A 288,358-nucleotide genomic window follows, 5' to 3' on the forward strand; every position below is an offset into this window, starting at 1 on the left:
CTGGGAAGAGAAGAGGGAAGGGAAACTGGGTTTAAGATGTAATATAAGAGAGAAGAATAAAAAAAAAGCTGCTTTGGAAAAAACTGAAGAAATATAAATTAAAGAAGTGCTGATTGAGTACTGTCAAAGGAATTATAGAAAACTTTAATATGAATATAATAAATATTACAATATAAAAATAACCATTTTAATTATTTCATTCTTAAATATTAGTTTATGATACTTTTATCTTGAACTAATTATATTACAGATAATAACTGACATTTTAAATTATTAAAGTAATTACAAGTGGACAATCCCCTATAGGAAAACTGGACTAAAATGAAGCTGGCATGCTATAACTGAGAGGAACGTTACTTTAAGCACTCTGCGCACGCCTGTGAGCACTGAAGGACGGGGACCACAACACATAGCTGCAGAAGACTATTTTTGAAGAGAATTAAAAGATTTTAAGAAAGATTTGGGAAAATAGCATGAGGATCAGAGTTTTAATGCCCAGCATCCATGTGAAAAGCCAGTAGTGGCAGACACACAAATAATCCTAACACTAGGGAAATGGATACAGAAGATTCCTGAAGAGACTTGCCCAGCTCCAGGTGCAGTGAAAGACCATGTCTTCAGTGGCACAGCCACTAGCTAAGGTGCCCATGGCCCTGCAAACACATGCTCCTTACGTTTCTGTAAACAATCCTAGTCAATCTCACTGGGGGGTCTCTCTCTCTCTCTCTCTCTTCTCTCTCTCTCTCTCTCTCTCCCTCTCTCTCTCTCTCTCTCTCTCTCTCACACACACACACACACACACACACACACACACACACACACACACATATACACACGATGTGTAGACATGAAAAGTAAAAAGGGGCTAATTGAGGCTAGGAGGGTATTAGCAGGAATTGGACGGGGACAAGAGAGGTTAACAGGGGTATGTGTGTGAATATGGTCAAACAAATTATATACATGTATGTAGATGTTATAATGAAACCTATTATTATCCACAATTAACAATTAATTAACAATTGCTATGCTAATTTAAAACGAACAGGAGTTGCTCATGAGGCCTATGTTAATAGCTGAAATGCTATTGTCAGCTGATGACACTGGGGGAGGTGCAATTTTTTTTCTTGGGCGTTTGGCTGCTGGTAAGTTGCCCATGCACTGTGGATGGGTTCCCACACACACACATGTGCAAAGCACTAACTGGACTTGGTGGATCATAAAAAAATAAGAAGACATGAGGGCAGGAAGGGAACACGCTGAAGGAGACAGTATGTTTCCATAAGAAAACAGATAGCTGGAAAGTTTTAGCTTTATGGGAACCAAATTTCCTTGCAGCATAATATTTAAACTTTAGAACAAAGAGACATTTTAAAGGGTTGTTTTTAAATTTTCCTTTAGCTAAAAATAATAGACTATAGGAATTTAGATGCAAGGAAAGACCAGCTGCTCTCCTGGGTCCCACTTGGCGTACAAAGGTTGGGCAGAGTCCTGGCAGATAAGAGAGCTTCCCCTGAAGGTACTGAGGTGCAGGTGGCCCCTTAGAACTGCATTTCCTCGGCCAGCTAAAGGTGCCAAGAGCCGCCCTGTTAAGGGAGCTCACTGGACATGTGGGCTGTCTAGGAGGTAATCTGGTGTTTGCAAGGTCTTATACCATGATGTACCCTCAAACTTCTTCCAGCCTCTGACATGCTGTCAGGAGCCATTGATTTGGGAAAGTCCAGGAGGCATGAGAGGTCTCTGGAGGTGATCCGGTATTTGCAAGGTCTGTATTGTGATGTACCCCAGAACTGCCTCCAACCTCTGACTACCCTGTCAATTGTGCTTTGCTGCATCTCTCTAAAACTTGGCATTAGAGCCGGGCATGGTGGTGCATGCTTTTAATCCCAGCACCCAGGGAAGCAGAGGCAGGTGAATCACTGTGAGTCTAAAGCCAGCTTGGTCTACAAAGTGAGTCCAGGATAGCCAGGACTACATTCATGGCCAGCCCGGTCTACAAAGCAAGTCCAGGACAGCCAAGATTACACAGAGAAACCCTGTCTCATATAACCAAAAGTAAATACCTCTGGCATTGCTGTGAATTGTTATTTTCTGATTACTGACCAGCTCTGATTGAGCAAACTTCCTAGAGGATCTTATTGAAGATGTACTTTTTATTATCCAGATGAATTAATCCCTGATTATGGAATTCCTGATTTGGCTCAAATAGTTTTAAAAGTTAAAGTTAGTTTATGGCTGCAATAAATACCTTTGTGGACCTCCAGATGCCTCACTAGGATAGCCTACCAGCAGATTTGTGGCTTCAGATAAGCTTCCACTGCAGATGGCACCACAAATCCTGGTATTCAGCATAAATATAGGCAAATTTGTTTAAACTCCATGTGAACCTATGTGGAATGAAGTTACCTAGAGATGTCTGAATTTACTCTGTTTCTTAGAATGAAAGACAGACAAAATTATTGTCCTGAGCATATAATGAACTAAGAGAAAGCTGGACAATGTATAGTCAGGTCCATCCTAATTGATAAGTTGTGTACTCATGTAACTTTCAGACCCTATTAACCTTAGACCCTGCCAACCTTCATCATTCTGAACTCACCATGAACTTATGTAATGGATACATAGATAAGAAATGTTTAAGCTTTAAAACATGTAACCTGTTGTATTTTAGAATACATCTGTTTTGTGATTAATTGGACTCTTTTGACTGTGAGGTAATTCCCTTTTCTCAGAAGTATAAGTATGGTCTACAATAAATGAGGTGAGGAGAAAATTGAGCAACTTAACTTCAGTTGAAGATGCCTGGCTTCATCCACCTTTTCTCCTGATCCTCTTCTTTTGAATGCATGTGTGTGAGTGGTTTATTTTCTATCTCTCTCTTACTTATTATTTCTCTGCAGATCCACAAATAAGTTAGCAGACTCAGGGCCATCATCCGTCTACGGCTAATAAGCCTAAGTTTACACCAACTTATTGGAGATCTCCGCAAAGAGGCCTGTCTATCTACAGATGAAAGAGCCCCCTTTTATGAACCCCCCCCTACAGTTTCTAGCCAGAAGCCGCTTTTACAGCCTCAGCCATAGGAAAGTTGTGGTCAGTTGAAGTTCTCCTCAGCCGCAGTACAGCCAGTCCCTAGAGAAGCAACTTTAGGCTCTTTTTCCCCTTCCTTTTTCTTCTTTCAATCCTGACTGGTTGCCTGAGCCATCAGCTCTGGCCACCCAAGAGATAAAGTGAACTGGAAGGGCATCCACATCCAACATCAGAGAAACTACCCTGGACCCTCTGCAGACCACTAGCCGGGCATTAACATAAAGGAAAAGAAGATACGCCACACAGCAAATACCACCCCACACTGCTGACTTTTAGTTCCACTACCTGAAAAGGAGAGCTACCAATTGCATGATGCACTTTTCACTCTCCCTACACAGGTCACTGACCACCCTCTCCACTCCTCCACCACAGTAGAACACCATATTTGTTCCTCTGAGTTGCTTTCTCAGAACACTAAAAAGGATCTGCTGTGAGGTAAAGCAACAGGGAGACTCTAACTGCAGCCATGGCTGTAGGGTGGCTACTAGCTTCTTCTTGTTTTAAGCTGGTCTTCATTGGGTAGTATCAGTTAATACATGCCTCAAACAAAGTAGGAGTCAAAGACAGACACAACACTCAAGGTTGTCTCTGATCTCCACACATGTGCCATAACATATGCACACTCACACCTACATGCATGAGCATGCACACACAGAGAGGGGGATCGAGAGGGAGACGGAGAGGGAAGGGGAGAAGGAGGAAAGAGAGGAAGAAGGAGAGACTGAAAAAAAAAGTCAGGACCTATGGGATGGCCTAACAGGTAAAAAAGCTTGCTTGCCCTGAAAGCCTGATGGCCTGCCTTTGATCCCTAATAACCATAGTAGAAGGAGAAACCACCTTCTGAAAGTTTCCGACCTCGTCACATGAACTATGGCACACGCATGCCTCTGCCCCACACACATACAGAAAAATTAATAACGTAAAAAAGTGTAAGGCTCGGCTGAATGACACATGCTTGCCGCAGCACCCAGAGGGCTGAGCAGGAGCACAGCGGCCATCCTGAGCTGCACACATGGTGAGACGCTGCTTCAAAGCAAAGAGCGGGCGGCTCAACTTACCCAGTAGTGTGTCTGCATTTCCCGTGCCAGCGAACACCAAGTTACTCCTGCAAACTGCCTCTTGTCCTAGTTGACTGAAAGAATCCTGCATCTTTTTAGAAGCTAGATCTTTGTTTCCTAAAAATTGTTACGACTTGGCTTGCTTGAAGCCCCAGCGTTCTTTAAAGCTGGCACACACTGTAGGCTACTATAGCGCTCCCTGTTGGAGTCTTGACGTTACGTGTCAGTATGCATGCTGAGATCTTACCTTTTCAAGTGCTAACATATTAAATACAACAAGTAACAGCTTTACTTAGCACCAGCTTCTAACTAATCATTGCAAATAGTGATTCCAGCACACTGGAATCCTGTATTCCACTCTGATGCAACGTGGTCCCCCAGGCTAATGATGACACGCGAGTTAATACTACGTACCAAAAGTAGACTTTCTGTCTGCTATCCAGCGCAGAGCCCAGTCTGCTTTTTTCTTTACATATGGCATTGTTTCAATTGCATTAAATAAAAATTCCCTATAAAAACAAAAAATCGTGGAAAATTATCCGTTTGTTTTTATTAATTGACTGAATAATCAGAAACAATAACTTCTACTCTTATAGTACACTACTAAATAAAGATTTTCTATATTTTTGTATGTTCATAATCATGAATATAGAAATAAAAGTAAAACTCAGGTTAGTGACTTTGATATAAGCTGATACAAAAATCAATGAAATACAAGCACTCAATTTATTAAAGCAATGTACTAGTAAGGCTTTACGTAAAGATGCTATGAATTATCTGAAGACTAACTGGCTCAATGCTAGTCTATTATTCTAACACATTATTGAGCAATAGAAAAATACACTCATGAACTTCCATATGCAAATAATCTCTAACATTGTAGTTTTGGAATAAATTTTGCTCTTAGTGTGAGCAAAAGGCTAAACCTTCCTAAGTAAGAACCCCCGCAGTAATACCTTTGCTTTGGATCTCTGATGTAAGTGTCTATTAGTAAACTGTACATCTCTGAGTGAACGTTCTCGATGAGAATTTGAAAGCCATAAAAGCAGCGAGCCTCTGGAACCTGCACCTCCTGGCTAAACCGCTCCACCTAAGATAAGAAAGCAAGGGAACCGGAAAGGGCAGGTGAGCGGGCTCTCACAGGACACCAGTCATACCCACAGCTACAGCATGGACCTCAGAGTCCTCACTCAACAACCGTCTGTCTTTCCAGCACCCAGGAAGCTGCTCAGGAGGATACTGACTTCAAGACCAACCTGGGAAACACAACAAGACCCTGCCTCAGAACGTAAAAAGTCCTGAGTGAGAAGGCCACACAGGGAGGTGCTTGCTGCGAGTTCTAACCGAGGGAGATCAGCACAGACCCCAGCTGGCCACTGAGAGCACACTCTCTAGTAAGTTTGTTAGCTGAGGGAAAAAGTGGGGTTTATGAATTCTGTGCAGTTTTTGGATTTTGTTGTCACATCGCTGAGGAAAGGCAGGCCCTCTGTAGAGTCACACTGGAGCGTCTCAGTCCCACAATGTAGCTTTAACTGGGATAATTTATGCATGGCTTCACAATATATTGGTAGTCACTTGACAGTTAACTATCTTTTCCTCCAAAACTTCATGAGAAAAATATGCTCAAAAGATAAATTTTGGTGTCCGGGGAGAAGGCTTTGTTGGTAAGAATGCTGCGTTAGTGCGAGGACCGACATTTGGATTTCCTAGTATTTATATTAAAATCTGGGCATGTTAGCTGGGCACTGTGGCACAGGCCTGTAATCCCAACACTCCAGGAGGCAGAGGCAGGTGAATCTGTGCATTTGAGGCCAGCCTGGTGTGCAAAGTGAGTCCAGGACAGCCAGGGCTACACAGGGAAACCCTGTCTTGAAAAACTAAAAACAAAAACAAAAACAAAAAAAAAAACTGGGCATGTGTCTGTGAGCCTGTAACCTCATGCTGGGGTACCAGAGGCAGGAGGTGATGAGCTCCAAATCCAACAAAGAGACTTTCTCTCAAGAGACTAGGTAGAGAGCGACAAAGAAGACAGCCGATGACGTCCTCTGGCCCACCTGCACACATACCTCGGATACTTTTAAGCAGAAGTTAAGCTTCATCTAGTACATTACTGAGGCGTCTTTCCTCCCACAGACAGGATCTATGGTGATCTTACTGACATTGTCATTCAAGCACAAAACAGGAACAGCAGGAGAATAAAGCTCTTACCAAGTTTTCATTCACAATTCCATCACTGGCTGCAAAAAACGCTAAGATGTGGGAGATGAAATACTTCTCCTCTGCTTTAAGCTTGCTCCAGTGAGGGAGGTCCTTCGATAAATCAACCTAGAATAAAGACACTCCAGTTGGTTTTCACTTAAGAGTTTAGAAAGCTTTCACTCTAAAGGCAAGAGCTATGACACTGCCAGTAATATGTTAGAATGAAAAAAAAAAAAATTACAAACCACAGTCTCCAGGTGATGGCGGCGGCGGCAGTGGTGACAGCCGAGCATGGCTTTTAAGCCAGCACTTGGGAGGCAGAGGCAGGTGGATCTCTGAATTTGAGGCCAGCCTGGTCTATAGAAGGAGTTCCAGGACAGCCAGGGCTACACAGAGAAGCCTTGTCTTAAAAACAAAAACAAATCACAGTAGTTAAGGTAAACATTATGTTTATAATGATGTATTGTATTATCCTCAGAACATTTGCCTAATTAGTAGATTACAATTGTTCTTGCCACAGGGAAGGAAACGGATAAGTATGTGAGACAGTATATATATATATATTTTTTTTTAAATAAGAGACAATTTATACACACATGCATGTGTGTGTTTCTGTATGTGTGTGTGCATACTTTACAACACCATGATTTATACTTTAAACATATCTAGTAAAATTTATTTAAAAGAAAACAAAACAGCCGAGTGGTGGTGGTGCACGCCTTTAATCCCAGTTACCAGGAGGCAGAGGCAGGCGGATCTCTGTGAGTTTGAGGCCAGCCTGGTCTACAAAGTGAGTCCAAGACAGCCAGGGCTGTTACACAGAAAAACCTTGTCTCAAAAAACCCAAAAACAAACAAACAGAAAACTAAATAATCCTAGCATGTTCAAGGAAGTGGGAAGAGGGAGGGAAGGAGGGAGGGAGGGAAGAAGGGAAGGGTGTTTGTGAAGGAACCTGCTTTTTTGGCTAATTTAGTTGGCTGGGGTACACTTTTAAAATATTAAAATTAATAAAGCCAGTGGCAGAGCACCGAGTGAAGGAATGAACAAAAAGAAAAGAGAAAGTAAGTCCTGGTCAAACAGATAAAGGAGATGAGCCAGACTCAGCAGCCACTTGGTTTATGCAGCAGTTGCTGTGGTGCTGACATGTGACCCAGCACCTGCTGACTAATCACAGCTTCTCCACTGCTGTCAGCTACTCAGTTACTGCGAAGTCATCACGCCAGCAAGAAAGATAGCAGCCTGGCTTTAAAGCAGTTTATAGATATGGCTTCCTCTAGAATAGAAATTCTTTGAAATGTTCGCTAGGATTACTCGTTGGCACTCAGAGAGCGACGCACCTTAAGAAGTGGCAAATGCGAACTTCTCAAGGGGTCCTTAACTGCACCTTGCTGCACCTCACCCGGCTCTTGCTGCTGTAAGAGGTCACCACTGACCAGGCCTAAAACCAAACATTTACATCTCAAAGTTCTGGAAGCTGTAAGTCCAGCATCAGGGCATGTGCTGGGTAACTTTAGGTCCACTTGACACAAGACAGTCATTTGAAAGACGGAACCTTAGCTGGAGTGACACAGACCACAGGGGCCTGTCTTTGTGAAGCTTTGGAGGGAAGTTTGAGAGCCCCTTGACAGACTGCTGGGCTGTTCAATATTTTGAATTAAGAGTCTGTGTTTCCCCATCAGCTGGAGTTAAGAGTCAGCTGTGGTTAACAAGAGACCAGCATCACTGAGGGAAAACCTTTGTGTTACTGGCACAAGTCATACTGGTTAGCTGAAGCTATGAAATCAACAGCGACTAAGAAGAGACTAGCATCAGAGGGTCCCAAGTCTAGAAATGCTTCCTCAGCATCAACACCCAGAGCTTGTGGCCTTGCTGGGACCAAAGCTGCATCTCATGCTGGCTGCCAAACTTGGGCAGCATGAAAGTCACCCAGGTGGCCCTGGCTTTGAGGCATGAAGGTGTCCTGAAGCTGAACCTTGGCACTGTGTGGCGGGGCTAGAGTCCCTCCAAAGGCCGGGCAGTGCCAACTAAGGTGCAGCCCCAGGCTGGATGGGTCTGGAAAGGAAAATGAGCCTGACACTACGTGGCAGGGTTGGAGTCTCTGAAGACAGCCCAGAAAAGGCACAGCCCAGGCACAGCAGCAAGTCCAGTGTTTTGGAGACACCAGTCCATGGGAAGGCTACCAAGGACGGCAGAAGCTGAGGAGCAGAGCTAGCCTGAGGCTAGGAGACGTGTGTGTGTGTGTGTGTGTGTGTGTGTGTGTGTGTGTGTGTGTGTGTGTGTGTGTGTGTGTGTGTGTGTGTGTGTGTGTGTCAGTCAGCGGGTAGAACACACGTGTAGCCTGATCCAGCATTTGCACTGCTGGACTTGGGTTTTCCTGAGACTTGGCAGTGACTGTGGCCTTGGTCTCCTTGGTCTTCCCTTGTGCGGTGAGCAAGTTTTACCGTCTCACCTCTCCCCCTTTTTTTAACAAGAGGCCCTTAATTGTAAAAAAAAAAAAAAAGATCTCAAAGTTTTAGAGAAACTTTGGACTTTCAGAGAAATTTGAATACTTTAGAGAAGCTATCTATGGGTATTTTATAGACTTTGGATATTTTAAAGAGGTTTGAACTTTTAGAGATTCGATATTTCAAGTGGCTGAACTTTTAAAGGGTTTGAATTATAAAGATATGGGATTTTTAAAAAAGATTTATTTATTATTATTTATACAGTGTTCTGCCTGCATATACACCTGAAGGCCAGAAGAGGGCATCAGATCACATTATAGATGGTTTTGAGCCACCATGTGGTTGCTGGGAATTGAACTCAGGACCTCTGGAAGAGCAGTCAGTGCCTTTAAACTCTGAGCCATCTCTCCAGCCCGACTATGGGACTTTTAAAAGTCGTTATGTTTTATATTGTAATATTGTTATTAATGTGAAATCTTGAGGAAGAACAACAACAACAACAAAAACAAACCAATGGTTTAATGGTGCTGAGTTTGTGTGTTAAGTTAACAAAGGGTCAACTGTACTGGTTAGTTTAATGTCAACTTAATGTATGTCTCTCACTCTCACCCCCATACACCCAGACTGGCCTGTGGGCAAGCCTGTGAAGTGTTTTCTCAACAGGGCACTGATGTTGGAGGATCAGCTCACTAGGGATGGTGTTACCAGCAGGCTAGTGGTCATAGGTGTATAAGAAAGCAGACTGAGAAAGCATACAGAGCAAGCCAGTTCCTGCCTCCAGGTTCCTGCTTGCAGTGCCTACCCTGGCTTTGCTGGACGATGAGCTACAAGCTGACATAAGCCCTTTCGTCCCTAAGTTGCTTTTGGTCATGGTGTTTTATCACAGCAATAGAAACCTTATCTAAGACAGAATAAGGAAAGCAGCATATTTGAATTTCTTTTTAATTTGCATGGATATTTTGTGTGCATGTGTGTTTGTGTACTGTGTGCATGCTGGGTACCCACAGAGACCATAAGAGAATGCTTGCTAGATTCCATCAAACTGGATTTACAGATAATTTTGAACGACCATGTGTGTCCTGGGAATCAAAGTTAAGTCCTCTGGCAGTGTAAGTAGCCAGTGCTCTTAACTCCTAAGCCATCTCTCCAGCCCCCACGGTGGAGTTTTGGAAAAGGGTATCTTTCCTGGTTTATAGATGGGCACCTCCTTCCCATACGCTCAGAGAGAATGCTCTCTTCTCAGAGGCTTTTGTTGTTGTTTTTTGTTTTGTTTGGTTATTGGGTATTTTGAGACCAGGTGTAGCTCTAGCTGTCCTAGTACTAACTTTGTAGACAAGGCTGGCTTTGAACTCACAGAGATCTGCCTGGCTCTGCCTCCTGAGTGCTGGGATTATAGGCGTGTGCCACTACAGCTGGCTCATATTTCTTTTTATAAAGGCATTGATCCCATTCATAAGATCTCTCCCCTCATTACCGAACACCTCCATTGCCCCACCTCCACACACCATCACCTTGGTGATCAATGACTCAACTTAAACATTTGCGGAAGACAAAGCAGTGCATCGCTCTTAGCGCTATTTTGTCTTATAAAAATCTCTAGGTATGTTTAATAACAATGTGACAAATATTCAAAAGATATAACTGTCCTTTGCAAATTCTGATGGTTTGCTCTTCTCTTTATTATTCTAACAAAATCTCCATCTCCTTGACCTTTCTGAAAGAAAAACACTAATATTCTAACCTTTAAATTATTATGTCCTTTCCTAAAACTCTTTTCCTGCTACGCTTTGTTTGCGGAGCACTCAGTACATGCCAGCCATGAGGCTAAGCTCTAGAGATGCCACAGGATGAGGAGAGATTCCTGATATTAAGTTTAACACTGTCATATGTCTAGACTTAGATATTAAACTTGCCTCTTTAAGCCCTGAGCTTTAAGACGCTCTGTAACGTTCATGCACACCGTTATATAATAATGTTATATTCCCTTCTAGAATCTTAAGATTTCCTGCCTCGTTTCATCTCATACGAGCTCATCCTCAATTTCATCATCTAAATATTGATTCCAGACTTGCTTTTTAGATCCCCACTGTTCCCCAGAGGCCCATGTGTTAATGTAAAGGCCTGGTTGCTACTCTGTGGTACTGTTACTATAGAACTTGATTTTCTTAGGTTTTTTTGGTCATAGAAACAGAAAATTGACTATCAGAATTGCCTGACTGACTTCTAAAAAAAAATCTCAAGCCTATAGTTTTTCTTCTGAGTCAGGGCCTAATATTTGGAAATTAAATTCATCCATTCATTTAAAAACTAGAATATGAAGTTAATTAAATTGTTTTTTACATAATTTGTTTAATATGTGAGACTAAAAATATCTCTGACTTCCTTTCAAAACATGTATCTGAATCTTCCTACAAAACCCATATCAACTTGTACGTTTTATCTTTTTAATTAGTATTTCTTGGTCATAAGATATTTACTACAGTTTCAAAAAGAAGTAATTAATTTCCAATGAAGTTTTCAGAAATATCCAAATATCACAGGTACCTTTTTAAAACATGACAAACAAAAAGACTAGCTGTGTGTGCGCCTTGTTCTCTGAACCATATCGAACAAAGGCTTTCTAAAAACCACAGACGACACGGAAAGCCAGGTGTGCAGCCACCTCGACCTATTATAAAAACAGAGTAGTGGTTTCAGTTGGGTGTTTGCTCTATATGTCAACTACAATATATAAGAATGTTGACAATATACAAAGGTAGGTAAACATCTGAAAATAGTGTAAAAGAAATGTAAGAGATTAGTATCTTCTTAAGTTCTAGATTATAATTTCCCCCTCTCTGTATGAAGCCAGAGGTACAGTTCTTTAGTGTTTATCAAGTGTCAGAAACAGTTGTAACTATTTCCTTGGTCCTCATATGGGTTACACATTATTAGCCAGATTTAGTGGTGAGGATGTGGGCAGAGATCAGAGCTAATTCCACAGACAGCAAGTGGCAGAGCAGGGTTTGCACTGAGGTGGCCTGGCCTCAGACCCTGCACTCTTCACAGGGTGTTTTTCCATAGATACATTTGGTCTCTTTCCAAAACCATTTATTTTTTACTTATTTATTAATTGTGTGTGTGTGTGTGTGTGTGTGTGTGTGTGTGTGTGTGTGTGAGAGAGAGAGAGAGAGAGAGGTGTGAGGTGAGAGAAAGATCGTGTGTGCCACAACACATGAGTAGAGATCAGAGTTAGTCCACTTCTTCCACTCCAGGAATCAAACTCAGGCCCTCAGGCTTGTTCAAAAATGCCTTGGTCCAATGAGTCATCTTGCTTGCTGAGATTTGGTTTCCTGGCCGACAGGCATATAGACCCAACGATATTTATTCATGTAGATACATCACCCAGAGACAGAGATGATCATGGGTACATATACGGAGCAGGAGTGTTATGTGGCTATCCTAAACAACATGAAACAGCTGAATAAAGACAATATTTGTGTGCTTAAACTACATAGCAACCATCTGCATGACTAATTTGCTCTTATCAAACCAGCAAGTATTATCCAACTTGTGTGCTCAACTCCTTTGATGGTGGGAAAAGTTGCGTTTCCAGTAAGTAATCAATGGCTGCCCGGCTGGGGCAGGTGTGCTGCAGCTGAAGGCAGAACCAAACTGTGAATTCAGCTGCAGGGCTCAAAGTTGAGTGCCCTGCAGAGACCTGTAAACTGTTCACATGACTGCACCTTTGTCCAATCAACCCACCTCTCAAACTAGTGCAGGTCCTTAAGGATTTTACCCTTTTGTAGGTTTTTGTTGTTGCTGTTTTCTTTTGTTGTTCTGAAGTCAGTGCTTCCCTCTGTAGCCCTGGCTGTCCTGGACCTCACTAATGTAGACCAGGCTGGCCTCAGCCTCAGGGATTTGCCTGCCTCTGCCTCCCGAGTGCGGGGATCAAAGGTGTGCGCCACCACGCCCGGCTCTCACCCTTCATTTTTTTTAAACTATAGCTGCAATTTTGATTATTCTACTGGCCAGACGTATGAACTGGTGTGTTAGGACTGGCAAGACGGTTCAGCAGGTAAAGGTGTTTGCTGCCAAAGGCTCAGCCTGGTGACGTCAGCTCAATTACACGCACGCACGCACGCACGCACGCACGCACGCACGCACGCACGCCTAAGTAAACAAACAAACAAACAAAAATCCAAAACTGGTCTTATTTAGTCAGAGCAAACTAACAATCAATTTAGAAATAAAAAATGTGGGCTGGCTGTAGAGAGAGCTCATTGATTAAGAGCATTCACTGCTGTTACACAGGAGCCCAGTCCAGTTCCCAACACACACACACACAGCTCACATCCACCTGTAAGTCCAGTTTCCAACACACACACACAGCTCACATCCACCTGTAAGTCCAGTAGTTCCCTGGGATCCAACAATCTCTGCTGGCCTCTAAGGGCACCAGGCACACACGTGGTACACACACATACATGCAGGCAAACAGTCATACACAGAATAAAAATAAATAACACTTAAACAGAAAAAGGTCCACAATATATTAGAAGTAAAAGCAAGAGGATGGTGACTGTTGATTTATAGAAAGACCTTGTGTCAGAAACAAAAACAGAAATCTATCAAAATGAGATGTCATCTCCTTGTACCAAGAAACTCATTTACAGGTCTTAATCTAATTACATTCAATCTGAGTTGACTGGTAATTAGTTATAGTTATCATTAATGAGAACTAATAGTCTATGTTAATTCTGAAATATCTATTAAATGTTTCTCGTAAGTAAAACTATTTCAATATTCTGTAAGGCAGGACATGACTGCTGGAGCAGGCGACGGAAGTGACCACCCCAGGACATGACTGCTGGAGCAGGCAACAGAAGTGACCACCCCAGGACATGGCTGCTGGAGCAGGCGACAGAAGTGACCACCCCAGGACATGGCTGCTGGAGCAGGCGACAGAAGTGACCACCCCAGGACATGGCTGCTGGAGCAGGCGACAGAAGTGACCACCCCAGGACATGACTGCTGGAGCAGGCGACGGAAGTGACCACCCCAGGACATGGCTGCTGGAGCAGGCGGCGCCACATACCTCTTCAGCTGTCCAGAAAGACGCCTGCGCTTGTTTATACATTCTCCAGATGTCAGGGTACTGGATGGGAAAGATGACGAACCGGCGGGGGCTCTTCCTTAGGAGCGGCTCTTCCTCTGACCGCACCGCAGTTTCGCTTGGATCTGAAGACTCCTGCTTTAAAAACAAGGTACAAGCATTTTTTTTTAAACATGGAAATTTCTGACTCTCATCTGGAGAAAGCTGGGAAGGTAGCACACGCTGGGAAAGCAGCATGATGTGCAATCCTTTCAGTCCCTGGCTGCTGAGGAACTGCATGGCGAGTTCCCTGATTATAAAGTTGCTTCGTCTCTCTAAGCCTCACTTCCTGCAGCTTCAAAATAATACTCATCTAATAAGATTGTCGTGATTATCAAAAATCTATAAGCGGCGCCAGGTGCACAATAGGCTCTAAAATTATTGTGGTCATTACTATTCTAAGTATAAGGTACAAAGTTAAAGCAGTAAGTTTTAACAGTGGGAACATTTCCAAGTTTGTGAGCAAAATGTCCCTTCAGTGCCACTCTGGCTATGAGCCACTCTTACAGGCTACATTTTTAGTGTTATTTTCTAATCTTGGCTGAAATACTGTAACCCTTACCTGAGAACTCCTCACCAACACTGTAGCTCTTTATCCATAGCAACACTCCCATATACGGCTGTTATTTACATTTCAGATTATTTTTTGTAGTACAAAACTGTCTTCACTTGTATGGACACACTAGCATCCTTGCTCTCAGGTTAGCAGCTGTGACACTCCTATCAAAGGACTGCTGCAAAAAGCTACCAATGTATTTTTCATGCTTTCAAGTGCTGTGTTCTTTTAAAATTATTTCGTTATTATTGATTATTAGATTGCTTCTGATTAGCATTTTGAAAATTGTTCCTACATTTGTGGAATGATTATAGTGGAGTTTTGGTCAGTCCTGATCACTCCTGGAAATGCACTTGAACTCATTATTAGAGATTAGCTACAGACGACGTCTCAGTTAGCCATACTGGCACATGCCTGTGATCTCAACACTCAGGAGTTGGTAGAGGCAGGAAGATTGCTAGTTCAAGGCCAGCCTGGTCTACAGCAAGACTCTGAGGAGAGAGGGAGAGACATTATAAATATATTAGCTAGAACTGAGGCCAAACAGAAAGGGCAGAGGCTGGAGCAAACATGTACGCGCATGTGTATGTATGTGTGTGTGTGTGTGTGTGTGTGTGTGTGTGTATGTATGTATGTGTCTGTGTGTGTGCGCGCGCGCGCGCGCGCTTGTGCGTGTGTATTAGGAGACCAGATGTCACTATCAGGCGTCTTCCCCTAGTGCTCTCACGAACCCTGACTCCCTGACTGGCTGGCTGGCCAGCCTAATGACCTCCCAGTGCTGGGGCTGTAGACACAGATCACTGCCAGGCTTTTAGATGGTGCTGGGAATCTGAACTCCGGTCCTCATATGTACCCAGCAGCACCTCACCAATGTGTAGCCTGGATAGCTCTTTTAATTTTTCTAGGAATAAAGTTATTGCATTTTAGCACTACTCTGCATTTTTCCTATGCAATATATTATATTACCAAGGTGCCGTACCCATTCAGGACTAGGCATCTCTACTATTACTCCATTTGTTAGACAGGGCATTCTGAACACTGGGAACGAAAACACACATAGTAACCCTTTGGCACCGAGCTAAAAACAACTGTCCAGAACTTGTGAGCCCTTTGAAGACCAGTACCTTTAAACAGGACGCAAGTTACACCTGTAGACGTTTTCTCCTGCTCTACCCTGATAAAAATGTAACATAACAATACCGGCACAGTAGTACTCATGAATGTCGATAACATTAACTCTTGAAGGATTAAAAGAAGCTACATTAACAAGTATTACTAAATATTTTGTCATGTGAAGAGGGTTAACTAACATAAACCTTTGAACTGGGCCAGAGTCGACATATTTCATAATGCATAATTTAATGCAATGTGAGGAGGTTCAGGTCAGGCTCTCCAGGGCACACTCAGGAGACGTGTGGTAAGAATCCATGCTTTAGAACTACAGTCCTCAACCTTCCCCGTGCCTTTAATATACTTCCTCATGTCATGGTAGTTCCCCATAAAACTATTTTCACTGTTTCTTCATAAGTTTAACTTTGCTACTGTTAAAAACTGCAATGTAAACATCTGTGTATTGCGATCATCTTGGGCAACCCTGTCGAGGCGTTGCTCAACCCACATGCATTTCACACGGTGGATGAAACAACAGCACTGATTAGCAGCAAGTTGATTAGAGAATTTCTAATGCCAGGTTATTAAGCCAGCGTTTGGGAGGCCGTGGCTGGTGGCTCTGGGTTCCAGGCCAGCCAAGGACACACAGAGAAACTGTCTTGAAAAAGGAAAGGAAGAAGGGGGGTGGGGAGGGAGAGCTAATCACAAAGAAAATGTTGGCTAAGCCAGACATAAGTCTTCACTTTCCATTTAATTTGAATTCAAAACAAGTCTGCAAAGTCTCATCATTTGTTTGAATGACTCTATAAATAATTTTATAAATAGAAACAAAATTAGTCTACTAGACAAGAATGGATTTATCAATTGGTATTACACTTATGATTTTATCTGAACAATTGGCTCAGGTACTAAGGGCCTTGAATATAAATATAAATTTTGCCATAGACATTTTCCTAACTTCTCTTAAACAATGATTGGCTACTTGAAAAAAATGAGTCATCATTTTATGGAAAAGAGACAAACTAACTTTTGGATTCTAAAATATTACTCCTTAGCTAAATTTTATCTGATGTTAGGTTGGGTAGGTCTTTTGGAATACTAAGTGGAAATTAAGAAATTGATTTTTAAAAACTTTGGAACGGGGTGGGGGTGGGGGGCTGGAGAGATGGCTCAGAGACTAAGAGCACTGTCTGCTCTTCCAAAGGGCCTGAGTTCAATTCCCAGCAACCACGTGGTGGCTCACAACTATACAAAATGAAATCTGGTGCCCGCTTCTGGAGTGCAGGTGTATACTGTATACATAATAAATAAATAAATAAATAAATCTTTTAAAACAAAAAATTTTGGAGTGGACCATGTAGTTTCTGAATGGAAATTTTGGAAGCTATTGAAGCTTTTTAATCACACAAGAAACATTATCGGATCTGTGTTTTATGAGAACTTGTCACAATGAGGAAGGATTTGAAAATAGGAAGAAAAAAATTTAAATTAGTGCATTCCCCATTTCTTGTCTTTATTGTCTTCTGACTTCTATATATGCACAGTGAGATATATGTACCCACTCAAACGCACACATATTTCCTCCTCCCCATACATACATATACACACACACAAATAATAAGTTTAAAAAATAAAACAAATAGTTCTTGATAAAAAATTTTTTACAAGAAATAACAGCACATAGGAAGTGCTCAATATGTGGAGAACAGCTGATAATCAGACCAAAACCCGCCCATTTCCAAACTAGTTTAACAAAGCCTGAATCAACTGGTCCTACCAGTCCAAGCACCACTAACAAATAGCTGTTTATACAATGTATCTACTGTTGAGAGAAAGCTACCTAGTCTAAGTTACTCCATAATGTAGTTTTTTTAAAAGTAGCATTTAAGGATGTGCCCAAAGAGATTCCATTTTACAGGCAGCTTTTGACTCTGCTTTAAGGAGAGAGGACAGAGGATGACTGTGCTCCTCAGTGGACAAGTAAACATCACCGGCTGTCCTGCACCACCCATGCGGTACAGACTGACAAATGACTTATTCCTGGTAGTAGAGAGTTCCTCCCTATACATTTGTCAGGTGACTTGAAGCTGTAGGGGCACACGAGAGTACTAAGATCTTACTAGGAAACCCCGGTGCAAGAATTATCACACAGAACAGACTGAAGGAGTGTAAATCTCTCATGTGAACTTCATAAACTGTCATGGTAATGGCCCTGAAAACTCTTGACTGTGTCTGGAGCTTCCCATCAGCTTGGTCCCCTTCTACTGACATGGCCTACTTGGCTGCCCTCCACCCATCCATCCATCACCCATCTGGACCAGAAGCTGCTAATTCGTGTTCTAACCCTTTCTGTCCTCCTTGCCTCTGTAGCCATCTACGTCTTCACTTGCAGCCGTGACTCTCCTGCAGCCAGATCTCTACACCGGTTCCTTTAATATGGTTGATTCTGAGTTCACTATTTTACCAATGCACACTCTCTCAGGCCACCTCTGAAACCTCTGGAGCTCTGCCATAGTTGCTTTCACTTCTATTCATCTGGAAGCTGCACATACAGCGAAATATTTGCTGTGCAACATGTAACTATGATCAAAACAAAAAAACCGACTTTTTACCTCCGCTAGATTACAATTTGTCTGGCAAATTGCTGCCACTGGAACTGCGGTACCTTGTGAATGTATTATGACTCAGTCAAGTCTGACACTGTGAAAAGACATGAACATGTTCATCTGTGTTCCTGGCATAGCTCACCCACAACAATCTACAAAGTCCAAATTGTCCTTAAAAATGATAACGAATTCAGGGTCAAGATTTCTATTAGGTAGTTGAAAATAATAGCACCACGGCACAGGAATGACTACTAACTGCCAAGGGGACGGACTGCCTAGAGAGAGCCGGACGATAACTGAGGACACAGCCTTGGTGGATGTTAAAGAGCGCCAGCGGTTAGAGCTTCCGCTTGGGAAGAGTGCTTGCCCACCATGTGCCAAGTCCAGTGTGAGGTCAGGTCATCTTCAGCTACCTAGTAAGTCTGAAAAGCAGCCTGGAATATGTGAGGTCCAGACAAAAAAAAAAAAAAAAAAGAAAAGAAAGAAAAAGAAAAAGAAAGAAAGAAAAAAGAAAGATAAGACAAATGGGCGAGGAAGAGAATGCTAACGTGTGCAGAGCAGACTGAAGGGAAGCCAAGGAGAGACAGACTGAAATGACGCAGACAAACAACAAAGAAAAGCAGAAGTGATCTGATTGGGCAAAAGCCTCAATGGGGGGGATCCAGACTCAGCACGCCCATCAGTCTAAGAGGGGAGGAAATTAATTTTGTGGCCAAAAACATTTCAGAAACGTGGTAGCATACAGGAGCTTCTATCCTAGGCCTCCTTGCTCGTTTCCCTCCACTGGCATTCGTGGTGGGACACACTGTAAAATGATGCCCACGACCACCATGACGCATTTTTGAAGGGGAAGGACATGGAGAAAGGTGGCAGCTGGAAGACAGGTATCCCATACATAGGAAGGATTAGAAAAGAAACAAGATTTTGCTAGCATACACTGTATGGACTTCCGAACTGGGAATGAGAACGCGAGAGCGTTAAATTAAGATGCGGAAACTGGAATAAAAACCTTGCCTTTGCTACACCTTTGCTCCTGGGTCTTAATCATATTTTTGTGGGGATGGGGTAGGGGATTGAGAGCTTTGGGAGGCTTTTTGTTGAGTGAGTATTGGGAAGTAACAACAAATCACTAGGTGAATGAAAGACAGACTTAGCAATGGTAAGACTGAGAGCAGAGAGACAACGAAGCTGTCAAAGGTCAAGTTGACAAAGGTCAAGTGATGAGAACATGAAATAATGCTGGGCAGAAGAGAGTCCTTTGCGGGACTCCATCATCTTTTCCCACTGTGCTTCTGGTTTCTTCTTAGTTTCTGGTCATCTGTTATGAGGTGTTGCCAAGACAAAAGGCTCGCTCATGATTCCCCAGTTAGCACCTGTAGTGGTGTAACATGGCCCGGCATCCTGCGTGCCTCCACCTCTTGCCCCGCCCACCTCTGCCACCCGGTGTGGTTGCGTATTGTGTCTCTTCCACGTCTTTGCATGCGGTGGCAGTCATATACTTTTTTAAAGGATAATTTCGTTCTTGTACCAACCAACAAATGCGGGAAAGCTGATGGGACACTGGGCAAGGAGCAATGACTTGAACCTAGTTCCAGTAATGACTCTTAGGGATGCCACTTAGCGTCTTCTGGCCTAAGCCTTCTAATCTTGGGAATTTTGAGGAATTGGTGAGTGCTATGGATCCCTTTCTCTGTAGACTCACATACACCATCCACATGTAACTTAAAGAAACTCACACACCTAATCGACTGACTCTACCATGACCCTTGCATCAAATGTTTGACAATCACCTGGAATGCTTGTTACAAATGCAGGTTGTGGGTTTAGTAATTGAGTTTTTAATTGCTCCGGATGATTCTGGTACATACTGCTGCCCTATCATATCCAGAGAAACAAAGTGCTTAAGATATCCCTGCATCTCAAAAACTCCTGGATTCAAAGCAAAACAAAACAAAACCCAAAAAACTCCTAGATTAAAAACAAAACAAAAAAACAAAAAAACTCCTGGATTCACTAAAAGTCATCACTGAAAGACATTCTAGCTCTAACACTCGGCTCTGTCTTTATGAACCAAGAGGAATAAAAATGTTAACTTCCAGGTGTTAAGTCAGATTGACTCCTGATGTCACTGGCAAGCCAGAGAAGTCTGAATTTTCACCGGATTGGAGAAACTGGTACAACGTACCTTTGCTTCAAGGGTGTGTGGTTAAATTAATGGATAGTAACAATTTGTTATTAAATGCTTACAAAATAAAAATTGGAGCGAGGTGCTATATGCCTGTAATCCTAACATCCAGGAAGCAGAGGCAGGTGGATCTCGGTGAGTTCGGGGCCAACCTGGTCTACAAAGCAAGTACAGGACTGCCAAGGCCACACAGAGAAACCCTGTCTTGAAAAAAAGAAAACAAAAAACAAAAAACAAAAACAAAAACAAAAAACCCACAAAGACAAAAGAATCAACTAGAAACTAGAATCTATCTTTGTCTAGAGATGCCAGTTTAAGCATGAATGTCTGTGGGCTGAAACTCCAAATTGCCACAGTATTAACTTTAAGATACCACACAAACAGGTTCACACACAAAAAAGTATTACTTATATTCAAGATGGTTTAGAATATTTGTCCCCAAAAACGGGGTATTGGAAATTACACAGTAACAACTTAAAGTACTATATAGCTCCATAATCTAATGTTTATTTGCTGTTATTACATAGTTCTTTTTGCTAGCACAGAAGCAAAGAGGATGAGTAAGTTAATTTTAGATTTACTAAGCACCCTGGCACTTTGCATAAAGCACTTTGTGAAGGAAGCCACACATCCACTGTTGAAATGAAGAAACAGACGCCCCTAAGAGTCAGTTAGTAGTTCGGCCTGAGAAAATCGGCTTCCGAATATAAATCTTTCGTTGTAAGGCTTTCTTGTCCTCCCTCCACCTGTCCCGTCCACCTGTGTCAGTTTCCACACACGTTCCTCAACTCTTTAACTGCATACAGATGGTACGCATCTCCTGGGCAGATCCACCACAGCCCTCTTTCACCAGCCAGGACAGGGAAAGACTGGAGAGCAGGGGTTGGAAAACAGGGGGCGCGGAGCGTTCCTGGGTCGGGAGCACACAGCGTCGTCCTTGGCCAGCCCTGAGCAGAGCCGCACAGCGTCCCTCCTACCCTTCCCGACTCCCCCAACACTAGCCTAGGCTGAGGGCGCTTCCTTCCGGCCTGCACTGGGTTTCTGATGGCGACGAATGAAATACTACCCTACAACGGTCCTGCGACTGACAGGCAGGTTCCCGCAGCAACTTGCAACCTGAAGTCCGGGCGTGAGCCTGGGGTGGAGGATGAAGCGACTGCCGCATTTATTTACCTCATCCTCCTCCGGCCTGGCCGCTTCCGGCCTTTCCGGGTCGCCCATCGCGCAGACTCGGCCAGAGCTACCGGAGCTGAGGAACTGAGCGCGGCAGGCCAATTCCGAGCAGGACTAGATCACGTAACCAACTCGTCTGCACAGTGCGAACCTCCTCCTGCTCCGGGCCCGCCCAGCGCCGCCGGTCCTGGGTTCTAGCCAGTCCATTGAGGGGCCCTCCCTGCGGTGACTCCGCCCAGGCACGCAGTTCCCGGCGCCTCGGGGATCCGCCCACTGCCGCCGGCCCCGCCCCCGGGGATCCGCACACTGCCGCCGGCTCCGCCACTCGGGGCCCCGCCCCGCCCCCAGGGATCCGCCCGCCACTGCCTGCCCCGCCCCGCCCCCAGGGATCCGCCCGCCGCCGGCGGCCCCGCCCACCCCCAGGGATCCGCCCACTGCGGCCGGTTCCAACCCTCGCCTGGGAGATCGGCCTTTCCTGCCGGCCCCGCCCAGCGTCTCAGACATCAGGCTACCTTGCTGGCTCGGCTCCACTCAAGGCCTGCAGTCTGAAGGCGTGCGCGCTGTAACAGAGCACTTTAAGCCTGGTTCCCCGCCGTCGTATGATCGCGCCCACTCCTGTCGCCACAACCCCTCCACTCTCCCTCAGCCTGTCCTCTGCTCTTTGAATTTTGGAGCGTCGACTGGCACCAGCTCCAGACTACCCAGACTAGATGGTGGCGGCGGGCACGCTGGGAAACTGCCTAGTTAGCTCTCGTGGTTGCACTCAGTCTCGAGGCCACTGTGTGTAAACAGAACTTGAGAATGAGGAAAAAAAACTATATTCGGGGAAATATCTTGAAACTTTTGTGAAATTAAGTAATATTTGTTGAATTGTCAACAACCCTTTTGTGAATTAGATTATTTAATCTTTGAGACATCTCTGTGCAGTCGATACTGCAATTTTTTTCCTGTTAAGGATTAAGAAACTGAACCTGAGGATAGATAGCCGAGGTTATGCAGCCAAAATACAGTAGACTCCAGTATCCTTGCTACATTTCAAGGCAAAGGCTAAAGTGGCTGTAAGGACGGAGGACAGTGAACAGTAGAGGTGGCAATAATTTTGGTTGAATTACTAGTATGATATTTTCAAGATATGGTAACTACGACAGATACGTTTCTCAAATATAAGCGAGATGGAATCGTAGTTCAGTGATGGAGCACTTACCCGGCCCTGGGTTCAATCCCTAGCACTCTTGCCACTGTACCCAGACTCAAATAAGATAAACAAATTAAATATGTTAAGATCCCATCTCAAAAAACAAAAAGGTATTTTCAGTATTCTGGAAAGCGACTTGATACATCTACAAAAGCTAGCGCCTATTTTGTGGTTAGCCTGTAAAATATGAAGTAGGATAGAAATTTTGATTTAAGCTCTAAAACCTACCCGGAGTGAGGAGCTATCCTTACCCTTTCTTAAAGTAACGTGATCAAATACTGAGTGAAAACTTTTTACACATTAAATTCTCACGAAAGATAAACTTACCAAAGGTTGCATGGCAAACAAATTACAAGCAAGGGTTCATCATCCATTTAGAGTCACCAAACAATGTCTCAAAGCATTTTTTTCATGAAGACATAGAAGCAGACTGTTTACTAGTCTCTAAAATGTATCTTGGAATGAAATGAGTGCTTAGCAGAATTTCAGTCTGCTTCCTCAGAGCACAGGCACAGAAACTCATAATGCAGTGCTTCCTAATGCTTTGTGGTGACTTCTCACAACTTTACAGCTCTGTTCAGTCGAAGTTGCTTCAATTTGGAGAGTCACACACGGCCTCCTCCCAGGCCAGACAACATCCCCCAACCCTCCTCTCAGCTGCGTGTGGACATGGACCTGTTTGGACCTACAATAGAGCAAGGAGAATATTTTAAAAATATTTTTTATTATATGAATATATGTCCCCGAGTTGCCTGTGGAGTCCAGGAAAGGGCACTAGATGCCCTGGGGCTGGAGGTACAATCACCCTAAAGGGATCTCTGCCCTTAGTGCTGACGTGTCACAACTCACTGTAGTCCAAGTGACAAACCATCATCACTACTCAGCCCCTGAAGATACTGAAGACCAAACCATAAGAGGTGGTCAGAAACAAATACCATTCTGACTTCAGAAACAGACACAGCAGGAAGCAAGAAGCACTCCCCTTGCTGGCTTCTCTTCCACCTTGATCTTGAGTTTTCAGCCCATATAAATAACTAAGGTACAACGTGACTTTCTTAGAGCGGTAAATACAGATGATCTTTGCTGTAAGAATAGTCAGTGAGAAAGGAAAATGCTCCAAGGGAGAAAGCTCATTTTTAATGTCAGGAAACACCAGTCAGGCACAATGTTAGGTATTGAGCATACAAAAAAAAGAGGGGGGGGGGGGTACACTTAGCCTTGCGACCCTCATCTGCCACCACTGAGATAGTCAGGTTGAAACTTCCTATTTCCTTATAAGGGCATGTCCAGCTAATACCTAGAGTTCCTGTTCATGCAGACTAAGTGTTCCCAGCACCTCAGCCCCAGCCGATGATGTGCACTCACCCTGAACACCCCTACCCACCTCCCCAAGATTAATATAGCCCTTATTCCCCCCCCCCCCCCAATAAGGAGAGCTGTTTCAGTGAAAATCGTCCTGGAAAAGGCTGTTTCTCCCACACTCAGCACTGACCAAAGTCCTGCATAACCCACCCACCTGACTAAGCGTCATTCCGTCCAGTCCAGCCCAGTGCACAACGGTATCTGGACACCCTAGGGGCAAAGTGGAACCTGGCCAGCAAGGAAACAGAAAAGGCACATAGAGCCTGAAACGATCCATGGCAAATTCTGGTTTCCTCTCTTAATGGCTGTGTAAGGCATGTATCCTGTGCACACGCTTATGAATGTATACTTTATGTACAATAAAGACGGTTCACTTAGGAGGCTGAGACAGGAAGATCAGAAGTTCAAGGCCAGTCTGAGACACATAATGAGAACCTGTCTCTGAAAACTCTATTTGGGAAAGGAGAAAATGAAAAGAATAGATTCACAGTGACACCAAATTGTAGTTTCTAAATTGAAAAATGAATTCTTGGTCTGCAGAAACACAGTTTTGGACAAGTCCAGATTCTCTTTTTACTAAATACTTCCTATCTGCTTTGGAACCCATCAGTTTCATCTTCAGTGGGCATTTCCAGTGCTGGGGTTTTTGGTTTTTATTTTTTTTGGTTGTATTAATCCAGTCAGCCTCTCTGGCAAACCATAGAATTTATAATACTTTCATTCCTTAACTTCAGGACAAGCTATTAAGTAAAAATTTGTCATGATCATAAAAGAAATTGGATAGATTCATTTCCACCTTGGACAAGGAAGAAGATAATGGCAAATGATAATTATTTCTGCTTAAAGAGAACGTTTGCAATAGAGTAGGACCATACTGTATAATTACATAAAATTGGCTTATTAACTTAGTATGTATTATGAATATATTGATTCAGATTACAATAAAATATATGTTATTTTTACTGTTAGAGGCTTATTCTTAGATTTTAATTGTTTTTACTTTGAAACTGCCTGTTCGCTTCCAGCCTACGCACAAACCAAACTGGCTGTGCCTGGCTAGATATAATCATTTGGCTTGCAATATTTAGGTGTATTTAGTTATGACACAATCATTTAGATTGTAATACTATACTGCTTAGACATGGACAAAGGTCAATCCCTAATTAGGAGGGAACAAGAGAAACTTAATACTGAGATTTTTTTGGATAATAATTAAATCTAATATTGAATATGTGTAATGCTTCAAAATTCTGTATAAATAAAGATGGCTTGAGCTGTCTGGAGCCGCTTGCTCAAACTGCAACAAGTGATCAGAGTTTTCCTTTCTGCGACTTCCACATCTGCCCTGGGTCACTGAACTCGGTGGATACAGACTTCGGCACTTGGTTTCCTCAGTTCTTTCTAGTTGTGTTCCACTTAATCACTAAACACCATGAAAAAAGAACCTTATTTCATATGACTTTATTTTACATCTAGAACCATTTTATGCTATAAATGTAGCATAGTTTTAAAAAGTTTTACTAAAACAAACTACACACACACACACACACACAAAACCAAACCAAAACACTTCCCCACCCTGACACACACACACACACACACACACACACATACACACACACACAACCTCCCTCTGCTTTTAATATTACTAAAAGAATTTTAACCAAAATCTTGACTTAGAAAGACTTCAGACATCTTTCATTTTAAATATTGCAATTATTTTAAATATTTTCATTCTTTCAATAACTATTAAAAATAAATTTACAATTAGGGTTTCAAGTGTCCTAGCCAAATCTAATTTGTTCTCATTTGTTTTATCAAGCCTATTATGTATACCCAAGGGTTATGTTTATGTTTTATACCTTTTAAACACGATGCATGCTAGCTCTTAATTCAGTATAATAATTAGGCATAAAACCAACGCCTCACTTTGGCTAATTTACACACATCTAATACAGCATGGTGTTGTATACGTTTTATATTTAGAGTGCCAACAGGGGGAGAATACCATGTGATTCAGTCTTTTAAAGGAAGTTACATAATAAAAGTACAGTCCCTTTAAACATGAAAACTATCAAGGCTAGACAGAAGTCCTAAACAGGAATTGAAAAGACAGGTGAAGTCATTAGTTTAAGTCCTAGTAAAGACTTTTTGTTCTTTGTTATCCCACTGAATAAAAATGCCAAGTCCACAAAATGTAAGGGCATTGTGGTCCTAGACCACACAGTCATATTTTTTAAAAAAAGAAAAAGAGCCTGTCACTTAGTTTTCAGTTCACACTTTCTGTGCCAATTGATGGCCACACTTCACTTCTACTTGTAAAAAGAAAAAGGCCTGGCTGGGTGCCACTCAGGAGTCTCTGCTAACTGTAAAATGTGGACTAGTTTTCTTAACTTCCTTATAGTTCACATGTATATAAACTTCAAAAAAAAAAATGTATGAATATAACCATGTTAGTGCATTGCCCCTAGCTTAAAAAATGTACACTATATAAATAAAAACTGTTTCTTCAATGTTACTTGACATTTCTTCTGTAATTTATTTAAAAAATTAAATTGTAACAAGATACTTAAAAAAAGGCTAGATACAAAAGTAGTTACGCTGCTCACGAACATTTAAAATTTTCCAAAATGTATTTTCAGTAATTATGATCTTATAAAACATTTTACAGTTATCAGAAAGTGCCCAGGCTGAGTACACATAACTGAATCACCTTAGTACAAATGTCTATTTAGAACTCAAGTGCAGTGGCCTGTCCGTCCACGCTGACACAGGGGTACAAACAAAAAAGGTGACTGTGATAAGGTTTTGTGCATTGGCCCCATCGTATGTACAGAAAAGTGCCTCTCTCAGATGAACAAATTACATGCAAAATATTAGTGGTATTTAATATCCTAGAGCTCAATGCAGCTGAAATAACCCCCAATAAGGTCATTTAAATAGGTAAAAGTGATTTCATCTCTAAAATCTGAATGTCAAGAACTTTTTACAAGTTCCATATACATGATACACAACTGCAGCCAACCACAAATAACACCGTAAAAAAAGCTAAAATGAAAACACAGAACATACTTAATTTTTTATTTTGAAATTCCCTATTCCCTCTATACAAGGACCTTTGCTGAAACACTTTCCACAAAGGCAGCAGTGAATTTTCAGAACATTTTACATTTTCCCCCTCAGCAAAAAAGATAAATCACAGTGTAAATTATGTTGTTCTGCTGTCATCTTTGGCTGGGGTTAGACCTAGAAGTTGTTGACTAGCAAACCATCGTAGACAAAAGCTGCCAGTGCTTCTCAGGCCTTTAAGCTACAAACTCAGCAAGGAATGTCTGCATTTAATCTCTTTAAGGTACCACCAGGGGGGTATGACAGCATTAACTTCCATAAACTTTTATAGACAAATGGGAAAAAAAAATCTACAAAATTAGCTAGTAATATTACACAGCAATACACATTTTTATACTCTACACAAAACCAAAATTCTTGGTCTTAATGGCGAGTAGTAATTTCTGTTTAAGAATCTGTTTAGAGGAATAGAGTGGGACATAGAGTCGAGAGATGCAAGTGTTGGCCGTGGGAAGGTGCTGGTCATCTGGCGGTCTTATTGTGATTGAGGGCATAGGCTGAAAACCTTCTTCACTGGCTGGCAAGGATGGGCTTGATGTCCAAAAGTAAACCTAAACAAGAATATAGAATTACAATTTCTGCTTTAACAGGTTAGTAGTCAACCTTAATTCTGGCAACATAAACAACCCCACTGTCGTGCTTAAAAATGAAGTCTCACTAACGTAAGTGCCTGGGTACGACCTGACTGAGGACAACAGACTCGCTAATACGGACGGGGGAAGCCCGGAGGCCTCAACCATCAACAAATGGCTACGGGACGCTGAGAACAGGAGAAATAGTCTTTCCCAGGGAAGGCACACTGTTAGTTACCCACTATCAAGTGGCCAGCCCTGAAAACACGCATCCCAATAACAAACACACCGAGCAGGTTATAGTTATGCGTTTAGGAACATGAACAAACACACACATACACAGACAAAACAAAAAGCAATGAAAAGAATTGGAAAATACAATGAATTTGAAAAAGAGCAAGGAGGATATGGCAAGGTTTGGAGGGAGGAACTTATGTAATGACAATCTCAAAAAAAAAAAAATCCCTTAGTTTTAAAATTATTTTCTTGCACTTAAAACAGTCAATTATACACCAATAAACTACATTTAAAAAATAAGTTCAAGATTAAAGTAGAAAAAAGGATCACATTATGAGGGGTTTTTTGTTTATTTTAAAGTAACTGTTCTAGGTTTGAATTTTCTCATCTGAGACATGAAGCTACTGTGTCAAATGGGCTGGTCTCTAAGGGCTTTACTATAGCTCACTTCATTGAGGTATCTCAAACACTCCCACAGGCTATCTAAAAGTCATTGTGTATTTTATCTGATAGCAAAATAATACAGTATTATTGATGCTAGTTATGTTACAGAATAATTTTATAACAATAACAATGTTGGAAAATACATCAAGATTCATACAATAAGTCATAGAGTTCTAGTACAAATTTATTTTGTACAACACTATAAACAAATATGCCCAGTAAGTGTTACTATTACTCTCATTATTATTAAATATACCAAAGAAATGCTTCTTTACAGAAATACTTGTATTTATGAATATAAAATACTCTGCAATGATCTATCCTTCTATACATCCATGTCCCAATCTTCTGTGACAGAACTGAATCTATGGCATTAGCTCTGCACAACTAAGCACTGAAGTAAATCTAACTTTCCAGAGTAATTGTAGCTATTTTCTAAAACGTAACTGTGTAAGAAACATCTTAGAATGCTACAAAGGGAAGAAAACAAACAAAAACAAAAACAAATCGTTCTCCTGAGCACCACAGCACAAGTGTCAAAGCACTAAAGCTGGTCCAATCCTCTCATTTAACAGAAGAGAAAAAGCTGAATGTATAGAGTTTCCAGAATGAATGTGGTGGGGCTGGAGAGGCGCCTGCAGGTAAGAGCACAGGACACTATCTGGGTTTGATTCCCAGCACCCAACTAGTGAGTCAAAACTATGTGTAGACCCAGGAAATGTGCTGTCCTCTTCTGGCTCCTGGAGGCACTAGACGCACATGTGCACAGACAGGCATGCAGGTAAAAACACCCATATAGCCATAATGGAGAAATGGACGGGTGGTGGGGAGGAGGAGGAGTGACCCACCACACTGTCAGAAGGCACACAACTTTTACCAGTAAACTCCATTCTCCAAGAGGAAAGCCCACTGCCCCACCCTGACACAGGAGCACCCCCTGCCTTTTACCCCACACACTCTGTGCCCCGTCGGCTCACCAGGTCCTGTCGCTCTGCCATGCTCATCTTCTCCACGATTGACCAGAACCAGCGCTTGAACTGCAGGAGCTTCTCAGCATTTTCTCCTAAGAATATTAAACGAATCCGTTACATTAGATGTTTTGTCTTTTGAATACCAGTAAAGTGTGTGTATAAAGCCACGTGAGGTCATTCATTCACTGAAGGCGGAAGCAAAGGGCCAGAGACTCTACAGTCTAAAGAGCTTTCAAATGGCGCATGTGTGGCTCCTCTACCATCTTTACGTATGCTGTGTTTTCCCTTCCGTAGTTTCGGTTTTAAAATGGAACAAGTTCTTCTAAGCATTGATTATTAAAATGTAGCACAAAGCTCATTACATAACAACCTAGAACTCACCAAACACAAGGGGGAAAAAAGTATAAATTTGTTATGGTGGCACACTGTCATCCCAGCACTCGGAGGCAGAGCCAGATAGGATCTCTGTGAGTTCAAGACAAGCCTAATTTACTACACAGGGAGTTCCAATCCGACATAGACTGTTTCAAAAAACCAAAAAATAAAAGCTCTGTAATTTGATGGAGGCCACGAAACAAAATAGAAAACACACAAAAGGGGAAAATTCATACTTATGTATGTAGCAAGCTTGGCATAGCTATCATCTTTTCATAAACAACTTCTTACAGCTTACAACTACGCTTATTTTGAATATCTAAAAAGTAAAACAATAACAACTTCAGGGCAAATCACACACTGAGATAAAATAAAGCTCATTGCCAAGACATTATCACCACTTCCCCCCCTTCTAGATTCATCACGTGACTTTGTGTCTTTACAATACCGTGGCCCAGTTACAACTCTACAGAGCAAACAGTATGTCTGAGGCACACGAAACATTTACTATTTTTATGACTTTAGTATATAAACATCATTTTCTCACCACACGTTTCTTTTAGATTGGTTCTCACTACGTGTCTGCAGCTGGCCTTAAACTTCACATCCTCCTGCTTGGCGCCCCATAAGGAACAAGAGAATAACCTAACTCTAAGCTTCCAAGACACTGACTTTCACTCACTCATCCTTGAGAAGCACTACAAGTAAGAAAGCAAGCCTGAGCGTGCACACGCTTGGGAGACAGACTGGGATCCAGACCTCGGAGGGCACTGAGCGCCCTCTCAGGAAGACTTGCAGCTCTCCTACCTGACTCATCATTGAAAGACGTGAAACTGATGAGCATCTGCACGTTGACTTCCCCACAGCCGTTCACCAGGAGCCGGAAGTCCTCCGCTGTTAGGTCTTCTAAGGAGTTTTTTGGAAGCACATCCAGTAGACCCTTCCTCATAGCCTAGAGAATTTGAATTTTTTTTCTTTTATTGTAATCAGTACTTTATTCCTGTGGCATCTGTTTATACTATTAAAACTCAACATCTACTTTTAGCAGATTCTCTAAAACTGTTAGTTCCCTAAGACAAAGAGGAAAATGGCAGGGCTGTAGTCTGACTTTCTGCTTACAGAGTCAAGACAGAAAGGGGGTGAGAGAGCCGAGCACACTGAACAAGCTGTAGTTCAGAAATTACTTAGTGTTTTTATATCCCGGTAGAAAACTGAAATTGCTTTTAAAAGTATATAAATAACACACAGGCAGCACATTAGATAAACATTGCTTTAATCTGGCAAAAGTGCATCTTAGAAAAAGTACAGTAACAACAAACCCCCCAGACTCAACACAAAATCTAGACGTATATTGAGAAATGTACCCTGAGCTGTGCCAAGTACCTCAGGTGCATTCATTGTTCAGCTGTATCCTCATTTTGCAGGAGGAAACTAGTGCCCAAAGTATTAAGTAACGTGCACATGTGTAGCTACAAGGTAATGAGTGGAGTAATAATTTGAACTCAGTATAGTTCCCAGCAAAAGAATCACCACCATTCTTGAATTTACACAGGGAAACTTACAAAGGGAAAACATTAACACTGCAGGACTGATGTGATGCTTTTCTGAAAGGCCCTGAATGCAGAGCAGTCGCTGTCTTGAGAACAGTGTTCGGAATGCCCCTCCATGGCTGTGCTTAGGGCAACGAACCTTCATTAAGCTAAAGGCTAAACTAGCCTAAATATTTGTATTAACAATGTGACAGAAACATGCTTGCCTCTAAAATCTCGGGAATTGCGAGTGGCTGGGTACACAGGCAGGAAGCACTTGCTGAACGTGTGCTGAGGCGCTGTATAGGCAGAGGAAGAAGCGCGTTGCCTGTGACAGACCATGCATGCCCTGCCCTGCCCTGCAGAGAACATGGCGAAACTTCAACTAGGAACCCTTCCCGTTCTGCCTCCTCCTCTGCCTGTGTGCCTTTGGCATTTACTAAGGATAACTGACTGGCCCCAGAGAACCCGTCTGTCTTAAGTTAGTAAGCACAGGCGGTGACATTTCAGCCCCACAAGCCCTCTTTCAGCTTTTGTTCACCAGAGCTACTTTTTGAGGATTGCATAGCTTTTCCTATAGTTATAACCAGAAGAAAATGAGTTCCTAATCTGAACTCTCAAATTTACTTGCAATTTCATTTTAAATTTGAAAACTTGGTCCTTTTGTAAGCAAACAGATTACTGAGCTAGTTTACCACAACGTAAAAACAAAACCAGATTCATCACACGGCACAGTGCTTTCTAGAAAATACTTACGTGCAATGGCTGTTCTGCAACTACCAACATTCTGTGCTCTGCATACTTCCTCACGTACTCATATACATTCTGCGGAGTGACGGGTATATTTACACCATTTTGAATGAGTTCAACCTACAAGAAATTCAGCAGTGACATTTAAAAGCAATTTTGACAATAACAGCTTAAAAGAACTTCATTTCCTAAAATTTTAGAATTTAAAGATGTGTTTTTGTATGACAAATATCTGAGAGGTGCAAGCGTTGTGGGACTAAATAAGTACAAAAGTCTCTATGTCTCAGCCCACCTCACTACTTCTTGGTGCATCTCTCTGTGCAACTCCCACAATGCTCATTCCTGGCACCTGTGCATGCACCGTGCCTTAGTCTCTCTGAGTTCCTAGCCAAACTGTTCCTATAAAACAAGCCCAACAAAAACCCCAATTCTCTTGCAAAAATCAGAAAACTGTGGATTTGTTTTACCTGTCCTCCACCCTCTTCTTTACACAGGTCAATTGCAAATGCCAAATCCATTGCTGAGAAAACAGCATCAGCATCTGAACTCTGAGATGCGAGGATCAGCTGTCGTAAACTCTCATACATTACAGGGTCAAAAAAAGCAAAGTCATGCCAGTTGACCTGAGAAAATAAGCACACAAGACTCAAAAGAAGCACCCTTTATTGACACAACAGTAAATTAAAATCTGTGATAACTTTACCTTTTGGGGGAGGAGAAGAAGGGATGAGGATTGAACCCAGGAATCTGTGCATGCTAAATAAGTGCTCTACCACTGAGCTATATCTCAGCCCTAATTTTATTTGACTGCTTTAAAAAGAGAACAATAAATAAATTGCTGGCTTTGACAATTCATTTAATTTTTCTTCTTTTTTTTAAAGATTTATTTATTATGTATACAGTGCACATTAGATCACATTATAATAGATGGTTGTGAGCCACCATGTGGTTGCTGGGAATTGAACTCAGGACCTCTGGAAGAGCAGTCAGTGCTCTTAACCTCTGAGCCATCTCTCCCGCCCCCAATTCATTTAATTTTTCAAAACAGGAATAAAATTTAATTGCTATGAGGTAGAACCAACACCATGCTTTTAAAATAATAGTAAGTTTCAAAAATAATTTGGAAAGCCAGCACAATTTATTGAGCATTGATTATATGAACAAGCTGGCTCTTGACTAACTATTCCCTATGCTCTTGATGGTCACCATCCGACACCGCCTACTAAATCCAGTGCTCTAAAAAAACTTGGTAACTTACAAAGGTCACATCACTGAGTTAAACTGAAGTCTAGCAGATCTCATGAGCTAAAGGGTCAACATACTAGTATTTTGTTTGTTTATTTGTAAGCTTTGGTTTTCTCTCAAGTTCTATGCACAAGAGCATTTTAGCTGGAACATGTCAGAAATTAAAATGTGGTTCCAGCTGAAAAAAAGATATGCCTCTCACTATAATAGGCTCGTTTTTAACAGAAAACAATATTCAGTGGTTTGGCTAAAGGAAATTAATTTGGTACTATAAATGTGATCAAATACCATGAGATGAGGTCATTGGCCATAGTGAAAGGATTCTGTAGTTGTTTTGTTGAATGAATAAACATGATATACTCATCAAAATTTCTTCTCAAAAATTGTTTATACCATATATTTAGAGCTGCTGTTGACTTCTGTCAGATTTTTGCAATGGTCAGTGTAATGGTAGACTCAACTGGTCAAAGTACCAAGAATGAGTGTGAGTGTCTGTGTGTGTGTGTGTGTGTGTTAGAGCCAGAAGGCAGCACTGTATAAATGGAGTGTACGAGTGTGAGTGTGTATGTCCGTGTATGAGCCACAGAGGGCAGCACTGTAGAAACTACGGAACACAGCAAGGCTCTTGGATTATCAAACTCTAAACAGCTGTGATTACCTGCTCAAGACTGGGCCATCAACACGCAGGCACAGACTCGAGGGGCTCACAGTGCCCACATGTTCCTATCAATTAATACAATTAATGGCAGATGAGGGAGGACAGACCATGTTCTCCTGTGATTTAACCACTGGCCAGGTGCCCATGCTCTTAATGACACTCACTAGGTCACAAACAAAAATGAGACATGAAAACAGAAGAAAGTGATTGAAGGAAGCAGAAAGGGGACAACATGGAGTTGGAGAATGGAGACATAACCAAAATAAGTTATTTACGAAGAAGAAAATGTAGCTGGGTGTGGTGTGTCTGCAGGTAGTTACAGCACTCGGGAGGCAGAGGCAGGTGTATCTCTGTGAGTTCAAGACCAGCCTGGTCTACAAAGTAAGTTCAGGGCAGCCAAGGCTACACAGAGAAACACTGTCTCGAAAAACCGACACACACACACATACACAAGAAAAAAGTAAAACAAACTCATTATTGTGTATAATTAATATATGCTAATAAAATCATCAAATGGAAAATTAGTAGAGTACAGCTTAAACAATGCAATCTAAGTAGATGTATGGAATAGCCATCTCTGAAAAAGACTGATATTCAGTAGTTTCTTTATAATAGCTTTAGGAATTGTTCTGATACAGCTGAATAATTGACAGTACACATTAATCTTGCCAGGCAATCAGACTATCAGGGGAAGCATGGTAACTCCATAAGCCCAAGGAGAACCCGGCATGTGTGCTGTGCTTTCTTCCTCCTGCCCCTCTGTGGCACTGACATGAATTTTTTAGGTTGGACTGTTGTTCAAGACTATCCCTATGCTCCACTGCCACCCACCTGCAACCAAGTGGCTTAGGCTTCCCGAGCACTGGGTGCCAAGCATAGTGCTTGAACCTTCATAAAGTTGTCAAGAAGATTTCTCTTCAGTAGGACACAGGTCGGTCAGGAACCGACCTTAACTGTTAGGCACTCTACTGTGCCATATCCTCATATACAAAGACTTTATCTATGTCACTAAATACAGCTATTTATGATTATAATGCTTTACTACAAAGTAAATGCTATACAGTGTGCCATCATTTATTTTGAAAAAAAAATTAAAAAGCTTATAATTATAAAAGCAGTTATATGCATCAAACTTACTTTTCTACCAAGCAACACTTTAATTACATGCCTATTCAATGTGATAGGACATAGTTCATTTTGCAACAGACATAGTCCAAGAATCCTAAAAATAAGAACAGAAATATAATTTAAATTAAAAAATAATTGTATTAATTAACCCCACATACATAAACATATATAAATAAATAATATTTTGAGCTATTTTCTAAGCCTCACTTTTACCTAGTATAAAGTACATATCCCATCTTAAAGCTAGTATTTTTTAGCAGGTGTGGCAGCACACCTCTTAACGCCACAGCCCTGGGAGGCTAGCAAGAAGAGCAGGATCTGAGCCCAGCCTGGACTACACAGGATTTGGGCTAGAGGAGTAGCTCAGTGGTAGAGAGCATGTTTAGCACTGACAAAGCCCTGGGTCCAGTCCCCAGAACCCCATGTCCAGATTCAAACAGTAAAAATATTTATTTACCTGCCAATATTTCTGAAACAATTCAACCTTGCTTCTGTGTTTTTGCCAGGTCTTGGAGTATAAAATCCTCTCTTTCCAGGTTGGTAAAACAAAGGAGCATTGTCATCACCATCATCTGTGTCATCTAAATCCATATCTACTACACTTCGACTAGAGCCATGACGCTTTCGGTTTTCCTAATAACAAAGTAATGAGAAATGAAGCTCCTGAGCTCATTTTAAAAAATGAAATGGGTCTTTTCCTTTTATTTACTTACTTGCTTAGCTACTTATTCATTTGTTTATCTATTATTGTGTTATGTGTGTGGGTGTTTTGCCTGCATGTAAGTCTTGTGCATGTGTATTCAATGCACAGCAAAGGTCAGAAGAGGGCATCAGATTCCCCTGGGACTGGAGATGCAAAAAGCTATGAGCTGCCATGTGGGTAGTGGGAATTCTCAGCCAGGTGATCTTAACTGCTGAGCCATCTATCCAGCCCCTGTACGTTAAATCTTAATGTCTATGACTGAATTGGCAGAATGTTTGCCTGGCAAACACAAAGGCCTGTATTGATCTTCTACTGCATAATCCAGGCGTGATAGGACATGCCTGAAATCCCAGCACTGGGAGGTGCGGGGTAGGAGAGTCACCTGGCTAAGTTCCAGGTCAGTCTGGGCTAGAGTTATGACCCTGCCTTAAAAACAAAACAAACAAAAAGCCTCTCTTTACCTGACTGCCTAGAAGGTAATTTTTACTAGCTGTGGGATTCTGGATTGACAGTTCTTCCAGCCATTTGAATGATGAAGCTCTACTGTCTTGGCTTCTGTAAGTTCCTGGTAAGAAATCCACTGTTTTTCAAATCACCATTTCCCTCCTTTGAAAATTTCATTGTCTTTGGACAGTTTTTAGTTCAGTCACTTGAAGTCCACTGACCCTGAATTTGTCAGTCTACATCTTAGAATGGCTGGTCAGTCTCGTCCTGTTCTTGGCGAGCTGAGCAGTTTTAGAGCTTAGGAAGATGTAGCTGGTATTTTGAGTATTAGGAACGACTCTAAGTTTTAGTAAAAATGACATTTAGAGGAAGGGGCTTTTAGCACAATAGGAATCACAATGCCAATTTACATTTCAAAACTGTTAATTATGCTATTTCAGTGTGTCCGGCATATGCAACACTTGGGACGCCTGGGCAGTGCTTCCCACGCAGGCAGCTCTCAGGCCTCTGCCATCTTTCAGCTGGGGCAGAAGAGCTAGGTGAGCTCCACCCTCCCTCCTGCTGAGAAGACAGGGTACCACTGGCCATCTGTCGGGTTCTCATTTCTCTTTCCAATCTGGGTGCTACTATGTATTTGTTCAGAATTTTCCTTTGTGCTGTTTTTTATGGCAACCAGTAAAAGTGATCAGAGTGAGTTTGTTCCTCTTAGCTAGCACTAGAAGCTTCTTTATGAAAGACCAAGAAACAACCCACATCAGACCCACAAAGTATCCTGTACTGCTGTACCATGATATATTGTTTTCTTTTAATCTCTGCCATCAACAACTTCCTGGAGAAATGGCTCCTAAGATTCTATACTGTTTCTTCCCTCCATTATTCAGTTCCCTGAATCTCCAAACTAAAGCTTAATTCAGTCTGTGTTCAAACACAGAAGTGAAGTGACTGGGGTCCCATTAATGTCTAACTCAATCCACTTCATAATCTGGTTTTGCACAGTACAACTACATGTCTCTCTCTGTATACTGTACAACATGCATTTTATTTACAAAGACATCTCCAAAATCCTGTTTTGTTTTTGATTGTTCTAACTGTACATTAAGGAATGAACTGAAAAACCCCTTACCTGCACCTTTTCTGAGGAGTCTAGTAACCCGAGGTCCAAGATACTATCAGCTCCATTTTCCCTAAAAACAAACAAAATTCTTTTACATTCCAGAGAGGTGAAATATTTCAAATTTAGTGTGGAGTATCTATTCATATTTACTACACAGTTTAAAAGCCAATTTAGGCCCAGACTATGGACTATGCTTATAATTCTAGTGCTTGGAACCTGCATTACATACAAAATTCAAGGCAACTTCCTACGCTTCACTGCCCAGACACTGTTTCAAAATAAAACCACCAAAAAGTCAAAAGCCAAACAAACAAAAACAAAACTAAACAAAACCTTAAAAACTTCTTGGGGCTGGAGAGATGGCTCAGGGGTTAAGGGCACTGACTGCTCTTCCAGAGGTCCTGAGTTCGATTCCCAGCAACCACGTGGTGGCTCACAACAATCTATAATGTGATCTAATGCCCTCTTCTGGCCTGCAGGTGTACATGCAGGCAGAGCACTGTATACAACATAATAAATTAATCTTTAAAAAAAAAAAAAACCAAAAACTTCTTTAGTTACTACACATGCAACTCAAGACATGGCTAAGGCTCTCTGATGTAAGAGGACATATATAGTCTTTAGTGAGATGCTAAAACTTTAGCACAAAGCAAACAATGCAGAAAATGCAGAATGCTCACAACGCAATGCTAACAGGAATCAAATTCTCTACCGTAAGTCTAATATACCACTAGTAAATTCACTATTCCCTCCACAAAACCAGATGTTAGCTTTGATCAATAGAAAGCACTAAATTAGCAATGCTTACATACATTTACAGAGTCTTTTTATAAAAATGCAACTTTCTTTCAATTGTTTTGTATAACAGGCTAAGCTATTCTGTCTGTTCACAGCTCCAAAGATAAGGAATAAAGAAATTCATAAAAGGCCAGAGAAAAATAGCAGCAGTGACAATAAAAGAAACTACCAACAGATCAACAACCTTGAAAGGGGCTATCTAGCTCTAGTGCTCAGCCCAACTTCTAGAACTGTCTGTGATCTTGTTCTCCATCCAAACTTATGATTAGGAAAACATTTTACCTATGGTCTGGGATGTTAACACAGAAACGATCCCTAATGCGGTGGCTTGAATAAGAATGACCCCACAGGCTCATACATTTGAACAGTGGTGCTATCTGAGAAGTATCAGAAGGCCTGGGAGGCGTGGTCTTGTGTGAGGAAGCCTGTCACTGGGGTTGGGCTGTGAGGCTTCAGAAGTCCATGTCAGGCCCAGCGGCTCTTTCCCTTCCTGCTGCCTATGCATCAAGGAGTTGAGCTCTCAGCTCCTCCTCCAGCACCACGTCTGCCCTGTTTCCCACCATGATGATAATGGACTAAACCTCTGAAACCATAAGCAAACCCCAATGAAATTTTTTCCTTTGTAAGAGCTGCCATGGTTGTGGTTATCTCTTCACAATAGAATGTGACTAAGATACCTAGGTGTATAAGGTTCACAGCATCACAGAAAATTTCATTTAAAATAATCCACTGGCTGAAAGAGTCAAGCCCAACACAGAAACCACCTGAGTACAGCCCATCTTCCTAATGCCACTGCTACTTTGTCCCTTGACTAGAAGGACTGTTTGGTATTTTTAAATTTCATATTCAAACAAATATACTTTGCAGAAGGTAAAGAAAAATTTGCACAAAATTTTAAGGTGAATTTGGAGCCCTAAGAGAAATGTCATATTTAACACAAGAAGCTAAAGGATTTACCGCAAGACTGAGTGTACAATGCCTCTTGCAGTGGGTACTCCCAATGGGGGGAATCTGAGGCGTAATTTCATATATACTTCTTCCCAAATAAAACATTATCTAAACCCAATATAATAGCACTAAGTCTCAGCAATTACCAGCAGGAGGTTGGGAGTGCAAGGCCAGCCTTGTTTCATGCACAAAACAGAACAATTCTAAATACCAAATACCTTCTATAACCTAATAAAGTTTGAAAAATTCAGCTACCACACTTAGGAATTGTAAGACACCACTCTAAAAAAAAAATCTAAAGTATTATACTTTGTTTTTTAATACTGTTTTTATTTTGTATGTGTGTGTAGTTTACCTGCATGTGTCCCTGCGTGCTGTGTGTGGGGCTGGTTTACCTGCACGTGTACCTGCCCTTTGTGTGTGTGGAGTGTCAAAAGGTAGGCCAGATCCTCCAGAACTACAGGAGCAGACGGTTGTTAGCACCATGTGGTCCAACAAGTGCTCTTAACCACTCAACCACCTCTAGCCTCGTCATAAGTTAGGATATGGCGAAAAACACACAGGCTGGAAATAAAGCAGCTGACGTTCAGACTGGACTGATGCTGTGCCAACTGCCCACATTACCGTCCGTGCGCGATGATGAGCTCCATGGCCTCGTCCACCCGCGCCCGCAGGGAGTCCTCACTTGCCAGCAGCAGCAGCAGCTGAGCTGGGGAGAGCTCCAGCAGCATGCCGGTGATTTTACTTGCAAATGCCTGTAAAGGATGAGCAAATGTTTCCTTATCAACTCTCTGCTTGTTAAAAGCTACAATCAAAAGGAAAAGAAATATGAAAAGCTGTAACAACACTCCCAAGAACTAGTAAGGCTTTTTATGAAACTGCAGTGTCAGTCAGAGGCCCTGGTCGCGATGGCACAGTCTGTGAATGAGCAGTTTTGTTGGGGCTGGAATATTTGCGTGAGGCTGCCTTTTTTTTTTTTTTTTTTTTTTAATGTTTTTGATGGTGGTGCACACCTTTAATCCGAGCACTCAGGAGGCAGAGGCAGGTGGATCGCTGTGAGTTCAAGGCCAGCCTGGTCTACAAAGTGAGTTCAAGATAGCCAAGGCTACACAGAGAAACCCTGTCTCAAAAAACCAAAAAAAAAAAAAAGGTTTTTTGAGTTCCAAGGAAACATACAATTTCTGTAACATTTGTCTTCCTCAGAGAACCAAAAACACTCTTTCTCGTTTAGTACAGAAAGGAAGACAGCAGGAAGAGAGAGGGGCCTCTTACTTAAAGCTGGCTTACTGCAACAAAGAGAATTGATTTTCTGTTTTACTAGTATTTTGGCTACATTATTACATAAACAACAAAAAGGAAAAAATCCACAACTAGTTTACAAGTCTCACATTTTGTGAGAGAAAATTGACAAAAGATTCAAACTGAACTCCTGAGTTATTTTGTCGGCAGTAGAGGACTGCCGTTTGCTCAGGCACAGCTGCTAACAGATCATGTCTACTTAAGAGTAATGATGATTTGTGCAAGTAAAAATACAAACAAATAGAAACCTCAGCAGTTTTTTTTAATACAAAGGACTCGCGCTGGGCAGAATTAAACTATCTTAAACTAAGTTAGGTGGGGAGCGATTCACGTTGTAAAGTTCCTTCTAAGCAGCACTGCCGTTCCTTCTAAGATCCTCTGGCGGGACAGCTACAGCCTTCAACCGTGTAGCTGCTTACTAGCTGACAAGTAAACAGAAACCAAACAGCCAGCTTATTTCAAAGGGAAAATCCCACATCTAGTAAGCAGCAAGCAGCACAGGACCGCACTTACAGGCTGCATCGCCTGCACCCGGGGGTAAAGCCGCTCGCCAAGTGCCTGCCGATGAGCAGGAAGCGGGTCGGGGTCCTCACTAGGATTCCCCTCAGAAGCAGGTCTGAAAGGCCTGGTGTCGATGGAAAGCTGTCTCCGGAAGTCTCTGTGAAAGAAGAAAGCTGTTATGACTCCACTTCCTTTGATGACCAAATCAAAATATGAACAAAGCTGGATCAATAAACACCAGCATACATATAGATGGCGGCAACCATGACACCAGGGTACTGTGACAGCCAGAGACAAAATGGTTGAGAAATGAAGATTATTTAGGCTTGTCACTAAAAATCTATGTGCAATGTATACACTTTAATTCTAAGGGAGCAAGACCAGACTCCAAGGGACTACCTGTAATTTCTGGAAACTTTAAACAAAAGTAAATGTAACCCATTCCAACAAGAGAAAATTAAAATATAGTTTTCCATCATTAAAACTTAATTAAACTAGGAGAGTGATAACTGTAATGAAATGTCAAACTTCAGTGAATAAAATCAGTGTAATTTCAAAGGTCCTGGTGCTGTTAAGCAGAACCTTCATCAGTAACAGACAGCTGCTGCCATGCATCCGTCCAGACAACAGCTCTCACACTGGTTTGCAAGCCTTTATCCACCTTGTCTAAGGTGCTGGCTTTCTGTGACAACCCAAAGCCGCCGTACCTGTCGCGGTCCCTCCGAGAGCCTGCTCGCAAGCCGCTGCTCCTCCTCATTTCCCTTTCCCTTTCTCTTTCCCGATCTCTCTCTCCTCGGTTCCTCAATCTTTGCATTAAACCTAGAAGAAAACAAGAAAACAGTGCACTGTGATAAGTACACAAGATCACAGCCTTTATGTTTCAGTCAACGCTGAAATAAGAAAAACAAAAGAAATATGGTGGCTCAAGATCACCTGTGCTGCTAGTGCCCCTCTCTGTTTGGGGTGTGTGCGCCTATGTGCCTGGGCACATAGATCCGAGATGTCTGCCCCACGCGCTTTGACTCAGGTCCTCACTGAAACCTGCCGTCCACAGCATGGGTAGTAAGCATGTGCAAGCCATGCCCGGCCTTTCACGTGCTGGGGATGTGAACTCAAGGCCTTCTGCTCTCACAGCAAGCACTATTACTAGCCCATCTCCCCAGCACCTTAGTTTTTGAGGGTTACCTACAGTTAAGAAGAATGTACATGGTCCATCATACAAGTTCCTTCAGTATTTGTGAAATCTATTTTCCCCTTGTGATGCCAAAACTATGAAATACCTAAAAACATGTGACCAGTAGACCTGGACTGACTTCACTATAGGCAGAGCCGAGATTTCTTACACAGCTGTAGCCACTGACTATCTTTTCTTTTCTTTTTCTTTTTTCTTTTTTTTTTTTTTTTTTTGGTTTTTCGAGACAGGGTTTCTCTGTGTAGCCTTGGCCATTCTGGACTCACTTTGTAGACCAGGGTGGCCTCGAACTCACAGCGATCCGCCTGCCTCTGCCTCCCGAGTGCTGGGATTAAAGGCCTGCGCCACCACGCCCGGCTCTGACTGTCTTTTCTAGGCACAGTGTTTGGCTTTGAGCACTACAGACCACCAGATTATTAGCTATTATTATTTTTAAACCCAATGCTCGATTCTGACTATGATTTAAATTACATCTTTTTAATTGTTGTAGCCTAACAAATGGCCGCACATGCCACAACACATGGGTGGCGGCCAGAGGGCAACCCCCGGAACATGGTGGCGGCCAGAGGGCAACCCCCGGAACATGGTGGCGGCCAGAGGGCAACCCCCGGAACATGGGTGGCGGCCAGAGGGCAACCCCCGGAACATGGTGGCGGCCAGAGGGCAACCCCCGGAACATGGTGGCGGCCAGAGGGCAACCCCCGGAACATGGGTGGCGGCCAGAGGGCAACCCACAGGAATTGGTTCTCTCCTTCACCGCGTGGAACCTGGGACTCAAACTCAGGTCATTAGGCTTGGCAGCTAGTGTTTTTATACTGGATCTGTCTTGTCTGCCCTTGAGTATGGCTTCTTTTTGTTTGGTTTGTTTTGGAGTTTTTTGTTGTTGTTTTGAGACAGGGTTTCTCTGTGTAGCTTGGCTGTCCTGGACTCTCTGTGTAGACCGGGCTGGCTGCAAACTCAGAGATCTGCCTGCCTCTGCTGGGAGTAAAGGCGTGCGCCCAACTTGCCCGTCTGAGTGTGGCTTGTTAATGGTGTTTGAAAAGACGCTGGTGGAATGTTAAGCTTGCCCCAGTCTCCTCATTTAAGTATGTTAGTCTACTTCTTTCATAAGCTAAACAGTCCAAGTGAGGCTCAAAGGCCAGTGAGCTCCATTTGCTCATGCTCTATTTTTTCTGCAACCCATTCAGTCTCCATGGCAGCAGGCAGAGATGTAGCCCGAGTAAAGTTGTGTCAACTCCATGACCCTTGTAAAGCGGCAACCTGCTGACCATACTTGGCACGCATGCACCACCAAGTGCCATCTCCTACAGCCTTTGTCAGTCTCACAAAGCTTTAAATATATTAATTGAAGTTAGGTTAAGAGTCCTAAGCCGTAAGTGGTGGCTTCACAACGAGACTGCAACGCTCCAAGAGGAAAAAAATCCTACTGAAATCAAAATGCTAAGCACAGTGACATGGCTGGTTTACCTGCGGTCTCAAAAGCTTGACCTCACTGGGATCAGTGCATGTTTGTGAATCAGTATTAAAATATCCTACCTGGAAAATTCTGCTTTCTCTTCAGATAACTATCAATTAGTACAAGGGTGAAAGAAATACTCTAACCTTGTCACTGGATTTTATAGAACAACATGAGACCTTTCAAGCTGTCACCCTCCAAACAAGTAGCAGTTGAGGTGAGAAGCTCAACCTGTCAATTCAAGCGATTTAGTCAAGACTAAGTCATAATCTAAACAAAATTATATAAAACGTAAATGTACAGGCATATAATCATGATTACCAATGTTGTGACAAACAAAAAAAATAGTTATAACGCTAGAACTCTGTAGAGTACTTACTTGTATGAGTGCCTTTGTTGGCATTTTGGATACAATCTAGATTTGGCAATTTTTCATTTGATAAAAATGCTTGTGCAATGGCGGTATAGAAACTTCGCGCTACACCACTGCCCTCTCCTGGTTCATCCTTAAAGGTGACTTTAACTCTGTGGACAGCCATTGGGGTGGTAGCGCATCTTCTGCCAAAATGATTGTTGAGCTGTCTCATGGTCTGCTGGATGAGAAGATCCCGATCCCTGTCAACCTGTGAAAGCACACCAAGTGCTAGGTCAGTGCTAGAAACCACAGGCTCTTGTATGTAAAGCCAAAAGGAATCTCAGCTTTTCCTTGCTAGTTTAAATACTACAAAGAAACATGAGGTCTCAGAAGCTTACAAAGAAGACTGTCCTGCATTAAATCACGCTAATGGAATTTAACGCAATTTAAATCCACCTTTCAAAGGTTCACCAGAAAGCAATAATCCTATTCATTTGGTACATGAGAATAAATTCCTGATGGATCAGAGATAAGAACTTCTTCTCACTCTTTTGAAACAACATCTTGGTAAGTAATCCAGGCCATGAGGGCCTCAAACTCATGAATCTCCTACACTGCTGATGCCCAACACACATAACTCCCAGTGACAGAAAATGAAGTGTGAGAAGGGACACGTTAGAGAAATACCTGCGGGTTCCGTCACACATGAACATCATCATGCACTGAATGCAGCTCACCTAAAACCACTGATACAGAACTGCTAAAACGTGAGGGGTAGCAAGGTGGCTCAGCAGGTACAAGCACTTGCCAAAAGGCCTGACAACCTATTTCAATCCCTGGAGCCGACATGACAGAAGCACATAGTGACAACCTTCTGACCTCTACACATGCTCTGACAGACCTGCACCACACATACGTATAAATAATGCTTTAAATCTTTTTTTTTTCTTCTTCCTTCCTTTTTTTTTTTTTTTTTTTTTGCGAAGGTCTCACTGCATAGCCCTGGGGGGCTTTAAACTGGCTTTGTAGACTAGGCTGACCTTGAACTCACAGAGCCTCACCTACCTCTGCCATCCCAATGCTGGGAATTTAGGCAAATGTCACCATGCCCATCTGGGGTAAAAATTAATTTGAGAAAAAAAGAAACTTTATAACAAAAATTGGGCAAAATTTAACAAAAAAAAAAACAAAACAAAAAAAAAAAACAAAACACTATCCTAAAGACATGGAACGTTTAACTTTCCTTAAAATAAGACAATCAAATTAAAGGTATATGGATATATCCCTTATATGAATCAAAATGTAAAACTCTGACAGGGAACTTATGAGAACTCAAGCATTCTCACTTGGATATGATCTACAGACAATAAAACTACCAACTAACCTTATGTCTGAAGTTATTATCAACAATCATTTTAAACCAAATATAGTGGGGACCATGCCTGTATAGTCTTAGAACTTGTAAAATTGAGGCAAGAAAATTACCAGATGTTTAAAACGAGCCTGGGCTACATAGTGAGTTCTAAACCAGCCTTGTCTCAAAACAACAGCCAAAAGAAAAGCTTTTATCGGTGGGAGTAGTAACGTTGCAGTTCCAAGACTGTTGTAAGGTGTGGAATAAAAGCAAGTCAGTCTAGAACAAAGGCTGTCTTCACGTTCAATCCAATGTCTTGGTAGGAATTCACAGTCATTTCTTAAAGGCCTAGTAGAATAGAACCTCAGACCAGCACCCATTTTTAACCTTATAATACAATTTCTTAAAGAAATAGCCAATTTAAGGCCCATGGCAGGAAATGCATATGACACATATTGGAAAGTAACAAGGAAGAATATGGTGGGCAATATTAAAAAGGACACAAAAACTAGCCAACAGCAAATTAAGCTTCAATAAAAAGCCTGGGAGCTGGGTGTGATGGTACATGCCTGTAATCCCAGCACTCAGGGACGGAGAGGCAGGCAGAATGCTGTGAGTTTGAGGATAACCAAGGCTACACAGAGAAACCTTGTGTCTCAACAACAACAACAAAAGAAAGAAAGAAAGAAAGAAAAGAAAAAAGAAAAAATAGAAAAAAATAGTCTGAGTGGAATTCAGTACAGCAGAGGTTTTTCAGTTCCTGATTACGTTATGAAATGTGTCTGCGCACATGTGTGTAGAGGGATGCTTGACCATGTAATCAGGGGCCAAGGCCAGAGGGTGACACTGGGTTTCTCCCTCTACCATCTTCTCACTGATTTCAGACTAGCCTCTCCGGCACTAGGATCACGGCACGTGGTGGCATGGCATCTTGACTGGGTCCTGGTGATCTGAACTCGGGCCCTCCTGCTTGTACAGCAAGCACATTAACACCAGAACCACTTTCCAGCCTAGAACTTTCTTAAAAAAAAAAAAAAAATCTAAAAAAAAATTACCGCTCTAAGTTTTTATTTCTTTAAATTTTTAATTATAAATACATTATCTATCCATGAGCAATATTTATTACTATTCTGCATGTTTTAAAAGTTGTGAAGTCTCATACTACAGATAGAGAAAATCTAAATAAATACCTTTACCTCTAGTGATAAATCTCTTGATTGCTGGTTTCTCAGTTTTTCCATTTCTCTACGGAACTTTGATTCTTTTACCTCAAAACCACCCAATTCAGTTAAGATCTTTAAAAAAAAAGGGGGGGGGGAGGGATAACAATTATTCACTGAAACCTGTTATTATCATGGAGAACAGAATTAAAGTGCACAAAATACACACCGATCCAGGCTCCGCACCAACATCTTCCATGAACACTCTGCCAAACAGTTCTAAAGAAAGGCGCCACCGTCCCAACAGCATGTCATGAGAAATAACCATCCCCATGAAACTACACTGAGGCCTGTGAGACATTAACAGAAAGAGAGGAAAAAAACAATTCATCAACTCCCAAACTCCAGGCTTTGGTCAAGAACGGTGCCTTTCTTCGTCTCTTAATATCCTGATACGCTAAGTTCTTCAAGCCATATCCTACTGAAGGAAAGGAGCTCTCCACGGCTGCGTGCTCCTGACGAGTATGTGACTGTGTGCGCGCATACACCAGCATCACCTTCTGCCTTCAACTCCCATTTCACTTCACTTCCCTCTAGAACTTCCACTTGTTACTACATCAGTAGTGCCTCATTAGAGCCCAGCATGGACACACTCTCCTATGGCCTTGTAGCAACAGTATGTCCTGGTGATCTTTACCCATCAGTACCATCTACCGCCCCTGCCCGCTGAGGACTTGAAGCACCTTCTCTACCCTCGGCCCCTCCCAGGCTCGCAGTCCACCTTCCTCTGACATGATCCCCTTCCTCTTCCTACCTCATTCCTCCAATCTGGCCTATACATTCTAACCGCCTTGTCATGTGCCCTCTAGGTCTAGGCTACTCCAGTATGGAGACTACCCTGTGTCCTTCATGGCTGGTAGACAATGCCCACACAGTGTATCTTGTTCAGGCACTAATTAACTTCTTCTAAGCATACCTTATTTCATTAACTAGCTCATTAACTTGTAAGCAAAATTATTATCTATATTTCTAGTCAAAAATTTGGCGTGAATATGAGTTAGCAAATCACTTAATGATGGAAACACTAAGCAACAGTATATGCCATTAACTTCTTATTTAGTGAACAAAAACTTTCCTCTGTCCAAGACATCATTTGTGAACCCAAATTAAATATGAGTCACAAGTCCTGAAATTCTATTCTTTCTAGTATTTACATGCCAGTTGAACTGCTGATAACCTCTTTAATTGATAGTTTTAAGTCAACATTAAATGTTTAAGAAATATCATCTTGGACACGCAATAAAGGAAAAAAGATCATTTTTTTAAAAAGTGAAGGTCCAGAAAACTCATTAATATTTAACTGTCTGATAGTAAATTAGGAAATCACAGAAAAGTAACAATTATAATACTTATATATACAAATTTACAAAATGTGAAATCTCTGAATGAAAATTATCTTAACAGTGTAACAACAGACACAGGCGTGTTACTTCACTCATCCATACCTGAAAGAGGTAAGGGGAGGCCCTTCGCTCTCGGTGAGCCCTATCTCGGCGAGTAAACTGCTTTTCAACTGGGCGGCAACATCATGAGCAGACGGTCCTGGCTTTGAACTCTCGGCTTCTTCAGGCAGCACACTCTGTTCCTCCCCTTCTTTCTTTTGCCGGTTTTGCATGTTCATGACATTTTTTAGATTGGCAGCATAAGACATTTTAGTTGGAAGAACCTATGCAATTTTAGGTTTAAACGTTACACATTAAGGGAGGAAAGGTTACTTTCTTAACTCAATAGAGGTCCAGACAGACCACAAGGAAACTAGCCACCATTCCCTTCCTAGAGCTCCCACCAGCCACGCGCAGCCTGCTCCTGTCCACCGGAACCTCAAGAACAAGACAAATACAGTGCACTCACCAGAGTAGCCTCAGAGAATGTCAAAGCAACTTCTTATAGTGTTATGTCTGGTATTTAAGTCTTCTACATAGTTTCAGTAATTTTAGTACTATACTCTCCTTTACCACTCAACTATAAAAATCTAATCAGTTCTCTTATGCTGCCTTAAAACATACTACTACTTTTCCCCAGAAAAATAGAAGATTGTAATTTTACTTCTCAAATCGGACTTATATTTCTGAAAACAAAATCTATCATGTAATTGGCTGTGTGATAACTGAAATTCCCACTTGTATAATCTCTGCAAGCCTTATTTCTCACCGAAATGTTTCCTTGGTTATAAAGAAGGAGACAGCACCCAAGAAACAGAATGACTTGGGTGTCATTATTAATGCTGACTCATTTGTCTTCATTCTTGGCTCATGTAACTCAGAACATCAAGGGGGGGGACGGGACCCCTTGAAGGCACAACAACCCAAGGCTGCATGTGAGTACCCTACTCACTTGGAAGCCCAGTTCTCAGCAGCGACATTACCACTCTCTAAAACACACTAAACACACAAAGCTATATGATGTGTGGAACATGGTGATACTGGAAGCCAAGGAAAGTGACAGTTCCATTATACTGAAAGAAAGGGACTTCTGACACTTCTACTATGGGGGAAAATAAAATGTTCTGCATTAATGCATCTCTTCAAATCTGGATGCTAGGAAAAGTACTAATTAACAAATATATTGTAAATATTGACTATCTTACCTCAAGGCAATTTCTATCCATTGTAATGTCCACTAAGCACTTCCCACTACTGGTAGATGAGGAGTAAAGGCCCTGACTTGGACGACCAAAAAGATCTTCCTTTCTAGCATTTGGCTGTAATTTTAACAAGACATATTATAATAGTTAGATTGAACACTTCAAAATCAGCTAAAAAAAAAACATTAGACCTGCATTAGTTCACCTGCAACAAATGTGGCTGATCAGCCAAGGGTATGGCTTCAGCCAAAGGCACTTCAAATGGATTTGGGGGTATACATCCAAGAAACGTCATAGAGTCTGAACGTCGGAAAAATGGGTGGTTTTGGCCAGTTTCTGCAGGAAGAGACTCATCATCCTTATCATTCAAAGTAGCACCTAGATATTGAAAAATATTAGTAATTAGAAAGGGTAACAGGATATTAATCTGTTCAAACGAAATTACTTGGTTTCTCTTATAAAGTATCACTATACCAGAAAGCAAGTTAAGGGCTAGTGATGAAGCTCAGTGGCAGAGCTCCGGCAGCTCGGACGAAACCTGGGCTTCACCCCTGCACGTGCATGCACACAGGCACACACATTAGGAATCCAAGCTTTTGGTGTTTGGGTCTCACTGTTTGACAGCCCTGGATGTCCTAGAACTCAGCATGAAGACCGGGCTGACCTGCCTCTGCTTCCATCAGTACTGAGATTAAAGGCCTATGATATCACACCTAGCTTCTGGTATTCTTTAAAGTGATAATCCAAAATAATTGAATGCATTATTTATCATACAACAATAAAAATACACAACGAAAAGCTGTAATGAATACGGGTTCCATCCTACAATGAACAGTTTTCTTACTCCTCTCCTTAGCTCTAGAGAACGAAGAAGTGAAATACAGCTCGTTTCCCAAGCATGTTTCAGCCTCAACCTGATTACCACCACAAGGAGACGACGAGAAGCTCAACTCTGACTATCTGCTTCCCACACGGAAATGAACAGGGAGCTGTCTGAGCAGCTCGTGTGTCCAGCCAACATAAGTCAGCACACTGGCAACTGCTCTCCTTAAAGGTACAAAACTTGGCAGTGCTTATAAGCTGTGGAAATAGTGAGTTCTGGCTGGGTTTTCAAAAAAGGGAAAAAAGCCAACCCCACCACTACAAGCAACAAAAACCCAACCCAAACCAGTTGTCTTTTCCTATGCTATAAAGTATTGGCTAGGAATAATAAACAGGAAACTGGACCATTTAGCCCCATTTTAAATCTTTCCTGGCAACAGTAGTTGTCAAACTTCCTAGTGTTTTAATGAAGTTCCTCATGTTGTGGTGACCCCAGCCATAAAATTATTTTCATTGCTACTTTATAACTGTAATTTTGCTGTTATGAATCTTAATGTAAACGTCTGTTTTCTGACGGTCTTAGGTGGTAAAGGGCCATTCAACCCCCAAGGGGTCACGACCCAGGGGTTGAGAACCATTGCTCTACAAGCTCCTCCATATTTGGGGCATTCAAACTTCTCTCTTAGCCTCTATGCATGATTTATATTTTCTTTACTAAATCTATTTTGCATCAATATTAACAAAGGCTTTCCTACAACTTAAAGTAATGGCAAATATAAACTAGGAGAAATGAAAAATGAAAAGTCTAAAAGAAAAAGTATGGACTATTGGAAAATTCAGAACATTAATTCTGTCTTAATTATGAAATGTATATAATGCAAGGATGGATAAGGAAAATGAGAGAACAGAAGAAAAGAGAAATTCCCACCCAGACAGAAAATAATGCAGTTTAAAAGCCCGGAGGAACTACTGAGGCAGCATTTCTTAAAGGAGACTAGTAGACTTTTGTGCACTAACTTTGATTGGTGTCGTCATCATTTTCATGTTCTGAATCCTCATTGTCAATACCCAGCTCCAAAAGTTCCCGTGTCCTTAAAAAGAACAAAGTCAGTCATTTAAATTAAATATCTGTGTGGTATGAAAAACAGCACAGGTGAGTTGGACTGCTAGAAAGAGACATTGGAAATGTCATTTTGGTGACGACCTCATGAGCACATGTTTGTTAAGTGTGATACAACATGCACACGGAAGTCAGAGGACCAGCTGCAGGAGCTGGCTCTCTCCTCCAGCACGAGGAACCCAGGAACTGAACTCAGGTGCTTAGGCAAGCGCCAGCTGACATCCCACACCCTGGGATCAATTTATAGTGTCTAACACTACTATATAGTTTCCAATAATGGGAAATGGTACAGTGATCTGCCTAGTGCATTACAGTATCGGAACAGGCTCAACAGAAGCCAAAAACAAAACAACAACCAGTACAGAAAGTATGAGCATCCACACAAACTCTCATCCAAAATAGATCAAGACAGAAGTATCTCAGCCACATTCCGTTTAATTAGATTCCTGGGTTTTCACTTTAAGTGAGAAGTCGTGGCAGATACTGGCTGGGTCAGTCAAGCCCACTTTCCTGATGGAATACCTTGGCTCTCTTCTGCAGTGCTCATCCCCTTAATCCAAACTGTGACTGTTGACTCAGAGGCCACACCAAGTGGTTCTCAAAACTCAAGGAAAGTATGGACATACCTTTTGCGTTCCAGCTGAGGAGTGTCCAATGTTGTCTGTTGATTCATTGCTTTAATCCAATATATAAGGGCTTGGAAAACATATGCCACATGTTTCAGTGAGCACACATCCAATACTGGAAGAACGTCGGAATGCTCATCATTATGAGACCTCATTAAAGAAAGAGCGTAATTGAGAAAATCTCCTCGCGCAGACATCATTCCCTGGCGGGCACTAAGGAGGGTGGCACGTCTATAGGAGCACAAAGAAATAAAAATGTTTATAAAAACCACAAGTATGAAACTTTATGAATATGTAAAATTAAGAAATGAAAACATTGGGCTGGAGTGTCACTTGGTGAGTGGTTAAGTATTTTTAAAGTGTGGTATAACATACGTGAGTTAGAATATTTTTAAAGCACTGACACAAGCTAAACACGGGTGATTCAAATAAATAAATAAATAAATAAACAAACAAACAAACAAACATACATCTGCCATGTTAGACAGCAGAAGCCAGTCCTAAAAGACCATGTATTGTATGATTTTATTTACATAACAAATTCAGAATCTATAGATAGAAAGTAGGAGGAAGGACCTGAAGAGATGAAAATATTCCACATTTGTTATGAGTCAATTAATCATATTCTTTTTTTTTTGTTTTCATATTCTTTAAAAAAAAAGAAAAGGAACATATACACACACTACATGGCTGTACATGAATGTTTTGCCTGCCTATAAGAATGTGTGCCATGTGGGTACACTGCCCAAGGAGGCTGGAAAAGGGTGTCTTGTCTCCCGGAACTGGAGTTAAGATGGTTGTAGGCTGCTGTGTGTGTGCGCGAGGAACTGAGCCCAGATCCTCTGCAAGAGAAGTGTTGTGAACCACGAGCTGCCCCTCCAGCCAGAGTACTGTGTTCTTTTAGAGCAACTGACTACCGCCGAAGACAGACAGAGACTTTTGTCCTTTTGTGGAGCAGGACTCCTACAATAGAAAAACTGCCTCTCAAAGCTTTCTCTCTAATGCTATCTTTACCAACCAGTCCACCAAATTTATTTCCAATTCCCAAATGTTCAAAAACAAGTATGTCAATTATATTCCTAGATTTTTATTTTCCTATTAGTTGCTTAGAATCAAGTATAAAACATCAGTCTTGCCCCACGCCGGCGTGTCTAACAGGTCTCTGTACTCCAGTGTGCTTTCATCTGCTCTCCTGCACTGCTTCAGACCTGTCCTCCTCACTTCGCTATCTGACAGTAACAAGATGAACCAACCCTCAGACTTGACACCAACCCATCCCGGTACAGCTGTTCCTTTTGACTTCATGGCTGGGCTAGTCCCCAGGCCTGAGAAGGGCTCATTATAACTGAACAGAGAGTACATAGCAAATATATAAACATATTTCATTTGCTGGATGGGAGGATTGTTGTGAAACCAAAGATCAGTAGTGATGACTCCACAGTGACAACAGTTACCCTTCCTGAGTACAAAGTGGGTAACACTCAGTCCCAGCTGAAACAACATACACCTTATTTGTAGGGGCATGGGGGTGGGGTGGGGACATGGAGGGGACAGATGGACAGTAGAAGAAGGGGCTACACGGAACAAGGACATGGGCTTTTAGTAACAGGTTCCTAAATGACAAGGATGGATTTTGTCTGTTTTGGGTTTTTTGAGACAGAGTTTCTCTGTGTAGCCTTTGCTGTCCTGGACTCCCTTTACAGATCAAGCTGGCCTTAAACTCAGCGATCTGCCTGCCTCTGCCTCCCAGAGTACTGGGATTAAAGGTGTGTACCAGCACTCCCAGCAACATGAATAGGTTTTTTAAAAAAACAACTTGGCTAACAATTATTTTTGCTTCAACTGCTGGTCAAAAGCAAGTATCACGAGGCAGTTGCATACACTCTCCTTTGCCATTAAGATGAGGTCAAATGTAGCAAGCATCGAAGGCTCTGATTCAACACATAAATAAATGCACATGGAGAAGTTCATACCGTCTGCCTTCAAGGGTTCTCAAGCTGGCCTCTTCCCGTGCAGTCATCCTCTCTCTTCGAGCTGAGTTCTGAGAGGCGTGGAGGGGGTGATTGGGGTGTCCTGGGTCACCAGCAGATGCTAATGCAGAACCATAACGTAATTGAGCTTCAGTAGAATCCATAATACTGACCATCCAGTTCCACGTAGGAATAAGCTTTTCTTCTACATAGTTCTATGAAGATCAAACTAAAATAGTCAAAACTATCCGAACAAAGCTAAAGCTGATACAGCACTAGTATGTCAACATTAAGCATTTGCGATATCCCCGCTATATTGAAATTCTCCTAATTAATAGGCAAAACAATAAAGTGACTTCCCAATGGTTTCATACCTGTAAGTTGACTGCATCTTGGTAGGTCAACTTCACAGCTGCTGGAATCTGAGAGTACACTAGGTGATTATACTTAGGAATGAGGCCCATCAAGTCCGAGATCTGTCTGATGACAATGCTGTAAGCCCTGGCTAAACTGCTCGCGGATGTTAAGTAGCTGCTGGCATTGCTAGCTTCCAATGCAGCAGCTGCGGCTGCAGCGCTGGTGCTGATGGTGCCACTCCGGCGTAAATTTGAAGGATCAATATAAATCAAACCTGCGGAACTTGCTATAAGGAAAAAGGACAATTATAATGAGCTGACATAGTTGCTAACTGCTACTGACACAAGTCTAAATAGTCAATTAAAAACCTGTACAAGAACAAAAACGTGTACGTCTAGGATATAATCTGTGGAGGAGATGTTAGGCTGGACAAAAATGAACACAGTCAACGGGATTAATTCCGCACGGCACAAGCTCCACAGGAGGAAGCGTCTGGCAATGCATGCAGACACTCTTGGTTGTTACAAGTGGCAAAGTGAAGAAGAAAGTCGGGTTTGGGAATACTGCTGACACCTACCGGGTAGTGGCAGCGATATGATTAAACATCCGACAATGCACAGAAGAGCTCTCCATAAAGAATTAACCAGCTCAAAGCAATAATGCAAAGATGAAGAAATCTTGATGGAATAATATTTATGTACATATTTGAAGCTTAACGGAAAGGACTTCAGACAACCTTGTTTTCTGGACAGACATGCCTAATTTTTAAAAATACTTAAGTGCTCCGAGGAATAATACTTGGGTTTCAGACTTGCCTGCTGGGGTAGATGTACTGGATGGGGCTGTGCTGGCTGCTCGCTGATGCTGCGTATTGCGGACAGCCCACTGCATGGAGCGCGGAGCCTGGGCGGCACCATTGGCATGGGAGCTGTTGGTGGTTCTCTCCAGCGGCTCATCCAGCATGAAGGTCTCCTGTTCTATGTCGTCACTCTGACTGCTACTGCTGTCAGAGTCACTTGAGTCATTTGATTGAGAATCATCTTCAGAAAAAAATGCAGGAACACTGCTCGCTCCTAAAGTTTTAATTTTTAGGACAAGAAAACCACTGTAAGCCCAATGATAATTAAGAGCGCATCTCTCATTCAAAAAAATATTATATTCAACAGTGTCACCATAAAAACACTTTAATTAGAAAAGATCTTTCTTAAACAAAGTTTAAAACTAATCCATTACTGAAAAAAAAAAAAAAAAAAAAGAACAATCACAGAAAAAGAAATGAAATTACAAGGCTCTAGCTACCCATGTGCATACCACACAACCACCAAGTTGTGCTGAGAACAAACAGAATCAGCATATGCAGGAGTGGCTTTTCCCATTAGCAACTTACCTGCTTCTGAGCCAGCAGTGGCTGCCGTGACCACACTTCTGCGCCCACTCGCATTGTCCTGGTTACTATGGTTACTTTCACTGTCACTTTCTGTTTCAGCTGCTGCTAACAAATCTAGCTCCATGTCACTTCCTAGAAGAGTATTAAATAATAAGGGAAGAAAAAACTCAGTAAGCAGTCAACACAGGTCTGACAAGCCAGTACATCTTAAGGGTGGGAGCTAACAAGGCACACCGCCAAGGCAGGAGAAAAGCCTGCCAGGATAACGGCTGTTCCTCAGAAAGAAGCACTGGCTGGCTGCTCAGCACTGGAGAACTCCCTCAGGTACTGTAAAAAGTTCATCTCCTGCAGAGCCGAGGGCTGGGGCGGCAACCACTGTCCACCTGCCCCTTTTTATCGATTATACTTCAAAGGAGAACTCAAACACACTAGTTTTTTTGTATCTCCCAGTAACATGTCTGATACTGCAGTTCAGCGACATTAAACACAAAGCCATGAAGATTGTGTGTATCATCCTTAGAGAGCCTGCGGGCAACAGCGGCTGACTGGAAGCACACAGGATTACTATCTCAGGGAGATTATAGATCATTTTCCCTCTTCTCTCCACTGTAAATTTTCCACTGTTAAATTAGGACTGATTTACTTAGAGGTAAGGGGTATCAGACAGATCTTGCTATGTAGCCCAGATTAGCCTTAAATTCAACATCTTGTCACAGCTTCCAGAGTGCTGGCTACGTTACCACTGAGATGGCTCAGTGGGCAGTGGCAGCAGTGCAAGATCTCACAGGTGACAACCTGAGTTGTCACTGACCTCCACACTCAAACCAAGGCACACACATGCTTGCACTCACAGACATATACACACACTAAATGAATACTTTTAAAAATTACACTTATTTATGTATTTATTTAGCAGGGGAATGAGGTAGGCTGCGTGTGGAGGTCAGAGGACAACCACCAGGAGTATGTTTTCTCCTTCCACAATGTGAATCTCTAGAACTGAGCTCGGGTCACAGGGTCACAGGGTCACAGGGTCACAGGCTTGACAACAATGCCTTTACCCACTGAGCCAGCCACCAGCCCAAGGAGGAAAGAGTCAGAGACAAGAACGTGGGCTAGGGATGTAGTTCAGCCGGTAGAGGTTGGCTCAGCGTGCATGAAGCTCTGGTTGGGTCCCCACCACCAATCAACCTGGCATAGTTAGGACAGGAGGATGAGACGTTCAAGCTCATCTTCACCTACACAGTGAGTCTGGGGTCAGCCCAGAACACATGAGACCCTGACTCAACAAACAAACAAGATCCTTAAAAACAGGGGTGGAGGTGGATGGAAGGAAATAGATGTTAATTATTTTATGTATGTACATAGTTGTTTCCTAAAACTTGAAAACATACTATAGAGTGCTTTGGCAGAAAATGCAGAACAAAGCAAGCTTCTCGCTGCAGGCCTGCCTTCCTCACCCTAACTAACTGCTAGAGCTGCGTACCGTCTTCGTCGTGCTCGTCATGGTGTCCCTCGGCCTCAGCGTTCTCCTCCCCGTGCTCCTCCTGCTCATCGTGGTGGTCCTCCTCTCCAGCCACGCCTTCCACCACCTCAACCTACACCCAGAAGCACACTTGTAGACAATCGCAACATACAACAAAACTTCTATCTCACCTAGCTTTATCCATAGAATGAGTGAACTAAAATAAGAATTCCAAATTTATACTATGCAGTTTTAAAATCATTTACTAATGACACTTTATTATCAAAATTTCTATCAATATGTTCCATGGTTTGTAATTAGTGTCCATAAACAGAACTTTAAAATTAGAATTGTAAAACTGTTCTAGGGAATGGGGAGAGAGTCAAATTTTCTATATATGTATATGCCAACCAATATAAAAATTACAATTTCCTGTTAAGACATTGTATTAAACTAAAAATGTTTCAACAATAAGAATATCTTTACTCTTAATCTTTAGACGGAAAACAAGTTTATGAGTCCAATTCCTTGGTATTCAATAAATGAGAGATTACTGACATCACTGTAATACACACAGCCATGAATCAATGTAACAAAAGTTCACAGGCTACCTGGAACACTCGGCAGCTTTAAACTACCACCACTTATACTGACTTCCAGTGACTGCTCTTCGCACCAAATCGAAGTGTCATCTGTGTCTTAAACAACTAACAATACCTCTTCCACATCTGCCGAAACAATATCATCCTGTTCCTCGTCCCGGCCTCTGACGGGCTGTGACTGGCTGATGCGCCTCTGCTGTGGATTCCGGATGATGTAAGCCGACTGTGACTGACTGGAGCTGGAAGGAGTCGGGAGGTGGTGAGAACAGTGTGTCACGGCCCCTGCACACTGCACACTTCTCACTGGGATCCCTTCATAGCTCAGGCCTGACATTCTTTCCAAGGGCACTGGTGCCAACAGTCACCCATTAACAGACACAATTCCTAGTCTGCACCAGCGTTTTACCCACTGACTTGTTATTGGGCGGGCAGGAGAATGGGGAAATCAAATATACAAACCATATCTTAAAACAGAGTGAGTGGCCTGAGTTTCACTTCTCTCAAAACTTGACTTAGAAATAACCCAAGCCTGGAGCGGCCACATAAAGAATCACTGGGTGCAGTTTTAAGCATCCAGTGCTTAAAACTAGAGATGTGATGTTAAATGGTCCTAAGGAAAATTCATTTAGAGATTCGAGAATGAGCTAGAAGAAATTAAAATGAACAAAACAAACAAACAAAAATGAAAATTAAGAGATGCTAAGTTTTTAGCATCTTTCTTCATCTCAGTTTTCCTGAGAAATGAGAGTCAAAGAGGTTGTGTGAGAGCCAATTAAGACAGCAGTGCCTTCATATAAGCCGCCAGGCACTCACCTCACCAACAAGACTTACAGTACCTGGTAAAACTGACACATTATGACAAAAGCAAAGGCGAGGCTGAGAGAAAACCTTCAGAGAGAAAAAAAGGACTCTTTTTCTTTCTTTTTTGGAGACAGAGTTTTTCTGTGTAGCCCTGGTTATCCTGGAACTAATAACTCTGTGGACCAGGCTGTCCTCAGACTCAGAGATCTGCTCCGCATGCTCAGGTTAAAGGTTAAGGTTCGAGGCCTGCGCCACACACCCAGTTACTACTCTCTTTCTTAACCCAGTCATCATTTAGTAGTAGTTGTTCCATTTCCAAGAGTTTATAAATTTTCTGTTGTTGATTTTCAGCTTTAATTCTTGGTGGTCACATAGGTACTAAAACACCATTTTACTTACATAAGGAAACAAAATTAGACTTGAAAGAATTTTCAACTGCTACTCCAAAGCACAATGATGAAGCAAACCCAACATTTCCATACTAAAAATTAACATACCTGCTTGACTGATCCGATGATGGCCGTGGTGGTAATGGCTCTACTGAAAATAACTCTTCACTGCCTTGCATGGCGTCTATACTAGTACTGGCCAGTGTAAACGGCGCTGTGGGGCGAGCGATGCCCATTCTGACAGGGACAATCAGGGACTCTGCTACATTGCACAATTCTTCTACCGCGTAAGGAAGCAATGCTTGGAACACACGTTTGCATTTTCCAATTGGCTGTGGAATAAAGTTGCTACAACAGAAAAGAAAATAGAATTCTGAGTCTTATATACATATTAACATTACCACACTAATATGTATGCTAAAAATTTTTAGGTGCCTTACTTTTTCTTTTTGGATGAAGCCATTTCCACACTAAGAATGACAAACACTCTTGCCACAGATCGTAGAAACCTCATTGTCACAGCAATTGCTTCTTCTCGGCGTCCAGGTGTGTATTTGTTTTGGAGTTCTTTTACTAATGTGCCTAGCAGAGTATCTAAAAGCTTTAAAAAGTGTAATCATTCTGTTAGTGTTGAGATATTTCAAACAATGCTTAAAGTCCAGTTTCCTGACACTTTATAAATGTTAATAATTCCCAATAAAAATTTTTTAAAAGTGTGTGTGTGTGTGTGTGTGTGTGTGTGTGTGTGTACGTACACGCGCGCGCGTGCCAGTCCTCTCCTTTTACCATGTGGGCCCCAGCATTGAACTCAGGGCCTTGCCAGCCCTCCTAACAAAATCTACAAACAGACCGAGCCAAACCTTTTGCAAGGTCAGTGACTGAGCAAGCCACCTACCACTGTGTGTCTGCTACACAGTGGATCCCAAATGCATGCTGTCTTGGCTTCTGTTCCACAGCCCTATATATCCCATCATGCATGGTGAGAACAGACTATCCAGTTGTAAAAGCAGCAGCACAGACTTCACTCACTACAGTACACTTAACAAAGCATGAAGTCGGTTCAAATATTTGGTAATAAAATTTGTAATCCCACTGTCTCATTGACTACTTTCTAGTCTTCCCTATGCAGTTTATAAAGCAGAGATCAACTACAAAGAATACGTAATTTTGTGTTCTGCCTTTTTTAAGGTTGCTTATAACAATCTTTGTATCAAGCATGTCGCATTTCATCTCAGTAAATAGCTAGGCTGTAATTTAAGATATACTATGGTTAGACTCACAAAACTTTTTATTTTCTTGATTTTGCATTACTGTATCATAATTTTATGCTATTTTAAATTATTTAATACAGGTTTATAGGGAAGAGGTTTGAATGACACCTGACAATAACAAACTAGCATGCAGAGAGGACTAAATACAATGTTATGTCAGTGCCTAGGTAACTTCACCATGGGTCCTATTATCTAAATTTTAGTTTGCAAAATAGAAATAGGGTTTTTATCTAAAATAAAAAACTTCCACAGAAAGACATCCAAGTTAACTAGCCCTAATTTCATTCCCTTCAATGTAATCAGAGGTTATCAGCCCTGTAAGTCTGGCTTTTAAAATCATGGGATGCTAAGAATAAATTCACATATTCAAAGAACTCACCAAAATATCTGCTGTGCACTTGACGATAAGGCAATGAGTGAAACAGTCGAGCCGAATCGTGCCACTTTGCTGATTAAGGTATACCTGCTCTTCTGGCAGAAGATGGCCTATCCTACTGCTGGCACTCAGACTGGGAAGAGGCGAGGAGAGACAGAATACACTGTAAAAAGCAACATTAACACAGGGCCAGAGAAAAGTACAAATGTTCTAACAGATACATACGGGTCTTTATTCTCCTGTGACCCAAACATAATCATAGATCTCAAAGCATTCCAGTCCTGCAGGACTCGCTCTAGCGCAAGCTGGGCAAACCTTGGGGGCTCTAAGTCATGGTCAGGCATATCCGAATCTGAAAAGGAGGACTGGGTCAGACCAAAACAAAACCGACTGCCTTACAGTGAGTCAGAACTGCTTGGCCCACTCACCTTCAGGACTGGCTGTTTTCCTATTGCGGTCCTCCCTGATTCGCGGCGGCCTGTACTGACAGTGCTCCACGGTCTGCCTGGCCACGGTCTGTACTAAGAACAGCAGGAGGTGCTCTCCCCTGGAAAACAGGGCATGTTGTGAGGCTGAGAGTGACAGCACATGGGGTGGGATTCCCCATCTACTTATGTTGTACCCTAATACTTCTACTTGCCTACTGTTTGGTAGGGTGACCAGGTTTGTAGCAGTGAGCAGGCGGTAAAGGAGATCAAGACGAGCTGACTTCTGTCCAGCAATCAGAGTTTTACACTTGCATTTCTCCCAACAATCACAGTAGGCTGTTGGTGAAGTCCGCTTGAGTCTGTAAGAAATTCACAGAAGAGTTCATATATATGGAAAAACTTTAAAATGCAGATTGACACTGAAATGAGGAGCTATAACTTGATGAAACTCGAGAGAGCTCTTGCTCATGTTAAAATAAAAGTGTAACTGCTACATACAAGAAAATTACTTAATGGTGTTCAGAAAGCAAACAACACTTCCTATGAACAATAACAGCACTGTGTGGCAGATGCCATTGTCTTTCCTGACCCTAGCTCCCCAGCTCCCCAGCGTGGTCTTCACATGTGCAGCCAGTCAGTTCCAGCTGTGACAAGCACATGCCTCTCGCATGTGTCTTTTATCTGACAGGTCTGCAAACGCTGTCAGAAAATGAAATACCTGTTTCGCCCCGCCTGGCAGCCAGCACAGTGAGTACATTTAGCAAACAAAGTATGACTAAGCATCAATGGGCAAACGGATATTTGTTTGTTTATGGGGCAGGGAGATTGAAGGACAGGTATACTTAGGCCACAGAGTATGTGTAAAATGTCAGAGGACAATTTGCAACTGTCTACTCTCTCTTTTCAGTATGTAAGCCCAGGAATCAAACTTGGCTTCAGCAGGCTCTGCAGCAAGCACCTGTACCTGCTGATCCATCGCACCAACCCAAACGGAGGCCTCTGATAACTTATTTTCCTATCACCCACAACATCTACACATCTTTGCCATTGATAGCAGTGTTTCTGTTGGTAACACTGAAACGCTGCAAATGTTAGGCCACAGAGTTTTGCTGCTTAGGTCTGTGAAAATAACAAAACCAGCTAGAATGCCTCTACTATAAAATACGAGATTACTGCATCTGAAACATAAAAAAGGCATAGTCCAATTATTCATCATAAGACATTTAGTGATACCTACAAAAAGAGGGGGTGTTGGTAGTTAAGTCTCTCAATACAAAATACTGATAAAACAATTCTGTAAACTGGCTTACAAGCATTAATCTGATTAACTAATTAGTAAGAATAATCCAACACTAGTGACGCACTCCTTAGCCTACTGCCCTGCTTTTAGTAAACGAGAACTACACTATGAGTAACAGAAAAACAAGTATTTGACAATACACTCTAAACCAAAAGCCACGCTGCTGTTATATATAAACTGAAACGTGAGAACACCTCCCACTTTCTGACTTATACCAACAATTCAAGTATTATATACTTTTGGTTGTCTGTTTTGTTTTTTTCAAGACAGGGTTTCTCTGTGCAGCCTTGGCTGTCCTGGACTCATTTTGTGGACCAGGCTGGTCTCGAACTCACAGAGATCTGCTTGCCTCTGCCTCCTGAGTGCTGGGATTACAGGCACACTCCACCACGCCTGGCTTAATATACACATTTTGCACTATAATATAGCTCTAAATAATTTATGACATTAAGAAAAATGCAATTGGACTTACTTGCAATCATGTCCTTTGTGACACACCCTCGCACATTCCGTACAACAACAAAGTGATTCCAGTAAACCACAAGTTCTACATTCAAAAATGTCCTGCAATTACAATAGGCACTTTTAAAAAGAGCAAGCACACGTGTATCTCATCGTAACTTAGTCAGAGTTACCAGCACAGCAATGTTAAAGTACTTGGGAAACAATAATGTGCTTAAAGATGCAGTTGACCATGGAAACGGATGAAAATCAAGTAGTGCATCAAAAATCACTCATATCTCAAAATAGACAGTAATTAAAAAGCCCGTACCAAGAGCCATGGATCACATTCTACAACATGTGAAGACCCAGTTCTCACTATCTGCCATATCTGAGTAACAAATGACCCTTTTTTGCCATATATGTGTAAGGCTCAATCAAAATTAATTCTTTGGGTAACTTGAAAAGTTAAAGTTAGGGGGCTGGAGAGATGGCTCTGTGGTTAAGAGCACTGGCTGCTCTTCCAGAGGTCCTGAGTTCAATTCCCAGCAACCACATGGTGGCTCCCAACCACCTATAATGAGATCTGGTGCCCTCTTCTGGCATGCAGGCGTACATACAGGCAGAACACTGAACACATAATAATAAATAAATCTTTATAAAAACAAAACAAAAAAGCTAAAGTAAAAGCAACCAACAGACACAGTTAACTCTAGTCAAAGGCGGGAAAAGGAAAGCTGAAGAAAAGCCACCTTCAGGGGCTGTGGGGCCGCTTACCTGGTTAATGTGCTCTGCTCCAGTCCATGTAAAGCTGCAGGTGTCGTTGCAACACAAGACATATAAAGGACTGTCATCAGGATTGGTCCCTGATGGGCAAACCATTCCCATAAACACATCTTCCTCTTTTTCACTTGCGGATACTTCAGCTGAAATATTAAAAACACAGAAGTCTGTCTATCAGGCAAGGAATTACAACCATAACTGAAAACCCTTAGTATACATTCAGGAACATTAGAAACCACTACATAATAGTTAAAATTCTCTGTTAGTCAAATTTTCCAAAGTCTGGCTAGAGCTGGCTCAACTGTTGAGAGCAGCGGCTGCTCATCCAGGGTACCCAACATCCACAAGGCAGCTCAAACTGTTGTAACTCCAGTGCCCAGAGCTCTAAAGCCCACTCCCAGCCTTCACACCTCATCAGGCACACATACGGTGCACAGACATACATGAACACAAAATACCCATACATTTGAAAATAATAATTTGCTTTTTAAATTTTAAAGTCAATGTATAAGAAAATCCAACCAATTCTGGAACAAAAAAAGCAAACCAGAACTACCCTGTAACTACATATGGTGACAATGCACACTCCCATCATTAAAATTCTTAGTCCTGTTTCCAGTAGTCAAGACTCAAGTCTTAGCCAGACCGTCAGTCCGCACCTATTAACCCCAGCACACTGGAGGCAGACGTAGCAGATGACTAACTAAAGGTTAGCCTATACTATATAGTAAGACAGCGTCTCATAAAAACTAAGACTCAAGTCTGTGTTTTACTTACTAAATTATGACTGTATCACAATTTATTAACAGCAGTGCTTGAAAAAAAGAGAATTATCTCTTTTAAGAACTGCATGGCAGAAACTGATAGCCCTCAATACTTGTTTTATCCAAGAGCTCTGAAGTCAGGTGTAGTTGTAACATGGCAATCTATTATCACTACATAGTTTCATCATAGCCGTAAGGCGCCGGCAACACTACTACTTTTCAGGAGATTTTATACTATCAATTATAATTGTAGTCATTTTTTAAAGTCAAAACTTCCTATCAATTGCTTTTTGATAAAATTAGAGGAAGAATTTGAAAAAGGTATTAAAAACCTTTAAATATATGAAAGTATTCTGATAGTTTCAATGCTATCTCACTCACACACACACAAGTACGGTTTGAATAATTGCAAGGGTATATGAGAAGACAATCTATCAAGTTCTAAAGTGAGTAGTTCACTTAGGCCTCGAACCATATTCATTACCTTTTGCAATTTTCTGGGCTGTTTCTAAGATTGTAATTGCAGCAGGATAAGCTCGGCCACTTACAGCTGACATAAATGGTGTCATCCCTCTTGCATCCCTAAAATGAGAAAGGTTATCCATGAAGACCTTATCTTCTAGGCCAGGTGTGATGGCTCACACCTTAATCAGAGCAAAGCAGAGGTGGAGGCAGAGGGCAGAGGGCAGAGGCAGAATTCTCTCTCTGAGTAGTCAGTCTGGTCTACAGAATTGCAGGCTAGCCAAGGCTACAGAGTGAGACACTACCTCAAAAAAGCAAACACGAAACCAAAACAAACAACAACAAAGCCATCGATGCTCTCTTCCTATTGCAGGAGAAAAGAAGCATTCCTGATAAACACACAGCTGATCTTTTGTTTGCATCACAGGAGGACTGACTGCTCTGATCATGATCCCCCTGCCTCAGCGTCCCGAGCGCTGGCAGGATGCACGAGCATGTCAACACCATTCTGTGCTTTGTGTCCTCATAGAAACACGCACTCTGACCCAGCTAACACAGAAGCTGGTCTCTACTCAATCAGGGTATACTCTCTGATGTTGAAAAGGCCTTTCACTAAGGAAAATTTAGTAGAAGAAAATAATGCTGGATTCTGATGTTTTAAATTTACATAGACAGGATTTTAATAGCAGAAAGTATATAGCGGTAGATTCTAACGTTCTTAATGCATCACAAGATCAACATAAGGACTACGTCACCAAGCTAACCCTTCCTACAAAGTCTGTCAGCCTCTTACTTGGCAGATAGGAGCTCTCGCAGATAAGGCTGCAGAACTGCGCTGTCGCATAACAGTTTTAAGATGAAGTGAGCGTTCGCCTTCCGATCCTTGGATTCCACGACAGAAGGCTCTGTGGAAGGACCTGTAATTAAGCAGATTCATTCAGTACCAAGCAGATCTACCAGGTACAGACTGAGTAAGTAAGTCACCAGAACAACATCCACAAAAGTAAAGTAACTCAGTACAAAGAACCTAAGCATAGCTAGTATCACATATTATAAATGTCAACTAATTTCTTAATTTATGTATGTAAACACTATGCTGTAATGCATATCAAATACACAGAGCTTATGTAGAAATACTTTTTTAAGCAAAGAAAAAAAATCTCTTTGAAACAGAAGTATTAAACTTTATTCAAGGTCCTATATCCAGTGCGCCCCTCTTAATTCAAAAAGCCCGAATAGACAAACAATAAAGTCTTACCTGGAACGGTGGAGGTGCTGGGTCCTTGAGCACTGCCAGTCGCTGCTGTGGTAAGAGATCCCACAGCGGGGGCCAGGATAAAATCAATGTCACCATCTTTCAGTAAACAGAACACCAGGATGCACATCACTATGGGCAACACACCCCTAATCTCTCCTCACAGGCCTTACGGCTTTTCTCCGCAAACCAAAGGTCAAATCCAACCAAAGGGTAAGGGGAAAGTTCTTTTCTAGACTCTAAGAGGGATCCACTGGGTTGATCTTTCATTCATCTTGATGTATTAGCAATCAGGGCCATGCAGCCTCTTACCAGTACAGAAATAAATTATGTCAGAGAAAATTCTAAAAACCAAACCCCTTAAGCCAATTTTTCAACTAATCAAGTCATAGCGTTCACCATACTACTTTCACAGTCTTTAAAATTTTTCACTAAAATGTTCGTTTCTCCTTTCACAACATTGCCTTTTTAGTAAACACTAAATAAAACAAGAGATCTTACCAGGATCCATTGAAGGAGGGTCAGGAACCCAACTAGGGGGAGCTATAGGGGGTGAGACTGGGTCCTGGTGGTCACTGGATGAAGCTCCTGCCTCATGTCTACCCAAACCAGCTGCTCTCAGTGAACGTCTCATCATTTCCCGCAATCTCAAACTAGAAGGACATGGACAAAATCACAACTCATTACCGTGTCCAGCACAGCAGGAGGTGTACAGAAGTGCTCCTCTGAGAAGCTCAAAGATCATTCTATAAGCAAGCACTCCAGGCCGGAAACGGAACACAGACGCCAGTTCTTCTCTAAGTCCCCGAATGACGCAGGAGAGGACAGAAGCGAAGCTGGGGGCTAGGATAAGCTCCCTACAGACCTCAGCCACGGGACAGACGTCTCAGGGAAGCAAGATTAGAAATACTCTTTCATACACTTAGAATAAATGGACAGCTACACATTCGAACGTTTTTTCAGTCCCATTTCCTAAAAATTAGGTTTAGTAACAATTATCACTAAAACTATTGATTAGTATAAAATGAAGTTGTCCTACTAAATCCCTTTTCTATGAACTTAAAAGCAATTAAACTAATTTCCACATGAGCAAGTTTAAGACAAAGAACAATTTAGATGTTTTAATACCCCAACAAAAAAACAAAACAAAACAAAAAGCCTCGACAAACAGTATAACTCACGTCTTCAAGAAATTAATGAAACTAAAAGCATTACTGCCTAGGGCTTGATTTGTTTTTCCCTACTGCTACAGAAACAAAGCACTGTACAGGTGGTCCCCGTCGCTAAGAAGGGAACTACTCACAAAGACCTCATGGTGGGGACAGGGGCCTTCCTACACAAAGCCTGCACTGCACCTCAGTGAAAAGCCTGCACCAGCCACACAATCACGTTAGGAGTTAACAGCAATTCAGAGAGCACAAATCCTCTCACTAAGCCACAGGTTTGTTGTTGTTGTTTTAAAGCTTCTAAATAAAGAGTGAAAACTCAGTTATGAGGCCAAGATAACACATTGGGACTTCACTTTTCCATAGAGCCATAATCCCAAAGACACGACTTTCAGTGTGAAAGACCTAATACTTTGCGAGATAAGCGTAATATAAATAAATAAGCTTAAATGGTTTTGTTAATGTTTGAGTATCCAGCTGTAATAACTATTTAATCTCAGAGTAAATGTGGTTTCCACATCAACATGTTTTTGCTCTTACAGGAAAAAAGTTAAGGGCATGACCATGTCTTTTAGGATGCCATCTCCAGAGGTGCCTTTTTAGGAATGTTTTTGTGGGGTACTTTTTGGAATGAACACAGAAAGACCCTACAAAGTAAATTTTAATGTCTCAAGTAATGTATTACCTATTACAATAGTTACTCCAATAAGCATCCATTGAACATTCTCTCCTCCCAACTTAGAGATTTAAGATTACATTTTTGTAAGACAGAAGGGAGCAGAGTGTCTGATTATTTCAGTCAAAGCCACTTCCCTGTTCAAAGCCACTCAGAGAAAAAAAAAAGCAGGTTTCTTCCCAGTGACAGAATACACCAGTGACTACACTGTGATGACAGATGCTGGGTATGCCACACATTGTACTCAAAGCACAGATGAGGAAAATGTAGGAAATGGAAGGCACTGCAAATAACCTGAAAATAAATGTCTTAGGGCTTATTAAGGAATGTGCTCATTCCAGGCCCACAGTGAAATGCCTACTGGGTAAGAAATACAAAATAAAAGAGTGTAAAGGGAAGGCAGCCATACACAACAGAACTAGTGGCAAACTAGAGGACACATGTTCGTCTAAAGGCATTCCAATTTTTAAAAAGTTAACACTGCATAGGCCAAAGAAAACACAAGTGGGGTAGGTAATCGCCAACTTCTAGCTTAGAGTACATTAAGGATAAATGGAGGTGATTGAGACCATAGTCTCATCTTGAACTTGCAATTCCCAGCTTTGTTGTTGTGGATGTAGTCAATTCAAAATTAAGTGAGGGGGCCATTCCTTGTCATTTTTTAAAATTGTCCTTAACCTTTTTCTTCATTAGTCTTGGGAACATTTTTTTAAGTATATTGCCCAGCTCCTCATACAGATTCTTAAAAAATAAAAAAACAAAAACAAAAAGAAAATTATTCTTCAAGATGCTGTACACAATTCATGGAGATTCACCTGGATCCTCAGTGGCTGAGGACAACACTGAGGCGACACCACCTTGGCTGCTAAGATTCAGAGTTTTGACATTTCTTCATGTAGGCTTGCCTGGAGTCATCGTGTTTTCTGACAATATGGAAGGATTCAAGGATGGTGTAATTTCCTCTTTGTAAGCACGTTATATCCATGCTACAGAAGCCTTAGAATCCAGTCATGTTCAAATATAACACTGTGACAAAAAAGTGAAGGTCATGTGTCTTCCAGATTAACAATTGCTAGAGTATATACACCTGCAATCAGATGCACCAACCAAGCTTTCCACTACATCTGCCCTTGTACTCAGGGACTATGAGTCACATAACAGCACTTGAGTCATGGCATCATCTGAAGCCATTACAGCACTCCATTCAACAGTGAGACTGCATCAGTTCTGAGCTCACAGCTCAGGAATCCCAGCCTGCATACTCATCAAGGGGCATTGCCTAGACAATCCATTGTAGGCTAGTGGAGGATCTCACTTCCGTGAAGCAGTCTGTGGACTTCCTACTGCCCGGCGTGGATAATAAGCCTCCTGTGCTGTCAGCTGTTCACGGCAGCCCTGAGTTTGCACTGGTTAAGAGCACTGCAGTGGAATCTTCGGCAAATTCCTCAAAGGAGCTTACTCTGCAAATTTATTTCTGTGAGCAACTCATCGCCCACTCTTGAAGCTCCTTTTAGTCTTTGCCTTCAAATAATCCTTATATGAAAAAAGATGGCAGCATTGGCATTGGACCAACCATATCAGAGTCCAAAGTGATTAGCACCTGTAATTTCCCTGAGGAAATGAAATACCTGAAATAATTCAGAGACTAAATTTCTTCATGAAGAATTTAAGTTGTTTTCCATTTTAGAGGTAATACTTTCCTTAATGTAGTTCTAGATAAATAAGCTGGTAATAATTTCCATTCTGTGTAGTATACATAATATTTTTGTACTACTTAAAACTGTAATTTGGTCACCCACAGGGTTTTTGTTAAGTCTCACTTTTGGATCTTTTTGAGCTCAGGAACTATCAACCTGGTAGCCTTCCTAATGCCAATCTGAAAAAGAGCATTCTGAAAGGGAAAGGTGAGTGTGGAGCAGGAAACAGGCCAATGAGCGTCTTCGTTTGCAGGAGGCTTTCCCACCGTCACCATACCACGCAGTGAGCAGTGCTTCACAAACACCTGTCAGTAGCCAAGGCCTCTACTCTTATCTAAAATAAATTTGCTTTTTTTCCCCTATAGAAAACTACCAAACTCTTTATGTTTATCATCTAACCAAACACCTAGCAATTTTTAATAGATTATAAAGGACTATCCATCATCCAACAACTCAGAAAACCTGAAATTTAAAATCAAGCATCCACAATACAGAGCCGCCTTTCATCTCTTCCCAGGCCGTTCAGACACCTGAGGACAGACCTAAGACGACAGTGAGTTCAGAGATGCTCAGAAGACAACACCTGAGCGGTGCCTTAAAGTCACCCTGTTTAGCAGTGTCAGAGATCCTAGTGTTCACACTTGAGTTACTTATCAGACAGTCCCACAGTGTTAGTGGAAAAAGCCAAAAACAACAAAAAGGACCCACCAATCCATGCACACGACAGTAAGAGACACACTGCTTTCTGTACTTGGACTTTTCCTCCAATTAAACTTTCCTTGGAAAAATCGTATTACCTTCGACTACTTGACGATCCAGCCCGATTACCTGGGCCATTACTTGAAACAACTGATATCGCATTTGCAATGGCTTCCACAGCAGAAAGCCTTTCTGCAAATGTATTTCTTTCTGAGCGCTCAGCTTCTGAAACATAAGGAAAAAAATAGGATTTAAACTTTGAAAACAACTGACAGTAAATGGAGACTGGCCAGTAAAAACTAACTCATGCATGTTAGTGCTTCAACTAACATAGTAGATAGCCATTCTCCTAAAAGTATCTAGTACGTGAAAAAGATTGAACTAGGACCTTTATTCAATTTCTTCACTGTCTTATTTCAACAACATATAAACTTAAATATACTTAAATTTGCCTTTTACTATTAAGTAAAAAGATAAAAAGACACATCTATTAATATATCAGTCTTATTTTATATGCTACTTATAAATAAACCCCAGGGATTCTGTTCATATAAAAAGGAAAACCACAAATCACATTTCAAAATGCAATTTCCACAATAAAATCAGAGAATTCAAAACAATTAATTAGTTTAGATTCTTCCTTCATTTAGCCAATTAAAAACTCCATAGCAAACAACCCTTCTACATTCCAAACAACAGAACAGAAGTTGTTTCCGGTGTCAGTTCATTGTAGGGTTGGGGTGGGAGTGGCTGGAGACAGGCTGTTCAGCTGTGGCAGGGGTGGTGGTGGCATGTGCCTTAATCCCAGCATTCAGGAGGCAGAGGCAGGTGGAACTCTGTGGCTAAGGACAGGCTGGTCTACAAAATGAGTCCCAGGACAGCCAGGCTATACAGTGAAACCTCACCTCACTTGTTCAGTTAGTATCAACATTCTTAGCTTGTATATTATTCAAAGAACTCAGGACAGTAAAAGCACACAGGTCAAACTTATTGTGTTTCCATATGCAACCCTTAACAATATTTTAAACACCTGACAAAGTCAGATCTTCCAAGATCATACAACATACAGTAAAAAGCACACAGGCTCTCTGTAAGCATGTGCCCAGTTTTTCCCTAGAGGCCTTGTTAGAGTTCTCAATCTTACCCTCTTCTTCTTTAGTTTCCTTGTTACTAGTTGGAAAGCAAACTGACACACAAGCGTGCAAAATGTTGCGGTTTCCGTCGCATCTGTGGCTGATGAAGGTCTGCAGTGCCTGTAGGTTCTGCTCTAGGACAACTGCTTGCTCCAGACTCACGAGGTACTGGCGGCAGGCCTCATAGTCACAGCGAAGGATGTGCTGCATCAACGTCTGCTTCTGTGCACGGGCAGAAGAGGGCAAAGACACCTCAGTGAAGCGGAACAGCGAACATGTCAAAAATTACACCACAGATTCCTCATGGCCACCGTAACACAATCAGATCTCCAAATAAGTAGAAAGTGATTTCAAGCGGCCTGAGAAAAGGAGCTGAATTCCTCTATACTCTGTAAGGAGAGTGTACAAGTGAGGACAGAAATGAAAACACAGCTAAGTGTTCTCAATTTTCAAAACTACCTCACCTCTGTCATCAATGCACTGAAGGACTAACTGGGAACGCCATGATAAACAGCCATGCCTGGCAACGCCCTGGTACTCACTCTAGCTTTCAATTACAGTACTAGCAATAATGTCAGCCAAGTCAACAAAGGGTTACTCACCAGCACCTCATGGTGTAAGACAAGAAGGCAAAGTGAGTAAATAGCACTGCCACCAAGCCTGACCACCTGAGTTCAATCTCCAAGACTCATATGGGCAGAGAATCATGCCACAAGCTGTCCTCGGACTTGCCCATGTGGCCCCTCTCACCCCACCACAACCATGTATATACACAATCATAAAGGTTTGTAAGGAGTTGTATTTCATAAGATCAATGACAGCTACCAAAGACATAGCCACAGAAGGTCACACAGAAAGCATCATTCATTTGCTGTCACACACAGCACAACTGCTGTTGTGCTGAAGGCACATGATGCCCTTGCAAGAGAAACAAGATCCACACCAGCACCCACAGCCCTCTGTAACTCCAGTTCCCCCGGGGATCTGGCCTCTTCAGGCACCAGGAATGCACATGCTGCGCAAATGCGAATTTGCTGACACTCATACACACATCAAAACAAATCTTCTAAACAAACAAACAAATGGTACAAAAGCGAAGACTAAAGACACAACATTTAATAGCTAGAATACAAAGCACTTGTTTTATTTTAAAAAGCAAACTTACTGTGCCTTTTATTAGAAACAAGCAAGTGTGGATGGGCACACAAAGGAACAAAGAAAAGAGCACTTCACAACTTGCAGGAAACTGCCTGTAAATAGTCTCCCCCGATTACAGGAGGAAGAAAGTGCTACAGAGGGGTCACTGTGCACAGGGGAAGAAAATGTTAAAAGACTTGGCACATGTGGAGTTCAGTACACTCTGGGTAAACTGGTGCTCTAACGCTCAAAGACCCAAAGCACAGTATTTGAACAGCACAGGGTTTTTCATTTTGTTGTTACTGCTCTGATAAACAGCACACTGGTCACTTGGTTGGCACCAGCAACTCTATAGGAAGCTCTCACCATTGAACTGCTGCACCTAATGAGCACTCACACTATCAGGAGCATGCTTGGCCATGCTGCAGCATCCACCCCTACAGCACAGGGCACACGGAATTACAAAACAAAGTCTGCAGTTCTAGCCATGTCACTTTCAAGTCACTGAACATGTCTGTCTGTTTTAGTCTTTATTATGTTTTTATTTTCCATCGCACTCACAAATATTTGATAAACACCCTCTAGGACACATGCCTGAGACAAAGCACCAATGCCAGCCCACACCTAACCCTCTTCAGATACACCCTCCAGGTCACATGCCTGAGGCAAAGCACCAAAGCCAGCCCACACCTAAACGTCTTCAGATCTCCACCAACAGCAGTTTCATTCTTGTAAACCTCTGGGCTGTCAAGACAGCTCAGCAGTCAAGTGGCTTGCCGTGGAATCTTGACAACTCTAGACCCATTGGCAGAAACCAAGTGAGAACCAATTCCACAAAGGTGTGAGTGCTGACCTTCATGTGAGCACTGTGGCACACACACACACACACACACACTTACACACATGCACAAACAAACAGGCGATAGGTAGATAATTTTGATTTAATAAATAAAACAAGACTTTTTGTTCTTTATTCCTGAATTTGATCTCTTGCATTTAGCCAGATTCTACTTGTTAAAAAAAAAGCCAATCTAAGTACATCCAAAGTCTTAACCACCTTTTATTCATAATTCTGCTTTCTGGCCCAAGTCATCACCTGGCCGACCCCTCCTAGCCCACCTCCCCACTGCACGCCTGCCTTTTAGCGCTTGAAGCACAGCTGCAATCTACCTCAACTCAAACTGCACAAAGAGCTCGCACGCCTCTGCCTGCCTGTACCCAGCGGCTTCTCCTCACCTCCCAGCATCCTCCGGGCACACACCGGGCACGCAGTGCTCCCTTACCAGGCACTAGCTGTGCATTCTCCACTCTTTCAAGCACACCAAATCTGTCCCCGCTTTCCCATTTTCATCCCGTTTTCCAGAACTCACGTTTCCATTGTTTCTACCTTGGATTATATACCAACCTTTATCTGACTCTCTAAACATCTGTGTTCTGCCACCCCCACATCCCAATTCCAATCTTTATTACTAATCTTCAAAATCACACCAGTCACCACTCAAAATTCTTCTACTGGTATTCTGTTCAAATGTAGGTGCCTCAGGCCAGAACTTAAGTCACCTTGTGCTCGATCCAGCCTTGCCACCTGCTACCCTAACCAATAAAACCCTCACCTGTTGGCTAAATAAAAACATTTTTCTAACATTAATGAATCTCAAAGATGGCACCTGGTTCCATAGATGGCAATCTCCTCATTCACCCTCAGCACAGAAGTCACTTCCTCAAAACGCTTGCTATGCAGTCTGCTTTCTACCGACCACTATCCCAACAGCATATATGCCTTTTTTAAAACATAAAATTATACCGTAATAGCCGACTGTTCTTGTCTCCTCTATTTGATGGCAGCATGCTCTTCTGAATTAAATGCCAAGTAACATCAGAAGCTGAGTTACCTCTACAGCCATGATGATGACGGCAGCTTTCTTTTTGATCGTTGCGTTGGCAGGAAGATTTGCTAACGAATGCACTCCCATGCCGAGACTACTAACGGGCGGAAGGTCAAGCCAGTCAGGGTCCCGGATCCCTCCCATGCAGTCCTTGGCCATTGGGTAGATAGTACCATTTCCATCTCGAAGAATAATAGGAGATTCCTACAGGGATGAAAAGTAAAAGCGCTTGAGCCAAATAAAAAATGATTATGTGAGCCTAGTGTGACCGCGCCTGTCCAAATTCTTCTACTTAGGAGGATGAAATATGGCAGGTGACCAACGAGCTCTGCCTAGACTAGACTCTTACTGTCTAAAAAAGGAGAGAAAAAGGAAGGAAGACAGTAAATGAAGACTGATTGTATGTGTATTTATTTTAAAATACACTAAATGTTAGAAGTAACAATCAGATTTAAAACTCTTATAATAGAATGAGCTGAATATTATAAAGTCTTCATTAATTCTCTAACAGGCAAACCCTAAGTGGCACAAAAGTGCCAGTCCTGTACCTGTTCTTAAAAAGTAAAAACGAGCCTCTTACCTGCCCAGCAGTGAAAATAGCTACACTCTTCTCATTCTGACCGAGAAAAGCAATGCTGCTTGTCGGAAAGTTATTTTCTTGTTCAGCTTTTCCCGTAGCAAGATCAAAGATACAGTACCGTACCCAGTTTCCCGTCTTCAAAACAGCATGTACACCTGTCACAGGCACACAAACGAAAAGTAGGAAAATCTTACCCAGTTCATTAAAGCACTTCACAACAGTTGTGACTAACTCAGCCACATCCGTCCTGTTATGTACATCGTGGGAAAAGGTGTCCAGTTACCAAACAGCTTTATCCCAGTCTCTCGTGTGGAGAAGATGTCGCCTGGTAAGAGTTATGAACCCCTCACCTTTGGAATCCACGTTCACTGCCAGGATTTCAGTCTTCTCGGGTACGCAAAGCTTTTTAGGAGTCCTCTGAAAACAGTCGGGGACTTTCGGAGTGCCGCCAGTTTTTACAACCTGCACAACAACAAAAGGAACGTTGCCCTCACCGTGGCCCGCTCGGGGTCCACACCCAAGTCCACAGACTCTCGCACAAATACCTGCAGCTCATCGATGCGAAGCAGCCTGCAGTCCTGCAGGAGTGAAGAAGGGTCAGCATCCGGACCAGCGCTGCTCTGACAGGGGGTGCTACCAGACGTTCCCGGAAACTTGACAGCAACGTAGGCGCCATCCACCTTTAGCACCTGGAAATAGAGGCAGACACAATTAGGAAAGATGAAAATCACTTGAACACTGTCAACATGCAAACTCAGCTGCCCCAACTGAGCACCACGTTGAGACCGTCAACCTGAACATTGCCATTCATATTGACCGTCAAGATTAAAAGAAGCACTCACATAGCCAGTAATTACAACAAGTGTTATGCCATTTACCGGTCCACACTAGGTTCACCCATGTCAATCTCAGATTCATCTGTCTTTAGTCTAAGCAGCAGCAGATGGTCTTTTCTTCAGGTCTCATGTGTCCTGCCCTGGTCTACACTATGCAGCTGAGAGGGGCCTTGAATACTTTCTGGATCCTTCTGCATTCATTAGGTCAGCAGCCTATGAAGCCACAAAGCTATTCAAATAGGATTAGCATGACTGAGGACATATATATGTTCCTAACATTTTATTTAGTAAATTCAAACTACTGATCCACAGCCTGTCACAGCTAGCTGTCAAAGTAGAGATGAGGCCAACAATGCAGACAGACAAGCACAGGGCTTAGAACCAGAACACTTGACTCTTACCTCTTCTACATAATATTTGTGAGTTTAAGTCAGTGTGATCTTCTCAAGTGAAACTACAGTTAATCAAAGGCTTCCTAAGAAGGCCTTTAAAAATTGTAGATCTTAGTTTATTATCTTTTTCCATTGTGTACAAATAAAAATCATATTTTAAAAGTTCATGATATTTTAAGCAATCACTATGCAGATATTCTATACCTGTAGGGATAATTAAAATATGTACTGAGGGACAAAAGGGTCAGTTAATGACATTCAAGCAAACAGCTTCTATTTACTTGGCTTCTTGAAAGGAAAGAAGTCTTCAGGGAAAAAGAGGAGAAAGCACAAGATGGTTCATAGAGAACAGTGCTTGGTGCTACCAATCATCTCCTGCAGTTTCATAGTTCCAATAACTGTACCAAATAACGTACTGGGACAGCAGATAGAGCTCAGCAGCCGAGAGCACACACAGCACAATCTAAGGACCAGAGTCCATGGAAGACAGTAAGCATTGAGCACAGGCCTGTTAATTCTAGTTCCAAGGGATTCAACACACACGCATACACACCTGCACACACTCATGTGAGTGGATACACACCTTATAAACTTATTTTGTTAATAATGATGTATGTCTCTGCAACTTTCCTGTACATCTAAAATTATCCCAAATTAACCTAAAATTTAAAACATCACCGCAAACGCTCAAGGTACATGTAATAGCTATTCTTGTTTGCCAACTTGACTACATCTGGAATTAACTACAACTCAAGAGGCTGGGTACATCGGTGAGCGATGTTTTTCTTAACTAAGTGATTTGAAGGGGAAAGACCCACTTTTAAGCTGGATCTGTTGAGGAAGATCCACCTCTAACCTCGGCAATCCCTTCTACGGTCAGCCTACAAAAAGGGTATGGAAGGAAGGTCTTCACTCTGTATGCTTGTCTCACTAGGAAGCCCTTTCCTTCACTGGCTTGACAGTCTACTTGTTCACAAAATTCCAATGTACACTGGAGACCAGCTGAGACTTCCAGCCTCATGGACTGCACCATTACTGGATTCTCGGATTTCCATTGGTAGACAGCCATTGCTGGACGAGCTGGACCACAGCCTGTGCGCCACCCAAACAGACCCCACGTCTACTCATTTTATCAGTGCTGTTTCTCTAGGAAGCCCAGTGCAGCACAGCATCACCTCCTCAGCGGCAGCAGGGAGCCACCTGCACCAGACTCAGAACCCAGAGGACAGTGACCACTCAAGGAGACAGTTTAGAGGCAGCCTTGAAGAAATGTGTCTCGGGTACTAAGCATAAAAATCTCCAAGTAACCAAAATCCCTAATTCTAGTGATTCTTACTAATTAACCTCCAGTTTGAACACACCTTGCCGACAGGAACATTCTTAACATCTTCAACAAAAACAACCTCCCGGAGAGACCACTGCTCTTCATTCAGCTTCTCCTCTTCCTTCGGAGCAGGAGTTGACCGGCGTCGTTCTTAGACAACAACAGGATAGTCAGAACCAGGAAGAAAACACAAGCCGTCTGTACACAGTCCATCTAAGCACAGCAGTGAGGAGCGCTTGCAGAGGAATGAAGACTCTTTAAGTCACCCCTTTCTGAGCTGAGGTTATAACATAAACCTATTTCAAATAACCTCATAGTAAATAAACATGAGCTACAACTGGTTACTGCCTAACTATACTAACATTGAGCCAAAATGTGTGTATGCCAGCACTTAACTCCAACCTGTGATTTCCAAGGAACTTGAAACCCAAGATGCAGTTCTAAACCTAGGTTTATAAATTCTATAAACCCTAAAGTCATGTCATAACTAGTGTACAAAGTTATAAGAATCTCTAAAAGATCTGGAACATATATTCTGGGTAATGGGGGAGGGAGTATTTCCTTTGATGATTACAAATAATGTTATATAGTTTTATCTGTAATTGTCAAAAACAACTGAAACAATTAGCACTGTAAATACTGCCCTTGTAAAAGGAGACAGTGGAACAGACCAGTACTGACTGATGGCTAGTGTGGCAAAAGTGAAGGCAGTTCAATGACAAGCAGAGAGTTCTACTGAAGTAGAAACAACTTGTAAAAGGAACTTAAACAAAGCTGTACAAAACAAAACACAACAAAAAATCCATGGGGCAAGGGAATATACAACATCTATAAAAATAATTTTAAAATGCTACTGAGTTGACTAGTCAAACACAGCACCAGTGTCTACCTGGGACCTTACTCTGACCATGCATAAAACACGTAAAACTTACTATATGGCATTGATGCACTGCTGGCAATTGAGGATGCATCGCTGCAGGTGGATGCTGGCGACGGTGGAGGACCCATTTCTGTTTTCACTGGCTCCTGCTTACTCTCAGGCCTAAAGTGAAAAAAGTGCCCTCCTTATAAGTAACACAACAAAAACTTTCAAACGATTTACTGATACAAGTTTGTAAGGGAGAGGAAAATTGTTGTTAAATGGTCATAGTTTTACACATAAAGCATAGTTTATAGCGATAGTGTCATGTAATGGAAAAGGCCCATGGTGCACCTAAGAAAGAACAGTGCCTCAGACAAGCTCTCCACAACTCACGGCAGCAGCACAGAGGGAATTTCTCTGGGAGAAACAGCTGAACCTCTCTGAAGGACAACCACGCCACTATGTTCTACAGCGGATAAAATGTACACTTTTATCAAGTGAAATTATTTTTAGACGTAACTTCTTAGAATCTTTCAGACCTTTGAGAACTATTTGATATATCACATATAGAAATAATTTGCGTCTTCATCTTCCTTTTGCTTCCTACGCCAGGGAATTTCACCACATCCTCAGCCCTGTAAAGGGATCAATACTGACTGACAGCTAGTATAGCAAAAATGAAGGCACGTCAATGCCAAGCAGAAAGAGTTCTATCCAAGCAGAAATGGCTGGGAAAAGGAACTTTTATTCTCCTGGTTCAATTGTTGTGCAGGAGGCTCACGGCATCGTTCTGCTAACCAGGTCTAGTCCCGGGAGCTTCCAGCCTCCGTACAAGCTAACCTAAGCCTAGAATGTTTTCAGCTTCTGAGACTCACTGCTGAATAATAATGAGCTCACCCTCCCTAGTTGGTACTGAGCTCTAGGCTGCTGGTTCAATTCAGCTGTTCTGGCTCAAACTCCTCTCCCAGCTGACTTACTCAATCTGGCTTTTTGCTTGGCCAAATTACCCCTTAACTAACTTCCCTTTCCTCTCTCTTCTCCTGAGAGACCTATTTTATCAAATCTTTCTCTGATTAGTCATTCAATTTTCTGTCACTCAATTAGACATCACTTTCAAACATGAGCGCTCCCTTCTACAAACTACCTTCATCCGGGATTAAAGGCGTGTACCGCCACGCCTGGACCTAGGCTTTTCTTTACCTGATACTTGCTCTATACCAGGCTGGCCTTGAACTCAGATCTGTTCGCCTCTGTCTCCTGGATTAAAGGTCTGTCTGGATTCCAGCCAGATCACACAAACCTAGAAGGTCTTTGGATGTGATCTCTTGCCAGAGCAGCCATGTTCTGATTTACACACTGGCTGTTCTCAACATAGAAGTCTACTTGACTTCACTGACAGAAATTGCTAAATCCAAAGGAGGCTTTGAAGGTCTCTGTTACGGAGTTTAAATATCAGTCTCTATCCACCTTGCTTACAGGTTATGTCGGCTTTTTTGCTGTTTTGGTTTCTTTGAGATGGGGGTGTCTATCTATGTAGCACTGACTAGCCTGGACTCCCTTTGTAGAACAGGCTGGCTATGAACCTGAGGTCCTAGCTCTGTCTCCCAAGTGCTAGGATTACAGGCATACGCCCAGACCACCATACCCTGAGAATTGATACTTGTACATCAAAGCAGGACTAACCCCTAGCACTATCAAGTTCAATTCTTTTTTTATGGAGTTCAGAAAATATGAAAGTAGTGTGATCTACTATTTTCATTTTTAGATGAACTATCAATGCAATTAGGAGATTCACCTATAAATCTTTTTTTTTTTTTTTTTTTTTTTTTTTTGTGAGAACTAAACTATAAATCTGAGGCACTAGTGATTTCTTTCTTCTTTCCTTTCCTTTTTGGCTTCTTGAGACAGGGTTTCTCTGTGTAGCCTTCCTTAGCAGTCCTGGAACTCAGAGATCCGCCTGTCTCTGCCTCCTGAGAGCTGGGGATATAGGCGTGCCACGGCACCCGGCTAAGAGCATCTTTTTAACTTACTAACAAACCCTGTGTTTCTAAAGCTTCACTTTTCACTTTTAGCATCAGAAGAAATAAAATCAGAGAAGTTAATAAATTTATAATCATTACATTTGTTTGGACATGAAGCACACAAAACTTTCGGAACTTTACATGCCCATGTATATAGTGTGAGTACAATTTTAGATGTGTAAAATGGTGTAGGTACAATTTCCAATGCACCTAAAATTTAGCAAAAAGAAAATACTCTTATATGTTATAATGATACTTTTATCAGACTGGAGGTCACATGGTTGCATAAGAGAAGAGAGAATGTTGGCCTAACAGTAAAGCTGAGCATGTCAAGAGGTATATGACACCTGCAAAGAACAGAGGCTAACAACAAAAAGACATCAAGAAAGAGAATACTGCCTTCTCTCCTGACCACCATCAGGCACTGTAACATACGACTGAAGAGGAGGCTCAGCCACGGAGAACACTTACTGCTCTTCCAGAGGACTGGGCTGGGCATCCAGCACGCCAAACACTCACACACACAAAACCAAAATGTTTTAAAGAAATTATAATGTACAACTTAAAAAAAAAATTGGCATTTCTCTATCCAAATTTTTCATGACCATGCTCACATATGCAGCAGGGGCCCCAGCACTCACTTTGTCTCGATGGTTTTGCTGGCTTTCTCCATGCTTTTCAGGCTCTCTGGTGACCGAAGTTGAAATCTGCAGCTATCATTCATATTCCAAACTGACTCCATCAAGACACCAACTTTAGGGATCCCAGCACTGATTGAAAATGCCACTGCACCAGCGTGGTACAAAGGGTTATTTCTCAGACACACCTAGCAACACAGGGAAGATCATCAGAACGATGTAACCAACAGCGACAGTCGGGTCAATCGATTGGGGAAGTGCACTTCTATTTCCCACCGCAAGCTCACTCACACAACGAGGGTTAACGTTAACGTCCCAGTACACTTCTCCATCCAAACAACTACGACCAGTGATGCAGCAATCTGCTGGAAATGGACCAGGAAACTCACGATGGCAGCCAGTGGCCGCCACTCTTTAAACGGAAAGGAACACAACAGAGGAAAATAGCTATGCTTGAACAGCTGACCCCTTAATTCCGCTGCTGCAGGGCCCTGACACATCGCCTCTATGGATGCCTCCCCAGCCTCCACGGGGCAGTGTAGCACAGTGAGCAGCTCAGCCCCTACCCCAGTACTCAAAAGGCTGAGGAAGATAAACCAACAAACAACTTCAAGTGTCAGTGACCTATAAAATTCTCACTCCTAGCTAAAAGTTGGGGCACATTAAAGACCTCTGCAGAACTAAGGCTATACTCTTGAGCTTAAAACAAAACAAAAAGAACAGAGGTCCATGGCAGCTACGGGCTGAAAGCTTGCCTCTACAGTGCCACTGTCAACAAATCACATTGGGGCCTAGTTCTCCCAAGAACAATTACCTATCATCAACTAGTTTTGTAGGTAAATAGTCTCAAAAGCAAACTTGGAACTTGAAAATTTTTTAGGCAGAAATTTTCAGGAAACATTTGTCCTGTCTGCCACCTTCCACCGCCAGCCACTCCCAGGCGACACAAGCTGCTCCCGTCGCCCCTTACACTCCTCTTTCTGCTGACATTTAATGACTGTACTACCTAAATTCTTATTTTAAAAACCTTTCTTGCCAGGCATGGTGGTGCAACCTTTTGATCCTACTACCTAGGAGGCAGAGGCAGGGGCATTTCTGTGAGTTTAAAACCTGCTCTATATGCCAAGTTGCAAGCCAGTTCCTGGGCAGTTAAGAGCTTCAAGGTGAGATGCTATCTCAAAACACTAATACGTCAAACTCCCCACAAGCCCTCCCGAAATGAACTCCAACTCTGATTCACTTTAAAAACTAAAATGCCAGCCAGGTGCAGTGGCGCACGCCTGTAATCCCAGTACTCAAGGAGGCAGAAGCAGGCAGATCTCTTTGAGTTCAAGGCCAGCCTCGTCTACAAAGCAAGTCTGGGACAGTCAAGGCTACACAAAGAAAACCTGTCTTAAAAAACTAAGAAATTAATTAAATTAAAATTAGTGAATGCTTAGAGCCCAATAAATGCTTAATAAAGACTTTAAGTGAAATAGATACATGAATTATTACTAACTGACATCACTTATTAACATCTTATTGCAATAGATGCACCTCACAGACAGGGAGCAAAGCGGAGTGTGGACCAGCAGAACACACAATGCATAAGCCCACTATCCTCAGCTATTAGATCTGTGGATGCAGCTGGAGTTAACCACCAGTTCTTCCTGTTGGTGGGCGCGGGTGTCAATGTTGTTCTATTCTGTGGCTCCATAAGCCTCTGGTTTTTTTGTGGGGTTTTTGTGGGGGAGAGGGGAGCAGTGTTTCAAGACAGGGTTTCTCTGTGTGTAACCTTGGCTGTGCTGTCCTGGACTTGCTTTGTAGAGCAGGCTGGCCTCAAACCTACAGAGAGGCCTGCCTGCCTCTGCCTCCCAAGTGCTGGGATTAAAGGTGTGAGCGACCACACCCAGCTCAGCCTCTGGTGTAAGACAAACTCTTAGCTGTGCCTCAAAGGTACTCTGATGTGTTCTCTCACTCAACAGCTACTACCAAGATATCTTTTTAAAACTTTTCCTTTGGTCTAAGAGTAGTGGCTCGCAGCCTTCGACCTTCTAATACAGTTCCTCATGTTGAGGAGACCCCAACCATAAAATTATTTTCATTGCTATTTCACAGCTGTAATTTTGCTGCTGTTCTGAATGGTAATGTAAACATCTGTGTTTTCCGGTGGTTTTAGGTGATCCCTGTGAAGCAGGCAGTTGATTCCAAAGGGCTGCAACCCATAGGCTGAGAACAGTGAGGCTAACGATGCCTCTCAACAATTAAGAGTATTCACTGCTGCTGCCGGGAATCTGTGTTTGGTTCCCAGCACCCACATGACAACTCCCAACCACCTCTAACTTTAGTTCCAGGAATCCAACACGACTCTTGTGGCCTTCACCAGCACCAGGCACACACATGATGCATACACACATGCAGGCAAAATGTTCATACACATAAAATAAAAACAGATAAATCTAAAAAGTCAAAAGCCTTCCCCTTCTTCAAGTGTCTTTATCCCCTACCTTCCCCCTTGCCCTAAGGGCACCACTTGTTCTTTAAACAGCTGTTGTGTCTTGTTGTTCAGTTCAGTCACTAATAATGTTGAAATCGGAATGTGAGCAGAACAGAAGGTTCCTATAGACAGGTAAGAAACCTTGTCAAAAGTCCTGTGGTAAATAATGGAAGCAGAGTAATCTTGTCTAGACAGTGGACACTTCTATCTAGAAGGTGAACACACTTCAAAACAGGACAGCCATGGACTCGAGGGGCGGGGGGAACAGAGCCACAAACAAGAACCAGTACATTAATTAAAGCCAGGATCAAGTAGTGACTGTCTTAAACCACAGAGACCAGGGTGACAGAAAGAAGCTGAACTGAAAATGCTACATGAGGAAGCAGGCACCGCACTGTGTAACAAAAACCTCATTTGTCCTCAATTCCTCGGAGCTTCTTCACATTATAACACTTGGTGTGACTTATTAAATATTAAATGTTACCATAAAGTAAATATTCATCAGGACCCCTCTGACCCAAGGGCATCAATGTCCCAAAAAACCTTTTAGTTCTGTGGATCTCATCTTAATAATAAGTAAGTATATTAGTAATTACAACTGAAAATATTTAAAATAGTTTAAGATAGTAATAAAATATTAACTATGAAAAGTAGTTAAAATTATCAGTGGCAACAGCCTACAGTTACCTTCCTGTTAATTTCTTTTCAAAAGTCTTTAAGAATTTTACTTTTAAGTTGTGTGTGTGCATGTGTGTCTGTGTGTGGGAATGTGCAAGTGAGTGCGTTGCCTGCAAGGCCACAAGGTGCTGGGGTTACAGGAGCTATGAGCCAGCCCAAAAGGAATGCTGCACAGGCAACACTTTTAACCAGAGCTCTCTCCAACCTCTCAAAGTCCTTTTAACATGTACTCTGTGCACATGCGTTACATGTACACACATGCCATGGTGTGCAATGGAGAACAGCGACAATTTTGTGGAGCTGCTTTCCTCTCTCCACTCTTCCGGGCCCAATATTCAAACTCAAGTCACTGGTAAGCAGAGCACACCAAGCCATCTCAAGAGCCCATTTCTACTAAACTCTTACTCTCTCCTTCCTCCAACTTGCTGTGCTCTGGCTGCGGCATTCAGAGAGAATCACCTGCACAGACACGTGACTGACCAGGAAAGGGGCATGAGGCCTGCAGGAGGCCGAGTCCTATGCTTTGAAAAGCACTAAAGTATAAGAAAATCGTTTTCTAACACACCATCTCAGAGCCCTAGCACAGCAGCCTATAGGAATGCAGGCATCTGACAGGGCCTCTCTCAGCTGTAAGACCCCCTCGCTGCCAGGAGCAGCCACACCCAGCCTTATCACTAGGATGACTTCACCCAACATTCCTGTAAGGTCACTGCAGACTCTGCACTGGAAAAGTACTAATTCTGAACACTAAGTCAATAAAGAACTCTGCTCCATAGGAAAACTACCTAGAGATGCAGAGACCAGAACCTACAAACTGTTACTCAACTTATGAGAGAAGAGTGACACGGCATCCACATGTCACATTCCACTAGGGCCCACACGTGCAGCAGCGCTCACCTGTGAAAGTGCTTGCTAAGAGGGAGAAAAATGCCATGTAGCTAGGCTTAACTCCAACCACTTACCTGAGTTCCAACAGTGATGTTTGGCATGGAGGAAATGCCAGCACTGGATTTGGGTTTTTTATTTTTTGCTCTAGCTTTCTCTAACATTTTCTTCCTTTGACTAAAAGGAACGACACCCCTGAAAGGAGAAGCACAAGCTGGTCAAGAGAGCAGCAAAGATACCCATCAAATACACCCAACGTCACTTAGTTACGCCTGCTGGCCCACTGCTTCTCTAACAGGCTAACTGCAGGTTAGCATCAACCTGTAACTACCTCTATTTGCACCTTGTTCCTAACTTTAATAGCCAGATCCAGTCTTAGTAACCAATAATCTTTTTGCAACTAACTTTTTCCTACAACTAATTACTTTAGATGATACAAATTACCAATACCCCCTAAAAACACAACAAAGAATAAATGTGGAGTCCTATTACTAATATATATAACACACATACATGCATTTATATGTGTTACATATATATATATATATATATATATATATATATATATATTGAAGAAAGTGAGTTTAAAATACCATATAGCCCATAATTTGCAATTGTGTAATACCAAAGTATGTATGTATGTATGTATGGGGGAAGAAAGGATTAAAACTACCTGCAAATACCAGCTGTAATTATCTGTAGACAGTAGGAGTCTGTATAATTTATTTCACTCTGTGCTTTCATGAAACTTAATAGTATGGTTGCTAAGCATACAGTGTTTTCATAAAATTATTATTCATATTTTAATGCAACTGCTCTAAAGGGAAATTCCTATCTCTACAAAGCACTGTCTTTTCAATGACCTCATGATGGTATTTTTCTCTTCAAAGCTGCTTTCTATGTAATAAGAACATTCTGAGAAAGAGACTTACCACCAATATAAATTATTCTCCAGCTGGGCGCAGGTGTAAAGAGCACAGCAATGTAAAGAAACTATCCGTTCTCCTTGAAGTTCAGAGTAAGTCTGTGCTGTGTGCTCTAACTTAGAAGCCACAGAACTTAAAGTTTCATCCACCCATGTAGCAACCTAAGGAAGATAACAGCAGAGGCATAGGTAAAAGCTACTTTCCGAAAGGGCTGTGGTCAGCACCAGAGCAAGGTATAATGGATATTCTATCACCTCCAAGTCTACAAGGTTTGGCATTCCATAGAACAAAACAAATCCTTCAGATGCTTTTCCTGGGTGCTGGAGAAATAGCTCAGTAACTTAGAGCACTGCTGCTCTTGCAGAAGAGCCAGGTTCCGTTCCCGGGCAATATGGAGGTGCTAGCCACATCACAATTACCCAGTTCCGAGAGATCTGACACGCTCTCTGACCACCACTACACATGTGCAAGCACATACACATGAAAAACACTTACACACAGGAAAAAAAGATTAAGGCTCCTAGTAAGGACAGAAAACTAAAACCCTTTTCTCCTATGTAGTCAAATCACAACCAAGCCTAAGGCACGCACCAGACAACACCTGGGCTCCTCTCCTCCTTGGGGAGTGCGGGTGACACAATTCCTCTTGTGATCTTTCTTCTTCAGCACCCCAACTGCCACAAGTACAGCCACAGGCCAACAGACTGGCTTGCTCTAGGACTTCTTACTAGAATTCAAGAGCTCTGAAGCTATGCCAGTCACCTAGTGTACCTAGTACACTCTCCAGCAGACCAGCCTGAGCATGCCTAACCTCACCTGAAGTGGGACAACAAGACATTTCAACCAGACTTTCAGAGCTTAAGCCCTTTCTCCTGTCTCTTCCGGCACTTTCCTTTCTAGCTTTTCTTGGATATTTTCTTCTTTCATCAGCAGTAGAAAACCACTTTAAACACTGAATAATATAGGCAAGCTGGCAGGATGGCCGAGGGGAAAAGTGCTGCCACTTATGCCTAAAAGTTCCATCAACAACCAGAAGAGAACATGCCGCAGGAGTGGTCATCTCGCCTCCATGTTGCCGCACCCCTCTCCCCCTCCCCCACAATTATAGGAAGGAATTTTAAATATTCTTGAAGTTAAATTATAGTATAAGCTAGCCAACAAAAAAATTAAGGCAGGATTATTGTTGTAAATGTTTAAAAGCTTTTATTATGGACCTATGTCACACTGGAAGATCATGAAAAGCGGCGGAGAAAGGCAGCACAACTCTAAGCATGGAATGTTCATCAATGCAAAATGGTACCTGCCTTGTTATTTTCAGTAGCGACAGTTGCTCTTATGCTATTTGCAGACAGGAGGACTATCTTTTCATTGGTCAACCCCAAAAATGTTGCTCGTGGATGATGCAATGAAGGATTCTTTGAAAGCATAAGAAAAATGATTACTATTTCTCATGTAGATATGTAGTTATTCATTCCAAGGTTTAATATAACAAAATACCTGGGCATTTCTGTAAGGCTCAGATTCACTCCACTTCCACTGATAAAGTTCTCCTTTATTGCTGACAGCTAGAAGCTCAGAATACAGAGCCCCAATGCAGGTAAATTTTGTTCCATCCTATGAAGTAAAAATAAAACAAAACTATGAATACAAAACTTGCCACATCCCTCGGTTCAGACACTGCTTTAATAACTATAAAACCTGGGCTACCGACATAAGCATGCAGGCTGCAGCCTCCAGGGTCCTCCCAAGTCCTTGCTCCCTCTCCGTCAGCAGTGCTGGCCCGCTTGTGTCTTCAGAAGGCTGTCATGAGGACAGCACACTAGCACTTGTCCTTGCTGCTGTCTCTGCCTTTCAGGTAATCCATTCTCTCTCCTCAACCAAACCTGTGCAAAGGAAACTCACCAATTCTGACACTCTAACTCTCACGCTGCCTTCTTTTCAGCTGATCCCACACCTCACAGCCCAGGGCATTCACCAGCTTATCTCACACAAATACAAGCCCAGAACAGTCCACAGAAAAGTAGTCCATAAACACGTGAATAAAGTGGGGGGTGGGGGTGGGAGGCAGGAGGACTCCTTCTCTGTAGAGAGTTCCAAACTGAGAAAACCATTCTGATTTTTATGGTAAAAGTTCATTAACTTTTAAGATGAAAGACATGCAATAAATTAGGATGCAATTATACTGAAAATAAAAAGCAATGAGTGTTAATATGATTTCTTAAAAGATTCATGTAGGGCTGGAGAGATGGCTCAGGGTTGTTAAGAGCACTGTCCACTCTTCCAAAAGTCTTGAGTTCAATCCCCAGAAACCACCTGGTAGGCTCACGACCATCTGTAATGAGATCCAGTGCCTTCCTGTGGCAGGCAGGCACACATGTAGGCAGACTACTGTATAAATAAATCTTTTTTAAAAATTTATTTATGTATTATGTACACAGTGTTCTACCTGCATGTATGCCTACAGGCCAGAAGAGGGCACCAGATCTCATTACAGATGGTTGGGAGCCACCATGTGGTTGCTGGGAATTCAATCAGCCAGTGCTCTTAACCTCTGAGCCACCTCTCCAGCCTCGTAAATATGATTTAAAAAAGAAAACAAACAAACAAACAAAGACAAAAAAAAAAAAAAAAGGAAGAAAGAAAAGAAAAGAAAAAAGGTAAGAACAATGACTGAACCCATGAAGTACCCAGGAACCTTAAAGCAAAACTTGCGAGCACAGAATCTTCCTTGGTCTGATGGGCTACACTGCTGGCCTAGCTTGGGGATATCTATCAAGGGTTATAAGCAACAAATTAATGCCTGAACACTGATTTTAATTTTATTGCATTTGCACCAATCACTTCTACTACAAGTCACCTCACGGGTGGTGTGAAAGATGACATCACATAGAATTTAAATCCTTGAAGTCAGGAAGCCCCTTCCTTAGGCCATGAGCACCTGAAGGCCACTGCCTGCCCTCCTTGTAGGAGCTGCCTGTACCCCAGCTTACCTTTCCACCTCATTCTCTCCCCTCAGTCCTCTACTTAAAATGAAATATAATGGAATGGCATCAGCAAACTGGTGTCCAAAACCTAAGTCCACTTATTAAAGTGACTTGCAGTCAATTATGTTTTTCTGGACCTATTTTTGATATGGATATATTTTAACAAATATATGGGGTGGAGTGGAGAACTAATATGCAGCGTGTAGCCGTGGGCCTAGTGCAGCCCAGGCGCTTGGCTGGGTCCGCCGAGGCCACGCTGCTCCCCACCCCGCCGCCTTCCCTGTGCCTCAAAATGGCCAGCTCCTGCAGGAAGGTACGCTTCTGATGTCCTCGCCACCTCCAGACAAAGACCTGACCTTCTGTAAAGGCCCCACACAGACACACAGGCTAAAACCAGCCCCTTCTGGTATCCCTTTCCCCAACAACCGTGCAGACTAGCCTGCCCTTCAGTCACCTCGTGGTAAAGAGAATTCTCACTTAAGCTGTTTCATCTTCCCAGCTTTCTGAAACAAATACTTCCTAGCATGAAATGGATAGCATACGCCCTATCCGCCATAAACTCTACCACACAGCCTAAGTCCCACGGCTCAGGCGGGAGGACGAGAGCCACGGCTGGCCTGGCTCTGCAGCCGCTCCTACCCTGCTTATGCCTTTTCTTTTCAAGTCCAGTCCCCCTAGCACACTACATGCTTCCTCCAGACTGTGTCACTGTCCCCAGTCAGTAAGTACATCAATTAGCACGCTAAGCTTTTAAATATGATATCCAGGGTTAGCTGCAGAACTCTGCTTATTTCACTTTAAAAAAAAGAAGCAAAGCTGTGATGTGATAAACATATTTTAATACAGGCCTACTATAAGGGCTAAGAGAAAGATAGGCACTCATTACAAAGTAAAATGAGCCACAGCTTCTCACAGGAGTGACAGTAAGACGCACCCAAGCTCCTAAAAGACACATCACCTCCGGCAAGGCCGCCCTCGTCTGCAGCCCCCACCTGCACTAAGGAAGCCCACTGCCCCTGTGTAATCATGGCTCTTTTCCTCTCATCAGGCTAGCAACTGGTCAGAGTGCTGCACCTGTCAGTTCCACCTCCCTCCTCCGTCCCCAGCATTCCTACTGTGGTTGAGGTCGTCACAGTTTATGCAACCAACCTACTACGCTCGAACTGACTCGGTCCCTTTCCTTTCCTCTACTTCTGAGTCCAACAATGTCCAGATCCTTAAAAACAGACAAACCCTCAGCACCCCCATCACAGAATTTCTCTACACTCTAATGGACCCTTAGTCACTGAAGAACAATACCATGAGCTCTCAGGACTCAGGGTGCATGCCCACTTTACCTCAAGAACATTGTTTAAAGGCCAGATCCTCTGGGAAGCCTTTCTCCAACCTCTAGAAGGGGGTTAGTCACTTCCCACTCAGTCCCCACAGGACTTTCTCCACACCTTCAGCTTAGCTGTGATGAGGACACTAACCCTCAGTCTACGGTGAAGATCCTCAGTGTGCTCCTCGTGGGAGCTCTCCACTGCTGCAGGCCAGCCGGACACACAGTGAGCAAATAAAACAAATCCAATATTGTATATAAATGATCTGTTGCCGAGGGTGGCACAACCCAAATGAACCATCCTAACTGCAAAAGCACAATGGCAGACCCTCTCAGAACTGTTACTCACTTAAAACATAAATAAAAAATGCTTGTTATATCCTTCCATAATAGCCCGCTGTTTACCAGGACAAGTCCTAAATGAGCCAGCTGGGCCAATCAGGACCTAGAAATCTGCTATGGACCGTGTCAATAAATAGGACGATAACCAGCCTGGGGAAAGGACAAATTAATTAATTAATTAATTAATTGTATGCATCTGTCACTGAATGCAAAGTACAGCTATTACTGTGATCAAAAGGAACAGTAGCAACAGATTCTACTTTGCCCTTGGTCAACTGTGGCTACTCCACCTCATCTTTTCTTTCCTAAAAATGTCCCTTTTCTTATGCTTCTTTTGTGTGGCCCTGGTTTTTGTTTGTTTGTTTTTCTTTCTTTCTTTTTTTTTTTTTTTTTTTTTTTCTTTTTTTTCATCCCACCCCAGCCCTGTTTGTTTTTATCATTAACAAATTACCACACTTTATCAATGTTGTTTTGTCTTGCTGGCTGGGTACTTGCTATGATACCAGGCTGGTCTCAAACTCACAGAGCTCCACATGCCTCTGCCACCCAATTGCTGGGATTAAAGGCGTGTAAGACTTAAAACTTTTCTTGTTGGATGGTTGGTTCGGTTTTTTTGTTTGTTTTTTTGTTTTTCGAGACAGTTTTTCTGTATAGCCCTCGATGTCCTGAAACTCTCTCTGTAGACCAGGCTGACCTTGAACTCACAGCAATCCACCTGCCTCTGCCTTCCCAGTGCTAGGATTAAAGGCGTGTGTGCCACCACCGTGCTCAGACCTTAAGTTTTATGAGAACAGGTCTTAGTAATCAATATAGCCCACTATGTATTGGAGCAAGAGGCCTCTAGCAGTGATCAGTCAGCAAACGGCTGTGACTGGAAGGAATGAAAGGACAGAAACTCTTTCCATCTGCTCTGGTGTTCAAGAGTTAGCCTGAGCACAGCACCCCCAGCTGCCCTGAGCTGGGCACGCACAGGCCCTCTCAGACCCTCAGCTCTCTGCAGACGGCAGCTGTAGCAAACACCAAGTGCACCCCAATCCTGTGTCTGCTGCCCACTGGCTTCCTTCAATCCCTCTGAATCAGGCATTCTCTCAAACCTTTCATCCTCAGGAATCACCATCCTTAACCAAGTGGTGAAAACAAAAAATGACAAAGCTCTAACACAATCCAGGCAAGAGAGATGAGAAATACAGAGCAACGGTATCTACTTCCCAGAGTTGGAGGGGGAGAGGAGAGGGAAAGAGGAGGAGGGAGAGGGAGGGAGACCAACTGAACCGAATGGTCTAAACACAGGAGGACCCAGGGTACTTCCAGTGCTGTGCCAATGCCTGAGAGAATTCAATCAGGCAAAGCTCGGTGGCTGCCAGTACCACAGGCCAAGGACACAGATGAGAGTGCACAGCCCTCTTGCACTAGAGTTTCCCACGTGATTGATATATATATACATACTGACTGCATTAAGATTGAAAAGAACTATTTAAAAAAAAAACATAGATCTGAAAGGTTTAACATTCTCCCAAATTTGAGTTTAAAGAAATGAAAAACAAACTCAGGCTCTATCTCTTTATCTGCTGGCGGCTAACCTCCACGCCCCTTCCCCTGCCCGAGACAGAGGCTCACATGGCTGCATCTGGCCTGATTTTCCTGCCTCACCTTCCCAAACACCAGGATCAGAGGTGTGTACCAAGAGTTCACTTTATTTACACTTTAGAATTAAGTTCCAGTCAGCTGTCGGCGGAAATGGGGGAAGGGAGGTTTTTAATGAGTGAAAGCCATGGATTTCTGTAAACGCCTCTGGACATGACTTCACCACACTGAAACACACACCACCAACGGACTTCATTTATGGTAGGAATGGGTCTATAAGAGCCAAACCAGCTTCTCAAGTACTAGGGGCCCTCTGGGATTTACTACTGTTCTACTTTCCCAGTACCCCAATCCCCACGTTCATCTGGCCTACTTTGTCTATTACCACAGCGTCAAAGGGTCTGCCAAAACGTACTGCCATAAAAAGGAGTAGCTATGTAACTCCAGAGACACACAGCCCTCACCTCGTTCTAATGCTGCGCCAATGCCTACAGCTTGTCCTGGGGAAACTAAGGCCCAGTCGACATTTCAAACTTGGCAAAGAATATAACAGTCAGTAAAGCAATCATCACTAGGAAAAATGTCCTGGAAAGTAAACGGCCATGTGTTCTGAGACTACTGCCCCAGTTTCTGAGTCACGTCACCAGGCAGCAGCACGCAGCACTGGCCACAGGGTATGTGGCCCAGGCAGTGGTCTGCTTCCAAAAACAAAGGCAGATGAGCACTTTAAAACAATGCCTCTTTTCAGCATCTGAGTAAATAAAATAGAACCTTTTTAATGGGAGGGAAGGTTGTCAGGATTCTACCTCAATGAAAAGGGACAAACATCTTCCAAATAAATACCTTATCAGGCCACCACTGTAGATCTTCTCCCAGGGACACTGGACTTTGGACAGGCGTGCTCTTCTTATCCGGGTTTGGCTCTCCTTCTTTGCTGGTAGAGCCCCTCTCATTGTCAAATGAGGCTCCGTCAAGCCACCTTCGTTCCCTTAAGCGTAGAACAGATTCCCGTTCCCGCAAAAGCTCGGAGTCTCTCTCTAAGGGAAGAAGGAGAACTGGTATGCAATCGGGTCACACCAGTGGGATAAAAGTAAGCCACTCTCTAGTACACACCCTGCAGGACGCAGCTAACAGCACTTATCTACTCAAAATGTACACTTAACAGCTAATTAGGCTGACATGCAACACTCAAAACATTAACTCGTCAAGTGACTGGATGAAAATTATAAACTAGTATTTTTTGAAACTATGCAGAGGCAGCCCAATGTTTTTAGAGCCGAATTATTCTAAGTTTGATTTGGTGGCTTTTTCTTTTTAATAGATTTAAAGATTCTAGAATTATTTCACTATTTATATTATTTATATGAAATTCTTATTTCATTAGAAATAATTAGTGTAGGGCTAGAGAGATGGCTCAGAGGTTAAGGGCACTGACTGCTCCTCCAGAGGTCCTGAGTTCAATTCCCAGCAACCACATGGTGGCTCACAGCCATCTATAATGTGATGTGATGCCTTCTTCTGGCCTGCAAGTGTATGTACATGCAGGCAGAGCACTGTATACAACATAATAGTCAAGAAATCTTTAAAAAAAAAAAAAAAAAAAAAAGAATTAGTATAAAGTTCTTTGATTTATAAATTAGAATTTCAAAACAAGGAAACTTGGCTGGCTTATTTTTAGGTCAACCTGACATAGGCCAGAAAGAGAAAACATCAACTAAGAAAATGACCCTACCAGCCTAGCCTAAACCATGGTTGACAGGGAAGGGTTCTGACCACTGTAGGCGGGGCCATCCAGGAGGGAGTGGTTGATGTGGAAGGGCCCTGCCCACTGTGGGCATGGCCACCGCAGGTGGCTGTGGTCCTGGGTGCTATAAGAAAGCAGACTGAACAAGTCTTGGGAAGCAGCACTCCTCCATGGCCTCCAGGTTTTTGCCTTGTTTTGACTTCCTGGCCTGACTTCTCAGAGACTGTGATGTGGAACTATATAATCTGAAATAAACCCTCCCCTTCCTCAATTGCTTTTGGTCATGTTGTTTTTATCTCAGCAACAGAAACTCTAACTAAGGCACAAATAAACAGTATTTGTTACAAATCTTCAAAGCTTTTTTTTTTTAAAATAAAAAAACAGAAAAAGTTAAATAGGATGAAACGAAAACATATTAGGATGAAGTAAAAACTTTTGATAACTCAAGTCCTTGTTAAAGAAAAATCTATAGAATAAATTCTATGAATAACTCATTTAAAATGTTTTGAGGAACAGGGTTTACTAAAACCTAGCCTCAAATTATCTAAAGCCACAGTCACATTTTTCAATTGTCTGTAAGTCACTTTTTAAAATGGTCAATAAAGGCAGGTGTGGTGTCAGACTCCTTTATTCCCTGCCCTTGGGAGGCAGAGGAAGCTGATCTCTGATTTCAATGACAGCCAGGGCTACACAAAGAAACCCTGTCTTGAAGAAATAAATAAATGAATGATAAGTAAATAAAAGAATAACATAGTAAAGATGAAAGATTAGAAGACAGTCCATACTGAACCACAGAAACCGGCTGCGATTGGGGCTAGGCAGTAGCTCCCAGGAAAGTGAGGCCAACACGAGGGCGGCTTGGTTGCCATCCCCCAACTCCAGTAAAACAACAAAGTGGCCAAGTGCTATTTCATATGATTCAAACTAAAAATATCTACATAGAGTAACTTAAGAAACAGGTATTTAGGAATTGCTAATGTTAAAAAAAATAAGTATTTGGAAATCAATAATTTGATAGTTTAAAGTAGTTAAAGTGTTTACCTGAAGTTTAAGCTTCACGTGTGTTCATCTGTTAAATGGTCAGCCACAGATGTGTTATTTTTCAAGCTTCAACTTCTAAGTAGTGTTATCTGTGGCAAGGCCATCCTTAGCACAGCATGGCATCTTTTCTAGTTTACTAATGATTGCTAACTATAGCTCATTTTGTCTATTATTTAGATAAAGCAGTTATGAACTCTGGTAAGAATGTAAGTTAAAGCTTACATATGCCTACAAGAGGTTGGCTTAAGCGGCTCCGAATGTGCACTATATATACCTTCTAAAGATTTCAAGCTTGTACAAACAGCATTTTAGTCCGTCAAACATGTCCATCCATTCAATACTGGCCAGCCCCTCTAAGTTTTTCATACTTCAAACTCGCATTTAAAAGACATATAATGATTATGCGCTTTTAATCAAATTAAGAAGTTGGTTGTTTTTTGTTTTTTTCCTGAATGCTGTATGTCACTGAAATTCGAATCCTACTTTTAGTTCAAAACCTATAACCTATCTCCTAGGTAAAAATACACTTAGGTAAATCACAGCCTTTTCTAAGTTTTATACAATGAAAGACCCTCTCCGATATTGTTGTGGCACTCCAGGATACAAAGACCTAGCGTTAAAGCCAAGGTGCCCCAACCACTGGAATGCAATGCCTTCACCCCACTGTAAGGTCCCGAGTGCAGAGGCAGGGGAGTCTATCACTACCCCTCCACACAGCTAGCCCACACTCAAGAAGAAATAAATGCAAAATTACCTCGAGATGAGCCTAGCCTAGAAAGTGATGAACGACGAAAAGAAGGGTAACCAAAATAGCTAATGTCCTCAGAAAACATGGCATCAGCATCAATAATGACACTTGGGTGAGCAGAGTGAATGTCAGCATCAAGAAGCGACATAAGATCCTCTACAAATAAAAACAAACAAATATAAATAAAGCAGCTATAGACCACTAAAAGATCTCTAAAAATCAAATTACATAAAGTCAGGGACTGTGAGCGCCTGAGTAAAAAACAAAAACAAAACAAAAAACAAAACCCCACAACATGTAGGAACTAAAATTACCATTATAAACACAGATCTTAAGGATTGTCACATGCATAACTGCTGCAGGTGCTACTTATTGATGACCACTTTTAAGATCCGATACTTAACATCATAGAAACAAACTGTAAATGTAGTTCAGTAAGTACCAATGTCCATTTGTTTACATTATCAAGAAACAGCATCCTACATGCCAGCCAAGCGTAAGTCTGTGCAACAAACACAACCACGCCTTAATTAGGAGCAAGGACAAATCCACTGAGCAAAAATATTTTCCCTTTTTTAAAAAGGACTTTATAATCAAACTGTAAATTAGGCACAATGACTCACGCCTTTAATCCCAGCACTGAGGGAGGCAGAGGCAGGCGGATCTCTGTGAGTTCAAGGCCAGCCTGGTCTACAAAGCGAGTCCAGGACAGCCAAGACTACACAGAGAGAGAAATCCTGGTTGGGGGGTAGGGGGTGGTGTCAAACTGCATAGCAATAAGTATCCACCAGCACCCAGAACACGGGCATTATCATCAGTTCACTCTGAATGTCAGTCCTCAGGCAAGGAGCACCCCAAGCAGGAGAAGAGATGAAGAGTGAGGAACCGACCTCCCGGCAAGTAAGATTCACTGGCTGTATCGTCGCCGTCATCTCCATCTTCATCATCGCGGCTGAGTAAATTATTTACAGCAAGGTTTACATCAAGATTTGTTCGCTGCAGTTCTCGAATAATGACACTTCTCGATTTGCCTTGTAAAACAACTTGGGCCTTAAAGTAAACAAAGAACAGTGCTATGCTAATTTTCTCTTATTTAGTAATGTCAGTCTTCTAAACTGATAAGAAAAAACCCACATTTTTCAATGCCTGACTATGAGCCAGCGCATTTGGTTCAGTCTCACCTCACCCTCGCCTTTGTAGGAAAGGTTCTGAAAAAGCACACCTGTGAAATCAGCTCCTCAGGAATGACAGATGCGGGAATAACCGGCTGGGGCTGACTGCCCAGAAGTCCAGACCCCCGATCCCGTCCTGTCCGAATGACTCGCGTCTGTCGCCGGGAATCTCGGGCTCCAGCAGACGACCTACCAGAGGATCCTCCTCCGCTTCCACCCACTCCAGAACTCCAGCGGCTTCTAAATATTGGACAATTTGTAAAATTAAAAATTTTAAACCATTCATTCTTTAAAAGGTCATTTTAAGTCTCACTCTTGTACATTAGCTATCCAGTTAAAATTCTGGAACAAAGTTTAAAATAACTGTCTGAATAGTTAAATATAAATTCACTTTTAAATAATAAATACAATATCCGTTCCATCTCTGTGGAAGATCTGTATTCAGTCACATGCATGGGAGTGCTTCCTTGTACTCCCAACAGTCAGGAGCTAGAAAAGTCCAGCCTGGGCTACATAGTGAGACCCTACTATCCAAACAAAGGGGAAGGGGCAGGCCTGGGAAAAGCTGGCTAAGTGCACAGACAGGAGGAACGGAGGCAGCCTAGCTAAGTAGGTGAGTCCCAGTTCAGTAGCCTCTGCAGACACGGCAGCAGAGAGACTGAGGGAAAGGCCTGACACAGACCTCTGCATCCACACACAGAGATGCATGCCCGCCCACAGTGACCAATGCACACACGCACTCCCACACATGCATGCAGAGAGTGGGAGACCCACAGCCCCAAGTCTAGAAACCACAGTAAGTGGGTGACTTTATGACCCCGTTTACCTGGGAGAGTGCCACTTGAAGCTACTATCTGAAGCTAGTTATTAATTTCATCTGAAAATGTCCCAGTTGGGTTAATAATCTATGTGGCCAATGAACACAAAAGGAGTGACTTGCTATTTCTACCAAGCGATGCTCCCATATTCTTCCCCAGCACACAGTGCAGACCCCTGACGGGATATACTGTCTAAGCATATACTGCCAAGCTCTCAGACCAGCATCATAAACTAAAATCAAGTGTAGAAACAGGTGACAGAGGCCACACTTATTATAATTAATGGAAAAGTAGGGAGAGAACAAATCAAAGAAAAACACTTAGGCAAATATGTGATTATTAAATGTCTTGACTTAGAGTGGCCTGATGACAGCTTCACATTTACACTGTACAGTCAGGTCCCTGCAGACCTCATGGAAACAGGCAGCTCAAGAGCAGTTTGCCAACAGTCAGCAGCAGCTCAGAGTGTTAAGAGATGTTTGGGGTCAAGCAGGAGCAGGCAGGGAAGAGCGGTCCACTGAGGGGCAGCTCAAATAGGAACGAGCCTCTCTGCATTTTAAAGTCACAAAACTAGCTCTGGTCCTACTTGAAGACTTTTTATTCAAGGTCAAATATGCTGGTCTATTAGTGTATCTGCTAGATATTTCACCAATAAATGTTAAAATCCCATCGCTCTATTTGTCATCTGTAATACATGTTATTATAACTAGCATAGGCGGATTCCTATCAGGAGGACAATTTGAGCAGTATAGTAGCAAGTCATCAATAGGACAGGGGGAGAGGGAGAAACCCACCTACTTCAGAATGAAAGGATAAATAAATTAAAAGTGTAAGATTACGAACAAGTGGCACTATACAACTGAAAAACTAAGCAAAGACAAATAACCCCTTTTTGTGAAGGTCAGAAGGTGGCTGGCTGCACTCTGCGGGCTCAGCAGCGTCATTCCCTGATGACCACTCCACTCCACTGGTGGAGGGCAAAGCAGCCACAACACTGGATGTGGCCTGCAGAACCAACTCAACAGAGAAATGTTTGTCTCTCAGCAAAGTGCTATTGGATGTGTGTTCTTCCAGGCTTATCAAAGGAAACCATTTTGTTCTCATGTTTTCAGAATTCCCTAGCACACACTGTGCAGAGGGCTATGAAGGTGCAGGACAGAAATAAAGCGCTTGCTTGTAATGTACAAGGTACAGGTTTGATCCTCACGTCTGCAAACCCAAAAAGATCCTTGACTAAATAACGATCCAGGCTGTGTTTCCTGTCCCTGAACTGGGGCACACAAACCAATCCAAAGACTGCACCTAACCATGACAGACCGCCTTCCTCCGAGCAGCATAAAAACGTATAAACTAAACATTTTGAACTTTTCAATTCTTGTGGTGGTCTGAATAGTTATGTTCCCAGAGACTTGTGTGTATGTGTGTGTGTGTGTGTGTCTGTGTGTGTGTGCGCGCGCGCACGCGCGCACACGGCCATAGGAGGTGGCACTATTAGGAGGTGTGGCCTCAGAGTGGGTGTGGCCTTGACAGACATAGTGTGTTACTATGGAGGTGGGGCTTTGAGGTTTTAAAATGCTCAAGCTAAACTCAGTGTGAAGCTCATCCCATTTCCTGCTGCCTGCAGATCAAGATGCAGAACTCTCAGCTCCTTGTCCGGCACCGTGTCTGCCTGCACACGCCATGCTTCCCACATGATGACAATGGACTAACCCTCTGAAACTGTAAGCCAGCCCCAATGAAATGTCTGCCTTTATAAGAGTTGGTGTGGTCATGGTGTCTCTGCACAGTAATGGAAACCCTAACTTAGATCATTTTAGGGTTTCTCTGTGTAGTCTTGACTATCCTGGACTGACTCTGTAGACCAGGCTAGCCTCGAACTCACAGCAATCTGCCTGCCTCTGCCTCCCAAGTGCTGGGATTAAAGGTGTGCGCCACCACTGCCCGGCCTAACTTAGATAATTCTTAATTCTAAGTTATACTCTGCCTACTAGTTCATGCTGTATCTTTTTCTCTTAATTATTTTGAAGCAATTCCAACTGTATTTAGTTATTTTTATCAGCCTCTGAATACCATATAATTTGACTAAACTGGCAACTTCTAATCATTAGCCAGATATTTTCAGAAATTTTTGGCCATTCAAGAACCAAGGTATAGCTGGGTATGGTGGTGTACATCTTTAATCCTAGCATTGGGAAGACAGACTCAGCCAGATCTCTGTAGGTTCAGGGCCAGCCTGGTCTACATAGGGAGTTCCAGATCAACCAGGGCTATCTATAGAGACCCCATCTCAAATTCCAAAACAGAACCAAAGTATAAATTGAATAAAAGCACATGCCTAGAATTTGAAAATGGTTTCTTTAATTTGACAATATATAAAGTTCACATAAAATAGTACATAGGGGTTTACTGTTGTTTGGTTTAAAAAACAAAAACATACAGTAAAACCTACCAGACTTGGATACCAAAAAGATATTAGACTTTTATAATTCACAATAAATGGCCAAATACAAAATTGTTTTAAATTTTCAAATGACATGGGCTGGAGAGATGGAGAAGACCACTCACTGGCTGCTGCTCTAGAGGTCCTAAGTTCAATTCCCGGCACCCATGTGACAGCTCACAACTGCCTGTAACTCCAGTTCCGGGGTATGTGACTCCCTCTCACAGACATACATGCAGGCAAAACACCACCACAAATAAAATAAATAGTCATTAAAAAAAATTTTTTTTTTCAAATGGCACCACCACTAAGTGACATTGTAGATGGTCCCTGTGTTTAACTGGTCAGGAATCTGGATTCTGTAATCAGTTTGTGTTGGTTATTTTTATTGTGGTGGCAAAGATGAGTTCTCTGCCCTACCATGGATAATGATGGTGTAGCCAGTCACAGTACAAAGCACAGAGACAAGAGCATGGACCAGGGGATGCCTGCAACTGGGCACGACTTACCCCAGGGTGTTGCCGGCCAGCCTGCCCAGAGTCTCAGAACCAGAGAGAAACCATGGTGAGTCGCTTGTCCTACCAGGCCTACAAGTTCTCCCTGTCCCCGAGTTGCTGTTCAGCTTTGACCTAGGAAGAAACCAAGAGATAAACATCATCCAACAGTCCCAATCCGTGGGGACGCACAACATCTCCAGCCTCCTCTGCAGCGCCAGTCTCTACCTGCTCATCTCTGACTACCCACTAAAGTGCACCAGCCAGCAGCGGACGGACATTTGCCACTCCTTCCCGGCAGAAACTACTCTCAAGTGTCAAATATAAATAAATCGTAACGAGCAAATTTTCTTTATATTTTAAAATTAATGTTTTTCTTAGCAACAACTTAGTAGAATTCCTATCTTACAAGGAATCCTTTAATACACATGACTTTTTAATCCTTTAAATAACTTGACTGCTTTCAAATTGAGTTCCTCCATTTCTAGCCACCAGAGGTAAGCATGTAAAGTCCTTTCAGTCAGCTAGGCATGCAAGCACACACCTGTACTATCAGCTTCTTGGGAAGCCAAAACACACAAGTTCAAGAGCGTCCTTGAAAGCAGAAGAGGACCTGTGTCATCTACTACCTGTCGCTGCAGACCATTTCAAATTAAATTTCAGCTGCAATTGACCTAGTATGCAATATCATTCTTCATATAACTTACCTATTCCTAGATGCTACGCCAATCAATTCTATAATTTTTAATGTTAGCATTTTTGTCTATCAACTATTACTTGCTTAAAAATTAAAATCAAGAATTAGAAATACAGTTCAGTGGCATAACGCTTTCCTAGCATGCTTAGGGACGTAGGTTGATTTCCCAGCTAGCAAAAATAATCCATTTAACTATAAAAACTTTAATAAATAAACAAACAAAGGTACAAACTAACCATCTCACTGTATTTTAAACATCATTTTTCTGCTGTGCCTTTTTAAAAAACCATTTGAGGATAACCAAAATCAAAGCATTGTTTTTCTAAAGTACCTTCTAAATGCTAAATGCATAGTGTGTTAATTACAGAAAGGCTGTAGCTCGGCATACACACACACACACACACACACACACACTATGCTTTTAGTGTGATCTTCAACACCATAAACATAAACACACACGCAAGAGCACACATGTACACAAAACCAAACAAAACAAAACAACAAAACAAACCAAGAAAAACAAAACAAAACAAAAAAAACCAAAGTCTTACCCATCGTTATTATCAGGTTTACCCAATTCCAGTCTGTCAGGTTGTACTGAAAAACCAATCCTACAAATTCTGCCATCCTAAAAGCAAAAAAAAGCATGCAAAGTTCTGAAAGAGAAGACATTAACTTTCTTGTTTATTCATAAGTTTCTGCCTGTTGCTGTCAACCTGGAGGACAAAGACGTCTCTTTCAGAAAGATATACATACCTGATTTGGAGAGTATGAAACTCAGTACCAAAAAAATTATAAAGAAGTCAATTAAAACATACAGCCTAGCAGAACCCAGGGTAAGATTATACAATAACTGCATTCGGGAGGCTCCCACTTTTGTTATTAACTAGTTTCAAGTCTGAGTAAATCATTTATACCCGATTCTCTGGGCCAGTTAATTTACACAAAAGGAGAATTGGGCATCAAGTCACTCTTCCAAGTGCCTACTGCTTCCCTGGACTAAGAAGGAAGAACTGATACACAGGTGGACCTCAGGGTCTGGCTCTCGCTTTTCTACCTATAGTGAATAATTTACCTCAAGAAGAAAGGCAGCGTGACTCGGCCCCACGGCGCACTGTCTGATAGCAGCCTGCTCCAGTGCATTCAGAGGCGGGTGGCTGGGGAACAGCAAACAAGCATGTAAGTGAATGTAAATGAGAGCTAATTCCTAAACTGATTTTAAAGCAATAAATAAAAGCAATTATAGCTACCATAATCACTACAGTTGCATGGCATGCCAAAACTGTTTATAACAAAAATCAGCATTAATGGAAATTATAATTTAAATGAACCCAACTTTGATAGAAAGAGTAAAAGATGTAGTGGCAGACACCTTTAATCCCAACACAAACAGGCGGATCTCTGTGATGTGACTTCAAGGCCTGACCTACACATTGAATTCTAGGATAGCCAGGGCTACATATCAAAAAAATATTCTTAATGTAATTCTTAATCTAATTAAATTATATTAATCATATTAGACTATAGATCCTTTTCCTAATAAAGAAAACACTACAGTACAGCAATTGGTTAGAACATCCAAGACCATGAAAAATGGCTAAACTTCATACAGTTTAAAATTCTTACCTGTTCAAATTGTACTTGTTCAGCTTCTCTGAAACTTCCCGTAACCTTGAAACACAAAAGCCAAATGTTAACGATGCAGCACTGGTCCTGCGTCAACACCATGGCTCTGGTGAACCCGCACCAGCACTGGGTGCCCAGCAGTAACACCGAGACAAACAGGCACTGCCATGCCTTTCCCTCTCTAACCCATGAGCAGCCCCAGCAACAACCACACTGACCCCATTTCCAGACAGGAAAACCAAGCTTCTAGAGCTTATATAACAAGCAGCAGTAGGAGAGCTGGTTCCTGAGCAAAGGCCCAATGGAAAAACTCATTTTCAAAAAGCACAGTTTAAATCAGGCATGGTGGTGCATGCCTTTAATCCCAGAAGGCAGAAGACAGAGCTCCGTGCGCTTGATGCCAGCCTGGTCTATATGAGTCTGAGGATAGCCAGGGCTACACAGTGAGACCTGGGGGGCTGCTGTCTATGGCAACAGCAGGTTTTGAAAGTACGTGAACATCATGAAATGAAAATAACTGGGAGGGGGGTGGCGCACCCCTTTAATCCCCGCACTTGGGAAGCTGAGGCAGGAGGATCACTGTGAGTTCCAGGCCAGCCTGGTTTACAAAGTGAGTCCAGGACAGACAAGATTACACAAAGAAACTGTTTCAAAAACAAAAAACAAACAAACAAAAAGAGAATCAGAAAGGACAAGGCCTCCATTTCTAAGGAAGTGCTGCTGTAGATGCTTAGAAAGAAATGCGGGGCCTAGGCTGGGGCTCAGTGGGCAGAGTGCTTCCTGCACAAGCATCAGCAGCCCCTGAGTTTGGACCCCAGGGCCCATAGCAAAGCCAGGCTCCAATGCCACCATCTTTGAGCTCTACTGCAGCTGTAGAGCTGGCTCAATATTGACACGTCTGTGTCAACATGGACAAGTGACAGCAACCAAAACACACTGGTGGTTACAACTTTCAATTGGTGTTTTCGTTTTCCCAAAAACACACAACCAAAATTAAATACTGGAAACTTCATCCTCATTACCATGCACCCCGCCCCTCAAGACTGTCATTTCCTACCTAGTCCAGCGGTGCCTTTGCTCTCTCTCACTACCATCATGCCCCATTGGTTCTGGGAGGCCCAGCTTTTCCAGTTTGCGCAGTTATAAAGCACATTTCCCCATCAAAAGAAGATAAAACTCGAGAGTGCATACCAGAACTCACAAGCTTTGAGAGAAGGCTTACTAGAAACTGAAGGCAAGTAGACGGGCCTGTGCTCTAGAGCGCAGCAGCAGCTTGGGGAGAACTGGGGCAGAGGCAGAAGAACTCTGCTGTTCCTAGTCCACACAAAATCTTTCCCCAGCCTAGAGCCAGTGTGACAAGGGCTAAGGCTTAACTTTCCCCACACCATGGCAGTGACACCCAGGAAGACACATCTGTCCACAAGCATGCAAAGCTAACTCCTTTCATTACCACGTCTTTTTTTTAAATTAGTTCAAGCTATACAAATTGGGGAAGGGGATCATCAAAACTTCTGTCAAAACTGGACAATAACTGAGACTAAAAGTTAAATACTCCTGTGGTTTCAAACAGTATTTCAGGTAGATGCTTATGGGACTAAACTAAGCTTTGAGGCAGTCAGGCTGCTAGAAGGGAATTTAGTGACTCATGAACTTCAGAGCAAAATACAGACTACAGGGTGGGGGTGCTGAACGGTTCCTGTTATCAGTTAAATGCACCCTCAGTTAGGGAGGGCCAGGGCAGCCAGGGCACGGTGGGGTTACCTGACCCCAACCCCTTACCCCCAGCACAGCGGAGACAGACAAATAGCTTTCTGTGAACTCACTGCACTACAGTGAGCTCCAAGACAGCCTGCAACTGTGCGATTGTCTCAGAAAAATGAACAAAAGACAGCCGGTGAGATAGCTCAGAGGCTAAGGGCGTTTGCTCTGAGCAAGCAAGCCTGATGCCTTGAGTCCAATCCCTGCAACTCACAGAAAATTGAGAAAAACCAACTCCAAAGTTGTCCCCAGACCTTCATACACATGCAATTCCAGCTTGCAGGAGGCAGAAACAGGAGAGTAGAGACCAGTCTGAGGCCAACTGATCTGCACAGTGAGCTCCAGGGCAGCCCAAGGTGCAAAAGCCAAGACTGCCTCACACTAAATCTAACACTTAATGTTCCTTCCGTGGTAAGGCTGTGCCATCCGCAGCACCATCCCAAGCTCCAGGACAACAGCCTGTGTAAATACCAAGACCCTGACCAAAAAAAAAAAAAAGGGGGGGGGGGGAAGAAACATCGTAATTACAGTCCTGCGCAGACCTGAAACACATGCCACCTGCTTCTCCCAGCTCACCCCTTCTCGTGTATGTAAAGAACGTGCTTGCTCCCACTGGTGCTTTTTGGTCTCAAAATTCTTGCAAATACATTTAAAAAAACAGTGTGTCAACTTATGTAATGTTTATGAAAAAGTAGCATTTACTGGGGCCCATGAAATGCCTCAGGAGGTAAAAGCACCTGCTGCCAAGCCTGATGACTGGAGTTGGATCCGCAAACCCACATGATGGAAGGAGAGAATCAACTCTGGCCTCCACAAGAATGCCGTGACGTGTGTGAGTGCATACACACACACACACACTAAATAAATGTTTTTTTTAATTAATAGCATCTAATATATCAAAATCCTGCCTATCTGAAAATTTCATACATGAACAGATTTTATACAGCCATTAGAATGTTCCATCAAATATCAATTTAATTCATAAATTTAATTCCAGAAATACATAAAATGGATTGTTCTTCCAAATCTCAGAATAGCTATAAGTGAAATGGCACTCTACAAAATATCTGTAGCTGGATCCAGAACATACTGACAGTAAAACCCTCAAGCAGAGAGAGAGTGGCCTAGGTGAGGGGCACCTGCTTCTCTGCAGCACAGAGTCGCCCATGGCTGTCAAAGAATGCTGCTGCCGCCATAACCACCCCACGGTTGTCTACTGTGTGAAGGGCCCCAGTGTTGGCGCTTTAACACAAAGTCACAAGGCAAACTGCTTCTCCTAGCACTAACATAAGAGCAAAAAGCCCAGAGCTCATCAAATTTCACTTACAAATACATGTTTCAAAATAGCCTCAAAATTTAGCAGCAGACAGGTAAGCCCACAAAGTGGCAAGAACACAAGGGCAGGTGGCTGGCAATAAGTCTGTGACAGACCTCACTTTCCTGTTGCTCCAATTCCAAAGATGTACCCCATATTCCAAACCAATAACCTATTTTGTTCTTTTACGTGTGTAAGTAATTTTTCAGATCCACAGACTAGAATTTTTGTTGTTGTTTGTTTTGTTTTTTGGGTTTTGTTTGTTTGTTTTTTGGTTTTTTCAACACAGGGTTTCTCTGTGTCGTCTTGCCTGTCCTAGACTCACTTTGTAGACCAGGCTGGCCTTGAATTCACAGCGCTCTACCTGCCTCTGCCTCCTGAGTGCTAGGATTAAAGGCATGCACCACTACACCCAGCTAAATAACTTTTATTTTTATTATGTCTTCCCCCACCAAGAGCTGAGGACCGAACCCAGGGCAAGCGCTCTGCCACTTAGCTAAATCCTCAACCCCTTAACGATGCATGCATGTATGTATGTATGTGTGTGTGTATGTGTGTGTGTATGTGTGTATGTGTGTATGTGTGTATGTATGAATGATTTATTTATACATACAGTATTCTGCCTGCATATATGCCTACACACCAGAAGAGGGCACTAGAGCTCATTATAGATGGTTGTGAGCCACCATATGGTTGCTGGGAATTGAACTCAGGACCTTTTTAAGAATAGCCAGTGTTCTTAACCTCTGAGCCATCTCTCCAGCCCCCCGCAGAATAGAATATTTAAGTATCAAACTAACAGACTTTCTTAATAGTATCCATTACGAACTAACACCACTACAACTCTTAAAAATCCATCTAGCCTGCCTTACTTTCCCCAGTGTAGATTACAATCTCAGATAATGTAAACTTTCACCGACCCTACTTTGGCACAACATAGTGAGGTCCTTCAGTTCTTGAACTCTCTGCCTACCCTACCTACTGCCACATGTCAGGTCTCTGAACATCTGGACACAAGCTCAGATGCAACAACATGAGGTAGGTCTGAAAGCTGACACATGTGGCACTCCATGAGCTTTGGCTCTCAGGAGCAGCAGGCAATTTTCTGAATCCCACCTGTGCCAAGTGCGGCTTCCCTTTCTGGTGGAGCGTTTGCTCAGGTTTCCGATTTACCAGCAACCACTGTGATGGAGGAAGAGTGTGGTCTGCCCTCAGCACACTTCCCTTGGGCCATTCCTACTTACTTAGTTCATGCCCAAACACCACTGACCAGGAACGTTTGCTGGTGGTCCTAACTTTCTCTACAGACATTGGGAGCTTCTCTTTGGTATCACATCTCACCACCAACACTCTAGCTATGTGTTCCTGTCTGAAGTGTCTTCACAGACACTTCCTTTCCCTTTCCTTCCATTTCAAACAGTTCCATCAGTGAAGAAAATTAAGTTCCTTTATAATCCATCTCAGAGAGAAAAGATTCTTGGTCTTAAAGTCAATAAAATTAACCTCCAGGCACCCGTCTCAAAGAACAACCAGCAATTTTGTCAATATACAAATTTCTTTTCAGATTATTTCATTCTCTGCACATGCTAATTTGTTTGGGTGGGGAGAGTTGCTATTACCGTAGTCTAGGCTGACCTGAATGGACCCTGAGGCAGTGATGCCCCTGAGCTCCCCAGCCTCGTGCATCCACCTGAAGTGTCAGGACTACACATGATTTATACGCCAGCCACTGTGGTATAAAGTTTTTGTATAACCACAATTCTATTTAGGAATAAAGGGGCTTAATTCAAACAAAAAATTAAGACAAGCCAGTAAAAGTTACCTGTCCCGACAGACCTAAACCACGACTCTCAGAAAGACTGTCTTAAACTCACAGGCCGCATCCACATCAGAGAAACAGGAGTTGCCAAGACAAATATAACAGACACATTAAAAATTTGGGGAGAAGATATATTCTTTTTTATTTGCTTGTTTGCTTTTTTAAATTTGAGATAGGGTTTCTCTGAGTGGCCCTGGCTGTCCTTGAGCTCTGCGGGCAGATGGGTGGGACTGAAGGGGTGCACCGCCGCTACCTGGAGAGAAGATGTGGTCTGGCTGAGAACCAAATCCTGTGGAACCATTCCTGGTATTTCTCCAAAGACATTCAGCTCTGAATGCCAAAACCTAAATACAACTCAAGAAGCAGAGACTGATTTACATTCACTTTGGACCAGGTACTGCTGCTAGCTGGATGGCAGAGACGAGTGCTAAGGGCCTCTGAGCATGGAGCAGGGATTTTCACTCCTCACACTGCTATGCACCGTCGTGAGTGCAGGCAGCTCCTGCGTCCACAGTGCCCTGTATACAGCACTATAGCGCAGCACACAGACACTGCGCCTCCTCGTCTCTGTTCCTCACCTGCCAATCATTTGCACTTCAACCTTAATTTTTTTTTAAAAATAACATGATTATCTTGGGGTTTCTCTGGTCTAAGCTGTTAGCTATTCCAGCTAGGGGAAGGGGACTGTGACTCAGAGTTGTAGGCTAACAAAAGGCATTTTGAGATACACAGTTCCTAGTGCCAGTGCCTCATTAGGCATACCCCAGCAACCACCCTGAGAAGTTTTCAGTTCGGTGCAGAGAGCATCGACACACAACAGCCCTGCAGCCGAAGCCTCAGGGAGCCTCTGCGTCACCGAGGCTGCTCCTTGGGCCACCCTCTCATCCTTAGCCTTTCATCCATGTGTCCACGTTTTATAACCTAGGAGCTGTGGACAGCAAAGAAAACTCTGGAAGGGTGATTTATGCCAAGAGGGAGAGGGATGCTATAAGCTTGTCAGTATGCCCTGTATGTGACTCAGATCCCCAATGTTCTTAAAGTGTGTAGTATTCTTTATGCTTTTCTCAAAAAGGGTGTCCCTGCCCTGCCCCTTGTAATGTACCTTCCTGACCAAATTCTGATCAAGATCACCTTACAGTCTTAAAAATAATTTACTGAGGACTCTTTTTAAAAAGTACTGATGGCCGGCCACTACACCTATTTATTGTTAAAATTAAAAGACCCAAAATTAATACTTTAATAAACTTGTTACAGCTTGACAAAAATTTCATTCGTATAAAAAAAAGTAACTATTCTCCCAGAAATACTTGGCTGGGAGCTGTCTTTGCTTCATTACTAGGTTTAAGTTAGTGGGAGTCTCAGGTTTGCTTTCCCATTGATGCTGACAGTCCAGCAGCGTGCAGGCTGCCACAGAATAGAAAGGCATGGCTCCGACGTAAAGCACCAACTACTAGGAGTCACCAACTAGGGAAAGGCCCCTCATCACCAACAGTGAAAATAGGAATGGAGTTTAAGAAACCTGGACCTACAGGGAGAAGGAAGGAAGGAAGGAAGGAAGGAAGGTTGGCTTAATTTTGTGAGAAGCTTAGCTAACTGACAAAGCTGGCTTTGAACTCCAAGCTTGTTCTCCCAAGTAGCTACAAGCAGATGTGTGCAGCCTGAGTCTTGCTGCTGTTTACTTTCCAAGACACTCTGGGATACCTGGGCTCCCCAGCAGGCCTTCCCTGCTGGCAGGAACATTTTAATATCATTTTAGGTAACAAAGTGATGCTTTCTAAGCAGTTCAGAACACTTGGGTCTGGCGATGCCGCACGCCCACACCGGAGTCGCCTGTGCTGGCTGTGCTAGTCCATGGACTGTCCTTTTGCACAGGGTCAGGGCTATTGGCGCTCATGTTACTGCAGTGTCACTCGCAGGAAGCTTCTTCCGTCTCTGAAAACGCTCAAATTCTGGTTTGAAAATTCAGTGACTAGAAACAAATACCACCCAGGTGTTTTTCTTAAAATGTTTCTTTTTCTAAAATGGCAGTCACTTCATTTTAAAAAGGGAAAATACTCAGTTAGAGCCCAAGACTGAAAAGCCAACCATCAGTTACCCTTCAGGTCAAAGAGTTTCTATAAGGAACGTCATGGGTACAGTCTATAACTGCAAAACTCCTTCCTCCACATGACTAAAGGTCTACTGGCAGTCACACTGCGTGCTTGGTGAGCTATAATAAGACATAAAGATTCAGTAGTTAGCATAGCTTTACTGCCTTACCCAGGACACTCTCAAGTGAAAGGCCTCCCCCTCCAAATGCAACAAAGTAGATGAATGCAGACACAGCTTGGACTTATGCTTTGATTTTTTTCACTGAAGAACCATTATTTTACCCACAACTGCTTTTGAATCATACCTCAAATGTAAAGATGATTAAAGCAACAAGTGTAAGCATTATAGTAAAATCTAAAAGCTCTACAGACCACATTGTCGAGGCTCTACTTTATTGCTTGTTTGCTATTTATTTATTTATTGGTTTTTGAGACAGTGTTTCTGTGTATCCTTGGCTGTCCTGGAACTCACTGTGGACCAGGCTGGCCTCGAACTCAGAAATCCGCCTGCCTCTGCCTCCTCAAGCACTGGGATTAGAGGCGTGCACCACCACGTCCAGCTCAGCTTTACTTAAAGCATGCAGTGAGAGCAAATACGAAGAGCTGGGCTCAGATCCCAGCACCAATATAAAAGCTGGTGTGACAGCATGTGACCTTGACACCTCTGGCCTGCACACATTCACACACAGCACACACACAACACACATACCCACATATCACACATGCATACATGTGTACACACTGTTAAATCAATCAGTAAATACATTTTTCCCCCGGAGACAGCGTTTCTCTGTGTAGCCTTGGCTGTCCTGGACTCACTTTGTAGACCAGGTTGACCTCAAACTCACAGAGATCCACCTGCCTCTGCCTCCGGAGTGCTGGGATTAGAGGTGTGCGCCACCACAGTGCCAAAATAATTATCCATCCTTCTCATACACAATCACAAAATAGCTGGCTGTGCACTTTAAAATGCTTTTCAAAGGCCAGGCACGATGGTGATACATCCCTCTAATCCCAGCACCAAGGAGGCAGGGGCGTGTGGATCTTAGAGTTGAGGCCATTACCAAGTTCCAAGCCAGCAGCTGGCTTCGATAAGAAAAGGGGTTGTCTAGGAGCCCAGCAGTGCCCAGAGATGCCCTTCGCACTTCTGCTCTGGAGCCAGCTGATCTGAAGGATGACGCCTGCCCTGGAAAAGGCCATTTCCTTGGTGGAGAGTGAGAAATGTGATCGCAGGCTTCAGATCCCTCTTGACTGGGTCCCGGCCTGTTCGTGTTTCTTTACACCTGGTCCGACATCATTCTGACCCTTCTAACGCCTTGCCTATCTGAAGAGAGCCATGTCCAGTAGCAAATATCTGCCATGACTCTTCAGCGACCCCACGACACACAATTATGGTTTTTAGAAGCTTCCAGTCTGCCTTCTGAATCACTGCTCAAAGTAGGACTCACACCTGCTGTAACCCTTAGAAGACGACAAATGATGACCCAGGAGACTTCCACTTTACAGAGAAGATGCCATAAGACAACCTCAAGATGCTTCAAAACAAGAGAAGTTTCTAGTACTGTAAGCACACTACTTGATGCAAGTTTGTAAAATGTCAAAAAAATAAATTTATCTATATCCTCTAAAATGGTTTCCACTTGAAAGTTCAAAGATTTCTATAAAATGAAGAAGACAAAATTTGGATTGTAAAAACCTTCTGCAAACTATAATAGAGAAAAAAATTTTTTTCCTCACCGCCCTCCCCCCCCACCCCCCCACCCCCCTACCCCTCCTTTGGGTTTTTCTAGACAGGGTTTTTCTGTGTAGCTTTGGTTGCCCTAGATTCACTTTGTAGACCAGGCTGGCCTTGAACTAGATCGAAATGATCCTCCTGCCTCCCCAGAGTGCTGGGACTGAAGGCGTACACCACCACGCCTGACTGAGAAATAATTTCTTTACGACAAATGATTTCTTCCCTGAATCTAATTTCTATGGTTAGAAACCCCTACTTAGGGGCTGGAGAGATGGCTCAGTGGTTAAGAGCACGGGCTGCTCTTCCAGAGGACTTGGGTTCAATTCCCAGCAACCACATGGCAGCTCACAACTGTCTGTAACTCCAGTTCCAGGGGATCTGACACCCTCACGCAGGCAAAACACCAATACACATAAGACAAAAATAAGTAATTAAAAAAAGAAATTCCTACTTAATGGTACAGATAATAAAAGCCAAGGAGACACAAATCCCAAAGTACTGTGTCATCTAAAAGAAAGGCACCCCTAGGACAGTGAATACCAAACACACAAAAATGAGTCATTTTCCTTTAAACCAAAATCAACCATGGTTATTTTCAGCACCAATCAAAACAGGAAAAGACTCATGCCAGACAGACAAGAGGAAATTTGGTAGAAAAGGTCAAAGATATGGCCCTTTTACACATTGATTTTGATAACTTTGCAAACCCTGCCTCATCTCACTTCGTTTTCCCCTAGGCAGGGCCAGGCCTCATTATGGCACTCTAGCTGTCCCGGAACTCACTCTATAGACAGACCAGGCTGACCGCAAACTCACGAAGATCCAAGTACCTCTGCCTCCTGAGTGCTGGCTGGCATTGCGCGCTGTGTGCCACTACTCTCAGCTTCCTTTTGAAACAGTAAACTATACTACACAGCACCAAACTGTGTCAACAGGATGAGACTTCAGAGCTCTAGACCAAAAGAGTGCAACTCCCAGGCAAAGTGCAGAGCACACGCGTGCCTTGTCCGGTCTCAATCCCTACAACCTCATTGCAGATAATGCACTCAAATCATTCCAGACCCAGTTTTCACTCAACTTCAAGTAAAATCTCCTAGACAACTTCACAATGTATAAAACACCTTGACCCTTGACATGGAACATCTGTAATGAGCTGACTGCCCGGGGCATTAAGATGCCCAGGAGACCACGTGCCCGGCCAAGGCCGCAGCCCACTGTCAGTCTGAGGGGCTTTTCAGAACTATAGGCTAGCCTCTTGCTGCCCTGGTTAACAGGAGAAGGAGCAGCTTTTTGAACTGTTCATTTCATGGCCTGAGCTGCTCTCCGTGCTCTCATGAGGGAGAGACAGCACAAAGCCTGCCCCCCTGTTACTTTGGCTTGCTTTAACCTCACAGAGCTTAGAGAGCTTGTCATGCAGTAAGTGGAAATGTCACCATCTGTCGGGTAGAGGTGCTTACAGAGGACTAGAGGGAATTTTGTTGTGTATCTTAGACAGCCAATCACTCGATTACCACTGCTGTATACTTTTACTTCCTCATCCTTGGATTGTGCGCGATATTGCAACTTTGAATTACACACACACACACACACACACACACACACACACACACACACACACACAGCTTCAACTGGTTGCCAAGTTAGGCTCAATTTAGTTCCTGAAGTCTAGTAGGAATGTGTGGCTGCAGGGAATGGCCAGAGTAAGGAATCCTTGCAACCAGAAAGCAGCACCTGCTCGTAGCCCTCCACCCTTGTGCTTGAGGAGTGGGGGGAGGGCTGTTTGTTGCTTGCTTGCTTGCGTGGTTTTTGCCCTCACTTAATATTTGTAATCCTGTCTCTTCAGTATCAGCCTATAATCCAAACACTCTTCTCTTGTCATAGTTGTTTTTTTCCAGCACACTCCCTGGAATACAACCATGCCTGAGGCTCCTGGACAGCCATTCACCCTGGGTGCCACAAAGCCTTTCCCAAGCCCAGCGCTTCCTCCACAGCACTACTAACACTGTTCTTCTTGTGTGGCAAGCTCTAAAAGGACAACCTCCCAACACACACACACACACACACACACACACACACACACACACACACACTTTATTAACTTCTACATCCTCAGTAGCAGACACATTGCGCCCATTGGCTAACGACACACTGATTGACTCACTGCCTCAGCTCCAAGCATACATCATTTCAATAGCCGAGTCCTAGCTTTTTGTTTCTTTTTCAAAAACAATGTTAAAGAGTTTATTAAATGTATTTTGTATGCATGTTTTGGCTAATGCATGTTAAGTACAGCACACGCGTGCCTGGGGAAGCCAAGAGGGCACATGATTCTCCAGAGTTAGAGCCACAGACAGCTGCGCACCGCCCTGTAGCTGCGGAAAATCACACCAAAATCCTTTGGAAGAAGACATGTGCCTCTCTCTCTCTCTCTCTCTCTCCTCTCCCACCTCCCCCCCCCCCCCAGCCCAGTCCCAATCTCTCACTAGTAATAATTTAAAATGCATCTTAAGTGTCTGGAGAGACTGCCCATGGGTGAGAACACTTGGTGAGGAAGTATGAGGACCTATGCTCAATCCTCAGCAGCTGCCGGGCATATAGGCACACACCTTTAATCCTGATGCTTGGGAGGCAGAGGCTGGCAGATCTCTGTGAGTTCAAGGCCAGCCTTGTCTACAAAGTGAGTTTCAGTACAGCCAAAACTCTGTTACAGAGAAACCCCGTCTCAAAAAACACAAACAAAAATCCTCACCAGTCACCTAAGAAAGCCGAGCCTACAGCATATGCCTGTCAATTCATGTTGGAGAACAAACACAGGTGGGTGCTGGCAGTGTTCTGGCCAACCAGTCTAGGCAGCACACTTCAGGCTAGTGAGAGGCCCTGTCTTAAAGAAGTAAAGTGGAAAGCTATAAAGAAAGATGCCTCCACACGTATCCGAAGCCGATGACCCACCCCCAACACACACAACCAACAGGAGATCAAGCTCTGTAAAGCATACCAAGGAATGTTATTCTGTAAAATAATACTCTGGAGGGTATAGTCTAGCTCAGCTGGTGCTGCAATAGCCTTAAGTAATATTCTAAATACTTTGATAACTAGCTCCTCCCAAAAATTAATCGAATAGACTATCGGTTTCGAGCACGAGAAATTCTCGGGGTCATTCTCTCTACCTCCAAACCCTTCGGCTAAATCAGGACTGCCGAAGGGACCGTGGCAGAAGCAGAAAGGGGGTAAGAGAGCTCATTAGGACACAGAACCACGGGTAAACAAACACCTATTGTGCTTACGTGACCTGCCCTGACAGACAGCAAGAGACTAACTGGCAAAGCGGCTCACACTGGCTCAAAGCAGACAGTCTGGGCACTACAGTTTCTGTTGGCAATGCACACATTCTGTTCTAACATCTAAGCTGATCCAAATTAAGAATAATTGTAATAAAAACACATAATTCAAGTTCTGTTGGTTTCTTGAGGCTAGAGAGATGGCTCAGCAGGTAAGAGCCCTTACTGGAGAACACTATTTATCCGTTTACACTAGAATAGCATCCCACGTGATTGTATATTGCCAACTCCGTGATTCTAACATTAGCTGGGTCTAGGACTGGCTACTCTGAAATATCATAAACACACCAAGAATTCTCTGAAACAGTCATAAGCATGAAAGTCTATTTAGAGAGAGTCAATGAGCATAATGTGTCAACTTAAGAATCTGGTTAAGACAGCCCTTCAGAAAGGCACAATTCACAAGCCCACTAAAGCCCTGAAGATCTGCAACCCAGGAACCTGTTTAACTCTGCTGATTCTTTTGTTCCCCAAATTGAAACCAAACAGGGAACCGCTCTACGTAGGAAGCCAGGCACACTGATCTCGGGAGCTAAGCAACCCTAGTTAAGGTCAGGCCTTAGCCATCTCATCTCTATCCCAAACCCACGTGTCCTCTGAGAGCAGTGACCACTAACTGCCTGTACTATTATTCTCTTTAAACAAAAACGTCCACTTTTCTTATCACAATCAACTGAACAGATGCCCCGCCCTGTCCTTCCCCAACCCCCACCCCAAGACAAGGTTCTCTGTGTAGCCCTGGCTGTCCTGGAACTCACTATGTAGACCAGGCTGGCCAATAAAGCTGCGTACCACTACACCCAGCCTGAACAGATCTTTTTAAAATAATCAACATAAACAACCCCACCTAACCCAAAATTATTTAAAAATGTAAAGAATCTATGTAGTAAGATCATTAAAAAAAAAAAAGGTGCCTCAGATGTCAAGGACATCTTTGAACTCTTGATGTTCTTATCTCCTCCCAAGTACTGGGATTAGGCAATGTGCAGCTCTAGCCTCAGGCAGATCTTTATCAATCAAAACCAAGCTGCCTCTAAGAGGACAGCAAGGTATTTCCACAGCTTTTCCCTTTCTGATATAAGCAGTTCCCATACCACTCCAGGAAGCTTTACTCAGACCAGCAGGAACACTGTTTCTTAGGAGAGCAGATTTAAAGTCAGAACAGGTCTGAAACTTGTTATCAAGTGTTCTTCGAAATTTCTACTTACTGGAGTTCTTAACAATGACCGTCTAATGCAGAAAGTCTTCCTTTGTGTAATTGTGGTACACAGAGCAAATAAAGAAAATGAGAATTTCTTAACACAACCACAGACAGTTAAGCTCTCCAAAAACAGTTCAGGACACATGGAGGCGAGAACTCTAAGGTTTGCTACCATTTCCGTGAACTTCCTTATAAATCATCTGAACAGTGCCAGGGTAGGAGAACCTTAGAGACACCTGGCCCGTGTCATTATAACCTTTGGAATCAAACTCTCTTCAGAAGGCTAAGCAAGTCTGAGACTAAATTACAGGCAGCTGATTGACAAGAGCAGTAAAAAGAAATGTCAATGTCATAGACACCAACCTCATTACAGGAGAGAGCAGAGAACAGTACTGCCTTCACTTTACTTCCTGAAGTGGATATGAAATCACAAAAATAAAGACTGCACTATGAAATGAACTGAGCCCTCTTTTTTGTTTGTTTGACTTTGTAGACCAGGCTGGCCTCGAATTCACAGGGATTCACCAGCCTCTGTCTGGGATTATACAAGGTGCTGCCAGGCAAAGCTGAGCACTCTTAACAGACAGGAAAACAGGGCAGCCAGCACCTGCTACCCCAACCCCCCAAGGAAGGAAAGACTAGGAGGAAAACTGAGCCTTACTGAAATGCTTTTCAGCTTGAAGACTGGGGGCTCCCAAAACTCCACCTTGAGTATAAAGTGTGCATTTTACCAAGCCACTAGGGCCTGCATGTACTGAGATGTTTGTTCCCAAAAGAAAATGTAGAGCCAATGGGCAGCCAAGGCTCCAACCCTCACAGCCAAGAACCAACATACATACATGAGCAGACATTACCAGCAGCAACAAAAGCTGCAAGGGGTAACTTAAAAACAGAAACAAACAAACAAACAGAAAACACAAAACAAAACTACATGCATGCCAGGTGTGGTGGTGCATGCCTTTAATCCCAGCACTTGGGAGGCAGAGGCAGGCAGATCGCTGTGAGTTCGAGACCAGCCTGGTCTACAAAGTGAGTCTAGGACAGCCAAGGCTACACAGAGAAACCCTGTCTCAAAACAAAAACAAAACAAAAAAACCACACACACACACACACACACAAACCCACCTGCATGAAGTCAGTGTACTGGGGGAAAAGAATAAATTATATCTTCAAGATGGTTTCATGTTTCATGTTTATCCCCACTACCTCCCACATACCCACTGAAATGGCCACAGATGGCAAGGCTATGATGGGACAAAGCAGAAAATCAGAGATGCTAACTTTCCTGGCTTGAATAGAAAGGATAATAATTCACAGTCACTTACCCAACTCTAGGATAATTATGCTGATAATGCAGAAGTAGCAGAAAAGCAAAGACAGTGTGTCTGCACTTCAATGTATGGGTGCTGCCAGAAGCACTGGAAAGTTAAGCCCAGGGTCAAGGCCAGCCCGAAACAAAAACAAAAAGCACATACAACTTTAAACACCTTTAACTATATTATATGTTACTGGATTAAAACACTTGATGGTCTTTCAGAGGAGCCGAGCTCAGTTTCCAGCATGCACTTTGGCTAACTCACGATTACTTCAGCTATGGGGGATCTAACACCTCTCTGGCCTCCTACACACCAGCACACATAGCACACATTCAGACATACACATAAATTAAAATCACAATGAAAAACAAAATATTTTCTTAGAATGTTACTAAACATTAAGAGAAATCCACAGGAGACTTAAAAGCTGGAACAGTGAAATGTATGAAATTCTCACAGAATTCAGGTTTCTTTGCATGTAAATTGTCTTGGGCTTGCTTATTAAACTAGCCTGTAAATTAAAAAAAAAAAAAAAATCTCAATTGGGGCTGTAAAGATAGAGGCGGTTCCACAGTTAATTAAGAGCACTGTCTGCTCTTCCAGAGCCCAGGCATTCAATTCACAGCACCCACATGGAGGCTCACAACCACCAGAGTACCCAATGCCCGCTTCTGACCTAAAAATAATGTGTTTTAAATCTAAAACGTGTAACCCAGACTATAGACATACAAAGCCCCATCGTTCCAAGAGAAGTCACAGCTGCTTTTTCAGAGAAAAGAGAGCATCCAGGAAGACACCACAGAAATACAACACTCAGAACCCTTCCGCTGAGAATGGAGCCGACGGGAACTAGCTATGACTGCAGGACCAAGGGAGGTGACTTAGGAAGAGGGCTAGGGCGGGAATGAAGGTCCACACAGACATGCATGAGCACATCTCTTTAAGGGGGGGGGGGGGGGGCATTAGTCTGCTGAGCTGGCAGGTCTTCTTCCCTTCTCTAAACTCTGCAACTAGCTTCAAGTTCCTGGCCTGGCAAGAGTCTGTAAAGCAGACAAGCCAGACAAATTCTACCCACGACATCTAGACCCTGAAACTACAGCTCTCCTCTCAAACACTTAGTCCCTCCTCACATCCCAAACCTATGGCGACCGTGTGTCTACATAAACACGCTTTCAATAATTTTCAATTCTTGTATCTTATGTGCTCGGGTGTTTTGCCTGCATGTGGCTGTGTACCACCTGCGTTCCCGGTGCCACAGAGGGCAGAAGATGGCCTTGGATCTGCCATGTGGTGCTGGGAACCTAACTGCCTGTGGCCCTCTGGAGGAGCCACAGGTGCTCTCACTGCTGACTCCGCCTCTTCCCAGCTGAGGCTTGACGGAGGAGAGGGACAATTCTTATGCTAGGAGAGAGAAACAGGACATGTTCTGTTCTGACACCAGAGTGCTTTTGCTTAGTCACACGGCTTCCTGCCCCTAAAACACTGGGTATGAGAGTGCACTGGGGGCTGCTGGGGTCACTCCTGCTGCTTAGCCACTGAGAGCACAGTGACTCTGTGAACTTCAGGTGTCTCTAGCATTGTCGCAGGTGTCGAAGGCCTTTAAGCCCTTCCTCTTGAGACAAGTTCTCATTGGAGCTCTGCACTGTGTAGAACTTGTACATCAGGCCTCCTGCCTCGGACTCCCCAGCGCTGGGATTAAATGCAGCCATGCCTCTCTCTCTTAGCACTTATTTTGTTTTTTAATGGGGTAGAATGTTATATATTTGGATTCATCTTTGTTCTCTTTATCCAAACCAGTACTGCCCATAACTAACAGCGCTTATGTGCAGCACACCCCTCAGCCAGTTCCTAGTTAGCGTTTCCTTTTCTCAGTAGTGGTGAAGTAGAAATAGCAGAGGCAGCTAATCTGTCCCAGTTCTCCACAGGTTCAAATGCCTAAGTCAACTCTGGCGTGACAGAATGACTTGTTCTAAATTACTGGCACACCCACAGTATAATGCCAGCACTCAGGAAGAAGAGGACAGCCACAAGTTCCAGATCAGCCTGTGCTACACAGCAAAACCTGGGGGGGGGGGCACACGACAGGGAGAGGGACAGACACAGAGACAGACACTCCTCTACGCACAGAGCCCAACTCATCCTTACTTGAAAGGACTGGTTATAAAAGCAAAGTTGTTTCCCGATTTTAGGGTTTGCCAGTATACAATTTCACATAAAAGAGAAATTTCCGTAAAGTATAAATCTAACAGAACACTTGGTTTAGCTATCTCTAGCACAAAAAAAGGCAGAAAAAGAAAACTAAAACTGACTCAGACTATGATTAAGGGAAAGGTTTCTTTGACACACTAATACTCCCTGTAACTTCCTGGCCATTGTCTACTTGGCTTCTAGTAAGTCTAAGAGCTGATCCTGACTGAGCACTCGCTGTCATCGCCCATTCAAAACTCTGGTTTACACTCTGACTAGTAGACACAAGGAGGCCCTGAGAGCTTGCTGTGCCTGTGTCATCATCTGACAATGGCGACAGCAAGGCTTGAGACAGGGCTTCTTTTGATTTCAAATAAATGAAACACAAAACAACAAAGGCACTGTGTGTGCAAAGTAAATACAGGGTTTTTCTTTTCATAGCCACATAATACTTACTCTAAGTTCACTGCACGTTCTACTAAATTAAAAACTTCAAAAACATGAAAAACTGACATGTGACTTCTAACATTTAATTAAGATATCTGTTTCAGCAAGGCTGCCAAATGTCCATTTCTAGTAAACTCTCTTCTTTTTATAGTACTCAGGATTAACAGAGACCCTCACACATGAAGGGCGAGTGCCCTAACCACTGAGCGTTCCCAGCCCTCATTTTAATGAACTCTAATGGGAGCAGATAGAGGCCTTTTTTCCCATATGGGAAAGCTACATTTATTACACAGTAATAATCTACTGTATAAGCTAGTTTTATCATCAGAGAGAAGAGAGCCTCAACTAAGAAAATGCCTCTTTAAGATTGAGTTGCTAGCAAGTCTACAGGGCCTTTTCTTAATCAGTGATTCCTGTGGGAGGGCTCCCACTGTGAGTGGTGCCATCCCTGGGCTCTGAATCCTGGGTTCTATAAGAAAGCAGGCTAAGCTATGGGGAGCAAGCCAGTAAGCGACACTCCTTCATGGCCTCTGCATCAGCTCCTGCCTCCAGGTTCCTGCTCTGCTTGAGTCTCTAGCCTCATTGCTTTTGGTGATGAACTGTTTTACATAGAGAGAACTGAGTGAAGTAAACCCTTTCCTACCCAAATTGCTTTGGTCATGGGGTTACATCACAGCAATGGTCAGTCACCCTGAGACATCTACCTAAAGAGATTTCTGGAACTCACTGTCTTTTTAGAACCTACTAAAGAAAAGTGTCTTCTGAATGCCTTTTCTCACTTACTACCTGGAAGAAAGCCTGGTGCAGATGGCACAAAAATGACTAAATGAACAACACTGAAGCCAGTATTTCAGGTCAGATGTTTCTGAAGCATCCAGCCCTCAAACTGATCAATCAAACAGACGATGAAGACTAGTAGCACTCATCTAAAAGGAAATGCTATTTTCACAAGAATAGAGCCAAGTTAAACACGAATCGCTGGCCCACATTCAGTCTAAGTCAGAGAACAGAGTGGTGGCCCACTCTTCCTCAATGAGACACCCAGTCAACCACCAGTAACACTGATTAACACTCATGATATCAAAGAAACACACTTGCTTCGCTCCCCTTGTCACTCTAACCGACATGCTTTTGGGGGGACTGTGAGTTCAATACTTCTATGCTCATTGTAAGTTAAGACTTTCACAATATGTGCTTTGCACAATGCAATAAATGCCAAACTGCTAGCGCTCCCATATACAAATGCACAGTATCAATCTGCTCAATCTCCTTCAATGATTAATTTATCATCTTTCTTAGTTGCTTTCCCCCCACCCTTCAAGACAGGTTTCTCTGTGTAGCCCTGGCTGTACATCACACTGGCCTGGAACTCAGAGATCCGCCTGCCTCTGCCTCCTGAATTAAAGGTGTGCACCACTAATAACCGGCTGCTCATCTTTCTTAATAGTGGCTCAAAAATAATAAATTCTTAGATGCAGCTGCCACCCAGAGTTTAATTACTCTCCCTTGGAATGTGCTGGACTCAGAACACAATTCTCAAAGAGAGGAGGTATAAATGATGTCACATGGCCCTACGGCTAAGTCAGACTAAAAACCACCCCAGCCTGGTCCTTGAGTCTTTCAAATTCTGAGCTGACACTAAGAAGTAAGAAGCCCCCTTGCTGAAGTCACGCCCACGGAGCCACCAATCAAAGTCTTGCAGGAAGTGCCACCATATGTATTCAGGTGCAGCTACGTAACGTAGACCAGAACATAAACCAAGCAGCTGAGCTCTGTAAATCCCCGGAGATGGCAGAAAAAAACAACAAAGGAGCTACGATGGTCTACCCATTAAATTTAGGGTGAGTATGACAGCCAGGTCAATAAAAGCTGAGTATGACCATCAAAAAGGAACTTGGTATTTCCTCTGGCCTTGTTTACACTGCCTATGAATAAAAGCTTCAGCTATGCTTTGCACATCTTCCTGTAATTGAACTACATTAAAAACAAATGCAGGGTGGAGCTAGTATCCATGGCACAGCACTCCTTTACATTAATCTGCACTGCTGAACTTCCTCATACATTTTACTCAAACACACTTTTCCAGTTCATTCAGCCACAAACTCAGCTAAGAGTAAGTCTCCGCAGAAAACAAGAAGCACTGCTCAAAGAGCAGCAGAGCAACAAAAGAGGCGCCTCTGCCCTGGTAACTAACACAGCGCTCAAGCCAAGCCAGCAGCACGCCTGGCAACACATCCTACCACGCTCACATTGCCTCACCCTCATGGGAAGCTGCAGAAGAAACCAAGCTAGGACCAAAACCTTGGCACTGCCTGATCTCTTAGAAAACATCTCTAAGCCGGGCGTGGTGGCACACACCTTTAATCCCAGCACTTGGGAGGCAGAGGCAGGCGGATCGCTGTGAGTTCAAGGCCAGCCTGGTCTACAAAGTGAGTCTAGGACAGCCGGGGCTACACAGAGAAACCTTGGGGGGGGGGGGGCAAAAAACTCTGAACACCTTCCAGCCCAAGAACAAACTGGACTCAAGCAGTCCCAGGGCCTAAGATGTTATCTAACCATAAAAATATTTACAAAATAAAACTGCAAATCACATAAGGCTCAATATTTCCTAGGGAAAGTAATATTGGGACTCTATCGGAACACACACCCCTGAAATAGAAAATATTACACAACTCAGTTCAAAGGTAATGAGGCCAGTGCAGTGACCCTGTAACCGCACCACTGGAAAGGCTCAAGCAGGATGCTCAACTGAGATCAGGATTTTCTAGACCAGCACACGCAGCACATCGAGTCCTGGTCTTTATTTTTATAAGAGAGATGTTTCTGAGAGAGAGAGAGAGAGAGAGAGAGAGAGAGAGAGAGACAGACAGACAGAGAGACAGACAGACAGACAGACAGACAGACACTATCTGAGTGTACTGGGTTAGAACACACTAGCTGTGTGCATATGGGTGTGGAGACCAGAGGACAACCTCGGGGTCATTTCTCATCCTGCTCTACCTAGTTTTCAGTGACAGGATCTCTCACTGGGACCTTAGCTCACTGATTAGGCTACACAGCTAGCCAGGAGCCCAGGGACCTGCCTGTCTTCATTTCCCCCGCACTAGGACCCAGGGCTCCAACACTTAGCTTTTCACTTGGGTGCAGGGACAGAATTTAGGTCCTCATGCCAGCAAGTAATTTATCGACTGACCTGTCTCTACAGCCCTGAGATCTAGTCTTGAAAAAGAAGTGTAAGGCCGGGCGTGGTGGCGCACGCCTTTAATCCTAGCACTACGGAGGCAAAGGCAGGTGGGTCACTGTGAGTTCGAGGCCAGCCTAGTCTACAGAATGAGTTCCAGGGCAGCCAAGGATACATGGAGAAATCCTGTCTTGAAAAACCCAAAAAAAAAAAAAAAAAAAAGAAAGAAAGAAAGAAAGAAAGAAAGAAAAGAAAAAGAAGTATGAGACTGAAAATGCTGTGCACAGGCCTTTAATTGCAGCATGGCTGGGAGGTGCAGGTGAATGTGGCCAGCCCGAGCTACATGGTAAACAGCCTAAATGTTTATATATGATCCTAGAGAAAAATAAATACCAAATTTTGTTAAAATGTCTTAGTAATAAAATTCAAATGAAAAATTGTTTTGAAAACTGTCGTATATTGGCATTATAAGACAAACAGAGAAATGTGAATATACACCATTTACTTGACGATTGTCTTTAATTCTAAGGTATAAAAATTGCAAAGTATGCTGAACAGTGGCAGTGCACACCTTTAATCCCAGCACTCAAGACAGAGGCACACAGATTTCTGAGTTCGAGGCCAACCTGGTCTACAAAGCAGTCTAGGACAGCCAGGACTTGATACATAAAGAAACCCTGTCCCGAAGGGGGAAAAAAGAACAAAACTCAAAACAACGACGGCAACAACAAAAGGCAAAACGGTAAAAGATCTATGTCTCGCAGGTGAAGTGTCAAGACTGCCACTCTCCAGCAGCCAGGGAAGTGCTAACGCATGTGGGTGCATGGGAACAATGAAGACACTGAACTAAGCCCATCAGGTAGACTACCGGAGAATCTATTGGTTAGTTTTAAATTTCTTGCATGGTTAGAAATGCTCATAGTTGAACACTGGACAAACATTTTATTTATTTATTTATTTGCTTGTTTCCAAGAGAGAAGGCCCAAGCTTGCGTACCACTTGTCTCAGCCTCCTCAGTGTTGGGACTGCAAACGACAGGTGCGTATTGCTTCAAAGTTAAAAAGATGAACAGAAGGAGAGAAGGAGGCCTGCTGCGGTGGCTCAGCAGGTAAGAACAAACACCACCACCACCAGTTCACTTGAAAGAGCACAGCCCAAGCCAAAGTGGAAGGCAGGTGCTGAGTCCATGGTTGCCCTATATGTGCCACATGCTGGCTGTGGTGTACATATGCACACATATGCCCTCCACCACCACACACAAAGAACAAAATATCAAGATTTTTAAATCTAAAGACTGAATTCATTCTTTTTTCTAAAAACCAGAACATCGCCATGGCTCTTCTCAGGTGCTGGGCTGGCCCAGAGCTTTCCTGACATGCACAAGAGTTTTATGCCCAGAAACTCTGTAAGCTCGGCATAATGATGCATGTTGGGAAGTAAAGGCCGGAGCCTCAGGAATTCTGGTACATAATGAGTCTGAGGCCAGCCCAGAATACTTGAGGCCCTATCATAAATAACTAATTAAGCAAGCTGGGCAGGCAGGTGCATGCCTTTAATCCAGCACTCGGGAGGCAGAGACAGGTGGATGGATCTGAGTTCACTGTGTAGCTGAGCTGACATCAAACTCACCATGGCTCATGGATCCTCTGGAATAGGAGTTACAGTTTTAAAGCTGCCATGTGGGTGCTCAAAATTGAACCACAGTCCACTGGAAGAGCAGCTAGTGTTCTTAACTACCGAACCATCTCTCCTGGCCCTAAGGTGTTTTGTTTGGTTTTGGTTGTTTGTTTTAACTTTTCCTCTTCTGAGGCATCATAGGTGCTGTCTTTCTGCCTAAAAGGCTCTTTGGTTTTTTTCCACCCCTCTAGCCTGCAGCTCAGAGCTCCATCAAAGCCTTAGCTACCACCTAGTCACTGTCCATGTACGTCCATAATCTTGAAATACTGCTTACCCCATACTAATTGAGACTAGGCAATACTAGGAGTCAGTGACTCTTGGTCTCATTTTACAGACCTCTGTGCAATGTCATTGTATGCAGCACAGGCCAACTGCCCACAGGGGGCAAGTGAACAGAAAGGCGTGCCGACAGTGCACTCAAGTGTTCCTCCCGCCCCCCGGCCACATCCATCTACCCTCCCGAAATCAAAGCAGCAGGAGGCGGCAAGCAGCCTTCACATGCACTGAGCCTCAATCATGTGCAAACAAACAAAAAACGCTGTCTATATGTAAAGTATTCCCACACACAGGAAGAGCTCTCAACTATGATTACAATCCTCCTTACCAGGCCAGCACTCAGGAGTCAGGAACAGGCAGATCTCTTTGAGTTCTAGACTAGCCTGGGCTATTACACAGCAAAGCCTGTCTCAGGTCAACAATAATAAACAATAAATAAAGCTTCCAGTAGCCGCAGGATTAAGAATTCTCAAAAATAAATAGAAAAAATTTAATTGTATTTGGTTCCTGAGGGGCAGGCCCATGTGCCTATGTGACCCAAGCGTGGAGGTCAGAGGACAGTCAGCTTGCAGGCTGCTCTCTCCTTCCACCACGGGGATTCCAGCGATAAAGCTCAGGGGGTCAGGCGTGGCAGCAAACACCTTTACCTGCTGAGCCATCTTTGCCTGTTCAAGAAAATGTTGTTTTCTACTACTAGTACCTGGACAAAATGCCAAAAATCACACAGCACAATTACACGGAAACTCTCTTCCACTCTTGTAACTTACTAGCCTATTATTGTTTCAAAATAAGTAAGAAAAAAACGGCCCACCGCTCAAGCCCACGAACCCTCCCTGAGCAGCCTCATCTGTCCCCGCCCAGTTTCTCAGTACATGTAGAAAAGGCTCCAGCACTTCCCAAGGCAGACAGCAAGGGAGAGCTGGTCTGTAGGCATTCCTGGAGAAACACGTTTGCACAGGAAGGGCAAAAAGAAGGGGAATCTACACTGTCCTTTTGCTCTGCAGCAACTGCACAGCAACTATCTACACAGGCCAGGCTCCAACTACTCCCTCACCAACCAACCCTTCGTCATTGGTACCAGCCTGTGGCCTAGTTCTCTACCTAAACAAATTGTGAGCTTCTAAGTGCTCCCTCTGAATGCTCCCTCTAAGTGCTCCCTCTGAGTGCCTCGTGGCTCTGGGAGAGGTTAATATCTATAGAACTTAGCCTGATTTCATTGTTGTTGTTTTCCGAGACACGGTTTCTCTGTATAGCCTGGGCTGTCCTGGAACTCAAAGGGAATCCACCTGCCTCTGCCTCCGAGTGCTGGGATTAAAAACAAGTGCAACCACTACCCAGCTTCTGAATTTTTCTTCATTTTATGGTAAAAAAACATATGAACAAACACTATGAATGATTCCTTGTATTTTTGTATCCAGTGAGTGTGTATGCACGCACACACATGCATGCCAACATAAAAATATTCTCCTTTTAAAGCTGACAGCTAAGAACCGAAGTGCAGGAGGAAGCCAGGAGCAGCAAAGACCAGGAACGTTAGTACTGACTGTTTGCTACCATCAGCTAATCATGTTTTCCAGTGCCTTGTGCACGGCAGGCAAGAACTCTGCCATGAAACTATACCCCTCATATATATTTGGGGGGGGGGGTGATTTTTCAAGAAAAACCAGGGTTTTCTCTGTTATCTTGGGTGCTCTGGACTCGCTTTTGTAGACCAGGCTGGCCTCGAACTCACAGTGATCCACCTGTCTCTGCCTCCCAAGTGCTGAGATTAAATGCCTGTGCCACCACGACCAGCTTTTTTTGGCTTTTTAAGACAGGGTTTCTCTGTGTAGCCTTGGCTGTCCTGGACTCACTTTGTAGACCAGGCTGGCCTCGAACTCACAGAGCTCCACCTCCCTCTGCCTCCCGAGTGTTGGGATTACAGAAATGTGCTTCTCCACCACCCCCAACCCCCAGCTTCTTAACAAGTGGCTTTAGGACAGAGGCCAGCTGAGACTGAGATGGTGGTGCTTTGCTGCTCCTGCCGATGCCTGTCAGCAGGCACCATGAGAAAGCAGAGCCTCGGCAAAACAGCGGCTCTGCACCGGAGAAAGGCCCCAGCGTAACGGATGTACTACAATTCACTGAGGATATGCTACTTACAGGATTCTTGCGGGGCTGGGTCTTTCCATGTCAAAAGCTGTCAGGTTTGGGGACACGGCATGCTTAGATAAGCCCCCCAGAGTGCCCATGTGGTTGCCTCTCACGAGTACCTGAGAAACAGGCTTAACGATCATACCTGCAATCCAGCAACATGGAGGCTGAGGCAGGAAGGTGGACGGTTCAAAGGCTTGCCTGTACTAGACAGAAGAATCTTATTTTAAAAAAAATACAACCAAAATAAGAATGACTAGTAAGCCAGGCATGGTGGCTCACACCTTTACTCCCAGAACTTGGGAGACAGAGGCAGAGGCAGGTGGATCTCTGTGAGTTCGAGGTCAACCTGGTCTACAGAGTGAGTCCTGGACATTCAAGGCTACACAGAGAAACACTGTTTCAAAAACAAAATACAAAAAACAAACAAACAAACAAAAAATCCTTTAAACATCACTAGAAATGCAAGCATAGAAAGAGAAAAGTATGGGCAGTGATATAGTGGACTGTGTGCCTTGCTTGACAAAACCCTGGATTCCAAAGGAGGGACGCTAGTCCACAGGAAGAACTCACTTGGTGTTTCTTTAAAGACTTCTAGATGCAGGTGACGATAACACAGAGCACTATCTGGGCAAGTTTACATGACTCCATCTTAGGGAAGGGGACAGACACAGGACCTCACACCTCTCCAGCCTCACAGATTACTTCTGTTCAAGAAAACAAAGCCAACAACCTAGGAGACTCATCAGCTACACATGTGACACCCTTCCCCCAAAGCCTTCCTACCAGCCTGCCCCCGTCATTTAGAAACAGAATAGCATCGCCATGTTGTCTTTCATAACTTCCTCCATCAAATCAATGTCTTATTCTCAAACTCAGCTCTTTTTCTTAGTATCTACAAAACTCATCAGCCTCCATGTCTCAAATCCCAGCAAGCAAGCACTCACAGGGCCATCTCCACCACGCCTCCTACAGAAGTGTCCTGGACAGGCTGAGCAAATCAGTCCAGGAGTTCCAGGTGCCTGTGAGTAGGCTTGGGGCTGCGTTTCGGGTGTTGTTTTTTGTTTGGTTAGGATTTTCTAGAATTGTATAGGAAGTCATCTTGCTGCCCCAGCCTCCCCCGTGCTGATCAGAGAGAAGAGAGCCAGGCGTTGATGTGGGCATGCTCATAAAGTAATTCTGAAAGTGCAGTTCACACTGGAGCAGAGGCAGATCTCTCAAAATGGATGGGTTCTCAATTCTTCTGGTCCTGTATCACAGAACTATGGCCCAAACTAATGGGGAAGAAAATACTTATTGACTCACTAAGTTTTGTAAGCAGCAATCTAGAATACAATCATTATAGTCAATGCAGTGCTATCTAATGTATTTATAGAAATACTAATTTAACTTTTTAAGACATGCTTTGCTAGCATGTCTTCACCGTGTACATGCCTAGTGCTTGAGGACACCAAAGAGGGCACTGGATCCTCTAGAGCTGGAGGTAAAGGTGGCTGTGAGGCAGCGTGTGGCTGCTGGGAATCCATCCTCTGAAAAAGGAGCCCTTAACAGCTCAGCCACCTCTCTGACCCCAATGTATAATTTTAATAAGAAAATCTAGTATCAAAAATGAAATCTATGAAAACTACCATAACTAAAGGGAAAAAAATCATATGTATAAAATTATATCCATGATAAACTAAGTAAAAGCAAACAGTCATATAAAAAAAGAGACAGTGCACATGAGGCCTTGGTTTGATTCCTAGCACAAGACAAAAATACAAGGAGAAAGCAAAGGAATTAAAATATTAACTGTGACAGCACAGACTTTTTATTCTATTTTCCAGATTTTAAGAATAATGTTCTTATATAGCAAGGGTATTCTTAAAAACTAGGGAAGAGCCAGAAACAGAAATAAGAGAACCATGCAGACTTAAAAGTGTGACGTGCCAGGGCTAGAGAGATGGCTCAGCAGTTAAGAGCACTGGCTACTCTTCCAGAGGTCCTGAGTTCAATTCCCAGCAACCACATGGTGGCTCATATGCATCTATAATGAGATCTAGTGCCCTCTTCTGGTGTACAGGCACACATGTGGGCAGAACGTTGTATATGTTATAAATAAATAAATCTTTTTTTTTTTAAAGTGTGATGTGCCCCCACAAGGAAGGAATACTATTCATGTGTTAATATAAAAGAATCCACCACCACATGCCTCAACCCGATGCATCAGAAAAGCAACCTGAACATTCAAGACTCTATTTTTATCCTCAAAAAATGAGCCAGCAGAGAACAGTTGTCAAAGAGACTGAAAAGACGGCACCAGGCAACTTTAGGGTGATGGAATGTGAAGGCGGCCTCAACTTTAGGCTGTGTTCAAAGTCCCAAGTGTGCATGTGACGCAGGTAGTTACTCAGTATGTAAATTAGAACTCCAAGAAGATGAAGAAAAGGCTGGGAAGCCAGGCGTGGTGGTGCATGCCTTTAATCCCAGCACTCAGGAGGCAGAGGCATGTGGACCATTGTGAGTTCAAGGCCAGCCTGGTCTATAAAGTGAGTCTAGGACAGCCAAACCATGTCTCAAAAATTAAAAATTAAAAAAAAGACAAGGCTGGGAGTGAAGGTGCAAACTCTGGCCCAGCACTCAGGATAAATGGGCAGACGGATCTTCATAAACACAGAGTTCTTAGCCAACTAGGACTGCATAGTGAGACTGTAAAAATAAAAACTAGTAAATAAAAAGATGTTTTATTATCATGAACTACACCATCCGAAACTGAATAGATGAACTCCATTTCTAAGTGAGAGGACTGAGTGCGGCTGCTTTATTATCATAGTGAGAATGCAGATACTACAGGTTTGCAGGTATCTGAGGGCTTGCAATCCTCTCTCAGGAGTATTAGCACTACTATATTGACGAGAATACAATATGAAATGCATATTACAGAAATGATTTCTGAGAGCTACATCAATTCACTCTCACCTCTACATACTAACTTAGAACATGTCACATGCTTGCACATGACTTAGTCTCCTCGGTGTGCTCCCATGGAAGCACTTCACCCCAAGACAGCAGCAGTGTCACAGCTGAATGCACGGGGCTCCACCTCAGCACTAAAAAGTCAAGTTACAACTCAGGGACAGGAAGCTTTCCAGTGTGGAGCACGTGGTGTAGATCCTCACTGTCATCCTAGCACTTTAGGGGCCAAGAGGAGGACTACTCAGAGTCTGACAGCAGTTTAAGGGTTACATGGTAAATTCCAGGCTAGTCTGAACTACCCAGTGAGACTGACTCAAAAATAAAATCATCCCATGTGCCCCATTCCTTCTTTTTTTTAAATAATTTATTTATTTTTATTTTATGTGCATTGGTGTTTTGCCTGAATGTATATTCGTGTGAGGGTGTCAGATCTTGGTGTTACAGACAGTTGTGAGCTGCCATGTGGGTACTGGGAATTGAACCCAGGTCCTCTGGAAGAGCAGTCAGTGCTCTCAATCTCTGAGCCATCTCTCCTGCCCCCCATTCCTTCTTACAAGAAGTTTTAAACTCAAAAGCTTTAAACTTAAAAGGACTTTAAAAATCAAAGGAGTTTTCTCTTAAAGTCAAGTAAGTTAAAAGTAGGTGTGGGGATACAAGCCCTTCACCCCAGCACTAAGGAGGCTGAAGCAGTCAAGTCTCTATGAATCCAAGGCCAGCCAGGCCATCGTGGCAGCTCCAGGCCAGCCAGGCCTACATACTTTCTCAAAAAACTAGTTAGGTGTTCTTGTTGCAGCCAGGTGGAGGTGACGGCAGCCCACGCTCTTAATCCCCGAGGTAGGCGAATGTCTGGAGGCCAGCCTGGTCTACAGATCCAGTTCCAGCCAGGGATACACAGAGAAACCACAGGGGGAGGGCAGCTGTTGCTCCTGAGGTTCAGTCCCCAGCACCCACAAGGTCCTCAACAGTGGGGCCCTAACTCCAGTTCCAAACAATCCATGTATGTGATACAAAATAATAGCAAGCAATGTAACATAAAATAAAAATGTCGATTTAACAAAAATAATCTCAGCTTATTTCTAACATAATAAGACCCAACTAACTATATTAAGAAGAATTATCAAAATTATCAATCATAAAGAACAGAAAAATCTGGACAGATCTTGGCACTAGTGTATTTGAGTGTTTAAGAGTTCAGTGTTGAGAAATACACTGAAAATTTATAAAGTAAACTATCTACCGGAGGCTGGTAAGACAGGTAAGTCATCAGGTAAGTTGCTTGCTGACAACCTGCAAATTATGTGAAGGGCACCCACGTGGTGAAAGAACAGAACCCACGCCTGAGTGTTCACGTGAGCAGGCAACTGTGCACTCATGCACACACACAGTGCACACTGAAATCCAAGGGTCTTTCCCTTGCCCCAACACACACATTCATAGAACACAATGCAAATCAAGGGCCCTTCTCTTTGCCTTCCCACCTGTACACACACACACACACACACACACACACACACACACGTGTAGGTTTGTTTGTTTGTTTTAAAAAGTTGACAAAGGGGACTAGGCTTGAAATGAGATGGCCCTGGGTCATAACTACCAAGATAGGTGGTGATGGGTAGTGTTCACTGTACTAGTTTTCTCTACTTCTGAGTATATTGAAAATTTCCAAAAGGCTTTTAAATACTAATATTCAGGGGAAAATTTTAAAACCTGGTAACAACAACAACAAAAATCAACAATTCATAATCAGAGCAAGCCAAGGGAAAATTTATTTCCATATGATCAGAATGGCAACCAAAACTAAGTGGTAAACCCAGCGTGGTGGCGCATGCCTTTAATCCCAGCACTCAGGAGACAGAGGCAGGAGGATCACCGTGAGTTCAAGGCCAGCCTGGTCTACAAAGTGAATCCAGGACAGCCAAGACTACACAGAGAAACCCTGTCTCAAAACAAACAAAAAAAAGGTGGTAACTGCAGTTTTTCTCAGACATATAATGAATCAAGGAAAAGGATACCAAGTGTACCCTCCTGCAACATCAAAGTGTAATGGCTCTCATAAATGTGTGTACGTGTACACACGCACACGCACACACACGCACGCGCGCGCACGCACACACGCCCTGTGCTTGTGAGCTGTAATAGCTATGAATGAGGTCCAACACAAACTATAAATTTAACTTTTAAAAATGTTGAGGATTTTTAAAAGACGTACTTTATTGTTTTTTTAAGTATGTGCATGTCTGTGTGGGGATATGTGCATGTGTGTGCAGGCGGCCAGGAGCTGGCTCCCTCTGAGGCTGAGGAAGACCCCCTGCATGGGTCCTCTGCTTGAGCAGCGCCTGCTCCTAAGCACTGCGCCTGCTCTCCACACCCTGTTTTTGATAACTTGATTGCAGCTGTCAAGGGTGAACCTCATAGATGACTGTCACATACGTCATGCTGCAATGTCAAAAAGTTGGGCATGCCTGACAAATATTCAAAGCTCAGCCGGAGACTGCTTGCCTAGATATACAAGGAAATGCTGGGTTTGCACAAGGAAAACTAGATGCAGCGACTATACCTTGAAGCCAGAGCCGGAAGTACAAGGTCAGTGTTAGTCACAAATTCAAGGTCATTCTTAGCTTGAGAAATACTCCCGGAGGCAGAAACAAAATAAACTGTTAAAGGCCAGCCTGAAAGCTATACATACTGAAACTGTCTCAAAACAGAGATGGTAGAAGCCCCCAGGCCTTTAATCCAAGGACTCAGAAGGCAGAGGCAGGGGGATCTCTGTGAGCTTCAAGCCAGCCAAGGCTGTACAGTGAGACCTTGTCTCAGTCAATAAAGGACTTAGATGCAATGTGACAGTCTCTAGTGACTACATTTTCCTTCCAGCCAATTCCCTGAGTAGCATAACCATTAAGGAAAGGCCTAGTCCTTCCTAATTCCACAGGCCCACTCCACACTGTACTCCTTCCTGCCAGCACACCTGCTCCACCACTGTCTGGGTCTATGATTTAGTTAATAATAATCTGCCCACATGCGCTTTCCACGTCTCATCAGGCTAGTCTATACCCTGCTCTCAACATTAAGCAACTGCCTTCAGTCTATGTATTACCTGACTGCCCCTTCCCACCATGATGGTTCCAGTATCATATCTAAATAAAAATGTCCTGCAAATTATGGGATGCTCTGGCACACACAGCCTACAGCCTAACACTTGGGTGGTGGCTTTGCTGGGGCTTGGCCATGGACCACCGAGATTTCAGGCAGTTTTAATTACTGTAACCTCTACCCACCACCCACCTTTGCTCAGCTCTGTGTAATCACCCTGCATACCTATGGCTCCTGCTCAGAGCACAAAGACACAAAGCCCAACAGTCCTAAAAATGTTTATTTTTAGCCTGGTTACATTCAGCCAATCCCTAACTCTCAGTACCCATGCTCCAACGGACCATTCGATTTATTTATTTTTATTTTACGTGCATTGGCATCTTGCCTGAATGTATGTCTGTGTGAAGTTGTCAGGTCTTGGAATTACAGACAGTTGTGAACTGCCATGTGGGTGCTGGGAATTGAACCCAGATCCTTTGAAAGAGTAGTCAGTGCTCCTAACCACTAAGCCATCTCTCCATTCCCTCAATTATATTTTTAATTAGCTTTCAATTATGTTTTGAGACTGGCCTAAGAACCTGGGTTTTCATGACAGTCACTTCTGTTTTCTCTCTCTAACATGTACTGAAGATAATCCTGTCCCAAGTTTCTCCAACTTACACAGTTGACATTTGGAATTAAGATTACACTCCATTCTACGGGGCACAGCCCTGTTCTTTATAGAAGAGTCTATAGTCTCTGGCCTAGAGCCACTACAGGCCAGTAGCAATGTCCTAGCTCAGAGTACAAGTTAGGGGTAGAGCTTGTGCTTAGCGTGCCTGCGGGTATTAGTTCAAACGTCTGCGACACTGCCAAGCATTCCCCTGAAAGGTAAAATTGCTGTCAGCTGAAAATGACAGACTTAGAACAAAGAGTTTGGGGTTTTGTTTCTTCAAGTCAGGGTCTCATTAAAAATCAGACTAAGCCGTCCCCAAGATGAGGGCCTCACTCTCCCAAGTGCTAGCTAGGATTGCTGGCAGGAGCCACCATGCCCATACTGATTTTCATTTAAAACTAACAATATTTTGGGGGCCTGGAGAGGTAGCTCAGTGGTGCAGCATTCCCTAGCTCCCAGGGTCAAGTGGCCAGCACCCTGGAGAAGGGAAGGGGAGGGCCCTCTAGGATGAGCTGAGTTCTTGCACTTGTGTGTAAATACCAAGCAGCTCATACAAAAACAGTTCAAAGTAACCATTTCTTCATAATACTTTTGAGACTCACATTCTAGTACTTGTGTTTTTCTTATTCACTATCTCAGCTGTCCCTCGCTGACCTTGAGGCCAGTACCCGGCCGACCGCCTGCTGATTCCTGTCTACTTATCCCTGTCTATTCCATCTTACAGCTTCCAGCACCTAGAAACCATCGGAGAAAAACCCCGCGTGGTATGACCATCAAGACTGGTCACACATTATAATGCAAAAAGCAAGACGCAGAGGAACCCCACCACAATGAGGAGTGTGCTGTACCACGGTCAAGCAGTGCTGTACCGGAAGGAGTAATCTGAGGACAAGCCATGTCCATCCCTTTTTTAAAAGACCCTCCTTATCTTCCACTAGGAAAGGGCTAAGAAAGTCGGCTCTCTGACAAAAAGAAAAGAAAGTACCCTGGAAAGAGGTAGTCATACTCTAGGACACCGAAATCCAGCTGTCTAAAGACTCTCCCAGTAAGGCACCACAAAGAAATCACATGCCAAATATAATTATGGGCTGCATAAAATCTTGTTGGGGGGCGGGCTGGTGACTTGGCTCAGCAGTATACGCTCTCCTGCTGGCCTCAGTTTGATCCCTGGCCCCAAAGCAGAAGTAGAGGACTGACTCTGGGAAGTTATTCTCTGACCTGCACACACATGCTGTGGCGCACGCACACACATACACACATTTTTTTTAAATAATCATTTAAAAATATTTTTTCGTTGGGCCAGCAAGATGGTTCGCGGGACAAAGACCCTTGCTGCTATGTCTAACAACTTAAATTTGATCCTCAAGACACAAATGCTAGTCCTGTGATCTCCACACGCATGCTGTGTGGCATACTCATGTGCACACAGTTTAAAATGTTTTTTAAAAACTTAAAAGGTTAAATAAAACTTCTTTTTTTTGGTTTTTCAAGACACAGTGCCTCTGTGTAACAGCGTTGGCTCTCCTGGACTCCCTTTTTAGACCAGGCTCAGCCTGCCTCTGCCTCCCGCGTACACCACCACGCTGGGTTAAAACTTAGATTACACAAAATATGTCAATTGACTAATAAACTTCTAGCAAAGGTGGAAACACATGTCTAGGACAGGTGTTGTACTAAGGCTGAGGTGCCTGGGGAAATGGAAATAGCCCAACACACACGCGAGAAAAGGTCTAGAATTTATAGTCACCCCTCGGCCCCAGACACACGTGTCTTTCAGCTGTATCGCTCACTGTGCAGCCCTGGGTTGGCCTCACTGTCAGGAGCATGGCCCACGTAACTTCTCACTGCCCAGGCATTTCCAAGCATCGGCACCAGGGCACTGCCAGATTTCTCCACTCTTCGGGCTGCAGAGCCAGGTTTTCGGTCAGGCTCTGACGCCTGAGACACTGGTGAGCAGGAACTGATACAAGAACTTACTGGAGAGCTGAGGAAATGGCTCTGCTGGTAAAGTGCAGGTGTGCAGCATGAGGGTGTGAGCCCTCCCTCCAGGATGAACATTAAATCAAACGGACTCCACTGTTACAAAGCAGCTACTCAGGCCTCGGGACGTGGCCTTCTAGAGGCCGTGCACATCCCGGCCAAGCAGCACAGTAACAGGTCCCCGAAGCATTAGCTACCATTTGCCTTGTTTGTCTTAGAGTCACTTGTCTTTTCCCTTACGTCATAAAAAAACTCGGGCCAGGGGCTAGAAAGACAGCTTAGCAGTTAAGAGCACTTGCTGATCTCGCTGAGGATGTGAGCTCCATTTCCTCACCCACATCCAGCAGCTCACAATCACCTGTAGCTCCAGTCCCAGGGATCCGACACCCTATTCTGACTTCCTCCGGCACCAGCTGCACACATAGCACAGATAAACACACACAGACACTCACATATACACATAAAATAAAAACAACGTTAAAAACCCATCCCAGGCCTTGCTGCCCACTTCTGTATCCCAGCACCCAGGAGGCTAAAGCAGAAAGACTGAATTCAAACCAGCCTGGAGCCGGGCGGTGGTGGTGCACGCCTTTAATCCCAGCACCTGGGAACCAGAGGCAGGTGGATCTCTGTGAGTTCAAGGCCAGCCTGGTCTACACAGCAAGTTCCAGGACAGCCAGGGCTGTTACACAGAGAAACCCTGTCTCGAAAAACCAAAAAAACAAACAAACAAAAAACAGCCTAGGCAATGTAGACTTTCCACAGACAAACAGATACATACAGACACAAAGCGTGCACACAGACAGACACATGAACAAGACAGACAGCAAATAGTCACAACTATCTAAATAATCTTAATACAGCACATTGCCTTTAAAAGAATTAAAAACAAAGCTGGGACTGGGGGAAAAAAAAACTGTGTACATTTCTCAAACAGCCGAACTAAATCAGCACTAAAAGTGGAATCAAAATGCCAGACACAGACAGACAGACAGACAGACAGACAGACACACACACACACACACACACACACACACACACACACACACACGAGATGTAGCACAGTTGTTAGAAGCCCTGGGTTCTATCTCCAAGTACCGGGTGTGATGGCTCAAGCCTGTAATCACAGCTTTAGGCAGGTAGAGACAGCTTAAGTTTAACAAGTGCAAGGTTGCCCGGCGGTGGTGATGCTCGCCTTTAGTTCCAGCACTTGGGAGGTAGAGGCAGGCAGATCTCCATGACTTGGAGGTCAGCCCGGTCTATAGAGTGAGTCCAGGATGATCAGGGCTAAAACAGAGAAACCCTGTCTTGGGGAAAAAAAAAAAAAAAGAAAAAGAAAAAGAAAGGGCAATGTCATCATCAGATACATAGTGAATTCCAGGCCAGCCAGGATCCTGTCTAAATAAATAAATAACAAACAGAAGACTGGCAACACAAAGAAAACAAGGATTTTGGCATGTGTGCTCAAGTGAATATGCTATTTAAAGTTCTTTGTACTACCACAAAAATCAAGCCCTACTTCTTCTGTGCAAAGTACAAGATAAAGGACTCAAACATGACCAAGCACTTCTCTAAATAGCAGCAGAGCTTCCTCACTACTAGCCTGGCTCTAAGATTTACACCCCCACCCCACCCCAGTCTTCGGTTAAAGTTATAAAAATAATGAAATCAAGTCAGAGTAAGGATCCTATAACAAAATGTTTAAATAGCTTAAAGTTGTTCCCATATTTAAGGAACTAAAAGATAACTCCCAATAGTTAATCTTTACAAAAAACCATTTTGAGTTTCACAAATATGTATTTAAACAATATGGCTACAGTGAAGATTAAACAAATCCGCACCCATTGCCAGAACCTGGACTGGGCCGAGGTAAGGATACATTGACACATTAGAGGCCAGTATCTTAGCAAGTTAGACCTCTTCCTCTCTCCGGGAAGCGCATGACAAAGTAGGCGTCATGCAACTTAAGTCACCCTGTCACTTAGCAAAAATTACAACTCGCTTCTCAACTTGGGAAACATGGCCTTCCACCGGGAAGAAGAATATGGGCTAGCAGGAATGCACACGGAGGGCAGGCAGCTTAAAACGCCCCACTTTCTGACCTGTAAACACTTGGTCCATCATTAGATCTGAGTCCTAGATCCCAAGACATGCTTTAATGGAGGCCTCCCTCAACCTCTTGTTTTGCCAGAGTACAAGAACTTTTCCGGCTTTATCTTAGGTCCCAGAGAGCATGTGGCCCTGCAACTTAATACCCTCAACTGGCAAGGCAAAGGGGAAGAAGCCAAATCAAAGCAGATTTTTAAAATGTTTTAAACCAAAATTCCTCCTCGGCCCGTGGCAAACCAAAAATCCATAGCATGTTAAGAAAAGCAGCATTGCGAACTGCAAACCTAAGAGTTTTCCTTTGACACTCCACGCACGGTTTTCAGCTGTCAAATTACAACTGGAAAAAGCACTATCATTAGAATAAAAAAAAGGAAACAAACAAACAAAAAAAAAAGGCTCTCACCACAGGGGCCCGGGCCCGGGAGCCGGAGTTTGGCAGCACCATTTCGTAGGAAAGAGAGCAAAGGGAATCCAATCCACTTCCCCATCCCCCGCCTGACTTCGCCACCCCCCTCCCCGCTCCCGGGGTAGCCAACCTCACTGCAGGGGCTCAAATCTAATAATAATAACAATAATCATGGCGCACCCTCCTTCTTACCCCTCCCAACCCGCAGTCTCCCGGGAATCGCAGCACCCTCCCCCCTCCCCTCCGCCCCGCCACCCCGCTTCCCCGGGGATGACCAGCCCCCGGGACACGGCTCCCGGCAGCCCCCGAACCCGCCGCTCCTCTTCCCTCTCTTTTCCACCGCCACCATCCCCCAACTGCATTGTCTGTCTCAATTCAACTTTGACTAATATGGATTCCTCGGGCCTGGCCCGGGAGCCCCCCGGCTCCGCCGAGTTCAACGAGGCTCCTCGCGGGAGGGGGAGGGGGGCTGCGCGCAGGGCCGTCTACACCGCAGGGGCGTCCACACCGCGCCGGACCCCGCCCCGCCGCCCGGGGCTCCCAAGTTTGGCCCGCACCGGGCCTACAGGGGGCGGTAGGGCCCCCGGCACGGCCGTGGGGGGAGGGGAAGGAAGGAGGGAGGCGCCCCTCCCCCGCCGCCACCCCATTACCTGTCATTGAGCTGGTCCTCGGTGCCCGGCAGCGGGTGGACCACGAAATGGATGGACGTCATGGTGCCGCCTGCGCGCCCCGTTCCCGGAGACGAGCCGCTCCCGCTCTCGCCCGGGCCCCCCAGCCCCTTCCCGTCCACGGATCCCACGGCCGCCGCCACCGCCTCCTCCTCTTCCTCCCGGTCCCCAAACGGAGGGCCGCGAGCGCGCAGCAGGGCCCGCCGCCTCCCCGCCGAGCGTGTGTCCGCGGCCCGGCGGTCCGGAGCGGCGGGCGGGAGGGCGGATCAACGCGCCGCCCGCTCGGCTGGCCACGGCGCGCACGGACGAAGGGCGGCCCGGAGCGCGGCGGGCTGCGGGTGGAGGGGTGCCGGGGCGGACGCGGGAAGCGGGGAGGGACAGCAGCCCGCAGCGCGCGTCACTGGCGACGAACCGCCGCCGCCAGCGCCGCCGCCGCCATCTTCACTTCTGCCCCAGTTTCTCCGTCTCGCAGGCTGGGCGCCGACCGGCGGGGGGAGGGGCGGAGGGCTGGGCCTTGGGGGCGGGGCTTAGCGCGTGGGGCGGGGCTCCGGGAAACGGGCGGCCGGGCCCCAGCGATTGGGCCGCTTAACGTTGTCGGGCCACGGCGCTGTAAGGCGCTCGCCTATTGGTGCGCTGCGCCGCGAGCCCGGCCTCCCGGGGCGGGGCGGCGTGTTCCGTCGAGCACGTGCTCGGGAAGCCGGGCGAAAGGGCACGCGCACCGGGCTTCTTTTACCCCCACCCCACCCCCCACCCCTCCCGGGATCCCTAAAGGTGGTGCGTACCCGAATGGTTTGCTGTTGCTTCTCGTCCTCCAGCCGCAGTTATATTTAGAGAAAAGTACTCTAAGGAACCGGAGATGCTCAGCTTCCTACGGCAATTACGTAAGAGCCTTATCAAAACCTGATTGTAGGGTCCTGGAAGTGACTTTGTAGCAGCTTTTCTCACTGAGCACTACCGTCGTGCACCTTCACAAAGTGTGGAAATTTCCACCAATTTGCTGTTATTCGTATTTTTTGTTTGTTTGTTTGCTTTTAAATGTACTTTAGTGAAATGTGATAACGCACCTGTTTTAGGAAGAGATTTCTTGTGATCTAGGGTATCAGAACCGCAACTTCTGAAATCTCTCCCTTGTTCCTCCTCCTGTTTCCCACACAACACTTGGAAACAGTACAGTCTTTCTCTAAAAGTTTTTCTGTGATCCTTTAAAAATAGGGACTGCCTCTTTGGAGTGGAAACCTGAAGCCTGTTCTCCTGTCTGTAACAGTTGTTCGTTAAGTCGGGTATACGACATTCTCACTGGCTGCACGGCAGAGCAGTTTTCCTGTCTTCATTCTCTTTTACCTTACGATGTTCTTTTGAGCATACTATCAAAAATTATAAATCAAGATTTACTGGATACATCTTGAGACAGGTAAGTAACACTTTTTAGTAGGTCATCAGCTCAGGGTTCGCTTAGATTAAACTGAAAATTGTTCAAGGCTGATAGATGGTGTCCCAGCACTCTCAAAACAGAGGCATGTGAACAGGCGCATTGTAGGCTAGCCTGGTCCAAGAGTTCTAGGCCAGCTAGAACTACACAGTAAGACTGCCTCCACCAGTCAATGAGTAGTGTTTTGAAGGCCACTGAAACTATCTAAGTGGCCTATGTCTACCAACCATCCTGTAATTGCTACTTTTATTTTTCTCAAGTCCATGTGATGGACACTGCTAGTTCTAAAGCCAGACAAAGCAGAATTCTGGGTCCTTAGGTCCTGTTTCTGCTACTTAACTAAGTAGCCTTAGTTCTTTACCCTGCCGTGGCATTTTGTTATGCACAGAATCTAAATACTCTATGTCAAACAAAAAGATGTCATGAGAGATTTTAACAAGCGACATGCACATTATGCACTACGTTATATGTGAATGTCTGAAATCACAGTGCACATCACAGTGTGAGGTAGTGTCCCTTAGCCTAGTGGTGGTGGTCCACACCTTTAATCCCAACACTCAGGAGGCAAAGGCATGCGGATATCTGGAGTTTGAGGCCAGCCTGGACTACATAGTAAGTTCCAAGACTGGGACAGCTACACAGAGAAACCCTGAGTGTCTGGGAGGGGTGGCGAGGGGGATGGCGCATGTCTGAGGATACTAGAGCCTGAAATCCTTAGGTAAATGCTGAGGCTCAGACAGCAACCAGTTTTCTTCACAGTATATCACAATCCCCATCTAAAAGTTAATAATTTAGAAGGGACAGAGTGTATAGAGCTGATCCAAAACAGTAAGCATGGTAAATGCAACGAGGGAGCTGTTAAAAGAGGAAGTAGTTCCAGCCAGGAGAATTAAGAAAAGCCATCTAAGCAGAGCCTTCAAGGATGCTCTGCACAAATGTGTTTGTGATCTGCTCCTGACCGGGCCTCCCACCCTGGCCCTCTGCCTCACAAACCCTCAACAGCATGAGCGCCTGCAGTCACAGCTGGTAGATCCTGGGAGGGAGAGCAAGGCAGGAGCAGCCTAGGAATGGAAACCTCAAGCAGTGGGGAGCTCATGAGAAAGACTTCCTGGGAGATGACTCTAATTGGGGGGAAACTGAGGCTAATAAACCTTTGGGGAGTGAATAGAGGCTTGAGGTGCAGGGGAGAAGTGAGTGTACATCACTGACTGGGGCCAAAATGCTGAGAATGCCTCGTTTGCACAAAGGAATTCCAGGTGCTTGCTGGACATGAGCTTAATAGGAGATAAGAATTTTAACCTCTAACCTGGCCACCTAAGGGGTGGCAGAGGAGGGGCCCGTAAGGCTGCCTGCTCCAGGACATGCAGGCCCAGGTCAGCCCCGCAGACCTACATTCCAGTATGCTGCTCTCCTGGCTTTCCCATTCCTCCCTCAAAGCAAACCATGCAGACCGCCTAGGGGGACATCGAATGATGGCCTTCCTGGCACTGGCCCCCTCCCACCCCCATATGACACATTAAGGAGACTTTTCATCTGGAGAGGGGACAAGTAAAGACATGGAGTTGTAATCATATATCCCATGAAGATAGGGGTTGGCGGTTTGGTGGTTTCAGTAAGGATGGCCCCCGTAGGCTCACGTGTTTGAGTGCTTAGTTACCAGGGCGTGAAACTCTTTGGAAGGATTGGAGGCCATGTTAAAGAAAGTGTGCTGTTGGGGTTTCAAAAACCCGTGCCAGGCCCAGTATCTCTCCTCTCTCCTCTCTCCTCTTCCTCCTCTCCTCTCTCCTCTTCCTCCTCTCCCTCTCTTCCCCCCCCCTTCTCTCTCTCCCGCCTTGTGGATCAGACCTTTGAACTCTCGACTACTACAGCACATGTCTGTATGTGCGCTCCCATGCTCTCTGCCATGATGTGGACTAAACCTCTGAAACTGTAACAATCCTCTGAGTACTCTTTTACAAGGGCTGCCTTGGTCCTGGTGTCTCTTCCAAGACAGAAGTGAGTATCAGGAGTGGGGCATTGCCTTGACGTGCCGCCCATTGGTAGAATGTAGACTGTGGGAATTTGGACCAGAAAAGTGCTTAAATGCTTTAAACAAGGTATAACAGGCCGTCATAGCAAGAGCACAGATGACAGTGCAGAGCACGAGCTGAAATGTGGGAGCCCAGCTGAGAAGAAGAGCATTAGTAAGTGGCCGGAGGCCATTCCTGTGATGCCCTGGGGAAGAACATGGTGTCGGTGTTATGCTCTGTCCTAAAGGCTGCCTGAAGCTAGGTTAAAGTGTTGGGATTAATGACGTCGGCAGAGACTTCAAGGCTGCTTCATTCACTGGGCTTTGTGGCTACTAGTTACCACTCTTTTGAGTGTGCATAATGATAAAGAAAAAGTGGACAAAGAGAATTACAAAATGTACAGTTCGAGGAGAAAAGGGGCCCCCAGGAAGTGTAATGGAGCTAAGTCCAGTGCTCAAGGAGATTTTTAAAAAAGGGGAAAAAATAACTTTAAAGGGGAAAGCTTGATGCTAAATGGAATAAAAGGAGTAATGGCCACAGGGCAATACTCCATCCATTAAATTTCCAATGTGTAAAAAGGAATTAAAGAAAACCTTAAGCAGTGAAGAAAGCCATCCACAACAGACACCTGATGCAAGTGTCACTGAAAATGGGGACCAAGTTCCAGCCCCATCAAGAGCAGAGCTTGGCAGCTTCAGCCATGTGGTTCTGATTTAGAGTCAAGAATACAAGAGCAGGATTGTGGAATCTCCCTCTGAGGCTAAGGAAGGCCACTGAGGCCAGGTATGCATCTAGGGTGTCCCTGCATGGAGTCCCAGAAAGACCATTTCAAAGAGTTCCACTGTCTGCTGACTAAGCATTCAAATACATGAACCTATAGCAGCCGGGGCGGGGGCGGGGGGTTGGTTGGTTGGTTGGTTGTTGGGTTTTTTGAGACCCGGTTTCTCTGTGTAGCCTTGGCTGTCCTGGACTCACTTTGTAGACCATTCAAACTCATAGCGATCTGCCTGCCTCTGCCTCCCAGGTGCTGGGATTAAAGGTGTCACCATGCCCAGATTGACTGATTGTCTTTTTGCATGAGATATGGCTACAAGCCTGTCAGGGCCAGGGAGTGGAATGTGGTGGTTTGAATAAGAAAACCTCCCATAGGCACAGAGATCTGAATGCCTAGTCACAGAAATAGAGCAGTGACCAAGACAGGCAGTAAACAGTGTTCAAATACAAACCTTTTGAAAAGTAAAGTGTAACACCAGCCTGGGGGCCAGGAGGGAGGCCAAAACATGACAGTGTGCACCTGGAATCCAGCTACTCAGGAAGCTGAGGCAGGCCGCTCTCCTACACCCAGGATTCAGGGCCAGTCTGATTGCACATGCTGAGATTCTGCACACATACATATGCGTTTACATTCAAAGGAAGACGTGTGTGTCGCTTAACAGCAGAGCACCAGCTGGTCACTGCAAAAATAAACTAACTGTCTAGTAACCTGAACTAATTCTATCTTCATGGAGAATTCTCTCAAGTTAGAAGAGTTAAGCAAAAATACATCTTTAAATATATTTAAAAGCACAAGAAAACTGACCAAATGGTGGTGAGTTACTAAACTAGTTAAGACTCAGGGGACTGAGTCCTGTGTTTGGGAACAGCTTTCACTCAGTCTACAGAGACAAACAAGCTCAGAAGCTTCATATTGAAAGTCCTTTTTTTTTTTTTTTTTTTTAGATTATTTATTTTTTATTATGTATACAGTGCTCTGGCTGCATGTACACCTGCAGGCCAGAAGAGGGCATCAGATCACACATTATAGATGGTTGTGAGCCACCATATGGTTGCTGGGGATTGAACTCATGCCTTCAGGCACTCAGAAGTGAGAGCAGGGATGTGTGTCCTGGACTCCCCAGTGCAGTGGGAAGTGCTAATGCACCCTTCTTACATGGTTTTGTATCTGCAAGGACTAGAGCCCTGAAATGGGCAACACATTAGATTTGGTTTTCCTAAAAGCAGACATTGAGAAAAGGATTTGGATATAAATAGTTGGTTTCAAAAGTGATCAACATTTGTACTGTCAGAGCAGCAATAACAGCCCATAAAGGGAAAACTCCAGTCAATAAAGGAGACTCTCTGGCCTCCATAGCAACCTAACATTCCGTTTGGGGGAGTCAGTCACCTGGCTGAGGAACCACCCCCTAGGAAGGCTGGATTGTCTTTGTAATGACATGTGTACTTCTCCTTCCCAGAATTCCTGCCCCCAGCACAGTCCCTACAAGCCACCATGAGGCCACCGTGAGGCTTCTGGACTCCTAACAAAGACAGGCATGACCTTTCCTTCTGCTGTTTTCCCCCAGGTGCTGGCCAGAGCCTATGTTCACTTTTCCCGATGCTTTGGGCTTCTTTGCTCTTTCTCTAGACTCTCCTCCCTGTCCTGTGGCGTTTCTATGGCAGTCCAGCTGCCACTCCACTTGGGTCAGGTTTCCATGGCAGCAACTCAAAAACAGCAGGGTTCACTCTTTCCCTCTGTCATTCTCCGCCAGGTAGCTACCAAAATTGACACCTTGACTGCCTTAGTGATTTTATTATTTTATTTTGTTTCATTTCATTTTATTGGTTTTTTTCAAGACAGGGTTTCTCTGTCACCCTGGCTAGCCTCGAACTCCCAGAAGATCCACCTCCCTCTGCCTCCCAAGTGCTTGTCTAAGTCTGTTCTTAAAATCTCGTATTAATGAGACCAAGAATCCCAAGAGGTGGCCCTGGTCTCCCTGGGATCAGTACCATGTGGGAATGCAGAACTAAAATCTAAAAGGGAAAAGGCTCTGGAGCGTCTTGGGAACTGGGATGCAATCCTACTCGGAACCCTCTGGAAAATTGTAGGCCACACCCCACAGTTACCCTCCTGAAGAGGGATGGGGTTGGTAAACCCTCAGTGCTAAGGCTGCTCAGGGGGTTAATGTGCTGGCATACAGGGCCTTTTATACCTGAGCAAGTCTCACTTCTACAGCTGGAGAATGGCCTCAAGAACTTCAAGAATATATGCATCATTTGGCAACTTACAATGAAAATTTAAAAATAAAGAATAAGAAAAGCTGGGAGCTGGGCAAGGTGGTGCATCCCTGTAATCTCAGCACCCTAGGAGGCCGAGGCAAGCAGGTCTCTGTTTACCTTGTAGAGCCTTGTAGACCAGGACAGCCAAGGCTACACAGAAAGACCCTGTCTTGGAAAAATTATAAATAATATTATAATAAAATATGCATGGAACCAGTACCTGTAATCTCAGAAGGAGGAAGAAACAAGACAATCACTTCAAGTTTAAAGGCCTCCCATGTACAAGATGAAACCAGAAAGAGATTTCTAGCAATAACCCAGACCAAAGAAGCAGAGCTTCAGAGATCTCTGCAGTTCAGACCACATACTGTTTTTCCAGGGGACATGTGTTCATTTCCCAGCATGCATACGAGGCAGCTTCACAACATCCTGTAACTGGAGTTCCAAGAGAGTTCACATTCTCCTCTGGCCTCAGAAGATGCCTGGACATCTGCAGCATAGACACACAGGTTAAAAATGAAATAAATATTTTTTTTAAAGAATTAAATTAGGTTAAAGAAAATGTTTCCCAGTGAAAGCTCAGAAAAACACCAAGAGATAAAAAATGACTAAGTGTGCTTTCAGTTCAAGGCCATCCTGGTCTCCATGGCCAGGTCCAGACCAGCCAGGGTAACAGGAAAACCTTGTGTAAATAAAAGAACAGAGCCTGGCATAGAGGTATATCCCCATAGTCTCAGCTCCTGTAGACGCTGAGACCCCTGGAGCCCACGATATTCAGGGATAGCCTTAGAAATAAGGCCTCTAATACAAAATAAAAAGATAGCAATGGGAAGATATGTAAATATATGGTTGCTCATAAGCAGCTCGGTGACAACACTTGCCGTTACATGGAAGACCTTGGACTGGATCAAGCAGTACAGAGAATGTCAGGCTGAAATCGCAAGTACTGATTAGGCCAAGCAGGAAGATACCACGTTCAAGGCCTGTCCGGGCTGTGGAATGAGTTCAAGGCCGTCACGAGCAATTTAGTGAGACTCTGTTTCGAAATAAAAAGTAAAAATACCTAGGTTCAATCTTCCAGAAGCAGGAAAGGACCATACAAAAATACACTGGTCAAAGTGACAAAAGAAGTTGAAAGGCTTAATCTTTAAATGAAACTTTTTTTCTTAAATCGGTCTCAAGACAGTTGGTGGTGGCTCGCACCTTTAATCCCAGCACTAGGAAGGCAGAGGCAGGTGAATCTCTTGAGTTCAAGGCCTGCCTAGTCTACAGAAAAGAAAAGCAAAACAAAAAACGGTCTCCTAGCCGCAAACTTGTTGTGTAGTAGACAACCCTTAAACCCCTGACCCTCCTGCCTTCCTCTACCTCCTGAGCCCTAGAATTACAGGCATCCAACACCAACCCAGGGCTCTTCAGGTTGTTTGGGGCTGAGTTTCTCTGTGTAGCCCTGGCTGTCCTGGAATGAGCTCTGTAGACCAGGCTGGCCTCGAACTCTCAAAGATCCACCTGCCTCTGCTGGGATTAAAGGCATGCGCCACCATGCCCCTATTATAAAAATCTGGCAGAGTCATTAGAAGAGAAAAATTGCATGAACATCTGTGCAAAGTCATCAACAACTAAGAGCAAAACAAATTCACTAATAAATATTGATTTGATGATCTTAGTCCATAAATACAGGTTGGATGATTTGAACTCAATGTAACTTACCATGTTCACAAAGTAAAGGAGAGAAACCATCAACACAGAAAACAAATTCTAATGCCATTCAAAAAAGGATTCTTAGCAAACTGCGCAGTAAGGAGCTTCCTTAATTGCTCAAGGGTATTTATGAAAACCTTTTTTTTGGGGGGGGGGGGGTAGGGGGAGGGGATTTCTGTTTTTCTTTTTGGTTTTTTTGGAGACAGGGTTTCTCTGTGTAGCCTAAACTTTCCTGAACTTGCTTTGTAGACCAGGCTGGCCTCGAACTCACAGAGATCCGCCTGCCTCTGCCTCCCGAGTGCTGAGATTAAAAGTATGCACTACCGTGCCCAGCTGAAAACCCTTTAAGAGATAGAGTGGTGACACTCAGTGGGCAGAGCTAAGACAGGAGTGTCTCTTGAGGCCAGGCACTTGAGAGCAGCTTGAACAAGATGTCTGTCTGTCTGTCTGTCTGTCTGTGTCGGTAAAAGTGTGTGTATGTGTGTGTGCGCGTGTGCGCCTCTGTGTGCGTGTACCTCTCACTGGTTAGGCTAGGCTGGCTGGCCAGTAATCTGCCTGCTGCCCCTCCACCACACACTTGGATTACAAATGCATGCCACTATACCCAGCTTTGTAGGTGTAGGTTCTGGTGCTAAAACTCAGATCCTATGCTTTCAAGGCAAGCTCTTTATTGCCCTAAGCCCTGCAGTGAGCTCCGATTAGAGGGAGAAATAATGAAAAGAAACTTTCTTCTAGAAGGGATGTAACCAAACATGGAGGCTCATCCCTGTAATTCCTGCCCTTGGGAAATGGAAGCAGACGAATTTGTCACATGTTTGAGGCCAAACTGCACTAAGTAGTGAGTCCAGGACAGACTGTATGACAACGTAAGATCTTGTCTCAAAAAAAGGCGGGGGGGCGGGTTAAAAAAAGGCCTGGTATGATGGTGAAGGCCTTTAATCTCAGCACTTGGGGGGCAGAGGTAGGTGGACCTCCTTCAAGGTCAGCTTGTTCTGCATACTGAGTCCCAGGTCAGCCAGAGCTATGTAGAGAGACCTAGTCTCAAAAATTAAAGGAGAGAGGAGGTAGAAATAAGGCTGTGAATAAAAAAGCAAAAAATAAATAGCTGAGCACCATTGCATGCACCTAAGCCTGCCATGAAAGAGGCACCCAAGGCTACTCTGGGCACAGGCCACCATGTCTAAGGAAAGAAGGGAGGGAGGGGAGCAGGAAGGCAGGTGGGGCAGCACACTTACAGTCAGTCCCAGCCCTTGAGAGAGAGAGGAAGGGAGACTCCTGCAAGCTTGAGGTCAAGCTAGTCTATATGACAAGTTTCAAGCTAGCAACAGAACTGCATAGTAAAATACTGCCTCCACCCCCAAAAAAGCGCGCGCGCGCGCGCACACACACACACACACACACCAGAACCATCTCTATAGTGATAAATGAAAGCTTTTCCCGTAAAGTTGAAGAGTGCCTAATTACTCATTTTCAACATTGTACTAAGGGTCTCTCTAGAACAGTAGAATTAAAAAAAAAAAAAAAAAAAAACTTAAACCGTAGGACTAATTTTCTGAGGCAGTTATCAAAGCAGAGGCACAGGGGCTGATACTTCTGTTCTGTGTTGTTCTGAGCTGCTTAGAGGTCAAACCTGCACCGCTTGCCTGGGAGGAGACAGTCACACATGATAAGAACACCATATTTCTGATAGCTTTCCAGGAATTGGGTTTAAGTAGCAAGTGCTGGCCTTTCTTTCAAAGCACATATATACACTCCCATCTTATGATCCCTACCAACTCCATGTCCCCAGGCAGGTCTGCCACCCCACAGGATCAACCATGCTGTGGGGGTTTGAATGAGTTTGTCCCTAAAAGACTCATGTGTTTGGGCCTGGAGAGATGGCTCAGCTGATCTAAAGGTCCTGAGTCCAATTCCCAGCAACCACATGGTGGCTCATAACCATCTGTAATGTGAGGTGGTGCCCTCTTCTGGCCTGCAGGCACACGTGCAAGTAGACTACTATATAAATAATAAATTAAATCTTAAAAAAAAAAAAAAAAAGACCCATGTTTGAATGCTTGGTCCATAGGGAGTGACATTATTAGGAAGTGTGTCACTGGAGGCGGGCTTTGAAGGTTCATATTTGCTCAAGCCATGCCCAGTGTCACAGTCCCCACCTGCTGCCTGTGGATCAAGATGCAGAATAGAAATCTTGGCTCCTCCAGCACCATGTCCGCCTGCTGCCATGCTTCCCACTATGATAATAGTGGACTAAACCCAAAACTGTAAGCCAGACACAAATGAGTTCTCCTCTCTAAGAGTTGCCATGGCAGCCTGATCCACAGGGAGTTCCAGGACAGGCAGGGTGACACAGGAAAACTCTGTCTCAAAAAAAAAAAAAAAAAAATTGCCTGGTCACGGTGTCTCTTCCTAGCAATTAAACCCTAAGACACATGCCCAGGCCACTTTATAGTGCCTTAAGGAGTCTGACTAAATACAAATAGACAACAGAAAATGATTTGGGGGGCGGGGTTCGAGACAGGGTTTCTCTGTGTAGCCTTGACTATCCTGGACTCACTTTGTAGACCAGGCTGGCCTCGAACTCACAGTGATCCACCTGTCTCTGCCTCCCGAGTGCTGGGATTAAAGGCGTGTGCCACCACCGGCCGGCTCAGAAAATGATCATTTTTATTCAACATTGTGTATGTAAACTGGAGTGAGTGTACAGGCTGCACTCCAACACTCAGGAGGTCAGGCAGAGCAATCATGACTGAGGTCATCCTGAGATGCGTGTTTGTTGTGTTTTTGTTCTGGTTTTGGTTTTTCGAGACAGACTTTCCCTGTGTAGCCTTAGCTGTCCTGGACTCACTCTGTAGACCAGCTTAATCTCCAACTCACAGAGATCTGCCTGCCTCTGCCTCCCTGAGTGCTAAGATTAAAGGTATGTGCCACCATGCCTGGCTTTCTAAAAATTTAATGTGTAAAAATTAGCACTAAGGACCAGCAAGCCGGCTCAGTATGTTTAGGCATATACTGCCAACTTTGATGACCTGAGTTCAATCCCAAATGGTGAAAGGAGAGAACTGACTTCACAAACACACACATTAAGTAATTTAATTAAATTTTTTATTAGAGTTAATAATAAAGTTTAACAAATAGCTAGAATAATAAGGATCAATTGTTCATGAATGCCAAAAATTCGACAAAAAATTATTTGCTTCACTTTTGTTTTTTTGAGATAGGGCCTCTTTTTCTGTTTGGTTGGTTGGTTGATTGTTTTTTAAGACAGGGTTTCTCTGTGTTCGCCTTGGCTGTCTTGGACTCACTTTGTAGACCAGGCTGGCCTCGAACTCACAGTGATCCGCCTGCCTCTGCCTCCCTAGTGCTGGGATTAAAGGCCTGCACCACCATGCCTGGCAAGACAGGGCCTCTTTACACAGCCCTGGCTATACTGGAACTCACACTTACTGTGTAGACCAGACTGGCTCAGAACTTACAGAGAACTTACCTTATCTCTGGCTCCAGGGTACTGATGTTAAAATTGTGTGCCACTGGGCTTCACAATTTTGTTGTTGTTATTACTGTTGTTTTGAGACAGTTTCTCTGTGTAGCCCTGGCTATCCTAGAACTCGCTTCGTAGATAAGGCTCACCTTGAACTCAGAGATCCACTTGCCTCTGTCTCCTGAGTGTGGGGATTAAAGACGTGGGCTGCCACCAAGCCCGGCCTACAAGTAATGTTTTAAAGTGGTGTGTCAGTGCACATGTGGATGCAGGTGCCTGCAGAGTCCAGAGACAGTGGCAGATTCCTTGGAGCTGGGGAGAGGAAGTTGTGAATCACCCAGCATGGTGCTGGGAACCAGACTAGGGTTCTCTGCAAGAACAGGGTCTTAGTTAGGGTTTCATTGCTGCCACCCTGGGCGTAGCTTAAGCATAGGAGACTTAAAGCCACACTTCCTCCAACAAGGCCTTTTTTGTTTGTTTGTTTTTTGGTTTTTTGAGACAGGGTCTCTCTGTTAGTCTTGGCTGTCCTGGACTCACTTTGCAGACCAGGCTGTCCTTGAACTCACAGAGATCTGCCTGCCTCTGCTTCCCAAATGCTGGGATTAAAGATATGCACCACCACGCCCGGCTTTCATGTTGCATTTTTAAGAATTGCATAGGTACAATACCTTTTTAAAAGTTGATAACAAGCCAGGCGTGGTGGCGCATGCCTTTAATCCCAGCACTCGGGAGGCAGAGGCAGGTAGATCACTGTGAGTTCGAGGCCAGCCTGGTCTGCAAAGTGAGTCCAGGACAGCCAAGACTAACAGAGAGACCCTGTCTCAAAAAAACAAAAAACAAACAAACAAAAAAGTTGATAACATAGTATGTTATAACCAAAATATAACCTTGATTTGTATCAATACACAAAAGCTTTATACCAATGTAACCAAATAGAACCTCAACTTTATATCAATATATAAAAGATCTATACCAATGTAACAAATTATAACCTTAACTTTGTATACAAAGCTCTATGAGTAGATTAAATAATCTGCCCTTTTTTGCTATTGTTCCTGTATTATTTCTATATCCCCCCTTTTTGTCTAAATAAAAAGAAAAGATTCTAACTCCAACACAGTAAGACTATTTACAAAAATTACAATTACTAACCCCCATGTTGCATCCCTTACAATCACTTTTAACTCCAGCTCCAAGAGAATCCATCACCATCTTCTGGTCTTCATGGTCACTATGTATGACACACACTTATAATAATTCTTGAGAAAGAAGAGGCAGAGATGTCACAGACATGAGGATAAGTTGTAGAGGCTTTGCTTGACAAAGTTCTAGAGACCTCTGACTGTTCAGCATGATCTCTAGACATCCAGAGCAGCTGTTGAGGCTTTGCTTGACAAAGTTCCAAGGATCTCCAGCTGATCACCACTGCCTCAAGTATGGTCCAGGTGTAAGTTTATCTAAAACTCTGCCTTTTCTCCTAAAACTATCATTTTCTCTTTATTTCTGAGCCCTAAGGAAATTCATACAGGGAAAACTTTTTCCCACAGAGAATGTTGAAAGAGGGCATTTGTTCAAAGGCTTGAGACAATGATACAGTTTTTTTGTTCTAACTGTGAGCACCCAAGCAGAAACTCCATGAAAGAAAGTTAGGACCTTGACATAACAGTACCTGGCTAGATACTGTTAGCTATAGAAAAGTTTCTTTAAAATCTGCTTTGACAGCAATAGAAGGTGAGCTTGGAACATCATGCTTTACAGATATTTTTCAATAGCGGACACCTCGGCAGTTAGTCTATGCTTAGATAGCACACCTGTTGGTTTGGCACTGGGAGTAAGTCAGATTTTTCTTTATTAGAGAACATTTAGTTAAAGCTATGTTGTTATGACAATCATGTAAACACAATGGCTTTAGCCTGGGGAAATTTATGATTAAACTTTCCCAAGTATTGTTTAAGAAATAATAATCAAGTTATGCTGTCCATTGCTTAGAAATTGATTTTTTTCTGTATGCTTTATTGTAGGTTATATAGAACTTTTTCTATTTCCTTATTAGACTCTTCTATTGTTTTGTTGATTTTTAAATGTTCTATTGATTATAAAAGATGAGAAAAATGGTGATGTAGTCTGTAATGAAAAAAATTAAACTTCACTTTAAATAAAATACTGGGGGTTGGCCCAAGGAGAACCACAAGCAAGTGACAGACACAGAAAAGTAAGGGTAACAGCAAGAAGGAGCAGACAGAGAGCAAGAGAGACAGAGACAGACAGACAGTAATCATGTGAGAGAGACAGAAAAATGAAGTTCTCCCAGGCTTTAAAACCTCCAGTATTTCTTTTTCCTCCATTTCTCAACCTCTCCTCAACAACTAGTTCCTCTAGCTAGTTGTTCAACCAACAGGTGGTTTCCCTTAACCAGCTGTTCACTGCCTGCTCAGTCCTCCCTGTCTCACATCTACCAAGACTTTCTCTTCTCTCCTCTGCACGGCTCCTGGAGCTGGTCTGCCGGAGCAGTACAGAGAAAAAGCAAGATGTGTCACTAACTGCTTTTTAAAAAAATATGGAAATATACATACAGACTTAAAATGTTCTTACAATGGTTCTATATAAAGGTCCCTCTCTGGAGTGCTTCACCTCTACGGCCTCACATGCTGGGCAAACACTCGGCAACTGAGATATATGTCCAACCCATGTTTGTAGACCAGAGGACAATGCCAGTGTCATCCTCGGGAATGACAGGGTCACTGGCCTGGAGCTCACCAACTAGGCTAAGGCAGCTGCTGGCTAGTGGGTTCAGGGACCCTCCAGTGTCAGCCTCTTGGGTAGCCAAGACTGTAAGTTTGAACCAATACATCTGCTTTTCTCTGTTGGGAACATTTCCTAGGAACACTTGAGTGACGATTTCCTGTGTGACTGTAGGTTTAATATTCTTGCTTGTATAGCCTTGTGTATACAGCCTCCACCAAGAGATTTGGGTGGGCGGGTGTGCTCGCCTCCTGTCTTTATGTATGCTGCCATGCTCACCTTTTTATGTGAGGTCTGTAGTTTGAACTCAAGTCCTCATGCCTTTGAGGCAGATAGTTTACCAACTGAGACATCTCCCCACGCTCCTAACATAAATATTTGAAGGTGGAATTTAAAGCTCATATTAGGGTAAAAGTCTATCTGAGAGCATTGAGTTGTCTCAAATAAAATCAAGCCTCCAGTGCTAGAATACCTACACAATAAAGGGCCAAATAAGATTAATACACTGAATTAAAAATGGGCAAAGGATGTGAATAGACATGTCTCAATGGAGCATTTACAAATGGTCAATAAACTCATAAAAATATGGTCAACATTACTGATAATTAAATTAATGTAAGATACCATTTTTATCTACTAGGAGGACTGAAATCAAAAGGGTAAGGTATGGAGGCTGAGAGAAAGAAGAAAGGGAGGGAAAGGGGGGTAAAGAGGGAGGGATAGATTGATGATTGATAGATAGATAGATAGATAGATAGATAGATAGATTTGTTTTTCCAACTGAAAATGTAGACAACTCCTCGGAACTACAGACATAGTTGCCTTAAGGTCACACATGGTAGCCGGGCGTGGTGGTGCATATCTTTGAATATTTATTTATTATTTTATTTTTATGTATGTGAGTGTCCTATCTGCATGCACACCTATATACCAGAAGAGGGCATCAGATCTCATTATAGATGGGTGTGAGCCACCATGTGGTTGCTGGGAATTGAACTCAGGACCTCTGGAAGAGCAGATGGTGAGCTATCCCTCTAATCCAAGGACAATCCAGCTCCCCTGGAACTGGAGTTAGGTGGTTGTGAACAGATATGTGGGTCCTGAGAATAGAACCCATATCCTCTGGAAGAGCGGCAAGTGCTCTTAACTGCTGAGTCATCTCTCCACCTCCAGCGCACATCTTTAATCCCAGCACTCGGGAGGCAGAGGCAAGTGGATTGCTGTGAGTTCAAGGCCAGCCTGGTCTACAAGAGCGAGTCCAGGATAGCCAGGACTGTTACACACAGAGAAACAAACCCTGTCTTGAAAAAAAATCTAAAAACCTAATAAAAAATAATCACGGTTATACAAACAAAAGTATTTAAAACTATAGTTACACAGGAAACCATCACTCAAATGTTCCTAGATGAAGTGTTCCCATCAGTGAGCCAGGCGTGGTGGCACACACCTTTGATCCCAGCATTGGGGAGGCAGAGGCAGGCAGATATCTGTGAGTTCAAGGCCAGCTGGGTCTACAAAGCGAGTCCTGGACCGCCATGGCTACATACAGAAATCCTGTCAAAAAAAAAAAACAACAACAAAGTGGATCGGTGGCTGAGGCTGCAGCATAAGGGGGTGGGGTTGTTTAGTAAGTGTGTGGTTTTTCAGGAACAGTGGCAACTATGTTAGCCAGCTTCCTGTCACCAAAATACCTGAGAGGATCAACTTGAAAGGAGGAAAAGTTTATTTTGGCTCCTGACTTCAGAAGTGTGGGTCCCGGGCTGGGCGGTGGTGGTGCACATCTTTAGTCCCAGGAGGCAGAGGCTACAGTGTGAGTTCTAGGACAGCAATGGCTACCCAGAGAAACCCTGTCTCAAAAACAAAAGAACAAAAACAAAAGAAAAGAAGAAGAGGGAGAGAAGGAAGAAGAAGAGAAAGAAGAGGGTTGGAAGGAGGGAGGAGGAGGAGGAGGGAGTCCATGGTGTTGCCTGGACTGGTGGTGTCATGTCCTGTTGCAGAATGGGGTGGTGTGTGTGTGTGTGTGTGTGTGTGTGTGTGTGTGTGTGTGTGTGTGTGTGTGTGTGTTCGTTCAACTCATGGTGGGCAGGAAGCAGAGAGAAAAGTAGGAAGAGATTCCTGGTCCCCCTCTGGGGACTTGCCTCCAGTGATCTTGTTTCCTTCTGCTAGATCTTACCTTCAGATGAGGCCGAGCTCACTCAGAATGGTACGGCCATAGACAAAGTGTCACTTCCAAAATGTCACACTGCCTCCTGATATACCAGGGCTTGAAGACCTGCCTTTAACTTGTGGACGTTTAGAGGACACTTCTCCAAACCACAGCAAAAACATCCCGATATTAGGTCAAGTATGGTGGCACATGCCTTTAATCCAAGCATTCAGAAGACAGAGACAAGCTGGCCTCTGTAATTTCAAGGTGCAGCTGATCAATATAGCAAGTTCTAGGCCAGCCAGGGATACATGGTGAGACCTTGGAATTAGATAGTGATAACAATTGGATATATCATCATCATTATTATTATTTACACCCTGACCTCAGTTTTCCCTCCCTTCTCTTTTCTCATTCCTCCCTTCACCCCCCTTTGCCCACCCCCATCCACTCCTCCATTTCTCTTCAGCAAAGAGCAGGCCTCCATGGATAACAACCTAAGATGGCATATCAAGCTGCAGTAACGCCAGGCACCTCTCGTATTAAGGCTGGAAAAAACAATCCAGTATGAGGGAAAGGGTCCCAAAAGCAGGCAACAGAGTCAGAAACAGCCCCTGCTCCCACTGTTAGGAGTCCCACAAGAAGACCAAGCTACTCAGCTGTAACATATGCAGGGGGCCTGGGTCAGTCCTGTGCAGGATCCCTGGTTGTCAGTTCAGTCCCCATGAGCCCAGGTTAGTTGATTCTGTGGGTTTTCTTGTGGTGTCCTTGATCCGTCTGGCTCCTACAGTCCTTCCTCCCTCTTCCACAGGATTCCCTGAGCTCTGCTTAACATTTGGCTGTGGGTCTGTTTCCATCTGTTTGCATCTGTTTCCATCAGTTGCTGGATGACGCTTATCTGATGACAATTGGACTAGGCACCAATCTGTGAGTATAGCAGAGCATCATCAGGAATAATTTCACTGACTTTTTTGTTTTTGTTTTGGCAGTTATGTTTGATTCTGTTTTTTAGGCCTCTGGCTGTCCAGCCTCTGGTTCTTGGCCCTCTGGATAGTATCAGGGGTGGGCTGCTTCCCCTGGCATGCGTCTCAAGCTGGACCAGTCATTGGTTCGCCACTCCCACAATTTCTGCACCACCTTTACCCCAGCACATCTTGTAGGCAGGATACATTGTAGTTCGAAGGTTAGGAGGTTGGGTCGGTATTGCAATCCATCCACTGGAAGTCTTGCCTGGTTACAGGAAATGGCCGATTTAGACCGTACCCCCATTGCCAGGAGTCTTAACCACAGTCACCCTCTTAGATTCTTGAAGTGTTTCCATCGCACTAGGTTTCTAGCTCACCCCTAACATGCTTTCCAGTGCCAGTTGTCTCTCCCTCCACCCCCACCTGATCCCTCCTGTTCCTTCCCCCGCCTCAGCCCCCTGCTTCACCCATGGTGTCTACTCTGTTCTCCTTCCCAAGGAGCTCCATGCATCTCCCCTGAGCCCTTGTTGTTACTCAGCTTCTCTGGGTCTGTGGATTGTACCATGATTAATTACCCTTTACAGCAGAATACACTTATAAGTGAGCACATACTAGGTTTGTCTTTCTGGCTCTGGATTATCTCACTCAGGATGATTTTTTTTCCTCTAGTTCCATCCATTTGCCTAAAAAACGTCATGATGTCATTGTTTTTAAAAGCTGACTAATGTTCCATTGTGTAAATGTACCAGTTTCTTTATCCATTCTTCGGCTGAGGAGTATCTAGGTTGTTTCCAGGTTCTGGCTATTATGAAGAAAGCTTCTGTGAACATAGTTGAGTAAGTGTCCTTGTTGTATGGCGGAGCATCTTTCGGGAATATGCCCTGGAGTGGTATAGCTGGCTCTTGAGGTAGATCAAGTCCCAATTTTCTCTAAAATCACCATATTGACTTTCAAAGTGGCTGTATGTTGGGGCTGCTCTGGAGCTGCTATGTGTTCAAGTGTTCATTGCTTGCCCCCAGCCCCAGGGTCCTTCTTGTCCTAGGGGCACATTCTCCTGTATTCAGGATGACCTGTGAGCCTTGCTTCCCAACTTGTCCCTGATTGGATAATAAAAGTTGCTGGCAGCCTATAGTTTGGCAGAAAGAGAAGTAGAAGGTAGGATTTCCTGGGAGACAGAAAGGAACTCTGGGAAGAAGAAAGAGGAAAGGCTTTTTGCCAAGAGACAGGAGAGGAGACAGATTATGAACGTGGCAGGTCTAGCTAGCCACGTTCGCTGGGTGGGGCTAGGTGGACGGCTTAAATTAGATGAGCTAGTTGAGAGTCTGCCCAACTAAGGCCTAAGCTTTGAAACGTTAAAAGGTTTTGGTGTCTATTTTTCTGGCTAAAGGGCCACCAGGGTCTCACAGCAACACCCAGAGTGCTACAACAGCTGTATAAGTTTGCACTCCCACTAGCAATGGAGGAGAGTTTCCTTGCTCCACATCTTCACCAGCATGTGCTGCCACTTGTGGTTTTGGTCTCAGCCATTCTCACAGGTGTAAAGTGGAATATCGGAGTCGGTTTGATTTACATTTTCCTGGTTGGTAACAATGTTGAACATTTCTTTAAGTAGTTCTTGGCCATTTGAGATCCCTCTGTTGAGAATTTTCTGTTTAGATCTATATCCCGTTTTATTTTATTTTATTTTTTGGCTTTTTTGCGTTTTTTGTTTGTTTGTTTGTTTGTTTGTTTTTTGAGACAAGGTTTCTCTGTGTAGCCTTGGCTGTCTTGGACTCACTTTCTAAACCAGGCTGGCCTCGAACTCACAGAGATCTTCCTACCTCCTGCCTCCTGACTGCTGGAATTAAAGGCATCCGCCCACCACACCTGACTCTTACTCCATTTTTAAATTGGGTTATTTAGTTTGTTTATGTCTAGTTTTTTGAGTTCTTTTATATATTTTAGATATCAGCCCACTGTCACATGTAGGGTTGGTGAAGATCTTTTTCCATTCTCTAGGCTGCTGTTTTGCCCTATTGACAGTGTCCTTTGCCTTACAGAAGCTTTTCAGTTTCATGAGGCCCTATTTAATAATTGTTGATCACAGTGCTGTGCAATTGGTTTTATGTTCAGGAAGTTGTCTCCTGTGCCAGTGCGTTCAAAGCTATTCCCCATTTTCTCCTCTTTCAGGTTCAGTGTATCCGGCTTTATATAGAAAGGTTTTTGATCCACTTAGACTTGAGTTTTGTGCAGGGTGATAAATATGGATCTATTTATATTTTTCTATATGCAGATATCCAGTTAGACCTGCACTATTTATTGAATATGCTTTGTTTCTTCTGTTGTATAAGTTTGGCTTCTTGGTCAAAATCAAGTTCTCATAGGTGTGTAGATTTACTTCTGGGTCTTCTATTCCACTCCATTGGTCCACTTGTCTGTTTTTGTGCCAATACCATGCTATTTTTATCACTATACTTCTGTATTACAACTTGATTTGGGGGGCAGGGGTTCAAGACAGGGTTTCTCTGTATAGCCCTGGCTGTCCTGGACTCACTTGTAGACCAGGCTGGCCTCAAATTCACAATGATCTACCTGCCTCTGGTTCCCAAATGCTGGGCTTAAAGGCGATTGCCACGGCCACCACCAGCTCTCTTAAATGACTTCTCATTAGGTTTCTATTTTGGTTCCTTCTATTTTATTTACCTTTTCTGTTTGTTTTGGCTTTGAGTGTCAGAAAGTTTCATTCCGTGTTTCTGCCTGCCCCCACCCCCACCCCGGGCTGCCAGTCCCATGGTGAGAGACAGAACAGGTGAGGTTGTAGATACCTCAGCAAAAAGTGCTTGTAAGCCAGCTAGCTAAAGTGAGTGGTAGCCATTCAGGAAGGGTCAGGACCCATAGGACAGATGGCAGTGGTCACTTAACCCCATGACCCTGTCCACAGAAGAATCTCAGGCTCAGGGGTTAAACTGCCCAGTGACACGTGGCTATGACACGCTGTCCTAACAGATCTACCTCTGAAGTTTAAGGGCCCCCCAGAGGAATCTTGGAGACTCTCAAGGCCATGTACAGTTTCTCTTGGCTAGCTTAGTAGACCTCGGCAGCTGAAGGTGCCTTCAGCTGTGGTAATGACTTGCGAGGTGAGGTACCAGTTACTCACTTCTGTGCCACGTGCGAGACATCATGTGGAGAGTAGAACTAGGCACATGTGGCCCTCGCTCTGTGGCCTCATGGAGTCTAGAGAGTCCCAAGAGCAGGCATGGCAGCTGCCACCAAAACCCTGAAATGATATCAGGTACCCCGGGCCCCTCCCCACTACAGTGAGCCGGCTGATAGGGGGGAACCTGTGTTTTTAACACTGTGCACATGTGATTCTAGTGAGCAGCTAGGGTCAGCACTTACAAACCTGGTACACCATCCCACAACTTGGCTCTTTTGTTTGTGCATGCGCGCGCGCGTGTGTGTGTGTGTGTGTGTGTGTGTGTGTGTGTGTGTGTGTGTGTGTGTGTGTCTCCTCATTGTACAGCACACGTGGAAGCCAGAGGGTGATGTCAGGCATCGTCCTCTGTTACGTCACATTCTGTCTTTAGATTTTTAAAATTTATCTAATTTGTTTATTTATCCTATTTTATTATAATTGTTTCAGTTATATCCTGATTGTAATCCCCTCACCCCTATCTTCCTGTTCCCACCCTCCCTCCCTCTTCTGCCCTATTCCCCTCCCCTAGACCTCTGAAGGTGGTCTGACTTCAGCTATTCCCCCCCCCATCTGACTTCAGCTATCAGGTCTCATCTGGATAGCCTGCATCCGCTTCCCAAAGATTTGTTTTTACAGCCCAGCTCTGGGAGGCAGAGGCAGGCAGATCTCTGTGAGCTCCAGACCAGCCTGGTCTACAAAGTGAGTCCAGGACAGCCAGGGCTATTACACAGACAAACTCTGTCTTTAAAAGCAAAACAAAATAAAATTATTTTTATTTTTAGTATGTGCATGTCCTAATGAGTGAACGCTGTGTGCACGCTTGAGTACCCAGAGGTCAGACGAGAACTTCAGACCCCCGAAGAAAGCACATGCTGCTAACTTTTGAGCCATCTCCCCAGGCTCCTCCACCTTAGTTTCTGAGGCAGGGTTTCACTAAACCTGGAACTCACTGTTTTAGCTAAACTGCCTGACCAGAAAGTCCCCAGTGTCCCCTTGTCTCTGAGTGTCCTGGGACTGGGGTTACAGGCCCGTCCTGGGTACTGGGGAGCTGAACCTATGTTTGCACAACAAGCAAATTTACCCACAGAGCTGTGTGGCTAGCCACACAACCTGGCTGTCAGAGGTGAAAAAGCAAGATCAGAAAAGGCTTAACCAATACCACAAGTTGATGAGATCTGTTCAAAGCCCAAGCATTTATTAGGCAAACATTGAGCTCCCACTGTGTCCCAGGCAGTAAGCTAGACACACAAGGAATGACAGTGCTGCTCCTGCTTGAGGGGACTTAATGTTCATGGACCTGAGAGAAGAAGGGGAGGAGGGAGGAGGAAGAAAAGGAAGGGAGGAGGAGGAGAAATAATCTTGTAATTTAAATTTTAATAATGAGAAGTACTATAAAGTCCAAACAAGCGAGTCCCAGGCAGCAGAATACCGACCGTGCCAGGTTAAGTCGACTTTTGAGTGACAGAAACTCGTTTCCTGTGCCTAGGTGTCAAGTTCAGGGTTAGGGAAAGATTGAGGTCCGTCTCCCAGGAGAAAAAGGGAGGGTGGTCTCACAGGAGAGGCGTGGCAAACATGAGACTGACAGAGATTGCGTGGTGGCAGGGTTTGGCTGAAGGGATGTCTCTGAGAGGAACGATGGAAGAAAAGGAAGGAAGAATGGACAGGAGGAGACGTCTTTCACTTCATGGACTCCCCCTTCCCCCCCCCCCAGGCAACCCCCCTCCTTCTGCTTAGGAATCAGCTCTCTCTCTGAGTCCTTCCTGAAGGACTGACTCAGAGCACAAGCAACATAAATACTCATCTCTTCCGTCGAACACTATAAGATGTGTGTTTTCCACAAGGTATTCAAGTCTGTCTTTATCCACCCAGCGCACACATACCTAGTATGCCTTTTAGGTTTTACACAAAGGCTCTGCAGCTTTCTCAGGCTGAAAGGGATTTTCAGTAGCCAGCCCCTTCCGCCTTTCATTCTTTTCCTTTGTGCAGGTTCAAGCTGGCCAATCTTGAGAGAGGGTGAGGCTGGACCCTGCCTGCCAGGAAAAGACAGTCCCCATGCGCACACAGCCTGCCCAGGTGCCTGAGCCTCTGCTTCTGTGAGCAGGGAGTCTTCTTGATCAAGACTGTTGCCTGTCCAGACACTTGGGCTTGAGTGGCAGCTTCCTTCTACAGGAACTTACTCCTAATACCTGCCCTGCGCTTCCTGCCAGCGTGTTCTTATTGCTCATAGCTGCCTCAAGTTAGTTTTTTACGTAGATAACAAGTACATTAATGAATGATGACTACCTCAAATTTTTATTTTCTATTTAGGTCTACGTAAGATTGTGTAGTAGCAGGGCGTGGTGGTGCACACCTTTAATCCCAGCACTCGGGAGGCAGAGGCAGGAGGATCGCTGTGAGTTTGAGGCCATGATTACCCTGTGAGGCCTTGGCTGTCCTTAGGCTCCCTCTCGCTGACCTTTTTCCTGAGGGGAAGTGTTCCCTCTGGCTTTCCTCACAGCTCCATTTGCCAGAGACAGACATGGCCACGAGGGCTATATGTTGGCCCCAGCCTAGCCATGCCTATGTGACTCAGAAGCTAGTTACTCCAGTTCATGAATTCCCCAGGTGTGTGTGTGAACCGTCCCCACCACCTTTGTCTCTCTGCTTTCACTGTTTCGGGGGCGGGGGTGTTTACTGCACTGTAACATCCCCCTCAGTGTCTGGGAAGAATGCTAATACAAGCATTTGTCCAGTGTCTTGCAGGCTACACAATGACATCACACATACAAACGTATTTTAGTCTCCTAAGAGTCCTGCAGAGTAAGGCTGAGCATTCCTTTTTTTTTTTTTTTTTTTTTTTTTTTCCAGCTAAGCCATGATAAATGACTTGTCTGCGATCACAGTCAGAAAACAAAACAATTGGGCCTTGAAGCTAGCTCCTGTTCTCAGTCCAGAGTTGTTACTGTGAAACCCACTGGGGAACGCACATTTCCTGGCCTAACTACCCATTAGAAGTCACGGGAAGAGCTGTTTGCCAGTGTGGTTGTTAGATGCTTCCAATACAGTTTTCCACAGATCTAATTCTGCCAGCAGTTCTGTGGCTAGAATGTTCTAGCATCGCACCTTTGTATGGGTCATAGCTTTAACAACTGTACGTCCTGGCCCCATGTGGCTGCCCTTTTTCAAAGGTGTATATTTTTAACTTGTTATCACTTCCGGAGTGATACTGTGCACCCTGTGAATGGTCTGCCGGTTCATTGCTTCCTACCTATCACCCAAAGAATAAAAGACCAACATCTGAATTGTACTTCACAACATCAAAGCTTTTCAAGCCAGCTGTGTTGGCATATGCCTCTAATCCCAGCTCTCAGGAAGTAGAGCCAGGAGCAAGGGGAGCTCAAGGCTGTCCTTGTCAACGTGGCAAGTTTGAGGTCAGCCTGGGTTATTTGAGATCCTATCTTGAAAAAAAGGAAAAACAACAACAGACTAACCAACAAACAAACCAACAAAGCATTCTGTAGCATTCCTGGAGCTATCCATATAAGGAAAATAACAATAACACCTCCGCTTTGCAGATGATGAGAAACTAGATCAGAGTGGGAAGCTTCTCAGGCACACAGCACACTGGCTGTCAGGAGAATCTTCTGATTCCAAGTCTTATGTTTATTTCAGGAAGACTAGATATGCATAATATCTATATAATAATAAGCATGTAACATTGTATCTCCATATATAGATTAATTTAATGTTCAATAGCCCCTATGGGCGAAATTGTTATTGCTAATTATCTTAGCATTTAAAACTCTCAGCCATATCATTACCATACCCTCAACCTTGGTATTGTGTATCACTTTCCTCAAGATTGAAACATTTTATCCTTCAGGGAAGGCTTTACGACAGACAGTGGGTGTCTCAGATAACTTCAGGAAGTCCCTGAACCTGACAGATTCACTAGGCCCCTCCCTCCCAAGAGTAAACAACAAGACTGGGCAGTGGTGGCAGACGCCTTTAATCCCAGCACTTAGGAGGCAGAGGCAGGAAGATCTCCCTGAGTTCGAGGCCAGCCTAGACTACAGAGCAAGTTCTAGGACAACCAGAGCTGCTACACAGAGAAACCCTGTCTCCAAAAACCAAAAAAAAAAAAAAAAAAAGTAAACAATAAACCTGGGGACAGTGCCTCTCAGACCAGCTGAGCTACAAAGAAGACTCTGAAACCAGACCAGCTGCCTGGAAGAAGCAAGAACCCGCAGACTTGCCTAGAAGAGGTTTAGACTGACTAAACCACTTGGAAAGGACACTCTACAGCCTGTTGAGCTGCTCCAGTGTGCTCCAGGTTGCCAGCTTTTGTGAGCTATCACACATGCTAGGGTGGGCTTTGGTGATGCAGCTGCCTTTGAGTCATTGCTGCTCCCTTAAGTAACTCCTCACCCGTGGTCCTGTCAGGAACTCCAATAAAGCTCATTGGTTCATGAGCTTTGGTAATATACTTTGATTTGTTGTGAGCTCCCTGTCTGGGGCAAATAGATGTGTGCATTGCATCTTCCCAGGAAACGTCTTGTCACAGAACACTTGGGTGATATTACTGTCTTTACTCAGCAGATGGTTTGACTTATGTGTAAGAACCTCCATTCATTATTGTGGCCGGAACCAGTCAGGATTTTCCTGGTTCCTGGAAATGCTGGAGTGGGTGCATTATATTTACAATTAGCTGAGCAATGACTGGAACAGATACGCTGACCTTGTACTTTCTTATCAGAGTGGGTGACAAGGGTTACAGATGGGAAATGACCTCCCACAGAGGTGGAGGGGGTGGGAGGGAGTAAGATAAAATCATGCCAGCAGTCCACCAACGCCTACTGTACTCTCTGCATTGCGCCTCTTGGGGTCCCATTTCATCGCTGAAGAAAAGAAAGTATACAGGAAAGGAAGAAAGGAAGGGCTGATACACGGGTAGCCTTTTCCTCATTGACATTATGAAATTCTGCAGGGAATGATGGCGCACACCTTGAAACCCAGCACTTGGGAGGCAGAGGCAGGTTGATCTCTGTGAGTATGAGGCCAGCCTGATCTAGAAACAGTTTCAGGACAGTAAGAGCTACATAATGGAGACATCCTGCCTAAACAAACAAACAAAACAAATTTTGAAATGCTGGCTTCCTTCCACTAGAGACCTTGAGAACTTGAATTTAGTCAAAAGAAGGCACCAGAGCTAACCTTCAGTCACTTGTGGATCCAATAGGAGCTGACGTTCAGTCATTTGTTGACCCGATAGCCCAGGCCCTGTAACAGTCTCCTTGGCATTTGCTGGTAGCATCACTCATTAGTGACTGGTATCTGCGAGTGCTCAGGGCTCAGAGGCAAGGCTAGACCATTGTTTCTTTCAGACAGAGTATATAAAATCTATTTTCCAGTCTGTGAGACTAGCCACAAATTATAAAGTATCTGGTGCTAAGTGTGAACCTGCCAGGTTTGCTCTGTGGAAGGTCATTTCCCATCTGTAACCCTTGTCACCCACTCTGATGAGAAAGCACAAGTAACTTCAGGGAGAAAGAATTAATTTGGCTCTCAAGTGCAGGTATAGTTCATCATTTGAGGAAGTCATAATAGCAGGGATTTGAAGTCACTAGTCACATCTACAGCCAAGAACAGAAATGTGCCAGATGTAGTATTGCACGCCTTTAATCCCAGTGCTTGGGAGGCAGAGGCAGGCAGATCTCTGAGTTCCAGGCCAGCCTGGTCTACAGAGTGAGTTCCAGGACAGCCAGGGCTACATAGTGAGACTCTGTCTTGAAAAAAATAAAAAAGTAGAACCAGGATAAATACTTGCAAGTTTATACTCTGCTTACTTTCTTCTCCCAACCTGAGAGTCTCTAGCTAAGGAATGGTGCCACCCAGAGTGGGCAGGTCTTTCAAATTCAATTAATGTAATCAAGACAGTCCCAGACAAACATGCCCATAAGCCAACCTGATCCTGATAATCTTTCATGTAGACTCCCTTCTCAGGTGATTCGACATTGTGTCAAATCAGTAAAATCAGCCTCAAAAGATTCCATCCCTAAAACAGCAAGAGCACTGCAACTCTAGATTTCCCTGACTTTTGTCCCAGGTGATACCTACTGGTCAGGGCCACTCATTGCCACTAGGATGGTGCTGAACAAACTGCTGGGATATAGGCTTGATTTTTTTTTTTTTTTTTTTTTTTTAACCTTTTTCAATGAGGAACACTCTAGGGGGAATATCGTAGTAGAGAGAGCATTTATAGTCTGTGAAGACAGTCTGTCAACCCAGTGGTTTTTCAGCCGCCATTAAGACCCAGCGAGGCTATTAAAACTCTTGGCAGAAGCAGCGTGAATGCAAAACTGTCAGAGACGAGGCAGAGTCAAGAATGCCAGTGTTTCGCACTAGCCTGGCATGTTCTCTAACCCATGGTGACTGTCCCCTTCGTCCTGTGTGGTCTGTCGGCCTCTCCAGACTGATTCTGCTCAGAAGGGGACCATTAGGGGCTGACTTGCTGACTTCTGATGCAGTGTTAGGGGAAATTGAAAGAATACTATCGTTGTTAAATTACCAGTACGTTTAATAATGTTTATTAGTTGGCCTACAATTACTATTACGGCAGTATTTTCTAACCCATTTTCAATCAATCAAGACACAGACACTCGTTATATTTTAAAATAGCCTTAGTTCACCTGGCGCAGGGCAGATATCAATCCTCTAAACTACTTCCCATAGTGGGGCAGGTATGGGGATACCTGCTCCAATCCCGGGCCATTTGTTTCAAATAATTTCTGTCAAGTTACCTCCCATATACTTGCTAATGTTCTTCATCTGGGCCAAATCCTCCATCCACACTGGCCATGTGCTTCTCCTCCACCTAACCCATGGCGGCCTTCTTCCTCTCCTCCTCCAGTCTCTCCTTCCCAAGATTCTCTCTGTCTCCCCACGCCCTGGAACCTTAGACCCGCCTATCTCATTTGCCCTGCCCAGGTGTGACAGGCCTTTTATTAATTAGCATCAAAATACATCTGACCAACATATGTGGGGTTTTTTTTTTTTCCCCTCTCCCAGCTCCCTGCCTCCTGCCCAGCTTTCTACAAGGATTGCATGTAAGCCACAGCTATGGCTCCTCCCAGGTTCCATCAATGACTCCCTATATTGCTTTTCTTAATTGCTGTAGTAAAAATACCAGAAAACAACCGAAAGACCTTAAGAAAGGATTTATTTTGGCTCAAAGCTTGAGGATGAGGCTCCTCATTTCCGGGGAACACAGCTGGCCACATGGCGTCTGCACTCAGGAAGCAGAGAGCAGTGGGTGCTGATGCTCTGCTCCTCCAGGACCGCAGGACTGCTGCCTGAGCTTCCTCCAAAGCCCCCCATAGGCATGCCTAGAGGGCTGTGTGTTGGGCGATAGTGGAACCTGTCAGGTCAGCAATATCAACCGTCATACACGTACCCCTGTCCTGTTCATGGGGCTGACAGCAGTCCCCAGCAGTGGCTAACCAGTTAATGCATCGGCAGTTCTTGGCTTTTCCAAAGGTGCCTCACAGAGTACTGTCAGTTAACTCTTGGTAGACTTATTTAATTTCTAGTGTATGATACCTTGCAAATCTCCAGCCTCCCCTGGCCACTTCCAGGGCTTTCCTGAGACCCTTCCTTGTGCCCTTCTGTGAATGTGGCAGCTCTGAGGGGAAAGGTTTCCCCAGCGCACGTGTTGCAGTTCCAAAGGGAAAGGTACCGTGGCGGGTGGGAGCCGAGGACTACCACAAAGCCACGCCGCACAACAAACGCACACAAGACATTTCTTAGGGGAGACACAGGAGAGCAGCTGCTTCTGCTTGGGAGAGAAGTAGCCAAGAACTGAGCAGGAGGCGGGCTTTATATAGGGTTTCTTGGTGGGGGTGGGGGTGGGGGACAGGGGCGTGGCTTTTCAGGGTGGCCTGGATTGGTGGGATTTTGTGGCTTGATCTTGGGGCAAGCTCAGGGATTGGTGGGTTATCGAAACCCGGAAGCTTTGCTCTACACCTTCCTTTTGTCCTCTGGTCATCTTTCCACAAATTCAAAGCCTGCCTTTCTCCCTTGCTAGTCAGTTAGCATTCGCCCAAGTCATCATAATTAACCTACAAGAAAGCCACATATCCTAAGGCAACGTTTATTTGGCCTTAACAGAAAAACCTCAAAATATCCCTATTAGCAAACAATTGTTAGATCCAGTTTTAAAGTGAATTTCAGCCTAGCAGTGGTGGCTCATGCCTTTAATCCCAACTCTTGAGGCAGAGGCAGGTGGATCTCTGAGTTTGAGGCCAGCCTGGTCTACAGAGTGAGTTCCAGGACAGCCAAGGCTATGTAGAGAAACCCTGGGGAGGTGGCAGGGGCAAAAAACAAAATAATGTGAATTTCATCCAAGTAAGTATAAACCAAATCGAAGCAATGGATCTAAGATAGCTTTGTGTAGTAGGCCCCACTGCTCAATTTAATCGCCTCCAAAACACAGTTGCCTCCCAAACATCTAGGGATCCCTTAAAAATATTGTGATAGGGCTGGGGGCAGGGTTTAGCATGATATAACATGAATGTAACATGGGTGAGGCCATGGGTTCAAATTCCAACATCAAAATATGAAAGAAATGACACAGAGCTGAGCTTTTTGCCCCAGCAAGAGTTACCTGGATTCTTTAATCTCAGTCTTAGTGACCTTGTAAATAGCAGAATAAGTGGGGAGCTGAGGAGCTGACTCAGTGAGTGCGGTTCTCAACACTGACCCTGACAACCTATGTTTGATCCCTGGGTACCACCTTTTGGGGAGAGAGAACCAACTCCTATAAGTTGTCCTCTGACCTCAACAGGTGTGCTGTGGCACATGCACCCCTCCACACACACATACAACACACATAAATAACATAAAATAAAATAGTAAGTAAATGTAATAATTCTTAAAAAGATATAGCAAACTGTTGCTGGAGTAAAATCTGAGATGGGAGATGCCAACCAAGTTGGGATTCTTTCTCAGACTCGATCTAGATGGGAAAGTATTTTTCTGATCTAAAGGATGCAAAAAGAAACAGGAAAAAGAAAGGAGAGTGGACGAGCTGCATGTCTCAACCCCATTTCTAGAACAATTAGGGTGTCACAAGATAGACAAAGCAAACACTTATCAGATCTTCACTGGCTTTACCTGCCATTCTAGAAGGGGAAACATGCCTGTCTTGGTTGTGTCTTTTCTATTGCTGCAAAGAGACACCATGACCAAGGCAACTAATAAAAGCATTTTATGGAAGGCTTCCTTACAGTTTCAGAGGGTTAATACAATGTCATAACAGCAGGGAGCACGGCAACAGGCAGGCAGACACTGCAGCAGTAACTGAGAACCCACATCTGGTCCATGGCACAAGACAGCAACGCTAGGTCTGGGGTGGGCTCTTAAAACCTCACCACCCAGCCGGGCATGGTGGCACATGCCTTTCTCGGAGGCAGAGGCAGGCAGATCTCTTCGAGTTTGGGGCCAGCCTGGTCTACAAAGTGAATTCCAAGATAACCAAGGTTACACAGAGAAACCCTGTCTCAAAAAACAGCAACAACAACAGAAACTCAAAGCCTACCTCACCCCATGACACACCTCTTGCAGTAGCTCCTAATCCTTCCTGAGCAGCCCAACAACTGGGAACCAAACATTTACACACACAAGTCTCTCTGTGTGTGTGTGTGTGTGTGTGTGTGTGTGTGTGTGTGTGTGTGTCATTCAACCCACCACAGCATAAAATAAATGTTCCAGAGAGCTGAGCAGAGTGGGTTGGCTTTGTAGACAGAGAGGGCAAAGAAGCAGAAATAGAGAGCAAAGGGTAGCTTGGTAATTTCAAAGTTGATTTCCTCATGTGGGCAGGGTGACAGAACAATGATTGAGAAAAAAAGAAAAGAAAAGAAAAAAGTTAATACCAGTTTATGTTTGTGACCAAACCTTCATTGTCATGCCAGTTGAAACATCTGCATGGAAAATACAGTGACTTCTCTCCCTTCTGATTTCTCAGAAGGTCAGAAGCCAATTTATTTTTTGGTTTGGTGATCTGGAACTTTAGCATGACAGACACTACTTTGGTTTTTAGTTCGATCTGCCAGTGCCGGGTTCCAGAGCTTGCTCTGAACTAATAAGTGTCCTAGAATATTTTGTTTCACAGGAGCTAATATAACCCCTGTCATGGCCGGTTGGGGCTATGTCTCAGTGGTAGAGAACTTGCCTGTCATGTACAAACTCCTGGGCAGGGTCCCCAGCACTGCCTAAAATATCAACATCTGGAATTCCTCACCATGAGCTCATCGTAGGAGTCGCAGGCTCACTGTGTTATCTGCAGTGCTTCATGCTCAGACAATAGCACAGCACGTGCTTCTGGATCAACAGTAGGCACAGGATTCCAACAGAAGTAAACACATGCAGACATGTCCACCAGGGCTGGCCTGGCGGAAAACTTGCAGAAAGATTACCATATGTGAGTTTGTTCCAGATGCACACTGAGCTCCAAACAGAAGAAATCAAATCAAAGCCATGTGTTGGCGTGTCTTAGGAAATTTCCAAGCATCAAAGAGAGCAAAAAGGGCCAGGCGAGGAGTGACGACACAAGACAGGAACAACCCACCCAGGAAGTCCGGAAGACGGGATTACAGTACAGGCCAAATGCGGAACTCAGGAGCAGAGTGACTGGAGGCCACTCAGGGACTCGCCAGTGCCAGTACTGTTTGAGAAATGCACAGACAGGGAAATGGGCCAGACCTGTGTTGCTCTCCCCTAATCCAGCACTCTGGAGACTGAGGCACGAAGATAGAGGATTCTAGGCCATTCCGGGCTAAATATAGCAAGACCTCATCTCAAAAAAACAAACAACAAGCAAACAAAACAAAACCTTAAAGGCAATCAATAAAATACTAGAAATTGAACAAATGGCTACTAAAGCAAAAGAAAGGAAAATCGATGGTGGTCTCGGAGAGGAGAGAGAAGGAATTCTGACAGGACAGACCTGGAAGGAATGTCCCAACTATACCATTCAATGCTTCAGACAAGTCTAGATCATGAAAACAGAGACCTGGTCCGCCCTCAGATGGCCATGTGTCTGGAGAGATGGACGCACGTGGGGTTGCAGTCCCCTAGGAGGCCTGAACTGAGACGCAGAGCGCTCTGGGACAAGCAGCTGTGAAAGCTAAGGCTACATACAAGATTTGCTCCTCCACGCTGTTTGCACACTTCGAGTTCTGTGTGCCACGGTCTATTTTCTACACCTTACACCACAAAGCAGTATTTCTTTCTGATTTAAAAATAATGTATATGTCAAACACAGAACATCTCACCTATTCAGAAAGCACAAACATTGGTTCTGGTTTTTGGAGACAGGATTTCTCTGTGTAGCTCTGCCTGTCCCGGAATCACTTTGTAGACCAGGTTAGCCTCGAACTCACAGCAATTTGTCTGCCTCTGCCTCCCGAGTGCTGGGATTAAAGGCGTGCACCACCACGCCTGGCTAGGAGAGTTTCTTAAATTGTTGTTGCTGTGTCCCAAGAATCACTCAAAGGCAGGTGCTCAGGGATGCTAAGGAGGCACTCTCCCCTCCATACATCCACACCCTGTCATGGTACTTTGTGCTACAGAGCACTACCTGTGCGCTCACGGATGCTGGAAACCCTTTCCATGGAACTCCGTGTGCAGACACATCGTGAAGGAAACTCCTGCCACCATTTTTATACTTCTCAAGGTACAGAAACCGATGGGTAGAAATGCACAAAAACAGAACAGCAAACCACAGAGAAAATCTTGGGCCATCACAGCAAAACTTGAGGCTTTAGACCAAAAGATCAAGCTCACAAACAGAGGAGTCATGTTCAAAGACACAAGGTAAGCTTTATGTATGTAGTCTTTGAAAACGTATCTAGTTGAGTGTCCCCTCTTCTGTACGTTAAGTAATGGTTCTATACCATGGCATCTGTGGCCCGTCTGATGTGTTTGTTTGCCATGGGACACACTTTGCTACTCAAAGATGTGACTGTCAATAATCCCGGTGTCCTGATTGCATCATAGAGGTGTCTGTACCTGCTGCTCTGGGTTCCTTCGGGCACAGGCAAATGACTTTATACAGAGTAGGCAGCAGGTAGTACATGAATATTAATGTGCCCCCATGGGATACTGTAGAGGCAGACAGCAAGCTGGATCCAGACCTTAGCTCTCCTGTCTTTTCCTTCTCTTCTTTATACTGAACGACTGGATGAAAGTTTCAAAACCTCAATGCCTACAACCGCTTAGCAAGTTTTGAGAATCCCATCAGCACATGCGCATGTGTCTCCAGTTGCCCACTCAAGAAAGATCTAGAAGTTGGTCCCAGTCTCACAGATTCCTTCCTGCTGCTCTGTGTCACCTTTCTTTATGCCTTTGTGTGCTTGAGCCTGTCAGCATCGACTCTGGTCTTCTTTAGTCTTTACTCTCTTATTTCCTGTACTGGCTGACTGCCTAGAACAACTCCTCAAAAACACAATACTTACCAAAAATCTTTCCAGTTTAAGTGCATGTAAGTCATAACGTTGTCAAACTTAAATTCCTCCCACCATGCGTCACATCTCATTTTCATCTAATTAGCACTGTTGCCCTATCAAACAGTTCTGTCTTTCTTTTACGAATATAACTCATAGCTGATTTTCAGTTAGTCTACGTTTTCTTTTACGATGTTCCCACCTGGTGCCAGGCGTGGTGGCACATGCTTTAATCCCAGCACTCGGGAGGCAGAGGCAGGCGGATCATTGTGAGTTCAAGTGACACAGAGAAACCTGTCTCAAAAAAAAACAAGGAAAGAAGATGTCCCTGTCTGTGTTTCCTATTACTGAAAAATGATCTCCTAGCCACACCCTGCTTCGGACTTCAGGACATCACCAGGGGTCTGAAATAATAACTAAGTACCTTTAATCTTCCGCATCCTCAGTAACCTTTCAAAATGTTATGTAATCAGATAATTTGCCTTTATTCTTTTGGGTTTTTGTTTGCATAACAACCCATAAAGCAGAGCTCGCCCTGGGCTTTTGTTTCTGCTGAGTTAGTTACTTGGTTTGTTCATTTTCAGTTTTTATTACCACTACAATTTTAATTTTTGTACAATCACCTACTCATTATAGTCTCATGAAAAAAGGTATGTCAGTGATATCTTTTTTTTTTTTTTTTTTTTTGGTTTTCCAAGACAGGGTTTCTCTGTGTAGCCCAGGCTCTCCTAGGTGATATCCAATTTATTTATTGGTTTTCCGAGACAGGGTTTCCCTGTGTACCCCAGGCTGTCCTGGGTTATATCTAATTTTATTCTGCTAGATGATGTGCTTTTTTTTAAGACAGAATTTGGCAGACCTTGAAGAACAAAATGAAAGCTTGCCCTAAAATGTTTGACACTTAAATAGTCAAGATACATTCACTGGTCTAGAGACCACTTGGTGGGTAGAGGTCTCAGCATGCATGAAGCCCAACACCTTATAAACCCACACTAGGGAGGCTGGAGGCAGGAGGATCAAGAGTTTAAAGTCAGCCGGGCACACTGGTGCACGCCTTTAATCCCAGCAATTGGGAAGCAGAGGCAGGTGAATCGCTGTGAGTTCGAGGCCAGCCTGGTCTACAAAGTGAGTCCAGGACAGCCAAGGTTACACAGAGAAACTTTGTCTCGAAAAAAAAAAAAGTTCAAAGTCATCTTTGGATACATAGCGAGGTTGAGGCTAGCCTGGGCTACATGAAATCTTCTTTGAAAAGGAACAAACAAGATTGTACTACTTTTCAGTATGCCAAGAATCTCTAGTGCTCTAGTGCAGGGGCTGATGGGAAGGCTATGTGTACCTTTTCCTCAAAGGGCTTCAGAAGCTCTTTAAAATCAACTTCCCAGTGGTGATCAGAGAAGAATTTCCTAAGGGTTCCTTAAAAGTACATGGGGACTTTTTTCATGACTTTCTAGGGGGCATAAAGACATACTTAGATTTAACTTTTAGCCAGGCTATATACCTGCAATCTAGAAAATTGTATTTCCTTTATTCTTTTCTCTTTGGGGATTAAAAAGTAATAATAATTATTATTATCATCCTCATTAGTAGTATTACTATTAGGGTATGCGTGTGTACATGCACACAGATGTGTGTATGGGTGTGTGTGCATGCACACAGGGTGTGTGTATGAGGGGTGTGTGCGTGTGTACATGCACACAGGATGTGTGTATTGGGTGGAGAGTCGGGGTGCAGATGTGGAGGTCTGAGGGCAACTGTGGGGAGTCATATCTCTCCTTCCACTGTATGTGAGTTCTGGGGATAAACCCAGGTTGTTAGATTTCTGCATCGAGAGCTTTTTCCTGCTAAGCCATCTAGTTAGGCCCATTTTTGGCTTGGTTTGGTTTTCTGACACAGAGTCTTGTTGGGTAGAACTGGCTGGCCTGGTATTGGCTATGTAGATAGACCATGCTGGCCTCAAACTCAAGGCAGTCTTGGTGTCTTAGCCCTCAAGGGGTGGACTTTCAGGTGTATGTGCCACCATGCCTCTCCTGCAAGCTCAATCTTCGGAATCTGTGAGTGGCATCTTCCTGATTTTTCTCCTAGTTTCTATTTTGCTCTTCTTCCTAATTTTCCATTTCTTTTATTTCCAACTTCTCTTTCCTTTTCTCAACTTTCTTTTTATTAAGATTATTCTGCTGTGACACATGCCTTTAATCCCAGCATTAGAGAGGCAGAGGCAGGCAGATCATTATGAGTTCTACAGCCTGGTCATCAAAGCAAGTCCAGGGCAGTCAAAACTACACAGAGAAACCTTGTCTGGAAAAACAAACAAACAAAAGATTATTCTGGCTCTGCCAGATCTGTTGGTTCCTTTGTATAATGTGGCAAATATGTTCTATCAGGAAGCTATTTACAATAACAATCTTATGATTAGTTACAGTGGTATATATGACACATATATGTAATATACATACATATACATGCTGTATACACATATACATGCTGATGAGGAAATTTAAGTTTTCAAGTAAAAAAATGTAGATGCTCAGTCAGTAAAGTGCTTACAGCCAAGCACAGGGACCTGAGTTCAGACCCATGGCACCCACATTAAAAGCTGGGTGCAAGATGGGAGGTGGTGGCCCATGCCTTTAATCCCACCACTAGAGAGGCAGAGACAGACAGCTCAGGCTTTCTGGCCAGTGCAGATCAGCGAGAGACGCTGTCTCAAAAAATATGAAGGAAAGGCACTGAGAAAAACACACCAATTTCTGGCCACACACACATACAAGCGCACGCACACACACACACACACACCATAAAATGAAGCTGCAAGTAGGCGCACAGTGTCAGCAGTCCCTCCAGACACTGTCGTCTTATAGAAGGCATTCCAGCTGTCGTCCCCTTTATGTCGTGCTCCACCTGTTCAGGTCACAGACCCCACTCCTGAAACAGTTCAGTATTTATAGTGAAAACGTAAGGTGTTGAAGATAGTAACCTATTAGAGCGACACTCCAGAGACTTCTGTGCAGTGGAGAGACCACTTCAGGTCCCATCCAGCCTTGAAACTTGTTTCTGTACCGGTTTGTGGCCGCCAACTAAACCGTCCCATGGATAGCAACCCCAAGCTACGGATGGGAAGTTCTGGGTGAGCCCACAAAGGCACCCTGTGTGGAGTCTCACACTGGATCACAGAGGCACGGGTACAGCAGGACGTTGACAGGTGTTCCGAACCTCAGACAGACACTAGGTTCACGTCTTCACTGAAAAAGCTTTCTGGAGGCCACCAGGACTGCTGTCGTGTTTGCTCATTAAAGGGTTGCTTACATGGTGGAATCTTCCAACAGTCCATGGGACTACTTCGGTGCAGTTTAGCGGGAGAGCACCTGCCCAGTATCCTCTAAGCCCCGCCCCCCGACCCATCCCCACCGCGGTGTTCCATCCTGTCTTAGTTACTTCTGTGCCCCTGTGATAAAAACATCAAAACCAAAAGCAGTTCATGGAAGGAAGAATTTATTTTGGCGTACAGTTTTAGAGGGATGAAAGTCCGTTGTGGTGGAGGAGGTGCGGTGGCAGGAACAGGAAGCTGAGGGCTCATATCCTCAAACACAGGCAGTAAACAGAGAGAACAAACAAAAAAAAACTACATTAGACTTTAAACTCTCAAAGCCCGCCTCCAGTGACTACGTCTTCCGACACCTTCTAACATAGCACCAGCACCTGTGAGACACATTTCTTACTTAAACTACTGCAAATCCCCAGAGTCACAAAGGAGTTTTTTAAAAATCATAACAATTGTATATATTTTTGTTGTAATTACAGAGGTTTCCGGGGACTTCCAGTGGTGGGAATATGAATTGCAAACAATGCAATATTGTTATTTGAATATCTGAGAGACAAATCAGGTGTCTTATTCATAATTTCAACTTGACACAAGTTAAAGTCCTCTGAGAGGAGGGAACTCCAATTAAAAAAATACTTCCATAAGATCAGGCTATAGGCAAGCCTTAGGGCATTTTCTTTCTTTCTTTTTTTCTTTTCATTTTTTTGTTTTGTTTTGCTTTTTGAAACAGGGTTTCCCTGTGTAGCCTTGGCTGTCCTGGACTCGCTTTGTAGACCAGGCTGGCCTCAAACTCACTGCGATCCACCTGCCTCTGCCTCCCAAGTGCTGGAATTAAAGGCGTGTGCCACCGCCCGGCTTAGAAACAAAAACTTAAGACATCAAGAATGAGCTACACTTTAAAAAAAAGAAAAGAAAAAGAATTAGGGTTGAGGGTTGTAGCTCAGTAGCAGCATGTCTACCTAGCATGTACAAGGCAGTGGCTTTGGTCTCCAGCAACCAAAACATGGACAAACCTTTTAGGAAATGTTGGATATTTTCAGAAAGCATAAAACAGGTGAAATATATGTGGAAGCATTGCAACTTAAGAGTAAATATTGATTCATGTGGTAATACCATTTCCCAAGGGATCAACCTGAAAAAAAAATAGAATATGCCCACCATTCATAGGTGAAAGTACTTTGTATTTTGTTTTTCTTAGAAGGGGGGGATTGCTATAGCCAGGTGTGGTGGTGCACACCTTTAATCCCAGCACTCGAGAGGCAAAGGCAGGTGGATCGCTATGAGTTCAGGCCAGCCTGGTCTACAAACAGAATCCAGGACAGTCAAAGCTACACAGAGAAACCCTGTCTCAAAAAACAAAACAAGAAGAAGAAGAAGAAGAAGAAGAAGAAGAAGAAGAAGAAGAAGAAGAAGAAGAAGAAGAAGAAGGAGAAGATATTGCTTTTTATAAGGGATTGCTTTTTATTTCACACACACACACACACACACACACACACACACATACACACACACACTCACATGTTTGTTTGTTTTGAGACAAGTTTTCACCCAGGCTAGGCTGGCCTTGAACTATTGATTTTCCTGCCTCCACATCTCAAGTAGTAGGATTATGGTGTGCACCCATGCCTGTCCTACAAATGTGGTTTTAAATGTCCTCCAGCTGATTTATAAAATAAAAATCCATAGTCACTGAAATGATAAAGACAACATAGTTATGGGATGTTAAAATAATATTCTTTTTTAAAAAAATTATGTGTACTAGTGTTTTACCTGAATATTAGTCTGTGCGTCATATGTGCACAGTGCATCGGATCCCTTTGAAATTGAATTACACTCAGTTGTTAGCTACCATGGGGGTGCTGGGAATTAAAGCTGAGTCCCCTGGAAAAACAGGGAAGAATACTCTTACCTGCTGAGCCGTCTCTCCAGCCTCCAAGATCATCCTCATTAGCAAATCAATACTGGTTTTCAACAAGATTGACAGTGCGAAGAGAAACATACAATTGATTTATCCAAACCAACCACCATAAATAGAAATATTTGCTTCTCTTTTACTTTATTTTCCTCAGACATGTGTCTCACTGTGTTGCCCAGGCTGACCTTGAATTCCCCGGGCTCAAGAAATCACTTTGCTTCAGCCCCAAGCACACTGGCTTGCACTGGAGGTGCTAGAAGCTGAATCGAGGAGCCCCCATCTTAACATGCACCTTTCAGCAGATGCAAATCTCCAGACTCAATCCACCGTTAACTACATCTTCTGCAAAAAACCCAAGTCAAGAGGAATGATACACAAGGCCATGCCTCCGACACTGCTCATTACATGAGCAACAAGTTGCCAGTTGAAGCCACATGTAAGAAAAGCCAAGGTTGTTCTCCTGGGTGCTCACGCCACATTCTTCTCAATGTCCAACCTGTACTAATCACACAAAGCCTAGAAGGAAACAAATGAACATTACAGTGAGAGAGAGAGAGAGAGAGAGAGAGAGAGAGAGAGAGAGAGAATGTGTCAGTCTGTCTCTCTCTCTCTTTTTTTTTTTTTTTTTTTGTCAGTCTTTCTCTTGATCTTATAATTCTCTTTAAACCATAAAATCAGTTATCATAAGTTCTCTTTCAGCATGAAGAGCGTGTACACGTTACTGGAAGGGTATGCCACATTTACAACAGCTCTTTCTCTTTCTTTTTAAGATTAGTCTATATGTTTATGTGTTGTGAGTGTTTTTCCTGCAGGTATCACAAGAGGCATTGGACCACCTAGACCTGGAGTTGTAGATGGTTATGAGCCACCATGTGGGTGCTGGGAGCCATACCCAGGTCCTCTTCAAGAACAGCCAGTGCTCCTAGCCACTGAGGCATCTCTCCAACCCCTGCAATTGGTTCTTCAACTATTCATGGACTAGTGAGTAGAGAAGCTTGAAGGTCTACATCTTCAAACTTGACTTTCTGCTTGCCTTGGCTTTGCTGAGGCACACCAACATTGAGGCACGTACACGCACACACACACACACACACACACACACACACACACACACACACTGGTTCAACGTTGACTAGATGAATGAATTACAAGCCATACAATAATATTATGTCTCCGAAAAAGGAGGAGAGGGTTGGAGAGTTCCTTTCCCAGCTCCCACAAGGAGGCTCGCAACCATCTATAACTCTAGTTCCAGAAATGCCTTCTTCTTGCCTCCGAGGGCTCTACATGCATACGATATACAGACATACATGCAGGAAAAAACACCCACCTCAAAGGTGCTTGGGTCACCCCCCTCAAATGTCCCCTATTCTTCTTGTGGTTTCTAATTTAAATATTTACTTACTTACAGGATGTGTCCGTGCACCGTATGTGTCATCAGAAGCCAGCTCATAGGAATCAGCTCTCCCCTTTTCACAGCGTGGACTCCAGGCACTGAACTCAGATCATCAGCCGTGGCGATAAGCACTTTTAACCCACTAAACCATCTTGCCAGCCCTGGTGTTTACATGTTTAAGTAGATTTTACCCTTTCCCTTTATCGTGAAAAGAATAAAGTGCAGACTTTTTTTTCCGGTAGCCTTTTGGAGTCAATGTTGGTGTTTGTCTTGGGGTACAGCTTAGTGGGGGGTAGCGTGCTGGTGGCATGGGTGGGGGCAGAGTAAGGAAGGAAGAAAGGAAAGAGGAAGGGGTAGGAAGGGAAAAGGAAAGGGGGAGGGCAGGAGGAAGGGAGTAAGAAAGGCACGAAAAGGAAGGCATACATTTTTCTGAGCTTATTTTTTTTAATATAAGGCTGGATATAGTGGTGCACACATTTAATCCCAGCACTCGGGAGGCAGAGGCAGGTGGATCGCTGTGAGTTTGAGACCAGCCTGGTCTATTTACTGAGTCCCAGGACAGCCAGGACTACATAGTGAGACCCTGTCCCAAAAAGACAAAACCTAAAATACAACACACACACATATATTAAATATTATTTGTTATATTATATATCATATGTATTTGTATATTATATATTAAATAACACATGTTAGATATTATATCACATGTGTGTATATATGTATATACATATATGTATACACATACTTACGTATGGACATATATATGTGTATATATGTATGTGGGCTGAAGAGGTGTCTCAGTGGGTAAGATGACTTTCTGTGCAAGCCTGGGGACCTGCATTTGAATCCCAGTACTCATGTAAAAAGTCAGGCTTTCCTTAACTCCAGCATTGTGGGGGAACAGAGATGGCACTTACTGGCCACCAGATTAGCTCCAAGTTCAGTGAGAGACCTTGTCTCAAAGGAATATGGTGGAGAGTGATAGAGGAAAACACTTAGTGTCTTCATCTGGCCTCCCCACAACTGCATGCCCCCATACATGCACAAGTATACCACACATGAGGGAGGGGGAGAGATAATATAAATGAATGAATATATATACACACACACACACATACACACTAACTTCATTAAAAGTATGGAAGGCTCTTTGCCAAGCAAACTCTCATACGAAGGACAATGTCTGAGAATGGACAATTCTAGCTGTCTTTTCAGGAATGGTGGTGGTTGTGAAACAAAGATTGTTTCTGATGACTTTTGTTATATCATTTATTGGTTGCGGTGCTAAGGATTAAACCCAGTATCTTAGTATTCGCCTAGCACGCTGTGCCCTGCTGAGATGCAGCCCTGACCCCAGCCAGAGAACATGGTCAACCAAGCCAACTGAGATAAACCATGAAGTTAGCTTTGGCCTTAAGAGAAAAAGGGAAGTGCAGGCTCTTCCCTCAGAGGAGAGCGCTCACTGCTGAGTGCAGGAGCTTGGGTCCATCTTCAGTTCAAGGTCTGGGAGTCACTGCCAGTTTCTGCTGGAGGGAAGAAAATAGCCCTACAAGCTGTTTGGCCAAATCTCCCTACTCGGAAGACTGACCTGGTGGGGTGAAGTACACACTGCTCCATTGCTGAAGCAATCATGTGGTTGGCTGTGCCGTCAGGAAGCTTTCCTTCTGGGCTTCACACAGGACACTGTAAGCACCCCGAGAATGCTATGTGTGTTAACCTCACAGCCTGCAGAAGAACGGACAGGGGGATCTTGCCAGAGATGACCTCACTACCTTAGGAAGCGACACAAATTCAACTTACGAGTCATAGAGATCCCAGCCCATCCTCAATTGGCCAAAACCCCACTGGTTCCATGTGCTGACACAGCCTTAGTGACGCGCAGCATCCTTTTCCATCAAAGCGTAAGTCAGAGTCAACTGTCTGCTAATGAGAAGTGTGTCCTGCTTACTTACTTATTTATTTGGAGACAGAGTCTCGCTGTCTACTGATGGTAATCACAAACTCAAGGTCCTGTGCCAGCCTCCCAAATGCTGAGATTATAAAGTGTGCACCATTTTGCCTGGCACCACGGAAATTAGTTTTGGGTAGACTGAAACCTCACTTTCTGTTCCATTTTGTTTCTACACAACATTCATTTATTTTAAATTAACATTTTTAACCCAAGTTTTTAAGACGTGGTCACTAAATTTTGCTTGCTTTGAAAGGAAGCAAACTAATTAGAAAAGCATTATTTTAGCAGGCACAACAGTTTGTGCCTGCAATCCAAGCTATTACAGGAATAGAGACTGTTGCTTGTGTCCATGAGCTATTAGGGAGCTCAGGCCACAAGACCAACATTTATCTCAGAGAGAGGTGGGGGGAGGGAGAGGGAGATAACAAAACCATCTCCAAAGTAATCAACTCGAGAGTATGGGACATTGTGTGTGTCTGTGCCGTTTCCCGGAAGTGGGCTCCTTTGGCTCTCGCGAGATTCTGGCATAGTCCATGGACTCAAGAAGTGTCTTGGACTCAAGACATAACTTGAAATTATCTCCAGCTCCTAGGAGCTAAGTAAGAATCTAGATAAAGTTTTGAAAACTTCGGGTAGAGGCATTCATAAAGCCTTGGCCATCGCTTCCTCCCACCGCCGGCCCTGACCCCCATCTCTACTTTCAAACCTTTGCCTGTGAGATTGGTCAATAACTGAGGAATTCTGGCCTTTTTTTTTTTTTTAAGTTTTTCGAGACAGGGTTTTCTCTGTGTAGCCTTGGCTGTCCTAGACTCACTTTGTAGACCAGGCTAGCCTCAAACTCGCAGCGATCCACCTGCCTCTGCCTCCCAAGTGCTGGGATTATAGGCGTGCGCCACCATGCCCGGCTTTTGTTTGTTTGTTCAATGATGATCTTAGATTTCTTTGCTCTTTTCCAGCTTAGCATTAAGGATACTTTAAAATGACAACCTAAGGTGTCTAAGATGCCCCGCTGCGTCATTCTTGATGGTGTGGTGTAGTTTAGTTTGTTTTTATGAGACAGGGTTTCTCTGTGTAGTCTTAGCTGCCCTGAAACTCACTCTGTACACCAGTCTGGCCTCAAACTCAGAGAGCCATCTGCCTTTGCCTCAAGTGCTGGGATTAAAGGTGTGTGCCACTCAGCTCAGCTTCCAGAAACTTCCAGAAAGCATTTGTAAAGCATATTCCCTACACAAATGACTGAGCGCTACTGTTAGATACCACTGAAGGAAGTCAATAAAGAAATGACTGGATTTATTGATCTATTGAAAAATTCTTTATTATGCAAAATAGTCTTCCCTATATAAAAGCATCACTTACCCACCTGACGTCATAGGACCTGAGCTTTGAGGTATGGTGTTGACAGTAGGAAGGACTCCTCGGGGATGGGCCATATGGGTAGCGTTCACCTATGGCTTGGTACAGAAAAAAATAACTGGCCCATCAGAGGACTTCATCTGAGACCGTGGCCTCATTCCCATCTGGACTAAGAAAGCACTATTTTGTGATGGAAAGATTTAATTTTTCTTACCTATGCTATTCCCTTAGCAGCCCATCCCAGACACCAACTTTTCTTTCTGCCAATGATGTAGACTTTAATACTCATTCTAGTCCGATTTTTAGCATCTTCTGGAGCATGGGAGACTTTCACAGTACCATTTGTGTCCATCTAAAACGACAGGAAGCAGGTGGCTGCTGGTAATTGCACTCATGGTTTTAGAGACAAGTCCAAAGTCACATACTGTCCTAGGGGATGGCCTTGTAGTCCGTGGACAGAAGATGGCTTCCCCACATGGTTTCACCTGTGAAAGGACAACTTAATATAGCTTCCTGGTCCACAAGCAAGCAACAGCACAGGTACCTAGGAGTGGCTCGCTGGTCATTCATTCCCCTTGCATAGACACACGCTCAACACAACGCTGCTGCTTGATTTAAATGCAGGACAGACAAGGTCATCTGTGACACAGTCTTCTGGAGAAGACTCCCCATATGCTGTGTGAAGGAACCAGAATCAGCTCAGGACACACCAAGACCAAGTTCTCTGTACAGAGGAGATGTACTTGCCCCCAGAGGGACAAAGGGCAGGGAATAAGAGACAAAGGCAGGAGACAGGACGAGGGAGAAAGGGAAGGGAACAAGGGAGAGCGGGAAGGACAAAGGGCTGCCATTAGATGGAGGGGAGACATAGGTCAATGGCAAGTTATAAAAGAAAGGGGAGAAACCCTGCATTAGGATGTTTAATTTTAATTGAGCATGTTAATTGCGTGAGCCAAATGGGGCTTTTGATTGCTGGACTTTAGTACTTTGATAGCTGGACCTTGGTAGGCAGCCTCAGGAGGAGGAAGTGACCAGATAAGGGACTAGACCTTGGTGGTCCGCTTTAGGAATGTGATCTAACAGTTTAGGCGGGCAGGGGACGTGGGGGAAAGGCCAGGCCTGCCAGCAGCATGCTTGTCTTGCTCAGCCTACTAGAATTCTCTTCACTGCTTTCACTAACAGTGTCCTGGACCAGAGAGAGAGAGAGGGATTCTTTGGGCCTGAAGCATTGCACTTGGCAGCTTCTACACCCTATCCTGGCTCCTGCGTATACTGCAGGACCCAGCCTTACTACATTAAGTACTCAGGTTTGGAAGAGAAACAAGACACAGCCATCTCTGGCCAATAAAATATTTGAAAGCCCTGAGGCAGCCACACATTGCATCAGGTGGTAGTTGTAGTCTCTGGGAAGCATTCTATCTGGTGTTCTGTGGTCTTTGGATCCGCCCGCCGGCATGGTATTCATGGAGCAGAACCATCCTTGGCCACAGCTGAACTACACCTGAGAGGACAGTCAACCCAGTCACAAGCTTCTGTCTAGTTCTGTTTTAGCCATATTCCTGCATTCAGAGCTTTGTAGGCTTTTCATCTAGCTCCTCCAGTTACACACACACACACACACACACACACACACACACAAAGGGAGGGAGGCAAGGAACACCTAACCCTAACCTCATGACAATCCTAATAGCCTCCCAGTTGTTTATATTTGTCTCTGAGACACAATCTCCTGTAGCCCAGGCTAGCTACAATATGCTATATATAGCTGAGGATGGCCTTGAACTTCTGCTCCTCCTGCCTCCTCCTATAGAATTCTAACATTGAGGCTGTGACTATGCCTCAGTAGTCCTGGCTTACACATGGCTAGCAGTGGAACTGAGGGGTTTATGCATTCTAAGCAAGCTCTCTACCAACCTAGGTCCATGCCCAGGCCCTGAATAGATGGGTTTGATTTGGGTAAATTTCATAGGCAGTTATCAAGTCTTTAGTCCTCTGTGTCACGGCAAACAGGTAGGTCAAATGATGAACCTTTAATGTTTTGGGTTTTATGATGGTTATCACATTGTACATTACAACTAAGACTTTTCAAATGAGTACTCTCAGGTTATCTGTCTTCTGAGGGGACAGGAAGAGAATTTTGGTGTACTGGTCACTGGAATCTCTGCTAACTTTAGGGGGATTGGGTTTTTGACAACCTTAACCTGGTGCCTTGGCAAAGTGGATGGGCTTTGTTTTCATTTTCCAAGGGGGGGTGGTGGCGCACACCTTCAGTCCCCACACTCGGGAGGCAGAGGCAGGCAGATCACTGTGAGTTTGAGGCCAGCCTGGTCTACAGAGTGAGTCCAGGACAGCCAAGGCTACACAGAGAAACCCTGCCTTGAAAAACAAAAACAAAAAACCCATTTTCATTTTCCCTGCCAACGGCGTGCTGTTTGCCTGCACTTGCAAGCTCTTTGCCATGCTATTTCTTCTGTATTTCCACATACACTTCTTGGTTGAGTTAATCACTTTGGAATCAGAACTGAGTTGAACACGAACCTCTGGTGCTCATGGTTCCAACCACACTGGAGTCCCTGAAGGATTGCCAGTCGGCCTGTGGGCGACGGCAAACTCTCCACGCTACGCAACAGGCTGGCCTTGAGCCGATGCTATGCCTAACCCTCTCATCACAGGTGTGCCACCATGATGGCTAGGTCGCTCCTCTTGAAACAGACACTGCTACTCAGAAGCTCCTCAACTTACCGATGGTGTTGTGAAGATGAACCGGGGGTGGCGGGTGGGGGGGTGGAGGGCTCTGGTGGCCAGCCACAGCACACTGACTGTCCTTCTCCCTGCCCTAGGGGATCATCTGCCTTTTATTTCAGCTATACCACAGACGTGGTTGGTCACATGGGCACTCAGAATAAACATTACCTTTCTTAGCTTTTTTTTTTTTTTTTTTTTGCAACAAACTCTGGCCCTGAGACTCTGTGCAGGCTGGTGGGAAGGGGTGTTTATATTTAGGTGTCACCATTCAATACTGGTATGCTGTATGCTGTATGCTCTGAACTGTGTCATGAAAACCATATGTCGAGGGTGGAAGAACAGGAAATAGCATGGATGTGCTGGTGGGATGACTCAGTGGGCGAACATACCTGCCGTGCAGCCCTGATGAAGTGTCCTGAGTTCAAACTCTGGAACCCATTAAAAATAAAGAAAAAAACTAACATCTTAGCACTTCTATCAGAGTTGGAGGCAGAGACGGGACAAGCGGCTGGAAGCTTAACACACACAGTACCTCAGCTGGAGTAACAAGAGACCATGCTCCAAGAATACGGCGGGGAAAGAACTAACTCTGACACCCGTGTGCACACAGAATAACTAACTAGGTGATCAGTAACTTCAGCCTGTCCCCCTCCTAAGCACAATTGAAAGCTAAGACTGTTGTAGGCAAGCAAACAGAACGGGGGCAGGAGCACAGCTTGAGGACCTGGCTTCGGCCTCCAGCACAACAAAAACAACAGAATCAGAAACAGGAACAGCCCTGAGCTATGGTGAGGGGACAGATCACCTAGGGACACGGTGATAGAAGGAACAGCACCAGTGAGCTCCTGGTGTTTTCTCTTTGCCTAATGTATCTTGGATTTGGAAGGGAACAAGCCAGCAACTTGGAAATGCCAACAGGCTAAGAAAAGAAAACGGCTCCAACAAAAGCCTTCTCCTGCCAGCCAAGGCCCTGAAAGGGGGCAGCCGAGCAGGAACAGAACACTTTCAGTTGAAAAATGGCTCTAACTGTAGCCAAGCACCACAGAAAAGCTATGGCCCCCATCCCACGCTGCTAGAAAAGGCTGAAGGATCCTGGGTGTCTGCCCTCATTGGTCTGTGAAGCCAATGTGAATAAAAAAGCACTCCCAGGGCAGTGTAAAAGAGGCCATGCAGGGAGCCGAGAATTCCATCCTTACCAGAGGGTATGGGTGCGTCCCAGAAAGAGCAGAGGCCACACAGACAGCCTGTGCCTCCATGTCACCCACCCCTATAATGGGACATCTTTCGCCCACTGGACTTGTATTAAAGTAGGACTTTCTATGGCCAGAAGCTACCCCAAGTCCTGAGCTGTCAGTGGAAGCCACAGAGGCCACAGAATGCCAGCCACACTTCTATCCCTTACAGTCAAAAAAAACAGCTAAATTAGAAAGGCCTGGGGTTATGACTTAGCCGCTCGGAACATGCCGAGCAAGTACAAGGCCCTGAGTTCATTTTTCAGCAGTGCAAAAATGGAAAATTCTCCCCTAACATAGAAAAAACCAAAGAAGAAAATAATAAAGATAAGAACTGAAATCAATGAGGAAATAACAATGAAAGAAAGCCTAATGAAACGGATATTTCTATAAAAAGATCATTACAAAGGACAGATAGTAGTAAGACTGATAAATTACTCAGGTAATTAATTTCATTAATTTTATTCCTTCTCAAGTTTCTGATGGGGTTGAAAACTATGTAGTTTAGTCTTACAATTAAGCTTAGTTGCTTAGGGGTTAAGATGTTTTTTGGTCTAGATAGATGTTTTAAGTTGATAAAGATGAGATATGATAGATATTGATTTACATTCAGATTTTTAGATGCACAAGATAGGAAAGATGTTTTCTTCAAGGCTGCCAAATACAAACAGCCAAAACACTAAGACTGTAACATTTATATAATTCCTGATTGCTTTGTGGTTCTTCTTGCTGTAGGTAGTTTATTGTATATATGTGTAATAATACAAATGTATATGTAAAAATATTTAATAAAAATTTGTAAAAAAAAAAGTGAAATATTAGGAATGAAACACAGATACTGTTGTGCACCATCCATATGTCAAACATGTATGTAATACAAAGGATGTGAGATATAAGTCAGAGATAGAGCATATGCCTTGTGTGCAAGCCCCGCCTCCCCCAATGAAATAACCCTAAAGGATTACTACAAATGACACTATACACAGCATTTACATTTATATGAAACTGGATACTTTACTGTTGTTTATTTGCTTTGAGACAGGGTCTCTCTCTATAGAACCTGGCTGTCCTAGAACTCATTATGTAGACCAGGCTGGCCTTAAACTCACAGATACCTGTCTGCCTTTACCTAGGATTAAAGGCCTGCACAACCATGTCTGGCCATGGACACTTCTTAAAACCAGAAACTAAGTGCCCTTACCTGGTCCCACTTTGCTTTCTATCACTGTGATAAACATTGTGGCCAAAAGCCACACAAGGAGGAAGGGCTTTGTCTGGCTCACACATCCCTGTCACAGCCCATCACAGAGGGGAACCAAGGCAGAAACTCAAGCCGAGACCTTGGAAGAGTGCTATTTATTGGCTTGTTCAGCCCATTTTCTTATACAACCCCAGACACAAGGCTAGGGGTGGTGCCACCCACAGTGGGTGGGGGCGGGACCCACCCCTCCCATATCAGTCATCAGCGGAGAAAATGCCTCTCAGGCTAGCCTTCGAGCCAGCCACACAGCTAGAGGCATTTTCTCAAGTGAGGACCCCTCTTTCTAGATGACCTTACCTTCTATCAAGTTGGTAAAATAAAATTCAAAAGAGAAAACTCCAGCACACCTAGTATGAAATAGATCATTTGAGTGGTCTCTTAATTAAGTTTGGGTTTTGTTGTTGCTGTTGTTGGGTTTTTTAGATAGGTTTTCTCTGTGTAGCCCTGGCTGTCCTAGAACTTGCTATGTAAACCAGCCTGGCCTAGAACACACAGAGATCCACCTGCCTCTCCTGGAATTAAGGGTATGCCCCACCGCCACCTGACTAATGATTGAATTTTAATTAAAAGATCTTCCAAAGAAAAACTGGCATCTGCCTACATGATCTCTTCTAGAAAACAGAATAATTGTCAGTTCATTTCATGAAACTAATCCTGTCCCGAGAACTGTAGGGGGCCTGAAGGAGATGACATGGAAACAGAACATGCGACAACACAGAGGCTGCTTCTCTGAGACAGCCACATCCAGAAGAGCGCCACCCAGAGGAGGGGCTGCTTTCCAGTGGCACAACAGGGAGTCTCCAAGTCAGGGAACTGCAGGGGCCTCAGTGGCTGAGTGCTGATAAGCTATCAATATTATCATATCGACACTTAGCCACAGCTTGATGAAGCTTCTTGGAATATGTGAAGCAGCTGGAGGGCTTCTAAATAGCTGAATATTTGCTTGCTTAAGTTATTTTTTTTAAATATTGGGATGTACGAAATTTTCAGTTTTGTGTTAGTGGGCCTTTGAGTAAACAGCCTGTAGTGGAGAAATAACCTAGCTGTCGACATACAGACAGTCTGTGCCTTGTTTATATGACAGCACCAAGCCCAGACAAAGACAGGAGAAAAGGAAAACATGGTTCAATAGCTCTCACCAATATAGACACTAAAGGCTTAGAAGGCTACTAGCCAAACATTGAAAAAACATGTTGCGCCAGGTATGGTGGCACATGCCTTTAATTTCAGCACTTGGGAACAGAGGCAGGCAGATCTCTGTGAGTTCAAGGCCAGCCGGGTCTGAGACTAGGACAGCCAAAGCTACACAGAGAAATCTTGTCTCGAAAAACCAAAATAAACAAATAAATAAAATAAAATAAAAACACACACACATCCCATGTTAAACTATTCTGGGGAGGCATGGACAGATGTCTGCTTTCCTCAGACCACAAGAGACAATTCCACTCAGGGCTAGCTTAGTGAACCATTGACCTTCTGGGCTCATGAGAACATGAGAGAGGGCCGTCACTTACAGGGGTGTGGGTGACCTCAAGGCAGCCATAGCACTAGCACTTGGAAAGTGTCCCCTTGGCATGGACGGTGATCTCTACATAGCAATGTAAACGGAGTTCCCTCTTTGATAACCATCTCATCTTGTGTATGGTGTAGCTCCTCCTGAGAGCGTGAGGGTGCACACATTGGGGTAGAATCATCTACAGCTGAGGGATTGATGCAGATGGGATGGAGGGACTGAACTCTCGGGTGAAAGTTTAATGCTCCTCCCCATTTGTCACCTGCTCCTCTGAGGGATTGAATGCCAACAGGTCTGACCTCGCGAGGGACCCTGTGGGTAACCACAGCGGCTTTGACTAAGATGGTAATGGTTGCTGGGGTTAGGAGACAGTGTTCCTCACCATTTACCACCTACACATGGGTTTATACTAGGAAATCAAGGTTCATTACAAAAATTTAAAACCCCAACTAAACGTTGGGTGAAGTGGCACATTCCTATAGATATAGCTACTTGCAAGGCTGAGGCAGGGAGTTGCTTCGATTCAGCTGATTGAGGCCCACTTGAGTAATAGCACAAGACTCCTACGTTAAGAAAAAATGAAATGAATATAATAGACCAAGAAGAAAAAGTGCATCCATGAATTAAATCTCACGAAGAGCCAGTATTGTGCACGTCTGAATCCCAGCATTTGGGAAGCTGAGGCAGGATAATAAGGAATTCAAGGTCATTTCAGCTACATGGTGAGTTTAAACCCAGCCTGGGCTACACAAGACCCTTAACAACAACAAAAACCAATAACAACCCCCCCCCACACACACACACATTGCTTCAAAAACAGTAAGACCTGCGTTTACCTATCTTCTTCCACAAATGGAAGAAGTTCTGGATGGTGCAGGTAGGCTCGAAAAGGAAATAAAAGGCATACAGATTGAAAAGAAACAAATAAAACTACCGTACCCCTATTTGTAAATGAAATGACTGCCTACATAAAAAAGCCTTCAGGAATCTACCAAAAACAATACCACAAGTGAAACAAACCTATAAATAATAAATAAGTTCTTTAAGGTTGTTACATGGGAAATCACACATAAAAATGGGGCTGGAGAGACATCAGCTGTTAAGGACATGGAGAAAACCTGAATTCAGTTCCAGCATCCGTGTCAAAAGGTTCACAATAGTCTGTAACTCTAGCTCCACGGGATCCAGCATCTCTGGCCTCTCAGAGCATGGTCACATACATGCACTTACTCCCACAAAATACATGCACATATACAGAATTTTAAAAAAATAAATCTGAAAAGCAATGGATACATGTTTTAAATACAAAAATCCCAATCATTTGATTTTTACCAATGAAGACTCAGGAGCCAGATGCTGGGGTGAAAACCTGCTAGCAGAGAGGCAGAGAAAGCACCCAGCTGACCTTCCTACTTAGCCCACATCCCAGAAGGAAAGAGCCAAAAGCTCCTTCCTCACACTATTGTACATACCCTCCAACTCGATGTCTTGCCGTCCTCTGTTTACTTAATGTTCACTACCTGTCAACTTGCTGCTTGTGCAGCCTCTTGACCTATGATTATTTAGCAATTGCTTCCAGAAAGCTCTTGGGTTAAAGGTGTGTGCTAGGGCTGAGCCATACCACAGCAAGAAACAGATTTTTTTTTCTCCAGCTCACAATCTCAGGGTTCACAATGGGATTAAATATCCTGCAATAGATACATGAATATATTCGCTCAAAATGGAAATGTGTTGGTGTAAGTACTGCTTGTGAAAGAAACCAAGCATCTAAATGAGTGGAGGGACACTGTGTTCGATGAGTAGAGGGACGCCGTGTTTGATGAGTGGAGGGACACCGTGTTTGATGAGTAGAGGGACACCGTGTTTGATGAGTAGAGGGACACCGTGTTTGATGAGTGGAGGGACACCATGTTTGATGAGTAGAGGGACGCCGTGTTTGATGAGTGGAGGGACGCCGTGTTTGATGAGTGGAGGGACGCCGTGTTTGATGAGTGGAGGGACACCATGTTTGATGAGTGGAGGGACACCATGTTTGATGAGTGGAGGGACGCCGTGTTTGATGAGTGGAGGGACACCATGTTTGATGAGTAGAGGGACGCCGTGTTTGATGAGTGGAGGGACACCGTGTTTGATGAGTGGAGGGACGCCGTGTTTGATGAGTGGAGGGACACCATGTTTGATGAGTGGAGGGACGCCGTGTTTGATGAGTGGAGGGACGCCGTGTTCGATGAGTGGAGGGACGCCGTGTTTGTTGTTGATTGTGAGTAAAGTTGTTACTTCTGCCCAAGCTGATATGGAAATTGCATGCAGTTACTATCCTAGTCCCAGGAAGACTGTATATCTAAAAAACATCTAAGAAGAAGAACAAAGCGGGAGGAGAGCCCAAAGAACTTCGAAATGATGCTTAGCAACATTAATCAAGATTATGTGGCACTGGTAGAGAAATGGACATCAGTCAGCTAGGAAACTGCTGGATTATAAACCCAGAAATGTGTCCACCAGGTTTTTTTCAAAAATGCAAGAGGAATCCTATATTTTTAACAAAAACAAAATGTTAGAGTGATTCAGTATAATAATAGTGAGTAAATGTGCAATTGACCTTGTACAGATATTAACTCAAATCAGACCACAAAGTTAACGTGAAATGCTTGGGTTTTTTTCCTGGGATCAAACTTCTAACAAAGGCAGTTTAAGGGATGGCTTGTTTGTGCTTGTACTCTGGGGGTAAAGTCCATCATAATGGGGTGAATGCACACACTCACACGCACTCTCACACACACTCTCACACACTCAAACACACTCACATGCACTTACACACTCACACACTCATACACACACTCACACGCACTCTCACACACACTCTCACACACTCAAACACGTACACTCACTCACACACTCAAACACACTCACATGCACTTACACACTCATACACTCATACACGCACTCACACTCACACTCACACACACACACACTCATACGCATTCACACACACGCATACAGACACTCACACATGCACTCACATGTTAAAATAAAGGAAGAAAGTGGCTGGAGTTATGCTTCAGTGCTTAAAAGTACTTACTGCTTTTCCAGAGGGCTTGTTTGGTCCCCAGCATAACCTCCTGCAACTCATTTCCAGAGCTCCAGGGGATCTGACACCTCAGGCCTCCACGGGCACCCACACTCACTTGTGTGCGCCCTTTCCCACATACACAAATTAAAAATAAAATGAAACTTAAAAAAAAAAAATAACAGGGAAAAAAAAATCAACATGGAGACCCTTTGCCAAGAAGAGTAAGTGAATGGTAAATAAATACACAAAAATATGCTCAACGCCACTATCTATTTTTGCTGCACACCTTTCAGAATGACTAATAGGAAGCAGTGCCCACACTAAATGCTGGCAAGGAACTAAATCACTCACACATGCTAATGCAAATGGAAAGGGACACAGCTACTCCGGAAAGCAGTCTGCCATATGCAAATGCCATATGATCCGAGCAGGTTCTCTACCGGGGCTTTACCCTAGAGAGATGAGAAGGTATGCTAATGAACAGTCATAATGAATATTTATAGGCGCTTTGTTCATAATAGCTCAAATTTTGAAATAAGCCAGATGTTCTCTAATAAATGAACAACCGAATAAGCCGTGATATATCCATTCCGTGGTTTTTGTTTGGCTTTGCTTTTTGGGTTGTTTTTTTTTTTTTTTCAAACAGGGCCTTGCTAGGTAGCCCTGGGTGACCGGGATGTTAGCGCTCAGACTCAGGACAAATGGCTAACTGAGGTGCCTATTTAACATATCAAAGCGGATGCTGGCAGCCAGGCTTCCCTGACCTTCCCTTCCCCCAGCGTCTCAGATGTCTATACCACCCAGCCTTTGTGTCTATCAGGTCTCTTGCTCTTTTGCCCTCTCCGTCTCTAGGTTCCCAGGTACTCCTTCCTTATCTCCCGCCCCCCTTTTGCTCCCCTCCCCACAAGGACAGGTTCAGTCTGGGCCTTTCCAGATGCCGCTGGCTGTGCTCTCCCTCATAGCCACAGTAAATCTCCTCAATGCATACCTAGGAGCATTGTGTCCTCCCCCGACCCCCACCTAATTCATCTACCTAGTAGCATCACGTCCTTATTTTTCATTCACTGGAACTCACTATGTAGACCAAGCTGGCAACAAACCTACAGAGGCCTTCCTGCCTCTGCTCCAAGGACTGGGATTAAAGGCCTGAGCCACCACAGCAAGCAAGAACAGCTTTTGATATTTGTAGCAAAATGGATGAATCTGCAGAGGGATACACCGGGTGAAAAAAGCCAGCCGGGGCAGGCTAGCTATGTAACATTCTTGAAAAGCTAAAATGATACAAATGAAGTGTGGTTGCTATGGAAGAGGACGGAGAGAGGAGGGCTCAGCTTTGGCCTCGGAAATTCGTGTCTCAAGTCCATCAACATAATATCCTGGTTGTAAACTTAGCACTTTGCAATGCATTTCCACAGACAGCAACCGGGCAAATAGTAAACAGAATCTCTCTGTGTTATTTACCATAGAAAACTTTTCTTTCTACTTACCTGTGTGTGTGCACACGCAGGCACACGCACATGCACATGGAAGCTGGGACAGTGCCCTCCCCTCTCGCTTTCAACATCTACTCCTGTGTGAGGCAAGCTATTGCCCTGAACCTGGGCCTTGCGTTTGCTCAGCTGGGCTGGGAACCAGCAAACGCTAGGCACCGCCTTTCACCACCCCCTTCTTAGCTGGGCTCCCAGGTACTTCCAGGAGTGTCCAACTACCAAGGTGGGTGCTGAGATCTGAACTTTGGTCCTCTTATGGACCGCGAGAGCTCCTAACCACCAAGGAGTCCCACAAAAGACTTACCTGTGAGACTGACATCTGACTTATTTGATGGTCCATTCAAAAGGCAGCCAGTTCTACTTGGAGCATAGAAGTTTGTAAGTAAGGTAATTAAAAACAAAAACAAAAACCAAGAACAACAACAAAAAAAACCCCATCATCATTCATAAAAACCACAGCTGAGGCATAGAAGCGGCATTCACTGACTTTGCCTGGTGTAAAGTGCTCATGCAGTGCGTCAGGCCTAACACTTCTGGGTAGTCTCATGATACAACGCAGACAACAGCTCCAATAGTACATATTTGATTTTTCAACTGAGTTTTGGCCATCATATGTTCAGAAACCTTTTACTGTTAGCAAATTTTCTACACTGCTCTGCTTAATTACGCTGTCCAGCGCGTGGGCATGACCCACGGTTTATGAAGCCAACAGCATAGGAATGGTCTCTTTACAGACCAGCTATTGGTCTGTATTTCCAATGGAACAAAACAAGGTAAGGTTTGGGCCTTTCCTTCAGAGTTACGCTTAGGTAACATTTGGATCACCGGGGGGGGGGGGGGGGGGTGTGAGCTGGGATATAGAAAACTAAAGAGACAAGCATTCCTCACGTGCAGAAGACACAGGAGATCTGTCATCACAATATAGGAATGACCCAAACAGGCGTTCGGTGTTCACGTCTAATTAGTGACAACAACGATAGTTCCAGGCGAACCTGGAACAATCAGAAGCAAAATTTACTATTTGGGGCAGCGAGCCCACAACTGTGTTACCAGATTCTTTCATTGATTTTCCTGGGAAGACATTAACAAATGTCTTCTCACCCTGGAAACAAAGAAACATCCCCACCCAGTTCTACCTTGAGAACCTGTGACGTGAGTCTCAGGAACACATGAGAGCACATGCTCCTACGTACAACTATAACTACAGCACCAAAAAAGCCCACGCAGGCGTGGCAGCTGCATCCTTGAACACCCTGTTATACTGGAACACCCTCTGGGTGACTTGGCCTTCTGAGGAGTCCCTCCCTGAGGCAACTGTTTCTATAACCTGGGGGTTGGTGGGGGCTCATGACTCCTGTAACTTTCAGGAGCTTCCTGAGACGTGTATGAGTGTCGCGGACCGTCTTAGTAGGGTTTAGGTTCTTGGGACTGGGAGTTCTCGAAGCCTCGGTGGGCAGAAGATAGGCGAGTGACAAACAGAAACAAACCCAGAGGTGCTGTTTGAATCTGAGTGTATTTTGCAGGCAAATGAGCTAGGTTTTTATACATTTTTGAAACAGGGGTGTCTTTTCGTGGTTACACATTTTTTTTTTACCATACAATTCAAAATACAGGATGCAGTGTAATAATGTTGTCATCAGTCTTGAATTCATAAGTCATTAGATTGGTATCAGTGCCCTTTTTATCAAAGGTCAATGTTCTCTCATATGTCAATCTTCTGTGAGTCAGGACAGCTTTTTTTTTTTTTTTTTCTTAGCCAATATCTGGAGCTTACTTAAACACTTTATTTGTAAGTCATAATATGAACTATGATTAATTCTTAGCCATGTTTTTATTAACAAGTGGAACAGAACTTAGTGGTAAACTTGTCTGAATGACCCTTGGCTGCAGTTTCAAGTTAAGGGTCTCCTAGCAACACAGTTACGTCTGAAAAGTTCTTGGTAGGAAAGTAAAAACAAAGGCGGAAACAGTCAGGATGTTCCAAAACAAATGAGTGACAAGAAAAACTGTAATTAGTTACTCCTGACAGGGACATCAGATCCATTCCAGGAGGCTCTCCCTTGGGTAAGGGTTGTCGCCTAGGGCTCTGTGGTAACGTTTGTCACACAGACTCCACTGGAAGGGTGGTGACATATGAGTTTTTTTGTTTGTTTTTTTTTAGATTTATTTATTTTATTTGGATGTATGTGAGGGTTCTACCTGCGTATGTATGTATGTATGCATGTATGCATGTATGTATGTATGTATGTATGTGTATGTATGCGCTTGGTTGCCATAGAGGTCAGAAGATCCCCTGGAACTAAAGTTACAGACAGTTGTGAGACACTAAACAGGTGTTGGGAAGTGAATCTAGGCCCTTTGCAAGAGCAGCCAGTGCTCTTAAATGCTGAGCCATTTAGTCCGCCTTCCAGAACCTCCCTCCTGTGGCAGAAGTTTTGATTATGTTAGGTAAACATGTTTCTGTTTTGATCCCAAGTGTGGGATGTGAAACTGTCTCGTGGAAGGGCCTGTGATCTTTGTCAGCTGGAGACTGCCTCCACTGAGGAGCATGGCTTTGCCAGATGGAAAACATCCTTGTGCAGACTCTGGGAGGATATAAATAGGAGAGAGAGAGGGAGAGGCGGGGGCGGGTGGCTTTGTATGTTCCCATCATTTGCTTGGCATTGCTTGACTTTGCATCACTTCGCTTTGCTTCGAGACTCACCTAGAAAGAAATGCTCCAGAGACAACTTCAAAGAGGCTGCTGGTGGTCCCCACTGTCGCTCCTACTGCTGGTGGCTCCTGATGTTGTGTTTGCTGCTGCTTTGCTGGGCTGCTGGAATCCAGATGACAAAGACTAGAATCGCTGCCAAGAACTGAGTCTAAAAAGGTCTACATCTCCTGTCCCTACTAATGTTCTTTCTCTCCTACTTAGGGTCAGTGGATTGGAAGGGAGGGAGAGGCATTAAGGAACTCCAAATAAAAAAATCAAAGCCTACACTTTTCCTTCTCTACACAGGAATGTTTCAATTCAGAGAAAATAACTATACCTCATAGGCTGTCTCAGTTGATTGGACAGTACCAGTAAATTCTATTACAGTCCATGTCTTAGACACAAAAAGAGGAGAGGGATGCACTGGCCACAGAAGACAAATCCACAGTCCACTGGTTGCCTCTGGGCTAACACAGACATAGACCTAGTTTTGTCAATTCTGCGCATCTGAACCAGTCAAGTGGGGTTGGATGTAAAACTACAGCACTGGCGGTTTGTACAAATTCATTACCCAGGGACACATTCCATCTCTGCTTACGTGTGTGTGAGACTCTAAAGCAGGTACTTGCTGTCTAGGGATGAGGATGTGCGGGTAGCCGCTGAGACTCTCTATACAACAGTGAATCAGATGCCATGGGCAGGAATGGGCAGCCCAGTTCCTCCCTGTAGTGACTTTGTATAAGCTGAATACCAATGTTTCTTTTTTCTTTTTCTTTCTTTCTTTTTTTTTTTGGTTTTTCGAGACAGGGTTTCTCTGTGTAGCCTTGATTGTCCTGGACTCACTTTGTAGTCCAGGCTGGCCTTGAACCTACAGTGATCCGCCTGCCTCTGCCTCCCGAGTGCTGGGATTAAAGGCATGCGCCACCACACCCGGCTTACCAATGTTTCTTTACAGCAGCAAAAATGATTCTCATGAGGATGGGAATACGTGGCATCCACACCCGCTTTCTCGCATCCCCCTGTAGAGCCACTGAGAGTGGAAGCCAGAGGGATTAGGAGACCGGTATAGACTCGGAATGCAAGTCAGAGCAATTGCATTATAGTTGAATGCTTAACAGCGTCGGGCACACATGGCTACACCCAGCTCGTATTAAGAGTGGCTGTGTGGGGGAGTGGCTAACATCTCTGCGTGGTGGGCACTGCTTCAGTTTACCTCTGTGCTGGCTCTAGATGTCCACCCCTGCCTGACTCATTCGCTTTTGAATATTCACGTTTTAACCTTTTTGTGCTTGAGTTTACAGTCCAGCCCACAGAGGTCCATCTTCTTCCCAGCTCTTCCGAATGCTGCTGGGTAGCCTGCAAACACAGACACACAAACGCCTGGCAGATCATTTATCTTGGTGAGGCGCAAATCAACACAGATTTCTATTTTATTGACACTGGTGTTCATTGACACAAGTGCTCTAAATCCTTCAAGTCAAAATGATCCATGCATTGTATGGCTTGAGGACTTGGGGCTTTCCTCACATAATGTGTAGCTGACCAGGCCTCACTGTGTTCTGAGTTGTATTATTTATTCTCTCTCTCTCTCTCTCTCTCTCTCTCTCTCTCTCTCTCTCTCTCCTCCCTCCCTCTCTCTCCCTCTCTCTCTCTCTCCTCCCTCTCCTCTCTCTCTCTCTCTCTCTCTCTCTCTCTTTCTCTCTCTTGGTTTTTTGAGACAGGGTTTCTCTGTGTAGCCTTGGCTGTCCTGGAGTCACTTTGTAGACCAGGCTGGCCTTGCACTCACAGTGATCTGTCTGCCTCTGCCTCCCGAGTGCTGGGATTAAAGGTGTGTGCCACCATGCCTGGCTTTATTCTCTTAATAGAATACAAGAAGGCAGAATGATATAACATCAACTTGCTCACACACACCACCAAATCACATGCTACCTAGAAAAAGTACATTTAATCTTTAGAAAAACTAATGTACATATATAAAAATAAAATTTTTAATTAATTAATGTATTCACTTGTCATCCTGATCATAGCTCCCTCCCTCCTCTCCTCCTGGTCCCACAATCCCTCCCTTTTCCTCCTCCTCTCGTCACCTGTTCCTCAGTGAAAATAATTTTAAATTGAATTTTGTTTTTTGTTGTTGTTGTTGTTTCTTGGGGGGGTTGTTTGGTTTTGTGTGTGTGTGTGTGTGTGTTTGGTTGATTGGTTGTGCTTTTGTTTGTTTGTTTGCTTGCTTGTTTGTTGTTTTGACGCAAAGTTTCTCTGTGTAGCTCTGGCTGTCCTGGAATTCTCTCTGTTCAAGACCAGGCTGGCCTTGAACTCAGAGATCTGCCTCCCTTTGTCTCCCAAGTGCTGGGGTTAAAGGTGCGATTGTTTTCTTGTTATGTAGACTAGATTGGACTTGAACTCACAAAAAGCTGCCTGTCGCTGCTTCCTGGAATGCTAGGATTAAAGGCATGTCCCACCATGCCTACCCAGTCCCTCTCGAATAATCTGCATTCGTCTGCTTTAGCCAGTAGTTCTATATACCTTTTGTCATGAGTTGAGGTCAAGTGACAAAGTGTTCATCTGGCTGAAAGAACAAGCTCCGTTCTGTGGTTGGGCTCATAAACTCTGTTCCACCTTGGCAGAGCAGGTGAAGAGTGGGGCTGCCCTGTACACGGTTAATGAGCACGAGGCTCTGCTCAGGGCTTATCTCCCACAGCGATAAGGGTAAACCTGGGCTCCTTCACCTGGCTTCTTTCTCCAAAGCTTGAAGGAGGACTTGCCTTTGCACTCACACTCTCTATCAGATGTCACCAAATGACACAACCTGGACCAGGAATTCAAGTCTAGATGCCCCTATCAGTAGAAGGCAGAAGCATCTGAGTTAGGGGAGGAACTAGGGCGCGCCGAGCCACAACAAACACTTCCGGTACAGAGCTGAGATTCGTGACCGCCTGTAGAACTCAGAGCCCTGAGCTGCGCTGAGCACATTGAGTGCTACCTTTGTGTGCAGTGGACAGGCCCTCACTGCGTAGTCTTAAAACTTTCATTATTTGTGCAGTCACGTTCTCCTCCCTCCCTCTGCTGATTCTCACTGACTTGTGCACCAACCTACATCACGGAGGCATGAGAACTCCTTGTTTCATCGTGGCTCTTGAATGCGGTTTTGAAATTTATCAACTGGAACATGAGTCTATTTTTTCCTGGACCTGTGAGGAGGCTCCGTGGGTAGGACCCTTGCTGCTCAAGGTTAGAGACCTGAGTTCATCGCCTGGAAGTCATGTGACAGTGGAAGGGGAGAATGGCTCCACCGTGGCCTCCAACAACGGACTCTCACCTATGCACATGGACACACACTAGCACCAAATAAGACAATCTCAGCTGGGTGGTGGTGGCACACACTTTTAGTCTCAGCACTCAGAAGGCAGAAGCAGGCGCATCTCTGTGAGTTTTAGGCCAACCTGGTCTACAGAGAGAGTTCCGGGACAGCCAAGGCTACACAGAGAAACCCTGTCTTAAAAAAACAAAAACAAAAAATAAATGCCCCCCCCCAAAGAAAACAACAACAAATACAACTCACCAAAGCAGTTTTTGTAGTTGTCAAGTAATCGTTGTCCTAAGAGCCAGCTCACGGGACACCCAGCAGAAATGTGTCAACAGTTACCAATGCTTTCTTTCCAATCACGCATCTAGCTCACGGCCTTGCAACAGCAATTTGCTGTGGTTGCTCTTGTTGGTGCTGTGACTACGGCTCCTGTCCTACCTACACCGTTGCATGGTATGGAATTACCACAAAGGTACTGCCAACCACAGCCATCTGTAATCCCACGACTTAGCTTCACTAGGGTACAGGATGCTGTGACAAGTGGTAAACCGTGATTTATGGGCATATCTGTGAGAGCGTTTCTGGAGGAGATTAGCATTCAGATGGGTAGACTGAGAGGAAGACACGGTCCTCACCAATGTCACTCAGTCTAGTGAGTCTGGATAGAGCATAGGTAGCAGGGATGGATGGATGCTGAGCTGTGACTTCCATGCTCTGGGGACGTGTGGTCCCTGGGGCTCAAGCCTCTGGATTGGTTTTCTAGGTTTCCAGCTTACAGAGCATAGGTCAGACTTCCTGATGCTCATAACCACAGGGCCAAGTTTTATAATCTCTCCCTTGTTCTCTCAGCAGATTACTGCTCTGAGCTCCTAGTAGGCTTGTGGAAAAAAAACTGACTACAAATAGCATTAAATAGTCCAGCATTTTGAATTCCAAGTTCTTTACACATGTTAGTGGATTTAATTTTTATAACCTCGTAAAATAGAAACTGCTCTGGTCTCTGATTTATAATGGAAGAAACCAAGGCCGAGAGAGGTATAGTGCAGGCACGGAGGCATGAAAGATTGACTGAGGTTACGCATGTATCAAAAAAGATGTATATTTTATTCTTTAGGAAAATACTGTTTTTGCTGTTCCCAGGCTTTCAAATTGACATGTTTGCATAGTCCAAAGAAGTTCATATAACCCTGAGACTTACAATGAGAAAGACAAAGGAAACGACACTAAATTCTACCACTCAGAGACAGCCACACTGTACACCGCCTCTACACGTTTCCTTATGGACCTATGGGCACATTGGTTTGTATCTTTCATAACATCAACGGAATCAAGCACACAGCACTTCCCCATCAGCTCAGTCTTCTGCTCCATTACCTTCCATGGGCATCAGCAGCTCCTTGAATTCTGCAGAGGACTGTGTCCACCTCCAGTTATTAGAAGGACAGGTGCTGAGGGGAGCCCACAGCCCATCACAGGCTGGACTGAAGATCAGAGCATGCTCAGTCTCTTGGCTTCCTTCATAGCAGCCTTTATTTTGAGTCTGATTTTTAACACATCCTTGAGAAGGCCACCAAGGCCCTTTCTGGCACTCTGGCCATGAAGGGCTGCCGGGCAGTGTTCTGACCCGGCTGTCTGAATCAGTGCTCTGCCTTTGGCCAGCGATTCATTTGCTGACAGCTGAGATCACATGCCGACTGGCATCAGGGTGAAGCTGAACCGCCACAGGGACCTGTGAGCAGAAAGGAAGAAAAAGCAAAAAGCCTCCCCAGAAAGCCACGCAAGTGTTGCGTGAAGTCCAACTCCCAGCTGTGGTCTATGTCAACCACACCCTCAAGCTGTGCAGTGCAAACATGAGCAATCTGAGGTGGCAGACTCATTTGGATGAGCAGAGGCTGAGCATACATGATGAGCTACATTCTGTGACTGCCTGAAAGAAAACTCTAACCGTGGTGACATGAGCCTACCTCCAGTGTGCCAAGCACCCTCATGCATGTCTGGGTGTGTGACATGTGTGTGTGTGTGTGTGTGTGTACACGCATACATACATATATGTATACACACACGCATATATACATATATACACACACATGTATATATACACATACACATATATGTATATATACATATATATACACGTATATATATACACATACACACATATATGTATACACACACATGTATATATGCATATACACACACATACACACACATATATGTGTATATATACATATACACACATATGTGTATACACACATATATGTATATATACATATGTACACACATGTATATACACACACATATATATGTATATATACACACACATGTGTACATATACACATATATTTGTGTATATACATACATACACATATATGTATATATACATATACACACATGTATATGTATATACACACACATATATATGTATATATATATTGGCAATAACCTATGAGAAGTCTGGGGAAAAGGTTTAGACAGTAAAGCGTTTTTCTTGCAAGTACAAGGACCTGAATTCTATCCCCAGAACCCACATTTTAAAAAGTGAGACAGACATGAGGCCAGAAAGGAGGCACTTACTACCAAGCTCACAACTTGAGTTTGATTTCCACCCTCCACGTGGTGCAAGGAGAGGACAGACTCCTGCAAGTTGTTCTCCGTGCTGTTACACACACACACACACACACACACACACACACACACACACACACACACACCTGCACCAACAGCCCTGCCTTCTTTCACAGAACCCTGAGCCTTGGAGATGGCATTCTTGCTCTCTTATTGCTCTGAAAAAAAAGATTTTCTTATTTTGTGTATGAGTGTTCTGCTGTGTCTACGTGTACCGCGTGCTTACTTGGCACCCACAGAGATCAGAAGAGGATGTCGGATCCTCTGAAACTGGATTCACGGACACTCGTGAGCTGCCTTGTGTGTGCTGGGCACTGAGCCTTCATTCTCTACAAGAGCAGGGGGTGTTGCTTTTAAACACTGAGCCATCTCTTCAGCCTGCCTCTGCCCACCTCTCATTTTAATGAAGGGTCTCATATGGTCTGGCCTTGCCTGGAATTCACTATGTAGCCAAGCATGATGCTCAACTTCTCATGCCCCTGCCTCCATTCTTCCACAGGCTGGAATTACAGACACCACACCTGGCTTATCCCGTGCTGGGACAGAACCCAGGGCTCCGCGCATGCCAAGCAAGCACACGGCCGACTGAACTACACCACCAGTCCTGACTTACTCTTTGTGCTGACATGTCATTTGCCTCCATAGTTTGACCCTTCAGAAGACTTCTAAGCTACCTGGCCTGGCCCTTGTGTCCAGAGCAAGCCCTGGGGCAGTGATCATGGTGGGGTACAGGGTTCACAGGAGGGGAAGACAGGGAGACGGAGTGATGTGGAAAGAAGTGTGAAGGAAAATTCCCAGGAAGAAGCTGTCTGCAAAGGCTAATAGACTCATAAACTCTTGAATGACTAGGAAGAGTTGGAATGTTGCTGATCTAATAGCCTGATTACAATTTCTTTTGGGCTACTCTTAGCCTCTCAAAGAGCTATTTACTGTCTACTTCTATAACTGCACTAGCAACAATAACAGCAACAAAACCTTTGGAAAGTGTTAACATAGCAAAGCCCTGTCTTGTGCCAATTCAAGGGCCAAGACCACAGCTATCAGATCACAGCGGAGGCTCATGGTCCTGACTGCCACCCAGTTCTCTGATGTGCCCACCCCACCAATATATTTTAAAATTGCCCTGATCTATCACTTTCCTTGTTCCACTACTACAGCATTTCATGAAACTGCTTCCACAAGGGGACACGGAATCCAGGGTCACCTCCCTCCTACTTCTTAGGGACCTAGTCAGACCTTTGGCTCTAGACTGTTTCTTATTCTCTTTGAAGAGAGAGCTGTGGTTTGTTTTTGTTTGTTTTTGCATCCACAGCAGTGATCCTGGAAGAATGAATGTGTCAGAGAAGGCAAGGCGAAATGGAAGCCAGCCACACGCTTGAAGACGAAGGGAAGAGGCCGTGGGGTGCTCACAGCGTTAGGAGCGGGTGTTTGAGAACACAGTGACGATAAGAGTGACCTTGCGATGCGGAGGGTCTCGTTGTTCATTTTATCTGGACCAGGTTATGGCATTTGATTCTTTTGGGCATGCATGAACTCGTTTGACCCTCCTGTGAGAGAGGCATTGTCCAGGAACCTTCCCGAAGGACGGGAAAGGATACCGGCTTATCCTCAGGACCCAGAGCAGCTCACGGCATGTTGCAAGTACTCAGTAAATATTTGTGGGCCGTTTATTTGGTTTGGTCCTAGGAGTTGAACCCCGGGTCTCGTTTATGCTGGGGAGATGCTGTACCACACCTCAGCCTCCTCACCCCTACTGTCATTTTAAAGATTTACTTACTTTTATTGCACATATTTGGAAGTTTTGCCTGTGTGTATGTCAGCACCATGTGCTTGCCTGGTGGCCATAGAGGCCAGAGGAGAGTGTCAGATCCCAAGAACTGGAGTTAAGGATGAGTGTGAGCTGCCATGTGAGTCCTGGGAAGCAAACTTGGGTCCTCTGGAAGAGCAGCCAGTCCTCTTAACTGATGAGCCATTTCTCCAGCTCCCCCAACCTGGTCTTTTCATACCAGTGATAACCACATTCCACACATGCATCTTGCTTTGTGCACTAACTGGAGGAGTGTGACCTAGTTGCTAAGAACTCAGGGTTTGGGAGTCAGACTTCATTGAGTTCAACTCCAATAAAGAGGTAGCCATGTGTTCTTGGGAGAACAACTTAATTTCTCTGTGTCCCAGCATTCTCGTTTGCCAGATTGCACATACAATAGTGCCTGCCTGCTTGAGTCCCTGCCCTGACATGGTAGAAAGAGAAACTGACTTCTGCCAGTTTTCCTTGGACTTCCAAACATATGCCCCACCGACTCCCAGCACACACAGTATAAATGAGTTAGTTAAAAATATAAATAACGTGGCCTATTTGGACATAGAGATGCAATCATACACTCAGAGAGAAGTCCTTGTGAAGACTGGAGCACGTTGCGGTGAGCCAAGCAATCTTTGGCACTACCAGAAGCTGGAAGAAGCCAGGAGCTCTCTCTTCCCTAGGGCTCAGAGGAAGCAGAATCCTGCCCACACTTGGATTTCTTACTTCCAGCCTACAGAACGGGGGCGATCGCTTCCTCTTGCTCTTAGCCACTGAGCCCTAGGAACTGAGTCCATGGGTCCAGAATTTGAGACTACAACTGGTTAGCATAAGATAATACAGTATCTTATAATATCTATTAATATAATAATAAATTATCTAATAATAACGACTATTATTTCATAAAGTTTTTAAGGGTAAGGACTCCCCTACCACTAAGCTCTGACTGCCCCAGCTTCTTTCTTATTCTCTTTCTTGACCGTAAACTAATTTGTGGGACCAGCAAACTGTATCATTCAAATGTTTGACTATAATCAAAATAATACATTGTTAAAATTAATTCTCAAGTGCTTATAATAAAAAAAAATTATCCTCAATTGAGTTTTAAATATTGCTTCACTTTCCAAAGGAAAATGTTTGCAGTTATTTGGTTCCTTCCTACTGCCATTTGTTTTATTGTTTGTAAGTCATGTGCTTACACGTCTGTTTCGTGAATTATCAGTTCAGGGTATTTCTTTTGCCTCTGTGTTATGACAACTGAAAATTTTGGTTTATGACACCCCCTACCCCCCACTTTCCTGTTTTAGCATCGTTGTAATATGATTATAGAACCATTTTTGGTTATGTAGCCGACAGTTAAAATAGACTTTTATGTCTCTGGTGCTCAATGACGATTCCAACGCTAGAAACAATGGGTATAAAGAAGCCTTACATCCTAAACAGTCCCCACAATCCATGTGGGATTTGCAAATGAAACAGTCCCCAAGTGACTCTTGTAGCCAAGGCCACTAAGCACCTCTTGTCCAGAAAGGTGATGGCTGAGAATTTACTGGGGCTGTGGCGAGCGAGCGAGTAATGGCATTGCTTCGGGCAGTGTCATTGTGTTGTGTTCTTCTCTTTCCCTTTAGAACTGGAAGAGAGAAGAGTGTTTCTTATGTACCTTGGGGCAAATGAGAGGGATCCCAAGGGACTCCCCAGAGGCCACCACGTGTCACTAGGTAGGCTTGACTCACACCTGGAAACAGATGAATCAGAAGATTCAAGTGGGGCCAGGAGTTTCATGCTGTAGTGGAGAAGGAGCATAGTTTTCTGTGGGTCAGATCCTATAGGAGAAAGCTTTCTTCAGACACACACACAAACAGGGAGGTGGTGGTGCACGCCTTTAATCCCAGCACTCGGGAGGCAGAGGCAGGTGGATCACTGTGAGTTCCAGGACAGCCTGGTCTACAGAATGAGTCCAGAACAGCCAAGGCTAAACAGAGAGACCCTGTCTCCAAAAACAAAAAGAAACAAAAATGACACAGACAGAGGCAGAAAGAGAGACAGACACAGAGGGACACAGAAAGAACACCATCCAGAAGGGTGAAAAGTGACTTCAGCAAAGAGTAGACCACAGCCTAGGTCTCAGATCAGTACATGGAAAATATCCCCAACCACTATGCAGGCTCTGTGAGTCAGCCTTGGTCGCTGATATTCTGAGAGGGCACCCATGGCAGATGACACCATGCAATGCAAGATCCTGCCATGCCACTATGTATAACCTTTCCATGTCTTCCAAAATCCTGGAGAATCAGGGACAGCTCAGAGAGGGAGGTGGGATACAAGGACATTCACCCTGTGCTAAGGTTGCCACATCTAACAGGGAGATGAGTCAGACTTGCTGCTCTTACAGAGGACTTGAGTCCAATTTCCATAACCACAGTAAAAAGGCTCAAAACTGCCTGTAACCCCAACTCCAAAGAAACCAGCACTCCTCTGTTGTCTGCAGGATGCAGACAGCATGAATTCAGATGACATATGTGTGCATGTGAGCGCGTGCACGTGCGCACGCGCGCGCGGGCAGGTACACGTGTAGGCAACAAGCATGCGAGCACACACACACACTCAAAAAAGTATTTAAAAGTATCTTTGAAACAATGAGAATTTTTTTCAGTATGAGTACTGAACTCTGGGTTGTTTGGGACCCAATTTTAGGAGACTAAAAGTATGTGTTCCTCTCTGGAATCTGCATCGAGTTGGGCAGGCTGTGTTTTATTTGGCATCCTTACACACACTTCTTGCCCATCATAAACTTGAAGCTGGGTCAGCCCAAACTGTGGGCAAGGAGGCAGAACTGGATCAGAACTGGATGTCATGATATTAGACTAAAATGGACCTTGGGTTCTCCAGGAGCCAGAGTCACTATTTATCAACAACACGAGAGCACTTAGAATGTCTATAGACCCTGATGCCGCATCTGTGCCTGAAGAGCTGAGGTGACAGGAAGGTTGGTAGCTGGAACATCCCCAGTCCACTTTGTTCCTGAGCAAGTTACATTTAGAGTATTAATATTACATAAACAGTATTTGTGGCTGAGCCAAGCTGCAGATCAGATTGCATTTCTTATACAACTTTTATTCCCCACCCCCCGCCCCCAGCAATCATCTAGTTTAAGCATTTTTCATTTGTAAAAGCCATTTGTGCTTCTTTTTCTGGAAATTGCTTATTCAGGTCCTTAGCTGGGTAGTTGAATTTTCTTTCACTCATTTATAAAAGTTTCTTTATATGCAAAAAAAAAAAAAAAAAAAAAAAAAAAAAAAAAAAAAAAAAAAAAACCCACAAACAAAAACCCCAAAACCTAAACCCAAAACAAAACAACAAAAACTGAGAAAAAGCCCTTCCCATGGAGAACCGGGGAGAAAAGTGGCAGGGTGTTGGTGGAGCTTTCAATTTATTGTATTTAATTTATTCGTTCTCTCAAATGCCCACATCTATATCTATAGATAGAGAGGCCTTTGATGGCACCCCACATTATCCCCATCCCTCTCCCACAGAACCCCTATTCTCCCAGTAAGTGGCCCCAACACCTATGTTCACATCTTGTTTTGGGGATCCATTGCATATGATCAGCGTTGTCTTCATGAACACAGCTGGGGAGTTACTTACTTGAAACAAAGGCAGTTTACTGATGTCTATACCACTGAGGAATGTGGCTTTCCATCTCCTAGCAACCATTACTGCCTGTTACTCCTTTGGAAGGGGTGGGCCCTTTCCTCATCCACACTGGGATGTTGACCTGCTCAGTTTTGTGCCAGCAGGCGGCCACTGCTGCTGTGAGTTCAACATGGGGTACAACCACATGGCGTGTTCAGAAGACAGTGTCTCATAGCATGCCTTCTCAGCCTTTGCCTGGTACGTCCTCCTCAGCCCCTGTTCCTAGAGTTCCTCCAGCCTTGGATGAGGTAATTATATGCAAGAGGGTGCAGTGATGAAATGGACAACATGGCAGCTCCATGCTATGATGACAGAGAAAGGCAGTCAGAGGTTTCTCCATTTTGAGTTCTTGCTGAAGCCAATTGCAGATTTAATCTCCATGATGGATTATCCTGCGGAAAAGGACACAACTCTATCCTAGGGCCCGAGGCTAGGGTGCCCCTAGCTTAGCCTAGCTTCTGTTAAAACTGCCTGCTTGTGCAGATGCTCTTCCAGTAACTGCCACCTTAGCTCCTGTTAAACTGCTTGCTCCTGCAAAACACCCCCTGCAGCTGCCGAGAGAAATGCCAGGAAGTGCTCTGAGCACTTGGTCCAGAATACCAAAGCGTAATCTCAGCAGCTTGGAATAAAGACTTTCAATTACCTACAAACTGACTGAGTGGCCATCTCTAGTGGGTTCCCCATGATACTATGGTTAAGGTTTTTATTGTAGATACGAGAGAGAGAGAGAGAGAGAGAGAGAGAGAGAGAGAGAGAGAGAGAGAGAGAGAGAGAGAGACAGAGAGACAGAGAGAGAGAGAGAGAGAGAGAGAGAGAGAGAGAGAGAGAGAGAGAGAGAGAGACAGAGAGAGAGAGAGAGAGAGAGAGAGAACAGCCAGAGACATCTGCAAGAGTCCAAAGCAGAGAGAGAAAGAAGTGGACTGAACATGGCCAGGAGACTGGACACACCCAGGGCTATCTGTGAGAGGAGAAAGGCTAACCAGAGATAGAGAACAGCGCATAGCAAGAGAGTGTAGGAGACAGAAAAATAGGTAACTAAATCGGTAAGTGATAGATAGATAGATAGAAAGATAGATAGATAGACAGACAGATAGATAACAGACAGACAGACAGACAAAGTGTATAGTGAGAATAGCAAGAGCCCAGGATAGTGAGAATAGCTGGGTTATAAGGATTGCCCAGTAGGGAGTAGCTAGGGGGCAGGAGGCCTGTGAGCTGAAGGGAGTTTAGGGTAGGGGAAGGGGGGCAGGGCTAGGATGCCAGCACGGACCCTGAAATGTGTAACAGGTACTTAGGATTCTGAGGGAACCTGGAGGCCAGCAGCCACGTGTCCCTTCCGCCAGAGGTAAGGGGGAATGGCTCCTTTTGGCAGATGGGAACCAGTTTCACAAGCTCCTAGGAAGGCTGGCTTTTATGTAACTGCCAGAAATCCTCCAGTGCAGCGTGAGCTCACTTCCGGACCTGCAGACTGCCTGTTGGAGTTTGGGGAGTTGGAGTTCTTGCCCTGTGTAGGGCCGGGCACAGCACCGCCACTTATTCTCTGCACTGGGACTAGTTAGGTCTCCGCACCGAGCATTTCCCATTGGAGACAGGAGCCTCCCTGCATAAGGTTGAGAGCAGCACTATTGGCAGAAGGCAGTTCAGGGCCGGTCAGATGACGTACTGGATAAAGTCAAACTTACTGGCATGAGTTTATGTTAACAAACAAAAAGCATTTTTGCTTAAAAGACAGAGCTGGGGTTATTATAGCTTAAGGGGGCGGAGCTTGGCTACTTCATGCAAGGCGCTGGGCCCTGGGTCCAATCCCCAGCAGAGACAATTAAAAAAAAAATGTAGTTGGGCATGATGGCACATACCTTAACCCTAGTGCTCTGTGGGCAGAGGCCAGCCTGGTCAGCGTAGGGAGTTTTGGGCCAGCCAGGACTCTACATACATAGTGAGGCATCAACAACAACAAAGATGTTTTAGAAGACAGTTTGGCACCATGTCACAGGCCTTTTCTGATGGTTGTGTTGGGAGGCTTGTCACCTCACCCTATTGTTAATAGAGAGCCTAGCCCTTTAAACGAGACTTTCTCGGGTCAATAGTTGTAAGTATTCCTTTGGAGCTCACACGTTCACTTCTTGATTAGGCTTTTCCACAGGAAGGTGGATGTGATTCACGCTCACTGGGTACATGACCGTTCGTCCTTGAGACTTGGGTGCACAGCATTTGCCCACACAAGGAAACAGCGGCAGTGAGCACCGTGCAGAGACTGGGGCATATTGTGTATGGCAAAGATTAAAATCTTCATCTTTTTCCTCCTTTTGCTCATGATCTTAGCATTCTGATTTGATAACGCTCTGCCCAGGTCATGTTTACTTTCCCCTCCTCCAGATGGTGAGGGTTGGTCTGTGAGGGGTCTAGGTGTGAGGTCGTGGTCACTGTTCAGACTACTGTCACTGCATAGAAAACTCTCGTCAATGGCGGCAAACCGCTCAACTGATTTTCACATATAAATCGTTTCAAAGAATCCCTTTGTTCTTGCGGGAAATTAAATATTCCCCAAACAAATATATTAAGATGCAAATTTGGGGATGCTTTCAGACAACAGCAGACTGCAGACTTGTGTTTCAGATCAGCTGTCAACCGAGCTCCCACTTCTCAATAACTTCTCAGAGGGGCCCAGGATGCTCTCCTCTTATTTTTAATCTATAAATTCAATTTAGGGCTGCAATGAGACAGGCTGATTCTCCTGTTTCACTGTCTAATTTACTTACTTCTTTAGGATAAATGACATGTCGGAAAGGCTGCTATTCAGAATCCCAGGGCCCTAGAACAACAACAACAACAAAAATCCTTTGCGTGTCTCGCAAGAGCCAGTCCTGTGGAGTGTCAGCGTTGCCATCCACAGCATGTGCGACATCCTGCATCTCTGCTCTTGTTCCTGTGCTCAGTGTGACGGCCGCTTCTTGGACAGCTCTATCTTAAAACTCGACTACTATTCCCTGCCATTACTCCTCTGCAGCGTGCGAGTTCATTGTGTGGTTCCATGCTTCGGTGATGGAACGATGTTCAGATAAAAATCTGGTCGGTGTACATATCAATCAGTGATCTGTAATGCATCTACTCAAAGCATTGTGGGAAAGAGTAGAAATGTTTGCCAAGGGACAGTCATTGCTGGCACAGTGTTGGGTATTTGTGAGCCACTCTGTTGAGCTCCCAGACAGTTTCCTTCAGGGGAAGGAGGAATTTGAAAGCTAGAAATCCGAGTCACTTGCTAAGGCCTCTAGCTGGTAAATGTCAATTTTCCCATGGTCCCCTGCCTGACACGTGGCCTCAGCTGAACCCCAGGCCCTTCTTGAGCTGGTTGGTATTGTGAGGTATGGCCACTCTATCACACTTAGTGGATTCAATATACTTGATAAATTTTTTATTTGAAAGAAAAAATAAAAAAAAGAAAAGAAATCAATGGCTCACCAAGACAGTAGGATTACCATGAGTAAGAGAAGAGCCTTAGCAACCTAGTAAGACCTTAGCTCTGGAAAGCAAACAAACAGACAGAATCCCCAAAGACCAAAACAGAGAAGAATCTAGGGTTAGGAATTCACAGGAAGAATGAATACCTCATCTGCATGTTATAAAAAGAAAAGCCAGGCAGTCATGGGGCCATGTAATCCTCTACTTTATCGATATGTGCCCAGTGCGGGAATAGGAGTCAGTACAATGCGTGCCCTCCCCACACCCTAGAGAGGGCTCCAAACCACAGGTGGGGACCAAACCCTGAAGACCCGTGATTTCCTGTATTGTACAGCTATTATGGTAAAAACAAATACACACAAAAAGGAGGGATAGAGCCAGGCAGATGTGCTGGCGCACGCCTTTAATCCCTGCACTCAGGAGGCAGAGGCAGGCAGATCTCTGTAAATTCAAGGCCGGCTCGGTCTACAAAGTAAGTCCAGGACAGCCAAGGCTACACAGAGGAACACTGCTTCAAAAAACCAAACCAAACAAAAACAGACACAAAAAACAAAAAGGAGAAATAATTTTCTTTCTTTTTTAAACTCATGGCTGGAATGATTATGTGATTACGTTGAGAACTATTTCCTCTAGTGTTATGGTCTTTCACATACTTACCAAATAACCTTTAAAGTCCTAACAGAAATGACATATTCTACCAAGCCTTCACATCCTCCCACAACTGAGACAAAGCAATCCATCCATCTATCTATCCATCTATCTATCCATTTATCTATCTATCTGTCTGTCTATCTATCTATCAATGTATCTCTAATATCTTTCTACATATCTCTAATCTATCTGTCTGTCTGTCTGTCTATCCATCCATCTATCCATCCATCCATCCATCTATTGAGCTAGGCAGCTGGCATAGCTAGCTCATGTTCCTGACCTTGAGTTCACAGTAAGAAAACGCCTCTATAGATCCATATTGCTGAGTCAGTAAGTCACTGCATCATCTAGGTTGGTCTTGAACTATTGATCCATTAGGCTCCACCTCTCAAGTGCTCTGATTACAGGCACACATGAGAGCGCACCCAGATATAATCTTTCAATTAAGGCTAGAGTGGGAATTAGCCAGGAGTATATGCTTGGGAGAGGGCGGAATAGATGGCAGCAAGACGCAGATCAGTTCAAGGAGAGATCCTAGGGAGAGGAACTGTGAACTGGGAGAATTGGGGGCCCAAGGTACTGCTCTGCGGGAGACACCACACCCTGAAATGGTTCTCATTCTACAGTAAAGTCACAAGTGTCATTCCTTACACCCGCACTGCAAACATTTCCTATGACCTGAATGTTAGCTAAACACCAGAGGGAAGAGCGTCTTCTGCCCTCCTAGGTCAGGATGCTCGGAACGGGCATCGGCCGCTTCCTGCTGGTCTCTTATTTTCTGTATTTCTTCACTTTGTACTCACCCCACGTCAAGTGGTGGTAAGAATTCTATTAGGAAACTCACTGAGTGCCCCAAATAGCCCGGGGATGTTACCTAAGGAATGGCCGTTCACACTCTTTCTATCTTCAGAGGCTTTTGTTTCAGCAGGACTCACATCTTACTGACGACAGAGTCGCTATGAGTAGACTGTGGCAGGCTTCTTGCACAGCATGTCCAGAAGGTGATATTTTGGAACTTCTGGTAGAACTTACTAAAAATGTATCACCTTGCTGCCGCCACCGCCGCCGCCGCCGCCGCCGCCGCCAGTCCTGAGGGAGGGAACAGAGACTCAGATACATTCCACCTGGAACCCGCAGCCACGGCGGTAGAGGAAGGCGTCTCAGCCTGAGGCATCTTAGACATTCAAGATGCCTGATACATCTCAGGAGCTGTGGGGAGACTTCTCGTAGCCACGAAAGCCTGGCACAGTTCTCCAAGTTGCCAGGACTCCTAGTGTCTCACAGACTCCTAGTGTCAAAGCCTTCTTTACACATCTGCATCTGGCTGTGGTGGCCTGTGGCTGTCCAGCTGAAGGAGGTCCTTTGTGCTGGACGCCGAATTGTGGCTGATGGTGGCAAGAATAGGAATGGATGTTCCTCTAAGGTTGACAGGAAGGGGAAGTCAAGGACGGTGGCTGGCTGCATTCCTTGGTGGTTAGGACTATGGCTGCCTCAGGCCAAGAATGTCAAAGGAGGGAGGCAAGCACACGGAGAACCAGTTTTCAGTGTTGCCACTGGGCAGTTGACCGTGCCTCAGGGAAAGCCCACACTCTGTGTATGCATTAAGCCTGGGGGGTGAAAAGAAAGAACGCAAAGTTGGTGGGCAGAGGAGCGCCTAGGGGTGTGGATATGGGGGAGTTAGGGGAGGGGTGGATATACTTAAAAGTCATCGTATGAAACCCTCAGAGAATTAATAAATACCTTTTAATCAAAGAATAAGAATTGGAGGTGGAGCCAGGCATGGTGGCGCACGCCTGTAATCCCAGCACTCAGGGAGGGTGTTGGATCCCATGGAACTGGGTTAATGGCTTTGAGTTGCCACGTGGGTGATCTAATCAGACTCTGCAAGAACAGTAGCCCATAGGCCATCTCCCAACCCTGTTTTGTTGTTTGTTTGTTTGTTTTAAATTAAAATGTTTATTGGGTTATTTTATACGTATGGGTGTTTCGCCTGTATTTGTGTCTGTGTCCCACTTGCACATCTGGTGTCCATGACACCCAGAGGACAAGGCTGGATTCCCAGGAACTTGAGTTGCATATAGTTGCCAGCTGCCGTGACGGTGCCATCCCACTAGGGCCACCCTCACCACCATTTGTTTTGTTTTGTTTTTTGTTTTTTGTGGTTTTTTTGTCTGTTTGGTTGGCTGGTTTGAAACAAGGTCTCACTCTTCAGCCCTGGCTACCTGGAACTAGGCCAGGCTAATTTAAACTTGGGGCAATCTTCCTGCCTCGGCTTTCCAAGTGCTGGGATAGCAATCTGTGCAGCCACATGCTGCCTGCATTTCTTTTCTGAAGCATACATTCCTTCTTCCTGTCCTCAGAGACTTGGATCCAGTTTGTCTAGGGAGAAACCCAAGAACAGGGTTTTATTGTTGTTTCTCTTTTCTTTCTTTCTTTCTTTCTTTCTTTCTTTCTTTCTTTTTTTTTTTTTTTTTTTTTTTTTTTTTTTTTTTTTTTTGAGACAGGGTTTCTCTGTGTAGGCTTGGTTGTCCTGGACTCACTTGTAGACCAGGCTGGCCTCGAACTCACAAAAATCAGCCTGCCTCTGCCTCCCGAGTGCTGGGATTAAAGGTGTACGCCACCACCACCCAGCCTTACTGTTCTTTATCAGTGAGGTGAAATGGGGCTGGGAGTCGCTCAGGGATAGAAACTGTATCTAGCATGTACATGACCCTGGGTTCAGGCCTCAGCCCTGAGTGAATTTAAACAATTTAAACTGATCTCTCTCTCTTTTTTCTTCTTCTTCCAGTTTTATAGACAGGGTTTCATATTGCACATAGTCGCCTTGAACTCCTGATCTTCCTGCCTCTGCCTCCCAAATGTTAAGATTACAGGCACATGTCTCTTTCTTTTATTTTCACTGCCTTGACCAATGCCAGACAGATGACCCCGGTGGGGAAGGCGGCATTTTAGCCTGTGGCTTCGGTCCATTGTTTTAGGAATAAAGTTGATCATGGACAGAGCAGAGTTCACAGAAAGAGAGAGAGAGAGAGAGAGAGAGAGAGAGAGAGAGAGAGAGAGAGAGAGAGAGAGAGAGAGAGAGAGAGAGAGAGAGAACGCCACACTCACAGGCTTTTTTCTGCACTTCCTTTGGAGCCCCAGCCAAAGGCTTGGTTCTCCACACATTGGGGGTGGGTGTTTGCCCCTAGGCCAATCCTCTTGGAAATGTTCCCTGCAGCCCTACAGACGCCCCAGTAATCAGCTTCACTGACCCCAGGCACTTCTCAGTAGAATCAAGTTGATAATTAGGATGAGCCTTAATAAGGCTTTGCCACGTTCACACTCAAACCTACCTCCCTGAACCACAACGCTCTGTTCCTGGCCCTGAAGAGTCCCGTGCTCTTCCCAGAATGCAAAGCGCATTCCGTCCGTCTCCAAGAGTCCTCATAGTCGTAGTGGTTCCAACACCGGCCCAAGTCTCCTCTAGGATTCAAGGCAAATTCTTAGCTGTGAGCCCCGGGTAACATCAAACAGAAACTACAAGCTCCCCAGACACAGCGGCACAGAGCAAAGCTGTCATTCCAAAATGGAGGGATAGGCTAGGAAAGGAACAAAAACAAAAATGAAACTAAAACAAGACCAATACCCAGCAGGGAAGACGCTAATGCCGCAGCTCTGCGCCCGGTGCCCTGTTATATGGTGTTGAGATGTAAACTCCCCCAGATGTTGACAGCTGGCCTCTGTGGTCTGGACAGTCTCAGCGCACAGGGCCTGCCTTTGACTGTCTCTGTTGGCTGCCCGTGTCTTTTGCTGACAGACATCCCACACTCTTGGTCTTTTCAACATCCCGGGGGGGGGGGGGGTTCACCCTGACGGCTTCATACATCATTCTTGGGGGCTGTCTTCGGGGACTCACACTCTGTCGCGTGCAGCCTGGTCTCCCAGGCCTTCCTTTGCAATCTGTGCGGAAGCCTCCATGGCCCGACTGCTCTTAACGTTCTGTGACTGAAAATCCAGCGCTGCACGAACATCCTTGAAGTCGGCTGCCAGCTCCAGTGGTAGCCAAATGCCCCCCCCCCCACCCCCAGACCATTGCTGCAATGGGCAGGGGTCGGGGTGGATGAACATGGAGAAATATTTTCTTATGCAGACAGCCTGGCCAGTTCCAAGGGGCCTTCCGAGCATCTTTCCTATTTCCCAGCATGCAAAGGACTGTATTCTCCTTGGCACTAACTTTATCGTACCTCTTTTCTGATAAGTTTTTCAAGTCTTTCTACTCTGCCTTTTAAGAGAGCCTCGTTTCTCAGGTTCCGCGCAGTTTGTGCTCCGTAAGCCACAGGCTGGGTGCCGGACGGCCTTGAAATTTCCTCCTCCTGATGGGTTATTCCATTGGTTTTTAAGCTCCCTAGTCCATCAACTTTAAACCAACATCCCCTAAAGGCTCACGACAGGGGTAAAAGTGTAGTGACGTTCTTTGCCTTAATCTAGTGTCAATAGCCTCTGTCTAGTCCAATCCTCAATTTTAATTTCTACCTATAACCTTATGTACCGTCTCTCTGTCCGCATGCCTACTGACGTTGTGTTCTTCTGAGTTAGCACCAAGACGTAGAGCATTCTGAGGCTTCTCCAACCTTCTTCTCCATGTTTTTCTCAACTCCTCCTGCAGACTAGCTAGCTCTAAGGGCAGCCACAGGGCAGCCACTGAGCCCATGCTATGAGGCTGTTAGTTTCTTTGCTACTTTGACAATTATTGGGCAGAAACAACTTTAGGTTGTTTGAAGGGTGAGGGGTTATTTAAGCTGATGGCTGTTCAGTTCATGCAGGCGGGAAGGGCATAGTGGAGCAGACCAGGAAGTACGGAAGGAGAGGGGAGGGGAGGGGAGGGGAGGGGAGGGGAGGAGGGAGAGGGAAGGGGAGGAGAGAGGAGGGGAGAGACATACACTGAGAGAGAATATACTCTGTTGTTCTCTTTGTGAAACAGGGTCTCTGGGTTCAAGCTGTCTTCAGACTCCTATTGTGCCTGCCTCAGCCTCCCGAGGACTGAATGACAGGTGTGTGCTGCCGTGTACAGCTAATAATAACCCGTTTCTCACTGAATTATAAGGATTGTTTGTGTATTAAATGAAACGTTCATCTCTGTGTTTTGATCATACACAATTCTCTCTGGTCTCTCTGTTTTTCTCTCCTCTCTCTCTCCTTCCCCTCTCCTGCCTTCCCTCTCTCCTCTCTCTCCTCTCTCTCTCCCTCTCTCTCTCTCCTCTCCTCTCCTCTCTCTCTCTCTCTCTCTCTCTCTCCTCTCTCTCTCTCTCTCTGTGTGTGTGTGTGTGTGTGTGTGTTCTGTGTTGGGAATGGAACGTGCCTGCATCCCCAGGCTCTGAATACCTTTAAAATGTTTCCAGGTAATGCTAATGACTTACACATTATAGAATCATCACTAGGGAAGTTTAAATTAATTAGATTTAATATAGCCTATATGTGAGCCTGCTGTTGTAGATAACGGTGACAAACAATAAACTCTGCCCAAAGCCATCTTTGTCATCTAACTGCCTGACTTAACAGTTGTCTAATAAGCGTTGTGTCCATGCTGGAGGGACAAGGCAGGGAGGGCCTATCGGTACCTCAGCAACACACTGAGCAATTATGCGCTGGCCAGTGCTCTATCCTACCATGCCCTGGCTCAGAGATAAGATAGACTAAGATCAAGGCAAAGAGAGGCTATCTCAGCATACTGTCAGTCACAGGACCTGTGACCTTGTTGCCAAGAACAAAGAAAATCTGGTGATCCCATGAGCAACCAGGTGGGAGGCCTCCCTTTCCCATCCCGTCTCCCATGTTCCAGGCTCAGAAGCCTGTGAATTTCAAAATAGGAAAGGCCATGGGGTAGGGAATAGAAGCCTACATGCTCAGCCCCAAAGGGGATTGTGGGAAGTCGGTAGAGGAAATAAAAACAGTGCAGTTTGGGGTCATGCAGGGAATAGGGGTGTGCAGGAAGGGAAGGGCCTTCTTCCAAAGAGGGAGCTGCTATCTTGGTCCTGGAGGGGTCACCACACAGTCCTGGTCAGAGAAAGATCCTAAGAAGGGCAAGCTGGAGGGGAGCAGAGGGTAGTGTGGGGGGTTGATCTCTTTATAGGGCTGCCTGTAGGGTGGGTGGGAGGGCTGCCTGTAGGGTGGGTGGGAGGGCTGCCTGTAGGGTGGGTGGGAGGGCTGCCTCTGGGGGGGGATGGGAGGGCTGTCTGTAGGGTGGGTGGGAGGGCTGTCTGTAGGGTGGGTGGGAGGGCTGCCTCTGGGGGGGATGGGAGGGCTGCCTGTAGGGTGGGTGGGAGGGCTGTCTGTAGGGTAGGTGGGAGGGCTGCCTCTAGGGTGGGTGGGAGGGCTGCCTGTAGGGTGGGTGGGAGGGCTGCCTGTAGGGTGGGTGGGAGGGCTGTCTGTAGGGTGGGTGGGAGGGCTGCCTGTAGGGTGGGTAGGAGGGCTGCCTGTAGGGTGGGTGGGAGGGCTGCCTGTAAGGTGGGTGGGAGGGCTGCCTGTAGGGTAGGTGGGAGGGCTGCCTCTAGGGTGGGTGGGAGGGCTGCCTCTAGGGTGGGTGGGAGGGCTGCCTGTAGGGTGGGTGGGAGGATAACGATGCTGTTCAGTGGTACAACACTTGCCTAGGATTGCAAGGTTAGGTATTCAATGCACGCTTGCTCGAGTGTGCTCACACGTGCACATGCACGCACGCGCATACACACACACACCCCACAGTCAATTCGGAGAACACTGTTCTATGGGGGAACCACCAATACCTGCCCACAGCCTTCAGATTTATCACAATAGCACCAACAAGCAAAATGAAGGCAACATTATATATTTGTATGAAAATGTCCTTAGGAAATCCAGTGCCACAGACAAAGAATATATGCCAAAAAGAAAAGAAAGAAGATGGTTCATGGTGCATGCCTTTCATCCCAGCATTCAGGAAGCAGAGGTGGGCAATCTCTGTGAGTTCAAGGCCAGCCTGGTCTACAAATGGAATTGCAATCAAGCTGGGGTTGCATAGTGAGACCTTGTCTCAAAAATAAGATAACAAAAAGAAAGATAACAAAAGAAGTTATTCATATTTTTAGAGTGAGGGGGAGATTAATACAAAACAGGCAATCTAGACATTATCCTACTGGGCACATGGGTGTTTTGTCCACTTGTGCTCACCATACCCACATCTGGTGGCCCTGAAGGGCATAAGAAGGTGTTAGATCCCTGGAACTGTAGCTACAGATAGTTGTGAGCCACCATGAGGGTGCTAGAAACTGAACTCAGGTCCTCTGGAAGAGTGAGCTGTGAAGCAACGAACCATCTCTCCAGCGACCATAGCTGCCATCCTTATGTTAAAATTTCTGTGTGCATGTCCGGGGGTGGGGGAGGGCCATGGGGTCTCACAAGACCATAGCACCTGTGTGTACCCCAAGATGGTTTCTAAACAAGGACTCAGCAGAAGTAGGAGACCAGGGAATTCAAGCCCGTCTACAGACAGGGAATGAAGACAGGATTTAAAAGAATTTCAGTGTTGACCTATCTCTCTCTCTCTCTCTCTCTCTCTCTCTCTCTCTCTCTCTCTCTCTCTCTCTCCTCCCCCTGCAGAGGGGGAATTCTGTGTCCTTAGTTGAGCTGATGTACTGTAGGCTCCCTGTAGTTATAGCCGAGCTCCAGTCAGTTCCTCAAGGCAAAGTTATAGAACGCATTTGAGAAGTGAACCTTAGTAGATTTCCCCACCACCACCAATTTGGGGCCTGGAACACTCAGCTATCTGTCAGCAGGCAGCCTTAATGAGCACTAACTAGTCTGGCATTTATTGCCAAATCTTACTTTTATTAAATGTTTTTGTCTAAAATATTCAAGGTCACATGTGACTTTGGGTCACTGAAGTGATGAGCTATCTTCTAAATATCCCGTGTATTTGCTAGGGTTTGGACCACTTGGCACGCAGGGGTGCTGACAATGTGTCACAACTCAAAAGACCTTGGCACTAACTGGAAAAGATACAACAGCCCCACAGATTTTTAGAATTAGCTCTTAATTGAATTTCCTCTATTTTCCTTCTTTTGATAGGCATCAACTCCATGTTTCACTTTCCTGTGTGTGTGTGTGTGTGTGTGTGTGTGTGTGTGTGTGTGTTTTAAAGATGTTTAGTGTAAAAAAAGCCACCTTATTTTTAGATTAAAGTTACTAGACAAGAGGGGGCTGGGAGCACTAGGGTTGGGAAAGTGTGTTAGGGATGTTGGGTGAAATCCTAGGGTCTCTGGTGAGAGAGGACAAGAAGAACTGACCCCACAGCAGGCAAGCCCAGCCATAGCCCGCCTGTCAGATGGGCCCTGCAGGAGAACAGACAGCGTGATCTTTGTAAGATGAACTAGAACTCTCTGTACATTTCCAGCTTTGTGCTGAGAGAGGCCGATTTTGAAGACCATGGTGTTAGCATTGATGCTGGTGAGTTTGGCTCCCCACCCCCACCCCCGTTTTTTGGTTTCCCAGAATGACTTTACTGATTTGTACTGCAGTGCAGGATGCAAAGTGCCGGCCCTGGAGCCATGATGGTTGTATTCTGATCCAGTTGTTCACACACACACTCACACACACACACAAAGAGAGAGAGAGAGGGAAAGAGGGAGAGAGAGAAAAAGAGGGAGAAAGAGGGAGGGAGAGAGACAGAGAATTTAGACACTTCCCTCCGTTCCACCTCTCTTCCTCTCCTTCCCTTTCTGTTTCTTGAGATGTTGGAAATAGAAGCCCGGGGCCTCATACATGAGAGGTAAGCTGTCTACCACTCAGTGATACCCTGGCTCTCATTCATAAACTTCCGCTTTGATGAGCTGAAGAATTGGCCAGCCACATGGAACAGCGGAGACGTAACCTTGAGTTTACAACGCCCCTGAAACTATGTGCACTTGCACTTCCTCCCAGAGGCTAGAGGCTAGAGCTTCCACTACCGGGTCAAAGAGAGCCTTACGGGTTTAAGTTCAGCATTTGGCCAAATACTCAGCTCTAAAAGCCATGGCAATAGTTAATTCCTGTTGGCTAAAAAATAGATATTCCTGAAGTATCTTGGCCAGCAATTTTTTTTTAAAAACCAGTATCCTTTTTATTCCAACATATGCAAAACAACACACACACACACACACACACACACACACACACACACACACACACGTTCATGCTTGGTTGGGGGAAGTCAACTTCAAAGGCCATGTTTCTGTTTATGTTAGAAAATTACTTATTTTTCATATAAAAATGTTTTAACAGCCCACCTATCCTTCTACTTAGCTGTAATACTTGTGCTTCAAGTTTTGTTGTTGTTGTTGTCTTTTGTTTTTCGAGACAGGGTTTCTCTGTGTAGCCTTAGCTGGCCTGTGCTCACTTTGTAGACCAGACTGGCCTTGAACTCACAGAGATCCACCTGCCTCTGCCTCCCAAGTGCTGGGATTAAGGGTTTGCGCCACCACTACGCAGCTTAAGTTTCTTTCTTGGTATTAATTGAAACCAAGAAAACATTACACACATTTTTAAACATTGTTTTGAGGCAAGGACTCACTGTACAGGCCAGGCTGGTCCAGACCTCTCTGTTCTCCTGCCTCAGGGATTTCTGGGACTGTAGGAATGGACATACCTGGCATGGGCACACCTGGCATGGGGCCTGCCTGGCATGGACACACCTGGCATGGAGTCTGCCTGGCATGGACACGCCTGGCATGGGGCCTGCCTGGCATGGGCACACCTGGCATGGGGCCTGCCTGGCATGGGCACACCTGCCATGAGCACACCTTGTATGGGCACACCTGGCATGGGGCCTGCTTGGCATGGGCACACCTGGCATGGGGCCTGCCTGGCATGGGCACACCTGTCATGAGCCCACCTCATATGGGCACACTTGGCATGGGCACACCTGGCATGAGCACACCTCATATGGGCACAATTGGCATAGGCACACCTGGCACGGGGCCTGCCTGGCATGGACGGAGAAGATTTTAGCTCTCTTCTCTTTCCCAATGGTGACTGCAATGACAAACTTAGTATGCGTTTCCTCAACCTATTGTTTAACCTGTGTTTGCATGCATAGCCTTGGCCAGTACATGGCATAGCTATTATTATGCGACAGTGGCGTGGGCATCATCCTGTAATTTGCTTTCTTCATTCGGATCATAATTTTGAAGTCTGTAGTCCATGCTTAGTGAGTCGGGGTGTAGGTCAATGGCTTAGCTCCTACCAATCATGGTGAGGCTCTCACTCCATCCCCAGAACTTAAGAAGAAAAAAAGTCTAGTTCTTATTTTTGTGTATGCTGCTTTGTATGTTAGCATTTGAGTGATGTCACCTCTTCCTTATTAGCAGATATCTGGGTTGTTTTAACTGCGTGACTTTATAAGCAACGCAGCAAAAGCGCTTCCTTGCATAATCCTCTTGTGAGAACTTCTTGCCAGAGTGGAGAGCCACACAGGAAGTGCTGGGCCTTAGGGTGCATGCACTGCCACATTTAGTAAATGCTGCCAGCAGAGTCTCCAAAGTGTGTGTGTGTGGGGGGGGTGACACCCTCTATGCTACCAGCATCCAAGATTGATTGGATTCTTTCCTCTAGAGTGTGACAAAAATATACCTGGCCTGGGACCTGGGGATGGCTCAGGGGGCTCACCACACAGGCCTGATGACCTGAATTTGAATCCTGAAACTCACATAAAAAGCCAGATGCAGGGGGGTTCACATCTGTAATCCTGGAACGCCAAAGACAAGACAGGATGGGGGAGAAGATAGGAGAATCATAGAGCAAGAGACCTTACAAGTAGGAGAGGGAATCAAGTGGAAGGCTGTCCTCTGACCACGTGTGCCATGGCACACATGCGCTCTCTCGCTCTCTCTCTCTCTCTCTCTCTCTCTCTCTCTCTCTCTCTCTCTCTCTCTCTCTCTCTCTCTCAACTAATTAACTACTTAGAAAATGTGTGCCTTGTCTGAGACCTCCTGTTTCTTCCCACCTTGGCAAGAGCCCGCCAAGGAATCTTTGATTCCCTATCTTTCCTGTTGTGTTGGTGATCCTTAAGACCTTGGTCACTTGCTGCCTGGGGCCTGTTGTGGGTTGACGTCCTTTGTTAAGCCTCTCAGTTTTATTTTCTTCTGACTTGAAACAAGAGGAAACTTGATTTGCTCACTCCTGTGCTCTGACCTTGCTCCATCTTGCCAGGCAAGGGTGTTCTGTTGTTGAGCAGTGATGGAACAATTGCCATCACCTAAGTTTGACTTTGGGCTACATTAGGTCAAAACTGCTGTGTGGTTCCTCATGGTCATTTATTAACAGGGATTTGGCTGAGCGCCTGGCTGAGGACCAGCAAAGGTGAAGGAGACGTGTCGTCGCCCGCCGAAGTGTATTTGCTACTTTTCTACTGTGGTAATAAAAACGCCATAACCAAGGAAACTACTAGAAAAAGCCTTGGTTTGGGCTTATGGTTCCAAAGGTTCTAGAGTCCATGATGGCAGAGCAGACACAGCAGCTGGGGTAGCAGCTGGGGTAGCGACTGGGGGTTTTACAACTGGGGGTTTACATCTTGAACTGCAAGCTTGAAACAGAGAATGAACTGGGGATGGCGTGTGGCTTTGGAGCCTCACAGCCTGATTCCAGTGACAAGACACACTTTCTCTAGCAAGTCCGCCAACGTCTCTTAAACACACCCAAATGAAACCACCACCTGGGGACCAAGTATTCCGAGTCACAAGAAGGTATGCAGTTCCTGTTTATCCCACCGGCCCTTCCAACCTGCCTGGACAATATCAACTGTGAGTATGTTCATTTGATAGAGCAGGAAGATCTGAGGAAATGCAGATGACCTTGCCGGGTGAAGCTAGGCTTTTGACCCACATCCTCCATCCCTAAACGCCTTAGAATAACTACAGCTATTGCTGGCATCTCAACGGGTGGGATTCACGTCTCCCTGTGAATACCCAAATGCTCAAATTCTCATCTCTTCCCTCAGATGAGGTCATGTTTGTGCATAACCTATAAGTATGCCTTTCCATATAACTGAAGTCATCTCATCTCTAGATTACTTCTAATGCTTAATCTAACGCAGACACTATGGAAATAGTTGCTATTCTATTGATAAGGGATGGTGACAAGGAAAAAAAAATGCCTGCGCGTGCTCGGCATAAATTCAGTTTTTCATTTTGATATTTTGTGTGTGATATCATCTCGCCATGTAGCCAGGCCAGCCTCAAGTTCATGATCTTCCTCCACCAGCCTCCTGGATGCGCAGAACAAATGTGTGCACATCACACTGCACATCAGCTGGTTGACTTAATAGATGTGGAACTCACAGACAGGAAAACCCCGCTGTTGTCGCGCCTCCATCATTTGGCAGCAGCTGTACGGTGGAGCTATAGTTACGAGGGCCCTTTGATTTAAGGCATGAGAGGAGGGAGAGGAGGCAGCTCAGTGAGTCACAGCATTTGCCCCTCATGTCGTGAGTTCTATCCCTGGGACCCACTGGGGAAAGAGAGAACTGGCTTTTGAAGGTCATCTTTTGGACTCCAGACATGTGCAGCAGTGTATACACACACACACACACACACACACACACACACACACACACACATTTGAAGAAATGTCAAGGTATCAATGAAGAACATGAACAGCAGGTGTTGAACAGCAGGTGTTACCGGTACCGAGTCTAGACGGCTGCCGCATCTTTTATGGATGGGGAAACTGGGATTGGGTCACTGAGGGATGTGAGTGACAGGCAAGAGAAAGAGGTGGCTGAGGTGGAGAGTCATGTGATCAAGGAAAGCAGCAAGAGGGAGGCTAGAACTGGAATGTGATGGAAAGAAAGGGAACAGGAGCCACGGCAGGCGGGCTACACTATAAGCTGTAACGGGCTTTGGTGAGGTATCACAGAGTCCCAGCAGGGTCCAGTTGGCCCTCAGTCCTCTGCACTCCTGGTCCCACTGTCCTGGTCAGCCAGCTCTGCCAATCCTAGTAGCCCAGGACTGGCGGCAGCGATGGGCTGTGAACTCACAGAGAGCAACTGCAGGAGCCGGCCACTCTCTGCAGACTGGCCGGGGAGTGCCTGGGTTCCGGTTGTCCTAGGAGCCAGGCCTAGGTAATGATTTTATCTGGTTCTTCTCCCACTCCCTTCTCCTGACCCCTCTCTCCTTCCCTAGCGCTTCTCCAAATTGTTTAAAACCCATTTTTTGGAGTAGATTCCTTGTCTCATAACTCACAGTAAACCTTCCAAATGAACCTTGACTGATAGACATGTTGAAATCATTTGCTATATAAAAAAATGACAAGAAAGAAAAGAAAAAGAAAAGGCACAATCAACTTAAAAAACCTGTCTGGAGAAAGGGCTGGCAACATTCACAGAGCTGACTTTGAATTTGAGCCGCTGAGGCTGGCTCTGCCTTACCTGGTTTCCCTTCCTTTCTCCCCACCTTCCTCAGGCCACTCCTCTGCCTGCAGGCCCATTTCCCTCTTTCCCTCCAGACTAGAAGAAACCCATTTATGCATCGTCTACTCACTTCCACATGCCGCTTTGCCAAAGCAAGTGTCGACCCAGTGCCAGAATTCCCAGAGGGAGCAATTAGTTCTGGCTGGCTGGGAGAGCTCAGAGCCATGGGGGAGGTGCTGGCACTTGACTGGGGCCTAGATGACAGAACAGGAAGTCAACGGGAACATGCTGGAACAGGCAACATTAATCTGCAGTGTGTGCCAAGCGCGGGGCTAAGAGCCGCGTGTGCCAGCCTCCTCATCCTCACAGCGGCTATAAGAAGCGAGAGGCAGTCAGTAGATGCTCACTTCGCAGGTGGGAAGCCTGTTGCCATGGTCCCCTGCTGACGTCTAGGTAAAGTAGGATCAAGGTTGGCCTGTCCTCGCATCTGAGTGTTTAAGAGCCTAGTCTTAAGAATGGTAGCTTCAAAACCTCATGTGGCTCCTGGATATGTAAAGGAAAAACGGAAAGTGGGAGGAATTTGTGTGCATGCATGCACACTCGTGTGTATGTGTGTGTGTGTGTGTGAGTGAGTGTATGATGTGGTGTCTGTGTGTCTGTGTATATGATATGTGTGTTTCTGTGTCTCTCTGTGTGTCTGTGTGTATGGTATGCGTATGCGTATGTGGTGTGTGTGCGCGCATACACGTGTATGTGTATATATGCATATGTGTTTCTGTGTGAGTGTGTGTGTCTGTGTTTCTGTGTGTGTATGTATGGGAGTGCATGGGTATATGCGTGTCTGTGAGTATGTATGAGCGTATGTGTGAGTGTGCGTGTGTGTGCATATGTGTGAGTGTGGGTATGTATGTGTGAATGTGAGTATGTATGTATGTGTGTGTGTGCATGTGTGAGTGTGTGTACATGTGTGTGTTTGTATATGTGTATGTGTGAGTGTGCATATGTGTGTGTATGTATGTGTGCATGTGTGTACATGTATGTGTTTGTATATGTGTATGTGTGAGTGTGCATATGTGTGTGTATGTATGTGTGCATGTGTGAGTGTGTGTACATGTGTGTGTTTGTATATGTGTATGTGTGAGTGTGCATATGTGTGTATGTGTGCACGTGTGAGTGTGTGTACATGTTTGTATGTATATGTGTATGTGAGTGTGCATGTATGTATATGTACATGGGTGTATGTATTTATGTGTGTCTATGAGTATGTATGTATGTGTGTACATGTGTGTAGATGTGTGAGTGTGTATGTTATTAGTGACGATGTTGGTGAGGTTTGCATAATTTGGTTTTCTCCTGAGAAAAGAGAGACAAGAAGCAAAAAGGAAGCAAGGCTGGAGGAGGCTGCATAACCAAGCACAGGGCAGCAGAAGTGGCTAAGGGATGTTTCTAGAATGTGACTAGGAAGGCTTTGGAGATCGGCTGATGTTCACTTTGAAGTTGCCTGATTTTCCTTCCATGTGAATTTCCCCATCTTCCTGAATCTTAGTGAACACGAAATCCACTCCACACACAAAGAAGTATCACTGTGAATTCATAGGAAATAGGGCAATGGCTCAGGCTTGCATTTGGTTTTCACACACACGCACACACACACACATTTACACACACACACGCACACTTGCATACACACACACTTGAGACAGAGTCTCATGTATCCCATGCTGGCCTCAAATTTCCTATGCAGTTGAGATGGCCTTGAGATCCTGACCCTCCAGCCTGTGCCTCCTGAGTGCTGGGACTGCAGGACAAAACAGCCCACGTCTGGTTTATGCACAGCAAGCTGAGCCCAGAACTGAGTTGCTCTCGGGAAGCCCAAGGCTGGGAGGCAGGGCTCAGTGCTCAGCTTCCTGGGAACTTGTATAAGTCTGAGGGCGGCAGGGTTTCCGGTGCCGAAGGAGCATTTTACATAGAGCGAGAAGGTTCCTCCTCATACATGTACTGTCTAGCGATCTGTACCTGGGTGAGTCAGGACCGGGAGGCAGGGAAGATGGAAAGGACCAGTGAAGGGGAGAGATCCTCTTGCTCAGCAGTCTGACTGAAATCTCTCCACAGTTGGAAGTCAGGACTTGAGCGCAGTTAACTTCCGCTGTGAAGGCTGCCCGCAGGGGCAGTATTCCTTTTGTGTAGTGACATTGCAAACAAGAATACACAAACAGCAATGGGCCTTTGGGTCCTGCTCCTTTGCCAGCTCTAAGCCTGCACTGTTCTGACACCTCACAGCAAGACTGTAAACTCCATTTATGGTAGAGGATGAGCCTTCAGTCTCTAGAGCAGCGGTTCTCAACCGTGGGTCAAGACCCCTTTCAGAGTCGAACAGTACCAACCTCTCTCCTTCACAGAGTCACCAAGACCATCAGAAAACACAGATATTTACATTATGATGCATAACAGTAACACATTTATAATTATGAAATAGCAACAAAAGTACTTTTATGGTCGGAGGTCACAGAACGTATTGAAGAGGCACAGCATTAGGAAGGTTGAGATATCAGATTTAACGCCATCCAAAGCACCTCAGGAATTATCTGCCAGAAGGAGATGTCACCCTTCAGAGGAAAAGTCTCTCAGGCACCCTTTGAGATGTAACTGCATACCATATACGGCTGGGGCATGGTGGTGCACGCCTTTAATCCTAGCACTCAGGAGGCAAAGGCAGGTGGATCTCTGAGTGTTCGAGGCCAGCCCTGTCTAGCGTCTAGAACAGACAAGGCTACACAGAGAAACCCTCAGGTTATCTGTCTTCTGAGGGGACAGTAAGAGAAGTTTGGTGTACGGGCCACTGGAATCTCTGCTAGCTTTAGGGGGATTGGGTTTCTGACAACCTTAACCTGGTGCCTTGGCAAGGTGGGTGGGCTTTGCTTTAACATTTTCTGTTGCAGAGCTTATTGTCTCTTTTGGTTTCTTTCTGGCTTTTCAGTCTTTTTATTTTTTGTCTTTTATCACTACTAATTACCAAAAATTTTATCCGCTTTTTCATCCCTTTATTTTTTTTTCAGTCTTTTTATCTGTCCAGTTAAATCTGTAATCTTTTTTAAAAGGATAGAACTTACTGACCCTTTTGGCTTTTTTATGTCATTAACCTTTCTTTTAATCTTTCTAAGCATGAAATATTGTAATAAAAGGACAATGAAAAAACAGAGATTTTTCTCTAAGTATAATGTAGGAAAGAGTTTTGTAACAGCAGTTGTAACTTTGTTGATACCTTGAAACAGCATTTCTATATCTTCGAATACTGAATCTTTTCTCACACCATTAGGGACTGTGGAACCCTTCCGGCCCCATGTTGGGCGCCAGATGTTGGCTCTGTTTCTTAACAATTAAACTTTATTATACAACCCAACTAGCTTACACAAGAAGAAAAAAAGGTTAAAGGGACAAAAGAGTGAACCTTCCAGTATCCGTTCCACAGGATGAGTCCTTAGGTGTCTCTTTGGCCCGCGTGCTGGTCCGGCCTGTTTGCTGCTCCCCACACACTCAAGCCCGGGTTCCACCTGTTGTTCTCTCTTCTCCGCCTGTCTCAGTCACATGGGAAGGGTGGTCTCCTTCTCCCGTTGAGGGTCAATTAGAAAAACAATAGCCCAGTTGGGGTTCCCAGGTCTGCTTTCTGAATTCTAGGCCCAGGATGGCTCCACTCAGTCTGTCACAAGGTACTCATGGGGTGCCCCAAGGGTAAAGCCCGCCAAGACTGTTTCCACCTGTGACAAAGTTTAATCTTTCCCACAATTTTCATTTTCCAAGCTGGATGTGGTGGCTCACGCCTTTAATCCCAGCACTCGGGAGGCAGAGACAGGCAGATCACTATGAGTTTGAGGCCAGCCTGGTCTACAAAATGAGTCCAGGACAGCCAAGGCAACACAGAGAAACCCTGTCTCAAAACAAAACCAGAAAGAAACAAAGAAAGAAAGAAACAAACAAAAGCTCCAGATGGGAGGTGGTGGCACATGCCTTTAATCTCAGCACTCAGGAGGCAGAGGCAAGAGAATCTCTGCGAGTTCAAGGCCAGCTGGTCTACAGAGTTAATTCCAGGACAGCTAGGACTGCACAGAGAAACCCTGTCTTGTGAAGAAAGCAAACAAACAAACAAACAAACAAACAAACAAACCAAAAAGCTCCAACTCTTCAAAGAGGCTTGTACTGAAATTCTTTTTTTCTGTGACATGGTCAGCAACCCGTTTCACCTGAGTAGAGGTCTCCGCCCAGAGCCCCTCACACTGCTACAGGCACCAGCATGCACTGCGTCTCTGCCCACACCACTGCTGACAAGTGGAGGACAAACCCACGGAACCCCATGGAGCCCCAGGGAACCCCAGGAGAGGGCCTATCTGCAGGGTGGGGGCCTAGGAGGAGGTGTGCGGTGGGAGCTCAGATGGTCAAGAGCTGTTCTGTTCATGGAATTCAACGTGTATTTTGGGACACAAAGGGCACACATCAAAGGACAAGAGAACAACTCAGGATGGCTGCTAATTCAGGAACAAAGAGACAGGTCCACGTGGGTGGACCTTCTGAGGTCTCCTGCCGTTTGGATATTTTTCAATGACATTTGCAAGTGAAGCTTTTGAAAATAGACTACGGGCTGTTTAAAAGCAAACACCCCAAAGAGTTTATATAGCAGGGTCCAACATGCCGGCCACCTGCCACTTTCCCCCCCCCCCACATCTCTTCTCAAACCCAAACACAGGACCTGCCCTCTTTGTCCCCCAACACCCCATCTCAATTTAAAAGGAAACCAGAAACCAGGGCCATTTGATCAGGGGCTTCATTTTGACTTCTAAAAATAGCTTGTCCTTTAAGAATTTCCTAGATCTCAATCCTCTCTCCAAGTGTTAATAAAGGTCAAATCAACAACTGTTTTCTGGATCCAGAGCCTGCCAGGCCCTGCAGGTCACAGTGTCAAATAAAAGTGTCACGAGGCAACTGTTTTAGACTCAGCTCCTGCGCCAGACCTCAAAGAGGCTGAAAAATCAAAGCGGACAGGGAGTCCCCAGGCGTCTCTGAGCTGGAGCTGATCTGCTCACCTGACCTCCTGAGAAGTCAGCAGAGAGACAAGAGACACATTCCTCAAGCAGGCCGGTTCCATCTGCCGTAAATCACCACACAAAAGCCATGAGGAACCTGCTGGAGCTTTTCAGATCCTCTCCTTTCTGACCCCGCCCTCCTGTCTTATGAGTAAACAGTGGAGCAAGCCTCTATATTCTGTGCTTGTTTCTATCCACCCCCCCACCCCCCAGCCACTTTATCTGTCTATAAAAGCAAGTGGCACATTCCATTTTGTGAAACGAAATGTTGACCATTTGTTGCCCATGTAATTTTGTCCTTTGACAAAAGAGGATGGAGACTCAGAACTGTGCTAAAGAGTGATTTATGAGACCGCAGGGAAGAGACATTCAAATGTGCCTAAAGGGTCTGCTTAGCCCTTTATGTGTGGTTCTAGGTTGACCCTGCACACTACCATGGAAATAAATAAATAAATAAATAAATATTGGGAAGCAGAGGCAGGTGGATCCCTGTGGGTTCAAGGCCAGCCAGGTCTACAAAGTGAGTCCAGGACAGCCAAGGTTACACAGAGAAACCCTGTCTCAGAAAACCAAAATAAATAAATAAATAAATAAATAAATAAATAAATACCACAACTAAAATAGAGTCTTGGAGAACCCAGCTTTAAGACACTCTCTTCCACAATTAGCTTTTTTGGGGGGTACTTTTCTTGCCAAAATGGTTTGCTATTGTCCTTTTTAAGACCAGGTCTCCTGACACAGCTCAAGTTCACCTTGAGCCCACCTTGTCCTCCAGCCTAGCATCAAAGACGCATCCTCCTGTCTCGGTTTCCTGAAGGTTATGGTCCCAGGCAAGTGCCACTGTGCTCACCAGTGCCTATTGCTGATACTGTTTGGTAAATATTAAAATGTTGGCAGATATTTTTTTTTCTTTCAAGAGCTTTCTGAGTAGGACTAAAAGACAGCCTTTTCATGCTTCTCAAAAGAGATCAGATGCTATGCAGAGCAGGGTGGGCATGGTCACGCTGACAACATGCCCAAAGTTGAGTGACATCAACTGTAATGTTCTGACTTAGTCAAGCTAGAAGCCTTTCTCTCTCTCTTTCTCTCTAGCCAGCCTTTATGACAGAAAATAAAACCAAATGGCTTGAAACAGTGAAGAAATCCTGCAAAACATTTTAGAGTTTTCTTGCAACGCAGTGAATCCTCCAAAGGCAGCTAAGAACAAAAAGTAACCACAAAAGGCCCTTCCTAACCCAAGTACTGCAGTAGCCCCATGGCGAGCAGTGACTTGCAGCACCAGAAAGGCCGCCTTAGGAAACTAGGACAGGACTCCCCTGCCTAGGCAAGGCTCCCCTGGGACCTTAGTTACAGCTCTGCTGCAAAGAAGGCCGCTGGCTGCTCACTTTCAAAGACTTCCTTCCTTCCCAGGCCCCAGAAACGGCATTGCCTTTTTAGATGTCTAAGGACCACAGTGGCCCTTGAGCATCTGCGTTGGTAGTGCTGTGGTTTGGATGAGAATGGCTCCCACAGGCTCGTAGATGTGAAAGCTTGGTGACTGGAGAGTGGCACTGTTTGAAAGGATTGGGAGGTGTGGCCTTCTTGAAGGAAATGCATCACTGATGATGGGCTTTGAGGTTTTTAAAAGCCCACGCCAGGCCCAGTGGCTCTCTCTTCCTGCTGCCTACTGATCTGGATGTAGAACTCTCAGCGACTACCAACCGTGTCTGCCTGTGTGCCGCCATGTTCCATGCCATGAGGATAATGGACTATACCTCTGAAGCACTAAGCAAGTCCCAACTGAAGCTTCTTTTTATAATGGTCGCCATGGCCAAGGTGTCTCTTCACAGCAATAAGACACCAAGACAGGCAGCATTAGGTAGGTTTGGGGAGTGCTTGCTGCCCTTAAGTGTGGCTACTGCTTAGCACTCCCTCATCCCACCTCCGTGCCTCTGTTCTGCACAATCACCATTAAAAGTCTCATTCACATGAAGTGTTCGTGGGAGAGTAGCTAGCTTTGGATTGATCATATATTAAAGGACACGGCACCACATATTTACCATTGGTGTGATGCTCTTTGAAGCCTTTGGACCACCTAGTATGAACAGGATTTCTCTCTCTCTCTCTCTCTCTCTCTCTCTCTCTCTCTCTCTCTCTCTCTCTCTCTCTCTCTTTCTCTCTCTCTCTTTTCTCCTCAATTCCTCTCCTTCCTTTCACCCAAAAATTACACTTCATCTTCTTGTTGTTGTTGTTGATTTTGCTGTCCTCAGTCCCTGCCCCTCAACTCAGCTCCAGGCTTCCCTTTGCACAATACAAGATAGCTTGGCTAACCTGATGAAATTCCTAGAGTAGAGCTATCAGCTCCCCACTTCACTTGCGGAGTAGTACAGTCATTAAAAAAAAATGTCCCCACATTCTTTCCTTCCTCTCCATTTAAACTGTGGCACCTAACAAGTGTTAGGGAGCATGCCTGTAATCTCAGCATTGAAGAGGCTGATGCAGGGGGATCCCGAGTTTGAGGCCAGTTGGGGCTACGTAATGAGGCCAAGCCACAAAGAGTGGCCCCTGCTTTCCCTCCTTAGCATGGGCTGTACTTATTACACAATTTCAGCAAATGAAATATAGCAGAATTTATACATAACAGGTGAGAAGTTACTGCCTTCTCTCTCTCCCACCCCCGGGGCAAGTCAGTTTCCCCCTCATAATTACTCTCAAACAGGTAGCTAAGGACCCCCTGGACAGTAGCAATCACTGTGTTGATCCTTCCTGGCTGAACCCCTATGTTCATCAAGCTCTGTCATATATACTACTGTGAGAAATTTGTTTTCTGCCAAACGTAGTTAACCCACCAAGGACCAATATTCCAACCTTGTAAAATACTATGAAAACCTTTTACTCTTCCCTAGCTGGTGAAACTAGCCAGTCTCAAAAGACTGTGAGGCTAGATCCCAGCCAAAGCGGAGAAACACTGCCACTGGCCACACGGATTAAAACCCAGGTGAACGACCATCCCCGGGTGTGTTTGCTGGGCCAGCTTGCATCATAGTGCACCATTTTTACAAAGAGAAATTGCCCTAGCAGGTGCAATGCTCATTCTTGGTTGTCAGCACAGGAGTTTAACTAAAACCCATGGCTGGGACACATCTGTGGGAGAGTTTTTTTTCCTTGAGTAAACTGTGCCCCTCCCCCATCCACCCCCTCACTGGCCCCCCTCCCCCGCTGTAACCTTAACTATAAATGGTTCTGTCCTGTCTGTTCCAGAAACGGCAACTATGTATTCATTTCAAAAAGTTGTTTATAATCATCTTGCAACTTTACCTTTGTTTCAGAAGGTTGTATCATCACCTATGACTACCTTGTTACGATTGCCTGTTGTCATGATTGCCTTGTTACGACCACCTTGCAAACATGTCTTTGTTTCAGGAGGTTGTTAGGACTAACTTGTTATGCTTACGTCCTGCTCCTGTAACCTCGCAACCCTATTTTGCTTGTGAAACCCTCCATTTGGACCCCCTTACTCCTGTGCTATTAAAAACCTTGTCTTCCTCATGTCCAATGCTGACCTCTTGAACCCTGCCTGACGGGAGGCAGCCAGTGTACAGGAATAAAGAGCTGGCTTTAATTAATTGGCCATGAGGGTTTGCGTTAGTGGTCTTTCTCCTCCCATCTTTGGGATTAACTGTAATCCCACCTTCCTCGGGGAAGCATTTCCTCCATGAGGGGTTCTTCCATAGTCATGTCACACACACACACACACACACACACACACATACACACACACGTCAGAATGTTAAGTCTAGGTCTCCACTCAGGCCAGAGATTCTGTCCTCGTGACCAGGAGTTTCATAGCTTCAGCTTGAACATGAGTGACTCAGCCGTGTCTGTTGGGACCTGGTGTTGCTTGGTCCCAACACTGGCCTCCAATTTTTATTTAACAGCTGCAAGGATTCTCCCCCAGGGCTTTTGGAGGGAAAATGGCTTTGCTGACATGTCTCTGTTCCGTAATTTGGGCTTCCAAAATAAGAGAAAATGAATTTGCATTGCTTTAAGTGCCAAGCTAGAGCTCATTCATTGCCACATCACTATAAAACAAATATATTTGTTCTTATCCCAACTTTACACAAGAACATAGGCGGGTGTGGTGGGAGAAAGGGAAGGAAGAGGGAGGGAAGTTGAGGGAGGGAGGAGGGAGGGAGGAGGGAGGGAGAGGGAGGACAGAAGATTGGGAGGAGGAACAAACTTGCTCTTGGTTTGTTTTTAATGCAAAGACCGAACTTTGGGTAGCTGCAAACCACGCTAGACACAAGCTTAGAACAAGACTAAAATAAGATTAGGACAAACAAGTAGTTTCAGATTTCTACTGGAGAAAGAAAAACAAGTTCATGCCATTTCATTTAGTGTACAACTGCACACAAAGGCCAGAACTCATTTAATTGGGTCACAAGAAACCCTCTTGGAAGGAGAAGGCTAGGAAATAGAAGCTTGGCTGCCATGGACGGCAGTTTTGCCCCGCCCTCCTCGGGAAAGACAGCCCCGCCCAGCCTGAACCTGAGCCAGACTGAAAGCACCGAGGAGCAAGAAGCTGGCCGGGCTTCGTAAAATCTGGGCGCGGAAGGCTCTTCTGTTGGAAGGACGGAGTCACACGCTTGGATTTCGTTGTTCCTTTCATTGTGAAGATGGTGAAACGGCAATAACCGCTCCTTCCGGCTCCTCTGAGACACAAACACCCGGGAATCATTTAACCTTAAAGTCCACCCAGTCCCCAAAGCACCCGGGAGCTGCGCCTGGTCTTGGAGGTTTAATCAACTCACAGAGCACAAGGGACCACATTCCCCACACCCAGATCAGCCTCCGAAGCCTTGCCTTTCTTGGAGGCAAAGAATGCATATTTTTCTAGTTACAAAAATAACAAATGCTCAAAAGCCTTTCCAGTATAAAGACTGGAAAACTTGAAAAAGCATACAAAAATTAAAGGGGAAAAATCACCATGATTCTAACTCTGATATATTAAAATACATTCATATCACGATTTATATTAGAGCAGGCCTAGATTTCATAAGATGAGAAACCAGAACTTTAAAAAATATTTTATTTTATTTTGAGACAGTGCCTTACTATGTAACACAGGCTAGCCTGGATATTGCTATGTAGATTAGGCTAGCTCAAATTCAGAGATCCACTTGCCTCTGCCTCCAAGGTCTGGCACCCTCCCGCTCTCTCTCTCTCCCTCTCCCTTCCTCCCCCCCCACCCACCCCCCCTTGTGTGTGTGTGTGTGTACTAGCACCCACAGGAGCTGCCCCCTGGAACAGCTGTTAGCTGTAGATGTAAGCTGTCTGACTCAGGTGCTGAGACCCCATCTCTGGTCCTCCAGAAGAGCAACTGCATTCTTAACTGTGGTGCCCGCCAGAGATTAAAATGTAACTATAAATATGTTACTTTAAACCAAACTGGCAGCTGAGCGTGGTGACACACCTGTGTCAAGTCCCAGAGCTTGAGTGACATAAGGATGATAATATATGCTTGTAATCCTGTCTATTTAGAGGCTGAGGTGGAGGACTGGAAGTTCAAGGTCAGCCAGACCCTTTCTAAAAAAAAATAGAATAAAAATAAAAGAGTTAGGTTATAGTTCTGTGAGGAATTCTTTGTCCAGCATGAGACTGAAACCCTCAGTCCTCACTACAGGTGGATGAGAGAGAGGGACAGAGGAAGAGGAAAGAAGATAGGGAGGAAGGAAGGGAGGGAGGGAGGGAGGAAGGAAAGAAGGAAGGATGGAAGGAAGGAAACACGCACACAGGCATATATTCACGCACGTACGCATGGCTCGGTTCCTGGAGCTTCTGTGGGTCCTCTTTCCTCTCCAAGCAGTGTAGGCAGCAAGGAGCGAGGGTGATTATTCATAGTTTCTCTTCTGGCCAGACCAGAACATCTGTCAGAGTCATCGAGAGTTCTCAGACTGCGAGGTCTGAGGGGGAAAGGGAAGCAGGAGAAGGCCAGCTTCTACCCAGCACCTGGCCACGCGGGGCCACGCATGTGGGAGCAGCCCAGCTTGCCTCTGAGCCTTGAGAAAGGCTCCGTGCTCCACACTGTGCAGAGGCTTGGGGAAAGGGCTGTACCCTTGCTTTTTCCCTGGGACAGGAAAGAGAGGGAGACAGCATCTTTCGGCTGAGAGTGAACCTGAAGATCTGTCTGCTTGAGAACACTGTCCTGCTCTTTCCAGAAGTCTGGACTAAAGGAGCCACCCATTTTATCTGAGTCCAAAAGGGCTGATTGACCTCAACTGACATTTAAGAGTGAGAAGTGCAGGTATGTTCGTATGTACGTACATGCTATCTGTAACATGAACATTTGGTGCATTCTTCAAAAAAAAAAAAATAACATCAAACATATTCAAAGAGATATGTGAAACATAAAATATGTTCTAAGAGAAATATGAAAATTATTTATGCCTATAGTCCCAGATACTAAGGACCCTGAGCTGTATTGAGAGTGAAGGGCTATTAGCAAGCCCAACATGGAAAACAATGACAACAGGTCTTGCCTTTAACCTCTCGGTCTCCCTTAACAAAAATCACTACCTTGCACTCCTAAAGACAGTCCCCAAGGCCCATTCTCTTATTTGGCCACTGACTCACTCCTGAGAGGAAACATCTAGGTCCATGGGGCTAGAGAGATGGCTCAGCGGTTAAGAGCACCACCGGCTCTTCCAAAGGTCTTAAGTTCAATTCCCAGCAACCACATGGTGGCTCACAACCATCTATAATGTGACCAGATAAACAAGCAGACAACACTGTATACATAATAATAAAATAAATCTTTAAAAAAAAATCTATGTCTAACAGTGAAATTCCTTATTGGCTAACAGGTCCAATCAGGATTTAACAACTTACCTATCCCAGACTCCCGCTCTCCTGCAGAAAATGCTGCTGCTGCCTTTGGAGCCTCCCAGCCTCCCCCCTTTGTACTTGTGTGTGTGTCCTGTACCGACTCTGAAGGGGGCAGCCCTAACTCACAAAGAGTTGAGGCCAGCCTGGGCAATTTTAAGACCCTATCTCAAAGAAAAAAAAAGCAATGTTAGTATAGTATATAATAAAAATGAGGCAGAATAGACAGGAAAATTATATGAAAGGGAAAGTAACCCCCATGACAGAGTCTGTGGTTGTATCCTCTCCCTGGCTAAGCATCAAAGAGTCTAGTACAATTAAGGTTTTCCTTAAATGTTGCTGACCTAGGGACAATATAGATTTTATATAGAAATATTTTCAAATGAGAATGGTAAAATAGCAGCAAACCAGGCCTTGAGTATAGCTGCATTTCCTTCTAAGTATCTCACCAACAGGAATATTCACCTTGTTTACAGTGAAGATTTCCTCACTCCTCACATCTCCAAGAGACACTTTGACAATAGCGTCAGAAACCACCCAGATCCTATGGACTATTGCAAAGCGATAAACTCGGCTGGTCCTTTAACGAGACTTGAATATGTCATGTCCCTGCCCTGTGGCTCTGTCGATAGATATTGTCCCGGCATGCACAAATTCCTTGATTTTGACTCTAAGGATGGCACAAACTAGGTGTGGCAGCAGGCATACCCTCATAAGCCCAGCATTCAGGGTATAGAGGAACAGTGAGTAGAAGCTGGAGATTATTCTTAGCCACATACAGAGTTGGAAGCCAGCCTGGGCTGCATGAGATCCCACCTCATACAAAACAAAAACAAAAAAAACCAAAAAAACAACAGCTTTGTTCACGCGGACTGGTCCTGAAACGCTTTTCCGTGGGGAGAGCAAACATCATAGTTCCTTTTCTACTGCTCTGACAAAACACGATACCAAGACAACCAGCAAAAGAAAACACTTATTCGACTTAACTGGGCTACAGTTTAGAGGACCAAGCGGAGGCTGAGAGCTCACACGCTGATCCTCAAGCAGGAAGCAGAGAGAGAGAGAGAGAGAGAGAGAGAGAGAGAGAGAGAGAGAGAGAGAGAGAGAGAGAGAGAGTACAGTGGGAGCAGTCCTTTAGAACCTCAAGGCTTGCCCCTTAGTGACAAAACTTCTCCAGCAAGTCCACACCTCCTAATCCTTCGCAAACAGTTCTACCAAGCGGGGACCAAGTACTCAGATGTACAAGCCTTTGGGAGCTGTTCTGATCCAAACAACCACACCGAGGAACTGAGTGGAGGGTCCTGAAGAAGAACCCTCAAGCTGCTGAGTGGGAGAATGGGGTCCTGTTCCTGCCCCACCCCCACCCACTGGCACCGACAAATCCGTATCTTTGCAATGTAGCATATAAGGTTCAATACAGCACGAACTATGCTTATATGATAAACCGATCCGTGATACCAGTTGTGTTTAAGATGTGTATAGTGTTTACATGTGATCTATAAGTACATAAATGGATTTTTATTAAAACGTATCATGTGATTTAATGCCCAACCCCCCCCCTTTTTTTTTTTTAACAAAATAGGTTACTATTGTGTCTATGGTTCTATGGGATCTTTCCTTAGGCATACAATGCAACTGCTCTTTTCTCTCAGTAACAATCTTCCCCAATAGGATGACTAATGTTTTCCCCCCCTTTTTTTCCTAATATATTTTTATAAGGTACAATAATTTGCCTGACCAGGGTCTTATTTGGGTTACTTGGTTTGTTTAAGTTTTAGCTTATTTATGAGTTTGTATATAGATTTGTAAACAGATCTCTGTTTTTGCCACATGCTGCTGTCCCCAGTGAGGGCAGGAAACAGGTGGCCCACCAAAGTGGGTGAAGGGTGTCTAAGAAAAAGAGGAGGCACAGAGGTATAGGCTTGGCATGGGGAAGCCAGCTGGGGACCGGAAATGGTGCCTCGGGATGACACTATGCCTGGGATATTTCATTAGCTCCAGTTTTCACTCTTCTCACTGCCTGACGGCCAAATGCTTTTTATACGTTTCGTCTCTTCCCGTGGCTTGCCTTTGCCTTCGGGAGGCATGTCGTTTCTGCTTGGCTTGTGGAATGTTTCACATTGTCGACATATCACTGTTGGTTTGTTGTCCCAGATTTTTCAGTAGGTGTCTTAGTTAGGGTTTTATTGCTATGGTTTCTCTGTGTAGCATTGGCTGTCCTGGACTCTCTCTGGGAGAACAGGCTGGCCTCGAACTCACAGGAGATCCACCTGCCTCTGCCTCCCAAGTGCTGGGATTACAGGCGTGAGCCACCACACCTGGCTCCAAGGCAGCTTTTATAAAGGAAAATGTTTCATCAGGGCTGGCTTACAGTTTAGTATATTTTCATTATAGCAGGAAACATGGCGCATGCAGGCAGACATGAGAGTTCTACATCTTGATCCGCAGGCAGCAGAAGGGGACTGTGTGCCACACTGGGCATGGCTTGAGTATAGGAGACTTCAAAGCCGGTACCCACAGTGACACACTTCCTCCAACAAGGCCACACCCACTCAAACGAGGCCACACCTCCTAATAGTGCCACTCCCTGTGGCCAAGCATTCAACACGGCTGTCTATGGAGGCCTTTCCTATGCAAAGCATCACAGTAACTTTATTCTTTTTTTAGGTAGCTCCTGCTGTTTTGACACACAGAATTTAGAACAGTAGCCAATCTATTCACCTTTGTCTATCATTCAGAAAGATGCTCTGGAAGTTGGAATGAGAAACATCCCCCATGGGCTCTCCTATGTGAGCATCTGGTCTCTGGTTGGTGGTGTTTGTTTGGGTTATAAAACTCTTACGATGAACGTCTTGTTGGAGGAAGTGTGTCACTGGGGACAGGACGGGCTTTGAGAGTTTATAGACCCTCCTCACTTCTAGTTCAAGTTCCCTGCTTTTTGTGTGTGGCTGAAATGTGACCGGCCAGCTTCCTGTCCCTGCTGCCTGCCACCGTGCCTTCACGCCGTAATGGATGCCACATCCTCTGGAACCATAAGCCAAAAGAAGCTATTTCTTGAGTTGCCTTTGGTCATGATATTTTATCACAGCTATAAAAGAGCAACTGACACAGACGCCAGCTTTAGGAAAACTATAACCAGCACTAATCACCTATTTTAGAATTGCTTCCTTAACCTTTAAAGGGTATCCTCTTTTTGTTTTGTTTTGATTTCCAAGACAGAGTTTCTCTGTGTAGCCTTGGCTGTCCTGGACTCACTTTGTAGACAAGGCTGGCCTCGAACTCGCAGCGATCCACCTGCCTCTGCCTCCCAAGTGCTGGGATTAGAGGCATGCACCACCAAGCCTGGCACGACTGTATCTTCTTTATCAGAGCTAGAGTTATGCCTTCCCTTGCAAATTAATATCTATGCTAAGCCTGGAAAATGCATTTGCCTCTCTTCTCTATAAAATACTTTGAATTTTTCAAGCACAAGCTGTCAACATGAATCATTGCATTGCCTGACCTGAAGTCAGGAAATAGGACTCTGCCTTTTCCTGGTGCTGAGAATTGAGACACAAGTGTTGCATATGCTGGGCGAGTGCTGTAGCGGGAGCTATATTCCCAGTGCCAGGGTGGTGGCTGTCAGACATGGCTGCCTGGACGTAGTGTCAGAGCCCACAGGCTCAGAGGGTTACTTCCCACAGGACACCTTGCCTTCAGATACCAGTCACAATCTCGGCCTCTGGCACTTCTGCCTAGCAACCTATGAGTCAGAGGTTGCTGCAAACCCCTTGTCAGTTTTCACACTTCCTTGAATGGCTCAAAGATCCCCATTGAAAAACTTAAGTTTAGCAGTTTAAGGGGCATCAGTTGCAAGATCCCTGAAGTACCCAAATCCAAGTGCTGGGTTTCTGACCCGGGACAAGCCTCTGAGGTGCATATCTAACACAGCGAAGCGGACCTGGCCACCCGGTTTCCGTAGTATTCCTCAGTCCCTCCCATTACTGAGCATAGCTGGCATACCCCACCCGACCCCCGCACCCTGTATTCCAGCCCAGAGGCAGGCCTTCCCTATCTAATCCAGACATTTGTTTTCCTCCCTCCCTCTGTTGTTCTCTCTCCCCCTTTCTCTCTTTCTCTTCCCTCTCCTCTCTGTCTCCCTCTGTATGGCAACCTCTCTGGCTTCCGTTCCTTGGGACCAGTGAAGGAGGCCAAGAGTTGCACCCAATAAACCCCCCTTTATGCTTTAATCTGACTTGAATTGGCTCATTTTTGTCAGCGGAGAAAACCTATTACCAAGGATGAACAAGCCTTCAATAAAGATGCTACACTGTGGGCAAAGCGCTTGCCATTCAAACATAAAGACTTGAGCTGGTCCCCCAGCACCCATCTAAAAAGGTGGGTGTGGCCACACGCACCTGCAGTGCCAAAGTCAGGGGTATAAAGACAGGCAGATTCCCTGTGTTCTCTGGCCAGCTAGTCTTGGTTCAAAGACTTTATCTCCAAAAAATAAGGCCAAGAGGAAGACATCAGCCCTTCCCCTGTGGTCTCCACACACATGGGCACAAATGTGCATGCCAAGGAACGCCCGCCCACCCAGAGGGCGGGGCATTTGTGTGTAACCCATGCCCACACTCCCATACACTGTACATCATCTGGTTTACTTGCTCCACCCAAGGCAATACATGTGTGATGTCATATACATTATTACATCATGTCATTAGGAATAATGATGAGGGAAAAAAAGTTCACGTGTGCTTTGGCATGGACAAAATTTTTTATGTTTTGTTCAGAAGCCAGAAAAGGGTGTTAGATCCTATTGAACTGGAACTGCAGACAGTTGTGAGCTTCCATGTGGGGGATGGAAAAGGAGCCAATGCTCTAACGGCCGAGCCACCTACCCAGCCTTGTACCCTTCCTGCACAGCACTTAAAAATAAAAAAAGTGTTTTCTTCGGGAAGCGTTGGCACATGCCTTTAATCCCATCACTCAGAAGGTAGAGGCAGGTGGATCTCTGTGAGTTTGAGGCCAGCCTGGTCTACGAAGCGGGTCCAGAACAGCCAGGGCTACACAGAGAAAGCCTTTCCCCAAAACATTTTTTTTCTTTGCTTTATGCTTCTTTCTAGACAAGTGCCCTGCCACAAAACTATAACCCCAACCGCTAAACTGTTTCTGACCTTTGTTTAGTTGAATCCATGAATACAGAAACTATGGGTACAGAGAGTCGTCTACCCTGTGCTGTCAGTGTAAAAGCACCCTTTAGTGGGAAAGGCTTTTTTTTTTTTTTTAAATTTACGGGGGAGTAATCGTTTTTTCAAGACAGGGTTTCTCTGTGTAGCCCTGGCTATCCTGGAACTCATTTCATAGACCAGGCTGGCTTCAAACTCATAGAGATCCGCCTGCCTCTGCCTTCCGAGTGAGTGCTAGGATTAAAGGCGTGTGCCTCCACCGCCTAGAGTGAAAGGCATTTTCAAGGACAAAATACAGAGAATTTCATTGCAGGTCACAAACGGCTAGTTTGCCATGGATGTTGATGGTAGGAGGCCCTGACTCTGAGCCAGTTAATGCTTCTCCAAGCACTTCTCCTGATCAGCACACAAAAAGTATTTTGTTTTTGTTTTCCAAACAAACTATATGCTTTATTTTTAAATTTTAATTATTTTTATTTTTGTGTGTATTAGTATAAAGGTGTCAGATCCCTTGAAACAGGAGTTAGAGACAGTTGTGAGATGCCATGTGGGTGCTGGGAATTGAACCCAGGTCCTTTGAAAGAGCAGATAGTGCTCTTAACCACTGAGCCGTCTCTCCAACCCCGACAAAACAAAATTATTTTTTAGCACACGCCTTTAATCCCAGCACTTGGGAAGCAGAGGCAGGCAGATTGCTATGAGTTCGAGGCTACCGTGGTCTACAAAGCGAGTCTAGGACAGCCAAGGTTACACAGAGAAACCCTGTCTCAGAAAAAAAAAAGAAAAAAAAGAAAGAAAGAAAAAGAAAAAAGAAAAAAAAAGTTTTTAAAACTATGCTAATCACATCTTGAATTTTGTCGACATAAATTTTGTGGAGATGTATTTATTTTGTCATATATACACTTACACAGTAAATTCAGCTTTATTTTTAGTCAACGAAGTTCTGATATTTTGTACCTGGCTGTTAACAGACTGCGGACCTACAGGCTGTTCAGCAAAGTGTAACTGTGATGTATCGTTAACAGTTAGACAATGTAGCTGACAGAGATATCTGGCACAAGCCGAAAGGGATGACACGGGGCATGCGGGGTAGTCTATTAGCACAAAATGGCTGACACGAGGTGTTCATGAAACCCAAAAGTAAACAGGAGCATGACCTGTTCTATAGGTCTCTATCTCCACTCTTGTGTAGGTGTTGTATAGGCGTGGCCTCGAGGTGAGCGTAGCGTGCCTTGGGCCCCCTAGCATGATGGATTGTAACCCGGGATGGTGAGCTGACAAGTTCACATTTCTCATCTAAGTTGCCCGTCAGAAGTGAAAACAATACACACATAGCATGGTGGGTTTTATCGGGTACTTAAGACTTCATGAATATTTGCCCGCGTGAGTATGTGCACCGCCTGGTGCCCGCAGAGGTCAGAAGATGGCGTCGGATTGGCTGGAACTGGAGCTAGGGATGGTTGTGAACCGTCGTATGGGAGCTAGGAACCAAACCCGGATCCTCTGTAAGAGAAACAAGTGCTCTTACCCGGTAAGCCATCTCTCCACCCCACCTCTCCTCTTTTTAACTTTTGTATTGCGTTCGGTTTTAAAGGACTGGACCCATCTGGCCTCTTCTTTTAAAAGAGTGGAGCTGTGGTGTTTCTAATTGACAACATTAGGGGAAAACATAGACTACGTAGTGCATTCTCAATATTGCTCCTGCCGGCTGAGTATATGAATGTGAGGCCGCTCTCACGACACAGGTCTGTGCTGAGGTCAGCGCCATTATGTTAAAGCCTCACACAGAGGAGATTAGGGTACGCATGTGTGTGCTTGAGCCTCAGAGACAACATGATGTCTGGACTCAGATTCTTTGCTTTGGGACCTCAGCTCTACCATGTACTTACTAGCTGTGTGGCTTTAGGAAAACTACATACATTTTTCTGTGCCTTGAGGATCATAGCAGCATCCATGTTGTAGGCATACCTATAAATAACTAGTTAGTTCTATTTTTAGGCCTGACATAAGTTGTTTAAGATACAGTGAAACTCCATCACCTGTAATGTCAAGCTCTTGTTGGGGGCGGGTACAGAAATTCGAGGAGGCCTTTAGGGAGGACAGGAACAACTTCCTCCCCCAGAATAAATGATGAATCTTAGATGGTTATGGTGAAATAGAGGTTGCTGCCCCTCCCCCAGTTTTGAGTGAAACAGGGAATTATGAACTTTGGGCAGTGGGAGGGGTTGTGAGGGTGAATGTGTTTGATTTGCTGGGACTAGAAGTGCCAGGGATACTTGATCTACACGTAACAAAACAGCCCTATGGTAAGAGTGGAAAGCAGTACTTAATTACCCTGTGGGTGGGGGGAAAACTCCAGGTACTGTTAAAGGTCATTGGTTGAAAGACAAGACACGAAGTCATCTCATTAGCGGGTGTCACCAGGAATCCCCAGGTGCCTGCTGAACCAGTTTCTTATCAGGAGAAGGTCAGGCCTATAATCTTCCCTGAGGACTGTGTGGTGCTCTTTAGGGGATCTGAGGTTCCCCAGGTCAGGTGAAGAGGGAACTTCACTGAGAAAGGGAGTCAGTCCGTTGTCATTGTCTTATACTGAGCTCAGAGGCTATCTGTAAATGCCAGACTTTGACCTTAATAACAGCGTTCGACAGAATCTCAAGTGTCTGAGACCAGCATGGGCTACAGAGTAAAACCTTATTCAAAAAAACAAAACAAAACAAAAAACAAAAAAATAAAAACAAAACCTTATTCAAACAAAACAAATCCTCAAACTAATGGTCAGTGCCCAAGGCAATTAACTGCATTGTCTTCTTTTATTAGTCAACCCACCCGCTGTGGACAGCCCAGAGGAAGAGACCATGAAACTTAACAGGTCATACCCCCAGCCCCACCTTCCTCACCTGATCCTCGAGCGCACAGATGCCACCAGCCCATCCTTTCTTTAAGGTACTTGGACTTTGGGATCTATCACCTATATGTCACTTGGCACACACACCTGAACCTAAGGTCACACCCGTCCCCACAGACACTCGGCTAGAGTGTTCGTCTTCTGAAAGAGCCCTCTTGTTCCCATCCCATTGACTCAAGACCCAACTTATACACAGGGTTTAGCCACAAGAAAGTCTAAAGTTCAAGAGAGGCCTTAAGACTAAATTTGGGGGTGGGGTGTTGTAGAATTAATAATTCTATCAATATTAATTAATGCTGTTAACTAATACAGTGGTTATTATCCCTTAACCTGCTATTTTATAAGTAAAAGACCCTGAAGCCTGTTAGGTTTTTAATTAGCCTTACACATTAGGTCTGGGCAAGATTAACCCTTTAAGCTATTTCACTACCTCTCAACTATACAACCCAAGTAACTTGCCAATAAGTCGTGCTTTCTGGCTTGGATCTGCTCCATCAGGCCAACGCTCAGAGCAAGCTCCTCCTGGCCTCGTACTCTGGTACACGCTAACCCATAGCAACCCGCTTCTTCCTCCTTCCTCCTCTCTCCCTTGTCATCTTTCTCCTACCCACAATCCCTCGAACCTAAGCTCTGCCTACCTCTCTCCTGCCCAGCCCAGATGCAGAAATTTTTATTTGCCAATCAGGGACAATTTGGAAGGCAGGGTTTATACCACTACTTGAGGATTTGCTAACGTGAATACTGAATACACAGTAGCTCCAGACCAACCCAACAGTGGGGCGTGGCCAGCCATACTTGACAAAGGTTGTTATTAAAAGTTGGCACAATAACTAACATACGCAAAAGAAGTGTAAATTGAAAAAAAAAAGTAATACTAAATTCTGCAAAGAAACCTGAGACTTCAAGCTGACACTCTGGAAAGTGCTGGGGAATAGGAAAAAGGGACTGTCTCCACAATGGTGGGCAAGCCATGCTCTGTAGTGGATGTAAATATGTTTTTGTTTTGATTCCAAGTGTGGGATGTGAAACAGACTTGTGTGAGGGTGTGTGGGGTTTTCCTACTGAAAACAGACTTGTGAGAGGACAGGAGACGTTCGTCCACTAGAAGAGGAACTGCCTCTTGTGAGGGCATGGGCTTTGACAACTGATAAACATCCTTCAATGGACTCTGAGAGGAGATGAATATGAGCCCAGAACAAGAGGCGGGTCTTTTTTGGTCTTGGCTGTTCATCACTCCACTTCTGGACGCTCCTAGAGAGATCCTCTCCAGTCAAGGCTTCAAGGCTTCGGGCTCTGGCTGCTGCTCTGGGTTCTAGCAGCTACTCCAGGTTCCAGCTGCTGCTCTGGGTTCTAGCAGCTACAGCTGCAGTCACCTTTGCTGAATTGCTGGTTTGCTATTTAACTGATCTATTAGAATCCTGCCGACTACGCCAGTGGGATCTCCAAAGAACTGAGACTAAAAAGGTCTATCTGTTGTGTTCCTATTAACCTCTTTTCTCTCCTACCTAGGGCAGGTGGATCAGAAAAGAGGTGTAAGCATTAAAGAACCCCAAATAAGGTAGGTGTGAAAAAGTTCAAAGCCTACAATACTCCTTCTTTGATTTGCTGATCAAGAATCAAAGGACTTCCTGGGGCGGTGGGAACCCAGGGGCATTAAAGTGGGTAGCTGGAGACAACAGAACTGATTTGTTTACAGGCCTGGAGGTCAGAAATCAGAGACTAGCCCCCTAGCATCCTGCCTCCCTGCTCTGGGCTTGTATCCTTGGCATTTTTCCTGCTTATGGCAGCCTCATTCTGCTGCTCATGGGTGAATCCTCCTGCAGAGTGGAAATAAGTCAAGGAGAGCAGGAGGGAAGGAAGAGAAACAGCAAATGTCTTCTCTAACCCTGAAAGCATGGGTTTAAGTATATAGAAAGCATATATACAGACGTACGTGACATTGTAGTCAGAGTCTTAAGGGGGAAACCGTAGGCTCCAGCAGGCCCACAGGCTAGGTTCACCCACCCATCCCCAGTGCCAACCAAAGAAAACCAGGAAGATATGTTCCCTGTGGTCACACGGGGAAGAGGCACAGACACAGGGTCTAGTGAGCCAAGTCCACCTTCGGGATACTGATATGAGTGTTAGGATTAGGATTAGGAGAAGGAGGAGGAGGAGGAGGAGGAGCAGGGTAAGGGATGTACATGACTGAGCAGTCCCGCAAGCTGTGCTCCCCAGTGACAACCTCAGCTCCAGTTCAGCACGGCGGTCTGAGCACTTATCTGTGGGTCGTGACTTCTTTTGGGGTCAATTGAGACCATTTGAAAACACAGATGCTTATGTTACTATTCAACACATTAGCGAAATTACGGTTATAAAGTAGCAATGAAGAGAATCTTATGGTTGACGGGTCACCAAACATGAGGAACCGGAGTAAAGGGCTGATGTGTTAGGAAGGCTGAGAACTTCTTGGAGGAACTTTCTCACTGTAATCACTTCCGGGGCCAAGCTAGCTCTCAGACATGAGTCCTCCTGAGCTGGAGAGACGGCTCAACTATTAAGAGTCCTGGCTGCTCTTCCCAAGGATCCAGGTTCAATTCCCAAGCACCCATAGGATGGCTCACAAGCACGTGAAATTAGTCAGTCACCCTCTTCGGGCCTTTGTGGGTGCCGCGTGCACATGGTATAGAAACTTATGTGTAGGTAAGTCATCCATACTCAAGAAATAATAAAATGAAAAGATTTTAAATGTCCCCTCCCTCTCCCCCCTCAAGAAAGAAAGAAAGAAAGAAAAAAAGAAAGAAAGAAAGAAAGAAAGAAAGAAAGAAAGAAAGAAAGAAAGAAAAAGAAATTAAAGCTGGGCTTGGTTCAGAAACAAAAGTTTATTACAAAAGTAATAGCGTGCTAGGTCTTCCACACACACACATCGCCCCCTCCACCCTGGCAGAGTGGCTCCCAAGCAGCTGTACAGGGTCATTTTGCCTAGAAGGTTCCCTGAAAAGGATGGAAACTGTCACTATCATGGGTCACTTTACACATGGCTCACAATGTATCTGGCTTTGTGTCAGAAGTTGCTCTGGATGGAGACCACATCTTATAGTGGGCTCCATGATAAAGCTTAGAAGCAGTGCTGGGCCAGATTTATTACCCACCATCTAGGTGGTTGTCGGTCTTAACCAGTGAACCTGTGCTACTGGCTTGCAAGAGGCTGCAGTGGCCCCGTGAGCTGCCCCTCCCAGTTCCAACCCTCCATCTTCACATGAACTTTTGTGTGCATCTTCCTTATGTTTTTAAACTTCCTCTTTCTTATTTTTTTTTTTTTTAAGATTGTTTTTTGTGTTATGTGTGTGTTTGCTGTATGTATGTGCGGCATGTGCGTGCCTAGTGCCCATGGAGACCAGCAGGGGTCAGCAGATGCCCTGGAATTGGAGTTGCAGATGGTTGTGAGCCAGCATGTGGGTGCTAGAAACTGAACCTGGGTCCTCTGTAAGAGTCCTTATTTTTATTTTCACAATTATGTTCATCTAACCATCCATCCATCTATTCATCCACCTATCCATCTTCTATCTATCTATCTATCTATCTATCTATCTATCTATCTATCTGCATAAATGTGTGTGGCATCCTCATGCCACAGCAGGCTTGTATAGGTCTGCTGTGGACAAGTTTCAGGGACTAGTTCTCTCCTTCCACCATGTGGGCTCTGGGAATTGAACTCAGACAGTGGCTTGGCAGCAAGCACCTTTACCAGTTGAGCCAGCTCGCTGGCCCCAAGTTTCCCCCTTTAAAAAGGATGCCAGACAGATTGGGTTACAGTCTACTTGGATGGTCTTATAACTCAGATTGCCTGTGTAAGACTCCTCTTTCAAATAGATCACATTTGGAGAGTTCACAAACACAATGTATCTTTTGCTTTTTTTTTCACCATTCAGCCCATAGAGAGATCTCTGAGTGGCTGCTAATGGAGTGCCGGGGCTCCAGAGGCGCTTACAGGGGCTTCTGGGATATAGTGAGGTACCTCGGCTGGTTGGTTGTTGTTGTTGCTTTGTTTTTTTGTTTGTTCGTTTTGGTTTTGTCAACTTGACAGGAGCTAGAATTATCTGGATTTAAAAAAAAACTTCAATTGAGAAGCGCCTCCATCAGAGTGCCTATAGGCAAGTCTGTGGGAGGTTTTCTGGATTGCTAATTGAGAGAGGAGGACATCCTACTGGGGCAAAATTGGGCTGATGGCCCTGGGTGCTATTACGAAGCAGGCTGAGCAAGCCCTGAGGCGCAAGTCAGTAAGCAGCATCCTCCATGGCCCCTGCATCAGTTCCTGCCTCCAGGTTCCCACCTTGAGTTCCTGCCCTGCCTTCCCTCCATGATGGAGTGTGCTCCGGGAATGATAAGCTCAAAGCTTCTCCTCCCCCAAATTGGTTTGGTCATGGTGTTTTATTACAGCAGTAGAAACCGTGACTGAAACCTGGGGTCTGCTTCATTTCAGTCCCCCCACTTAGCTGGCGAAGCACCCGCAGAGCTGTTGTGGTCCTGCTGTGAATTTGTCAGCCAATGAGAGAAGCCGATGCCCTCAGAAGCAAGCTCCTGCACTAGGCAGCCACCAGCCCTTTAAAAGATGGTCCATTGTGCTCCCAGTTTTAATTTCGTTGCTTCAGCTGAAACTTAGAATGAGCTAGTCAACAGTGCCGAAACACTCTGACTCATTGTTTCAGGCTGGCTAGGGTAAACTTGGCTCACTATAATACTGAACTACACACTGTCTAGAATATGCATCGTGCCCCCTCCCCCCCCCCCCTTTCTTTTGACCTTTGACCTCAAACTGAGCATGCTCAGAAATGTACACTTGAAATTGAGTATGCCCAGAAATGCACCCGTTGTGCTGAGGCATGCTCAGGAATGTGTGCCTAAGTTACTGCCTCTCAGGATGGAATCTCCAAGCTTTCCTCACTGTGCATTGGACCCCCTACATAGATACTTTGCAAGCACCAGATGCAGTGCAGTTGTTAGCGCTGCCACTCTACTGATGAGGAGACTGAGACGTGGCGAGTTCAGCAGACTAGGGTTCTATCCCTTAGGGACTCTAGTGTTTCTGAAACGTGAGGGGTGTCTGTGCTGGGTCCTGTAACTAGGTGAGAAGCTAGTCAAGCAATCGGTGGTTATGGTGACCGTCCCTTCTCTGTGGGTTGGCACTTGACCCATTGGGTCTCGAGGTTTACTCAGATTTAACGATGGTCATCACTCAAAAGCACAAGGGACATGTTTCTCCCTTTGTCAGACAATGTTACAGGCCTTAGAGTTTTATGACTTGGTGCTAAGATGAAATGCAGATGTCCAAGAGGCCAAATGAGGACCTTCTGGAAACTCCACACCAGGGAGCTCTGTGTCAGGGATGGCCGCCCATCCTCCCCCTCCCCCCTAGTCCTCCCCCTCCCTGCTCCCTATCCTCCCCCTCCCCACCCCCCTCCACCCCCTCCACCCCCCCATCCTCCCCCCACCCCCATCCTCCTCCTCCCTGCCCCCCATCTTTCTCCTTCTTGCCCCTCATCCTTCCCCTCCCCGCCCCCATCCTCTGTCTCTCCACCCCCCATCCTCCCCCTCCCTGCCCTCCATCCTCTCCCGCCCATACCCCAGGCCTCCACATTAGGACCCCAGTCTAGGCATGGGCTTCCACTTTTTCACTTAGCTCCCAGATGGTGCTTAATGCATTTTAGTATCTCTCCATTCTGTTTCCAGTCAAAAGAACTGACGCCCATGGCCTAACTGAATCTCTTGTCAGTGATGGGAATGCGGCCAGATAGCCTCCCAGCTGCACACACAAACAGCCTCACTCACTTGGTGAAGACCAAGTTCAGAACAGCACAGTGACCTTCACCTGGGGAGCAGCAGCCCCTGCTCCCGGGAAGCTTGCCTGGCCAGTGTACAGGTTTGCCCCACCTACCTAGGGACCCTGCCCTTCCAGTCCAGGCGGCTAGCACCTCACTAAATGTCAAAGCAACCCACTAACGTCCCTCTCTGCCTTCCTTTCGTCTATTCCTGCCTCCAGGCACCTTCTAACACCGCAGGCTTACCCAGCACCTTTTATTTTTAGGACCTCAAAATGTTCAGAACACGACATTTTCCCCTATTTTCATGTGTTTGTGGCTGGGAAAATGGAAATCACAAAGACTATTATGATCGTAATGACTTCCGTGATTATGCAACAAAGAGTTCAAGATAAAGCCTGGGAAGGGAGGGTCTCCTCCTGGGCTCTGGCCTCGGAGGAGGGAGCTCGTTGCCAAAGAGGAACAACCCAGCTGCACCTCAGCTTCCAAACCCACTGACCTGGTTCCCGCCCGGGGCTTGCAGGCCAACTGCTTCTTCCTGACAGAGGCCCGAGTGACAGGCAGAGAGGCTGGACTGCCTCGATACGAGGCTCACCCGTGTTAGCCATTTCAACTGTTATTTTAAAAGCATTTCAAATACTCCGAATAGCAGTTTGTCACTTTCTCTGTCATTTTTTTTCTACCAGAGACATATTAATATGGATGTGGCTAGCAGGTTCCAAGCTTTGAATTGTGCTCATTAAATCACAGCTGGCTGGGAATAAGCCTCAGCCCTGCGCTTTTATTCCTCGAGCCTGTTTTATAATGAAATTAAAATGGACTTCCACTTCCCTGGAAACAGGCAGCTTGGCCCTGGGGTGGGGGTGGGATGGGGGTGGGGTGGGGGTCGCTGGGGAGTGGAGACTATGTTCTGATAATGCTGTATTCTCAAAAGAAATGCATATGCAATTCCAGCAATTAAAACGTTTAATTTGGTGATTACCCTCACAGAAAGAAAATGCTGGCATTGTCTTGGTGGGGGAATGCTCCATCCAGCTGTTACGACCAGGGGCTTTTCTGCCCCTGCACCCTAGTTTCTCTCCCGCGCCCCCCACCCCTTATGAGAACTGTCCACCTGCTGGCGATGAAGCCAGGTGGCTCACCGCATCCGGGTTTCTGAGGAAGTATGGCTGACCAGCTGGCCCCCATCCTTCTACTTTTCTTGGCTGAAATGCATGATTTGCTTTCTGAGAGACAAAGTGTCTATTTTTAACCAAGCGCCCAGGAAAAAGCTGATTCATTGTACCTGCAGAGGAATTCCATCCAGGATAATGGGGGGGGGCGGGGGACCGGCACACAGACATTTCATAGAACAACTTTTGCACTTGCACTTAAATACAAATAGTGCCCCAAGTTGATTCACCCAGGGAGCTTGTTAGATGAGGGGATTCCTGCACCCCACCCACCACGCAGGGAGCCTCAAGGGCATGCATGGGGAGGGGGGCAGTAGATACTCAGAATTTTGGCTGCTTAACAAGCTCCCTTGGCGATTCATTTGGTTCAGGAACCGCAGAGAGGGGAGGCGTCTACAGATCAGCAGAGTTGGGGGTGTTCTCCTGAGTCACTTAGGGAAGAAATAACGGTGCTTCACCTTTGATGAGGGGCGGCTGAGCTCATCTCACCTGGAAGACTGTGCTTTGTTTGGAAATGACAGTGTCGAAAATGAGGTGCAATTAAGCTTTTCACAAAGCAACTAAGCAGCGCATCCCCTTCCAGTGCTGCAGAGCCAGCCTTCCTGTCCCTGGGTAGTTAAGAAAGTCAGGAAGACTCCATATTGTGTGGGCGGGAGGATGCTGGCGCAGGAACCCCCAGATGTTACTGTCAGCCCCAGGACACGGCAGGCCACCCAGTCTCACCCCCTGCTGTGTTCAGACTCTAGGAAACTGCAGAAAAAGAGCCTGATGCTTTGTTTTGTTTCTTCTTCTTCAGTAGATTGTAAATGCCAGCTCAGTGGAGACCAGAGGTGGGCTGGGCATATCAGAGCCTCCTGGGGAGCTGATTAAAATTACGGCTCTCTGGCTTGGAGGCTGCACGCTGAAAGCTTTATGTGTGCTGATCCTGGCATTTGGGAACCACTGGGAGCAGAGAACACTGCTTGTTAGCGCTCGATGTCATTAGAAATAAATCCACAAGAGAAGATGGCGTGTACCTGGCAGTAGGAGTGCCCTGCCCCAAGCGAAGCCCACCGGCTGTACCCAGATCTTAGCAACAGGGCTGAGACATGCTGCTTAAGAGGCTGTGCAACTCTTGTCCCTGTTTCTCGCACTGGCAGCTTCTAGAAAAGAAGAGTAAAGATGGGACGAGGAGGACCCTGATTCCATAGGCTGCTGTCTCTTGTAAAGAATGCGGGGGGGGGGGGGGCAGGGTGGGTAGTCTCACCTGGGAAAATTGTAGTTCAGGCCGGCCTCGAACTCGTGATAATCCCCTTGATTGCAAACTACAGACGAATGCCACCAAACTCAGCTACATTGGAAACGTTTTAAAAGCAGATTTATTTTTATTTCCCTTTCAGCAGGGAGAACATAGATTTGTTAAGGAAAGGTGAGAAAGAGCTACTGAGAGCAGGAGGGGTGCCTACACTTATGGAGATGTTTTCGTGGTTGGTTAAATGGGTTCTCGGGTGAGGGAGGGGAGAAGAAAAGAAAGAGCTCGGTTTTGTGGGGGTTTCGGTTTCTTTGGGATGGATACTCCCTATGTAGTGGATTTCCTTTCTCCCTTCCTTTCCTCCATTCTGCCACCTCCTTCCCTTTGTTTTCTTCTCTTCTCCTCCATACTCCGTACTCTGTAATCCAAGAGGACTTTCCCGTAGTTATCCAACTACATGTGCATATCATCCTCACGACACCATGATAGACTCCCAAAGGGACTAGAGTAGGCAGAGCGCCTGGGCCGGAGGGCTCCCAGACTGTACTGCGGCAGCAGCTTCTTCTCCAGGTTTGCTGAGAGGAGAGCTGGAGAGCTCTGCCTGGGAGAGGCCGTGGTCATGGCTGACTTCTCACTCCCTGGACTGACAGCCAGCTAGCCTAGCTTCCTGAGGAAGTGGGGTATGCTGAAGGAGCTGGAACCAAGAGTTGACAGCGGCAAGGCTGGAAGTGATGACACACGCCTGGGAGTCCTGCACTTGCCATGCAGAGGGAGGAGGATTACCCCAAGTTTGAAGCCAACCCCGGCTCTGTAGAGACATAGAAAACGTGAGCTGAAAAGACCAATGGGAAAGGAATCCTTGTGAATTCTGCTTATGGTCGCTGAGTGAAGATAGAGTTCAGAGAAAAGGAAATGGAGACGCTTGTCCACTGCCTCAGAATGCAGAGAGCATAGTGCTGAGTTAGCGTCAGCCAGAAACAGAAATGGAGGGGACACACACAACATGACAAGATTAGATGTCACACGGACTGTGCCACTTGAGTTAGAGTGGAGTGGAAAATATCTAATTAATTATTCAGATTTGTTTCTGAGGAACTAGGATGCTCAGATAGAAATTTCGAGTACTTTAAAAATTGCTCAGAGGAGAGATGTGAAACCATTGATCGGCATGAGATTAACACATATTTTTCTAAGTAGATTACAATGTGATAAGTAAATAATAGGAATGGAAGGAAGCAAAGGTTGCTGGGAAATAGCTTATTTACATAAGTGAAGAAAATGGGGGTTGCAGGGGTGCGCTATACAACAGACACCTGAAAAAGGTAGAATCCCCAGCATGGTAGGAAAACAAGTTTCTCCCTCTTAGTGGCCTAGCGAGAGCGCTTTGCCTCTGAAAGAAAAGCCAGACCGTTTGTACTGTTGGTTTCTGTTTTTATTAACATGTCATATAGACTTCAGACTGAAAAATAAGTGCAGCAGAGCCCACAAACTACTGTATTTTCAAGTCATTTGGTTAGGTGTGTGTGTGGGGTGTGTGTGTGTGTGTGTGTGTGTGTGTGTGTGTGTGTGTGTAGAGATCGGGGAGGGCAAGCTAGGAAAATGCTATTTTATTATGAAAAATATCCCTCTGCAATGTGCTACTAAAAGTAATTTGCTCCTGGTGTTGGCAGATGAGCAGGGTGGGTCAGAGCCAGCTTGCATTGGGTGACAAAAGTCGATGGTGGGTTCTCAACTGGGTGTTCAGTGAGATCAGATGGGATGCTTGATGCTGGCCCTCATGGGCGTGGTGATGCCACAGTAATTGACAATTCCAACTCGTCAACCTCTTTATCCCTAGAGAACTTCTTGTTAGGACTCTCTCACCACATAACCACTGGCAAGTTTCTTGCTCATGGATGGACTGTGGCTAGCCATGAGCTTTAGTCATAGGAAACAGCACGAGCCACCACTGACCCACCATTGTGCGGGCATGGTTTGTCTTCTAGTGGATTAACCTCACCTGTCCTCTCACAAGACCCTTATGATCCCACACTTGGGATCATAACAAAAACAGGTTTATCTCTTCTTCACTTATTCTGAAGAGACAAAGCCACAGGGAAACGGAGGGTTTGAAATATTCTGCTCAAGTCTTTTCTCAGGACCTACTAAGTCGGTGATAACAGCAATGACCTTTTACAGCACTCAGGCATGGTCATGGGACTGACGGGGCAGTTCTGCAACCAGAAAGGAGCCCGACACTTTCTCTCTCTTCTTTTCTTTCTCCTTTTGGAGATAGGATCTCATTGTGTAGCCCAGGCTGGCCTCTAACTCTTGATCCTCCCTCTGGCCATTGCTCCACCACACCCAGAAAGACTATCTTGATCATTGAATGGTAGAAGTTGCGTCCTCGTGCAGATGTCATTTGGGAAACAGGTAACTGCGGTGACTGCTCGTCGCCATCCATGGGATGAGGGAAGCAAGCCTAAGCATGAACAACCCTGAGGAAGGCAGAGAAATCAAGCTAGAGTCTCCATGAAACAATGCCTTAGCCCTTGTCATGGACAGGTCGCTGTGTCAGCGCTGCGCTTGGGATACGGTTGAGACTCCCTGGATTGAACTTCCACTCTCATATGAGGGAGACAGTAAGTGTGTGGAAACTCAGTTAGACCCTGATGTTCAGAGGGGGAGCCTGTAGCAGATGACAAGGGTCAGAGAGGTCATCAGGCTGTGTGTATTCTGCTTGTCATTGCCTGGCTGTGCTTCAGGCTTTTTGGTATATATTGATTCCTACAGGTGTAAGGAGAGCTTGGTCTACATTAGTGACTTCCTGGGCAGCCAGGGTTATATAATTCACTCTATAATGACACCCTGTCTCAAACTGAATTTTATTTGTAGATTGTTTTATTTCATATGTATGATTGTTTCTTATGCGTGTTTCTGTGCATGACATGTGTGCCTAGTGCCTAATGTGTTTGGAGGTCAGTAAAGGTTGTTGGATCTCCTGGAACTGGAGTTATGGATGGTTGTAAGCCACTATGTGAGTACTGGGAATTGAACCTGGGTCCTCTATGAGAAGAATAGGTACTCTTAACTGCGGAGCCATTTTCTAGTCCCATCAAACTGAGGGGAAAAAGAAGAGAGGGGAGGGGAAGAAGTGGAGGAAGAGGAGGAGGAAGAGGAGGAAGGGAAAAGAAGGAAAGAAAGACCACCCTGGTGGTAATGAGGGCTCTGTGTGTGGTGCCTGCGCTGGGTCAGTGTGTCAGTGGTATCATCCAAGCGGCCTCCCATTCCCATCTCATCCTTCACAGTTCCTCAGGAAGCATCAAGGAAGTGTGGGGATCAGGTAAGGACCAGGCAACCCTGGCTGTGGCCACAGGACTGGAGAACGGCCTCCTCAGGTCTTGGGAAGGACCCTGGAGATGCGCTCTCAGTTGGAGGTAGGAGAGGCCTGGGGAAGGCATCGCAGCCTTTGGCAGGTGGCCTGGTTGAGTGTCTGTCACCTTGACACAAACTAGAGTCCTGTGTGAAGAGGAAACCCCTCCACTAGTTGCTGTGGGCAAGTCTTCAGGGGCATTTTCTTGGTTGGTGGTTAATGCAGGAGGACCTGTCACTGTCGCTGTGGGCAGTGCCAACTCCCCCCAGCAGGGCCTGGTGCTGTGGGCAGTGCTACGTCCTCCCAGCAGGGCCATATAGGAAAGGGAGCTGAGCAGGAAATGGAAGAAGACAGTAAGTGTGCTCCTCCACAGTTCCTGCCTCTGCTCCAGCTCCCCTTGTGCTGGACTGGGATGGGAACAGATGCCTCTCCTTCCCAAGTTGCTTTTGGTCATTTTGTTTACCACAGCAACGTGTTAGGACAGCAAGAGGGGGCAATTCCAAGTGAGGGCTCAGAGGCAGCTTTTAAGAGCACAGGGGGCCATCCGGTTACATCCTGACAGAGACTCCAAGGCTCTACCTCACCAGCACCCCTCTGTCCCTAGGGTTGGCATTCTGCTTCAGTCTGCCTACCTGTGATGTCATTGCTTACCTGCCACGGGGGCATAACCCTGCCCAGGGTCATATAAAAGGACATACCCTCCGTGAGGTCTGTCTCTTACCCCTCTACCCCCTCCTTCTCTCTCTCTCTCTCTCTCTCTCTCTCTCTCTCTCTCTCTCTCTCATCGCTCTTACTCTTCCTTTCTCCTCATTCTTCCTCCATCTCTGTCTCTCTCGGGTACCCCTCCCCTGTTTTCCTTCTCCTCCCATGCTTATTTAATAAACTCCTCTACAACACAATATCCGGCATCTGGTACCTTATTATGCCTTTATTGCCTTATCTCTTACTCCTTAATCTTTTAATATAACACCTAGCAGCCTAGCCTTGGGCTGTCCTCTCCCCATCCATTTCTCCATCCGCACCCGCTGAACCGAGTGCTGGGCTCCGAGCCGTGAACTTGCAGCACTTGCAGCACGGGCCAAGTCTCTCTCTAGGGTAAGCCGGCCATGTAGACAAACCATGAACACCATGGCAGGGGCGCTGGGATACAGGGGTGGATATTCTTAAGCATGTTTCAAGTTGATTGAAGAGGCCACCTCAGCAGTGTGGTATTGAAGCTGACGTCTGAGGAAGGAGTAGGAAGGAGCTAAACAGAGGACCAAGCCTGAGGTGCCTGCTCCACGCCCCCCAACATCCCCTCCTGCTCCACCCGCTCCCCCTCAGCCCCCTCCCCGACTCCCGCCTGCCCTGGTCTCCTCCCACCAGCCCCAGAATCTGGAGTTCTGGCTAGGGCTCACAGGGAAGTGGCTGATAGCAGGAGTTGCTCGTGACTTGGGAGAAGCGCTGGCCTTGTTCTGAGGCCAGAGTCTTCTGTAATAAACACATCTCCAGTGTATTATCTAGATGGGGAGGAAGCTGGGGAGTAGCAGAATTCCCAGACTTAAGATAGGGGAGGTGAGGCAGTTCCGGGAGGTGACGGGAACTGGGTAACCTCGAGGATGGTGCCAGGGTGAAGACAACTGAAGGCAAGCCATTCAAGAGGCTGGGATCCCACATAGACACCAGCCTGGTGGTTGGTGGGACTCCGCAGGAAGAGAAACAGAGTAACTTAAAGACCATGCCCAAGACCCCGGCCCCTCCTGCCTGTTTGAGAAATGGGGACTACCATATGGGTGGCTTTTAAAGCTGACGCCCTTGCCAAAGCACACCTTTCAGCAGCGTCTCTGGAGCAGTGGGTGCCCTTTGATGCCACTGCTGGCAAGCCCTGCCTGTCCCCAAGGCCACAAGGGGTGCTTGGGTGCTGAAGGACAGAGGTGAGGGAACTATGGGGTGTTCTTTGGAGCCTTTGGAAAGCCAACATTGTTTCCTCCTTCCTAGCATGCAGCCTGGCATTGGCCAGTGTGTCCCTGGCCCCGGCAAGCTCCGGCATTTGCTGAGATCCCTGGGGGAGGCCAGTGCTCCCTGTCTCCCTCCCACTGAGACGCGCTTAGTTCTACTCACAGACCCTGAACATCGCCCATGTGACCATATGTATTTTGTGTGCCACGATCTTCCGCTTGTTCCTTGATGTCTCTCAACTAATTTCTAATTTCATATAGGTGATCGGTAAGGGATGCTAGATGCCGCTGAACGTAAGACATGGACGAGTCTATCATAGAAGCACAAATCAAAAGAAGGCTAGACCTCCTTTAGCCTTGACAGCAAGTCACTGCCAATTACGTGGTTTTCCGACCATAAGACGCACTTTCTCCCCCCTGAAAGTGTGTGTGTGGGGGCATTAGGGTGCGCCTTATGGTCCAGTTGCTGTTTTTTACTGTTTTTCTGGTTTTGCTGCTCTAAAAACTGGGTGTGTCTTATAGTCTGAAAAATATGGTATATATGCGTGCGCACTGCTTTGGAAGGCTGCTTAGTGGAATCCAATGAAGCTGAAAAAATGCACACCCAATGACGAGGCCACTCCAGACCACAAGAACGCTGTCATTGTCCACCGAGACATGCACCAAAATGACCGCACAATGGCCCTCACCTTATTCTCAAGTGGGAGGTGTCCCCCACGTCCATCTGCATGAACAGCGTGGATATAGCAGAGAACATTCCCAGGATGATGAGCTGGGGAAAGACTCCACGACACAGATGAATTCACAGTTCTGCTGCCGAGGAGGGGAAGCCAGACACCAATGTTTTTACATACGGGCATATATACAAAGCCGGGAACCCGAGCTGGAAGCTGCCCCGAGACGTGAGAGCGTGGCAGTGGAGAGGTCAACCAATAAACGGGCTACTGGTAGCTCTTGCTCTAGGCGACAAGTCACCAGGCTAAACAGTTACAATATTTTTTTTTCTCCTGTGGGGATGCTATTCCTTGATAAAAATTTAGGTTAGAGAAAACAAAAACCAATCCTGCCATGGGAGCATTTTTCTCAGATTGAGACTAAAAGTCAGACCACAGAGGGTACGTACCATCCACCCACACCTCATTCTTGTTCTGTTAGCCGGACCCACTAGTAAAGTCCACACAGTAGGTCAGACTTGGGTCAGTCCCGAAGGGGTCACAACTTGGCTGGGGCCAGGACCCTGCTCTCCATGGCTTTTATTGTCATTTGTTTGCTCGATGCTGGTCTAGTCACAGTTGTAGAACAAGTCACATGTTCTGCCACTGAACTATACCTCCGGGCCCTTGCATTTGTTTGTTTGAGCTACTTGAGTTCACAAATCGCTCAAGTTGGCCTTGAACTCACTAGGCAGCGGAGGAGGACCTTGAACTCCTGATCTCCCTGCTTCCACGTCTTAAGTGCTGTGATTTCAGCCATATGTACTCATGCCCTATTATGCAGTGCTAAGAATCGAACCCAGGATGTTGCATTGTAGATGAAGACCCCAACTGAGCTACGTCACCAGTTGTAAACATAAACATTCAGCCACCTACCCTCTTTTTTTTTTTTTTTTTTTTTTTTTTTGGTTTTTTGAGACAGGGTTTCTCTGTGTAGCCTTGGCCATCCTGGACTCACTTTGGAGACCAGGCTGGCCTCGAACTCACAGCCATCCGCCTGCCTCTGCCTCTCGAGTGCTGGGATTAAAGGCATGCGCCACCACGCCCGGCTCCACCTACCCTCTTTTAAATCATTTTTTTTAACTTTATGTTTTATGACGACAGGTGAGTGCCTGTGTGTGTGTGTGTGTGTGCATCACTTGCATGCCTGGTACCCAAAAGGTCAGAAGAGGGCATTGGATCCCCTGGAATTGTATAAACAATTGTGAGCTCCCATCACGTGGATTATGGGAACGGAATCTTGGCCTTCTGGAAGAGCAGTAGCCAGTGCTCTTAACTGCTGAGCCATTGCTTTGGCCTCTACCGCCTTTCGAGACAGGGTTTCATAGAGCCCAGGTGCTCACACTTAGCGCATATTTGAACTTCTGATCCTCTTACCTCCGTATCCTGAGTGTGGTAGATTCACCGATACACACTACCACACTCGTGTTTTTTTTTTTTCTTTTAAAGATTTATTTATTATGTATACAGATTTCATTATAGGTGGTTGTAAGCCAACATGTGGTTGCTGGGAATTGAACTCATGACCTTTGGAAGAGCAGTCAGTGCTCTTACCCTCTGAGCCATCTCTCCAGCCCCTACACTCGTGGTTTTTATGCAGGGCTGGGGGGATTGAACCCTGGGCTTTGTGCACACTAGGCAAGTGCTCTACCAGCTGAGCCATATCCTCAGCCCCATTATCCACATCTCAAAACAAGATGGAGGGCTGTCCTGAGGAATAACACCCAACCTGGACCTCTGGCTTCCACATTCTTGTTAACACACATGTATGAGCACATACACGCGCGCACGCGCGCGCGCGCACACACACACACACACACACACACACACACACGCGCGAAATCATTTAGGGCTGGGCACAGAGCTGCATAGGTAGAATGCTTGCTCACCATGCAACAGACTCCAGGCTCAACCCCCAGAACTGAAAACAAACAGAACAAAACAAAAAACAAAAAGATAAAAAATTAAATTAAATACAATTGGTTCTAACAAGTAGTGAGGGGTAATTTAGAGCTTTTTCTTTTCTTTCTCTCTCAAGATTTATTTTATCTTTAATTCTGAGTGAGTCCAGTCACCCTAGGATGCCATCCTAGCACCATCCTCTGGTGCTGGAGTTACAGGCAGTCGTGAGGCCCTGGGTGAGCACTCCTCACTGCTGAGCTGTGTCTCCAGCCCCTCTCTGTTCTGAGACAGACACCCGATATGCAGGCCCTGAGTTCCTGACCCTCCTCTCCTAGTCTCCAGAGTGCTGGCCTTACAGGTGTGCGTACCACAGTCTATTTTGCTATTAATCTTGAAATGAATACGCATTTTATAAATTGCTGTTCTAATTTTCTTTTCTTTCTGCAGCACTGGGAATGGAATCCAGGGCTTTGTGGATGAAAACACACGTTCGACTGCACCTCAGCTCTTGGTAGTAATTTCTAATGTGATGAGCACTGATACTGATGGATAAAACTGGATCCTCGTGGAGTGTAACATGACCCTAAGACCCAGCACTTCAAGATTCTGTGGATGAGCCCTGTAGGCTTTAATTAAAAAACAAAACAAAACAAAACAAAACAAAACCTACTTTATTTGGGATCTCTTCCAATCCACAGATCCTAGATAGGAGAGAAAGAAAGTTAGTAGGGACATTTTACACTCAGTTCCTTGGGGCGATTATTCCACTCTTCCTCATCAGGACTCCCGTAGTCCAGACAGCAAAGAGCAAAAGGTCAGCAGCAGGACCAATGGGCAGCCTCTTCAAAGTGTTTTCTGGACTGTTTGTCTCTAGGGGTGCCTCAAAGCCATCTCTCTCTCTCTCTCTCTCTCTCTCTCTCTCTCTCTCTCTCTCTCTGTGTGTGTGTGTGTGTGTGTGTGTGTGTGTGTGTGTGTGTCTGCTCCTATTTATACCCTTTCAGAGTCCACCCAGGGATGTTTTCCAACTGGGAAAGACCACACTCCGTGCACGAGGCAGTTCCCAAAGATCACTCACCCTCATGAGGCAGTTAAAGGCAGTTTTACGTCCCATACTCGAGATCAAAACAAACCAACCAAACAAAACCACGTTTACACAATATAACCAAAACTTCCATTACAGCACCCCAGCCAACCAATTTTGCATTCCCCGGCCCCTTCCTCTTTTCTGGCTCTTCCTCCTCTTCAGACAGGTCAGGCCCACTGCTCAGAGGCTGAGTCTGGGTGTCCCTCCAGCCTCTGGCATCAGGAATCCTCCCGTGTACCATGTTTCAGGCTCTTGCAGGGGATGGAGAGAGAGTGGAAGTCCGAAGGGGCTTTCTCCAGAGATCCGAGTCAGACAGACAGAGCATTTATTAGGACATCAGCTCCTGTTTTGGGGGTTCAATACAATCCCACCTGGGTCACCATCTGGCGCAGAAGCAAGCCTTCCAGTTCCTTCGGTGAACATGAACACCTGGCCTTATATTTGAATGGTTCTGGTATGAAATTCAGGGACAGTTTTGAGTCCACTGTCCTCACCAGGAACAATCCAGGTTGTTGTTGACTTTTTTCTTGGAGAACTCATGAGCTTGGAAGAGAAGAGGGGGTGAAGGGGCAACTAAGGATGGGGTGTCATTAGAACACAGAGCTCTTGCCACCCCTAGAGTCAGAATAGAGTGCACCAATTTGCACCCCAGGTAAGTATTTATGCCAGGCAATTCAGACTAGTTAATCACCCTAAAATCCCTATCTTTTTTTTTTTTTTTCCCCTTAAGTAAAAGCTGGGCTAGACTCAGTAGGCACACTGGAACTACTAGCGCAACACGAATCCAAGTGCTGGAGTCACAGGCTGCACCCCCACGCCTGGGTTTGCTTCTCAACCCTTAACAAAGAAATGCTTCTTGTTTGTTTGATGTGTAAAAATCCCCATGACTCTTTAGTGCCTGCGTGGTCAGACTTTCCAAAAGCCAAAAGAAAGCTCACTCCGTGGGGCTCTCCAGCTCTTAGATCCTGCCCAACAGGAGCAGCTGCCCAGCTGCCAAATTGGAGCTCTGTTGGCAGCAGCTGCAGGAACAAAATGCCACTTCCTTTTCCTCTCTCTTACCTCATCTAGTCGGAAATTTGTTAAAGATTCCCGCGCTGATCCCCCCACGGCCCCGCTCCACCCCACGCCCCCCACCCCACCGTGTCCCCCACCTCCACGCCCCTACGCCCTCTGCCTCGAGGCGGTTTAGCTGGTTAGCCAGTAAAGCCACTTGTTGCGCTTGCCAGAGAACCTGAGTTCAACTCCAGAACCCATGATTGAGCGAGAGAACAGACTCCTGAAGAGTCGTCTCTGGCTTCCGCACACGTGGTAGCGCACACGTGCCCATGCTCCGTCTCTCGTAAACTTGTAAAGGGGTGGCGGTGAAGGGATGACTCAGCAGTTCCTGCAGAGGCCTGTGGTTGGTTTTCTCTGTACTCACGTTGGTATGGAACTAACAGCCTGAAACTCCTGCTCCAGGAGACCTAATTCTGAGGATGCCCGTTTTGGGTTTCTGCAGGCACCTGCACACACACGGGGTATACATGCATATACACTCAGGCGCGCGCGCGCGCGCGCGCACACACACACACACACACACACACACACACACACACACAATATGTAAGTAAGGGCTGGAGAAATGGCTCAGAGGTTAAGGGCACTGACTGCTCCTCCAAAGGCCCTGAGTTCAATTCCCAGCAACCACATGGTGGCTCACAACCATTTATAATGTGAGCTCATGCCCTCTTCAGTCCTGCAGGTGTACATGCAGGCAGAGCACAGTATACATAATAATAAAAAATAAATATTTTAAAACTATGTAAGTAAATAAAATTTTCTTTTATAAAGACCTCATGGGGCTAGAAGATTAAAGGAAGATAAAATTATAGCTGCTAATACATTCATAGGAGCATTGTCATTCAAAGCAATCAGGGGGCTGTCTGAGCACCTGACTGCCTGTGTCTGACTGTCAGGTCACCTGCCCTAGGTGCCCCTCTGACAAGTGGGAGGCTTTTCTAGAGCTGAAGTTCTGAGATTCTGGCCCCGTGGAAACTTCTTTTGCCCTAGGGATGTTGCTCTTGGTCTTCCTGGAGTCATCGTATTTGCTCCACACCCACCGGCCTTCAGTGTATGCATCAAGCCCTGGGCTAAGCGGGGCTCACGTGAGGTAAGGTCCTCTGAGGCAACACCTGCCGCACACCGAGCTCAGCCTGGAGTGGTCTCTGCAGGCGGCCCACAAGGGACAGGTTGCCATCCCAATTGGGTTCTGCTTTTGGTTGTTTTGTTGTTTGTTTGTTGAAAAAAAATTTTTTTTTTTCTGAGGATCAAACTCAGGCCTCGTTCATGCTAAACAAGTGTTCTCTCTGTGCGGTGTCCCAGTTCTTTCACTTTGTCAGTTGCCCTTGAATTTGGCCATCCTCCCGTGTAGCTATGCTCACAGGCCAGAGCCTCTGAGTGCTAGGCTTGTCTTGGCCTTTGGTATTTTTTTTCCCCAAACTTCTATGTAGCCCAGGCTGGCCCGAGACTTGAGATCCTTCTACAATTTCCTCTGAAGAGCTAGAATCTCAGCACATGTCACCATCCACGCCTAGGGCCTCAGTTGGCCTCTGTAAGTAAAAAATAAAACAGAACAAAAAACATGTTTTTGAGCCAGGCCTGGAGGCATGTGCTGTAATTCCATCATGGGGGAGCTCAGCCGAAGTAGGGGAAACACCTAGAGGTCAAGTCTAGCCCAGGCTATTAAATATAAGTTCTTGGCCAGCCTGGGCTACATAGTAAAACCCTATCTAAACGCGAGCGCGCGCGCGCGCGCGCGCACACACACACACACACACACACACAGGGAAAGAAAAGAGAAAGAAAAAAGGTAAGGTTGTTGAAAATATCTGAGGAGTTGCCAGGCATGAAGAACAGCTGAGGACCAGTTTAGGAACGTGAGCTATTCTCCTTGCCCATTTATTTATTTATAAATTAATTATAATTATTTATTATTTAATCACTTTACAGCTCAATCCCAGCCCCCTCCCTCCTCTCCTCCCAGCCCCACCCACCCTCACATCCCTTCCCTCTGTTCCCCTCTCTCCTTCTTCTCAGAGAAGGGGAGGCCTCTAAGGGTACCAAACTGCCCTGCCACCTCAAGTCACAGCAGGACTAAGTGTATCTTCTCCCACTGAGGCCAGACAAGGCAGCCCAGCCAGGGAAAAGGAATCCAAAGGCCGGCCACAGGGTCAGAGACAGCCCCTACTCCCATTGTCAGGGGACCCACATAATGACCAAGCTGCACATCTGCTGCACATGTGTAGGGGGTCTGGGTCCAGCATGTGTAGGGGGTCTAGGTCCACGCAGGCTCTTTGGTGGGTGGTTCAACCTCTGTGAGCCCCCGTGGGCCCAGGCTAGCTTACTCTGTAGGTCTTCTTGTGGTGTTCTTGATCCCTCCAGCTCCTTCTATCCTTCTTTCCTCCCACTCTTCCACAGAACTCCCTGAGCTTGGCCCGTTGTTTGCCTGTGGGTCTCTGCATCTGTTTCCCTCAGCTGCTGCATGAAGCCTCTCAGAAGACAGTTACGCTAGAATCCTGCCTGCAAGTGTAACAGAGAATCACTAATAATGTCAGGGGCCAGCGCTCTCCCACGGGGTGGGTCTCAAGTTGGGCCAGTCCCTCAATCTCTGCTCCATCTTTATCCTTACACTTCTTGTAGGTGAGACAAATCTTGGGTCAAAGGTTTTGTGGGTGGGACAGTGTCCCCCTTCCTCTACTAGAAGTCCTTCCTAGCTACAGGAGGTGGCAACTTCAGTCTCAGCTAGGATCACCCTCATAGACTCCTGGGAGCTTCCTCTAGTGATAATAATAATAGTAATAGTGATGATGATGATGATAATAATAATAATAAATACATTTTATTTGTTTGAGACTGAGCCCAGAGTTTCTCATAATTCTACCACTAGGCTATACTAGAATTTTAAAAGCCACCTGTATCCTACTTCTCAGAGATAGTCATTTTCTAAGGGTCATTCTCTCCTTCAATTCTTTTCAACAGAACTAAAGCCATGCTGAATGCATAACTTTGGGTGTAATGTCCATACGCTGTGTGCTGATCCCGCCACCTCTACATGAAGGCCTTTGTAGCACTGGCTTAGGGAGTGACCTTGGCCTGGGCCTTCGCTTCCTCCGGTGGAGGGAGCTGACAAAGCCGCCTTTGCTACATTGTTCTGCTAACACTGAGGATGAGACACATGCTGCCCGCTTGGGGAGTTGCCTCCTCCTGCCCTCTATCCCAGGGGAGGTTCTCTCTGGGCACTAGCCAAGGTGAGTGGCCGTGTTTCCGTGGACATAATCTTGTGTAGGGCATGGCCCGGCCTCTGTAATAGGGTTCATGAATGTGTTTGTGCCTATGGCTTGTCATTAAGGATTTTTTTTTTTAAAGCAGATTTTAATCAATTTCAGCCTTGTCTTTCTGATGGAAATGGATCACGATTCCATAGCATCACTTGTCTTCTTTTGATTCGAGACAGCTCGCTGTGCAGCCCAGCTGTCATTGAACTCCTGCCCACTAGGGTTAAAGGCTCGCATCACCACACCCAGCAAAAATGTAACCCAGGATGGCTTTGAACTCGTGAGCCTCCTGCATACACCTCTTCAGCACATCCTACCAGTGGGTGCCAGCACAAGCAGTCCATCAAAAATGTAAATATACTGAATCAGTCGCTGAAATAATGTAAAAACTATATTTTATGACGGAAGAGTGAAATTACTAGGGAGGTGAGAGAACGGGAGAACCCTAGTTGAAACGAAGCTAGGACTGTCTTAATAACATGCTGTGTGGGCTTAGACGTGTGCTTAAGCTCTGGAAGATGTGTATTTAACAAGGTAGGACTGAGAGCTGCCTGTTCAAACCTTCGCTCACATTTGCTAAGCTCGGAGTCCATCGGGAGGTGAGCAGTCAGTAGTCTTAACGCTCGGAGCTGGAGGAATCGGGCACGCCCACAAGTTGTGTCCCCAGTAACAGAGGCCACCCCTCAGAACTGCATGGAACCACCTGCAGGGCCAGTAGCTTTCTCCCTAGAAAAGTGCGACTCAACCTTGCTGTTGGATTCACTCCACCTGACCCAGCCAGGTGGCCAGCTCCTCCTCCAGATGCCTCTGTGGATTCTGGCTAAGTGTCTAAGATACTTCATCGCCACAGAAGGCGGAGGGACTTCCAGGTCAAGGTTGGGCAGTGCTGAGCCGTCAGGAAAGCCAGGCGGACAGCACACAGCGACTTGGACCTAGGGGCTGTGGCCTCTCTGGTGACTCCTAAGAGACATTAGGACCTACTGCACACCCTACTTCTGGTTCTTTTGCCTCCGTGGTTTGCCTCTCCCTGTCCCGTGTGTGAGCTGGTTGTGGGCCTTGTGCCTCCCTGATTTGTGTCCCCTTTCTTTCTCCCAGTTCCAGAATCACTTATCTGCGGGTCAGGTCCCCTCTACAGTTCTACCTTGTGGTTGCCGCTGGCCTCCTGTTTCCCACACTCTATCCCCAACTTTTTCCCATTTCCATGATTCTTGTGTCAGTGACACCATGAACATGTCAAGCCACAGCCTGGGGTGTCTTTCCTGACTCCCCCTAGATTGCATTTTTATTCTATTCACTAAGTTCTGCTTAGTCCGATCCTTTGCGGTTCACTGTGTAACCGCTAATGGTGTGCCACGTGTTGCGTCAGGGAGTGATTGCTGAGCAGAACCAGTCAGCAATGTCATATAAGAAATGTGTCGGAGCTGGGAACGTAGCTCAGCGAATAGAAAGGGCTTGCCCACCATGTAGGAGGCCTTGGGTCAGTTCGGAGCACCTCCTCACGAAGCTGTGAGGGTACGCACCTGTAACCCCAGCACGCAGGATGTGGAGTCAGGACGATCAGAAGAGCAAGGTTACCCTCAGCTGCGTAGAGTTGAAGGCTAACCTGAGCTGTATGAGGCCTTGTCAAGGGATAGGGGGGATGGTATGCACGCTTGGTGATGGGGCCGAGGAGGCTTCCCCAAGGATAGCCATGTGTAGAAGCACTCAATAATGAATTAAACTCAAGACCTGGTCAGAGATTTCAACCTCAAAGTAGGAAGAACAGCTGGTTAAGTCCAAGTGAGCTGGAAAGAAGGACGTGTGGCTCTTTGGGAGTGAGTGAGTGGCTCTTTGCGAAGTGCGTCTCTATGACTGAGGGGGGAAACAGGTGTCAGTGATAACATGAGCAGGGAGGGTGTGCGGGTAGGCAGAGGTCTGGATGCCGGCCCCTGGTAAGGACTTTAAGAAAACTGGGTGTGGTGGTGCACGCCTTTCATCTCAGCACTTGGGAGGCAGAGGCAGACAAGTTTCAGGAAGTTGGAGGCCAGCCTGGTCTACCTAGTAAGTTCCAGGCTTACTGGGTAGAGAAGCTAGGGCTACCTTGTGAGACCCTGTCTTAAGAAAAAAAAAAAAAAAAAAGATTAGGCGAAGACTGAAGCTTTTGAAGGCTAGAAGTAGGTAGGGGCATTGAGGGATGACAGATTTATATGCAAAATCAGTCTGGCTACAGTGTGGAAAAGACATTGATGAGGGAGGAGAGATCGAACCCATTGGCTTCTTTACTTTTTAAAATTAGATTGATCTTCTCTTATTTTATGTGTGTTTTGCCTGCATGTCTGTATGTGAATGACGTTCGTGGTTGGTGCCTGTGGGGATCAGAAGAGGGTACCAGAGCCTATGGAACCACCATGTTGAGTATTGAACCCTCCTCTACAAGAGCACAAATGCTCTTAACCACTGAGCCATCTCTCCAGCTTCCATCTTATGCTCTCTAGAGCTATGACCGCCAGCCCAGACTCTCTTTGCCTCTACACTGCATCTGACCTACTTTTAACATTTTTCATAAGGGGGTGAGGGGGGAGGGCATAATCGACGATCCTTTATTGAACTCAAAATAAAAGTTTAAACCCCTTACTGTGGCCTACAAACCTAACCCCTACATCCTTCTATGGTGTCACATCCATTTGTCCTCATGCGCCCTCTCTAAGTAAGTCTTAGTCTAGGAGGAGGGGACTTGTTGGTTGGACATGGTTTGAGAGGTAGAAGCAGATAAGAAACATAAGTCAAGTCTGAGGCAGAGTTTGCAGCCTAGGAGGTTGGTCACATTAGAGCACGGGACAGTGGCTTAAGCAAGGGTTTCAGGCTAACGGAAGAGGACCAGGTACTAATGCTTTGGGAACACACAGGGATCAGTCACTTAGAGGCTTGGAAATAAGACCACAGGTATCCTTGCTGGGAGGTGATGACTTGAGACAGGAGCCCTGAGCAGTAGGTGTGTGTGGGGGGGGTGCTTATGGGCCCCCAACTAGTAGAGAACCAATATGTCTGGCTACCTGGAACCCTAACTGGTAAAGGATGGGCAGCTGTCTATGATGTATGGAGGCCCAGGGTTTGATCCCTGGCACCAGGAAAATATAATTAACAACAACAAGAACAGGTGGGACTCAGGGGTTTGGGACCGAGCAAGCCAATGACAAAGGCAGACTTGAAGCAGGAGAAAAGGACTGGCAGGCCAATTCCTCACACTCTCCCTGTCTCCAGCCCAAATGACTCTTGTTTGTTTGTTTGTTTGGTTTGGGTTTTCGAGACAGGGTTTCTCTGTGTAACCTTGGCTGTCCTGGACTCACTTTGTAGACCAGGCTGGCCTCGAACTCACAGTGATCCACCTGCCTCTGCCTCCTGAGTGCTGGGATTAAAAGCGTGCGCCACCACGCCTGGTTCTAAATGACTCTTCTAACAAGGCTCAGAGTTACAACTAGAAGGGCACAGAAACCAGAGAACCAGGCAGCTCCTGCCATTTCCACACCAAGACCAAAGGCACAGCCACAGCCATGTCTGGTCTTCCTAACTCATACAGGCCAAGGACACTACAGGCTAGTCCATGAACCCCCAAAGGGCTGTGACTGCTGGGGAGGCCCACCAACACCAAGGTGAACAAACTCTCAGTGTGAGCATGGTCCTGGGAATAGCCCTGAGGAGGGTCCTTGAGGACCATAACTGTTCATAGTTGGCATGGTAACCAGGAGACTATGACATAACTTGGAGGGTGGGCGAGGTCACAGAACACAAGCTTTAAAGTAAGTGAATCATGCGTGGCTCATTTAATTTTAAAGGAGGCTTCTGAGAAGAGCTTAGAACAATTTTTTCCCCTGAGTGCCACTTCCCAAGGGTACTCACAAAACAATAAGGTGTGACCATAATGGCCGCACTGAGTTGTCTTTTGGACAGTGTTAGAAGGGACATAAAGAAGGTGGACAGAGAATTAAGGCAACTGAGATGTATCGACGAACTCAGCTCCCGCTGCCTGTGTGACTTATACATGCACCCGTACTGCTGCTGTGACCTGCACCCTTACCCGTACTGCCTCTGCTACTCCAAGCGATCCCGCTCCTGCGGCCTGTGTGACCTCTACTACCCCTGCTGCCTGTGTGACTACAAGCTGTACTGCCTTCGACCATCGCTGCGCAGCTTAGAGAGGAAAGCTATCCGTGCCCTTAAGGATGAGAAAAGAGCGTTGGCCAAGTGAGAGGGTGTAACCGTAGGCCAGAGCAGTCAGTGTAGCGCCACATCAGTGGGAAGAAGAGGGGTCGGGGACAGTTGAGTAGATGTGAAAAGGGACCCAGATAATAACCCAGATGACCTAGGAGAGAAAGTGGGCCTGCGGTTGGAAATGTGAGGCTCTCTGAAGGCAGTGTGAGGTTGTGGACTAGCAGGGTTGGTGGAGGGTGATGTCAAGAGTGCCAGTGTGATAAATAGGGTGGCTTTAAGGAGGGGAAGAAATTCGGGGCATCGTTAAAAAGCTTTCGAAAGCAGCAAGTTCAACATTTTCTTCTGGGTATGACTGAAGTGATCTGAGTGTATTTGGACTTGCAGAAATGACTGTGGGGGAAGCCATAACCATCGATCAAATCCTTAATGTTTGCCAGAAGCCTCCAGGAGCCACTGAACGCTGGAGGCATTTCTTCCGTGTGAGGAAATCTTTCGCCCATCCAGTCTTGGGCAAAGAGTTGATTTAGAGTTAGGGCTATTGTGTTTTGCCACCCCCTCCGACCTCAGAAAGGATGTGTGACAGGCTGCAGCTATCACAGTAGATTCAAGTGGGTTTTTTTTTTCTTTTGGTTTTTCGAGACAAGGTTTCTCCGCTGTCCTGGAACTCACTGTGTAGACCAGGCTGGCTTTGAACTCACATAGGCATGTGTTACCACCACCCGGCTTAAGTGGGGTTTTCATTGACTTAGATAATAGGGGAGTTATTTTCTTTAGCTTTTCTATCCTTTCTTAACTTTTCACTTATATCTATAGTCAGTATAGATGGGAGAGATGGTGGAAGGGGGCATTGCCCCTGGTTATAAGAATGATTGTGCACCATTCGCTAGATTAAAGCAGCAAGTGTGGTGGCTGACTCCTGTAGATCCTAGCAGTTGGGAGGTGGAGGCAGGAGGCTCACAGGCTCTTAGCTAGCTTCTGATACGTAACAAGTATGAGGCCAGCTTGCTCCCTGTGTTTCAAAAGATTTTAAAAGGGGATTGAAAAGTTGGAAAGTTTTTTTAATGTATGGATATGTTAAGTGAAAAGGTGAGAAGTAGACAACTCTTAACCAAGGACTATTCTTAAAAAGATAGGAGAGACAGATAAGATTGTAGATGAATGGAACAGTGGTAGATACAATGGATGAATGGAAGGATTGATGGGTGGGTGAACAGACAAGGTCCCTTGACAACAGTGACTATGGTGTTTCTTTGAGAAGGGTAATGGGACAATTACGATGTCACCAAAGGTCAGGAACAGACCTACCTGACAATTTGAAGTGGAGTCATCACCTACAAACTTATCTACAGTTTTGAAGCAATGTTTTATTGTTATGCCTTAGGATGTCAAGTTACTAAACTCACACTGTGAAACAGGGACTAGTTAATATTTTGTTCAAATATTAAGTGTCTTTGTGAGCAGGTCTGTGTACTCTCTCCATGGCTCTAAGTCCTGCTATCTTGGCCATGCAGTTGCCCCTACTTTCTTCACTTTACAAGGCAGATATTTTTCTGTCTGCTGTCTGTTTCTGCCACAGTAGACTCAACTTGACGCCGTATTCTCAGAAGAGTAATTCAGAAAGAGCTGTGCTTTCTCTGCTCTGTGGAATTTTTCCTGGTAGTGTCCAGGTCTCCTGAGTCCTGGCAGCAGTATGTGAAGTCAGCAACATCCTTAATTTCTGTGTCTGTGAACCTCAGGCCTACCCCCTCCTTATCTCTCCCATAGCGTTTTCCTCCTTCTTCACCCCACTTTGCAAAATTCCTGTGCTCTATTCCCAACAGCTTGGCATTTCACTGTCCAGAGGGTACAGTGTCATGTGTAAACCTACAGCTTCAGTTTTCTGAATAGGGGTGAAAGTGTTAAGCCCAGATCTCAGCTCCAATCCCAAAGGACTCTTGACTAATTTTTTTTTTTTTTTTCAATTAAACGCAGTCTTGTTTTCTTATCTTTAATCTAGCTTCTGACCTGTGGCTGAATAGATCTAGAATAATCGATCTCCATTCAGCTTTTCTTTTTTTTAAGCCATCTTTGGTATGAGATTGTGCTCAAGACTTTTTGAGTTTAGAACTTATATTTACATGACCTTTCACCCCTTTAAAGAATGCCTGGCATTGGTTAGTTGTAGCATGTCTTTTCAGATGTCTGACTGTATTGTGCAGAGGCTTTCAGTCCTTGAACTGTAGCTGCCTCAGCTTTATTGAACTTGAATGACAATTTTTAAATTCCCTCCACAAGTCCCTGCTGTCTGATTGATGCGTATGTGTATACAGTGGACTCTTTGAGACTCAGATTAAAGGGTCCTACCCACTGCCATGTTTCTTCAGCTACTGCTTCAAAGAATAGTATCTTCCTTAGTGGAGACCGGACCTAGCTCTCCTGTTTTCTTAGCTCCTTCAGTATTTCCCTTTTCTTCTTTTTCACTCTAAGCAGTCCCGATGGAGGCCATAGAATTTAATTTTCTTTCCTGACGATCCACCACCAGCCTGAGCTAAGGTTGTACACTACACTTCACAGGCCTTCCTGTCTCTTGTGCTAAAGCTAGAGAAACTCATAAACCCTGTCCCTTCTCAGTCCTGTCTAATAGATTGGCGTCCATGGTGACACTGACTTCTTCCTCGAGTCCTCTCAACCAGCTGCACCTTGGCTAGCGGTTGTCAGCTGTACCCCTGAGGTGCACTGAGCTCAGCCTCTGTACCCTTTACCAAGCAACCAACCCGAAGACTGGCTTTCATCCACTCACCCAAGCATCTGTGGTAGCCTGACTCTTAATAAATTACCTGGAAGATTTCCTCCCCCTCCCCCCCCCCCAACCCTCCCCACCATCCCCCCACCCGCACAAAAGATGATGTCATCTTAAAGCCTCAAGCCATAAGAAACCTGAGCTGGCTGAAAGGTTTAGGCAGGCTTCTGAAGATTCATGGTGTAGGACCCCAGACAGTGTGGAATCCCCCGACAGTGTGGGACTCCTGGACAGTGTAGGACCCCTGGAAAAGTAGGACCCTTAGACAGTGTGGGACCCTGGACAATGTGAGGCCCCTGGACAGTGTGGGACCCCTGGATTGTATAAGACTCTTAGTGTGGCATCCCTGGACAGTGTGGGACCCCTGGATTGTATAGGACCCTTAGACAGTGTGGCACCCCTGGACAGCATGGGGCCCACGAACACTGTGGGATCCTTGGACAGTGTGGGAGCCATGGACAGTGTGGGATCCTTGGACAGTGTGGGACCCTTGGACAGTGTGGGACTCCTGGACAGTGAGGCACCCCTGGACAGTGTGGGGGTCCTTGACAAGCTACTGCAGGGCCAAAGGAGGCAAAGTGACAGGAACAGATGAAGGCGAGGAGGGTCTAGCAATCGAATGCATTTGACTGTAGCCAGGACTGAGGCATCAGGAAAAAATAGATGTGGCAGTTGGCTTTGATTGAGAGAGCAGGTTCCCAGGGTCGGGTCCAGCTCCTGGAAGACTCAGCTGAGGCTTAGTGATCCTGCATGGCCTTTTGTTAGTCCCAGCCCATCTTTACTATCTTTAATGTCAGGATTTGATATTTGTCATGTAAACAAGACTTTGCTTTTCCCTGTGTTGTACATCTGTATAAACACACACACACACACACACTCACACACAAAACACAGTCACACAAACACACACACTCATACAAACACACACACAATGCACTCACACACACACTCACATACCCAACACACTCAAATACACACACATACTCACACAAACACACACAATGCCCTCACACACATACTCACACACAACACACTCAAATACACACACATACTCACACAAACACACACAATGCCCTCACACACACACTCACACACAACACACTCAAATACACACATACACTCAGCACACACACAATGCCCTCACACACACACTCACACACAACACACTCAAATACACACATACACTCAGCACACACACAATGCACTCACACACACACTCACACACAACACACTCAAATACACACACACTCAACACACACACAATGCACTCACACACAACACACTCAAATATACACACTCAACACACACACAATGTACTCACACACACTCAACACATAATGCACTCACACACAACACACTAAAATACACACACTCAACACACACACAATGCACTCACACACACTCACACAACACACTCAAATACACACACACACAAACACACAATGCACTCACACAAACACACTCACACAAACACACACACACACACCATAAGGGAGTCTTGCATGCCTTTGTCTGCTTCTTCAAGTCATGATCCAGCTGGAGTGGGCTGGAGTGCCCACACCTCTGTGAGCTCTTCTCTGTCCGTTCATCAAGACAAGGCTGTCTTTTTTTTTTCCCACAGAGACAGTGATTTCAAAGACACAAGTTCCCGCCCTTTCTTTTTATATGACCTAAGGTATCTCAGCACACACAGGGCAAGGAGGACTGCCACACGAACCTCACCTTCCCCAGGGCCAGAGTTGAAGCTGAAGGATTTGTCATCTGATCTGTTGCTCGAGTTGTCTCTTCACCTCGGTTATACAGGCCATTTTCTACTTGGCCAACTCCTAGTTTTTAATTTTCAATACAAGAGTAATAAGTAATTCAGGTCATTAAGCCAGTCCCATAAAAGCTTATCAAGTGAGAAATACAAGTTAAAAGTATTATGCACAGCATGACTCCATATAAGCACACAGAAATCTACCTAGGTGTATGAGGAAATCATGCATACAACACACACACACACACACACACACACACACACACACACACGAGGAGAAAGCCCAACATAAAAATATTATATATGGATTAAGGTATTTTAAAATATATTTATTTGTATTTCCTGTATCTTCTACAATGAACTTGTATAACTTAAGAAAAGAAGAAAATATTTAAATAAAGTATGGCAGAAAGAGGTGATATAGAGGCTAGAGGGAGAACTCAGCAGTTAAGAGCTCTTGCTGTCCCTCCAGAGGACCTCCAACTCCAGGGTACCTGATGACTGTGGCCTCTTCAGACACCTGCACTCACACACACAAACCTACATGCAAGTACACACAACTACACATAGCTACAATGCAATAATACATTTTTTTAAAAAAAATTAACGCGATAAAATGACAGTCTTATAGACGTCACAGAGTTGTTTAAAATAGTACCTCTAACATACTTAGCACTTAGAAGGTACATTTTAAGGAAAAAGGCCAGGACCTGCCACCCTAGTTGAGCACCTTTGTAAATGCATTGCATGCATTAGGCAAGCCTTACCACCACCCAGGAAGGCATGTCACTTGCTTCTGTCCCAGTTTCACTGAACTTCAGAAAGCTCAATAACTTGTCTGCACAGCAGGGCCAAGCTCCAGTTCCAGGGTCACCGTGCTGGTTGGGTACTTTGCTCCTGCCTCTCAAAAAGAGTTTTTAATTTTTATTTATGTATCTCTGTATGAGTATTGTGCACTTATGTGCAGGTACCCAAAGAGGCCAGAAGAGGTCACCAGATCCCCCTGGAACGTCTTACTGTGGTTGTGAGTTGCCTGACATGGTTACTGGAAACCGAACTTGGGTCCTTTGGAGGAGTCACAAGCATCCTTATCCTCTAAGCCATCTCTCCAGCCCAGCTTTCTAGCACCTAATGTATCTTAACCACTCAGCGAGCTGCTGCTATTACTAAGAATTCACACCGCAGGACTGTTGAGTAACAGCCACAGCAGGAGTGTTCAACAGCCAGCTCCTCAGGCCTCAATCTGTAGCTTACTCCACCCACCATGGAACGAAAGTCCCTCTCACAAGTGATGTCAAGCTGTTAGCACAACGGTGCTAAATGCACCAAACTCTTGCAAGACAGCTGGATCCTTGCCAGCATGCCTGTGGGAGAGCACTACATAGCTGCTTCACCCTGACAACCAGACAGCCCGGATTTCCACTGGCACCAACTGGCCAGGGAAGAACCTCCCAGGGGAGAACCAGGTCCTTTGCCAATGGGCTTTCTGGTGGAATGTCTGTCTGTCTGCCCGGTGGCGGCCTAAAGGATAGGATCGTGTTTTCATGTCCAGCTTCCTTTCCAATTCCTGGGCTCAAGTAATCCCTCCTGTCTCACCGTCTTGAATAGTTGGATCTACAGACACAAACCATTATCCCTGACTTTAAGATGCAGAGTTCAAATGCCAGCTTGTCAGTTGTGTCTCCTGGCGGGGGTGGGTGGTGGGGTGGGCGGGGAGAACCTTGAGCAGGGTCTGTAGCCTAGTCGAGAGCGCTTCCCTAACATATGTGAGACTCTGGGCTCAAACATCAACATCAGCAAACAGACAAAACTAATACTATGTGTATATAGTAACAGTAACAGTAGTGCTAGTGGCAGAAACTAAGCAAGAGTTATAATGAACCAACCACAGTACTGAGTAAAACAGCATCTTGTTTAGCCTTCGAAGCTTATCACAGGTAAGGAAACTGAGTCAGGGAGGCGTAAGACCGTGTCAAGTTTTTGTAACTAGTAAGAGAGGGATCTGAATGGCCAACAGACTTTGAGGCGTGATTGACAAAGGGTGGGGGGTGGGCAGGGCCCTTACGGGGGGGGGGGGTGTCTTGGGTCCAGAGGTCTAATCTCTGTTCTCCCTTTTTGACCACAGACTCAGAAGGACCACCAATAGAATTCTGGCCTCTTCCTGCTGCAGCAGTAACATCTTGGGGTCGGTGAACGTGTGCGGCTTTGAACCTGATCAGGTCAAAGTGCGAGTGAAGGACGGCAAGGTCTGCGTGTCTGCCGAGAGGGAAAACAGGTACGACTGCCTTGGATCCAAAAAGTACAGTTACATGAACATCTGCAAGGAGTTCAGCCTGCCGCCTTGTGTCGACGAGAAGGACGTGACGTACTCCTACGGGCTCGGCAGTTGTGTCAAGATCGAGTCGCCATGCTACCCTTGCACGTCTCCCTGCAACCCCTGCAGCCCTTGCAGCCCCTGCGGTCCCTGCGGCCCCTGTGGCCCTTGCGGACCCTGCGGACCGTGTGGCCCCTGTGACCCTTGTAACCCCTGCTATCCCTGCGGAAGCCGATTCTCCTGTAGGAAGATGATCCTGTAAGGCGCCTGTAGGAACCCATGTCTTGGTAGAAATCAGTAGTTCGGCCAGGCAGTTCTTAGCCTTTCTCTTCCCCTTCCCATGGCCCATGTAATTCACGTATTTAGGAAACTGAATACATAACTGCAATCTGACGACGCTGTGTCCTAGTGTTTCAGTTTGACTCCCTACAGAGTTAGCTCGTTGAAGGACTAAGGGATAGGGGCGGAGGATCCGATGAGACCTGTCCTTCTTGTCCTCTGTACTCAACAATCTCTAAATCCCCAGCGACGGGTCCCAGATGCTAAGTGATCCTGTGAAACGGCCCAATAGAAACCACACCCCTGGAGTTGTTTAGGTGGAAGATAACACCATGGTGAGGATCTGGTGGTGATGTGACTCCCTTCCCAAGCGCACTGGGACTGTGCCTTTTCCTGGGAGATCCGACAGTCCTTAAAAGAACAGGGCAGTGGACATGCTCACAGCCACAAAGGTGGGGAAGCTGTCCCAGACTCTGTCTCTTACTCAGGGTCCTTCACAGCTTCTTGGGGGATTTATTGTTGCCACTCCCCTCTTTAATTCTTGAAATTAGTTTTCAGTACAGAAGGTCAATACTAAGTTCAGGTGTAGGAAAGAATAGCTTCCACAAACTGATGGTATAGTTCACGTGAATTTGGATCCTCTTGTTTGTTTTTGAGGTTGGTTCTCACTATGTAACTCTGGCTGTCTGGGAAATGCACTGTGTACATAAGGCTGGCCTCAAAATCACAGAAACCTACCGCCTCTGCCTCCTGAGTGCTGGGATTAAAGGCAAGGCCACCACGCCTGCCTTCCGGAGTGGCTCTAGATTGCCAGGGAAGAAAGTAAGAAGGTGTAAAGAATGAGGGGACACTGTGGGCAGATTGGCTGAGGCTCGTCCCAGACTCTTAGGAGACACACACACTCTCTTGTTTACACAGTTAAGTCTTTTCATTGGTCTTAGCTGTGTTTGGATTGAACACAGTGCTGGCAGAAGTTAGGAAGTGAGGACCTGTACAAACATGGATGCCAGGCTGAGAAGATGGTCCAGTAGGCAAGTGTGAGGACCTGGGTTCAAATCCTCAGCAGCCAATAAAAGTTGGGCATGACTGTTCATACTTGTAACCTCAGCACTGAGGACTAGAGATGGTGGGACCCTGGCAGCTTGCTCGCCAACTAGCCTACCCTAACTGATGAGCTTTCTGGTTCAGACAGTGTCTTAATTGGGGTTCTCTATAGGAACAGAACTGAGAGAAGAAATACACATGCCATGATTTATGCAATTGGCTTTACAGCAACACAGTCTGAGTAGTCCAACAATGGCTCCCTTACACCCAAGAGGCAGGGAACCTGATAGTCTCTCAGTCCACAAGATGTGGTGTCTCACTGGTCTCAGTCTGATGCTGGAAGGTTCCACTTGTCCTCAGTCCATGTTGGAAGCCCCCTGGAGCTGGGTTCTGACATCAGTGAAGGAACATAGCAGTGACAGTAGCGGCAACAGCACAGATGAGCTCGCCAGCCAGGGCAAAGGCAAGCACGTGAAAGCAAAGCATCTTTCCTGGACCTTTTATCTGGCCTCCCACCAGAGGGCAGAGCCCATATTTAGGGTGGGTCTCCACTTCATGAAGCATGTCAGGAAAAGCCTTCACAAGTGAGCCAGGAGGCTTGCCCTTCAGCTGTTCCCAAATCCAGTCAGGTTGACAACTGAGGTTACTCATGACAGTGAGAGATGCCTGTCTAAGGGCAGTGGAGAGCCACAGAGGCCACCCATAGCTTCCTCTGCCTTCTGCACATACGTGCATAGGCACACATCCCTTCATTCATACGTGTACACAATACACACAACACCATACCATACGTAGCATCACAGTGCATACACATGCATGCACACACACACACACACGCATGTGCACAGGCATGCGCGTGCACACACACAGAGACACAATTATATGTATGCCAGGATAGGAATGTACCTCATGGTAGGGTGCTTGCCTTGCATGCTCAAAGCCCAGAGTTCAGTCTGTACCATCTTTCTCCCTGGATCCAGTCTGTGGAAATTATAATGGTAATCATCTTGTGAGACAGCCTGAGCAGCAAGATTTTTTTTTTTTTAAGTTTCCCCCATGAAATTTAAGTGCGTAGCTTGGAGCTAGAAGCTCTGAGTGCTCATAAAGCTCTTTGAGCCTTTCTTTCAAAGCCACCTTCAAGTTCAAGGTTTGAGAATACCGAAAGTGACAGTAGATACATTTATCTTTCAACTGAGGGAAGTCATGGCCCTCTAATATAAATGCTAAATTAAAAACATCAAGCCAGGGCTGGAGAAATGGCTCAGAGGTTAAGAGCACTTGTCTCCTCTTCCAGAGGTCCTGAGTTCAATTCCCAGCAACCACATGGTGGCTTACAACCATCTATAATGAGATCTGGTGCACATACAGGCAGAGCATTGTATACATAATAAATAAAATTTTAAAGCAATAAAAAAAAAAACAGAAAACTGAGCCATTTCTAAAATGAGACACCTGGCAACTAACTGAGTGTACCAAACTATAGCCGCATCCTGTGTCTGGCCAAGTCTCCCTAAATGCTGATATGTCCATTTTAGTTTCTAAGTTATAAACTTTTGAAAATGCCTTTGAAAAACCTTCCCCCTTCTAAGCCCACTCCATGGAGTCTTTCCCCTTGAATGAGAGGTGACCTCAGGCCTCCCAGGATGCTCCTAGGAGCATGTCATGTTTTTATTCTGTTAGTGTAGTAATTCCCCCATTCATCCACCAACCCACCAGCCAGCCAGCCAGCCAATCGTATTTGAAACACCAGGTACCATGCTCCACAGTGAATGGAGCGAAAAGCACTCTTTCACAGCCATGTTAAATTAAAGTCAAGGAGGGCTGATAAGGAGGGTTCAGGGTGGAGAACAGGGCAGATGGCAAAGAAGTTAAACTGTACACGGAAAGGCCAGAGAGGCCTCCAGACTGGCCCTTGACATCTCCATGCTGGCTGCCATTGCTGCCTTGCATGGTGCCCCAGGGAAGCATGGCCTGGGAGAACTGGCTGCCTTTGTTTGCCTGCCACCTGCACGGGGTGGGGTGGGTGGGGGTGAAGGGTGGGGGAGGCTAGGTGGGGGAGGCTAGGTGGGGGGGTGGGGGAGGGCAGGTGGGGTAAGGGTGGGGGGGGGGGGGTTGAGGGTGGGGGAAGCTGACAAACAAGAGTTGCATCCAGCAGGATGGTTCAGAGGATACAATAATTGCCACCTAGCCTGACAACCTGAGTTTAATCCCTGAGACCTGTATGTGCCATGGCACACCTGCAGGTGAGTGCACTAAAAGAACACACACTAAATGAATGTAATAATACTTTTTTTCTTTAAAGAAAAAGGTACCTATTGACTGAGTACTTGCACTGTGCTGAGGCCCAGTGCTAGAAGTTATTGTCAATAGATATTTTTTGAAAATGTCTGTGAAGAAAGGCAAGACTCCTGCCCAGAATTTTTAAATCCTTTTATTTTTTAATTTTTTTTTTTTTTAGACAAGGTTTCTCTGTGTAGTCTTGGATGTTTGGATGTCCTGGACTTGCTTTGTAGACCAGGCTAGCCTTGAACTCACAGGGATCCGCCTGCCTCTGGGATTAAAGGTGTGCGCCACCATGCCCAGCTAATTTTTAAAATTTTGACACTGTGTAGTTAGAAATGCATTGTCTGTGTACCTCTGGCATCTAAGAACGATGTTTGGCATAAAAGTCAGAGGAGGAGGGAAAGGGTGTGAGCCTCATCTGGGGCTTCAGGAAGAGACACATAGTAGGGCCTTTCCCATGAACTAGTGGAGACCCGGGAGGAAATGGCGTTCCTAAAGCTGTGCCTGGGTGGCCGAATGGCTCCCTGGCTCTGTCAGCTCTGCCGTGATCTTGAATGCAATTTTACAGATCAGAGTGCAATTGTAAACACCCCACTGTAGTGGATATAAGCATGGTTCTGTTTGATCCCAAGTGTGGGATGTGAAACAGACGTGTGTGGGTGTGTGGTGTTTGTCTGCTGGAAACAGACTTGTGAGAGGACACATGGTGTTTGTCCACTAGAAGAGGAACTGCCTCTTGCAGAGATATAGTCTTTGCCAACTGATAAACATCCTACTATGGACTCTGAGAATATGTGTGTGTGTGTGTGTGTGTGTGTGTGCGCGCGTGTGTGTGCGCGTGCGCGCGCGTACGTGGTGCGCCAAAGCAAGAGACTTGGCTTTTTGGTTTTGGTATTGCTTGCATTGTTTGGCTATTCATCACTTTGAGATGTTCCTAGAGAGAAACACTCCAGAGAATACTTCCAAGTTCTGGCTTCCAGCAGCTGTGGTTGCAGTCATCTTTGCTGAATTACTGGTTTGGTGTTTATTTATTTATTTTTTGGTTTTTTTTGAGACAGGGTTTCTCTGTGTAGCCTTGACTGTCCTAGACTCACTTTGTAGGCCAGGCTGGCCTTGAACTCACAGTGATCCACCTGCCTCTGCCTCCAGAGTGCTGGGATTAAAGGCGTGCACCACCATGCCCAGCTCTGGTTAGCTGTTTAAGGGGTCTGATGAAATCCTGACTACAAAGAGTGGAATTGCTCCAAGGAACTGAGTCTAAGAAGGTCTATTTATCCTGTCCCCATTAACCTCTTTTCTCTCCTATCTAGGGTAAGGGTAGGGTAAGGGAAGGGAGGTGTAAGCATTAACCCCAAATAAAATAGGTTGAAAAACTTCAAAGCTTACATGTGGCACCCAACATGGGGTACCATTTGTTGATGTTATTTTTATAAAACAGTGTTTGTTTCTCTTAGCTTATTTCTTAACCCAGCTGTCACACAAATAATTGAGATTCTTTTATAGTGCAAGGCTTCACAACACAATCTGAACAGGTTAAGTCTGCTTCTGTCTATGCTATTTTGTCTTACTCTGAACAAACCTCCCACTTTGTAGCTTTGTAGCTTTGTAGCTTTCCATGGCTCCAGCTCTTTCTTCCTGATCTTTCTTGGACCTCTCTCATGGCTGAATCTCATGCTTCCTCTCCTAACTCCTCCTACCCTGGATGGCAGGAGATCCAGCCCTGTTCTCTCCCGGGCTCATCTATGGGCCATAAGCTGCTTTATAGACATAACGGGGACAGTTGGGGAGCAGAGTATACCCAATATTTAGACAAGCAATCAGATCGTAAACTGCACAGTACTCCATCTATACCTCAAGGAAAGATGGGAACAAAGAAGATTTTTGAATGGACAGAGGGAGGAAGACGTTTGATGGTGTGTTGGTTTCTTTTCCTGGAGCTGTGATAACGTACTCTGACAGAGCGACCTCAAAGGGCAAAGGTTCAAGGGTACAGTCCATCGTGGCAAGGAAGTCCAGGCCGTGGGAGCTTAAAACCTCTGGACACATCACACCCACAATCAGGAAGCAGAGAAAGATGGATATACACTGTGGCTCAGTTCCCTTTTTCCATTTAAACAGCCCAGCATCCCGGCCAGGGAATGGTGCCACCCACAGTGGGCATATCGTCCCACCTCAGTGAACACAATCTCCCCACAGACATGCTCAGAGGCCCATCTCTCAGATGATTTAAGGTCCTGTCAGGTTCACTGCACCAATGTTCACAGACAAGTGAAAGATGAGAGAGGCACTAATTCACTACCCACGTGTGCAATGAGTGGATTATAAACTGTGTAAAAACACAACCTTTTAATGAACACGGTCACCAAATGTTATCAAGGTTGGAGATAATGCTGCTTGAACATATCCCAGAGCCAAAGAGTTGTTTAGCTGAATCGTGAATAAGAATTTTCACAGGCACAGTACTGAAGGAAGTCCAGCCCTAGTGCCTATCATTGCTTGACTTTGTTCAAAACCTACATAGCTTTATAAAATATCTTATACGATGGCATCAAAGGGGCTGGAGAGACAGCTTAGTGGTTTAGAGCACTTGCTACTGCAGTGGCTGTAAATATGTTTTTGTTTTGATTCCAAGTGTGTGTGGGATGTGAAATAGATTTGTGTGAGGGTGTGCAGTGTTTTTCCACTGGAAACAGAGTTGTGAGAGAATGGGTGGTGTTTGTCCACTAGAAGAGGAACTGCCTCTTATGAGGCCATGGTCTTTGCCAGCTCATAAATATCCTAGTACGGACTCTGAGAGGAGGTAGACATGAGCCCCAAGCAAGAGGCTGGGCCTTTTGTCCTTGGTATCATTTCCTATTTGGCTGTTCATCTCCCTCCTTTAAGATGCTCCTAGAGAGAACCATCCCAGCAAATGCTTCAAGGTTCCAGCTGCTGCTCAGGGGTTCTGGCTGGTGCAATTGCACTCATTTTTGTTGAATTGTTAGTTTGCTGCTAAATAGGTCTGCTGGAATCCTGCTATGTCCGTGGAATCACTCCAAGGAACTGAGTCTAAAAGGTATACTTTTCCTGTTCCCATTAACCTCTTTTCTCTCCTATCTAGGGTAGGTGGGTTGGAAGGGAGGTATAGGCATTAAAGAACCATAAATAAATCACTTTGAAAAAGTTCAAAGTGCACAGGTGGCACTCAACGTCACTTGGGCATAATGGGTAACCTAATTTCTAATGTTGTAGAGCAAACTACAGGTTCCAAGGGTGTAAAGATATTATTCCAGGATCTTAACAAAATGGCAGCAGCTGCTGAAGGGTGTTTTTCTGCCTTGTACCCAGAGGGAATTTTCTGTTTTTGCTTTGTCTTTGTCTTCTTCAGGTATTCCATTTTTTAAAAAGATTGGAAGAAAGACTGATGAGATACGAAACCTGGGAGTGTCGCTGAATTCTATAATTCTGGGAAAGATTTCAGAGTTGTCGGTGCAACGAGACAGTTTACGGGTAGAGATGGAAGCACTTGGGAGGCAAATAGCACCAGTGATAAATGGAAGGAAAAAAGTGCTCAGATTTGGTGATAACTAAAAACAGGAGTTCTCTGCTCTTGCCACCCTGCTCTGTTCTGTGCACCAGGTATTCAGAACACCTGAGTGAGGAAGGAGTCAGAGAAGAGCAGGAAGCTGGAGAGGCCAAGAGGATTCCAGAAGAACAGGAAGGCAGACAGGCCAAACGGGCTTTGGAGACAAGTGCTCCGATAGAGGAATTCTCTAGGGCGACCCAGACGCCATCAGCGTTTCCAGTCTTTGTGCGACATATCCCTGCTAATGATAGTGGTGAGGCTCATGATGAGATGGCATGGCGTCCAGGAGATACGCTAGATTTAAAGCATTTTAATATAGATGGGGATTGTAAGGAAGAAATTAAAATCATGGCATATGTAAAGAAGGAAGATGCAAATTAGTGCAGGGTATAGAGTTGCTCAGCTGTTACTGTCTCCTTACATCAAGGGCAAAGCCAGTTCAGTAGAAAGAACAGGTGCATTTGGGAATACTGGGAGACGTGTGTTCTGACAACCAATGGTTAATGGTCAGAGACCTAAATTGATGGTACAAAGGAATGGCGTTGAAATAGAAGGTTTGGTGGCTACAGAAACAGATGTCATTATCCTTTCTCAAAAGTCTTGGAATCTAGATTGGCCACTTCAGAAGGTTTATACGGTTTATAGAAACTGGTAAATTATCTCAAATAAGACAAAGTGTATGGTGGATTAAATGTGTGGGACCAGAAGGGAAAACAGGCAAGTTGCGACCCTATGTGGCTGACATACTCCTAAACTTATGGGGAAGGGATCTTTTACAACAATGGGTACTCAATATTCCTGCAATCACAGAGACAGACAATGGTGAAATTCAGGGTGAAATGGAAGATGCTCGTGGGGAAGGTATCGATATGAGGAATCAAGGCTGTGCCCATCGTCCAAACACAGGACGTCACAGGTATTGAGTTCCCAAGTTTATAAAAGGGGCCACTGCTGACATACCAACAGCCTTGCCCCTAAAATGGATATCAGGCAGACCTGTGTGGCAAGAGTAGTGTCCCATAACAAAAGAAAAATTTTCAGACCCTTCAGCAACTGCTACAAGAGCAGCTAGAGGCTCACTATATAGAAGTCTACCAACCTTTGGAATTCCCCTGTGTTTGTTGTTTTTAAAAAAAAAAAAAAAAAAAATATATATATATATATATATATATATATATCAGGAAAATGTAGGATAGTAACAGATTTAAGAGCAGTGAATAGAGTAATTCAACCAATGGGTCTTTTATAGCTCAATGTACTGGATATAAACATGTTTTTGTTTTGATCCCAAGTGTGGGCTGTGAAACAGACTTGTGTGAGGGTGTGGGGTATTTTTCTGCTGGAAACAGACTTGTGAGAGAACAGATGGTGGTTGTCCACTGGAAGAGAGACCTCCTCTTGTGGGGGCATGGTCTTTGCCGACTGACAAGCGTCCTAGTGCGGACTCTGATAGGAGATAAATATATGTATTTGAGCCCAAAACAAGAGGTGGGCTTTTTTGGCTTTTTGTTTGTGGCTGCTCATTGCTCCACTTTGAGACGCTCCCAGAGAGAACCGTTCCGGCAAATGCTTAGAGGTTCTGACTGTTGCTCTGGGTTCCAGCTGCTGCTCAGGGTTCCAGTGGCTGCGGTTGCAGTCACCTTTGCTGAATTGCTAGTTTGCTGTTTAACGGGTCTGCTGGAATCCTGCCGACCATGCCAGTGGAATCCCTCCAAGGAACCGAGTCTAAAAACATATACTTCTCCTGTTCCCATTAACCTCTTTTCTCTCCTATCTAGAGTAGGTGGGTTGGAAGGGAGCTATAAGCATGAAAGAACCCCAAATAAAGTAGGTTTGAAAAAGTTCAAAGCCCACAGGCTGCTTCTGCAGAAGACGGCTTCAACTCCCAGCACCCACGTGGCAGCTCTCAACTGTTAACTCCAGTTTCAGGGATACACACCCTTTCCTGGCCTCCAAAAGCGCTGCACAGACGTACACACGCACTCATGCATATGAGAATAAATCTAAAACAAAAGGTATTAACAATCTCCTTGAGATGACTGTCCTTCACACCTAAAATAGTTAGATTTGGTAAAACTGTTCTTAAATCTAGAACTAATGAGTTTACTAAAAGAAAAAATTATCTAAATTTCTGGGGCTGGGGACATTCCCCCCTCCCCCGCCCCCGGTCTCTCTGTTTTTCTTTCTCCTACATGTGAGAGTCACAGACTGGGTAAGTTTTTTGGATCTGATCTAACCCTTTAGCTCAGGAAATGATGGCAAAAGTTCATACTAAAATGAGAAGAGAGTGATTTTTAAGAAAAGTGGGGGCAGGAGAAGGTGCTGCTGGGATCCCAGCTTAACTCCCTGAACTCTGCAGGGCCTCAAAGAGGCTTGGATCTCTCATGACTTGTGGTCATGAGAAGAGCGTACATGATCCTGGGGGTACAACCACTTGGCAATGCTGGAAATACATCTTTCCAGTCTGGAGAGGTTTGGTAAATACAAGCCAGACATGTGTATTCCCAGGAACCCCAGCCATTAAAGAGCTAAGGCAGAGGGTTCAGACAGAGTTTGAGACCAACCTGCGCTACATTAGGAGACAGGGTAGAAAACCAGACACGTCCATTGCATAGGTGTCTGGACAACATGCTCAGACTTTTTCTTTTTCTAGTCTTTCCTTTTTTTTTAAACCAGACTATAGTCTTCTCTCTAAGCTACACCAAGCCCTTGTTCTAGCATGAGGCAAACACGGCTCACCCAGCTGTAGACGCAGTTTTCTTAACCAAAATCTTTTATTAACAACTTATTGACCGAGCCTGCATCAATTATAACCTGATAAACCAAAACAGTAGGAAATGAAGATTGATTAACACAACAACAAAACCTTAAGGATATCAGTCCCGAGGAACGATTCTCCGGTCGGAAGCCACAGGATTTCTGCCACTGGAAGCGGGGGTAACAAGACCTCAGAGCCTCAGCAGGAGCTGGAGCTCTGAAGCCTTCCCTCAAGTGCATTTCTCTAAGAGCGTCTTGAAGGGCAGCGATGAACAGCCAAATCTATCCCAAGTCTCCATCCACACCGCCGCCAGTTCTGGGCTCATTTATATAGCTCCTCCCAGAGTCTGTTCACAGGATCATTTTCATCTGGTAGCAATTAAGCTCCTGCACTAGGTGGTTGCTCTTCTAGTGAATTAACATCACCTGTTCTCTTATTCGATCCCATACTTGGGATCCTAAAGAACAGGTTTCTCTGCTTCACCCACCACACACACTGGAGGCTCAGCAAACATGGCTCACCCACCACACACACCGGAAGCTCAGCAAACACAGCTCACCCACCACACACACTGGAGGCTCAGCAAACATGGCTCACACACTGGAGGCTCAGCAAACATGGCTCACCCACCACACACACCGGAAGCTCAGCAAACACAGCTCACCCAGCACACACACTGGAGGCTCAGCAAACATGGCTCACACACCGGAGGCTCAGCAAACATGGCTCACCCAGCACACACACACTGGAGGCTCAGCAAACATGGCTCACCCACCA

General features: G+C 45.0%; 3 protein-coding genes across 5 annotated transcripts in view; 1 reads left to right on the forward strand and 2 right to left on the reverse strand.

Moving 5' to 3' along the window:
• Rrm2b (ribonucleotide reductase regulatory TP53 inducible subunit M2B) overlaps positions 1 to 14,162 on the reverse strand; it is a 21,844-nt gene extending 7,682 nt beyond the window's left edge. The window contains exons 1-4 of the mRNA XM_051160510.1: positions 13,866 to 14,162; positions 6,354 to 6,470; positions 5,102 to 5,235; positions 4,560 to 4,654 (exon numbers count right to left, since the gene is read on the reverse strand). Of these exons, the coding sequence (XP_051016467.1) occupies positions 4,560 to 4,654; positions 5,102 to 5,235; positions 6,354 to 6,470; positions 13,866 to 14,162 (643 nt within the window). The remainder of the gene's footprint in view (positions 1 to 4,559; positions 4,655 to 5,101; positions 5,236 to 6,353; positions 6,471 to 13,865) is intronic.
• Positions 14,163 to 25,794: 11,632 nt separating this feature from the next.
• Positions 25,795 to 139,358, reverse strand: Ubr5 (ubiquitin protein ligase E3 component n-recognin 5). 2 transcript variants are annotated; one of them, XM_051159487.1, is made up of 59 exons: positions 139,079 to 139,358; positions 102,758 to 102,802; positions 102,207 to 102,288; positions 101,683 to 101,759; positions 100,450 to 100,569; positions 96,733 to 96,922; positions 96,401 to 96,560; positions 95,517 to 95,666; positions 92,821 to 93,032; positions 87,244 to 87,360; positions 87,051 to 87,161; positions 85,753 to 85,907; positions 84,898 to 85,015; positions 80,785 to 80,969; positions 78,193 to 78,302; positions 77,298 to 77,410; positions 75,254 to 75,397; positions 75,059 to 75,170; positions 74,709 to 74,863; positions 74,135 to 74,332; positions 71,117 to 71,327; positions 70,071 to 70,197; positions 66,236 to 66,387; positions 65,738 to 65,833; positions 65,273 to 65,396; positions 64,502 to 64,599; positions 63,248 to 63,396; positions 62,502 to 62,593; positions 60,942 to 61,088; positions 60,730 to 60,848; positions 60,527 to 60,653; positions 60,305 to 60,434; positions 59,095 to 59,255; positions 58,763 to 59,002; positions 57,580 to 57,703; positions 56,884 to 56,995; positions 55,398 to 55,529; positions 54,826 to 55,083; positions 54,028 to 54,296; positions 53,657 to 53,868; positions 51,684 to 51,914; positions 50,955 to 51,028; positions 49,321 to 49,493; positions 49,119 to 49,232; positions 47,977 to 48,197; positions 46,701 to 46,821; positions 46,508 to 46,606; positions 43,982 to 44,225; positions 41,662 to 41,773; positions 40,967 to 41,111; positions 39,779 to 39,909; positions 37,418 to 37,478; positions 35,605 to 35,780; positions 35,157 to 35,241; positions 32,584 to 32,739; positions 32,123 to 32,236; positions 30,645 to 30,789; positions 29,469 to 29,554; positions 25,795 to 27,789 (listed from the first exon to the last, which is right to left on the reverse strand). In XM_051159487.1, the coding sequence occupies exons 1-59, from the start codon at positions 139,138 to 139,140 to the stop codon at positions 27,577 to 27,579; spliced, it is 8,397 nt and encodes a 2,798-aa protein (XP_051015444.1). In that variant the 5' UTR covers positions 139,141 to 139,358; the 3' UTR covers positions 25,795 to 27,576. The 2 variants fall into 2 exon arrangements, with proteins under 2 accessions (XP_051015444.1, XP_051015445.1); XM_051159488.1 differs by having other exon boundaries at positions 92,821 to 93,014; positions 139,079 to 139,357.
• A 131,152-nt stretch (positions 139,359 to 270,510) lies between these two features.
• Odf1 (outer dense fiber of sperm tails 1) lies at positions 270,511 to 277,914 on the forward strand. 2 transcript variants are annotated; one of them, XM_051160534.1, is made up of 2 exons: positions 270,511 to 270,833; positions 277,464 to 277,914. In XM_051160534.1, the coding sequence occupies exons 1-2, from the start codon at positions 270,511 to 270,513 to the stop codon at positions 277,912 to 277,914; spliced, it is 774 nt and encodes a 257-aa protein (XP_051016491.1). The 2 variants fall into 2 exon arrangements, with proteins under 2 accessions (XP_051016491.1, XP_051016492.1); XM_051160535.1 differs by having other exon boundaries at positions 270,511 to 270,786; positions 277,462 to 277,914.
• The last annotated feature ends 10,444 nt before the right edge of the window (positions 277,915 to 288,358 follow it).

The sequence above is a fragment of the Acomys russatus genome, chromosome 17, assembly GCF_903995435.1.
Source record: "Acomys russatus chromosome 17, mAcoRus1.1, whole genome shotgun sequence".
NCBI lineage: Eukaryota > Metazoa > Chordata > Mammalia > Rodentia > Muridae > Acomys > Acomys russatus.

What these genes read in the sequence shown, in the direction of transcription:
- Ubr5 (XM_051159487.1), bottom strand. Translation starts at nt 139,140, where the DNA reads ATGACGTCCATCCATTTCGTGGTCCACCCGCTGCCGGGCACCGAGGAC. An exon ending in GAAAACAGCCAGTCCTGAAG is followed by an intron (nt 60,654 to 60,729) that starts GTGAGTGGGCCA and finishes CCTCCTTTTCAG; the next exon opens with ATTCGGATATGCCTGACCAT. An exon ending in GCTTCATCCAAAAAGAAAAA is followed by an intron (nt 59,003 to 59,094) that starts GTAAGGCACCTA and finishes TTTCTGTTGTAG; the next exon opens with CAACTTTATTCCACAGCCAA.
- Odf1 (XM_051160534.1), top strand. Translation starts at nt 270,511, where the DNA reads ATGGCCGCACTGAGTTGTCTTTTGGACAGTGTTAGAAGGGACATAAAG. An exon ending in GAGAAAAGAGCGTTGGCCAA is followed by an intron (nt 270,834 to 277,463) that starts GTGAGAGGGTGT and finishes TTTTGACCACAG; the next exon opens with ACTCAGAAGGACCACCAATA.